Below are 287,854 nucleotides of genomic sequence, written 5' to 3'. Positions count from 1 at the left end.
CGATCCTACTACCGTCTCAACAACACCTGTCGCATATGTGGTAGTGTCCAACATTATACGAAAGAGTGCCAAAGGAACTAGAATCATAGCAGACCTCCTATTCAGGGTAAAGCTTACAACCTCACCCAGCAGGATGCTGAAGTTGACCCGGACATGGTACAGGGTATGTACACTATCTGTAACCATCTTGCTTATATTTTGATTGAAACTGGTGCATCGCATTCATTTATTTCACCTGTTTTTGTATCAAAATTTAATGTATTACCTAATAAACTTGATTCAATGTTATTTATGTCTACTGTTAGGAGTATAACACTATTGGGAGAAGTTGTCTACAGGGCTTGTGCCGTAGAGATAGCAAATAGAAAACTGAGTGTAGACCTAATAGAGTTAGACACATGGGGTTTTGATGTACTTCTAGGGATAAATTGGCTAGCGACGTATCATGCCACCATATATTGTTTTAGCAAGAAGGTTGTATTCAATCCTCCTAATGAGGAGCCATTTACAAATTAATAAAATCATTTAGTACTTATTCCTTGATGGCAAGTTTTCTTATTCGTCGAGTATATTAACCTTGTTGTTTTCTCTAACTAGGCAAACCCAAGAAATAAAATTGTATTCAAGAGATTTCGGAAGTCCGAGACTTTTCAAATGTGTTTCTGGATGAATAAACCGGACTGCCAGTGGACAGGGAAGTCGAGTTCACCATAGATCTACATCCAGACACCCAGCCTATTTCAGTTGCTCCTTATGGCATGAGCCGCATTGAGATGGAGGAGCTGAGAAAATAGATCACTGAATTGCAAGACAGTGGTTTTATCAGACATAATGTGTCCCATTGGGGTGCCGGAGTTACTTTTGCCAGAAAAGGAGATAGAATATTGAGACTATGTATTGATCACAGAGGATTGAACAGGGTCACAATCAAGAATAACTATCCCCTTCCCAGGATTGATGACCTCTTCGATCAGTTGCAGGGTGCGCAGGTCTTTTCCAAAATAGACCTGCGATCAGGTTACCATCAGGTGAAAATAAGGACAGAAGACATCTCCAAGACGGCTTTTCGAACCAGATACAGACATTATGAGTTTCTGGTTATGCCATTTAGGCTAACCAACGCTCCAGCCATCTTCATGAATCTGATGAACAGGGTCTTCAGACAATTCTTAGATCAATTTATTATCGTGTTCATCGATGACATCCTGGTCTATTCAAAAAGTAGAGAGGAACACACTCACCATCTAGCTCTGGTTTTACAGGTTTTTAGAAGAAAGAACTTGTATGCAAAGTTGAGTAAGTGTGGATTTTGGCTTGAGCATACCACCTTCCTAGGACACATCATATCAAAGGATAGAGTATGAGTGAATCCTAAAAAGGTTGAAGCGGTGCTCGGCTGGGAGAAATTAACATTAGTTAAAAAAATTCGTAGTTTTTTGGGAATGCGGGCTATTACCGCAAGTTCGTTGAAGAATTTTTTAGTCTAACTACTCCCCTAACCCAACTTACAAAGAAGAATGTCAAGTTTGAGTGGAATGAGAACTGTGAAAGAAGTTTTTCAAAACTAAAGAAGCGGCTGACTACTGCATTTGTACTGGCCTTTCCAAGTTAATCGGGGGGATATACAGTTTACAGTGATACCTCATATCTAGGCTTGAGTTGTGTTCTAATGCAGCATGGGAAGATCATAGCTTTTGGGTCCAGACAGTTAAAGAGTCATGAGAAAAATTATCCCACCCATGACTTAGAGCTTTCCGCAATCATACATACCTTGAAGACTTAGCGTCATTATTTATATGGAAAGACCTTTCAGATCTATACCGATCACAAGAGTTTGAAACACATATTCACTTGAAAGGATCTCAACATGTGTCAAAGAAGGTGGATAGAACTTCTTAAGGACTATGATTGTGACATCTTGTACCATCCGGATAAGGACAACGTGGTAGCCGATGCACTCAGTAGAAAGAGTGTAGGTATCTTAGCTCATTTGATGGTTTCAAAATGCAGGCAAATTCGGGCCACACAATAGGTTCGACTTCAAGACTTGAGGAGAGTCACATGTTTGGTCATCTGACAGTCCAGACTGAGTTAATCTAGAGAATAAGGGAAACTCAGTCAGCTGATCTCACCCTAGTAGCCCTCAAGAACGATGCAGAATAGGAAGTTAGCTCAGAATTTCGAGTCTCCGCTGATGAGTTACTCCGATTCTAGGACAGGGTATGTGTTCTAGGTGACAGTGAGTTAAAGAGAGACACCATGACAGAGGCCCATATCTCAAAGTTTTTCATGCATCCCGAAAGCATTAAAATGTACCAAAGCATACGGCCCCGGTTTTGGTGGAACAGGATGAAAAGAGACATAACTGACTTTGTGTCTAAATGCTTGGTATGTCAGCAGGTCAAAGCAGAGAATCAGTACCAAGGCGGGTTACTTCAACCATTACCGATCCCAAAGTGGAAGTGAGAATATATCACCATAGACTTCGTGACAGGGTTACCTAAGGCACGCTCAAGACATGATGCTATCTGGGTAATTGTTGACCAGTTTATCAAGTCTTACCACTTCTTGGCCATCAGGATGACCGATCCCTTAGACAAGTTAACAATAATGTATATTCGGGAAATAGTCAGATTGTAAGGAGTCCCAGTGACAGTGGTGTCCGACAGGGACCCCAGATTCAGTTCTCGATTTTGGAGTAGCTTTCAGTGAGCCATGGAAACGAAGCTGTCCCTTAGTACTTCCTTCCACCCTCAGACTGATGGACAGTCAGAAAGGATAATTAGTACACTTGAGAATATATTTCGAGCTTGTGTCCTTAACTCCGAGGGTCATTGGGACGACCATCTACCCCTGATAGAGTTCGCCTACAACAACAGCTACCAAGCGAGTATTGGCATGGCTCCGTATGAGGCATTATATGGGCGCCCATGCAGATCGCCAATTTGTTAGAAAAAAGTGAGCGATAGAAAATTGTTAGGCCTGGAGCTGGTAGAGGAGACTACATCCAAAATAGTTAAGATCAAGAGGAACATTTAGACGACTCAGAGCAGGCAGAAGAGTTATGCAGACACCTGGATGAGAGATTTAGTGTTTGAGGAAGGCAACCGAGTGTTCCTTAAGGTCATTCATTTTAAGGGAATCAATAGGTTCGGCAAGAAGGGGGGCCACCATCTCCCAGGATATCTAGTCAGACTGACCACATTATACAATTACCCATTTACATAATCTATCATTCTCTTTTCCCTCAGTCAGCATCATCAATCCACATACAAACAAGCAAAACAATAATTTATGCCAAACAGACAACATACAGCATCAATATCCCAATCATTCAATCCATAATCAATAAAACAGTACAATATGCACACAAAACTATAAAATGAAAACATCAAACCTCATACTGCATTTAAAACTGTAAAACAGACCAAATAACAGTTAACCGACAACCACACTAGACTCGGGCTCCATTAGCGACCTTAAGCAATTCCACACATTCGTTGATTCATGAAATACCGTTTTATCATTTATTGAACTTTAAAACCGTGATAGGAAATAGGGTGAGGGGTCCTTACATGTTTCGGGGTCCGAACACGGCTTCACAGTGCGCCTACAGACTGTCCCTAATTTTTCCTAAATTTTTCCCGGGGAACTGAAACGCACTACTGGTACCTGCACGTGTTCCAAAAAAATCCCAAATTAGGCCCAGGGCCCCTTTCGGCCAATATCGCATTTCCGGCACGGCGGCTCCGCCGTACTCCGGCGACGGCGATTCGCCTCAGTTTGGCCGTTTCCGGCCGAATTCGGCCACACTTGCATCGATCCTTGCGATTAAACAACTCTAGGGCCCTCGGGGGACCAAAAAATTACGAAAAATCGAAGCTTACCGGCGGCGGCGCTCTCGGGTGCGGCGGCTCTCTGGTGAAGTTCGTGTTTTGGTGATTCGGCTCCGATCAACCTGTAGAGAAAAGAATGGTGATCACGGTGATATAAAAATTGCATTAAACAGAGGCCGGGAAGGGCCTCATCGGAGGCAAAAACCGAGGCGGGGCGCGGCGGCGCCGCTGGGCTTCGGCCGTGTTTTTCGGCTGTTTGGCTGGGATTTTGGCTTCGATTTGGCCACAGGAGAAATCAGCGTGGAAAAACGAGTCGGGGTATGAAATTTACCTCGATCGGCGGTCGAAAATCCCTCCGGTGCGGTGGCGGGTGGCGGCGGCCGGCTTCTGCTTCGTCTTCTCTGGCTAGGGTTTGTGGTCTGGTGTGGGGGTCTTATTTATACCCTTTTACCTTTTGATCTCAGCCGTCCATTTTGATTTAATCTTGGCCGTCCGTTTTTGACTAAATCTGGGCCGTCCGTGCGATTGCATCTGGGCCGTCCGATCGCACGTTCGATCTGGGCCGTCCGATCGCGCATACGCGGATCGCCAACATGGCCCGTCCCAGATCAACGTGGTCTTGCCACGTGGCAGGTCCCGGTTGGCCGGGACTGCTGAGTGGGTCTGCTGACGTGGCTGCTGACGTGGCCTCCCCCCCCCCCCCCTTTTTTTTTTCTTTTCAATTTCCCGGGCACTACAAATAATAAGGGTAAAAAATTGGTTAGAGATTTAATTGAATTTTTTTTTGGAAAAAATGGGTAAAAATTTGGGTTATATGGATATTTTTGAAAGAAAAATCGGAAACCGGAGGTCAAAACGCAATTTAAAAAAGTTACGCCACGTAACTTACCCTGTCAGCAGCCCCAACCAACCAGGATATACCAGGTGGCAGAGGCGCTGACACGGGAGGCCACGCATGGGAGCCGCGTGGGCGATTCGCGTGCGCGCGATCGAACAGCTGAGATCCGTTCCCGCGCGCACGAACAGCCCAGATCGAAAATACGCACGGATGGCCTAGATTGCATCACGCACGGATGACTCAAATTGAATCACGCACGGACGGCCCAGATTAAATCTCAATGAATGGTCCAGATTCACTCCTTATTTAATCGCGATCAGATGGTCCAGATTGAAAGCGATGGACGGCCTAGATCAAAAGTAGATGTGTATAAATTAGCCCATCTGCACCAAAATCCTAACCCTAGCCGCCAGAGCCCTTCGTCGGAGAAGACAGCCGAGCCGCCGGGGAGCCGACCACCCCCGCCCGCCGCCGTACCAAAGCAATTTCTGACCGCCAAATGAGGTAAAAAAAAATTTCTTGCACAAAATTCAATTTTAAACCCACCATGGCCAAATCAAAGTGAAAAAACTGGCCGATTGGCCGAAAAAGCCTCCGATGAGGCCCTTCCTTATTCCTGTTCGATGTGATTTTTCTACCGTTGTGACCACCGTTTCCTTCTCTACAGGTTGACTAAAGCAAAACACCCAACCGCAACGTGAGCCGGAGAAGCTGCCGCACCGGAGAGCCCCACCACCGACAAGTTTCGGTTTTCTGCATTTTTTTGGCCCACCGAGAGTCTTAAGTGTGTTTTCTCGCAGGACCCAGTGCAAGTTCGGCTGAATTCGGCCGAAAACGACTGAAAACAACCTATCCAAGGCGGATCGCCACCGCCGGCGGCGCCACCGTCGCCGGAGCACGACGGAGCCGCCGTGCCAAATTTTAAAATTGGCCAAGTAGGCCTTGGGTCTGATTTTTGGGTTTGTTTGGGACACTTTTAGGTACCATAAACGCGTTTCATTTTGCGAAGAAAAATTCAAAGAACCAAGGGACTGCCTATAGGCGCAGTAACCATCTAGTTTTCGGCGTCGAATCAAGTAAGGACCCATCACCCTATTTCTTATTATGAAATTAAAGTTTGAATAAATGATAATACTGTATTTTGTATAAATTAAATAGATATGCATAATTAATTATGGTTGCTAATAGAGCCCGAACTGAACATTATTCTCTGTCGATTCATGTTTGATTTATTTTACAGTTTAAACGTATTATGGTATCTGGTTTATCTATTCTATAGTTTTAAATGCATGTATCACTGCTTACTTCACTACTGTTTGATTTTGAGAATCTAATAAATGATTGCATTGTTGGATGCACGTTACTTGCTTATGTATTTAAGTTTGAGTTGGTAACAGAGACTTATGACAAATAGGAATGAGATGTGATCTGATAAATGGATAAGATGACAGTCCCACTAGATATCTTGGGAGATGGTGGATGGACCGAATTCATAGGGAACCCTACCGTGAATGTTGTCTCATACCGGACGGGGTATGAAAACTTGGTCATTTGGCGTGCATACGGACGGGGTATTGAGGTTTAATGTCTTGGCGCTCATACCGGACGGGGTATGGGGACGGCTCTGGAATTAAGATTGTTAAGAAAAATAGTTCACGTGTAGTGGGGGCACCCCTGTGGATCCCCATGAATACTTGTAAGCTGGTGAAACGAAAAACGGTGATGATTAGTTATTATTAATGAATACGAATTTATGATGTATTATATGTTACTGATTTTGCATGAAATTGTGACCTGTATGATATTATTGCTTCTATAAATTGTTTCCATAAATTTTTCAATGGTAAAAAAAATGGTAAATGGTTTTATTTTAAATAAATATATTAGTTTAAATCTACTGCTTCATTAGTTGTTTTGATTTTCTACCAACCTTTACTTATGTGACGGCGATATAGTGTGATGTTCTTGCTGGGTTAGTGTAGCTCACCTCTTATTTAACAATTTCAGATCAGGAGGACCCGATTCCCGAGCCCGATCCGCAAGAAGGCTACGAGTAGATGGTAGATACTTTATAGTTTCTTTTATTTTTTCTATTTTCGTATTTTTTTCAGACAATTTGTTCTGTGATGTTTGTTAGTACTTTTGAGTTATCGTGTAAGGGATGTTAACCTTAATCTTTATTTCGCTTCCGTACTCAAATTATTATATGCATTTTTTTTTAATTTCCAGGACCGTTACATATTTTTTGTTCTTCATTAAGGAAGAAATCAATTCGTTATATTGTTTTTGGTGACGATGTTTAGATATTTCTAAAAAAAAAAAACATGATAATGTTTTAATTGAGAACGAGATGTTTGTATACAACTTAATACGATAAATCAATGTTAATAATAGTTGACGATGTATCACTGGTTAATAAAATATGATTCTTACTTTTCTAACATATTAAAATTTAAAATATTATTTTTGTTACAATAGATCTTTTTAATATTTTTATATATTCATTATTTTATCTAATAATAAAAATAAAATCTAGTTAAGGTTGATCCAATTCAAATTCTTTTTTATTCTACTTTTGGTTATGAGTTCTTAATTACTTTATCCTATACATAATTTTTCAATAGAAAAGTTTGAGAACTTTGTCTTTTAAAAGTTAAAAACCTTAGTCTTTCCTTAATCACATTATTAAATTAAGTTAAATTTTATCATTAACTTTGCAAATATATTTTCATATTATTGGTTATTGAATACTTTCTCATTATAAAACAACTGAGTTTTATGTTTGTCACTTCACGTATGGTTGGATGATTTTATTTTTGCCTTTTGGTCACATAATTTCAATAAACCAATTGTTTAATTTAATTTTTCTATTGAGATATCAAAAATATTAATTTCTTACAAATTTGAAAGAAATATTTTTGAGTTTTTACTATTTTGATAACTCGCTACTTTAAAAATTGAATTCTAATTTTCACAAAATGAATGGGGTATAATACAAAATTTGAAGAATTTTTAATTACTTTAGTATTAATTTAATATGTTTTAATACCACGGATTCAAAAATCACCTGTCTAATAATTTTTTAGACTCAAATTACTAGCACTCAATATATTTAATAATTATATATTTTTTTAATGTAAAATTATAATATTACATAATTTATCAAATAAATATTTGATGTTATCGCAAAAGTCACATATTATAATTACAAATTACAATTCAAATATTCATAAAATTTAAGATTATCAACTCGTAATCACTAAACTAATACATGCTTTAATATTATGCAAATGCAATGAGTCCAAATATTACTATAATTTTTTTTTTTACCAGAATTACTTATTTTCAAAGTCTCTGGTTTAATTTATTAATAGTGTCCAAAACATTATTAAGTTGATAATTCTTAAACCAATTTGTCACCTTATGTGTCCATTACTAACCATATGGACCACATATAATTATGCAAGCAAATGATAATTATTTCTTTTCATAAGGTAATGGCTTATTTAAATGTAATATAAAGTACAATGTTCAATTAAGTATGAATTATGTAGGTGGCTTAATTTGAACACTTTTCAAAATAGTGATGTCTAGATATTTATTTATTTATTTATTTTTGTTCATAAGTGTGAGTTAGTTAATTAATAAATATTTATTAATGTATTCATCTATAGATTTTTATTATGTGGAAATAGGTCATAATATAATAATTCAAACATACATTTTTTTATGTAAATTTTTATTATGTTGAAATTTGTTTTTAAAAAACTAGTTATAAAGTATCACCGTCGATAATTTAGATAATTTTGTAAGTTTATAACAAGTATTAAACTAGAAGAGAGTGTACTGATAAAATAGACCAAATAAATGTATTTTTCTAAGCATCATAATTTTATTAAAAATATGATTTTTCAAAAAATTATATTTCAAACTATCACATAGTTAAAATAAGATATTTTTAAAAAATAATTATGCCTTTATGTTGTAATTTAAATTTCTATTTTCTCTCGAAGTAATAGTTGTTGAGGAAAGATAGAGAGAGAGAGAGAGCTCATTTTTCAATTATGAAATTATTTATTTAAATAATCTCATTTTTTTTTATTATCGATCAAATAAGATAATCTTAACCCACTTCTTATTTTAATTTTTTTTAGTAATAATACAACATATAAAAAGTTTTATTTAGTAGTACCAAGAAAAAAAATTTGTTTGTAAAGCTTTGGGATGATTATGAATTTCCTAAACAGTCTTTAATGACTAAATAAAATATATTTTTTATGATTATTATTATTCTAAAATTTTCTTATTTGTATTTTTTCATCTTTATAATCTTTCATTTCATGTATAAAGTTTTATTTTTTCCTTTCATTTTAATGTCTTGTTAGATTTTCTTTCCACTATGGACTTACCCATTTGAAATTAATTTTTAAGTAGTTTGAATCACTTTTTTTCTTTAAAGTATTTTTTATTACTCATTATAAATATAAACGAGCTCATGGTAAAAATATGTTGCTTCTTTCATTATAAACGAGTTGTATTATACAAATGAACATTTGTCAATGAAATTTGCAATAGTAAATAAATTTGAGTAGGTTATTTTTTTATTAATGAAATAATAATTACGTATATATGAAATGAAATTGTTACAATATTGTCTACATATATCTTATATAATTAATTTGTGGAATACAAAATTAGATAAGAGATATTTGTCGGTGTATCTGATAGGATTATACAAATTCAACTACTAATAGCAATGATTTTTTAAATCTCATAGAAATATTATTTTTGAGCCTAAATTTCATAACTATTGCTATGGAGAATATAAAAGAAATTATACACAAAAAGCGCAGTGGTAACTCAGGCCTTTATGTACTCTCTTGTTCGTTGATTTTCTCTTGTTGCTTTTACTTGATTAATTAGGCCTTTATGTTCGCTCGTACTGAGAACAAGTACAAACTATCGGGAAATGGAAGTAGGCCAAGATCTTCGCAGAAGCCAAGAATCCCTAGAGTCAGCGGTCGACGTAGATTCACCACACACGCTTCGCGAGCCCCCCCAAGATGGTGATAATGATGGTCTCGGCGGTAGTGAATCGAAACCCTCGCCGCAGAAGCGGGGGGCGATCTTGAATGTTCTGGGGGTGGTAGAGAGGGACACTCTGGCCATCGCCGAGAGCTTCTCTTCTCTATTCGATTCACTCCGATTAGCTCTCTCTGAGGTTAGATTTTTATTTATTTTTTCTTTGGAATTCTCTCTTCCGCGTTCGGTATGTTTCCGGAGAAAATGGAAAGAGGAATTTGATGTCCAGTTCAACATTTTTCTATATTGGATCTGAGGTTTTACTTGTGTAAATTTAGCATGAGTTTATGTTTTTTTCTTTCTTTTTTTTTTTTGGTTGCCGAGGAGCTTCCTTTAGTCGGGAATGGAATTTTTTTATTTTTTTTAAATGGTAGAGATTGTAATTAATTTTTAAGGCCCCAATGTTACCCAGTAGAACACATGTATAGGAAACAAATAAGAGACACGAAAGGAATAATCATAATCTCTCATCTCGCTCTGTGTACGTTGTGTGTTTCTCTAATTGTAATTCTGGTTATTTCCCATATATTTTGCCTGTTGATGGTGTACTTTTACACCGGAAATAATTATTTTCTATCAATGAACTCCATCGGAGAATACGGATAGAACAACAAGCCAGGGGTTATGCAAGAATACAGTTAGAACCAGAGTCCAGTGTTTTCGTGATATGGTGACTCCGACATACAACTCAGTAAACAGGAGTGCAGGTCGAGATGGGAGATGGGAAAGGAGTGATCTCGGTCCTTAGCTGGAGGCTGAATGAGGTGTCTCTAGAGGGAACTTAATGAGGTAAGTTGGTGCCTTACATCAGGTGTTGGTGTTCAACTTTCATGTGATTATGCTATGAGCGTCAAGGATGGATCGGTAGCTTCTATGATAAGTAGGCTGAAGCTGAGTAGCCTAGCTTGTCATGCATTCGTCTATCATAGGGTAGTTTGCAGGGGCTATGTGTTGTCTAGGGACTTGAAGGGATGCAGATTCACCAAATGTGATTGTGAGAATGACGCATTCACTGGAAGCCAAAAGTCCCCTGGAGTGGATTTGTTTCAAAGGTGGAAGATGCCCTATGGGTTAAATTCATCTTAGGGAGTCACTGTGCTTTGAAGGCCGGATGTTCTTTTGGGGTTGATCATGTTTTGAGGCTGATGAAATCTTTGACTCTTTATGGAATGTTGAGAGCTTGGGCATACACTTGGTACTAAAGGAGAAGTATATATGGGCACTCACCACCTCCGAACTTTGCTTTCACATCTCCAGCTTCTTACATTTCTTTTCCTATGCTAGTTAGATGTTGTTCCATGAAGGTCTCCAAGTTTTAGTGTTTGCTTCTTAAATGCACGCTTCCTCTTTTTACTCTTTCTTCTCCTTCTTCCTTTTTATCTGTTCTTCCTCTTTTCTTCAAGCTTTCCATTTTGCGTCCATGGTAGCTTTGTAATTTTTCTTCTAAGAAAAGACCACAATGTTCCATTCTTGACTTGCTCATTGGTACATCCTTCTTTGCCTGAGCACGAGGCCTTTTTTCCTTTAGAGATTATTTTCTATTTTTTTTTTCTTGTAGGAAGAAGAAGAGTGGTAAAAAAAAGGAGACTTCGACTCTGATTGATCCCATTCCTAGTTGTGTGGGATCAAAGGCTCTTGGTAAGATAATCTTCATTTTTTTTAAAATAAAAATATGAAAATGTATTGATGTAAAGGTGCTAAGGGGGCACTCCTATTAATAAAAAATTCGCATATCGATTAAACAATCGACAATAGATCCAAGATCATCAAAACATTCAATGTTATGTTCTAAAATAGTGGATCTGAAGTTGTTGAACCAATTGTCAGTGATGATTCCAAAGTTGATTTCTTTTTCTTCAAAAGTACGATTAATTCTTTCTTTCCAGAGAACGCAAAAGATAGTGAGAGGGACAAGTCTAAAAATTTTCTTATTGTCGCTCAATCATTCCCAAGCAAGCAGCTCATCCAAGATTGAGACATTTCTGACCCATGATAATCCCATAAGATCGAGAATAGCAATACTAGAGGTTGTGAGAGACCGGACATCCAAGGAGTAAGAGGTTACAAGTTTCAATGTTGTTTTTGCAAAGAAAACATTTGTTAGCCATTGTGAAACTTATTTTCATTAAATTATAATGTGTAAGAATGCGGTCCTTTGCTATTTCCCATGCAAAAAAAGAAAATTCTTGGAGAGGCACCTGATTTCCAAATGATATTAGATGGAAATTTTGATTGATTTTGGGAATTATTGCTGACCAAGGTCTTGTACAGGGACTTAACTGAGAAAGTTTTAGATTTGGTTTGTTGCCAAAGGAGCTTGTCGTTGTTGTTAGTTAGGTGGATATATGCCAAAATTTGGAGCAAGTTTTCATGTTCAACAATTTCCCAATCCTGCAAGTTTCTAGATACTATTACCAAGTTCTTCCTTCCATTGCTCTTATTTCTTTAGCTTCCTATGAGCTTCTGAATGAGGTAAGGGTAAACGGGGTTTGCTTTTGCGAAGCCTTCTCTTAAATGGGCTTTTAGTACATTTTTGTAATATGTATAAGAAGGTCCTTGAGAGGCTGCAATTAAACACTATCAAGCATTTTTTATGCTTCATGCTTATGTAATTGCTTGGCTGCTCTCATTACCTTAAGTTTGTTTTGACAATGTCTATAGTTTGGTTAGAAGAAGAAATAATAGTTGGTTTCATCACATAAACCCATGAGTAGCTTCAAGTTTTCTAGGCACCCACAGTAAGGATTGGAAAACTAGGTTTTTTGTTATGAGAATTCGAGGATATCTAGGGTTGAAAGCTAGCTATGGGGACTCTGTATTTAATATGGAGGGAAATTAGTTAATGTCCCTAAGCCATGTAAGGGAGAAGGCTCTCAAGATGTAGGATTCCTAGGAAGGATGAGTGTAATATGGAGGGAAATGACTCTGTACTTAATATGAAAGCTAGCCATGGGGACTCTGCACTTAATAGGGAGGGAAATGGGTTAATGTCCCTAAGCCATGTAGAGGAGAAGGCTCGCAAGATATAGGATGCCTAGAAAGGATGCTTTGACTTTTGAGACAAAAGCCACCGAGGCAGATAGTTCAAGGTCTTAGAAACTCAACAAATGTGATTCCATTCATATTATATTCAAGAGCCTTGAGTCGCCTAATTTTTTAGTTCCTTAACTCCCTTCTACTTAGACAAGACAACTGGTTCTTCCTGCTTCTAGACCACCTTTTGTCTCAACATAACATGGTATGAACGTTCTCGTGGAACCAGATATAGAAAGAAAAAGCTTCCCATTTTCTGGCTTTCTTTGCTTGGGAGGCCGTTTGGGGTAAAATTCTTACAATGGATAGTTTAAGGAAGCAAGGAACGCTCATTGTCAATGGGTGCTGGATATGTTTGCAAGAATCATCTCCTTTGGTATGTGGAGGATTGAAGGCTATGAAATTCATCTCTCTCCTTTCTAGAGCTTTCTTGGATGCTCATTGGTTCGACCGGGAATGAGTTATGGGCTTTGCATGGCATTAGGTATGTAAGACCTATGAAAAACTTGTTTCCTTTATTGTGTCGATTGTTCTTTGGGTTATCTTGAAATAAAGGAATAAGAGGGTTTTCAATGACATTATTTCTTCTTTTGTTAGCACAAGAGATTATTGGTTCTAGAAAATAATTCTTTTTAATGGTAAGCCTTTTATCTTTAAAGAGGACTTATAGAACCTTAAAGATATTTTAGTTTCTTGTTACAATTTGTAAAACTTCTTTTGTACCCAGGTTACATCCTTTTGGTGCCTTTTTAATATATTTCTCCTTTTTTCCTCAAAAAATATGGTTCTTCATCATCTGAAATTTGATTTTCCAAGATGAGGGTCCAAAAAGGGAGGTTTCAATAGGAACAATCCTTAAGAGGATCAACTTTGCTCCTCTCATTTTGGCTTTGCCTTCTCTTACTGGTCACAGAGACTTTTTCCTTTTAGAAGATCCTGTATCTATGATGCGGTCCTCTTTGCACCTCAACTAATTCAAACCTTAAGTTCTAGACGTACTCCTTATCTGAGGAGTATATTTCCAAGAATTAAAGATGTTCCTTAACCTTGGTTTGACTTTTGGGCCAAAATGAGGAGCCTTCACTAGAAGACTAGGATTCAGGACTGTTCTCAGTGTAAGGGCTGATGCTGAACAAGAAGATCTTTATTTAAAATAAATTTTCTAATAAATAAATTTTTTGTAATTATTTTATTATTTAATATATTTGATTTATTTAACTTATTTAGATTGATTATAAGTTTTTTAGGTAGATTTCAAGTTATAGGATATTTTGATTTACTTTTTAATTGATAAAATCAAAACATAAAATCAATTAAAGAGGAAATTAATCTTGAGAAGCAATTAGAATGATAATGATTCTCATTCTTGCAAGACGTCTTTTTTCACAAATCTCAATGACTGGGAAGCCAATGACATGGCTTCTTTACTCTAGCTACCTGATTTTGTTGTATTTTTAATAACCTTGAATAGAATATTGTCTTCTGAACACTCAAATATTTAAACTTGCAAACTTTACTTTTTGAATCTCATTCCTGCTTCTCATAATGATAACTTTAATAAATAAGAAGCATGATGTCCTTAATAAATGATTTTCAAGTTTCCTGCTCCCTCTAAAGTTAAAGGTTATGTTTGAACTACGGCGTGGGTTAAGTTGAATACTAATAATTTGCCCCAAGGTCATTGACTGAGTCATGCTTTATCCTAATATAATTGAGTGCCTTTTTCCTTTCTTGTGGTCAAGCATGAAGAAAGAGGTTAAAGCTTTACTAAAAGGTTTTTATTTGCTTGGTTGTGAGTGATTGGCTTGAGAGAAATGCTAAATTTTCACTGATCATATCCTACCATTTATGATTCTTTTGGATAAGTTCTCTTTCTTGACCTCTCTTTAGGTTAAGGCATATGGACACTTAAAGGGTTGTTTTATCTAACTTACATTGAGATTGTGTTAGAATATCACAAAATATATCATGCAATATTCTTATATAATTATTAGTTGATTTCCTACTATTAATAGAGTAATTTATGTTTCCGTATATAAATTTTTTTCTATGTATTTATACCCATAACTCTATGTAATGAATATATGTAAATATTCAGAATTTTTTTTCTTAAATCTTACATGATATCTGACTAACGTTAGAGTTAGGGTTTTAGGAGTCAAATTACATTAGATTAAAAGAAGGGTTGAACAACCCATTTCTGGTGCCGGAGGAAGACAACCACCGATCTCCGACCAGTTCAGAGTGTGGCTAGCACAGTGGTGTACGCGGGGGAAGTCGAGGAAGCAGTTCACGTGGCGGTTTGAGGTTGCGTGTGGCGAGACTGCCGGAGGAGAGCATCCCCAAGCGTCTTGGGTTTTTGTTCGAGGAAAGAAGGCATAGAGGAGCTCGGTCAGTTGGTTCTGTGCATGAAACTAGAAGGCCGAAGAAGGGAAAGCTGCGGCGGAGGAGATCGCATGACAGCAATTGATTCTCCGCTTTCTGGGGCGATTTAGGGCGTTTCGGTGAGCGTCATTCCGGATTAGAGGGTGCATTAGGGTTTTGTTGTAATTTTCGGCCGAAAAGAGGAATCTGGATGTTTTTCGGTGGCTGTGCGTGAACTACGGTAGTGGTGCGTTCGACGACGCGTGAGCTCTAGTGGTGGCAGTGTGGTTCTCTTGGGTTTTCGTGTGTGAGGAGGTATTTTGTTTTCTCAAAATTTCTGGTTTATTTGTAGTGTTTTTCAGGTATCTTTAACTGTTGTGTTTTGGGTATTTTGAGTGACATATTTCTTGTAACTCCTGAATTAAAATGGATATTGTCTGCTACTACTGCCATAAACAAGGACATATAAACGGTATTGTAAGAAATTGTAGAATCGCAGAATATAGACCGCTTGTATTGTTGTTGCTACTGCTAACTCATTTTCTGAAAAAATTGTTATAATTTCAGTCGACGAATATATTAAATTCATTTAGTATCGAAAATTTTTGAATAAATTTTTTGTTTTTGCTGAATCAAAGAAAAAATATCTTATATTTTCAAATAGATAGGTGATTGATTCTGGTGTTATTGATCACATGACAGGTAATTCTAATATTTTTTCTAGTTTTCGACCCCCTAAAGCACATTTCCTGTAACTATTGCTGATGAGTCGACTTATAACATTGTGAGGTCCGGGACTACAAAATCAACTTTATCTATTACCCTGTCATTTGTATTAAGTCTACTTAAACTTGTCTTCAATTTGATTTTTATGAGTAAGTTGACTAAAGATTTGAATTGTTGTATTATATTTTTTCCTGATCATTGTGTTCTTCAAGATCTTACGACGAAGCAGATTATTGATAAAGAAAATATATCAAATGGTCTTTACATTCTTGATACTTGCGTGCCTCAGTTGGTTGCCTGCTCTAGTGTCCATTTGAAGTAGATTGTCAATTAGGATATCCCTCTCTACCTGTGTTGAAGAAATTATGTATTCAGTTGCATGATATACCTTTGTTGGATTGCCAGTTATATCGATTTGCATATCATCGTAGTCCGTCAGGTCCAAGAATCAATAGACGAGTTGAATATGCTTTTGAGTTGGTTCATTCTGATATTTGGGGTCCTTGTCCTGTTGCGTTTAAAACAGGTTTAAGTGTTTTGTTGACTTTGTGGATGATTTTTCTTGAATGACTTGGATATATTTTATGAATAATCGTTCTGAAGTATATTTTTTACTTTTGTGCTTTTTGTGCTGAAATCAAGACACAATTTAATGTTTCTGTGCATGTATTGAGAAGTGATAATGTTAAGCAGTATATGTCAGATTCATTTCAGAATTATATGACTCAACACGGGATCCTTTACCAATTCTCGTGTGTTGATATTCCATCTTAAAATGGAGTCGTTGAAGGAAAGAATATACATTTACTTGAGACAGTTCGAGCCTTCTTGTTCCAAATGCGAGTCCCTAAGCAATTTTGAGCTGATGCTATTTCTACAGCATGTTTCTTGATTAATCATATGTCATTTACAGTACTTGATAGAGATGTTTTTTACAGTTTTCTTTTTTCAAAAGTTTTTATTTCCGGTGCAACCTAAGATATTTGATAGCACCTGTTATATGTGAGATGTGCGATCTCGTGTGACAAAATTGAATCCAAATGCCCTAAAATGTATATTTTTTGGATATTCTCGCATTTAGAAAGGATACCGGTGCTACTCTCCATATTTTAATAAATATTTAGTATCAACTTATGTAGTTTTTTTAGAGAATACATTGTTATTCTCCTCATTGTCTAAATCTACAAGTTAGGGGGCATACGATGAGTGACTCATTTATAATTTCACATTAGGTGCCTCTTCTGAGTAAAACAGATAATGGTATTTCTCTAGATAATGTGCCTCCACCTTTACTTAAGCAAGTTGATGATAGTGTTAGTGTGCCCTGGACCCAAGTACCACCATAGATTGTTCATGTTTATTCCAGATGACAACAGACTCATGATACATGTCTTGCACCAGGTCCATTGTCATATGATTCTGCCTCACAGGACCTTGATCTCCCAATTGGTTTTCGTAAAGGTAAACGTTAGTGCATCATTCCTTAGCCAATTTATCCCATTGCTAATTATGTTTCGTATGACTATTTGTCTCTCTCGTCTACTTTTTTCATTGCTTTTATAAACTTAATTTTTATGCCCAAGATAATTAAGGAAGCTGTGAATCATTTTAGTTGGCGGAATGCAATACTTGAGAAGATAAATGCTCTGAATGAAAATCGTACTTGGGATTTGGTGGATTTACCCAAAGAAAAAAGGGTTGTGGGGTGCAAATGGGTCTTTTCAGTCAAAGTAAACTCAGATGGTTTAGTAGCAAGACTTAAAGTCTGACTTGTAGCAAAAGGTTATGCTCAAACTTATGGGGTTAATTATTCTGATACCTTTTCTCCAATAGTAAAACTTACATATGTCCGTTTATTTATCTCCATTGCAGCATCTCACAATTGGCCCTTACACTAGTTAGATATCAAGAATGTATTTCTTCATGGTGACCTTTTAGAAGAAGTGTATATGGAGCAACCACCTGGGTTTGTTGCTCAGGGGGAGCATGGGAAAGTCTTTCATTTGAAGAAATCTTTGCATGGCTTGAAGTAGAGTCCCCGTGCGTGGTTTGACAACTTTAGTGAAGTAGTTATGGAATTTGGGCTGAAGAAGAGAAAGTGTGATCACTTAGTTTTTTGTATACAGTCAACAACTAGTCTTATACTCCTTGTTGTCTATGTTGATGATATTGTTATTACAGGTGATGATTGTGTAGGAATATCCTCTCTCAGATCATTGTTACATATCAAATTTCATACTAAATACTTAGGTCAGTTAAGATATTTCTTGGGAGTAGAAGTAACAAAAAACAAGGAAGAGATTTTCTTATCTCAAAGGAAGTATATACTTGATTTATTTGCAAAAATAAGAAAGTTGGGAGATAAACCGTGTAACATTCTAATGGTACCAAATGTACACCTTACTAAAGATGATGGTGATCCCCTTGATGATCCGAAAAGGTATAGACAATTAGTTGGGAAACTGAATTATCTCATAGTGACTCGTCCAGATATTGTATATTCTGTCAATGTTGTTAGTCAATTTATGTCTGCACCTACAGTTAAACATTGGGAGGTTTTGGAATAGATTTTGTGCTACCTAAAAGGTGCTCCAGGGCTTAGTATACTGTTTAGCAATTATGGACACACTCACATTGAATGCTTTGTAGATGCTGATTGGGCTGAATCTAAAATTGATAGAAGATCCGCTACAGGGTATTGTGTTTTCGTTTGTGGGAATCTAATATCATGGAGGAATAATAAGCAGATCGTTGTGTCCAGATCTAGTGCAAAGCCCGAATACAGAGCTACTGACCAGTCGACATGTGCAGTCTTATGGATACAATACCTCTTAATGGAAGTGGGTTTGAATCTCATATTACTTGCAAAATTCTGGTGTGATAGTCAAGCTGCTCGTTATATTGCCTCAAATCCGGTGTACCATGAAAGAACTAAATACATTGACATTGATTGTCACTTCATTTGTGAGAAAATTCAAGATAACTTAATTTCTATCGATTATGTGAAAACAGGAGAACAATTAGGTGATATATTCACAAACGTTTGGAATGAAATTCGAATTGAATATTTTCGTAACAAGTTAGATATGATCAATATTTATGCTTCAACTTGAGGGGAAGTATTAAAATATCACAAAATATATTACGAAATATTTTTATATAATTATTAGTTGATTTTCTAACATTAACAGGGTGATTTATGTTTTCATATATAAATCCCTCTTTTATGTACATATATCCCTAATTTTATGTAATGAATGTATGTAAATATTAAGAATTCTTTTATCTAAATCTTAAAGATTGGTTAACTATTCTTTCTCAAGATTAGTCGGCTTTTTTAATGTATTTTCTTTTTTCATGTCATTTCTCATTCTTCCTTTTCAATAATATTTCTTTCTCTATAAAAAAAGGGCTCCTGGGTAGGTGTATAACAACCTAGAAAGCATAGGGTAGCAGCAATTATAATGAATATTAGTTAGACTCTTTTGAAAAGAACCAACAGCAATTGTTACTTAGAACATTTATCTGCTGTTGGGGGAACAAAGAACAGTGTAAAAAACTACGGGAGCATTTAAGGAATAGTCTGGATCTCTCATCTCTCTCTCTCTCTGTGTCTCTAATTCTAGTTTTACCCCTCATCACTCAGCCCTGGTTTAGATTTTAAAGTTGGTGGAATTACCTAAGCACTGTTTTAATATGATCTTTTCATGTGGACTGGTTGCCGAAGAAAATGGAAGAAATGGAGTGAACAGTGATTCTGATCTGTGTGTTTGCTTTCAAAATACAAAAAAAGAAAGAAAATAAAATCAGCAGATTTCGTTGTGGGGGCTTCTCAAGTCACTTACAGAAATCAACAACATCAATGCTAATGCTAATGCTAGTGGAATAGGTAGCAATTTTTTTGGATTAGTTTTAGGTTAATGAAGGATTCTGTGTTTCCAATGATTTTTGTCAATCAAGGAGTTGAGCCGTATGTTGGCTTCAAGAGGGAGCTATTCTATTAATATTGAGTAATTTTTGTAATGATAGTGATATTCTTGTAGTGTTAGCTTAGAGAGCAAATCATGTAAGTAGTTTGTGTTTTTTCCATATTCCTTATTTTTGTGCAAATTCCTGATGAAAGGACAGTCAAAGTCAACATTTCTTTTAATTTTTTATTGACATTTTAATAAAGTGGATTAGTGCTGTTTGATTGTAGACCTTAATTTTTTCTCTTGTGATTTTTTTAGGTTACTAGCAGCTCGGTTGATCATATGCATTGCTTTGGTGATGCTGTAGGGTGTCTTCAAGAATCTGGTAAATGAAAAAATTTATTGAATATATATTCTTGAATATGTTTATTTATGGAGTTTCACTTTAAAAAAAATGTTTATTTATGGAATAAATGCAATATTGTTTTGCTAGCATTTTTCTGTTGCAATTGAGTTGTTGAAATGTATAACAGCCATATGTGATACTGTGATGGAAAGTAAACCATTTGAAAATTTGTAATTAAATTTTTTTTTGTTGAATTTTATTCATGATACTTCATTTACAACATTTAACTATATATAGAAGAAGATTAGAGAGAGTCATAATAGAAAACTAAATACAAATTAGTCTCGTAAAAGGAAAAGATTTTTTAGTTATGGAAGTTGATTATGATTCTATTTTATAGGAAGATTTTTCTGAAAATACCAATTTGTATAGAAATTGGATTTCTACAAGAAGTCAGGTTCCTACACTTTGCCTGTGGAAATATGAAGGGCAACTGAGATCATGCAAGGTGATCTCCCTCTCTCCACCAGGATATGTTTATCTGACATATTGTATCATTTTTAGATAGATACGCAGATCATTAAATTTTTTTAGGGATAGCATAATATTTCTAAGTTATATTCCTTATTACTATGTGAGCAATTCTCTTACTGGGCTATTCCATGGATCTTCTTGAACTTATACATCTCTTTTTGACATTGCAGCACTTGATGCAGCAACGAAGGGAAATCGGTTTATAAATTCTTGCCTCAGGTACCATAAACTATTCTGAACACACAATACCAATTACAAAATGACTACAAATTAGAATTTCTAATTAACCAATTATACTAATGAAGAGAACAAACCAAAGAAGAGGACAATGAAAAGAAGACGGTTTGTTTTTCTGATAGGAAAAAGATGATGATAATAATTAAAGGCACTAGGGGTTACCGCCTGCCAAAAATTGGCATGAGAGAGAAATTTTTTTTCTCCAGTTGAAATCCCATTTCACACTCATAATTCATCCTCGATAAAACGAATGACTACCTAGGCACGAGCTAAGGTTTAGGAGATTGAGAGTTGAATCTTGAAAACTTGTAGTTTCAAAGTATCACAAAATTTATTGGGGATTCACTATCACATTGACACAAAAAACATTGCTTTACCAAAATTTTACATCTTTCCCTGGTTGTTGATAGTTAGTATGCTCTCCTGCAGCCACCCTAGTGAAGAAAGCCATTATGTGAGTAGTCTTTGCTTTCTGCACTTGCTTTTAAGTGAAACAGTATCGCATTTCATTTGGCACTGTCGAGTGGGCTTAATAAGATTTAATTGCAAAACTTCCCTCCTTAGAGATCTTCTTTACTGGAATGTCAACATAGACTTGCTGGATAGAAGCACTCTCAACTATGGCAAGAACTAAAATCTAATCACTAATCCTCAAGCATTTGGATGGTGAAGAAGAGCATGTCCTACTAGATTCCACCACTATGTACCTCAAAATAATGTGTAACCTTGTCGTCCGGGAATTGAGTAATGTAGTAGATAGAAGGAAATTCCCCTTTCAGAGACCTTTCACCAAACCAAGTATCATCCTGAAGCAATATGACTGGCATTCCTCATATTGTACTCGATATATCTGCAAAACGCAGCTAATTCCTGCTGATCTGCCTCCACGAACCAGAGCCAAAAGCATCATACCGAGTTCAGAACATGTTAGAACCTTGTGGCTGGAATTCTGTCACAGACAGCTGAATGTGAGGTTGCCTAACAAGCATGAAGTTATTCGTTAGACTTGTGACCTTGCCCTATGATGATAGTTAGGTAATTGGATAGATAGCTTGATCTCTTTGGAGATTAATTTTGAATTTAGGTGATGATAATACAGATGATATATTCCTGTCCAAAAGAATCTATATATAGAGGAGGTTGCAGCTGGCAACGCTCTAGGTTAATAATAACTCTCCTAGATCGTTAACCAAAGGAATTCAAACCCTAAGTTTGCTAATATGGTCCTAATCCTAGTCTTCTTTTATAAATTAGAAGTACATCTGAACCTAAGGATAGTGTTCTAAATAAGGTGTTTATTCGGCAGCCATCATCTTGTGCTTTTTGCTATGAGACCTTTATGTGTAGATTCTGTAGTGAACTGATTATGGTTATTGACTAGAACAGTAACTTTATTGTCTTCATCAACAAGGTTCTTGTCCTCAAGCATTAAATATGGATACCAAGCTTTGACAGTAGCCATGTCTTCTGAAGATGTCTCAAAGAGCATGAAGTGCTCCCAATGGATAAATATTTGTGGCAACTGGCGTGCAGTTGAGAGTCTAAAACTGCTTGAGGAACAAGCTGTAGCTTACTGTGTGTGTTAGGAGGCAACATGGCTTGAGCTGGTTCAGTACCATAAAATTGTTTGAAACAGGAAAATACTGGGTTTATTTCGGAATTACTGGTTGCGTCAGCTTGCGTGGAGGGCGATCATAAAGTACTTAGATGGGCATGGAGTGTAAAGAGGAATTATAACTGGTGTTTTAACAATACTCAGCCAAGGAGATCCAGTGCATCCAATGCCAGAGGTGATCGTTGGTGAAGCAACAGAGATACATCTATGGCCATTGAGGTAGCAAAGTATTTACAGTGGAGGATTCTATGGACATTGAGTTTGCTGCTTTTCTGGCCAATAATACATGCAGCTTGTTTCTTGCCCACCTGGTCCAAACATTGTCCATTCTTGATGGACATAAAAGGTTAAGTGAAAGCCAGATAGTTTGTATGAATGATCTGATTGGTGGCACAACATCATTGTCAACAACCCTAACAGTGATTTTGATGAGAAATTTAGTCCTCTTGTTAAAGTAGCTGTAATTTGAGTGATCTTTCTATCGCAACCTCCATAACTGGCTAATCATCAGCTTGATTTAAAGAATGTGTTTTCTTGCGGATGCTTAAATGAAGATGTGTACATGAAACAACCAAGAGGTCTTGAAGATAAGAGCATCTGGACCATGTTTGTTAGCCTCAAAAAGCTATCTATTGGTTGAAACAAGCTCTCTTTGCTTGGTTCCAACTGTTCACTTCTTTTCTTGCAAGAAAGAATTTATATCCAGTAGGACTAGTTCCTCCATGTTTATATTCAAGCAACAACTGGACATGACAATAATAGTTTTATGTTGACCATATCATTCTTACTGACTCTTCTTCTTCTCTACCCCAATTTGTTTTTTGGCAAAGTTGAACACATAATTTCTTGCGACAAATCGTGATATTCTTAATTATTTCATGGTGTACAGATAACAATTTAGCAATGAAGGCCTACTCTGGTGTCAATATGAATATGCAGAGTCTCCTTTGGTTAAGTGTAATAGAAAGTTGCAAGCCCATTCCTATCCCTCCCATAGCGTATTTTATGCTGTCAGTTAGGGAAGGTAGCTGTCCTTCGTTGTTTGATCCCACCTTTTATAAGAGCACTGTTGGAGTCTTGCAATACTTGACTTTACTCGCTGCTATCAGTCAGGCTTCTAGGAGGTGCATTTAACTGTACAATTATCATTATCAAGCTGTTAAGAGGATCCTCCACCATCTTAAAGGAACTCCTAATTATGGTCTTCAATTGCATTGCGATTTTTTGTTGAATCTAATTGCCTGTTGGGATGTGGCCTGGGCTGGTCGTCCTAACACAAGAAGGTCAGTGTGGCCTGGTGCATTTTTCTTGGCTCCAATTTAATTTTTGGAGTACCAAGAAGTAAACTGTTTTTCAGTTCTAATCTTGAACTGCAATATGGACAAACTTATGGCTGTTTCTAATTGTTTGGGACACGCAAGATCTAAACACATTTAGCTTGGTATCCATTTTGTTCCGGAGAAGGTACGATTGGGGCAATCATAGTACACAATGTTCCTAGTCAAGATTAATTTGCAAACGTTCAGGACTCACATTAACTAGGAGATTTAAGAAGACTAGCTTGCAAACACACATGCACCAATGCTTTTCTTTTGCATGTTAAATGTCAACTCTTCTAACCTATAATTGAAATTCATCTGCAGATTAAATGAGGAAATGAAGGGCATTGAAAATCTGGCCTCACAACTGTATCCATTTTAATTTCCTTAATTAAGCTTATTTGTTTTATTTAGTAATCTGCTAATAAAGGATCACTGAGAATTCATGCTCTACTCTTTTTTGGTACAAGAACTCATCCTGCTTGTGTCATCGTGGAAGCAGGTGGATGTGCACTTGGTGCCTTTTCATAATGACTGCACTGAAATCCTCAAATGATAATGAATTCCTTTTAGGTTTATAGTAGCGTTTTATGTGCTCTGTTAGCTGCATGTTCATGTTGCAGTCCAGTTGTGGTTTCCTTAATGGGTGTAAAGAAAATTCCTAAGGAGTAATGTTGATGCTCTTGACACAGCTATAACCAGACTTCTTCGTCCTCCATGATATGCTGCTCACCTTTGAAAGCCTCATTTTTATCAAGGACAATATATAAACCCATGGTTGCTCCAGTTGTGGGTAAGATATGCATAACACTTTGGGAATCTTTTTAGTTTGCTGGTTTGTCTTAGCTATCGATGGGCATGTACATACTTTTTCTCTTCAATTGTTGAATTGGTTCTCTAGGATCAGCTATTGCCAAAAAAATTACATAATCTCCTTCTAGGTCCCCATCATGTGAAACGAACTACTGATTTGACCAATATGCATAAAGCCTAATATGCTTATTTGGAACAGAAGTTAAGAAGAATCAGTTTCATAGTTGCCTTCGATGGTAACGCTAGTAGGTTTGGGTGGTTATATACAGCAGTCACGTTCAGTATAATTTAATGCTCTCTATACGTGTTCTGAGGAAAAGCCAACTAATCTAAACCTTGCTTCTAAATTGTAATGGACAGAAATTTTGAGGCAAAGCCAACCATAGAAGGGGTAAATGGAGAAATTACTTTCAGTTGGGTATCAAGTGATGTGGTTAGCTGATTACTCTTTGGTTTTTAGGTTTTGAATACATGTTTATGTAAGAATTTATTGATGAAAATTTAGTATGCATCTTTTCTGTATTTTGATAAAGAATCCGTTAGAGGTGTGAGAAGCGTTGTGTCAGCACGTAAACAGCATGGGTCTAAACGTAGTTTGGCTGCATGAGATGCTTGTTAAATGAACAAACATGCTTTATGTATGCATGCAATCCGAATCATTCTTATGTGAAGTATCCTGAAAGCATTCTTATATGAAGTACGCCAGGGTACGAAAATTGCTGGTAGATTTGCTCGCATAAGCTGGCCGTGGTTATGGAAGGCAATGTCTTTGCTCAGATTTCAGTAGGAAGAAAAGTGCAGATTGATGAACAATTGAATCTTCTATTTACCAAAAAAATTAAATCTTACATTATATAATGTAACAAGAGTGGATAAAAATAATAATTATTATATATAAATAAGTAGTAAAATGATGGAAGCATAGGATACAAAATTTGAAATATTCCCAAATCATCTTAATTCCAGTCTCCCCATTAAACAATCTATTTAATATAGAGTATTTTAATATCAATATCATTAGATATATACATTATAGAACATAATAACTTGTGTATTAATCTTAATATGTCTAACTGAAAACACAAGAAATCATTGAGTACACGTTACAGCCAAGTCTTCAAGGAGACTCGTGGAGAACAAAGCAACTAAACACATTACCAAATGAAAATAGTACTTCTCTAGGTTGTAAATTGTGCGATTGTTGATATGTTTTGATTTTGTAAATGAATTATTTATCTTCAATTCAAATTCAAAGTTGATCTTCAAGCAGTTTTTGTACAACCATACCTTCCTATTCAAATTCAAGATTTTGGTTTTCTTATTTATATTCAATTTAATAATCATGTTTAAACTTGAATTAGTAAACAATTAATTTGATCATCTCAGGCTCACCGCATAGATTCAGTTCTTGATTAAGAGACAACAATCTAAAAAAGCCTGGAAGCATATACATAATATCACAGTTTACTTTTTGCAGTTCTTACCATGTATCGTTTTTGACATTATAAAAATCCAAGTTATTTTTTTGAACGTTACCAAAGATTTGTAGGGTCTTCTACTATTTTCGGAATTTTTTTTTTTTTCGAGAAGCTTACCGTGTTGTTGTTACTTGTACCGATAAATTGCCGAAGTCTCATTTAAGTAGATATGAGCATTCTACCAAATGTCCATATTAGGCACTCATTTGGCTGTGTTCTGACTACGGATAAGCAGTGCATTATAAAATATCAAAGTCAGGGATAAGTTGGGCCAGCATTCTGTAGACATTCGCTATGGCTATGTTCTTTTAGTTGCTTCATTGTTAGACCGATGTAAACAGGGTAATCCTCTTACTGCACAGATCATGCATAAGCTAAAATCCAGGCTCAAGTTTCTTCCAACTTGCACCGTCAAATAGACTACATATCAAGCTAATTATATTCTCACAATGTTAAATCTCCTGTAAATAACTTTTAAGGGTTTAATATCTAGACAAATTTTTATGTTTACTGTGTAATATATGACTTATGTAATAAATTTACAGTTCTTAAAAAAAAAAAGAAAAACAAGTATCGTTCTTCCGACTCTTTGTGAGGCATTCACCATTAAGCTCTTGTTAGTTGACAATCATCTGCTTGATTAGAGGCAACACGATATGGATTTGGTGCGAGGGATCCTTGTCTCACCGCTCGTTAGAAGTCGGGCTCGACCAACTTTAAAAGGAAACCCAGATGAAAAAACACACGGATCTTCTGCGTTCCTATGTGTATGTATCTACAGAATTGCTAGAGTTTGGAAGAAAATAACTCTCTGTGGTAACAGGTATACGTATGCCTGATCCATTTATACATATACAAATGTCGCATTCTCATTGTGACGACTAAGAAAAGAATTCCAAAAAAAAAAAATGCAAAGATTTTTTCGTTTCATTCATCTCGTATTGCTTAGATTTCTCTGTATTTCTGAACAGGTTTTCCTTCAATCTACTTTCAGAAAGATCTCTTAAATTCAAGATGTACAAAAATCTGCTAACGCAGACCTTTTACATTCTACACATTGGTAAGAGATATCTAGTTGATTTGAGTTTAGAATTCTTATACTAGTCAGTCATATTTCATAATATTTTATTTTAATTAATAAATTATTGATACGATACTTTTAAATAAATTAAATATAAAATAACTGAAAGTATCAAAATATTAAATTACAAAATAAATATAAATATATACACACGCACACACGCTTGAGTCAGAATTCCTTCTTTTTTTTAAATATATATATATATGTATATATATCTCCATCATCTCTCCTATAATTGTCAGTGTATTTGTCGTGCGCGTTGGATTGAATTTCAATAGAAGTCAAAGGCACAACCAATTAACTTTGAAAGAAAGTTTTATTCGAAATCTAAATATTCAAGAAATTAATTAATTTTGAAAAGGAAAATTGGTTGGTAAACAGGAGAATTGAACTGAAGACGAAAGTGACTTAAAATCAAAGTCAGTTCATATTATTAATACTTAATAATTTAACACAAACAAGTAATTAATATAGGGCTGCTTTTGGAGAATGGTGACCTCCCAAAAAACAAATACTACCAATCACATTTTACATTATGTAATCAATCACCAATTTAATAATTTAAACCATGTGCAAATTTAAAATTTTAATTTTAATTTATCGGTCAATAATTTATATATTATGTTTTGACTTTAAGAGCTGTTGAAAATAATAAATAAATAAATAAATAAATAAAAAATAATGACGACGGATAATAAATAATAAATAAAAATTACGATTACGTATATGAAATAGTAATAAATGACAGATGACGAAAAATGTGGCAACCAATAGTCGATGAGAGGTAACCAGCAAAGGGTAAAGAATAGTTGACGAGGGTAGATGGTGCGCACGGCTGGGACGGAGGGCAGGTAGAGGACGACCTACGAGTAATAAAAGATGGTTGGCGGGCAACAAGAAACACACGGCGGCTAATGAATGGTGAGCGTAGGAGAGCCGATAATAGTTACTTGACAAAGGATAGCTAGTGGCGATCAACTAACATACAAAGTCGATCAATTGACAATAGTTACGGGACGACGAGCGGACAATGACCAAGTAATATTGGGCTTGGGCGATGATCGAAAAACGATCTTAGTAGAAGTTGAACAAAATAATAGAAGAAATAATTAATTAATGTGCGTAAGTTCATTTTAAAAAAGAACTTGGATTTAATCAATGTAGTCAAAAACCTGTGATTATCAAAAGTCATGAGTTGGAAAGTTTTTTAAATTATTATTTATGAGAATATTATTTGGGATAATGTAAATTATATTTGTGTTTGAAAATAATAAGTTTCAAGATTTTGTATCTCAGAGATAATGATTAATACAATTATGTCGTTTTTAAGATTTCTTTTTCTTTTTTTAGAAGTTCAAATATACTCACTAACAAATATGTGTATTTAGCAATTAATTTCAAACTCATTAATTATTTCGTTGCTACTTATTAAAGAACCCCTTTTTTTCCCACTGAAGTTCTTTTGGTTAAATGATTTCGTGATATATAAATTCTGAGAGCAGGAAAATATTGATACTCAATACTTTCAATAAATAAAATCATTGTCAGCGAATAATATATAATATATAGAAATATATTTATTAAAAATTATAATTTAATTTAATTCTTTTTAAATTTGAAATTTAAAAAAAAATGTATTAAATAATTAAAAATTAATAAAAAGTATATTATTGACGAAAAACACATCAAAATATGAAACAAAATACGTGTTTTAACAAAATAAATTTGGTAATTATAATTTTTATATCGACCTTTTTATTAATTTTTGAATTAGTAAATTCAATGAAAATTTTATTTTATATTTTATAAATAAAAATGAAATGTAGATACAAAAGTCTAAGAGGGGGGGCCCTCCAAAAAGTATAATAATACGTGAACTTGCAACCCAAAAAAAAAATAAAAAAATAAAAAATTAATGTCATGTATACTCACGTGAAATTCATTTAAAACACTCTGTCAATTTAAACAGGACGAGTCAGTTTGTGTACTTGCAAAATCTTGAATTAAAAAAATTCTTCAAATTTTGAAGAACTCAACAAGAAAATTGTATATTTTTTATAAACTAGTATACAGTTTATTGATATGAATGATGGAGGTACCCTTTGGAATAATTTAAGTTCTTAAAATATATACATAATAAGTTATATATGTAGTATGCGGGATAATAAATTTTAGCAAAATTTTCTACATATTTTAATTTCTCTGCAAATTATCAACAGGTTGAATGTTTGTAAATATTTTTAACTAAATCAAATGGGTTTTTTTTGTTTCTGTAAATTTTTACGTTGGAGAGTCAGTTTTATCTTTTGCTTTATATAAAATTTTTATGCGTATTATATAAACATATAATATTCAAACTGATAAAATATGGGGAAAGGACAAATTAGTGATTTTAGTTTGGTATGGAGAATAAACAATTAGTGATTAAGAAAAGATTATAAAACTTAGATTATGTTTAACATAATAAAGGATCTTGGTTTTTGTTATTTTTATTTTTTACAAAATCTCATCATCATCAACAACAACATATATCATCCAAACCCAAAAGAAAAAGAAGAAGAAAAATACGATTCCCCCATCAACAAACCTTGCTGGCTACTACTGTTTTAATGTACTATCTTTAGCCCCTGCATTTTGATTCTCTCTCTCTCTCTCTCTCTCTCTCTCAGATATACACAAGAATAGAACTATATTCATCTTTTTCTCTTCTGGGTTTCAACCTGTCTATTTCTTACTCTTGCCGCCTGGTTTTTCCACTAACAGGAGCTAGTTTTTCTATTTTTATTTTCATTCTATGGGTGGTAAAAATTATTACACCCACTTAGCATACATTATTCTTTTTCTGCTCGGTGTATGTTGTAGGACCGGGTGTTTCTGATTCGGGGTTCAGTGGAAACCCAGATCTTTGTTAAGCTCTTGAATCGCCTTCTTTCTTGGTTTTATGAGTATAAAATTAACTGAAAAAGCTCCTCATTAAAGTCTGTCTTCCTTCAGCTCATTTGATAAGCTCTTGAAACCAGGCGCTTTTCAGTGGTTTATCAAATAATTCTTCTTTTCTTTTTTGGGAAACCCATATAAGTATATATAAATATTTTCCCCCTCAAAGTTAGCGTCTGCTACTATACACCACAGGAAAACTTGATTACCACTAAATGAATCTAGCTACTGATGCTTGTTGAGTCTAAAGTAGAGTAACTCCTCTTCAGCAGCTTCTCTCTTTCTCTTTCTTCTGCTCTACATGCTTCCCAGCCTGTACAAAATAATAAGGTTGTGGTCTAGCTAGCAAGACTGTTTGTTTTGTGATGTAGTTTGTTTTATTGGAGGAAGAACCATTAGCAAGAAGGGTTTGATACAGTGGCCATCTGGGTTAATCGTTTTGGGGTTAGCTAAACAAAAGCTCTTTTTTGACATTTTGGGAATATTCTACAAGAAAATATAAGAGGATTTGTTTCCGGTTTTGAGGAATGACTAATCAAGGACTGGAGCAAGAATCCTTTTGTCTGATCTGATTTGGTGGTTTCTTTACTGGTTTTTGAGCTTGAGAGGCAATAGGTGAAAATGGCTACAGGGGTTTTAAACCAAGAGAAAATGCCAGAGAACCTGAGGAAACAGCTTGCTCTTGCTGTGAGGAGCATCCAGTGGAGCTATGCAATTTTCTGGTCTATTTCTGCTAGGCAACCAGGGTACAAATACTTCCACTTTTTGCTCTATTTTAGTATTTTTTTTTAAATGTAATATTATTTGTTTTCTTCTCTTTCATTTTTGAAGAATAAAAGCATTTTGAATCTTTTTCAAGATCTTTCTCAAATTCCATCGGTCTAACAACTGCTTTGTTTGTCTATAATCTACATACAGGCTGGTTTTAGCAGCAAAATATTATTTTTGCATTTTTGAAAATTTTCATTGTCTATTGGTGGTTTTCTTCCTCTTACTTTATTGGGGTTATAGAAGCAATTGGACTTCTGTATTATCTTGTATAATATGGAACACAGACTGTTGAAACTGAACTGAAGAAGTAATCTACTAAACTAGCTTTTGGGGCTTTCAAACTGCATTTTGGAAATTTAGAGTATCTCTAAATGGGGGCTCTTGCATATTTAGCACAAGATGGAGAATGGTTCCAGTGGCAAGTACTAATTACATAACTTGGAGGGATTTTTTATGCTTCATTTTCTCTGCTTTGCAAAAGGACAGTTTATAACTACGACCAATAAGGGAATTCATAAATGACTAGGCAGGGATTCTATAATATGATCTGTGTCCAAAACTAAGCCGGCTTTTTGGGGTCCAGTACTTCCTTATATTATATGAGAGTTGGCTTTTATGGGAGAATATGAATTTCACAGGGTCTTAGAGTGGGGCGATGGATACTACAATGGAGATATCAAAACAAGGAAAACAATTCAAGCTGTAGAACAAAATGCTGATCAATTGGGTTTGCGGAGGAGTGAGCAACTAAGAGAGCTCTATGACTTCCTCTCAGCTGGTGAGAATGGCCAACAAGCTAGAAGACCTTCGGCAGCATTGTCCCCCGAAGATCTCAGTGACACCGAGTGGTATTACTTGGTCTGTATGTCATTTGTATTCAACATTGGCCAAGGGTAATTTCCATCATTCCTTGCTGCTTCAGATTTTTCATAGTAGTGATCGTTGTGGTTAATTGTTTCCCTAAATGGTTCTCAGGTTGCCAGGACGAACGTTAACAAGTGGTCAACCTACATGGCTTTGTAATGCTCATTTTGCAGATAGTAAAATGTTTAGTCGCTCTTTGCTAGCAAAGGTAAGTTAAAGTGGTGGCTTTTGCTTGGAAATGAGGGTTCCATTGTGTATTGTAAGTATACTTGTCAGTTTAATATATTCTTAATACCACCCAAATGAACTAACATTTCTTTCTATTTACTTGTTCTTCCATGACTGATGTTGTGACAACTGGTTCCATCAGAGCGCTTCTATTCAGGTAGAGATGCTATCTCTCTTTATCCGAACTATATCTTTACTCTACTGAAGCTTATTATACGTACTTAGTCCCCAATAGCAAAAACAAAAATAAAAGTTTCTGCATTCTCAAGGAAGGGCATGCATAAAGTCATCGTCCATGGAATTGATGGATAAATAATCGTAGGAGTTTTTGTCTTGATCCATCCAACACATCACTTGAACTCATTGTTAATTCATCTGATTGCCACTTGGCCAATTTAGGTGTTCATTTTCGCATCAGAACACAGTGGATTTAAGTCAGCAGATTCCACCCATTTGTTTCCAATCAAACGCCAAACAAGAAACCTATGGAATTACTAACATTGTTAAATTATTAGCATAAAAATCTCAAATTATTTAATATCTCCTGTTTTCATTTCAGACTGTGGTATGCTTTCCATTTTTGGGAGGTGTTGTTGAGTTGGGTGTAACTGATCTGGTAACTTCTATGCAGACCTTAAAAGTTTCAGTATAATCTTTAAAAGATATTTTATTATTTCAAAGCCAAGTGACACTATTCTGCCATTCTGGAATGTTTACTATTGAAGGTTATGGATGACCCTGATCTCATTCAGCATGTTAAGAGTTCAATCTTGGAGATTCCTTGTTCCATAGTCTCCAATAAATCCAACTCTGGAACAAGAAATGCCAGAAATGACAATGATATTGCTCATGCTGTGGTTAAGCCTCAGATTCTTGATGATAAACTGATTCCGGTTATAGAAGGCGGTGAACTACAAATGGCTTCTCCTGACAACAGTTCAGATGGTTTTGAGGCTGGTCAACCCGGAGAAGATTCACTAATGATTGAAAGGATAAATGGAGGAGCTTCTCAGGTACAAAGCTGGCATCTCATTGAGGAAGAGTTCAGTAACTGTGTTCATCATTCCCTGAATTCAAGTGACTGTATATCTCAAACATTTGTCGAGCCTGCAAAGGTTGTCTGTGTTTCCGGAAGTGAAAAAGAAATTAGCCACTGTCTGCAAGACATTCAAGAATACAACCACACTAAACTAACCTCATTGGCTCTTCGAGGTGATGATTTACACTACCAAGGTGTTCTTGCAGCTCTTTTAAAGACTTCCCACCATTTGATTTTAGGACCACTTTTTCGGAATTCTGACCAGGAATCTAGCTTTATTAGCTGGAAACGAGGGCTGGTAAAGTCTCAGAGACCAAAGGAAGGAACCCCTCAAAGACTATTGAAGAAGGTGCTGTTTGAAGTTCCTAGGATGCATGAAAATGGACTATTAGAACTTCCTGAAGACACAGGCATTAAAGATGGAGTTGGGAAATCAGAGGCTGATGAAATTACAAACCATGTATTATCAGAGAGGAGGCGAAGGGAAAAGCTAAATGAAAAATTTATGACTCTAAGATCCATAATTCCTTCAATCAACAAGGTCCTCTTTTTCAACTCGGTTTCGTGAGATGTGGTCATGGGCACTCCTTAAACTCTAAATCTTTTGCTTCTTCTTGCAGGTTGACAAAATTTCTATTCTAGACGACACTATAGAGTATCTGCAAGAGTTGGAGAGAAGGGTTGAAGAGTTGGAATCTTGCAGACAGGCAACTGAATTAGTTCCCATAGTAAAGAGAAAAACACAGGACACTGTAGAGAGGATATCCGATAACTACATGAACAACAAATGTGGTAATGGAAGGAAGGTATTTATAAATAAGAGGAAGGCTTGTGACATTGATATAGGAGAGGAAGAGACTGACAATGTTGTACAAAAGGATGGCTCAATTTCTAATATAACAGTCGGCATACACGGAAAAGAGGTTCGAATTGAACTGAAGTGTCCTTCGAGGGAGGGACTTTTGCTTGAGATCATGGATAAAGCTAGCAGCCTCCACTTAGATTCTCACTCTGTTAAATCATCCACCGTTAATGGAATTCTTTCCGTTACCATCAAATCGAAGGTATAATCTCAAAGTTTTGGGAAAAAATCTGCTTTGGCTTCTCATATTTTGTTCTTCGCTAATAATGACAATTAGTTAAACCTGGATCTTATGTTGTAAAAATCACTAACAACACGAATGTGCTTGTTTCAGTACAAGGGATCAAAGTTTACATCAGCAGGAATGATCAAACAAGAACTCGAAAAAATTGCCTGGAAGTATTGACTGCTCGGGTTTGATTATGACCATTGAGCATGGAATTATGTGTTTTGAATTTTAAAAATCAATGCTTCAATCAGTTGTAATTCTTAGATTATGAAAGGAGTTGTGCAAATTCATGTTGTTAGAATCACAAGGTAATTTTTTTTTTTTTTTTTTTGAAGGATTTTCGACCAGATACACCGAGAATATGTTTGTCTTCAGTTTCTGATATCTACTAGCAAATCTAACAGAAAAATTCTAATGCCTGTTGCCTGATAGGATTAATGTACTTTCTAAATATTTTTTTAAAAAAAAAAATTAAAAATTCATACATTTTAATAATTAAATTGTATTTATATATTAATTAATAATATAATGATATTTTATCGAAATGTATTGTCGGAATGCATGTTTGGTAATATTTTATAATTTTAAATTATTAACAATTTCATAAACTAAAGATTTAATTTTATTTTTGAATTTTTAAGAAATTGATAAATTTCAACTGAATATTTAAAATAACTTTTGGGGTGTACCTAATAATTGATGACTCTGAAACACTACGAATTCTATGGATCGAGACCTCTTTGTTGTTTTCTTCATCAGATTTCTTTTAATTATTTTTCCCAATTTCTTTTTTTTTTTTTGAAAATTTTAAACTTGAAGTTAATCACAATTTTCAATTTGATTTTATTTCATCAGATATTATATAGTAGATTTTGTTTTTTTTTTTGTTATACTTAATTTTAATTTTAGTTTTTGCGTATCATGTATTTATATGTCCGAACAAATATTACGATCATTTATTTTTATTTAAAAATTAAAAATATAAATAATAGAAATTAGATAAAAACACATTTTTTTTTTAATTTTTTTGTTTAATAATAAGTCCTTATTGGGTGGTTTGAATTTTGGACTTTTATATATGTATTCTTACATTTTTATTAAATATTTGAAAATTAATTTAGAATTAAAGCTTATTTTAATTTATTTACACATTTGAAAATTTTATCAAAAAGTTTTGGTGGCCTCGTGCGTTAATAAAAAAAAAAAAAACTCTAATATTTTTTATTAGAAATATTTGAAAACAAAATAATTTTATAAAATTATTAAATACTAAATAAATAATACAACTTGCTTTTTATGAAGATAAAAAAAGAAAAAACAAATTCTGGTTTCTCTTCAGCCAAGAAAGCTTTGTCACTTTCTTTATTGACAAGACATTGTTAATTAATTGTACAGTCAAAAATAAAAAAAAGTAAATTTTGAAATTCTTTTTATTTTTTATTCATTTTTAGAATTTTATTATTTATTTGTAGGACACAATGATTTGCATGGCTCAGACTCGGAAGAAGATAGTGATTCTTTCGTAATTGTTAAGTTTCGAAACTTAAAAGAAAATAAAATCATAAATTAAATGCGGAAGCGAAATAATAAAATTTAGGATTTACATTATTTACAGAATAATTTAAAATGCCTAATAAGGTTACAAGAATTATCATTCTAAAAGAACAAATGAAAATCAAAAAAATAAATAAAGGGCAACATGTTGAGTATTTTAGGACGACCTTCACTAACTTTTGAAGGTAGTCCGGATGGTGAACTATTCACAACCCTCTTCTTGATCGGGATTTGGGTCTTGGTTCTTTTGATCTGAAATAATTAATGAAAGGGTGAGTTACACTAACTCAGTAAGAATTTCATACTACTCACAGACACAATTGAAGGTTGGTAAAAATTATAAAAACAAATAATAGAGTTCTTGATTTAAGTAAATTCATTTATTATAAAGAAAATCATTTATTGCATATATTTACCGTTATAAAATTTTCAATTTAAATTTTCAAAATTGACTTATAAAGACAATAACTTAAATAATATTATAATCTCATATTCAAGTGAGCAAAAACAACTTTCCTTTTTTATTTGCATACTAGTATCTATGGAGATCTATAGGGATGTTTAACTACGTATGAAACAATATCCAACATTGCAACTAACTAGCCGTCCCCATACCTCGCTCGGTATGAGCGCCAAAAATATCATCCCTCAATACCCCGTCCGGTATGAGAGTGAATCGGATCGTCCCCATAACCCGTCCGGTATAAGTGTTAAAAATACCATTCATCGATACCTCATATGGTATGAGACAACATTTATGGTAGGGTTCCTTATGTACTTGATCCGTCCACCATCTTTCATGATATCCAGTAAGACTACCATTTATTAATTTATATAACCAAATAATTTTTCGTTTGGATATTAATTTTCAATGTCACAAATCAACCGTAAATCATGCAAGATTAATAATATATATATCAAACAAGCACAACTAAATTGTTTAGTCATTCTAATATATCATCATGTATTTAAAACTGTAAATTCAATAATCAATTATACAAGACAATAAATAAATGACTAACTCGTTTTGGCTCTATTAATAACATATAATTATTCTCAAAATTTTCTAAATTACACAAAATATCATATTATCGATTATTAAGCTTTAATTCCATAACAGAAAATAAGGTGATGGATTCTTACTCGAATCGATATTCGAAATATCAAATTTTTTACTGCGTCTACTGGCGGTTCTCAGATTTTCTAAATTTTCCTACAAAGATTACAACACGCTTACGTATCTAAAAATACTCCAAAAATCTAAAATCGATGTTAAAAATTTTTTTTCGGACAATTTCGAGATTCTGGCACGGCGAGACCGCTATGTTCCGATGAGGCACCGCCGTCCGCGATAGTGGTTTACCTTGGTCTGACCATTTTCAACTAGTTTTGACCGATTTTATACTCATCCCTGTAAGAAAACACGTTAAGGGATTTCGATCGGTCTAAAAAAGTTAAAAAACGGAAACCTACCGGTAGTGAAATTTTTTGATATGACGGCTCTGCCAACCCACCTTCACAGCTGTGCATTTTTCTTCAGTTAATATGTAGAAAACAGAACGGTGAACACAATTATTGAAAAATTGCACGAAACAAGAAACGGAAAAGGGCTCATCAGAGGAGGTTACGTGTTTTACCTGCGGTTTTCGGCTCACCCGCTGTTCTTTTGCTCCGATTTTGCCATGGGGGTACTCAAAATTAAATTCTAAATGGATAGGAGAATTTTTACCTTTTTTGGCGGTCGGAGGTGGCTTCGGCGCAGCGGCGGGTGACAGTCGACTCTCTTCTCCAACTACTGGTTTTTCTTCTCTACTAGGAGGCTGACTGCTAGGGTTTGGGTTCAGTGTGATGCAAAATATTTATACTTGTCTCGCGTTAATCTGGGTCATTCATCGCATTTGATCTCAACCGTCCGATCGTGTTTAAAGAAGAAATGAATCTTAATCGTTCATCGCGATTTGATCTCGACCGTCCGATTATGTTTAAAGAGGAAATGAATTTTATCGTTCATCGCGTTTAATCGCGACTGTCTGATCGCGCCTGAGGAGGAAACGGATCCGAATCATCTGATCGCGTTTAAATTGAGAACAAATTTAGATCGTTCATCACGTTTAATCGCGCCTGAGGAGGGAACGGATCCGGACCGTCCACGCGCGCGGGAATGCTTTTAGATGGTCCGATCGGGGGACGCATGGATCACCAGCGTAGCCTCTCGCGTGGCACCGAGTCAGCGTGTCTTGTCATGCGGCGCGCTCCGATTAGTCGAGATTGCTGATTGGGCGGTCCTACGTGGCAAAATTTTCTTTGGTTGCGTTTTGACCCACAGTTTTCGATTTTTCTTTCAAAAACTCTATCCGAACTCAAAATTTCACTCGTTTTTTTTAAAATTGTTTTCAATTTTATTCTCAATCTATTTTTTTTTTATAATTTCGCATTAAATTAATTTTAAAAATAGATTTTTATATATTTTTTTATATTAAAATTAATTTTAAGTCCGAATATTACAGTAACTTCAAGAAAAGCAAAAGAAAAAAAGAAAATTCTAATTCTCTAATAAGAAAATTAGTCCGCCAGTTAAATAAATCGCATGAATTAGCCAACTCTAAATATAAGGGACACTGTTGAAGAAGCTTCAGAATTTTGTCAATATTATTAAACAACTTTTAATTTTAAAAATTTAAATTTAACGGTCAACAAATGTGACATATTTTATACGAGTGTGAAATATTAAAAATGAAATTTCCAACGTGAGAAATTGTGCCCATTAATCTGCTAATAATAAAAAAAAAATGTAAGAAAATTTATTTATTTTGATTCAACAAGTATTTATAAACATAAGATTTCTTTAAAAATGTTGAACATCTATATGGGTGTTCCAAATTTCAGTCATAATAATAAAATTAGTAATTTAATAAATAATTATAATTTATAGATTTGTTGTTTTTATTTTTTTAATTATTAAATATCATAATTTAAAAACAAAATTTATCTTAGATCACACCAAATTAAATCAAATCATATTAAATGGAGCATAATTTTGAATCGAAATATCTCTCTTAATCCGAACATCTGTTCGATTCAATTTAATCAAATTCCAAATCAATCAAAACTACAAGTAGTTTCGTGGGCAACAAGTGTAGTTAGGTACCTGGCAATTAATAACTTTTAGAGAATCAACAGAGGGGGACCGCAGTGTCACTCCAGGCAAATAATTCCTTTATATATATATATATATATTTTTATAAAAAAAAAAAAAAAGTATTTATAGATTTCAAAGGGGGACTTTTTTTTTTTTAATCTTTCCATTCCATCTATTTGCTTTATATCTTTTGTCTTGTAGCTACTTCAATCAGGTTCATTGCAATTATAAATCTTCATGATTGGAATTCTACAGGAAAACACAGCCTTGCTTCCAAGTACATATAAAGATTCCCTTTCTGAATTCACCAAAGTTTTTCTCATGGACCCTCTAAATTTCTTATCACTAATTTAATGATTGTAGTTTGACCGAGTCTTTAGATGATTTCCATGGAGGATCCACCAATTATATGGTGTGTTTTTTTCCTTCTTTTGATGGAATGTTTTTACAAAGATACCATTTGAGGAATCATAAAAAGATTATCAACTCTGTAGATGGATTTATAATAAGTTATTTCAATTTTATTTGAAAGTTTTAATTTTCAACACTCTTGAATTGAATTTTTGTAGAAGAAACTATAAAATTTTAATTTGAAATTTCACAGTACTGTATTTGTTTCAACATTCCCGTATGATAAAATCAATGGCTTCTTTGCTGCTTTGGGGTATATATTTATGTAAATACCATCTAAATAGAGACAAATGAGATTCCATTATAATGACTTCTTCATAGAAAGCAAGTGGGTAGTATGGATATTGAGTGCAGGTAACCGATTAACACAAAGCTCAGTCCTCTTATAATAATTTAGAAAGAAATGTAAGGTTCTATGGCTGAATCCTGAAACCCTAAAGAGAAGAGAAGACAGAATTGAGATTACCAGAAACAACATATAAACTCTCTCTCTATGTCTCTACTAGATTCTACTATCACCCTTCAAAAACATGCTCAATCACATTATTAGCTGGAAAGAAAAATAATAATTAAAAACCCAAGTTATCTCACTCACTTGACTTGAATCATACTATTATTATAGAATCATAATATCAATAGTCATAATAGAACAAAACAACACAAATAAACATCATTTCCCTTTTGTTTTCCCTTCTTCTCTCACCCTTCATAACAAGGTTTCAGCTATGACTTCCTTCACTGACTCTACTTGCAATCACAATACATCCTAAACATGATGTGAACAATGAAATATAAACAACATTTCTGATTATACAAATACTTGATTGCTGAAAAGAGTTCTGGAAGGGAACACCCGTCTGCACTCCAGCAATGATAACATCCAAACTCCTCAGTCGTCAACTTGATGGCTCAAGTTGAACCAAGATAAGAAAACACTCTTTTACTAGCTAAACAAAGAAACTTAATCTAACAAAACCAGCAAATCAACATAAACATATCATCTACTACCAGAAGGCAACATTCCTGACTTCATCATTATTTCATTGCATTGGGGTTTCAGACCCGCAAAGTCATTCACAGTGTAGCCTATTTTCTCAAAGTTCCCTATTTCGTTGCTCATCCTAAATTTAAGATAATCCAAGCAAACAAATGGGTCGTAATTCCTTGAGTTCCCTTCTCCCACAACTTCGGCTGGTGCCAGGATCATCTTCTCATCCTCAAAGCACCAGAAAAATGCCAGTGACATGCGATTTACAAATCTCTTCAAAATAACACGGTGCTCAGATGATCTTAATCGTCCATTGCTCCAAGCCTGCAATAAATCCCCAATGTTAACCACGAGAGAGTTTTCGCATGGGCATATATCCATCCATTTACCTTCTTTGGATCTCATTTGGAGTCCACCAATTTCATCCTGGTACACTATAGTAATACAACTCATATCAGTGTGCATTCCAAGCCCTTCAACCACCTTTTCTTCCACATTCTCTGGTGGACAGTAATTTACAATTCTCAGGTACCCATGACAACTACCAAATTCAGATTCATAAAACTCTCTTTCAAAACCATCTCCCAGAGCCATTAACAAAATCTCTATGATTTTCTTAGATAACTCCATCATCTTGCTTCCATATTCTTGCAATAATTCACTAGGAGAAAAAAGAGAAAAAGACAACAGTGAAAATAAATGCAAAAAATAGGAACCTAAAGCAAAAAATCAGTGGAAGATATTATGGTAATAAATAAAGTGATTACCATATCTCTGATTTCTTTTCACCAAACAGAACATCAGAAGAAGCCTTGGCTGAGGTAAAGAAATCTGGCCCAGATACTAATAGGCTCTCAAAGAAAGGAGAAGCTATAAAATGAGGTGTGTAGGTCTTTATGCAAGATAATGGACCAAGTTTGAGCTTGGAATCTGGAGAAAGGCTAAACAAATGTTGGGAAATAGAATAAACTTTTCCGTACAAGTTTCTTGAAATACCATGGTTCGTAACATAAAAGAAACCCCATTCTTGACAGGCTTGAGAGAGCGACGACAGAAAGGAGGGAAGAACTGGTTGGGTTAAGTCTAATACAGGGAGCTGCATTGAACTTGGCAACTCCGTCATTAGAATAAATAAAAAGGCAGTGGATTCTTCTGCTATGTTTAAGATTAGAGGAAGCATAAAAAGGAAGTCTCATGTAGGAGTAGAGAAGGATAATTTTGCTTAATAATCTATCCTTCAACTTTCAAGAAGGATTTAACCAAACTCTGCCATAATTAGCAATATTGGTGGTATTGTCAAAAGTGTCTTTATTTATCACCACTCATTTATTAAAGTTTAATACCATTCCAGAAAGGTCAGATATCCAAACATCACCAAGATCACGATGATGTAACATATATAAAGTTGTCAAGAGCAAACTTTGTGGGAACATAAACAAAAACTCTCTGAAGATTAATTACAATTAAATTATCACCAGGTGGTGGACACCACAGACCATGAGCACCATACCGTAATTTCTACTACTATTACTGCTAGTGATAGTATGGATGGAAAATCAATAAACATTGAGCAGTAGCTGTGCAGCAATTATGATATTGATCACTAATCCCAAAAAGCCAAAGAAATAAAGCAAACCACCATAGAACAGAAGGTGACAAGTACCTTTAACAAGTTTTTGCTAACACATTTGCAGTGTTTAGAGACACGTGCTTCTAATGTTGCGCCAGAAAAGTCAAGAAAGACATTTCTCACTCACTAAATTAAGCACAGGAGAATAACTCAGCCTCATAAATTTAGTAAATAATTCATTATAAAAAAATTTTCATTGAATCCCCAAACTGTTGTCCATACAAAATCTGGTAAGAACTGAATAATATTATTACTATCATACATATAAATAGCCAACCAAATTGTATTGCAAACCCTAATGATCTGCAGCTCCTTCTCAACAACCTCATCTTGTTAACAATGGGATAAAAGGATGAATATGTAACCTGGACTCCAAACTTTGGAGGTAGGCAATTAGCATAGTTATTCCCACTCTATAGTTGAAGGAGGCTTTGATGTGATGTCTTGAACAACTCGGTTTACACCTCGAACATTGTTGCAGATTTTTCTAGCCACATCATCTAGGAACTTATGTTCAAAATAGAACCTGTATTTTCATATTTTCAGCAAAGCAACGAGAAGAAGACAGTTGGATGACTTAAATTATACCAGGAAGATTAATACAAAAAGAATGCTTACCAATCTGCTGTCATCCCATCTTGACTTGTAACAGCTCTAAGAGCTACAACATGAGAATGTGTTCTTTGATCACCTTGAACTCCAACTGATCTTACAGGCAAAAAAACTGCAAACGCTTGCCAAATTGTATCATAAAGCCCAGCATCTTTTATTGACTGAATAAAAATCTCGTCAACCTGAAGAAATTTTTTTAAAAAATAATCAATATAGACCAAGCAAGACAGATACGGATTTTGACTCCATCCATGAACACCATTTACCTGGCGGAGAATATCCAAAGCAGTGCCTTCAGTTACATCACCCAAGATTCGAACTGCAAGCCCAGGCCCAGGGAATGGGTGACGCTTTAAAAATCCCTCGGGAACATTCAAGATACCTCCAAGTTGACGGACCTTTTTTAATATGAAAAAAGTTACCAAATAATATTAGGATGTAATTTAAAAAGCATATAGATACATTTGAGCAAGAGACAAGTATGTGGAACCAGTATGGAAGTGAATCCAATACCTCATCTTTGAATAGAAGTTTAAGCGGTTCGATGAGTTTCAATTTCATATCTTTGGGAAGGCCTCCAACATTATGGTGGCTCTTAATTGTGTGGGAATGGGTTCTCCCACTTCCAGGTGGGGGGCAAGATTCAATCACATCTGGATATAAGGTTCCTTGGACCAGATAAGCAGGTTTTCTTCCCAATTTCTGCTCCAATTCATGAGCAAAATCATCAAAGATAGAAATGAACTCCTTCCCAATTATTTTCCTTTTCATTTCAGGATCTACCACACCTTTCAGCTTACTAAGAAATCGATCTGTTGCATCAACACAGGTCACAGGTAAATGCAGATCTGCTTCAAAGGTTTCCATCACCCTTTCTCTCTCCTTATACCTATAAGAAGCACCATAGTACAAAATTTACAAGTTAGAAACCAAGAGATTGAAAATACCACAAACTTTTGTACTCTAAATTGAGTTTTGGAAATAATACTTCTCCCAAGGCATGGATCTACTACATGTAACTTTTAATGATTCAGGAGAAGACATGGATCTACTACATATAACTTTTAATGATTCAGGAGAAGACAGCTAGCTTCTCACCTCAATAAACCATTGTCGACAAAAACACAATGAAGTCTATCTCCAATTGCCTTGTGAACAAGTGTTGCAGCAACTGTCGAATCCACACCACCAGACAATGCACATATTACATGATCTTCAGGCTGCACAGTGCTCCTGATCACTTTAATTTCTTCATCCAATACATTCTCCATCTTCCAGCCTGCACTTATTCCACAAACATCAAAGAGGAAATATCGCAATGTCTCCATCCCTCCGGGTGAATGTGTTACCTATATACAAAATTCAAAGTGGCAATGATATATGATGGTAAAATTTAAAAATACTTCATAAACACCTCCACATGAACAAGAAGCATACAAGAAAAGGAACTACTCCTTTTGATATTAATTCTGGAGCAAATGATTCGAACTTCAAACATAAATAACGTTTTTAGAAACAAAAACCCTACAGCAGTCTTCTGAAATGATTTGAACTTAATTCTGCAAATAATTTCATGCCACAATCTAATCATGGAATATAAACTACAATGAAGAAAAGCTTTAACTCCCAAAACTAGAATGTAGCAAGCTTTCCATGAAGAGTATCAGACACAGGGCAAGACTACAATTTATCTTCTTAAAAGATTCCTCCTCTCCACTCCCAATTACTGAAATCCTCATCTCATACTACTAGCCAAAAAAAAAAACGGATCTCACATTCTGTCCCCTACTCAAGAGAACCGTATGGCACGCCATTGAAGCCGCCATAAAGAAGCCATTTTGTTATACCAGTTGCAAAATAACGAAATAAACCATAAACGATTGTAATTGGTCAACAGTCACTACGTTGTTCCAGCTCACGCCAAAAGCAAGTTAATCACCAACATATCATCAAAAATAAAAAATACATAAACCCGAATCCCAATCAATTTTCCCATTATGTGAAAATGAAGCATATCCAAATCAAACCCACTTACTTCTGGATGATATTGGAGCCCAAAGAACCTCCTCTCCCTATTCTCCACGGCAGCCACCGCCCCCTGTTGGCTCCTGGCCACCACCTCGAACCCCTCCGGCAACCGCGCCGCCTCATCTCCGTGACTCATCCAAACCATCTGCTTGTCCCCAACCTTCTTTGACCCAAAAATCCCAAGATTCTTCTCTACTTCAATCTCCATCCTTCCATACTCCTGCTTCTCCCCAATCCTGACCTCACCCCCCAATCTTTGCACGATCAACTGCAAGCCATAGCAGACACCTAGAACAAACACCCCGTTGGATTGGGCCCACTCGACGAAGCCGGAAGGAAAAGTCGGAGAGTTGGAAGAATGGACCGAGTGGGGACCTCCGGAGAGAATGACAACACGGGGATTGAGGTCAGCGATGGTGTTCAGAGAAGAGGTGCCGGAGATGCAGAGAGAGAAAACGGAGAGGGACCTGATACGGCGGGTGATAAGGTGGGTGTATTGCGAGCCATAGTCTAGGATGAGGACTAGGTCTGACTTCACTGTTTTCGGGTCCATCTCCCTGCTGGTGGCTGTTCAGGGTTCTGTTGACCTTTTGGCGGCTAGGGTTTTAGGGTTTAAGAGATGAGGAACTATATAATGTTTCATGCGTACGGTACGGGCATGGCGGGAAGTGGATTATGGAAAACGGGTTTCGTTCTTTTTCCATGCTTATTTCTATTTGTATTTTGAACAGCGTATTAATTTTTTTTTAAAATTGAACAAAAATATTATATTTATAAATTATTATACATGTTTTTAAGAAAAATATATAGATATACATGAAATATGGGAATTACATTACCACAATACATAATAAAATAATTCTAATTCTCAACTAATTCTAATAAACTTATTTATATAACAAACACTGTTGTTATATTATCCATACCAGTACCTAATAATATCAAATCTCTCCTAAAGTAATATATAGTGTGTTAGTGTTTCTGAATTTAATGATTATCCATACCAGTACCTAATAATATCAAATATCTCCTAAAGTAATATATAGTGTGTTAGTGTTTCTGAATTTAATGATTATGTAGCGCCCGGGAAAAAGAAAAAAAAAAAAAAAAAAAAAAAAACGTGTGCGCCACGTCAGCAGATCCAGTCAGCAGTCCTGGCCAACTAGGACCTGCCACGTGGCAAAACTACGTCGACCGGGGACGGGCCACATTGGCGATCCGCGTGCGCGCGATCGGACAGTCCAGATCAATCGCGCGCACGGACGGCCCAGATTTAATCGCACGAACGGCCCAGATTTAATCAAAAACGGATGGCCCAGATTAAATTAAAATGGACGGCTGAGATCAAAAGTCAAAAGGGTATAAATAAGACCCCCACACCAGACCCCAAACCCTAGTCGCCTGCCCTCGCCGGAGAAGACGAACCAGAAGCCGGCCGCCGCCACCCGCCGCCGCACCGGAGGGATTTCCGACCGCCGATCGAGGTAAATTTCATACCCCCGACTCGTTTTTCCACGCTGATTTTTCCAGTGGCCAAATTGGAGCTAAAATTCCGACCAAACGGCCGAAAAACACGGCCGAAAGCTAGCGGCGCCGCCGCGCCCCTTTTCGGTTTTTGCCTCCGATGAGGCCCTTCCCGGCCTCCGTTTAATGCAATTTTTATATCACCGTGATCACCATTCTTTTCTCTGCAGGTTGATCGGAGTCGAATCACCAAAACACGAACTTCATCGGAGAGCCACCGCACCCGAGAGCACCGTCGCCGGTAAGCTTCGGTTTTCCGTAAATTTTCGGCCCCCCGAGGGCCGTAGGGTTGTTTTATCGCAGGAACCAATGAGAGTGTGGCCGAATTCGGCTGGAAACGGCCGAAAACAGCCAACCCGAGGTGAATCGCCGCCGCTGTGCCGGAGTTGCGATATTGGCTGAAAGGGGCCCTGGGCCTAATTTGGGATTTTTTTGGAACACGTGCAGGTACCAGTAGTGCGTTTCAGTTCCCCGGGAAAAAATTCAGGGAAAATTAGGGACAACCTGCAAGCGCACTGTGAAGCCGTGTTTGGACCCTGAAACGAGTAAGGACCCCTCACCTTATTTCCTATCACAGTATTAAAGTTCAATAATGATAAAACAGTATTTCTTGAATCAACGAATGTGTGAAATTGCTTAAGGTCGCTAATGGAGCCCGAGTCTAGTGTGTTTATCAGTTTACTGTTATTTGGCATGTTTTACAGTTTTAAATGCAGCATGAGGTTCGATGTTTTCATTTTGTAGTTTCGTGTGCATATTTTACTGTTTTATTGATTATGGATTGAATAACTGGGATATTGATGCTGTATGTTGTCTGTTTGACATAAATTATCGTTTTGCTTGTTTGTATGTGATTGATAATGCTGACTGAGGGAAAAAGGAGAATGAAAGATTATGTAAATGGAAAATTGTATAATGTGGTCAGCCTGACTAGATATCCTGGGAGATGGTGGACGGACCGGGTCCGTAGAGAACCCTACCGGGATTGTGGTCTCCCATACCGGACGGAGTATGGAGATCTTATGTGTTTTGGCGCCCATACCGGACGGGGTATGGGGACGGCCCTGGAATATGATTTCAAGTGTTAAGGGTTAACGGGTAGCGGGACCCCTATGGATCCCCATGGATACTAGTGGGCTGGTAAATGAGGAAAATATATTGTGTAACGATTGAATTACGAAAGGCTTGATAAGTATTACGTTATACAGTTTATATATGATTTCATGATGATGATGATGTTATTGTTTTCGTATATTGACTTATGAATTTCACCGAGGTAAGTGAATGGTAAAGGTTTTATTATTGATAAAAGGTTTTGTTATAAATTATGCTCCATTGGTCTTTTTGTGTTTTCTACCCACCTTTACCTCCGTGACGGTGAGATATCGTGATGTCCTTACTGGGCTAGTGTAGCTCATTCCTTATTTAATCATTTCATATCAGGAAGACATTGTTCCCGAGCCAGTTCCGCATGAGGACGACGAAGGGGACGCCTAAAGACTCCATAGTCATATTTGTAGCTTTTACTTTCAAGTTTCTCCTTTAGGTAGTTTGATCTTTTATATTGTGAGCACGTTTTTTGGTTTTAGTGTAAGGGATGTTAATCGAATTTTTGACTTCGCTTCCGCATTTGATATTTTTAATATACATTTCATTCTAAATTTCCGGGGCTGTTACAGATTACTTATCATATTACTAGAGATTCTGTAAATTATGTATAAAGATAAGTTTTATTGTCATAATTATCATAAATATGTGTAATTTTTTTACATTTATTATTTAAATTATAGTAAATTATCAAATTGTTTTCTAAATTTTAGTAAATTAAGTGAATCATTATATTTAAAAAATAATAAGGCAATATAATTATATTTAGATTTAATAAAACATTTCGTCTTCTCTTTTAAGGAGAGAGCGCTATCATACACATAAAACTTAATTATTTATGCAGTACTATGCTAAAATTTATAAGTCAACGTCATATATCTTATATGGAGTTACCTTTCATAAGTTTCACAAAAATTTTAAAGTCACATCATTATAATATATCTAAATCTACTTTATAACAAAACTTCTAAAATTACTAAAAGTTCATTTAGAATCTTTTTTTTATCCTAAACTTGTTCCTGATTTGAATTAATTTGTGCTGCAAAAGGTTATGAATTGGGGTGAGTTTCTTGAATTCAATAAGAATAAGGTAGTATCCAGACATAGATATACAAACAAACAGACATTCATAGTTTCATAAAACAAATGCATATTTTATATTTATTAAAATTCAATTTAAAAAATAATCATACTCATTATCATTATCATAGAGTACACAAAAATAAAAATAAAAAACTTCATCCTTTTCATTAGCAAATTCAATATATTTATATCTACATAACGTACATATCATTCTCATTCATAAATATAATCATATCGTATTAGATTTATATTCAAATAATATCGTTTCGTTAACAAATATGATCAACCACACCAGATATATACTCAGATAATTTCTATTTCTATTATATATTTTCATTTATATTATCGTTATCAATGGAGGTCGTCCATATAAATCCCTATTATATACAGATATACAAAATATTTCTTTTACCATTCATCGATTGTCTTCATATTCCGTCCGGTAATGGGCGTCATAATTATAAACAGTTTCAATAATCCATCTGGTATAAGTGTAATTAAACCAACTTTCAACCTCGTCCGGTATGAGACTTTCCAGTTCTGTACGACCGATGACACATTCACAGTAGGGTTTACTATATGTATTAAGCCCGTACACTCTCTCCCAGGATACTCAGAAAGTTTTTTTTCTCTTCAAAAGTTATCTCTATTTCATACATCAACTTTAAAAACATAGTAATTCTTAAAATTTTATTTTTTTAAAGAAAACTTCACATCCAACTTCGCATATACACACACATTGTATTAAGCAGATAATCTCATTTATACATATATGTCCAACATACACAGTTTATATCATATTAAACATTCGTCTAACATATGATGTAAACAATAAGCAACTACAACCCATACCTACATATTAAGTACATATGCTTATATTTGTAAAATTATATCCAACAACAAACTTATACTAATTATGCATATGCACACTTTCTTGCAATATATATTTATTACTTATACATAAATTAATGCAGTAGTAATTATCATAATTCTATAGTACCTATACAAACATAAAGCACATAGTCACAGGTATAACTACATAAGTACGATTTCTTGGAATAAATATGTAATATCCATACAAATTACATAGATATATATTCTTATTTTAAATCTGCATAAATGCAGTTTCTACACTTACATTAATATATATCTTAATTTACATGTGTATACACACAGAGCATAGACATTATTTACCCTCATATAATTTGACACATATATTTATTTACATTTTTGCATGACTTCATACACATTTAAATATATATACAATCGCATAAAATTTATTTAATATATACTAGTAGCTTACTTATATGTATATATATATATATATTTTTTTTAAATTTTACCTAATAAAATAATATAACATACAAACCTTCATATAGCTATATATACATAGCACAAGAACACACAATCATTCCTACATCTATATACCTATATTGAGAGAGAGATATATATATATATATATATATATATATAACGACTTCGGAAATCTAAAAAAAATATATATAATAATTGAAGTGTAGAAGCGAAATAAAATGTTAATATTTACATCTTTTACACAATAACTTAAAAGTACTAAATAAATATTACGAGAAAAATTTCCTAAAAGAAACACGAGAAATACGAAAAATAATGGAAAATAGAAAGTATGTAGCATCTACTCACAATCTTCCTGCAGATCGGGCTCTGGAACCAAATTCTCTTGATTTGAAATCCTTATATAAGAGATGAGCTACACTAGCCCAGTAAGAATATCACACTATATTGCCAGCACAGAACCAATAGTTGGTAGAAAATTAAAACAATTAATGGAGCACTAAATTTAGCAAATTCGTTTATCAATCGTAAAATTATTTACCGTTCACTTACAATTGTGAAATTTATGAAAACAACCTATACAGACAATAATATCATACAGATCATAACTTCATGCACAATCAGCAATATAGAACATATCATAAATTTATATTCATTAACAATAAATTAAATTATAATTGTTTCTCGTTTCATCAACCTAATAGTATATGTGATGATCCATAGGGGTGTTCCCACTACACGTGAACTATTTTCTTTAACAATCTCAATTACAGGAGTGTCTCCATACCCTGTATGATATGAGCGCCAAGACATTAAACCTCAACACCCTGTTTGGTATGAGGGTGAAGCGGGCCGTCCCCATACCCCGTCCGATATGAGCACCAAATTACCAAGTCTTCATACCCCGTCCGGTATGAGACAACCTTCACGGTAGGGTTCCCTATGAACCCGGTCCGTTCACTATCTCTCAAGATATCTAGTGAGACTGTCATCTTATCTGTTTACTTGATCACACCCATTTTCTGTTTTTCCTTAGTCTCCATTACTAAATCAAACATAATCACATAAATAAATGAACATGTATCCGGTAATGCAATAATATCTTAAATCTCAAAATCAAACAGTGGTCAAGTAAGACAGTAACACATGCATTTAAACTATAAAATAGATAAATCAGATACCATCATGCTTTTAGACTGTAAAATAAGTCAACAGAAAATAATATCCGGTTCGAGCTCCATTAGCAATTTGTAATTAATTATGCATATCTATTTAATTTGTACAAAATACTGTATTATTATTTATTCAAACTTCAAATCTATGATAGGAAATAGGGTGAGAGATCCTTATTTGATTTGACGCTGAAAAGCTAAATGGTTTACTGCGCCTACAGGCGGTCCCTGCGTTCCATGATTTTTTCTTTGGAAACTGAAACGTGCTTACGGTACCTATAAATGTTCCAAATAGACCCAAAAATTAGTCTCAGGGCCTACTCGGCCAAGTTTAAAAATCCAGCACGGTGGCTTTGCCGTGCTCCGGCGACGGCACCGCCGCCAACGACGACGGTCCACCTCAGGTTGACCATTTTCGGCCAAATTCGGTCGATTTTACATTGATTCCTGTGAGCACACACGCTAAAGGGCCTCGGTGGGTCGAAAAAAATACGAAAAACTGAAACTCACTGGCGCCGGCTCTTCGGTGCGGCGGCTCCTCCGTCTCAAGTTACGGTTGGATGTTTCGCTTCGGTCAACCTGTAGAAAGGAAAACGGTGATCACAACAGTAAAAAAATTACACGAAACGGGAATCGGGAAGAGCCTCATCAGAGGCGGTTTGTGAAATTCCCCACAACGCTGCCGCTAGGCTTCGGCGGTTTTTTCCGGCCAATTGGCCAGTTCTTTCACTCAAATTTGAAATTTGCCGGTTCTTTCACTCCAATTTGGCCATGGTTGAGTTTAAAATTGAATTTCGTGCAAAAAGAAATTTTTTTACTATTTTTGGCAGTCGAAAAGGGTTACGATGCGGCGGCGGGTGGCGGCGATCGGCTCCCCGGCGGCTGGGTTGTCTTCTCCGGCGAGGGGTTTTGGCGGATGTGGTTAGGGTTTGGGTGCGGATAGGGTTATTTATACCCATCCACTTTTGATATGGACCGTCCATCGCTTTTGATCTGAACCGTCCGATTGCGATTAAGTAGAGAGTGAATCTGGACCGTTCATCGCGATTTAATCTGAACTGTCCATACGCAATTCAATCTAGGTCTTCCATGCGCGCGGGAACGAACCTCAACTGTTCGATCGCGCGCACGCGTATCGCCCACGTGGCTCCTCCCCGCGTGGCCTCCCTCGTTAGCACTTTTGCCACTTGGTGTGTTCTGATTGGTCGGAGCTGCTAACCGGACGTCTGACGTAGCGTAATTTTTTTAAATTGTATTTTGACCACTGATTTCTGATTTTTTTTTTTAAAATAATCTCAAAATTCAAATTTTCATCATTTTTTTTTGAATTGTTTTCAATTTAATCGTTAATAAATTTTTATCTTTTTTATTAAAATAAAATAAATAAAATAAAAACTAAAATAATTATATTTAATAAATAAGGGGTGTTACAATATATATATATATATATATAGACACACATGTACACAGAGGTCATTAATATATATTTAACATATTCACAACTCACAAAACTGGTTACATATACACAACAACAGATTATATACATATAATTTTTCACACTTTGGATTTGCCTGCACATATTTATAGAATCATTTCAATATACATATAATGGTTTATGAAACTGTTTATTAAAATAACATCCGAAAATCAATTTTTAAATTTCAATAATTATTTTAATTCAACCAACTATTTTAAGAAGAATTATGAGATCTCCAAATAAAAACTAACCCGACTCACTCTTGAAATTTGATTTGAAAATATACCGAAATCCTCATGCGCCGCCGCACGCAGCACCTTCTGGTTTCCTTCTCCATCATCGCATCGCGTGCCAATAGTGAATTTGCATTCCCGGGTGAAGGTATGTCCTCCCATCATCGCGCCGCACACCAAGAGCAGATCCCCCACTGCCGTTGCAGTGCGATTCCTTCTTCCCAGCTATTGCGCGATGATCGAGCGCGAGTCTCCTTCGGTCGCCGATTCTCCGCGTCGCGCGGATCAGCTGCTTGTCATGCCTTCTTCTCTTTCTTCTTCTTCTTCTTCTTCTTCTTCTTCTTCTTGTTCTTCTTCTTCCTCTTCTTTTCTTTCCTGCCCCTCCCTTCTACCACTTAGGGTTTCTTTATTTTTTATTTTATTTTATTATTATTATTATTTTCTGATTGTTACATCTAAAGAACTTACCATAATTTTCTCTTTAAGTTCAAATATCTACAGTTTATAATTCATCATACAATTTTTTTTGTAAGTGTCCTGCTCATTTATAAGTATCCCCTTAATGAAATTGAATTGTTTCATCATTTTCTCCTATGGGAATTTTGCAGTATCATCATAGGAGAGCAAAATAGAGAATTAGAATCTTGAGTTACAAAATTAGGTGTATAAACTATAAAGGCAAGTCAATACACAATTTACTCTACAAGAATTATTCTGGAAATGCTCAAAAATGGTAAAATATTCATTCCTCTTACCAGACTGTAATTTGGGTCTTCAAGGTTCAGCTCTGTAACTATACAGTAGCCATGTATTAGATTCAACAATGGCGCCAAATGAATTCCTATCGATGGATCAAAAGCTTTCCCAGTCCTGTTCTGTCCTGTCCGATCATAAACTAGTTTCTTTTAAGTTTATAATTACCTCCGAGAGTGAATGGCATCATATTTCAATGAAGCTGGCTGTGGACAGGATTTCAAGATCTTTCGAGTTACCCCATTAAAGCAGCCTTGCTCACGTGGTGCAATTCGGATCAAAATATCATGGAAAATTATATTGCTTAAACTTTATAGCTCGATTGCACTTTCCATTATCAATTCTTCTAAAACACCATCTACTAGGTCAGCAAGAACATCGTCAACGTTGATGTGGACATCCATCCATGTTGCAGATTTTGTCAAGTCATTTCCAACAAGTTGCTCTAATGTTTGTGGTGGCAGCTTTGAGAGGAGAAACCAATTGACACATTTCATTGCATCATGAACCACATCATTCATCAGTATAACTGGGAGGAGTTTTCGCTTGACCAATGATATACAGAGAGGGTATGTAAGATTACGCTGATACACCTCGAGAAGGACTTCATTGATATAATCGAAGAGGAGCTTATGATCGAAACAAGATTGACCAGGACACACCTCCAGATCATTAAATAAGGATGGGTCAAGTAGTTGGCCTGAAGAATGGTATTTTATTATAAATTCATCCCAATTCAAGCTAGAAACTTGCAACACCGATTTGATGTACTCAGAAGCAGATCCAGTTCTAACTTTTAGGTGCATTGGCAAGGTTACAAAAGCAGTAGAATTATGTTTGTCAACATTAATCTGATCTGGATGGATTGGCTGCTTAGCTGCAGAAGTTTAATTGGGTTAAATTAATAAAGATTCAGACTCAAAAAACAAATAATCAGTAAAATAAATCTTGATTTTAGCCTACCAGTTTGAGCTAAGATGTTTTTAGGGTTAGCAATATCTTCCATGTAAATACGCTCAAGAACAGAGAACGGACTCGGTAGTTCTGATCCATCTTTCACGCCCGGAGAGTTGTCTACTCTTGGAGTTCTTACAGGGCTAGATGAAAAAGTATCAATAGTAGATGGAGATGTACAACTCTCTAAGGGTGAGTCCTGAAAGAACATCAAAAGGCAATGCTTTAACCAAATTAGTGCAAATAAAAAATGAAAAGAAAATAATCAGATTACAAAACGATGCCTCCTAAGCAACTTTATATATAGCACTACTAACCATGTTTGGGGATTCAAAACCTCCATTTTCCTTGCTATATATGGTGGCTCCTTGCATATTTTGATCGTTATTGGTGTCAGGTGAGCAGTGTGGCTCACAAGGAACTTCCAAAGGATTGACTTCTCCATTCACAGTATTATTTGTCTCCATAATCTTTACAGGACCTGCAGAAATTTATGAAATTCCCAAGAGTAAATAGATGCTCCTATTGAAGATCCATAGTTGAATAAAATCTTTTATTTTACCTCTGGGAGTCGAATCATCACCAAGAAAACATATTTTCTCCTGCATTTCTGTATCAGGGAAATGATTCTCTGATATACCAGGCTCTTCATCAAGTGTTTTTGATAAGTAATCAAGTTTTGTGTTATCAGTTTGAGCATCAAAATTTTCCTTCAGAAGATTTATACATCCATTTAGCTTCTCTTTCCTAAGCCTATAATTCTTCCAGTTAACTTTTGGATAATAATTGTAAGGGGAAAATCTCATTTCTGCATTAAGAAAGGTATGCACCCTGTCCATTCCAGGAGTAAGTGGTGGCAAGAAATCATATTCAGGAAATACTGTTGTCCTTTGCATGGTTTCTGTTAGCTGTCTTGAAAAAATATCACTCCTGTGACTCGCAATATCTGCTTTCTTGGAGAGGTGTCTTTGAGACTCAAGGTAGAACTTCGATTCAATTTCCTTGGGATGCCTAAAAATTGATGAGTTCGAGAAATTCTGAGCACTTAACCTGGCTGAAGCTGGCGCCTGTCTAATGCCTGATTCAAGATTTTTTGCACCACTCATCTTCCCTCTCTTCTTGATATCGTCTGAAGATTTAGCCATAACTCTAGCGTCAAGATACGTTCTGTTCGATGAATTTGTTGAAACAGTCTCCCTTCCTATTCCTGTACGATCTTTGCAGCTCTGAGAATGAAAGTCATAGAAAGATTTATGCCTTGTAGCATTAGTTGACGTGTTGTAGAACTCCTCATGGTTTATCCCTATTGCATGTTTCAACTTATTCTTCATGTTTTTTAAAGAAAAAGTTGCAGGTTTACCACTCTTCCCTTTGGACTGCTGAGAGGAGGAATAACTGATTCTATCTACATCATCTTGCATCGCTGACCGAGGCTTCATTAAAACAATTGTGTCTGGATGCTGAAAGCCATCGCTTCCTCTGGACAGGTATTCATCATAGGAGTTGTATGTTTGAGACAAGACAGCCTCTTCAGACAATTCTCTAGCTCTATTACTCATCTGGTTCTCTAAGTTTGCTCCAAAGGAAGACTCATTCTGGAGACTTGTCGCCTGGGAATACCGTAAATCCTGGATATGTTTTACTAATAAAGAATTAGGGTCTTGTAGAAGTTTAATGAATAATTCCTTATTGGAATTCAAAATCTCTAATGCATCCAAGAAGTGCTTGGACTGATCGCTTGCCCCATCCCTGAGGCCGTGTTTACCATCAACGAACTTTTGATTGATAAATGCTTCAGTTGCTTCATCCATATGAACTTGGAGATTCATTTCAATATGTGGATCATTCATTGTGCAGCATACACTCTTGCAACTGTCATCTCTTCCACTTTTAAGATGCCGCTGATTACAGAATGCTTCAGCTGTTGTTGTGTTGAGCTTATTCGAAGATCTGGTAGCCAAATTCTTTCTTGGTTTCTTAAATTTCCGGCTTTTCCTTCTATGTTTCTTTGATAATTCATCGACAAATTCAGAGTCAGATTGTACATGCTGCAATTTAGCAGCAGGAACTTTCTTCTTTTTCTGCAGCTTACAGGACATCTCTTCTTTCATGATTGAATTGCCTTTTGCTACAGCTGAATTAGCCCTCGCATTCGTGCTGTCAACTATATCCTGAAAACGCTAAAATTGCTTCTCATCAGCCATAGACTTACCAAAAAGATCTTCAAAACATTAAAGTAGAAGGAATAATGAAATTAATAAACAAATAAAGCAAGACCAATAAGTATAATGAGAAAACACAAGCATGCTAAGTACGCATAAGTTAAACCTTGAGTAACTGTAGGTTAAACTCACATCACTTTGTTGACACTTCTCATCAAATTCACCAAGTGAATTAACCTTATTTTTTGTATAATCATTACCTGCATACAAGAAACAGAATGTTAATTTAGTTAATGAACATTATAACTGTTAAAGTTACAACACCAGCCAACATGTGGTCTTTATTTGACCAAATTTATTGTTTATTTTAATTTAATTTGTTTATTTCTACCATTACTGAAAAAGTTAGTGAGTTCTATTTTCTTATTCTTTAGAGACTTGCTGAAAACCCTTTAGTGGAGAAATTAGTGACAGAGAATAAAGAAACATGACTTGCTTAGTGTAGAAAATAGTGGCAGAAAATAATTGAACATGATTTGGTTAGTGGAGAATTTAATGGCAGGGAACGTGCCTTGTATGCTTATAAAAGGCAGCCTATTTGTATTAAATAAATTCATTTTCTCCTAGTTTCCCTTCTTGTTTTGCAATGTATCTTTCATTCACTGCATTTCCTTTTTCTTTTCTGCAATATATGTATTTTGTTGTAACTCTTTTGTTGTGTTACTCAACAATAAACATGGAAATTCATAAAATAAAGAAAAATAAAAAGTTTTATAGCTAAAGCAACTTTTTTGGAAAACAGTTCATGATACAGATTATTGATAAATACCATTACCAGTTACCGGAAACAGGATTCACTAGTTACAATATTGAAGTAGTTCTTGTTAGACTGATAGGACTAATCTGAAGAAAAGTCTTAAGAAATGCTTACCTACAGGATGTCTGTTCACACATCTTTTATCAGAAACCAGCTTCTTGCTGGAATGACCTTGGCGAAAATCAAAGAAGCCAAGTAGGCTCCATGCACATCCTGTTTTGTATTTTTCATATATCAAGGGACTTTTAGGCAAGATTGCAGGACTTCTGGGTGATCTCTTTTCCATGATCTCCTACAATTTGGTGTTGGACTACAGGGCGAAGTGGATAATTAACTGCGGATCTCAACGATCTGACAACACAAGACCTGAAAAGGAAAAGCCAAATTGGCAGCTTATTCCTCAAACAAGATCATTGAACTTAACTGGTTAGCAGGGAGTTATGTCCTTAACAAGGAATTTATGCCATACATGGAAAATCAAGAAGAGCAAACATTACTTTATCCAAGATTTTTATTAAGTGGATTTGCTAATAAAGATTCATCCCAAACAAATTCTTCAACAAATTTTAGTCAATAACATATCCCAAAATCAAATATTTTTCCTTTTAAAGAGATAATGAATATTCACAATCTAGAGTTAAAACCAGTCATCACAGACTTCTCCTAAAAGGAAAATTCTCTCTGTTGGAATCAGTATATCAGGCCTGAATAGCTTAGTTCAGATATTACCCAATTGCAAAATCATTACTTGAATTCTCACCTCAAGCATCTTACCCGAATCTCTTTTGCTTAAAAACATTAATGGCAAGCCCCTTCTTTGGAAGTGCCAAGCTAAATTCAGCATATAGTAAACAAACACGGAGAAGAATATGTGTGTGTGTGTGTATATATTATAGGTATAAAGTTAACAGCTGAGAAGGAAACAGGGAGAATAGGAGTTAGTACCTGAAACAGTTCTTGAATTTGGTCTGGAGCAGGAGTAAGGAAAAAGCATCAACCTCTCAAAAAGTCAAAAACAAAGAAAAAAGACCTAAAACCCACCAAAGTTGATGATGCCTAAAAGTCAACAAGATAAATCAAAACAGTGGCCTTGTCCTTTCCTCTACCTCTATGTCCATTTCCACTCCCTTCCACGAACCAGAAGAAGAAGAAGAAGAAGAAGAATGGGAAAGGAGAGGAAGTGAAAGACTGACTGTCATGAACGAGAAGGAAATGAAGAGAAAAAAGGAAAAAGGGAAAGGAGAAGCAGAGAGAGAAAGAGACGGAGATGGTGAATTTATGATGACATTGACTGGATATTTGCAGATCATATCACGGCATATAGCAAATCTTTCAAATGAAGCAAAAAAATTTGTCATTTTGCCCTGTTTCCCTCCCTCTCTTTTCACCCCACTGTCTCTCTCTTTGAATAACTTACAATGTTAAATTAACCGTGACGGCAGTAAAACGGCGTCGTTTGAGGGGAGTGTTTGTTTCTCGGGATTATTTTGGAAAAGTCGCTGTTAGTGTGTGTCAGAGGTGAGGTAAAATTATGGTTATGGCTGTCACTTGTCAGTCTTATGTGAAACCAACGTAAGAATTCAAGTAGTGTCTTTTGTGGTTAAATTTTTTGAAATTTGGTGTCTTTTTCTAATTTAAACTTTTTTGCAGTGTTTCTCAATTTTTATAATAATTCCTGGCAATTTTGGATAAAATATATCTCTTTCTTTTTTCTTTTTTTCTTTTTTTAATTTTAAAAGAAGGTTTTTCAGTTCACAATTCAATATTATATTTGATTGGATAATATATTAAAATTTTAAAAATTAAATTTATTTAATAAATTTAGACAGATTTTTATATTTAATAAAATTATAATCTAACATGAGAATTACAAATATAATGCAATACCCGTGTCATTGACATTTCCTATTTTATTTTCATGGTCAACAAAATTTTTATTTTCTATTTTTTATTGATAAAAGATACTGATAATAAAATAATAAATAATTTTCTTCTTTTAAAATATTATAAGTAACAAATTATCACTTGGAACATGTGCAAGTTAAAATATAGCAAAATTTTATTCCAAAAAAATGAAGAAACAATGAGAGTGACATATGTTGTTTAAGAGAATATATATATATATTTGAAAATAAGATGAATATTTTTAAATAATTAAGAGAGTTTAACTTTTATTAACAGTTAAATTTAACACAAATATTTTTTTTTAATTTCAATACTAATTAATATTTTTATAAAATATATAAATGTTTTTATAATTTGTACTCGTTAATGTTTACATCACTTTTATTTTTTAAATTTTTATATTTAATAAAGTTTATATTGTTTTTAATATATAATTACAATATAATTTTTATATTTAATAAAGTTTATATTGGTCAATGGCATAAGAGTTACAAGAGGTAGCAAATTATATTACGACTGACCTTTCATATTTTTACTTAAAATTTTAAATTTATTATTTCACTCAAAAAATAAATATATAATTTGTTTAGTGTTTAATTATTCTGAACTGTCAGCTTATTTATTTTTTACTCCCATTATTAAATATGAATTTAGAAAAAATAACAAAAAAAAAATCACATTATTAAATGCATATTGGTCATAGAACTCTCCATGACTTCGGGAGGAACAAAATACCCTTTCACCTTAGCTTCAAAAGGAACTACGGTCATTACAGGTAATGTCTATTAATAATTTCTTAGTTTTATGGTTTATACATAAGTTATAGATTTTAGTGGGATTATACAATTTTTATATTTTTTATTATAAATTTATATTATAATTGGTGTGTACGTTATTTGATAGATAAAAAATATACATAGTTTTGTCCAAAGCAATATATATCTCACAAAAAGCTAAAATATATAATTGATAAAAATATAAAGAGAGAGAGAGAGAGAGAGAGAGAGAGAGAGAGAGAAACAAATAGAGAGCGGAAAAAAAAAGAGAGATTGTGAAAAAAGAAAAGATAGGTGAAATTATAAAAAAAAGATAGAGAGTTTCCAAACAAAAAAAAAAAAGAAAAATGAGATTGTAAATACCCATAACTTAAATAGAAATAAGCTCATAAATTAAATGCGGAAGCGTATAGTAACGTTAGGGTTTACATTCCTTATATATAAATTAGCATTCTCAATAGGGGTACAGAAATATTCATCTCACAACGATTCATAAAATAAAAAACGTAATAATATATTAAAGTAGTAAATAAATGTTGTAGGGATGTTAACCTCCACTAACTCTTGATAGGATTCAGTGAGACACATATTCACAACCCTCCTACTGATCAGGATCTGAATATTGATTTTTTTGACCTACAATGGTTAATAGGAGAGGGGGTGAACTACGCTAGTCCAATAAGAATATCACTATACTCATTGATACAGGAACCGAAGGTTGATAAAAATCATAAAAACAACCAATAAATCTCTTAATTTAAGTAAATTTATTTATCATAAGAAATTTTTTTATTGCATACTTATATTTGCGAGATTTTCGAAACCGATCTATAGAAATAATAACTCAAATAACATTATGATCTCATATTCAAGTGAGTAAAAACAACAATTTTCGTTTTTATTTTATTTACTGGTATCCATGGGAGTCTATAGGGGTGTCCCACTACGCGTGAACCTAATATATAAACTTATCAACTAACCGGCCATCTCCATATTCTGTCCGGTATGGGCGCCAAAAATACCATCTTTCGATACCACATCTAGTATGCGTGTGAATCGGGCCGTCACCATATCCCGTCTGATATGAGCACTAAAAATACCATTTCTCGATACCCCGTCTGGTATGAGGTAACGTTCACGGTAGGATTCCTTATGTACCCGGTCTGTCTACCATATCTCAAAATATCCAGTAAAATAATCATTCATTAATTCACATAACCAAGAAATTTTCTATTTGTATATTAATTTCAAATTTTACAAATCAACTGTAAATCACGCAAGATAAGCAATATATGCATCAAGAAAGCATAATTGAATCATTTAACCATTCTAATATATTATCATGCATTTAAAGCTGTAAATTCAAATAATCAGTTAAACAGAACAAATAAATAACTAACTAGTTCCGCCTCCATTAGTGACTTATAATTATTCTTAAAATTTTTCTAAATTTCACAAAACACCATATTATTGATTATTGATCTTCAATTCCATAACAGAGAATAGGGTGAAGGATTCTTAACCGAATCAGTGTTTGAAACATTGAACTTTCTACTACGCCGACTGATGGTCCCCGCGTCCCCTGAATTTTTCTGCGGAGATTAAAACACGCTTCATATAGATTCTTACCCGAAGCGGTGTTTGAAACATCAAACTTTCTACTACGCCGACTGATGGTCCCCAGGTCTTCTGAATTTTCCTGCAGAAATTAAAACACGCTTCATATATTCAAAAATACCCCAAAATCGGTGTTAAAAATCTTTTTCGACTAATTTTGGATTCTGGCACGATAGTGTTGCCATGCTCGGGCGACGACACCACTGTCCACGACGGTTGTTTGCCTCAGCCTAGCCCTTTTTGGTCGATTTTAGCTAGTTTCAACCGCCTTTATATATATCCTTGTGAAAAAATACGTTAAGGGGCATCGGTTGACGGAAAAAATAAAAAAAATAGAAACCTACCGATGGTGGGGATTTTTGAGTGCAGCGGCTCCACCGGTTCACCTTCACGGTTAGGATTCTTTCTTCAGTTAGCTTGTAGAAAATAGAATAGTGAACACAACGGTAGAAAAGTTGCACGAAATAAGAAACAGAAAGAGGCTCATCGGAGAAGGTTGTGAGTTTTGCCCGCGACGGCTCCACCGGGCTTTGCCTATGGTTTCTGGCTCACCCGTCATTCGTGTTGCTCCGATATGGTCACATGGGTTCTCAGAATCAAATTCCAAGCGGGTAGAAGAATTTTTACCTTTTTCGGCAGTCGAAAGTGGTTTTGTTGCAATGGCGATCAACGGTCGACAATCGGCTCCCCTCTCCGGTGACTAGTTCTTCTTCTCCAGGGGGAGGCTGGCGGCTAGGGTTCGGGTTCAGTGTGATACGAAATATTTATACCAATCTCGCATTAATCTGGGTTATTCATTGCGTTTGATATCGACTGTTCAATCGCGCCTAAGGAGAAAACAAATCTAAACTGTTCATGGTATTTGATCTCGATCGTCCGATCGCGCTAAGGAAGAAACTGATCTAGACCGTCTACGCATGCGGGATCGCTTCTGGTTCGTCCGATCACAAGACACTTGGATCGCCAGTGTGGCCTCCTGCGTGGCACCGAGTCAGCGCGCCTTACCACGCGGCCCGTTCTGATTCGTTGAGGCTGCTGACTGGGTATCATCCGAGCCCAAATTTTTACCCATTTTTTCAAAAATTATTTTCAATCTCATCCTTAATTTATTTTTTCCCAAAAATAACAAAATTTTAATAAATTAATTTATAAAATATATTTCTTATACATATATGAATTAATAAAATTTATTACGGTCTAATTTTTTGGGTCTGGGTATTACAACTCTTTCTCCCTTAAAAAAATTCAGTCCCTCAAATTTGTCACTCTCACTTAATCAAACAATTGGGAATACTGAGCTTTGAAGTCTGATTCTAAATCCCATGTGGCATTTCTCTGTGTGTGATTCTGCCATTGGACTTTAACAAAGAGAATTTTTTAATTGCGAAGTACTCTACTCTTTCGGTCTACAATACCCACCGATATCTCCTCATAGGACATATCCTCCTAGAGTGAAAGAGGCTCGTGGGCGGAGATGTGAGAGGAGTCTGAGTTGTACTTGTGTAGCATGGACACATGAAACACAAAATGAATTCTAGATAATTCTGGAGGTAGTGTCAGTCTATAGGTGGCGGTACCAATTCTGTCTAAAATCTCAAATAGCCCAATAAACTGGAGATTTATTTTCTCCCTCTTGTCAAACCTGCTGATTTTCTTGAAATTGGTGACCTTAAAAGATACTCGATCACTTTTTTCAAATTCCAAATCCCTCCTCAAAGTGTCCACATAGTTCTTTTGCCAGGTCTGAGCCGTCTGGATGTTCTTCCTGATTTTAACTATTTTGGCTGTAGTCTCCTCCATAAGATATGGACCTAATAATTTTCTATCATCCAACTCTTTCCAACAGATCAGCGATCTGCATGGACAACCATATAACGCCTCGTACTGGGTCATGTCGATACTTGCTTGGTAATTGTTATTGTAAGCAAACTTTATTTAGTGTAAATGATCATCTTAATGGCTCCCAAAGTCGAGAATATAAACTCGAAACATATCCACTCGTGTGTAGATCATCTTCTTTGATTGTCCATCGGTCTGAAGGTGAAATACGATATTAAGAAATAGTTTCATTCTCATGGCTTACGAAAAACTAGAATATAACCACGATATGAACTTGGGGTCTCTGTCGGATACTACGGTCAGAGGCACTCCATATAACCTAACTATCTCTTGGATGTATATTCTTACTAACTTGTGCAAGGGGTCGATCATCTTGATAGCCAAGAAGTGAGAAGACTTGATGAAGTCAATAATTATCTAAATGACATCATGTCCTGAGTGTGCCATAGGTAATCTTGCCACAAAATCCATTATGATGTGTTCCTACTTCTAATTCAGAATCGGTAATGGCTGAAGCAAGCCGCCTGGCGGTGATACTCTGTATTGACCTGCTGACACACTAGACATTTGGAAACAAATTCGGTTTCCTCTCTTTAATCTCGTTTCACCAAAATCGGGGTTGTATATTTTGATGCACTTTAGTACTCCGGGATACGTGGCAAACTTTGAGTTATGAGCCTCTGTCATAATGTCTCTTTTGAACTCAATGTCACGTGGAACACACACTCTGTCCTGAAATCTTAGCAGCCCATCGGCAGAGACTCTAAATTCTGAATTTATTCAATGTTCTGTATCTTTCTTGAGAGCTGCTAGGGTGGAATCGACGAATTGGGCTTCCTTCATTCTTTGGATCAACTCAAATTGAACAATCAAGTGGGCCAAGCATGTAACTGTGTTCAGATCCTAATTTGTATCTATTGTGCAGTCCCTATTACCCTACATTCTGAAATCATTAGGTGAGCTAACATACCTGTACTTTTTATATTGAGTGAGTCGGTTACCACGTTGTTCTTGCCTAGATGATACAAAATGATGCGATTGTAGTCTTTAAAGAGTTCTATCCATCATCTTTTATGTATGTTGAGATCCTTTTGAGTGAACATGTGTTTCAAATTTTTATTATCGATATAGATATAAAAAGTTCCCCATAGAAGTAATGGCGTCAAGTCTTTAACGCGTGGATAATTGTGGCAAGTTCTAAGTTGTGGGTAGGGTTGTTTTTCTTATGACTTTTCAACTGCCTGAACCCATAGGTTATGACATTCCATGCTGCATCAGAACACAACCCAACTCCAGGTAAGAGGCATCACTATAAACAGTGTATCTATCTGTCCCACTCGGCAAGGCTAAGACAAGTGCAATAGTCAACCACTTTTTTAGTTCTGAAAAACTCATTACGTAGTTCTCGTTTCACTAAAACTTGACGCTCTTCTTTCTAAGCTGGGTCAAATGGGTAACTAGGATAGAAAATACATTTACAAACCTGCGGTAATAATCTGTCATTCTCAGAAAGTTACGAATCTCCTTGATCTAGGTCAATTTCTCCCAATTAAGCACTACCTAAACTTTTTCGGGGTTCACTGACACTCTATCCCTTGATATAATACGCTATAGGAAGGTAATCTACTCGAGACAGAACCGACACTTACTCAACTTTGCATGTAACTTTTTTTCTCTGAGAACCTACAAAAGCTAAGTCAGATGGTGAGCATATTCCTTTCTACTTTTTGAATATATCAGGATATCATCGATAAATACTATAACAAACTAATCAAGGAATTATCCAAAAATTCTGTTCATAAAATCCATAAAGATAGCTGGTGTGGATTGGTTAGTCCAAATGGCATGACTAGAAACTCATAGTATCCATACCTACTTCGGAAAGCTGTTTTGGGAATGTTCTCTGCCTTGATTTTTACCTGATGGTAACCTAAATGCAGGTTTATTTTGAAGAAGACTTGGGCACCCTGCAATTAATCAAAAAAGTCATCGATCATGGGGGGAAGGTACTTGTTCTTGATCGTGACCCTATTCAGTCTCATGTAGTCAATACATAACTTTAGTGTCCCATTTTTCTTTTTTTAAAATGTGACTTTAGCACCCCAAGGAACACATTATGTCATATGAACTCACTATCCTGCAATTCTTTGATTTGTTTCCTCAGCTCTTTCATCTCAGTACGGCTCATGCGGTAAGTGGCAACCGAGATAGGCTATGTGTCTGGCTAAAGATCTATAGTAAATTTAACTTCTCTATTCACTAGCAGTCCAGGTATTTTATCAGGAAACACATCCGGAAAGCGTGGGACTACCAGAATCTCTCAAATGCAATTTTCTTTGTAAGGTTTGTCTAGTTAGAGAAAACAACCGAGTTAAATCACTTTATAGTCATGCCATAAGGGAATAATATTTAAAAATTTTATTAATTTGTAAATGACTCTTCATTAGGAGGGTGGAATACAAGTTTCTTGTGAAAGTAATCTACAATGGCATGAAATGCTACTAGCTAGTTCATTCCTAAGATTAAAACAAAGTCCCCCGTATCAATCTTTATTAGGTCCACACTCAATTGTTTATCTCTTATATCTACGATATAAGCTCTATATATAACCTCCCCTCGTAGTGTTATACTCGCAGGAGTAGACACGAACAATACATAATCAAATCTTTCAAGTAATACATTTAAGTTTGGTGTAAAAGGATGTGAGATAAATGAATGTAAGGCACCAGTATCAATCAAAATATGTGTAAGATGATTACAGATAGTGTACATACTCCGTATCATGTTTGGGTTGGCTTTTGCATCTTATTGAGTGAAGTTGTAAGTTTTGCCCTAGATAGGAGGTCTAGTCTGGTTCTGATTACTCAGACACTCTCTCGCGTAGTGCTGGGCACTCACATATATATGAAAAGTATTATTAAGGCAATAGTAGGGTCGGTCCCCATGATCTTTACCACAGTTTTAGTAAGTCCTACCGCGTCCTATTACCAGAATCTAAGGAGTGGGTGCTAGTCTGCGGTATGAAATCGGGGGCCTGAGGTTCCCCACTGCTTGAGAAAAAATGCAAAGATTCCTCTCCACTAACTGTGCCTTGGCCAGAATGGCTGAGTAAGTACTAAGCTCGAACACATATAACTGCTGTTTAATCTCAAGATGAAGGTCTCACTCGAACTTTTTTTGCCCTTCTGCCTTCATCCATCATGCTTTAAGGGGAATACTAGTCCAACTTTAGGAACTTTTGGGTATATTCTGACACAGTCATATCACCCTTTACTAGGTGTGCAAACTTCATTTCTTTTAAATATCGGAGATACTATGGGAAGCACTCTAGATTGAAGGCCATTAGGAACTGTTTTCAAATGACTAGAACGGGCATGTCGCTTGTTTGAGCTGCCACCAGCAACCTGCCTCTCCCACTAGCATATAGGTGGCAAATATAACTCTCTGTTCGGAAACTACTCGAAGAGTCATGAAATCTTTCTCTATCTCAGCTAACTAATACTCAGCCCCTTCAAAGGAGGATGTCCTTACAAAAATATATGAGTTTAGTCTTTTGTACCTCTCAATGTAGCCTGAATCCATCATGGGTGGAACTGAGTCCTGTGGAAGGGGGACTGAATTGTGCTGCGGAGGGACTAGATGACCTTACGATAGTACTGGATGATATGGTGGAGGGACCAGATTGTACTGTGGTGGTGTCGGGTGATGCGGTGAGCGCATCGGACTATACTGTCGTGGTGCCAGATTGTACTGTGGAGGAGCAAGGTTATACTGAGGTGGCTAAAGATCCTCCTGCTTCAGGGGTTACTCAAACTGTGGCAGCAGAGGAGGGTCAGATAGCTCCCTCATTTCCTCCTGAGCTTGCTGGGTAGTGATGAGTCTCTCCAGCATTTCAAATAGTCGGTCAACATCCTCTTGAAGCGAATACTCCCGGGTTGCTCAGTTTATGGGGGTTCTTCTTCTTGTCATCTATTTATACTTACATTTCATAAGGAATGGTTGAACGATAATTCCTTTTTTTTACTATTTCCTTATATCTTTGTACCAATTGTAAAGATCCAGACCTTAAATAGAAACAATGTCATAAATTAAATTCGGAAACGTCTAATAACGTTAGGGTTTACATTCTTTACACATAAATTATCATGTTTAATAGGGCTACAGAAATGTCCCTCTCACAGGGGTTCATAAAACAAAAAATGTAATAACATATAAAAATAGTAAATAAATGTTGTTGGGAGGTTAATCTCCACTAACTCTTGATAAGATTCTGGGGGACACCGACTCACAACCCTCCTGCTAATCAGGATCTGGATCTTGAACTTCTCATTTTGAATTGTTAATAGGGGAGGGGGTGAGCTACACTAACCCAATAAGAATATCACACTACTCACTGATACAGGAATCAAATGTTGGTAAAAATCATAAAAATAACCAATGAAACTCTTAATTTAAGTAAATTCTTTTGTTATAAGGAGAACCATTTATTGCATACTTACCTTTGTGGGATTTTCAAAACCAATGTATAGAGACAATAACTCAAATAACATTATGATCTCATATTCAAGTGAGTAAGAACAATAACTTTCCCTTTTTATTTTGCTTACTAGCATTTATGGGGGTCCATATGGGTGTCCTATTACGCATGAATCTATCTCCTAAACTTGTCGACTAACCGGTCATCTCCATACCACGTCCGGTATGAATACCAAAAATATCATTCATCGATACCCCATATAGTATGAGGGTGAATCAGTCCGTCTCTATACACCGTCCGGTATGAGTACAAAAAATATCATCCCTTGATACCCCGTCCGATATGAGGTAACGTTCACAGTAGGGTTTCCTATGTAGCCGGTTCGTCCACCATCTCTCAAAAATCTAGTAAGATAATTGTTCATTAATTCACATAACCAAATAATTTATCATTTGCATATTAATTTCAAATTTCACAAATCAACCGTAAATCATGCAAGACAAGCGATATATGCATCAAGGAATCATAATTGAATCATTTAACTATTCAAAAATATTATAATGTATTTAAAGCTGCAAATTAAAATAATCAATTAAACATGATAAATAAATAATTAATCAGTTCTGGTTTTATTAGTGACATGTAATTATTCTCAAAGTTTTTCTAAATTTTACAAAATATCATATTTTTTATTATTAAACTTCAATTCCGTAACAAAGAATAGGGTGAGGGATTCTTATCCGGATCGATATTACGAAACACCATATTAGCTCCTACACCTCTTGACGGTACCTGGATTTCCTAAATTTTTTATGCAGAAATTAAAATATTCGTAACATACTAATAAACACCTAAGGGCAAAATTAGTGTTAAAAAACTTCTTTGGTAAATTTTAGGGTTCTGACACGGTAGTGCTTCCATACTCCAACGCTGGCTCTGCTGTCGACTGCGATGGTTCGTCTCGGCCTGGCCGGTTTTGACCTATTTTATATATATTCATGCGAAAAAACACGTTCAGGAGCCTCGATTGGCCAGAAAAATAAAAAATTCGAAACCTATGGGCGGATGTCTTTGGGTGCGATGGCTCCACCAGTTCTCATCCGCGTTTTGGGTTCCTCTTTGGCTAAACTGCATCGAAAAAATATAGAAAATACAATGGTCAAAGATTTGCGTGAAACATAAAACGGTACGGGGGTCATCGGAGAGGTTTCTAAGTTTTGACTGCAGCGGCTCAGCCGAGCTTTTCCCATGGTTTTTAGCTCAACCGTCGATCCTTTGGCTATGATATGGCCAAAGGGAGGCTCATGGTTGAATTCTGAGCAAGAAAGGGAAAAATACATGTTTTGGAGTGAGCGTTGGTTTCAGTGCGACAGCAACCGTAGTCGGCCTCCTTTTCCGGTGTTTGGTTTTTTTCCTTGTCGTCGTTCTTCTTCTTCTCTGGTCACCCCTCTATTAGTTAGGGCTTTGGTTCTCTATGAAAATGAGTTTAAATACTCGTCTCCTTTTCGATCCAAGCCACTTATTTCAGTCGACGTGGAGTGATGATGGTCGTTTGATAATTTTTTGTTTAGGCTGATTGCGTGGACGAATCTGGGTTGTCCATCGCGATCAATTTTGTCCGTTTGATCGCGTTTAAAGAGGGAATGCATCTAGGCTGTTCATGCACGAAAAATGAGGTCTGGTCCGTCGGATTGTCAGGCACGCAGATAGCTCATGTGGTGCCGATGTCAGCATGCCTGCCACGCAAGATGCTTTAGTTCGCCCTGGCTGCTGATTGGTCCATTCCATGTGACTAAATTTTATTTTTTTATGATTTTACTTCATGTTTTCAAGTTTTCTTTCCAAAACACCATCCTTATCCAAAATTTCACCCATTTTCGTCAAAATTATTTTCAATTTCGTATGTAATTCATTTTTCTCAAAAATCTAATAAAATCTAGATTAAAATAAATTTTTTCATTATTTATATATTTTATAAATGTAATAAAAATTATCTTAGGCTAACTTTCGGGATTGTCTATTACAGTTCTCTTTTCTAAGTTATTTTTCTTTAAAATTGGAATTGTAAGCATCATTATCTCCTAATCTAATTCACCCTCCAATAATGGCTATATAAAATAAAGAGGAAAGTAGAAGAAGGGAATGGGAAAAAATGGACAAGAAATAGATCCAATATAATTAGATTTAAATAACATGCAGCTTAAATTTTATTTATCCAAAATTAAGTTATTGATCTTCTAAGTGAATCACATTATGAATTTGTAACCCATCTAACATACCCACAGTAAATAGAAATCATTCTCTTAATTTTGTGATGATTCTTCATTTTCCTTTGATTCTAGCAAAAGTCTTTATCCATAATTAAACATAATTCATAATCTATATATGTTTATTATTTTTGTGAAAGTGTCTTATTACAAAAACATATCCATACAATTCAACTTATCTAATATAAATTGGAATTAAATTATTAATATATTGCAAACTCACCTATCAACCATATTCTAGCAGTTAGAAACAGAATTGATCTTAAAAGCCTACAATAAGAGTAACTAGGTTTATTATCGCTAACCAATAACTTTAAATTTTTTGTAAGAGTTTCTGTGTACTATTAATATTACAAGTTACTCTTACATGATCTAAGATTAAAGATGATTTTAAATTTTTTCTAGTATGTTCTCAACTATTGGTGGAAGATTTTACTTATAGAAATGACATAGTAATTAGGGCTATTAAAAAAATTTAAAGTGAATTTAGTATTCGTATAAGCATTTAAATCTTATTGATCGTATTATACATATCATATTTAATTGAATTTGTTAATTTAAAATAAATTTAATCTTACTTAAATTAAATTTTAAATATTGGTTAAACTCAATTAAATAATATTTTATCTTATTATTTTTTCTATTTAGCTAATCGAATTTTCATTGCTTAATTAAATATTCATTGTGGCAGATTGTAAAATCTTAATCTCTATTTTAAATTTTTGTTAACAAATTTATGAAAAACATTAAATAGACAAATTATACTTATAAAATGATAACTCGTTATTTTAAGATAAACGAATACAATTTATACAAACTAATACAATTACACTTATATATCAAACTCCTATATAAACTATTACATTTATAAGATAGTGATTCTTCAACAAATTAATTTATAAAATTTACAACTAATCCATACCTCATTTGGTACCTCTAACATACTTCCTCTCCTCAAATACTCATAATAATTTATTCTTCAAAAATCACCCATAAATATTTTTTAAAAAATATTTTTTATTAATATAGGAAAGAAGCCCTTGTGATTTAATGTATTTAGACATTATTTTTATTTGAGTTGCTGCAAGTGCAGATCTTCTTTCTCTGTCTTTTGCTTGATCATCAACTATGTTCTTCATTGATACCATAGAAGTAGACACAGTTTGATCCTTCTCCTTCTACGTCAGCTTTATATCAACATTCTGTTGGGTTTTGGGTTCCTCCTATGTGGCAAAATTCAAATCCTTTTTGAGCCCATTTATTTTTGGCCCATTAGCGGTATTAGTGTTTTCTTTATAGTATATAACTTTAATCCTAAGGAATAGTATAAAAATAAATTTTCAGCCACCAAAAGGCAGAGAAAAAAAAAAGGATTTTTTGTTGGAAAAATTACATCCAATGTGTTTCGTTTCTTTCCATGATCAGATTACCATCTTTATTCAAATTTAGCTAAAATTTGGTGGATATTTAGAAGACTCATTGTTCTTCATTTTGAATGGTGGTGATCGATTTTGGACTGTTGGATTTTCAATATTTTCAGTTCGAATATACTATTTATGTTTTTCTTCTCTACGCCGACTAGTTTGATTTTCTTAGATGATCAAACGTTTATTGGTAGTCTGAGGGGGTTGAAATTTGGTGAACATATTGCGGCTAAGTTGTTCTTTGATCTAAATGGTGGATATCGAATTTGAACAATCAGAACACATTCATTTCGCATGAATAGTAGCTGCTTTGAAGATATTTCTCGCTTCATTGTTTATCTCTTGTTGTTTGGTTAATTTATTATTGAGTATTTATTTGAGAATTATAGTGGTTGCTTATTGTTGTTGTAACTATTAATTTTTATAGTAGAGCTCTTTTTACTTAGACTAAGAGAGGTCCCATAGGTTTTATTCTTCACATTGAAGGGATTTTTCACGTTAAAAATTTTGGTATCTTTGTGTGATTGTTTTTGAGTATTTTGGAGCATATTTTATTATATTTATTTTTGCTGAATTTTACTTAGTTTTCACTCCACGTAGATTTATTCAAGTACTTCTCTACAAGTGGTATCAAAGCTTAGTTCACTAATTCATTAGTTGATTGTGGATTTTATTTTACGTATTTGAATGATGGAGGTGAATATGAGTAAAATGGTTTGTTTGGATGACACAAATCACTACAAGTAGAAAGGAAAAAATGAGGGATCTTCTTGTTGTGAAAAGGTTGCATTTACATGTGTTTGTGGTCCAAAAACCTGAGTCTAAATGCGATGAAGATTGGAAATTTAAGAATTTACAAGTATGTGGTTTTATTCGACAATGGGTAGAAGATAATGTGTTGAATTATATTGCTAATAAATAAATGAGAAATTTTGTGGGAAAAGCTATAAACCTTATATGCTTTAAAGATTGGAAACAGTAAGTTATTCTTGCTTAAACAAGGTATACACTTACAATATAAAGAATATAGTTCTCTACTTGATCATGTGAATGAATTTAAGGTATCTTTGATCAACTGTCTAGCATGGGTGTCAAATTTAATGAAAATGTTATTGAACTTTTGTTGTTGACTACACTTCCGGACTAATGGAAAAATTTTTGTGTATATTTGACTAATTCTTCTCCTGATGGTGTTATAACCATGCAGTATGCAAAGACTAACATTTTGAATGAAGATATGAAAAGAAGAACTCAAGGGACATTTAGTTTACAATCAGAAATCTTGTTTACTAAAAACATGGAGAGAAGTAAAAATAAGGGTCAAGATCAGAATAGAGGCAAGAGTAAGAGTAAATCAAAATCAAGGTACAAGAACTTGAATGTCATCATTGTGGTAAAACAGGACATATCAAGAAATATTATTACAAGTGAAAGAAAAAGAACAAAGCAGATAAAGGGAAGCAAGAAAAAAAGGAAAATGACAATAATACTAATCATGTTGCCACTACCACTTCAAAAGATAATTTTGCTATACTTTATTAAGAGAATATGATCAATGTAGCCTATGATAATACTGTTTGGGTTTTTGATAGTGGTGTATGCTTTCATGTTACATCAATGAAAGAATTCTTTACATCTTATACTCCGGGTAATTTTTGGGTTTTGAAAATGGGTAATGATGGAGTGTCAAAGGTGATATGCATTGGAACTATTTGTTTAGAGACTCAAAATGGAACAAAGTTAGAGCTCAAGAATGCTAGACATGCTTTAGACATTAGGTTGTATTTGATCTTCACTAGTAAGCTTGATGACGATGACTATTGCAACACTTTTGATGATGGGCAATGTAAACTTAACAAAGGTCCCTTAATTGTGGGTAAAGTAAAGAAGGCTTTAGGCTTATATTGGTTGCAAGCTTCAATCTCTACAGATCTTATCAATGTAATTGAAGGTGATAGCTCCTCATAATTATGGCATAAGAAAACTAAGTCAATTACTAAGAAGGGACTTGATCGTCTAGCTAAAAAAAATTTACTTTTAGGATTAAAAAGTACTAGGTTGCACAGATGTACTCATTGCTTAGCTGGGAAATAAAAGAATGTTTCTTTCAAACATCATTATTTGTCCTTGAAAGATGATTTGCTTGAGTTGGTGCATTCAAATGTTTGTGGTCCTTTAAAGGATAAGTCATTTGGTGGTGCACTTTACTTTATGACCTTTATTGATGATCATTCAAGGAGATTTTGGGTTTGTACCTTAAAGTCAAAGGATAAGTTGGTTGGTGGATTAAAAGAATTTCAAGCTTCTGCTGAGAGAAACTGCAAAAAGTTAAAATGTATCGCACTGATAATGGTGATGAGTATTGTAGGCCATTTGATGCATATTGTAGAGAAAATGGTATCAGACATCAGAACACACATCATAAAACTCAGTCGAATGGTTTACCAGAAAAGATGAACAAAATGTTGATGGAGAGACTCAGATGCGTGCTTTCAGAAGCTAAATTATCTAACTCTTTTTGGGGTGAAACTTTGTATATTGTTGCTCATGTGATCAACTTAACTCCCACTGTTGCATTAGAAAATGATGTTCCTAATAAGTTTTTGTATGGTAGAGATGTTTCCTATGAACACCTACGAGTAGTTGGTTGTAAATGTTTTGTGAATGTTCCCAAAGATAGATGTCCAAGTTAGATGCAAAGACTAAGCAATATATCTTCATTAGCTATGAGGAAGATGAGTTTGGTTACAACTGCTATGACCTATTTCAAAAGAAAGTTGTCAGAAGTCGTGATGTAATCATTGTAGAAGATTAGACTATTGAAGATATTGACAAGGTGGAGAAATCTAAGTCTCAGATTGGTAGTTTGATTGATTTAGACACATCTCCTATAACTCATATGCTTGATACAACTGAGGTTTAGAATTATGATGTGCAAACTGAAAATCATAATATATATGAGATTTGTGCTCCTGAATATGAAGCAGTTGATGTTCAACAATAGACATATGTTGAAGAACTTGAAGTTCTACTTAGGAGGTCTACTAGAGATCGAACGCATTCTACTAGGTATTCACCTAATGAGTATATACTCTTGACTGATGAAAAAGAATCTGAATGTTATGAAGAGGCAATTGACAATGAGCAAAAGGTAGAATGGATTGCAGCTGTGAAAGATGAAATGAAGTCTCTAACAGATAGTCACACCTTTTAGTTGGTGAAGCTTCCTAAAGATAAAAAAGTCTTGAAAAATAAGTGGGTCTATAGAGTGAAGCAATAAGAGAATTCTAAATCTCAACGATACAAAGCCAGATTCGTTGTTAATGGATTCAATCAGAGAATGAGAGTTGATTTTGAGGAGATTTTTTCATCACTTATCAAGATGTCATTAATTCATGTTATTTTGGGGTTAGTTACTAGTCTTGATTTAGAGGTTGAGTAAACAGATGTTGAAACAACATTCCTTCATGGCCACTTAGAGGAGAAAATCTACACGGAATAACCTGAAGGTTTTGTGCTGGAAGGAAAAGAAAATTATGTCTGCAAATTGAGAAAGAGATTATATGGGTTAAAATAAGTACGTAGGCAATGATATAAGAAGTTTGAGTTAGTTATACTTCAACAAGACTATAAGAAGATTACTTTTGATCATTGTATTTTTATACAGAGATTTTCTTATAGTGATTTTGTCATCATATTGTTATATATTGATGATATATTCATTATGGGTTCTGGTTCTTCGAGAATTGATAACTTGAATAAAGAGTTGAGCAAATCTTTTACAATAAAAGATTTAGGGCCAACAAAACACATTCTTGGCATGAGAATCACTCGCGATAGAAAATGCAAGAAGTTGTGGCTATCTCAAGAAAAGTACATTGAGAAGGTACTGCAACGATATAATATGGCCAGAACTAAACCTATGAATACATCTCTTGCTATGTCTTTTAAATTGAGTGTTAAACAGTCTCTTTCTAGTGACTAAGAGAAAGAAAAAATGCAGAAAATTCCTTATGCATCTATAGTAGGTAGCTTGATGTATGCTATGATTTGTATTATACCAGATATACATCATGCAGTTGGTACCATTAGTAAATTTCTATCTAATCCAATAAAAGAGCATTGGAATGCCGGGAAGTTATTTTGAGATATCTTTTGGTACAACTAGTTTGAAGTTGTATTTTGGGATTGAAAAGTCTATTCAAATGTGGTTTTACAAATTTTGATTTGGCAGGGGATACATATTCAAGAAAGTCTACTTATGGGTATCTAATTACTCGGAAGTTGTGGCATGACAATCTAAATTGCAGAAATACATTGCATCGTCCATTAAAGAAGCTGAGTTCATTACAACTGAAGCATGTAAAGAATTGCTCTGGATGAAGAAGTCTATGAATGAGTTGAGCTTTACACAAAAGAGATATGACTATCAATTATAAAATTTAAACCTATATTCTCATTAATACTTTTTCATGAATTGCATAATCAATGTATAATTCACAGAATTTTTCAAAGTTTATTTGAAAATTTATCAAAAAAGAAATCACTTTAAAAAACAAAGTAACGCTTTTTGAACCAATAAAAACACACATGGTACTGTCCCTTTGTGTATATATGTAAATATGTATTCTTACTAATAAAATTTTAGCCTATTTGTTAGTAGGTTTTTTTTGCTTAAATTATTAAATTAATTTTTAAAATTTGATACTTATTATAAATTAATTATTAATTTTTTAAATTATTATTTAATCTCTAATATTTTTTGTGTATTTTTATATTTTTTAATAAAAAAAGTTAAAACATTATATTATATTTAAATATTTTAAAAAATAATTCAACAAATAAATTTAACTAATTAATTAAACTAACAACAGTGTGTAGTAACATCTTAATTTGGGATTGAGATTGAATTTGTTAAGAAGGTTAATTTGGGTTTAGGAAATGAATATTTGAATTTGGCAAAAAGAAGAGTAGATGATGGAAGGGTACTAATAATAATTATAATAATAGAATAATAATTTTATATTTTTTCATGTGAAAAGATGAAAATTAACTGAAACAAAAATTAGAGTATTACAATTAGGATCTGTAAGTTATAACTAAACATGTATCATAAATCAATCACATAGTTATAAAATACTAAAAATAATAAAGTAATAAATTAACCTGTGTAATTTAACAAAAAATAAAAAATACAAGAACTCCTCCATTTCCTTGAATGCCTAAACGCAGCGTTTGAGAGGGACAACCGTTGTTTCCCCCCTTATCATTTCCTCGAATGCCTAAACGCACCGTTTTGAGAGGGACAACCGTTGTTGCCCCCCTTATCCCTCTGGTTCTTAATTCTTGCGGTAAAACCCTCTCGTCTCTCTCCATAGTCTGAACCCTGCAACTACAGTATCTGCTTTCCATGGCATTTTATCTCCTCTCTCTCCCTGATTGTCTCTTTCCTTTTCCAACTTCCCCTACTCTCTCTCTTAAGAAATCCCATTGTCTCCCCTCGAAGCCTCTTCTCTTCCTCCCTTCTCCCTCTTCCAAACGTTATCGTCTACCGGCCATCGGGCCCGATGGGAAGTACTACCCGAATCCGTCCGAAGACGACCCGCCCGAAGCCCCTGAGGACTCAATGCACGGCGTCTCGAAGTTCGAGCAAATCCACCGCCGAGCAGCCCGGGCACGCAAGCTACAAGAAGATGACTTCCGGAAGCATCAGTCTACGTACCTCTCCGCCATTGCTGACGTAGAGGAGCCGCCAGCAGAAGGCGCCGTGGATCCTGGAGACGATTTGTTTGGTGAAATTGACAGAGCCATTTCCATGAAGCGAAGCGAGCTTATCAAACAAGGTTTGTTACGGCCGAACCCTAAAAAGTCGATACAAAAAGATGAGGACGAAACGGATGTTGAGGATACTGATGAGCTAGAGGAAGAAGAGGTTGTTGACTTGGAGGAGATTGAGGAACTGCAAGGCCTCACCGTTATCTCTGAGGATGAAGAAGAAACGGAGGGCCGTAAATATGTTGACAAGAAGAAGGAAAGCGGTGGTGGGTCGATGTTGGATTCAGCTTTCGATTTGGATTTCGATAGTTTTGAGAAAACCAAGGCGAGAATTGTGGAGCCGAAGTTCAAGATGAGCCTGGCGGAGTTGCTGGACGAGAGTAAAGTGGTGCCAGTTTCTGTTTACGGGGATTTGGAGGTTGAGATTTCGGGCATACAGCATGATTCGAGGGTGGTGAGTTCTGGGGATCTATTTGTGTGCTGTGTTGGAAGAAAAACTGATGGTCATTTGTACTTGAGTGAAGCTGATAAGAGAGGAGCTGTTGCTGTGGTAGCCAGTAAGGAGATTGACATAGAGGAGACTTTGGGGTGTAAGGCACTCGTCATGGTGGAGGATACTAACGCTGTTTTACCTGCATTGGCTGGTTCATTTTACAGGCACCCGTCAAAAAATATGGCAGTGATTGGGATTACAGGGACCAATGGGAAGACGACCACTGCATTTTTAATAAAAGGCATGTACGAGGCAATGGGGTTGAGAACTGGGATGTTGAGTTCTGTTGCTTATTACGTGCATGGAGATAACAAGTTGGAGTCACCAAATACGACCCCTGATTCTGTTTTGGTGCAGAATTTAATGGCCAAGATGCTCCATAATGGGACTGACGCTGTTGTCATGGAAGCATCTTCTCATGGACTGGCTTTAGGGAGGTGCAATGAGGTTGATTTTGATATCGCTGTCTTCACCAATTTGACAAGGGATCATTTAGATTTTCATGGAACTGAAGAGGAGTACAGGGATGCCAAAGCTAAGTTGTTCTCGAGGATGGTTGATCCCGAAAGGCATAGGAAGGTTGTTAACATTGATGATCCCAATGCATCATTCTTTATTGGGCAGGGGAGCCTTGATGTGCCTGTTGTGACCTTTGCAATGGAGAATAAAAGTGCAGATGTTCATCCTTTGAAGTTTGAGCTCTCCTTGTTTGAGACACAGGTTTTGGTTAATACCCCACATGGTATACTGGAGATATCATCGGGTTTGCTTGGAAGACATAATATCTACAACATTCTTGCAGCCGTGGCAGTCGGGATTGCAGTTGGGGCACCATTGGAGGATATTGTTAGAGGGATTGAAGAGGTAGATGCTGTTCCAGGTCGATGCGAGTTAATAGATGAAGAACAGGCATTTGGCGTCATAGTGGATTATGCCCATACTCCTGATGCCCTCTCTAGACTGCTTGATTCTGTGAGGGAGCTTGGACCAAGAAGGATAATCACTGGTATGCTTTTCTATGCCTTTATTGTTAGCTAGGACTATTGGTGCTCAAAATTTCTTTTAAATGCTAAAATGAGTGTAGGCTAGGAATAAGTTGGAACTTCTTATGTATAGTGTTGAAAAAATATACTGCTAATTTAATCAAGATCCTAATTCCGAAACTTCAAAAATATGCTTGAAACAATGAAAGCTCCAATTAGATTTACATGTACGTTAATCCTGGCTATTGGTGATTACATGCTTATTATTATGTTCACAAATAAGTGTGGCCTTAATGTTCCCATCAGTGTTGCTTGGGAGAAGTGCTCTTTTTCTCAATAATTTGTTTGTATTTCTACTATATTTGAATTTACTTCAGGATCAATCTAGAAGTGATTTTTTTTGTCTGATCAATTCGTTGTTCTTCATGTGAAGTTTTTGGTTGTCCTGGTGAAAGTGACAGAGGGAAAAGACCAATGATGACAAAAATTGCTACAGATAAAAGTGATGTGACAATCTTGACGTCTGACAATCCGAAGCATGAAGATCCTTGTAAGTATGATGAAATCTTTTTCCTGAGAAAATGTAGTTTTTAATTACAAGAAGGAAAAGTTGATTAAAATGATATTGTTGGACCACCAAGTATTTGTAAGTTTGGTACTTACATGTGTTTGTTTCATGTTCATTAGTGGACATTTTGGATGATATGCTGGCTGGCATAGGATGGACAATGCAGGATTATTTGAAATATGGGGAGAACGATTACTATCCACCTCTTCCAAATGGTCATCGACTTTTTCTGCATGACATTAGGCGTGTAGCTGTACGTTGTGCTGTTGCTATGGGTGAAGAAGGAGATATGGTTGTAAGTTTTTGAACCCTGTTTGGCTTTTCTTTATAGAATGAAAGAAAATCTGTTGTATGTAAGAAGAACAGGAATATAAATGTTTGATAAGGATATAAATATAAACTTTATAGAAGGAGATATGGTTGTAACTACATTTTCTTTATAGAAAATCTGTAGACAAACATTAACATGTTGCTGATAGAATGTAAGAATAAAAAGTACTTTTGCTGTTCGAAGTAATTGTGTACAGGCAATACCTGATATTATTTTGACATTCAAAAATATCAAAATAGAAATAGTTTTTAAAAGTTCACAAAGATTTCATGAATGGCAATTCGTCCTCAGTTTAAGCTGGCTCTTTTAGCAACGAATTAGTTCTGTGAAAATGCGGTACATGCTCACACTTAAAGCTTGGATGAGAGGAATTTGGTTCCATTTTTCACTTGTATGATGGATTATGTCATCAGCGTGTTTTGCAGGCTGTATCTGTTGTTTTTCATAACTACCTGTAGTTCATATCTCCTATTTGATATCGTTCTCTGTTTCAGGTGGTTGCTGGCAAAGGCCATGAAACATATATGATTGAAGGTGATAAAAAAGAGTTTTATGATGATCGGGAGGAATGCCGGGAAGCATTGCAATATGTTGATGAGCTTCACCAGGCAGGAATAGACACAAGTGAATTTCCCTGGCGGTAAGTTATTTTGATGCTCCTCCTGAAAGTTTTGAAGGATGCTCAACTATTGAATAACAGAAGTGGTCCGAAAATTTATGGTTAATATGCTTATTTAAGGATTTGAAGATAAAAATTCAGACATCATATTTATATACGAGGTTTCTTAGATATCAAAACAATGAAGTATTAAGGGATTTGATTGCATAGCTCAATTAGAGAATGAGATAATCGTCAAAGTACTTTGTCGGATAACTAAACCGTCGCAAAAGTGGTATTATAGAGATATTTGTAGTGCTTCTGAAGTAACATTTCCATACGTTGTACTAATAAAAAAATCAATCCTAATAACATGGGTAGGTACTAATTTTATTTTTTAAAAAAAACATTACCAGGTACTAATAAAAATAGGAAAGCCAATCATAATTAACCCAAGAAAACATTAATTAATCCTTAATTGTTAAATGCTAAAATGATAAAAGTAACTTCCTAACTAACTTAGTGTTAGGACCCAACTAATAGTGGTTAGGTTGTTTTCATCAGTCAGAAATTAGTTTCAATTAATTACTTCTCAGCTATAGAGTGTATAGTTGGTAATTGATTTGTATCAAGAAAATATAAATGAAACTTAAAACATCTTTCCACAGCAATTCCTCTTTTCTCTGTCTTAATCTTTCTTTCTTTCTTCTAAACTCTAATTATGCTCTCATCTTCTTCTAGATTCTTTTTTTTTTTTTTTTTGCAATAATTCTTCTTCTTCCTTTTATTTCTTCACGAATCAAGACAGGGTCGTGACACGTAGTTGTTGCTCTGCCATCAATTCTCCCTAGGTGGGAAAAACTTGATCCTTTTGAGTTGAAAGCATAATACTTCTTGTTAAAATTGAGAGCTCCTGCATACGCTGCACTAGGAACTTTATACGAACAAACACATGCCACGTTTTCCTTCTTGGAGTGAGTGTATTGTCGTATTGCTATAGTTTGGAGTTGCTTTTTCTTCACTTTGACAACCTCTATTGGTTTATGGGCCTTTTTTTTTCATATTTCTCTGCATTTTTGCAAGCCTCTTTATATCAATTGCACCTGTGGGTTGTAAAACAACCTGTTGTTGGACTGAAAGAGATTGAAAACAAATTTAATGAACTTTTATTAAGAACAAAACTTAGAAATTTTTTTTTTTCTGAAATAAAAAGTAATGTGTATATTAACAAGGTACCAAAAGGGGGTACCGCCCTGTAAGTAATTTACAAAGTAGTTAGTATGTCAATAATATCCCCAAAATTTTCATCCCTTACAATATCATGACCAAGCAAACTAGACTCAAAATAGTTAATTTACCTATCTCTTACTTTATACAACCCTAACTCTTTTCCCTCAAAGACCCTAAGATTTCTTTCTTTCCAAATAACCCAAAAAACAGTCAAAAGAATCAAGTTGGCAACATTACATTTATTGATCAGCCATCCCAAGCCCATATTTCCCCCCACACAGTCCCAGAAATATTTGCAAATAAAACTTAAAAATATTGGATCTCAATAATCAAAATAATATCTAAATAGTTGAGTAATTATTATAAATGGTTTACCTAATAACTAAACTAGTTACTTTATTTATAGGCACCAAATACATCAGAAGTAGAAAATCTAGAAAACCTAATAAATAGGAAAACAAGTTAAATAGAAAGAACTAGGGAAATAGGAAATATTGAGAATAGGAAAATAAATCTTCTTATTTTTCTTTATTAAACTTTTCAAAACTTGAAAACAGAAATTAAATCTTTCTATTCCTTTTAGTTAACTTCCCAAAACATTTATATTCCTTTGTTGGTTTTGCCTAATGTCTCCTATTAAATATGCGACTTTAGGAGCTTCCTATTCTTGATAACAATCTCCATTTTTCCAAAAGAAAAAGAGTAAGAATCTTCTCTTCATTGATGACGTAAATTGCATTCATAAAGCCAAGGCCAACCAAGGAGGATACATGGTAGCCTCTATTGGGATGGAATCACATTTGATAGGAATCGTTACAGGAACCATATTGAAAAGAAACAACCCTTTTGAAGTTACCAAGATAATTGCAGTACCAATCTCTGTTACTTTGCTAGGGCTGTGGATGTGGTCATGTTCGCGAATTGAGGTGCTCAACTGTTGAAGCTGAAGCCACATTCATACAATTTCCACTGTCAATAACAAGTTCTTAGCTTTTGTTCTACAATTAACAAGAGTTTGAAATATAGTAATGCGACGCTAATCATCTTTCTTGACTTTAGCAGCTGCTAAGTCATCTTATTAAAGACAAAAGAGAGGTCTCTCCTCGTTCATCATCAAGTAAATTATCATTCTAATAGGAGCATAACCACCCTCTCCTCCTCGAATCCCCTTTTGTTTTACTCCCAACATATAAGCTGTTTGTCTCTGGGCATTGGTAGCTTATATGTCTAATCTTTCTACACCTAAACTAAACAATCTCCTTACCTTGGAGGGAGGGTTGGAAACCAAAGTTGATCTACTGTTTGCCCCACCTTTTGAGTCAAGGTCTCTTAGGAGTTGATTCCACAACCAGAAATTTAATATTGCTTGTAATTGGATATTTCAAATATTTTTCCATGTTAAGGAAAGCTTGGATGATTTGGGCCATAGTGGCTGCAGGTTGACAAATCAATTCCCATTTTGTTTTAGCCTCTTAATCCTGCCTTAAATTGAGAGGCGGCTTGACTAGCATTTTCTTCCAATTGGTTCTATATCTTTAACTCTTTAATTTCATGTATGCTCAATTATTACTTCCAAACAAAAAAAGAATGCGTGTATATTCAATTATTGACATATGCGTCAAGGTGTAAGCTTGGCACAAATTTTGTCAAAATAGTTGGCAGGAAAGTTTCTCATGTACAGTGTCTTTCATCTTGTCCCGTGTTTCAGCTGTCAATTTTATTTTCTATTAAGTTCTCATTACTGTTGCACCACCATATTTTTGCTAGTTCAACCTATTTATCTTGACAAGTATTGCATTAAGCTAATTGAGAAAGAAATTAAGGTCCATTATTCCATCAAAGCTCCGCATTGTCTTCAACTTGCCTCCTATAAATGGCAGCAACATGAGCAACTGGTGGGTTTGAATAACTTGGACAACTTGTCCAGTTTATGCAATATGAAAGTTCCAAAGCTCTTTTTTTTGGTGTACTAACTTTATTTTCTTTTTCAGAAGAAAAAATTGAATGTATTCAAAGATGTCTAACTTTATCTTGAATTGTACACTAGAATTCTCAAGTGCATTGACTTAGCATCTAAAGCGTCTCCTCAATTGTTCAACTTAGTATTAGTCGCTATTGCTTAGTTTGATTTCTAAACAAAATAGTGAATGGACGAGCAGTTTAAAATACATTTTGAGAAGTTATCTGAAGTACTGAAAATCGGTAGAGAGGTCTAAACTGGTTTAATTGAACCGATCTGAGCACTAAATCGAGGTAGAGCAGGTTAAATAGTGCAGATTTGTAAAAATCTCACTCCATTCCATGTGCACATGATGGTCATGCATTGGCAGATGGCCTCGTGGTTTCTGTGATGTACTCTTCTGATGGTGGGAGTTTCTGATCGGGAGTCAGTGAGAGGCATACCCTTCTTCTCATCCCTTCTCTAGAGTCTCTAATCCCTTCTTGCTCCCCAACTTTTTTCTTTTACACTCTTGTTCTTTTTTCTCTTTTTGAATTTTCTTTCGAGCCTTGTGCTGTCTCAACGGTGGGGATTTGGGATGCATTGGCTCTTCGAGTTTCTTTCTGCAAGTAGCCCATTTTCAGATGGATTTTAAGGGCGCAAATCCAGATGTTGGCAGGTTGTGGGTCGCTGATGCTGGTGGTAGCTATGCCTATGTTTATACCTGCCCTCTGGTTATGGGTGATTTGTAACTGGTGGCTGAATAGACCATTTAGAGTTTGCAGGTTTCTTTTTGTTTGCTTGATTTTGTTTTGTTTTATTCTGTTCAAATGGGTTTGGAGCTGTTTGAATGTAAGGTTTTTGGTGTAGGAACTTTTAGCTTTAATAATAATATATTAGAAGCTACTTAGATTTGACGATAATCACACTTGTGGTTTCTTGGATATTATGACTGAAATCTTAGTATGTATTACACTTTGAATTCTTAGATGGTGAAAATTGATCCCCACTCTGAAGTATAAGAATTGGTTTCCCTTGTTCTAGGAATTCAAGACACGTTCAGTAGTAACTCAAAGGCAAATTATGTTTTAATTATGCATGTTAAGAATAAAATAGCAATTGGAACTAAGAATTAATTAGAAATTAAATGGGAAATGAAAGAAACATGACGTCAAGGTTAGCAAATAGAAAAAGAGAAGAGAACTGAATACAAACTTGCATAAATCATGGTATGATGCTTAACTTTTTTTTTAATCTCATTTCGTGCATTTGCTCCTGCAGGTTACCAGAGAGTCACTAGGATTACGTGAAGGAATTACATTTAGTTACCAGAGAGTCACTAGGATTACGTGAAGGAATTACATTGACAAGTAAATGTTTCTTATCCCCAGGAACAGTTAACCCATAGATGGAGACCCTCTAGTTTGTTTTAGAAGAATTTATTACGCTTTTCCTGAAAATACCAAAGCAGACAACAATGAGGTTCTGCTAAATTGAGACAGCCAGACAAGCTACACTTGGAGGAAACTGATGAAGGGTCCTTAATTGTATAACATGCCAGGAAGCCTCCACTGCCATTCTGTAAGTTCTGGTTTTATGACTTGGTTGCACAAAAGGCTAATATCGTGCATGATTCTTGCTGTTTCTTCTTCACTTGTTGTCCTTTGAGTTATTGTATGAAGATACAGAATGAGCTTACTCCAAGCTATTGAAGCCTCTTTGTGTCCATGCAGGTTCATTACCCCAGCCCCTGATGATCTAAATTGATGTCAGTCAAGGATTGACTGATGTCAAGATTTCTTCCACCTACTGTATATGGTACTTTATGACCATTAGGTCTAAAAATCAAGATGGTTTCTTCATTCATAGTAGAAAGAAGTGGAAAACGTATTCATTCTGGAGCTATGGCGGGTCTTTGGAGTTGCATGAGACAAACCACTGGGGAAATACTGTTTGATTATATGTGAGATGAGAGGATACCTTAAATTATATAGCTACCATCCAATTCGTAATCCTTTGAAGAAAAGATTCTAAGTTTACATGGTTCGTTGTAGCAAATCCGAGCACGTTGTCGTTCCTTAGACCAATTTGTGTACATATGGGTATATATGTATGTTATATGCATGTAACAACGTGCACAATAAATTTACGAGGCTAGTTCAGATGAGCTAGACCAATTTGTGTACATATGGTTATATGCATGTATGTTATAATTAAGCTAATGTATGATGCAACACAAATAGAAGTTTATTATAGCATTATTGGGTCTAGATTGAAAAATCAGACGGAAACAATAAGTTCGAACCAAATTGGATCGGATAATGTTTTGTTCAATCTTCGGTTTAAAAAAAGTTTGGTCCGATATGGATTTGGCCCTATCATGTCCGAACCGATTAATTATTTTTTTAATTTTAAAAATTAAAATAATAAATGTATGTATTATAAAAAAAATTAAAATATTATACATGTCTTGTAATATTTAAGATTAAATGTTTGTATATAAATACTACATTTAAAAATTAATTTTTTTTGAAATTTTATTAATCTAATCCGTGGTGTAGTTCGGTCGGAATCAATAGTTAACAATTTATAATTAAACACTTAAATTAGGTTATAATATAAGTTTAGCTCTTATGTTATCTTTTTTCGATTTATTCTTGTTTAATTTTGTGTTATTTTAGTTTCTATAATTTTAGACAATATTCAGTTTAACTCATCCTCGTATGGATACATTCAAATATTATGTATAAATTTTTTAATAAGTCATTGAGATGCATTAAATATTATATCAGATAATAGGTAGGAAAAAAAAAAAATTACATATAAACAGACTCCTCCTCCACATTAAAAAAAAAAAAAGAGAGAGAGAGAGAGTTTTGCACTCCACCTGTTTTATTCTTTTTCACTTTTCCCTCTATTTACGCCGTCTTCTCTCCCTTCACGTGAATAATCAACATCACTAGCCCCTCTCATCATAGCATCACTTAAATCTCGCTTTTGCCTTTCCTCTCTTCCCTCACCTTTCTGTTCCTTTTTCTTTCCAAAAGTTTATATATATTTACATACATACGTACGTTAAATATATAATAGTTTACTAACAAATATATACATATAGAAGATTCTTCTGTGTGTGTATATACATACAAAATAGCTTCCGAGGGAAGCGTTTACAAAAGTTTCCATGGAAGCTTTCTTACTACATTTACATATATAGCAACCGCACATGATTTTATACATGTGTAACATTTAAGCGGCTTCCACAGGAGGCTTTAAAGAAGCTTTCCATGGAACTCGCAAGCTATATTTTCTTGTCTTTTTCTTTATTCTTGGTTTATTTATGTTGATTTTGGGAGGATAGTTGGAGGAACCAAGAAGAGATGAGAAGAACATAACCATACTTGGGATTTAGTTCCTGTAGAGGAGGAAGAAGAAGAAGAAGAAGAAGAATGACGCTCACGGAGGGATTTGGAAGTTTAGGGAAAGCATGTATTTTGAATTTCCAAGATGTTCGCAATATCAGCTGTCATATTAGGTGATATGTCGTAGATAACATGCAAAAAATATTTAATAAATTTATATTTTGTATTAATTTTAATAATACTTATACAAAATATTACTTAATATTATCTCTGATATATTATGTGATACATAATAAATAATATAAAAAATAATACTTAATAAATTTATGTTTCGTATTAATATTAATAATATTAAATGAAATAAATAAATAAATATTAAATTTAATATTTTTTAAAATAAATAAAAATAAAAAAGTACATTACAAATATCAAAATTGTACTTAAAACATTTCATAAAATTTGAGAAGAAAGAGTATAATGAACAAAATATTAAGTAGGTAATACAATCCAAGAGAGAATTCTTTTTGAATTTTTAAAATATATAATTTTTTTTTTAAAAAATAATGAAGTAAAATACTAATTTTATTATTAAATGCTTTTTACGCTTTTAGAAATTCACTTTAAAAGGTTTCCCGAATACTGCTGAGTAATTTTGCTTTGATCGCCCAATTCACTATTTGCCATCAATCATCAGCCTCGTGTATCTGCAACCTTCCACACGCACCCCACACCCCTCAAAACAAACCCTAATCATCTCTCTCTCTCTCCAATACTAAATCAAATTCCATTTCATTGAGATATCAGCAACTCCAGAACTTCTCATACATGGTCTAGACCTATCCAATTCACGGAGTTAGGGCTCTGAACTGTTCGAAATAATCGCCAAGAATGTCAACCACAGTCCCAGCAAATACCGCAACATCGCCGGCTAGGTCCCCGCCCCGATCTTCTGATGACATCGTAGACACGACGCCGTTGCTCTCCTCCTCCGGTGTGTCTCAAGATGATGGTAGCAATGTCGGTACCCATCCGAGCCGACGACCTGTAAGGAGGCAGAGCCTGCGGGAAGCAGCGCGGTTTCTGCGCCGTGCTAGCAGCCGGCGCATGATGCGCGAGCCGTCGATGCTAGTGCGTGAGGCTGCCGCCGAGCAGCTGGAGGAGAGACAGAGCGACTGGGCATATTCGAAGCCCGTTGTTATCCTTGACATCGTTTGGAACTTCGCGTTCGTGGCGGTAGCGGCGTCCGTGCTGTTATTAAGCCGAGAGGAGAATCCCAGCATGCCCCTGAGGCTCTGGATAGTCGGGTACGCTTTGCAGTGTGCGTTGCATATGGTGTGTGTTTGCGTAGAATATAGGAGGAGGAGGAGGAGGAGGCTGGGGCTGCGATTCCGCTCTTCTTCCTCGTCATCTATTGATGAAGGAAGTTTGAGCTCGAGGAGGGATTCAGACGAGCGTTATGTTACCTTGGCGCATTTGGAGCGAGAGGATGAGGGCACAAGGTATGTATTCTATTCACGATTTATGAAGATCCAACCCAAAACCTATAGGATATCTGATGGATTCCAAAATGTATACTTGTGTTTATGATGATGGAATCAATAAAAAAATGTAGAGGACTTAAAAAAACGTAATTTGGTTGTTTGTCTTCTTATTCGTTGATTGAAAGGGAAGTGGGTTGTGTCATTTTATGATCTTCTTAATGACAGACCAATTGTAGCATTGAACATCGTTGTGGTTGTTTTGATCAAATTGTTGGCACTTTGATTTTGTCTTGCTGATTCATTTTGAGAGGAGAATACCTTTAGCAAATGCTACAATGCCAACAGAAGGGAAAAACATGGGGTTTGAGGAAGGTTCATTAAAACGTCACATTATTCACGTGTATATTAGGTCGATCGTATTTTCATGACTGATCACTTTTGATTCTGTTAGATTCGGTAATAAGTAACCATGCCAACTAGACGACAAGTAAATTTCAGGGAGCAGATAAAAAATATGGTTCTGAAGATATATGAAATTCAGTCTGATTTGAGCGAATGATATTCTAGTTACTATTACGTTTGCCTATATCGCATCCGTAGGTTTTACTGAATTATATTTCATTATTGTCACTATATTGTGAAATATCTGGCCATTTGGCCATTGTTGCCTTTTCTATTTGTTTTCCATCTTCTTTTGATTTTTGTGGAATGTAAGGAGGATTGTTGGTATATTTTTAGAGGCTACTAATGAAAGAAAAGATATGCTCATCTTATTCCTCTTGAAGTCTACTTCTCACATTCTTTCAATAATCAGAAAAAAGAAAATAATTTCGGACATGCTTTTTTCTTCTTATAATGAATGGAACCTTTTCAATTTAAGCCTGATAAATCTGGCATTTTTTTTTTTCTGTTTTCATTAATCAAAGCTTTTGAAAATATGACATTTGACCTCAGTAGGTGGATTTCTAGATCTTTCTACCCTTTTTTAAACAAAATTTGTGCTATATAATTTTGTTGGCAAAACATTCTATTCCTTTTATTAATAGTGTATTGGCCTTTTCTATGCTCATTATTTCACTCTTTAGTTCTCTCAGCAGTGTTGCAAAGCATCTAGAATCTGCAAACACAATGTTTTCGTTCATATGGTGGATCATTGGGTTTTATTGGGTATCTGCTGGAGGCCAAGATTTGGCGAGAGGCTCCCCACAGCTTTACTGGTTTGGCCTCCTTTCTTCTTTGGTTTGCAACTGAAGTGTTTTTACATTTAGTCTTACCCTCTATTGTATGACTTGATGTGCAGGTTATGCATAATTTTTCTCGGTTTTGATGTGTTCTTTGTCGTTTTCTGTGTTGCACTGGCATGTGTCATTGGCATTGCTGTTTGCTGCTGTCTTCCTTGCATTATTGCGATCTTATATGCTGTGGCAGACCAGGTAATTCTTTATACCGTCCGCCTTATATTTGTATTTTTCCTAGAAGTCGAGGGAATGTGGACAACGGAAAGAAATATCAATGCCCTAGCGGATCCTAACATTCCAAACCATACATATTGTTATTTGCATAGTTTATACCGTCATCTAAGTTTATTACCTGTATACTTTCTCAGCCCAGACCTGGAAAAACACATCTCGTTGGGTTTTCATTTCTCTGTTAATGTCTGAATAATCCTCTTTTGAGCATGATTTTGGGGGAGTAATTGGGAGAGTAATCATTCGAAGTAAAAGGAGAGAATGAGATGATGATAGAGCAAAGGATCTGTAAACATATCAGATTCTGGAGTGTCAATTTCCCTTGCAGTTTTCTGTCAGGATACAAAGGGTAAAACGGGAGATTCACAGAAAAAGGGCAAAAAAGTCTGTTTGCATGTACAATTAGGTTAGGGTTTCTTTTATCTTAAAGAGAAACGGCCACTGACTAAAAGTGAAACGGCCGAGCTAATCATGACTCGCTCCACACTATCTTTTAAACACTGTTAGTCTATAAGTAGCTTTATCTTGTACTACGAAAAATCATCGAATAACTGATCAGAAGTTACCTCAAATCTCTCTGCTTCTTCTATTTCTTCTTTCCTCTTCTCTCTTCCCTCGTCTCTTTTCTTTCTTGTTCAGATCAGACAGCCATGGCTTATGCTTCTGACATTTTCATGGGAACAAGTAAATGGGAAGACGGATTTCGTCGGTCTGCTGCTAATTTCCAGCCATCTCCTTTTCTTCCATCATTTTGATGATCTTTGCATAGTAATGGACTACGTGGGATTTTTGTTGAGGTTGCAGAAGAGAGGGTGATGGTTTTTTTTTAGTAGTAGATGAATGAGAATAGTTGGGAGCAGAATGTAAATTGCTTGAATAGGAAAGAGATCCTCTTTAATCATTTCCGGATCTTAAAAAAAAAAGTGTTTTAAGATGGGAGAGAGGGTGTGTTTTTAAGTTTGAAGTGATGGAGGATTTTTGCAAGTCTTCCTGCTTGGAGGCATTTGCTAATTCACAACATCATCATATAAAAAAGAAAAAGAAATATAGGTTTCTTTGTACTAACATTTACGGTTTTCTCTGTACTAAAGTTTTGTTTGGTTTAAGTGTATTGTATTTCCATTCAATTTCTAAATTTTTGCTATTTGAAATCCAGAGAGTATTCATATTTATATATTTAATGCATAACTGAATCAATTCGAGTCATGCTTCTAATTTTATAATTATAGGTCTGTATTCTTACTTATCAATGAGAATCCTAAAAGTCTTAACTTGTATTTCAACAAAAAAATAACTCTTAGCTCGAATCAGACAATTTTATTCAAATATTTTATTCCATTTGTATTATATTTTCATTTCTATTCTACAGAATCTGTATTTTAATTGAACTCAACCTAATTGTTTAACACAGTCCTTACCTAGCTCATCATTTTATAATTCCAACTTCAAAATATTATGTGTAAATTGCTTCTTCCGGAGGAAAAAGAAAAGCAAAAGATATTGATGAATCATTCTGCTTTTATTGATTGAATATTTTGTATAGATTTATCAGTCTCCCTCCTTTGTCAAAATGACTTGAGTTTACATATATGGAGAGTTTGCGTTCTTTTGAAGTTTATGCTTGAATTACTGGTCATATTAGTCAGTGGTGGTACTATTATGAATATTAATATCCAACATCCGTGTCTGTGTCTGTGTACCTCATTATTATCTATCTTTATGCAACCTTTTGGAGCAGGAAGGAGCATCCAAAGAAGACATTGATCAGTTGTCCAAATTTAAATTTCAAAGGGTTGGTGATACTGATAATGATAAGCTTTCCAGTGATGCACAAGTAGGAGGAGTAATGACAGAATGTGGCACTGATTCACCTGTCGAACATGTGCTTTTACAGGATGATGCGGTTTGTGGTTCAACTCTGGTTATCTTTTTCCAAAATAAATATTTCAATTTTATATTTTTGCTTTGTTTAATTGACGTTTCTAAACATTCATGATGTGATTCTTCTCTTGTCATTCAGAACTACAATTTAGAATTAGAGCACGTGTGTTTAGATATGCTTGCGCAAACTTTAGAGTTCACGTTAATCTATCCACCACATGCATCCATGCATTTTTTTTTTTTTTGAAATAAAAAGTACACGAAGTATATTAATATGGTATCAAGGGAGATACCACCCATTTACAAAATATTTACAAATCTATTAATATATCCATTATATCCCCAAAATCTTTCCACGTATAATGTCAATGCCCCAAAATAATGTAACCATCTATCCCTAATTTTAGATATCCCTTCTTCTATCCCTTCAAAAGCTTTACTATTATTCTCTTTTCAGATCACCTAAAAAATAGTCAAATGAATAAGTTTTACAATATCTTTTTTTTACATATCCTCTCTGAACCCCAAATCTCATCCCCCCACTTGGGTACTGGCGGAATCTGTTCATGATGAACTCTTGGCTTGGGAGGGTTTAAACTCGAGCAATCATGTTAATCGCCTTATCTCCCTTACTATATTTTGGACTATTTGGAAAGAAAAAAACAATAAGGCTTTTGATGATAATGAATATACTATTGTAAATGTTAAGAATAAATGGTTACATTGTTTTGGTTCCATCTTTTTGGGTCATAACTTATTATTTTTCGATGATATTGGAGCTGTTATCGATATTCTCTTAGATATGTAATACTTTTGTACATGGGCGGTATCCCTTTGGTACCATTTTCTAATAAATCTATAACTTCAATCTCAAAAAAATACTACAGTCCAAAACTCATACACCATTGGGCACAACAAAGGAATGTGATTACAGGACTCAGCAACTCTTTTACACAGATAACAACCATTCACCATTGTTCTTTTCATTCTCATCAGTTTATCAATTATCAAAATACATTATCTTCCCACTTCCCAAGCAAAAGAAGTAATTCTTAGAGGAGCCTTCACTTTCCATATTTGTTTAGCAGGAAACTTTACCACCCCTTCCAGATGTCTACCGACTAGGTGGTTATGAAAAGACTTAACAGCAAACTCCCCATTCTTCTTCAATTTCCAGACAATCTGGTTCATATCATCATTTAGTTGCACAGTGGACAAGAGTAACAAGGCTTCATACTCTTTAATCTCTCAATGTTGAGATTCTGATTCACATTCACTATCCACTCGCTGCCACCATTCCCATCTCTGTAAGATTCTTCCACGCTGATACTCTTCGATTGTGCAATGGCATATACCCGCAGGAAATGAGTCTTAAGACTTCCCCTACCAACACACTCATCCTCCTGAAAGAGAATTTTATTCCCCCTGCTCACCTTCCAATTGATACATTCTTTGAATTTTTGGCTTTCCATACTTAACTTCTTCCATAATCCCCTCCCATGAGGTCTAGCCACTTCTCTAGCAGTCCCTCCTCCTTCTATGCTCCCCCAACGAGTCTCAACGATTCTCTCCCACAACTTATCTTTCTCACTCATATATCTCAAAATCCATTTCTCCTGAAGGGCAATATTCATTTCAACAAAGGACCTTGACCCCAAATCTCCTTACTCCAAAGACAACTTCACCTCTTCCCACTTCATCAGATAAAATCTCCTTCTCCCCTCGTTATCTCCCCAAAGAAAGCAATAATGAGTAGCTTCCAATCTTCTCACAACCTTCATTGGCATTGTCAAAGTAGATAAATAATAAATAGGAAGATTAGTCAACGTGCTTTTAATGAGAGTTAATTTTCCACCTTTAGACAAAACTTACTTTTCATCCTGTTAGTCTTCTCTCAAACATCTTGATCACTAGCATATATCCATACATGAAAAGAAATATACAGTCGTATCTCTTTTAGCATAGGAACCATTGTGTACATAATTTTGTTTCAACAAATAGGGTTGCTATAGTCACTAGTAAACCTGTACTACAGACTTTGTCATCAACAAGTGATAGTCATGTCTAACAAAAGTATGATGAAATTGATTTCTTCTTTCTCCTTCCTAATGAAAAGGAGAGAACCATTTTGAGTGGTTTGAACCAAGAAAAACTATGCTCACTTCAAGAATGGTTTTGAATATTTGGTCATGTGCAGGAGTGTTGCATCTGTCTGTCTCCTTACGAAGATGGAGTTGAGTTACGTGAACTTCCTTGCGGGCATCATTTTCACTGTGCTTGTGTAGATAAGTGGCTGTATATAAATGCAACGTGTCCTCTCTGCAAGTACAACATTTTGAAGAGTAGTAGCCATGATAGGGAGGAAGTATAAAAGCTTTCCAAGCAAGTATGAATGTTTGGTCTGTGGGATCTGCGTACAAATATAGCTTGAGGGCATTCTCCCGCATGACGTGCTATTAGTTTCAATGCTGGTTCTCTTCTCAATTCTCGATGTTTGTAGTCTTGGTGACAACAGTATTTTGCCTTTTTCTTGAGTCAGTGTATATTGTTCTCTTTCGACAACACAGGATCGCTAACTAAGGCTAGAGCACATGTGTGACTATTCTGGAAGGCTTTCATGTGTTGCGAGCAACGTTAGCGAGGTGTTTCAAGGGTACTTTCTTGAGCAAGATATTGTAAGAGATGTTTGTAGTTTCTTTTTCTTTTTTTCTTTTGGGGGGGGGGGGGTGGTGCAAGATATTAAGGTATATTTCATAATGTGCTTTATGTTGTTTGTGAATTAAGATGATGAAGGGAGAAAAAACCTGAGTTCTATACTTGTTACATATGTTGTGAAGTAGAGAGTAGAAATAAAACTCCTATCCACAGACAGAGCCACCCTGCCACGAGGGCTTTGTATTTTTTCCTCACCCCTATCCTACAACTTGGGAGCCGCTTAATGATTGTGTTTAAGAAATTATCTCCTTCCAAATTGTTTTCTGAATTTTCCTTTTCAATTTCTTCTATTTTTTAGCGTGCTTTCTCAATTTTCTAATATCTTATTTTTATTTATTTTTCTTATTCTCATATTCACATCCGTATACTTCCTTCTCCTTCAAATCCCACCTCCTCCTCCTTATTTATTTCTTCTTTTGGTTCATTTTTTTTTTCCTTATAATGCAGACTTATTATCCCTATTTTAATATTTTCCTTGATTATTATTCCAATCTTTATAATTTTGTAATAATTGAAGATGCTAAATTGGTGGTTTGAGGTGGAGAAGTCTAATCCTGCATAACTTGTTGGATTGTTGCTCCATTTAAAAAGGTTAACATTGTTGTTGCTTTATAATATGATTATAATGTTATAATTAATTATCAATAAAACTAATTAGTATCTGTTCTCATTTTACACTTGTTGTACTCTTCCTAATCAGTCACCTACTGAAATTTTTATCACGTATGTGCATTTGGAAGAAAAAGATAGAAACCTTGAAAATCAATTTATTTCTTACTTATCACCTCATATTGGTAATATAATATCAATCCTTTTGATCATCTTGTAAGTTAATTTAGAAATTGATTCACATGCAATACGAGATGAGAAACATCTTTTTCTCCCCTAACAAAAAGTACAAATCATTTATCTCTTTCTCATTTAGAAAACTAGTACCATTTGATTATACTAGTAGTTTAAAATAAAGCTAAAATTTTATATATTAAAGTGTAACATGTTAAAAAATTTTATGAGTAAAATAAAAACTTGGTCATATTGTTTAAGTACTTATTGTATTCATGACTGTCAACTAATTTAAGCAAAGATAAATTACAAAAATATTATTTAGGTAACATCAATATATAAATAGCAGTGTTATAAATCTACATCTTCATAAATGTGTAAATATCAATTATTTAATTAAAAAATAATTAATAACTCAGGAAACAAATAATTAAGCACGGGGAATATAGTTTTATAGTCAGATTTAAAATTAATCTAATTTTCTAAAAAGGTATTAACTAATATTTTTATATGATTTCGATATAATGGTATTCCTATAAAAGTAGAATTATGACAATTATTTTATAATTTAAATAATTATTTCGTAATTTACCCTTAAAATAATTAGAAGCATGAAGAATCTTGGAAGTGGTAATAAGGTCCCTCCGTTTCTTTTTGGGCCCTGCTTTTTCTCGCTTCGGAAAATATGACTTCTTGTTTCGTCGTGTCGCTCACCTCTACAGTGGAAAGGAGCCACATCCCCGGCTAATTCAGAACCCTTGCCTCTTGCTTGGGAGTCTCGTTTCTTTTATACATATGCACGTGTGCGTGGTTTGGTAAATTCAGTGTGCCCAGATAGCAATGGAGCAGAGTTCTCTGCTACAACGTTACCGTGATGATCGCCGCAAGCTCTTGCAATTCCTCTTGTCCTCTGGTTTGATAAGAGAGCTTCGGACTCCCTCCGGTCCAACCGCTTCTCTCTCCGGCATCAATTTGGACACTCTCAGTACTGATTACATACTCGAATGTGTTAAGTCCGGTGAGTTTTGCCTTCATTTTTTGTCCTGTTTGGTTGTCGAGAAAACCGATGTAAATGGATTGGAGAAAAGGAGGACTAAGTGGATTTGTGCTCTGTTTGGCTGCCAAGGAAATGTTTTTGTTGGAAAGGAAGAATGTGGAGGTTGAAGCTTATAGCATTCAAGGACTATGCCTTTTGGTTGTACAAGTTGTTTTCGTTTAAAAAGTAGCTGCATAGAAGTGAAACGAAAAATATTGCTTTCATTTTTCGCTTGAACTCTTCTCCTTATAAGGCGAGTTATTAAGTTAGGTGATTTGCAATTCTTGTGAACACAAGGAAACCTGCTTGGCTAAGCTAATACATCGACTTGACTTAATTGTGTTGTATTTTTTTTTTCTTTTTTCCTTTTTCTTTCTGTCTCAGGCTTCTTTTGCTTTCTTTGGTTTTCTCTGCATCCAGACTCTCCATGCTAAATCTTAGGGGAATTGGGTTTGATTGGGTGTGTTCTGACTGAAGTGTTGTTGTCAGGTGGCGTAATCGACGTCTTGGAGGCAACTAAGAAGTACTATGCTGAGTCGGCATACCCAGTTGTGGTAATAAATAATTTTATACATGATAGCTAGTTATTTTGCAAGGTTGTGTACTTTATATTGTATGTGACAAATTTTTATATGAAGCTGTACATCGGATAGAGATATGCTGAAATCTTCTTTGCTGTTTGACGTGGCCCGACAAGAACTTTGGAAATGCTTTTGGAATAGTAATTAGATATGGAATTCATTTTTTGTCTTTCCTTAATTTTAAGGAAAAAGAATTCTTTCAGGGATTTTGATGTTTATTTGTTGACCACAAAGCCTATCAATTAGAGACACCAGTTGATAGCATCCTCAAGTTCTCTACAAGAACTCAAGAGAGTTCAAAACCTACCTTAGTCTCAAATAGGGTGTTTCCGAATGGTGAGAAACAATATCTAAATGAGAAAAAGTAATTAATATGAGGTGGAGATGGCACCCACGTTATTCTTGATAATTGAGAAACTTGTCCTGAAATTTGTTTTATGTGCTGAGATAGTGGGGAGACACAGAGTCACCTATTTGTGCAGTGCGATTTGGCATGGAATTTGTGGATGAGGCATTTTCTTTTATCCTGCAGAGAAGTTCAGTCTTCCAAGTTCTTTTATCTCGAATTCTCTGATTATGCATTTCCTTAATGTTTCAGTCTCTTTTCAGTCAATTCCTGTCATAAAAATATTATTAACCTATATAAGAGAGCCATGACTTCTCCTAAATCTAAGTGCTTTGTAAAGAGTGTATGATCGCCGTGACTCTGCTTGTACCTTTGATAATTCTATTTTTAATCTCGAACTCTAGTATTATTTTTTATAATCATTATGTCATCAACATATATTAAAATAGCTGTGACTTCCCCTAAATTTGAGTGCCCTATCAAGCATAAATGATCTTTCAAACTATTTTTGTACCTGTGGTAAACATTACTTTGACAAATTTTTCAAACCAAGTCGTTGGTAATTGCTTTAGACGATATAATGTTTTCTTCAAGCAACTGCTCGCTTTATTGTTTCTTGATTTTTCCTTGGTGCCCCAAAAGGAGATTTATATCTCTTCCTCGAAATTGCAGTGGGGGGAAAACATTTTTTACAATAAATTACTCCACAGACAACTTAAAAGTGAGTTGTTGAAGACAATAAAACCCTTGCCACATTCATTATTGCCAAAGGAGCAAATTTTTTCTCGTAGTCCACACTGTAAGTTTGTGTATGTCTTTTTGTCAGAAGTCTGACCTTGTACCTCTCTGGGGAGCCATCGACCTCTACTACACTATAGACACACACTCGCGCTCCACAAACTTCTTTCCTAATAGTAGCTCAACAATGTCCTAGGTTCTTCTTCAATACCTGCATTTGTTCTCTCATAGTGTGGTCTCTTGTACCTTTCCGGAAATAAGAGAATCATGATTGTATTCAAGTTGAGGAGAAAGTTTTCGAGACTTGATTTTACTTTTATCCTTAGGATTTAGTGTTGAGTTTTGAACTTGTATTGGATTAAAATTAGGTTGCTTTGTCTTGAATATATGCTCATAAACATGATTGATTCACAAAGTTAGTTATTATCTATCACAAGTCTGGTGTGAAGGGTGAGGATGTTGACACATACTGAGGTGAGTCTGCATGTGGTAGAGAAGTCAAGTAAAAACAAATTTCTGTCATTATCTTAAGTGGATGTCAAAGACTCCCCTTAAAGATAGGGTAAAGTGAAATGGAATTTTTTTCTCATCAAAAGTGACATCAATAAAGACATTTTTTTATTAGGTGAATGATAACAACTTGTCACCCTTCTAAAAATTGGTGAATAATTGACTAATATACACTTAATAGCCTTTGAATCTAACTTCTCTTTAGCAATGCATCCCAAAGGCTCTTGAGATGAGGTTATTTGCTAGTTTTAGATTGGGATAAACTAAAATAGTTAAGAATCGCTTTCCCGTAGTAGATTTTGGGAACATTTTGGTGAAAAGAGAGGCGCAAATTGTGCTTAACAAATGAGCATTCTTCTTCTCTACTACTCGGTTTTTCAAAGTATTACTATGAGGATTTACAAATAATTTATATCTTTTTTTTGAAAAATAGATATAGAGTTTGGTTAAAGTAGTTCTATGCGTTATTGGATCAGAGTCTTTTAATTTTGGCACTAAACTAATTGTGAATCATACATGGGAATACGGGAGCACATTGCTTTTACATCTAATTTGGTTTTAAGAATGAGCATTCAAGAGACTCTAACGCAATCATCAATAAAAGAATCAGAAAGCTATCATGGCCTAGATACATTTGGAATTGTAGAAACGTGGTATATGATTATTGGGAAGCAAAAGAGCTAAGTAGGCGATGGATGAAAATCCGATCGCTCTTGTTGTTGGAAGAAAACGTTTTAGAGTGAGGTGGGAGAGCATAAGTCGGGGCAGATTGAGTATATCATAACAGCTGAAATATCAAAATTTCAACATTGATATGGAGTGTGAAGTTGCTCGAAATCTCCGAAATTTGTTGTGTGCTGTGCTGGAAAGCCGTGAAAGATGTTTTCCAATCACCTAGGTGCCATCCAAGTATATAATGATAGAGCAATGCGAGAATAACTCAGGGCAATTTCTGTCCCTTACGCACTATGCAGGCAATAAGAAGAAGAGTTGTATATTTTTAGAATCTGAAATTTGTGGATCTTGGGTTTGCCAAAATCATTCTTCTTTATTGGGTCTGCCAGAATCATTCTTCTTTTCTTTTTTTTTTCTCTTGACTAATTAATAGGTCATTTACAACTAAGTAATAGTCAGAACATTTGATATCAATATCAGTAGACTATTTTTCTTTATTTGCTGACCCTCCACTGTATACATAACTCCTCTTATAAACATTTGAGTGTGTGTGATAAAATAACATCAGAAAATTATTCCTCTCAAATTCTTTCATGGTATCAAAGCGGTAAAGCTCTGCAACCTTAATTCCTTTGCTTGTTAACTTGTTCCAGCAAGCATTAGTTCAGAGGAGGCAAAGACTTTGTCCTCATAATCATCAACTGCCACCAATCCATCGGTCCCATCTGTGATTGCCAACCCTTTGGAGAGGGTTCGTCATTGCAAATCACTAATCGCAAACTGGATGGGAAAAACTTCCTCCAATGGTTGCAGTTGGTTCTGCTCGTAATCAGATGAAGGGGAAAACTTAGCTACATCACGGGCGAAATCAAGTGTCCAGATGTCTCGAACATATCCTCTATCTATTGGGAACTCAACAATGCCCTCGTCATGACATGACTCATGAATTTGATGGAGCCGCACATCAGCTGCACTCATCTATCCTTCCGCACTACCAAAGTTATTTGGGATGCAGTGAAAGAAAACTATTTAGATCTTGAAAATGTTTCACAAGTTTTTGAGATAAAAAATAAGTGCAAAGCGTTTAAACAAGGAGGTATGAATATTACAGAATATTATAACTCTCTGCAAACTTTATGGCAAGAGTTGGACATGTATTATGAAGAAGATTGGGGAGACCTTGAAGAGAACGCAAAGTTCCGGAGGCACCTTAAGAAAGAGCAGTTATATGATTTCCTTGCAGGTTTGCACAACGAGTTAGGTGAAGTTCGAGGCAGAATTCTTGGTTGAAAGCCATTGCCTACAATCGAAGAGCCTTTGCAGAAGTTCGACGTGAAGCTAGTAGGCGACAGGTTATGCTTAGAGAGAAGGATTAGCCAGTCGTATCCTTCAGTGAAAGACTTGTAGAGACAACTGCTCTTACTGTTCGGAACGTTGCCAACAAATCTACTGATCAAAAATCGAGTCAACGGTCTTGCTACTCACACTGCAACAAGCTTGGTCATATTCGGGAATGCTGTTGGTACCTCAATGACAAACCTGCAGATGTGAAATCTCGAATACAGGGTCAAGGTAAAGCTATTCAGACCACCACTGAGGAACAAAATGAAGGAACCAGTAGCACTAAATCAACTGGTGTCTTCTTAAATAAAGGACAACTGGAAAAGCTGTTAAATCTCCTAAATCAACAATCTGTATTGACCCCCAACACTGCCACAAACAACTTTGCTCATCAAAGTACGACTTTCCATATACAAAGGGAAAATCCTTGGGTGTTAGATTCCGGTGCATTCGATTACTTAATGGGTAACTCGTCTGTATTTTATTCTTATATGCCATGTTATGGAAATGTGAGAGTAAAAATGGCAGATGAAACTTTTACTTCAAAGTTTTGTATGTTTGTCAGGAAATTTGGTCCTACATTCTGTACTGCATGTTCCAAATCTAGCATGCAACCTTGTTTCAATTAGTAAACTTACTCAAGACCTTAATTGTATTGCTAAATTCTCTAATACTATGTGTCAAATATAGGAACAGAGATCAGAGAAGATGATTGTCGTTAGTAGAGAGGAAGGTGGACTTTACCACTTTAAGGACGATTATGTGTGAATAAACAAGCAGCAATAGCAGAAATTGATGTATCGTCTGATAAAGATGCAATGTTGTGGCACTATATGTTAGGCCACCCAAATTTTCATTATCTTAAACATTTGTTTCCTGATTTATTTATCAATAAAGATCTCAAAACTTTTCAGTGTGAATATCTTTTCCAGCTATACCTTACAGTGAATCTAGTTCCTTTTTTCTAGTACATAGTGATGTCTGGGGACCATATCGTATTCACTATATCACTGGCACAAAATGGTTCATTACATTCATTGATGATCATACAAGAATATGTTGGGTCTATCTCTTTAAAGAGAAATTTGAGGTTGTAAGGATCTTTCAAAACTTTCATGATATGGTAAAAAACCAATTCCAAATTACAATCGAAGTCTTGAGAACTGATAATTGAACTAAATACTTAAAAGCATGCTTGGAAGACTTCCTAGTAACTAATGGTATTCTCCATCAAGGTTTCTGTACTAATACTCTACAATAAAATGGGGTAGTAGAGAGAAAAAATCGACACTCACTTGACATTGCCAGAGCCCTAATGTTCACTATATCAGTTTCTAAGTATCTTTTGGGAGAAGCTGTCCTCACTGCATGTCACCTTATAAATCGTATGCCATCAAAAGTTCTCAATTTGCAAACACTTTTGTCGATTATCCTCCAAAGTTACCCAATATTTCATTGCCCCTTATTTATCCATCTAAAGACCTTTGGATGTACTGTATTTGTGCATGACCATCGGAACCATCGTTTAAAACTTGATCCAAAATCTATTAAATGTGTTTTTATTGGGCACTCATCCAAAAAATGTTATAAGTGTTACTCTTCCACTTCTCATCAAATGTTTGTTTCCATGGATGTCATCTTTTTCGAGAATCAATCCTTCTTTTCCAGGTCCTCACTTTAGTGGGAGATTTGAGATCAAACTGAGTATTGGGAAAAGTTTGAATAAGAAGTGTCTAATCCCACATCATCCTTTTTACCACGTCCTACTCCTATAGTATTTGAACCCACTGAGCCGATTGAGTCACAACATGTTGGAACAAGAGAAGGGTGGTAGAAGAACATAGTTTATTCAGGAGGCATCTCATGGTAGTGACAAAATTGAGACTTTGCAAAGTCTAGACTCTGAGCCTACTCCTGTTCTTGCTCTAAGTCTTGAGACTATTAATGATATGGTTGATGAAGAATTGAACCTACAAAGTTTCTGTAGAGAATTATTAGTTTTTTTCATTTTTTATTTTATTATGATTTTTATTGTTATTCGGGTAAAGGGAATCTCCGGCATGCTGGGAGGTGTGTTATTCCATTTTTCTGTTATCATACCTAGTTATACAGTTGTAAAATATGGTTGTAATTCCTCTATAAATGAGCACCATTCGGTGCCTGTAAATGTATGAAGAAAGAAGGAAAATTTCAGGAAATTATCTTCAGTTCCAGTTCACCCTGAATAGAGGACCTACATGTTTCTATTGCAATTAAGAAAGACGTGAGATCATGTACTCAACACCCAATCTCTATATTTGTCTCATATGAAAAATTATCTACAGGGTTTTCTACCTTTACCACTACTTTAACAAGTGTTGAGATGTTGAGGAGCATTGAGGAAGCCCTTACAGATCTGATATGGAAAAAGACCGTTCAAGAAGAAATGAACACCTTGAAAACAATTCATATATGGGAGATTGTAGAGCTACCGAGAGGAAAAACCATAATTAGATGCAAATGGATTTTCACAGTAAAGTTTAATGCAGATGGCAGTTTTAGCAGGTATAAAGTAAGATTTGTCGATAAAGGTCTCACTCAAACATATGGGATAGACTATAAGGAGATATTTGCTCTAGTTGACAAGTTAAATGCTATTAGAGTCCTTTTGTCACTAGTGGCCAATCTTGATTGACATATTCAATAGCTAGATGTAAAGAATGCGTTCCTAAATGGAGACTTACATGAAGAAGTGTATATGGACCCACCATTAGGGTTCAAACCAAAGGAAAACTTGGTTTGCAAGTTGAAAAAATCTCGTTGTGGCTTAAAACAATCTCCAAGAGAGTGGTTTGAAAGATTTACTCAAGCTGTCAAGAAACGGGGACTACTACGGGTGCAGTCAGACCACACTCTCTTCTACAAGGATTCTAAAAGTGGGAAAAGCTATCTTGATTGGGTATGTAGATGATATAATCATCATAGATGATAACCACAGGGAGTTGGAGCAATTAAAAAATTACTTGGCAGAGGAATTTGAATTGAAAGATCTATATACCCTAAAATATTTCTTGGGAATGGAAGTTGTCAGAAGTAGGGCTGGTATAGTGGTATCGCAGAGAAAGCATATTTTGAATCTTCTCTAAAACACAGGAATGCTGAGGTGTAAGCCAGGTGAAATTCCCATGGAACCTAACTTAAAACTTGGACTTGAAAGAGGAAAGGAGGTTAACAAAGAGCAATCCTAGAGACTAGTAGGCAAACTAATTTACTTGGCTCACACACGTCTAGATATTGCCTTTGCTATAAGTGTAGTTATTAATTCATGTACTCACTAAAGGAGAAACATCTAGAGGCAGTCTATTGAATATTGAGATTTTAAAAAGTATTCCAGGAAGATGACTATTTTTCAAAAAGGGAGATAATAGAATAGAGAAAGTATATACAGATATAGACTGAGTAGGTTCCTTTGTAGATAGACAGTCAATTTCTGAGAAGTAAGAAGCAACCAGTAGTAGCAAGAAGTAGTGTCGAGCCTGAATTCCAAGCACTATCCTATGGTATTTGTGAAGGGGTGTGGCTTGAAAGATTGCTAAGAGAATTAAAAGTTTTAAGCAATGCTCTAGTAAGACTTTATTACGATAACAAAGCTGCAGTTAGTAATGCTCACAACTCTGTTCTTCATGATAGGACAAAACATGTAGAAGTGGACTGACATTTTATTAAAGAAAAAATTGATAATGGAAGCATATACATGATATATATTCCAACCAACGAACAAACATCTGACATATTGATAAAGAGTCTTCACAAGTCAAGTCTTGAGGATATAGTAAAAAAGTTGGGAATGACAAACATTTACATTCCAACTTGAGGAGAAGTGATAGAACCCGAAATTTGTGGATCTCGGGTCTGCCAGAATCATTCTTCTTTATTGGATCTGTCAGAATCATTTTTTTTTTCTCTTAACTAATTGATAGGTCATTTACAGCTAAATAATGGTCAAAATATTTGATATCAATACCAATAGACTATTTTGTATTAATACAAGAGATTCTTTTTTCCTTTCTTTGTTGATCCTTCACTGTATAAAATAATATCAAAAAACTATGCATCTCAAATTCTTTCATTTATGCATTCCAAGACGACAAAAAATGAAAGGGTGGAGAACTCTACTCGAAGTATTGGACAGATTTGATAATATGGTGCCTTCAGGGGATAATAGCAAGATGAAGTCGACTACTCAAGGGGATGTTGGCAAGTAAAACATTACATGTTCAGAGGTGGTTTCAGCCATGCACGGCGGCTACAGCAGGGAGGGTGTAGCCATGGTAGGGAAGGAGTTTTAAATTTTAAAAAACACGGAAATTAACCATAGAAATATGGTGTGGGATAATGGGAGGGAAATAAAAGTGGAAGAGGTAGTTACTGAGGATCAATATCTTTTGGAAAGATACATTCTATTCATTACAGTTGGCTTCCAAATTGTAGGAGTGATTGGTAGAAAAATAAGAAAAAAAGAGATCAGCGGATATCCTTTAAGATATCATCATTAATGGACCAGTTAGAAACATAACTTCAATGGATTAAAGTGTCTTCCAAAGAATGTTGCTAGGGCCGGAAGCAACAAGAGGTAAGCCCAGTGTATTCCAACGGCTTGAGAAAGCAGGCTTGAGTTCAGGCCCGTTGAATGGAGAATTTAGAGGCCCAAAAGTCGGTTCATCTAGGGCTAGAAAGACTGCCTACCGGTGGCCCAAAGCTTTGACACACTAGAACTTGGTTTGGTGGCCCAATGTTAGTGGCATACTTGTTCTGGCAAAGTAAATTTATTGGTCCTTCATATTGATCTTTATATCTTTCAAAATTATCTTGATCCATAATTACTCACGTATTCTTTGTGCCATTGCTTTGAATTTTGACTTTCTATTTAGTATAATGACTACATTTTGCTTCTTACTCCTTTAAGTCACAACATTGCCTTCACAAAAGCACAATAATTCGTAGTAGACCACTTATTACGTTTATATCTTCAGGACTTATCCAATATTCCTTTTGAATGGAACTCTTTTTCCAGCCTTTAGATAATTTAGTACGCTATAGACTGCATGAAGGTGAACTTCTCTCGAGTACGCATAATTTGGCTAATCACGCTTATGATTATATAACATCTAGCCTTATATGAGCAAGATATATAAGTTTTCCTACCAAGCTTTAGTACATTTTTTTTGTGTATGATTGGATCTTCATTTTGCTTCTCTCAGTTTATGATTTGCTCAATTAATGTGGAGACATGTTTGCTCCCTTATGAGATAAATCACATACTTCTGCTATGGAATAAACATCCAAACTACTTTAATTCCTAGAAATTATTTTAATCTTCCAAGTTCTTTTACCTCAAGTTCTCTGATTAGGCATCATCTTGATGCTTCGTTCTTTTTCTCATGATATTTCATTTAAATTTCTTGAGGAGGTTTTATCCCAAAAAAAAAAAAAACATTTCATGAGGAGGATGTCTTATTCTCCACAGTTGTAAACTTTTCTCTCTATTCCTAATCATATTTCTTTTTCTATATAAAAAAAATTCCTAATAGAAGATTGAAGGATTATTTGACAGAGGGCATTTTATTCTCTTCTCTAATTTTCTGGTTTTCTTTTTTGTTCTTCTTAGATGAGAATTTCTTATTTGCTTTCATTTTGTAATCCCGTCATCCTTTTATAATACTTCTTTTATGCAATAAAAAGAAAAAGAAAAAACTATATACAAAATTGACTTTATGTGAAATACCCTATATATTTTCATAACAATCTCCAAGACATTTATGCGTGGGAACTTCGAAGATTCTTATTGTTTTATTCTTTAATTAAGTAGTTGAATTAATTTTACTTTTTAATTTGGCTTTTGCAGATTCATTCGCAAGATAGAGATTCTTTTTTTCTAATTTCGGATCCAAATTTGACTAGATCGCCCCCTCGTCATGTGCCACCTCCACCTATTGCAAAGCAAACCGCCAATCATGCATTACATTCATCACACTGTCCAGACTCTTTGAACAGCAAGGATACTTTGAAATCTAGATATGGCTATAATTATAAAGACAATCCAGCAGTAACTACACAAACCAAACCTGTTGAGGATTATGAAATTCCTCCTCTTGGGTTACCTGGTCTAAACACAGGTACTTATTTATTCCTCTACGGACATTGAGCCATTCCTTTCCTCAATTTTCTTGAGTCCAACAATGAAGAGGGAGGCCAAATCTCTTTGGTGTGTGGCAATCTTTGCTGGAATTGGGTGATTTGGCTTGAGAGGAATGCACAAATTTTTGGAAATTACAATTCACCTTTTATGATTTTTGTGGATAAGACTGCTTTTTTTTTGGTTTCTCTTTGGGGTAAGGCCAAATGGACACTTTAAAGGCATCCATTTGTCAGTTTATACAGGGTTTGGCTGACTATATTTTCTATTAGTTAGCTAGTTGTTTCTCTTTTTTTCTTTCTCTGAAATTTTGTTGGATACCTAATGTTCGTATTTGCATCTCCTTCCTCTAAATAAAGTTTCTTCTTTTTCTATCAGAAAAAGAACTGGTATTTGTTGGTTATGTTACATGTTCTCCTTGTTGGTAAAGTTAATGAATTAGTTTGTTGAAAGATCTTAACTTTAATTATTTATTTCTCAACTAAAATATGCATTTGTATTTTTATGCTGGTGTCCTTGACTCTATCCTATGAGTAAACTGATACATTACATCAGGATTTTTGAAGGATTGTCCGACGATGATTTGCAAGAGTCAGCTTATGAATTAATTCTAGCATCCGTGCTACTCTCTAGGTAGTCTCCTTTCTCTTATCAGTTTCTTTTTGTAAACAAACAGAAAACTGATAGTGCTTTAAAATGTGCAAGTTTGCTAGTGTGCTTGCAAGAATGGGTGCTATAGTTAGCACAATTATAGAATAAGTGCATTTCCAATTTGTAACATATCTAGATCTTGATTTGATACATAGTTTCACTATTGTATTTGATACATAGTTTCTCTATTGTAACGCCTTTCCATTCTTCTCTTCTCTTTCCATGATTAGGGTTGAAGTACATTATGTTGAGGAAAGAAAGAAAGAGAAAGGTTCTAAACTTTTGTCAAGCTTGAGGAGTAAAAAGGAAAAACATCGATTACAACCTCAGTTATCTGACAAACATTTAGAGCTTATCAACATTTTCCGTGTTCAAATGCAGGCAAGCTACATGTGTATTTTGCTTTTGTAAATCGAAATATAGCTGTATAATCTAGCTTTGGTGTATATATATATACATAACATATATATATTGTTTTTGACAATTGGAAAAGAGCAACAGGGGTTTTCTTATGAGAAAAATTCAGTGTGTATTTTGGCCTTGTTTAGTGATTTGTTTATCCAGTGACTGTAGACATTACTGTTTCTTAAGTTCAAATTCATGGGAGGTTCGAAACATATATAGTTGAAGCTAAAGCCTTTGAACTGGGTTCAAAAGAGGGTGGTAGTGTTTTAGTCTGAACATATAAAAAAAGGCAGGGGCAGTGTTGGGGTCTCACTCCTTTTCGGTATGAGAATATGTTGCTCCAACACCTTAATTTTGTTAGTTTAGGCGAAAGATTGGTGGAGATCTTTCTGAAGAAGTATTCCTGACATTTTTCCTGTGACCTTTTGGAAGGTGCTGAAGAATTTGATGTCTTATTGATTGACGAATACACAAAAGTCACATAAATATATACACACACACAAACACAACCTAATTCTAGGGATACAATCATAACTGGAATTTGATGTCTTATTTTGAGATCTCATGATTTATAGAATCTTCTATCTTAATTGGAATCTAATTAAATCAGCCTAATTCTAGGGATATAATCTGTTACAAAAAGAAACAATATATACGTGCAATTAATCATTTTTTCTGTATTTTCTCAAGCTGGTGAATAGGTGTTTTATATTCCCAACTTGGAGACAGTTCTCTGAAACACTAGATTTTTTAACCCTTACATCTGCAAGTTGCGCATGTGCGGACAGGTAAAGTGCACAAATTAACCCACTCTCAAACTTTTCTTTGATGAAGTGTCTGTCAACTTCAATTTACTTCGTTCAATCATGATGTACCGGATCATTAGCTATGCTGATGATGGACTTATTATCACAATAAAGTCTCATCGGACAATCCCATTTAATCTTCAAATCTTTTGAGATGATTTTTATCCAAGAGAGTTCACATATATCTTGAGCCACTGCTTGGAATTTTCCTTCCACAATTAACCTTGCTGCCACATCATGTTTTTTACTCCATGTCACCAGATTATTGCTAAGAAAGATGCAATATGCTAAGGTTGATCTTTTGTTTGAAGAGAATACCCTTTCCTATTGTATCCTTAAGATACTGCAACACTCGATGTGCTGCCTATAAATAGATTTCTTTAGGACTTCATTAAGGTAAAGGATAAATTTGTAATATACCTAGGATGTTTGTGATCTTTGTAATTAATACCGTTTCCTTCTATTGTTGCTATTCACTTGTATATATAGAGTCTTAATATTCAATAAAAGATATAATAATTCATTCTTCTACATTGTATTAGAGCCCCTAGGTTAGGAAAATTCTAAACGCTTGTATAAAACTATTTCGGCCCTTATTGCCGAAATAAACCTTAGGACATCTTCATTGCTCCCTCCCCCATCACCAGAATAGCCGGCCACCACGACTGATAACTAGCCACAGAAGCCGACCTTTATTGCCGGTTCTAGCAGCCTAGCCACCACTTAATCACACATCCAGACTCCTCGAATTGCGCATCTAGGTCATGTCCGGGCAGACCCCAGCCTCTGTTCCTATTGTGTGCCATCTTCCAGCCACCCTGTATGCAGCTACCTATCCGGCCAGAATCAACCCAGAAACAGTCGCTCACCAGCCTGTGTGTGACTGTTCCAGCTGTTAGCCGCATCTGCACCTTACCGTATGTCCGCCTCCAACTAGTTCCAGGTCACACAGCTTGTGCGGCGTGTCTACCTCTAGTTGGTTTTCGGTCACACAGCACCCCCTAGTTGGTTTTCGGTCGCACAGCACCACCGAACCATGCCATAGCCACGGACCGATAATCTCTATTTTTTGCTACCTTTAATTGGCCTTAATTGCCCCTAGTTTTTGTAAGATGTCGAAATTTACGTCTTAATCCACCGGCACAAACTCCCCATGAGAAACTCAACACAAAAGAATGGTGAGTTTTAGCAAGTCCAGGCTATCTACGGCTCCAATGGTAAAATTACTTGAGTTGGTTACAACTAATTTGGATCACCTTCAAGAGCAAGGAAAAGTTACGTCATCGCCTTGAAACTGGACAAAACCAGGATATTCCAATTTTGATACTTGCGATGAAGAAGACTCAATAATTATGACATGGATCTGGAACTTTATGCTACCAGAGATGCTTTACTGATATCTGAATGAAATCATAACTTCTTTGAACCTTTCAAACCATGCTCTTGGTGGCTGCTGTAATCCATACAATGCCTTCTTTAATTTGCAAACCTTTCCCTGTGTTCCTTCATTTTCAAATCTAGGTGGAATGTCTATGTACACATTTTCCTCTAAGTTCTTATGGAGGAAGACATTTTTCACATCAAGCTGGTGCAAGTCCCAATCAAGATTAGCAGCACAGGATAATAATATTATGATTGTATTCATTTTTGCTGTAGGTGCAAAGGTTTCCTGATAGTCAACTCCATACGTTTGAGTAAACTCCTTAGTTACTAATTTAGTTTTGTATCTTTTAATTAATCCATCTGCTTTGTGTTTTTGTAGAGAACACCCATTTGCAACTAACTATTTTCTTTCTTTGTGGGAATGAAACAAACTCCCATATTTTATTTTTTACCAATGCTATCATTTCTTCAATCATTATTTCCTTCTACTTGGGATCTCGTAATACTTCTCTCCAATCCTGTGAAACAGACACAGAGTAAACAGATAAGACAAAGATTCTATAGGAGGGAGATAGAGAGTTATAAGAAACAAAGTTAGACATAGGATGTTTAGTGTAAGTTCTAATTCCTTTTCTAAGAGCAACAGGTTTATCAGATAATTCATAAGGAAAAGATGATTCACCAGTATCTTCAGAAACTGAGAAAGATTCTTGATCTGGAATAGGCTGCAAGATAATTTTTCCTGTCTTATCTCTCGTTGAATACCTATTCAAGTTTGGTTTATCTAGTTGCCTAACATTTTCTTTTTAAATAAGGTCTTCTGACGTATAATTCTCTCCCTGAATTTGCTGTCAAGGGTCACTAAACTAGCCATCAGCTCTTCTATTTCACTCTCCCCCTGAAGAGGTGTCAAGGAAGTGCTGGAGTATGGTTCTGATTCTCGAAACGTAACATCCATAGTCACAAAGTATTTTTTAAATGGTGGATGATAACACTTATAACCCTTTTGAGTAGGGAAATATCCAGCAAATATACATTGGAGAGCTATAGGTTCCGACTTAGTCACATTTCTAGCATGGATGAAACAAACACATTCAAATACGTTTGGGGGAACAGTATAGGAATTTGTACATTGTAAAACTTCCAGAGGATTTCTGAAATCAAGTAGCCGTAAAAATATTTTATTAATAAAGTAGGCTGCTGAGAGAACTGCATCTTCTCAATAACTTTTAAGTAAATTCATGGTGAACATCAGTGACATACGTACTTCCAGTATGTGTCTGTTTTTTCTTTCAACAACCTCAGGTGTAGGCACAATTTGTCTGGTGAGTTATCCTATTAGACTCCAAATAAGTATGGAACCCACTATCCATATATTTTGTACCATTGTCAGTTTTCAGAACCTTAACTTTGACATTAAACTGTGTACATATCATTTTATGAAATAGTTGAAAATATGAAAATGCATTATTTTTTATTTTCAACAGGTAAATCCATGTTAATCGAGTACAACAGTAAATAAAAGTAACAAACCATCGATGATCAGATAGAGAGATATTCTGAGTTGGTCCCTACACATTATAGTGAATAATCATAAAAGGAACAAAATTTCTATTATTACTCAAATGATAAAAACTTCTTTTATGTTTAACATATTCACATGCATCACAACAAAAAAAACCAAATTTTTTTTGTTAAATTAAGTAGGATAAAGTGTTTCTAAAGTAAAAAAGGAAATGTGCCCCAACCACCGGTGCCATTGTAGTATTTCCAGATTGTTTTCCTTATTCTCAATAGTGGCTTGATTCCCAATCAGATTCTGACTTCTTTTCAAGATATATAAGCTATCCTGCAGTTTACCAGTGTTAATCATCTTTCCTATTCGAAGATCTTGAAAGATACAATAATCAGGAAAAAAATTCAATTTTACAGTTTAGATATTGAGTAATGATATTAATAGATAAAAGACTATTAGAAAAACTAGACACATGTAAAACTGAAAACAGTGTAATAGTTGGGGTATAATTAATGAAACCTGTTCCAGACACAAGAATGTATGACTCATCTGCTTATACGAACATTCTCTCATTTAGTACAAAAAAATGGATTAGAAATTCAGTGGAAGAGCCTGTTATGTGTTTGTTAGCTTCAGAATCTATTACCCAAATATCAGGAGTGGAAATAAGGGGGAGAGAAAGACTACCTGATTTTACCATATCTGATGTATCAATAGTCATTAAATAATTAAGTTGAGACAGAATACGCTTTAAACTTTGAAGCTCTTCGGTTGAAAAAGTTCCAATTATTGGTGTGTCAGGTGCTTCACTTGCCTCAACCAAGTTTGCTTGAGCTCTCATAGATCCACTTTTCCTTCTCCCACGACCTCTAGTGAGTCGTCCATGCAATTTCCAACAAGTCTCCTTAGTGTGTCTCTGTTTGCCATAGTAATCACAATTCCGTTGGTCTTAGAGTAATCAGATTAAACAATTAATCCGGCTTTTTCAATTGGTGCTATGTGGAGCATGACAATTCTGCTACTTTTTTCTTGTTGAATATAAAAATAAGTCTGTTCTAATGAAGGAAGGGGATCCTTACCAAGTACCTGGCTCGTATCTGATCATATTCAACATTCAGACTAACCAAAAAATTATAAATCTGCTCATTTTCTAGCATTTTCTGAAATTTGATAACATCCTTGGGGCAGTCTGTGTGAAAATCTTGATAGTAATCGAGTTTCTGTCATAATCCATTAAGTTCAAAAAAATACTGAGAGATTGTCAACTCTCATTGTTTTGTGCAGTGGATCTTATTCCGAATTTCATAAATTTGAGCATCATTACTTACTTGTAAATATGTAAGGGACATTGCATTCCATATTTTTGCTGCAGTATCGAGCAACAGGTACGCTCAAGTAATGTGAGGTTACATGGAATTAATGAGCCAAGATATTATCAAGGAGTTTTCAAAGTTCCATCTGTGATATTCCAAACCACTGAAATCTGGTTTCTTTTCATCCGCGGTAATATAACCCTGCAATCTCCTGACTTTGATAAACAGTAAACAAGATATTGACAAAGTAAGATAATTAGTTCCATTAATATTTACAGGACTTATTTGCAATGATGGGTTATCAGGATTAGGAATAATTAATTTCTTTACTTCTGTCATGTTTAATTACTAGAAACACGAAAATAATATTGAATATCGAACATCACAGAGAGAGAACAAACCTCCTAAGCACCGCCAAAGCCAAAAAATTACTGTAAGACCAGAGAAAATTACTTGAAACAAGTACTGAAGTAGGTGTTGGAACGGAGTAGCAGATGGCAACAAAAACCCAGAGAGAAATAGAGACTGAATCAGAAGCTTGAAGCCGGAAAAACAGACATGCCATTGTTGGAACCCGGGATGAAGCAGCAGTCGTGCATGAACCAAAAATTGCTCCAGGTGTGCGTGACGGAACAAGACACCGTGTGCGAAGGAGCCGGAGGAGCAACGTGAACCAGAGGCGTGTGCGTGACTGAGCCACGAAAACACTTGGGGTGTGCATGACGGAACCCGAGGTGCTGGGTGTGTGCGACGGAACCAAAAAACGCGTCGTATATCGCGATGGAACCAAACATCATGCTCGAAGAGACCAAAGGGGCAACACGAACCAAAGGAGCCGGGTGTGTGCGATGGGACCAGAGGGTCGGGTTGGGTTGTGTGAACCAGAGCGGGGAGTATCAGAAACCAGAGGTCGTGCGCGAGAACACAATGCGAATAGCCTGGTGCGACCAGAGTAGATTGATCGGGTAGGTCGGAGATGATCACCGGAATAGGGCGACAGACTGCCAGTGAGGCTGGGACTCCGTTTGGGTGGGTGTTGAGAATATTCTAGGGTTTGAAAGAAGCCCTAAAATTGAAAAACTCTAAAATACCCTTATTTTGCTTTAATACTATGTAGAAATTTTGGAAAAAATACTTTCTATATTTCCTTTATATATTTGTTATAACAAACAACTCATATATATACAAAATTTTCCAGTACTAATAGGGAAATTCCCCTTATAGTAGTGATACTGAATAATTACAATATTATAGGAGAAATTAACAATAAGAACTATATTGGGAAAATATCACAAATATTTAGAAAACAAAATATTCATGTCAACAATTCGTAATATCTTTAGAGATTGATGGTTTGTCTCTTTTATTGATGCTTTGTACTCGGATAACTTGATTCTTTTTATTGAAGTCAAAAGATGAAGTTAGTCATATTCTTCCCTAGCTTTACACTATGATCTTTACTCAGGTAACCTTTGAATAGGATTGATGAAGTGAGTCCCAAATGTCCTTTGTAATAGTCAAGAACATGCACATGTCACAAATCTTGAATAGCATAGAGTTTTATGACCAGGTCATAGTCATGGAGTCTTCCTCTTCCCATGTTTCAGACTGAGGATCTCTTGATTTTAGTCCTGTGCCTGTGAGGTTTTAATTTCCAATTTTCCTTTCAGTATAATCCGAACAAGTTAGGACCAGTTCAGGTAGTTCTTTTCATCCAATCTATATGCTTGCTTGAATGGTCTGCAATTCCCTAGATTGTTGGGATTTACTACTCTCCTTTGTTTGAGCAGGGTGATTGGTTTTTGTAATTTCAAACGTATTGTATTCTAGGTTACTTTGTGTTGGAAGAAAAATAACTAGATGAAGGCTGATCAAGAAAGGGAGTCACAAACCAAATGGGGTTGGAACAGGGGTTGTGCAGAAAAAGCCACGGAACAGGGATCAAAAAGGAGCTGTGCGGAACAGGGCAGCCTCTGTTCTAGGACAAGGAGCTGAACAAAAACAGAGGCGGCTATTTGTAGCCGAAAGAGAGCAGCTGTGGCTGAAAACAGAGGCTGTTTGCAAGCAAAACCCATTGCTGAAAACAGAGGTATTTTACCGCCGAAGACAGAGGCTGTTTGGGAGGAGTTCCGGCTATGAAGATTTACAGTTTATCCCATGATTTATGGGATATTCCAACATAATAGGGTCCTAGATAAATAGGCCGGGTTATATATATTACAAAAAGGTAAAAATATAAACACATTCCTTTTCCAACAGTTATATCAATCTTGTTGGTAGTATGCTTTTCAATTCTTGAGTTACTGTTGCCTAGGAAAACTAGTAAGCATTCCTTTGGCAATTGGAACAAGAAATTAGTAAATGCTGGAAGTGGGCCAACATGTATAAGAAAGTTGGAGTGGGTTTTCTTGTCTGGCAGAGAATGTGATAAACCTTATTAAAATGCTTCAGTTTATACATCTTGTTCAATTTACAGAGGTTATTCTCAGAGGATAAGGTTTGTGCCGTTTTTTGATGGAATTTATTGAATGCCGATTTCCAGCATGTAGAAGAAAATTGGAAGAGCTTTCTCTCTCTCTGGTAGAGAATGTGATAAACGTTATTTAAAGTGCTTCAGTTTATAAACTATCTTGTCGAATTTTGATTAATGAGTAAAAGGGACAGTCCTTTGATGAATTCCCTCTCTAGTTCTTACTCTTTCTTCTTCCCATTTTTCTTCTCTTTTCTGCTATGTTCACTGATTTTCCTTCTTCCCTCCAAGTTCTATTGCTCTCTCGTATTCTTCAATGATCACAAAGGGCGAAAAATGAATAAGCCATGTACTTCACCCTTCCCCCTGGCTAAGTTTGTAATATTACTGCTCTCTTTTCTATCCAAAAGAAAGATGATTTTCTTTTTGGTAACATATATAGATATTTAGGGATAGCATCATGTTGAGGTCAAATAATGATTGGATACAAATTGCATGTGGTCCTTCACTTCTTGCATTCTTTTTGTGTTTCTTATACCTTTGAAGTTTTTCTGCCTTCCATTCTCATACTTCGACATTAAAATCTTGTTCTACTGGAAATAGAAAAGAAACCGACTAATAGTATTTCAAACCCGAGTAGAAGTTTCCATGAGGTAGTTAATTTGGTTTGTCTGTCTTTAGATAAACTTGCAGTGATATATAAGATATAAGTATATATTTTTAATCTTGCTTGCTTTAATTGTCTAACTTTTGTGTCAATTAATCAAAGTAAACATTGTCCCTTTTTGTAGGTATCAGAAGTAATGAATGCATGCATTATGAGAAATTTGGTAGCCTTGGCTTCCAAGGGGACATGTGGACAAATTGATATTCCACAGTTGGTTTTGGGACTTTTAATTGGAATTTTCAAATCTGATTTCCCTACTGAGAAGTATTACATGCAATGGAAGAGCAGGCAGGTAACAGTAACTTCAGTTAGTGTTCTACTGTGGCTTATTTCCCAATACTACATATTAAACTATTCAGGAATTCTCTTTGTTCGGCATAAAGAAAATTGGTTTCCTTGTTTCAGTGTGTAAATTTTATATCATCTTCTTAAAATTTGCATTTTATTTGTCCGTTGTTGTAAAAGGTTATAAGCAAAGAAGCCAATTTTTTGACGCACGTCTCTGAAACTTGTTTGCTAAAAAAAATAAGAAAACATAATTTGATGCATACATATAATTCAGTGGTGTAAAAAATCTTATTCAATTTTGCATTTTATATTATATTGGTTCTTAACAACTAATAGATGCAATTGGTCCCCGTACATTTAGCTTCCATGAAATTGATACTGCAAAAAATAAAATCTGCTATTTTTTTTTGGTTAAAGTATAAAATGGTCCCTTCCTCCATGTGGTCCATATTTGAGACTACTTCTTCTACCTTCTCTTTCCATGTTCATGCCTTCTCAAAATCAAGTTGCAATCTACTCTTTTTAACCTCCAGGCCACTTCCATACCATGCGCTGCCTGAGAATGGTGCTCTTCTTCTAACTCCCTGCAGCACTCCAACATCCTGGATATCAGCAGGTTCTCACCAGGTGGGACCAACTCATAAGGTGATGCCATATTTCACAGAACAAAAGGGGTATTTTCTGGCCCCTTTTATGGATGAAGCCATGGGATTGGAGGAGTTGCCACCTTTGAGGGAGAGAGGCTTAGATTTAGACATGGCGATGACGGCCTCATAATGGGCGTGCCGTTGGAGGTAGAGAGCAATGGGAAAGCATAGTTGGTTCAGGCTCAATATGAAGAAAGTTCCCATCTGAAGAAGCCATGACTAATGTTGAAACATGCCTCTTTTTCACTAGTCTCTTTTTAAAATTCTCTAAAATTCTGTCTTTCCCTCTTCAATTGAATCCATTTTCTTGTTGTTCTCATTTTGTTCTCTTTTCTGCTTTCCTCAAAGACTTCTCATTACTTGCCCAATCTCTTAGTAGTATGGTCTAGAACTTCAGCAGCAATCTTCTTCCACTTGTTTTTTTTTTTTTTGAAAGGTAAAACCATAATTATAAAATATCCAAGAAAGATCTTTGAAGTTGTCTATTTGGTATTCTGGGTGTTTTTGTTTTTCCTCTCCAAACTTGAGATCTTTACTATTTTTCCTATCCTTGGCGTTTGGGAAGCCCCTTTGGTATGCATAGGAATGTTTTCAAATGTGGGAGAATGTGATGTATTTTATTGAATAATATTTCACTATTTATATACAACTCTAACTGCAGAAAAAGAAACAAAAACAATTAATTACACCCCTTTTAGGAGACTAATTAAATAAGTCTTTTTAGGAATATACCCTTTTTGCAAATAAGGAAAAAAGTATATTACAAATAATAACACTTTCCAACACTTTCTTTCAAGCTGGTGAATAGACATTGTCCATTTCCAGCTTGTTAACAATAGAGTCTGGAACACTGAATTGCTCAAACCCTTGGTAAGCACGTCAACAAGTTCATAGTTGGTGGACATATAGGGTGTGCAGATCAAGTCACTATCTAGTTTTTCTTTCACAGAGTATCTGTCCACTTTAGTGTGCTGGTTCTTTCATATTGTGCCAGATTGTAAACGATGCTGATTGTAAATCTATTGTCACAGTAAAGTCTCATAGGATTATCCAACTTAATCTTCAAATTTTCCCAGATAATTTTTAACAAGAATAACTCACAAAATCAATATGCTATTGCTCGAATTTCTGATTCTGCACTTGACCTGGCTGCCATATTATGTTCTTGCTTCTCCATGTAACAAGATCTCTTCGGAGGAAAGTATAGTAACTTGAGGTAGATCTTATATCTACAATTGGTTCAGTATAGTCAGCATCAATTAGGCATCAAGTATCAATCCAGTATTGTTTTTTTTTCTTTTTTTTTTATAGGAAAAGAAGTATTTCCATGCTTGGCTTGAACAGTTAAGAGATTTTCCCTTGAACAGAAAAACCTGCTAAGTTATTTGATTATAATTTGGAGTATCAACGCAGAGGTTACTTCAGTTAAATTCTCAAGGACCAATTTGATACAAATAATAAAATATAAGGGTTCTTTTCATAATACTTCATTGTTTTTCTATGGCGCGACAAAAGAAGCTAGATCCCTGTGGAAATGGGTTATTATTGCTGGATCTTAAGGTGTTTGGTTATTACGCAACTCTTGGAATTTTAATAACAAGCACACCACTTATAGTGAACTTTGGAGCAGGGTGACTTTTTGAGCTTTCTTTTGTGCCAATACACTGCAACTGTGACGCTTTATTTTCGGCCATTTTCATTTCTGTGCTCTTTCCTTGTGGAGAATGCTGGTTTCCAGTTTGTATTCTTTTGTAATTTTTGAGGAGGATTTTTTATTCTCCACCGCTGTAGTTATTTTTCTCGCCTTTCTCAATGATATTTATGGTTTTATCTGAAAAAAATATTTCATTGTTTTTCTCAAATAAATGAAAATTGTTTTCAAGAAATAAAAATGAAAAATGTCCTTAGAGACAATTCATTTTGTAAATGGGACGTTCCAATTGAAATGCTGATTGTGCTTGCCAACAAATAATTGAATGTGTGAGTATGTGTGTGTATGTGGTGCCTAAACATTAAATTTATTGTTTTACATTATTTTTCTAGGTAAATCTGTTAGAAGAACTCCTCTATTTCTCCACAAGTCTTGTAATGAATGAGCATAAAACTGTTGGAAGTTGCCTTGCAAAGATTAAAGATACAAAGGTATCAGAGCTTTTCATGGTGTTGATATCTTAGAGGTATTGTATCTAACTAGTATGTGGATGAGTTGTTTTCTTTCTTATTTGTTGTTGTAGGAGTGGGATCTTATGATGTCTCCTTCTCAACGTGTTGAGGTTCTATCATCTATTAGACAGGTGGCTTCAAAACTGTCATCTCTGCCTGGTCGTTTTGGTATCATGGAGGAAATGTATTACTGGACTGCTGCCTATCATTTGAATATTAGAATCTATGAGAAATTACTTTATTGTGTGTTTGACATTCTCGATGAGGGTCAGCTCATAGAGGTAGTTCTTGTCTTTCTCTCTCTCCCTTGTCTATGTATCTATGAATGTGCTAAAAAAATCTCAGTTTAAATACAGAGGAATATACTTGTTTTACACACAGGTTAGGTTTCAATATAATTTAATATTTTCACATAGCTTAACTTTCCTTAAAGCTGCCCTGTCTATTGACTTGTTTTTATCAGGAAGCTGATGCAATTCTGTATCAAATAAAGCCAACCTGGTCTACTTTAGGCATCACTCAGAAAATACATAATGCACTGTACGGATGGGTCCTTTTTAAACAGGTATAGTTTATAATCTTGTAATTCTCATACATGTCTTGTTTGTTGAATCATGTCGAAACTGGCTGTAAAACCAGATGAAAAATATATATATTTTTTTGGATAGAAAAAGAAACTTTATTAATAGAGGAGAAAAGAATTACAATTGTGGAGAATAAATTTCCTCAAGAGATCGAAATGAAACAAAAAAAAGTTCTAAGCAAAAAGCCATTCCCCGGGATAAAAATGATTGCATCTGAATTCCTATGAAGCTCTGAGATGGCTATGTCTGTTTGTTCTCCATGTGCCTTGGCCCATAAGGTGGCCAGAAAATTTACTGTATCTCCACAGTTCTTGAAAGGATGCATCATCCCCATTTCTTTACCCTGATGGTGGACACTCTCAGTAGGATGTTGCAATATTGTGTGGATAGCGGGGTAATTAAGGTTTTGGTAGCAAGACAAGACAGAGTAGAGGTGTAACACTTGCAGTTTGCTAATGACACAATTTTGTTTTTGGCCTATAATAATAGTTCAATTTCTAGTGCTCTCACTCTAGTGCAAATTTTTGAACTTGATTCTGTTTGGCATGTAAGCCTTTCAAAGAGTGGGATGACGGAATCAAGGAGGAGGAGATGACAAAAGAACTGTCTGAGGTCGGGTCACTCTTATTCAAACATGTTTGTCTAGCATTCTCTTATCCTTCTTATACCTATTTAGAGCGGCTACTGGAGTGATAGAGAGAGTTGAGATTTTGATGGACAGGTACAGGAGGGGACTTCAAGAATTATTTGGTAGAGTAGGAGGTTTGTTGTCAGCTTAAAGGTCAGAAGGTTTGGGAATTGGGAATCTACCTATAAGAACGTGCCGGTATTGGCTATTTCTTCGGAACCTATTCCTTAATGGCATCGGGTGATTAAGAGTATCTATTAGGGTTGTCGGAGCATTTGGGATATTCTTTCAGGAAGATCTGTATCTCCCGTTAGGACATGGAAAGCCATACCACACTTGCACATTGTTTTCCTATCTGTAACTCGATTAAAGGTCAGCCATGGCAACCAAGTCCTATTCTGAGATTAAAGGTTGGCAACAGCTAGGAGCAGTATAGAGAGGGCTGGACAACACACAAACAAATGATGGATGCGCAGCTGGATAGCAATGTTCGCAACTCGAGGATTCTGGCACTGATGATAAAGGCCACTTTGGCTGCTACTTGTGGTCGGTGGCTGTCGTTGGTGGTTGGTCTAGGGTGGGTAGCTATGAAGGCTGGCTTCACCTCTTTAGGTTTTTTTCTTTCTATTTCAGCAATGAACATCAAATAGGGGTTCTAAAAGAGTTTAGGGTCTTTTTTAATCGAGTGCTTTGTACCATACACTTTACCCTATGTTCCATACAAATACATTTCCTAACAGATCTGACTCTTTCCGATCTTCATCTTAATTGGGGGACAAACATCAACAGTCTCCACTGGGATGCATTTAAATTTATTTCATGCACAATTTATATCTCGTCCTTTCTGTTTGAAAGGTTGAGGAGGATGCTTTACTCTCTTCCTTTGTATTTTTTGTTTCTGTAAAATGAAGCTTCTTGTCTTATTTAAAAAAAAGATGGGAAAGCCATGAATTTTAAATATCAATTTTCAACTTTTTTGCGTCCATGGACATTTTAAAGACTATTATTTTTTCTTTTAAAAATGATATATTCAAAGTTGTTAAGATATAGATTTGCTGGATATATCACATTTTTCTCTTAAAAGATATGATACAATAAAAGTTGTTAAGAAATAGATTAGCTGGATAGATAACTGTATCTTCTGTTTGAACCATGCTCAACTTCTGAGTCTTGAAGGATAAAAAATTATTTTAATTTGTTTTGTGCGCCACAGTTGTCTTTTTCTTAGTTTTCTCTTTACCACATATTTATATCTTGCACTGCTCTAAAAGAATTCCAAAACGAGTTCTAAATATCAATCTAAGCCAACTCCTGCTTCTGAAGTTTGTTGTGACAGATGAAGGCTTGCTTTTGGAGCATGCAGTCATGGAGTTGCAGAAAGTTATTTCTGCTGAAGAAGATGATGCGAAGGAATGCCTTTATATAAATAGCCTAGTATGTACACAGCATTATAATGGCAGGGAAATAAATGTAAGTCTCGTGGAGGCCATTTTGCTATCAATCAGGAATTGGTGTGATAGCAACCTTCAAGACTACCACCTGCATTTTTGTCGGGTCAGTTACTGTTCTTCCACATTATATTATTAAGCTCTATTTTTCAAAATTTTGTGATAATCTTGTGGTTTAGATAGTTGATTGAAGTCTCTAGTTCTTCCTCTACATCTTAATTTATATATTATAATTTTATCTCTTTCTTCCTAGATGGTTTACTTGGAATTTCTTATTGCCTATGTAAAATTGGTTCCTTGAAATTTTTCAAAATAACATGGTCAAACTTTCGATTTCGTAGTTTCTTATATTCTCTTAGAAGTTTTGTCATATTGTTTTTGACAAAAAATTCTAAATAGATTCTTATATATATGCTATGTGTGTGCATGTATTGTTGATAGAAATTTAGACATATTTTTGTGCAGAAGGTATTCCCTCTTGAGAGATTTCCACATGTATCTGATTTACTGTCATTTCCTTTCTGTTTCAGGAGCCTCGTAACTTTAGTAGGGTGATGAGCTTGGTATCTACCATTGGAATCCACATTGTTGATGACTCTGAGATTAAGGTTTGACATTTTGTAGTTTAAGATTTTTTTTCTATTTCTAGAAGGGATTCGCTTGGTACCAATTTGAACATGATTGTCTGGGTTGTTGGAGTGCATTATGAGCTCTTGTATTCATGGGGCAGGGGTTTAAAAGGTGGCAAAACCCCTTTGGAAAAGGGCAACCTTTGGGAAATTGTGGATACTGTGGCTCTAATAAGAATTGCTTTGCTCCTAGTTTGTGGGAACAGATGACGCTGTTGGCTACACTATGAATGCAAGTTCATGGGTGGTTTTCTGATATTGCTTTATTGGTGCTCTATACGAATTGAGATATCGTAGTTTTGTAAATCCTCATGATTATTGTTCTATATTTGTTTTTTTTTTGTTCATATTTTTCTGTTTTACTTCTCTCTCGTTATTTCAAATCTTCTAATTGAAGATTTGAAGAGAATCTTCTACTTGAGATTTAAAGAGGATGTCGTTTTCACTAGAGATGTACTTATTTTCATTCTCTACTTAATAATGCTTATTTTCTATCAAATATATATATATATGTATATAATATTTTAAGTCCCAAAAGAAAATGTTACTTGATGGGCTTTTGCTCTCCACTAGGTACATCTTTCATTTTATCCATAAATAATCTCAATTTTGAGAGAAAGTTTGTTAGATTATAAATTTTCTACTCTTTCTTTCGGTTAAAAATAAAATAAACAGCATAACGATATATGGTTAAAATTGTTTATATGTATTTTATTGAATATTATATCTCTATATGTAGAGGTCTTTTAGAATGAAAAAAAAGAAAATAGATAACTAATTACAATTAATTACAAATGTTGTAATTTACCTTGTATACTTCAGCCTAATTTATCATCTCTTTAACACTCTTCCTCAAGCTGGAAAATGGATGTTGTTGATTCTAACTTGTCAATAAAAGTTTAGAATGCTGGACTGCTTAATTCTTTAGTTAACACATATGCTAATTGAGTATTAGTAGACATGTATGATGTATATACTAGACTAGTTTTAGGTTTTTCTTTGATAAAATGTCTAGTGATCTTAATGTGTTTGGTCAGACCGTTTTGCATTGTATTATGAGCAATGCATATGGCCTACTTATTACCACAATATGGGTGCATTAAGTTTCCTAACTTGATTTTAAGGTCTTCTAAAATGTTTTTTTATTTATAGTATTTTACATACTTCTTGTGACATTGTTTGAAATTCTAATTTTGCATTTGATCTCGCAATTATAGTTTGCTTCTTAGTTTGGTTTCCCCTAAGGAAAGTATAGTAGTCTGTAGTATATCTTCTGTCTAAAATTGACCATACATAATCTACATCAGTATAGGTTTTTAGGAGCAATTTGTCATTTGTTGTGAACATAATTACTTTCTCTGGTGACTGTTTTAAATATTGCGATACTCTGTAGGCTGCTTATAGGTGCACGTCTTTCGGATTATATATGAATTAGTTTATGACACTTACTGCATAAACGATCCTTATTTAATGTCATATCTTCTTTACTATTCCTAATTTGTAATTAGAATAAATAGTAGTACCTAGTTTGTATAGCAGCTTACTAGTGTTTTTTAACAAGTTATGAATACAATTGAAATCAATATTGATTAATAGGATTTTTTGATTCATTCTTCTCTTCATTTTATCGTTTTATCGAGTATTATCCACTACTCTGACTTGTTATTGGACCACTAACTAATTCTTTAAACTAAAAAAGAGAGGAGGGGATCGCATTACAACATAAACCAAAAACCTCTTCTACAATGACAAAGAAAATGAAATTTCTAGATTTTTTATCCAATTGATTGCGAAAATATTATATTTTCTTCATGAATTATTAGAAACCAACTTCTTGGATTCATATTTAATATAATTTTAAATTTGTAGTTTGAAACTAATAATAGCAAGAACCCCAGTCTACAGGAATTTAAGGAAATCTATTGAATGACACAATGGTTATACTACGATTTCTATTAAAGAATAAAAATATTAGATTTAGAGTGGACAATTTCAATTCCTAGAAATACTTCAGCTTGCCTACTTCCTTGATTTCGAATTATTTTGTGAGGAACTGTTTTAGTGTACATTGTTCATTTTATCATTTCTTGTTATGGTAATATCATATCCTCTTGTCTCTAAGTGTTTAATAAATAAAGTGTGATCTCTTTGAGGCTACTTAAATTCTAGATCTATGATCACCCTTGTGAACTTTGACAAATCATATTTTTGGCGATTGTTTGAGTCCATACAATACCTTCTTACTTTACATACCTTATTTAGTCCTGCTTTTGTGTCAAACCTTGTTAGAATATTCATGTAATTTTCCTCTTCTTGATCTTTTTTTTTTGTCTGAGCTTCCATTAAGAAAACAAAACTAAACAAAGAATGTTTCCTTCTAATGAGCATTGCATTTGTTTGGGTTGCATCTTTCTATTCTATATGCACATGCAAGAAAATATTTTTTTATACTATATTATTGTTTTTGTCAATCAAAGTTGGTAACTAATAACAACAATGATTCACACAGTATTCTGTTGGTTATTTGTGCGAATATCTCCTGATAGTCTATCCTGTAGGTTTGTGTATGACCCTTTATTGCCAGTATCGCTTTATATATGTCAATCATCCTATCTGATTTATATTTGATTGTAAAGACTCATTTGCATTCCACTGATTTTTTACTTTTAAGTAAATCTATCATTTCCAAAGTTTTGTTTTTTCCAAGTACCTACCTTTTTATACTCGTAGAATTTTTCTATTTTTTTGCAGGATAATACTTTAGATATCGTGTTAAAGATAGACTCATATTTAAGCTTATGAAAAAATTTTTATGCATTAATGATCACTTATCAAATGATACAAATTGTGAGATAGGATATAGAGGGTATTTATTGCATTTTCTTTTACCTTTACAAAGTGTGATAGATATATCATTATCAGACTGTATAAGTTTTCTCGGATTTACAGGATCAAGGTTGGAATCTTAGACTGACTTTGGCTTAGTATTTGACATCTTTTTCGTTGTATACACCTGAAAATACCTAGAGTCTGGTATAATCTTTTGAGACGGTAGAGTTAAAAGGTTTTCTTGTAGTATGAGTTTTTTAATGGGTTCTGCATGTTCTCTTATGGTGATATTTTTGATATTTTTGTAAAGATGGTAGACTAAAGTTTGGTAAGAGTTCTGTATCCTTATATTCCAATATAGGTTGTCCTTGAAGATAAGATTGAGTGAAGAAAGATTCTTGTTCAACATATATGATATCCGCATACAAATAAAATTTTTCAGTAAATACACATTTAAGTATTTAGAGATTAAATTTTCTTCTTTGGCGGGAATAAACATGAATAAAGGTACATAACTAAATATTTGAGAGATTAGATGGTTTGTGACATGTACTGTTGGGTAAAACTGTTGAAGTATTTTGAAAGGATTTTTGTAGTCGAGAACACTTGTGGACATACGGCTAATAATGTAGGTTACAGTGACAATAATTTTGTCCCAATATTGTTTTGAGACGTTGTCCTATAAAAGAAAAGATCTAGTGGCAGTTAAAGGTTGACTATTCTTTCATTCTACTACTCCATTCTGTTGTGCAGTGTGGACGTAAAATGATTTATGAAGAATTCATTTATGATGTAAGAATGATGAAATTGTGATTGAAATATCGTTGGCATTGTCAGTATGAGATTTTTGTATGAATGTTCCAAATTAGGCTTCTATCATATTGTAGAACTGAGTTAGAATATGACCAACATCATATTTGGATTTGAGTAAAAACAGTTATGTGATTAATACAATCGTTAATAAATGACACAAATCAACAACGCCTTTAAATATTAGGTGTGCAAGTTGATATCCAAATATCAAGGTAAATTAATGGAAATAGAACTGGACTTCTTTTATTATTAATGAGAATTGTTACAAGTTTATATTTCGCAAACTGATAGATATCGTAGAGTAAATTTTCATATTATGAATTTTTAAACAATAAGGAAAATATAATTTTCAAAATGGAGACGCATGAGTGTGCAAGTCTCTTGTGGTGGAGACAAATCTTATGCATAGGATTGGTGATAACAGGAGAGAAGACTCTCTTAGAGCCGCATTGTCTATTGAACGAGGTTCTAGCATGACCCCTCTCATGCTTTCTTCTGCCGTTACAATAAAAATTACCTCATTGAATGATGATATTTTTTCTTTTACCTAAATCTAAATCATACTTGATCATATTGAAGGTTTAGTCCTGTCAAAAATTGATACGCACGATTTTGTTTTACAAATATTTTGAGACATGCTGCATATTGTTGCAATCCGTTGTCATACTGTGATTTTCGTTTAGTTCCTACTGTCATAACCCCCTCTTATTAAGGCATGACCGGAGTGCATTCTTAAATAAATATTACCCAATCATTATTTCACATATGGACGACTGATCACCCAATCATTATTTCACAGTGTCAGAGTTAGAGGTTGTAGATTTAAATCATTGAAAATTTGTTTATTCTCTAGTAACTTTTACCCCTACTTTGCCCTCTATTACTGGGCTTTGGAGTTGTACAAGTTGCCAATCTTTCTTTGGCTTAGGAAATCATATTTCCTTCTACTTGGAGTTTTTTGCCTTTTTCTTGGAGATGAGTTGGCTTGCTTAGCTGAAAATTTTGCTTGTACATGAGAATATATTGAAAGTATTGGGTTAGAATTCTTAAACTATATGAGCTTTGGGCTCAAGAGGGAACTAAGGCAAATAAAGATTAAAAGAACACAGTCTCTTGCATTCCCCATAGAATTTTTAGGTAATTTAGATAGGAAAAAAAAGAGTTTTAATGAGGCCTTCCAGAGAATTAGAGATTATTAGCTCCAAACCCTAAGACCTATGATTTTCTTCTCAGCTGATATCTGATTATGGAGATTTATGTAACCTAATTAGTTTCAGCTTGGAGTTAGTGTGAATACCATTTTCCTTGCTAAATTTTCTTTGAAGTATAATGTTTTTGTTTGGATCGCTACTCTAAATTGGTTTGACATAAGCAATTTGTTGCAAATTCGTGAACCTGATCTGGCCCTTTCCTTGGATATATGTGTTATGTGCTTTAAGGCGGCTGAGTTTGGTAGTCACCTATCTTTTGACTGTGAGGTGGCTTGGAGGCTTTGGTCCTAGTTCCTCGGTACCTTTTGGCTTCATCTGGGTGGTATTCTCTTAGCTGTTTCCTCTTTGGTTCTTAAGGGAGGTGGGTAGAAGAAGGATACTAGTGCTTATGAAAGCTTTTTTGGTTTCTGACTGTTGTGGTTGGTGCATAATGGTAGACTCTTCAGGGATCATCATTTTCATCTGTCTTCCCTACAAGACAAGGTGGTCTTCTTTGATGCTTTGTTGGCTATAAGGCTCATGATTTTTTAATGTATCTTTGGCTATTCTGCGAAGAGATTATGATGCATTATTGTTTTGATGTTATTCTCTCCTTATGCCTTTTTGTTTTTATGAGGATTTCTTGTCGTCTAACAGTGCTTTTTTTTTCTTCTTTCCCATAATATGTAATTGCTCATAAAAGAAGCTTTTTGATCCAATGTGCGTTTCTATGATATAATCCTACTGCTTAGTCTCAGTTTATTCTGATGACATAGGAATAATCTAAATTTAATTATGTTTAAATCTAGCAGAAACTTTTCATTAACTTTTTCATGCGAGATATGTTTTCATGCATGCAGCTTGTGAGACTGGATGCTTTGAATGGTGATGCTAGTGAGAGAATTAAAACATACGTTGAGAGGTCAATTGAAGCTGCATGCATGCGGGTGAGTCATATTTAGTAATTTACTTTGTTTTTCTCTTTTTTGACTCCTTATTCAATAGTCTTAGAAGTAGATAAGATAGCCAATGATGTCTGGTGAAGATGGACTTGAATTTGGATTTCATCATCTATTTTTATGCCTTCCTGATGGTCAAGTTGAAGTTGATAAGATTCCATTTGCATTGTGTTCTTGAGCACTAGATATGAATAACAAGTTGTCTTTGTGTTGTAGCTCTTGAATAAGTCTGTTTACAATCCTTAGGGATTGTTGGAATTCTCCTCCCACTCTCTAGGTGTTCTTCTATGCTTAATAAGGTATGAAGAGTGAGGAGAGTAAGGTGCGATGGAGGGGCACCCTTTTTGTTGGGTTCAAGGTGTGGAAAAGAGTCACACAGTTTGTCCTATGCGAGGAAAATCATTTGTGATGATTTTTAATTAGTATTTGGATAAATACACAATTTACTATTCGAATTTGACCAATATGTTCTTTTGAACACCGAATTTGACCCATATTTTTTTTTTGAATAACGAATTTGACCAATATTATATTTTAGTCATAAAAGTTTTTTTTCTTATAATTTAATCTCTAAATTTTTGAACTCGTTCAAAAACACTAGCATCGCCCAATTTTTTTTGAGAAGAAACCAAAAGACCATATTCTCTTTTTGAAACTCAAAATAAATAAATTATCTTCATCTTCTTCATTTCAAATAAATTGAAATCAAAATTTTCTTCTCAAGGTTTTTTTTTTTTCTCTCTCTCTCTCTCTCCCTCTCTGTTTCTCTACATATATATAAAGATTTCGGAGAAAAAATATTTACTTTATTTTTTGATACCACTTATGTTGTTACAACTGGATATATGTACATAATTTCTACCTACAGATATGGAAATTAACATTGTAGTAACGATTATAATTAATTCTTAGTAACTACATAATTATGAGAAAGATTAAGGAAAGGTTTATACAGGAAAAAATATCTCAATTAATTAAGTAACATAATATTTTTAGTCAACACTTTCCCTTAAGTGGATACAAAAATATTATACATGTTCAACTTTCAGACCAAGTTATAAAGAGATTTGTTGTAAAGTCCTTTAATGAAGACATCTGCCACCTGGTCACTTGAACGCATATGATATAGACATAAGGAGCTATCAACCATTTTCTCTTTTATTAGATGTTGATTAATTGTAATGTGCTTACATGTATATCTTATTCTTTCTTTTTTGTTTCAAAAAAAAAAATTCTCAATATGCTTTGTTCACTCATGTTGAAATAGATTATAACCAATGCTAATAACTGATTTATTGTCATAAAATAAGAATATACTCTTTTCTTTAAATAATTTTAATTCTTTCATTAATTTTGCAATCATAATAATTCCTTAGGCCATTACTCTATCTTTTGTTTTAGCACTGGAGCGCACAACTACACTTTGTTTCTTGTTTTTCCATGTAATCAAGATTTCTCTTACGAGTGTGCAGTAACTGATAGTTGACCTTCTATCATTTGGAGATCCAGTCCAATTGACATCTGTAAATGACTTTATCTTAAGATAATCATTCTTGGAGAAGAACAAATCTTTTTTTAGTGCAGTTTTAGGTATCGTAATATGTGAAAAACGACATGTAAATGAGATTCGCGAGAATCATACATTTATTGATTCACCAGACTAATTGCATATGCTATATCAAGTCTAGTATGTAAGAGATATCTTTCAACCAATCTCTGATACTTTTCTAAGTCAATTAATGTACCATTACCCATTTGTAGTTTGTGATTGTTTTCAATGGGAGATTCTACTGGCTTGTAACTCATCATACTAGTTTCTTCTAATAAGTTTAAGATATACTTTTTTTGAGAAATGAAGATCTCTTTATTAGGTCTGACAAGTTCAACTTGTAAGAAATACTGTATTTTTTCTAAATATTTTATTTCAAACTCTTGAGTAAGAAGTTCGTTCGGTGGAGTCATCTCCTCTATATCATCTCCAGTCACCAGTATATTATCTACATAAATAATAAGAAAAGTGACTCTGCTCTCATAATGTTTGATAAACATGATATTATCAACATTGTTTTGTTGATATTTAAAAAAGATTATACATTCTTAAACCTTTCAAAACATGTTATTAGAGACTGCTTCAACTCGTATACGACATTCTTTAATTTGTAAACATTCCCTTACTTTCTTTCATCTTCAAATCAAGGGAGAATTTTTATGTATACCTCTTTCTCTAAATCTCCATGAAGATATTTTTGATATCAAACTGTTGTAAGTTCCAATCAGGTTTAGCTGCACAAGACAGTAATATTCTGATTGTGTTTATCATCGCGATAGGTGTAAATATCTTCTAATAGTCAGCTTCATAGGTTTGAGTAAACTTTTTGCCATCAGTCTGACTTTGTACCTTTCAATCGACCTGTCAATTTTGCATTTCACTGTAAGTACCCATTTGCAACCAATGATCTTCTTTCCCTATAGAAGTGAAATAAGTTCTCATGTTTAATTTTTTTCAAAATTTTCATTTGTTCAATCATTGCTTTTCTTCCATTTAGGATCTCCGAAAGCTTTTCTCCAATTATGCAGAATAGACATAGAGGAAACAAATAAAACAAAAACTCTATAGGAAGGAGATAGAGCAATGGGTTATAAAATCACTCATAAAGATAACCCACCGGTATTACTCACCATGCTTAGTGCATGTCCTAATTTCTTTTCTAAAAGTAATGAGTTTATTAAATAAATCATAACGTAAAAATAACTCACTAGTATCTTTAGAAATTGAACAAGATTCTTGATATAAAACAGACTGCATGATAGATTTTTCTATCTTATTTCTCATTAAATACTTTTTCAAGTTCGATTTTCTCCTTAAATAACATCTTCCTAAATAACACTCTCCCCCTAAATATGACTATCAAAAGTTACTAAGATGAGTATAACCTTTCCTTCTCACTCTCCCCTTAAAGAAGTGTTGAGTTTGAACTGAAATAAAATTCAAATTCTCTAAAGTTAACATTCATAGTCACAAAATATTTTTTAGATGGTGGATGATAATATTTGTTGCTTTTTTGAGTAAGAATATCCAATAAATACACACTTGAGAGCCCTAGGTCCCAGTTTACTCACATTTTTAGTACGGAAAAATAAATAAATTCAAACACTTTTGAGGGAACAATATCAAAATTTTTTCCTTATAAAACATTCAAAGGACTTCTAAAATCGAGCATTCGTAAAGACATTCTGATGATAAGATAAGCAGCTGAGAGAATTGTATCTCACGAATAATTTTTCAGTAGATTCATGGTGAACATTAGTGACCGAGCTACCTCCAATATGTGCCTATTCTTCTTTTCAGTAATACTATTTTGTTTACTAGTGTAAGTACAACTCTTTTTATAAATTATCCCATTAGACTTCAAGTAGGCACGGAACTTGCCATCTATATATTTTGTACCATTATCAGTTATTAGAACCTTAATTTTAAAATTGAACTGTGTACGTATCATTTAATGAAATGTTTAAAAGTATGAAAACACATTACTTTTTGCTTTCAACATATAAATCCATGTTAATTTAGTACAACAGTCAATAAAAGTAACAAACCATCTATAGGTAGATAAAAAGGTATTCTGAATAGCTCCCCACACATAAGAGTGAATAGTTGTAAAAGGAGTAGAACTTCTATTATTATTCAAATGATAAGAACTCTTTTTATATTTAGTAAGTTCATATGCATTACAAAATAAATAATCCATAGAAGTTCTTTTAAATAAAGTAAAATATAATTTTTTTAAAACAAAAAAAGAAGGATGTCCCAACTGCCGATTCCGTTGTAGTATTTCTAAATTGATTTCCACATTCTCAATGGTGGCTTGACTCCTAATTATGCTATGATTTTTATTCAAGACATATAAGCCATCATGTGATATATCAATGCTAATCGTTTTCTCTGTTTGAAGATTTCGAAAGATGTAATAATCAGAAAAAAATTCAATTTTGCAATTAAGATATATAGTGATGACGTTAATAGATAAAAAATTGTCTGGAAAACTAAGCACTTGCAAAACTGAAAACAATATAATAGTCATGGTACAATTAATGGAACTTATTCTAGATACAAGAGTGTATGACCCATCTGCTATACATACATTTTTCCTTTTAGTACAAAAAAAATAAGTTAGGAAGTTTTTAAAAGAGTTTGTCTTGTGTTTGTTAACTTTAAAGTTTATAATCCATATATCAGAAGTGGAAATAGCAGGAAAATGAGCAATACCTGATTTTTCCAAATTTGATTGACCAATAGTTGATGAGAAGTTAAGTTGGGATAGAATATGCTTAAAGTTTTGAATCTTCTTATTTAAAAAGATCCAACTGTTGGTGTGTTAGGTGTTTCACTTGTCTCAACTAAATTTGCTTGAATTCTTATAGGTCTGCATTTTCTTTCCCCACAACCTCTAGTTGGTCGTCCATGCAATTTTAAGCAAGTTTTCTTAGTGTGTTTCAATTTGTCACAATAGTAACAATTTTGTTGGTCTTTGGATTGGTCAGACTAAGCAATTGAGCAGCTAACTCAGCCTTCTTAATTGATTTTATGTGAAGTATAAAATTTCGTCTACTTTCTTTTTATTAGATATGAGCATATGTTTGTTGTAATGAGGGGAGAAGATCCTTATCAAACACTTGAACCCATATGTGATCATATTTGTGTTAAGACCAATCAAGAAATCATAAGTCCACTCATTCTCTATTAGTTTTTGAAATTTGATTGCATTTTTAATGCAATTTGTTTGGAAATCTTGATAGTAATTTAACTCCTGATATAATTCACTTAGCTCAGAAAAATATTGAGAAATAACCATATTTCCTTACTTTGTGTCATGAACTTATTTTGGAGTCTGTAGATTTCGGCATCAATACCAATTTGTGAGTATGTAATAGATGCTGTATTTTATATTTTTGATGTAGTATTGAGTAACGTATATGTTCCGACAATGTAAGGTTGCATAGAACTGATGAGTCAAGACATTACTAAAAAGTTTTCAGAGTTCCATATGTATATTCCAAACTAGCGACATTTGGTTTCTTCATATCACTAGTAATGCAACCCTGCAATCATCCAGTTTTAATGAACAACGAATAAAATCTTGATTAAGTAAGATAATTAGTTTCATAAAATTTTGTGAAACTGATTTGTAATAAGGGGTTATGTGAAGTAGGAACAATCTATTTTTTTTTTTTTTTGCTTTTGTAATTTTAAAGTAATTAAAAATAAGAAAAGAACAATACCAAGTAACTACTCTCATAGGAAAAGAACAAACCTTCTAGACAACATGAAAAACACCAGGATTAGTGTAAAAAAAAAGGAAATATGTTAGAAACCCAGAGATAGTGACCAGAAACAGTTCAGGCAAGCAAGGACACGATGGCAGACACAGCATCAGAAGGAGATTACTTGGCTCAATGCAAGGACGAACTAGATTGAAACAATTTAGCGCGCGTATGGGAAGACAGGTTATCTCTTCGTGTGGCAAGGGCTTAATCGGTGGAATGCGCGGTAGCTGCGTGAAGGAAGGCCGAAGATGCGCAATTTGAGCCGGATCGAGTGCGACAAGCCCAGATCTGTCCTAATCGGGGTTTTCTGGCGACGATGCGATAATTTTCAAGCTGAATAGGGGTTTCCTGATAGCGCCTTGTGACTCGCGCTTTTGCTACTAGTGGTGCATGCGGCCTGCACACTTCTACTGCTGGCAGCATTTGTGGTTGACATGCTTTAGAAACGGTCATCAGAGTCGCGGATAGGCTGGCGGTGAGGCCACAACTCCGTCTAGGGTGGTGGTGTGAGTAGATTTTGATAAGTGGATGCCAATTCAGTCTATTGTGCTATTTTAGGGTTTAGAAAAAATATTAAAATTAAAGCCTTAAAATAATCTTATTTTGAGTCTCATATCATAAATATTTTGGATAAAAATTGTTAACTTTATTTTCTTATACCCCTCATGTTATTACAAGTAGGCTGTATATAAAATTCTTATATACAAATAAGGAAATTAACATTATAGTAGGGTTTGTAATTGTTTTTAGTTAATTACATCATTATTGGAAAGATTACGGGAAGGATTATACAGAGAAAAGTATCTCAACTAATTGAACAACATAATATTCTAGTCAACAATATTTTTGTCTCCTCCTACTCCTATTTCCTATCTTCATTTTTATCATTTCATATAAAATAAAATCAAAATATTCTTTCAAATGTTTCTCTTTCTCTCTATGTGTCTGTCTGTCTCTCTTCTCCTTCACTCTTTTCTCCCAACCGTTTATAATAATTTTGTAATTAATATTTTGACAAATATACAAAATATTTAACTAGAAAACAAGGCAATTTCTCAATGGTGGAGTATGCCAACCTTCTTAAAAATTTGTGGCAAAAAATTGATCAGTATGAATATAACTATCCTAATGAATTTCTTATAAAAGGACTAGATTTATGATATACTAACTGGTTTGAATGAGGAATTAGTCAACTAAGAGTTCCAATATTGTGAAAGACAAATTATTTTTTCTAAATTATTAGAGCTTTAGGATTTTGATCCTTGATATGTCTTTTAGAAACATTAATTATAGGAAGGACTGAATTTAGTCATCTTTCCTTTGGTCTTCTTAAATTAATGTTTCCTATACTTTGTCAAGACATTGATGTTGAACAAGTTCATTGTGTAATTTGGCAAAACCTCGTTGCACCTAATTCCTTTATGTTCTAATAAGCTATAATAGAACTTAAATTCTTTTTTGTTTGGTACATTTTGATTTTTGTTGTCGACTCATAATGCCTAGTCTTACAGGAACTAGTTGATTTGTCTCTTTCATTGATGATTGCACCTAAGGAACACGAATCTTCCTCCTCTGAGAAAAAAAATCAAAATTTTAGTGTCGTATTTCCAAGTGTTCCTCAAATGATTAAAAAAATCAAACTTCATTGCACTTGAGTAAAAGAATCTTATATGATAACGTGAAAGGTTATTTTAATCATCTTTATCATCCTTCCTTTGCTAAAACAAATTAATTAGTCCTCATACATATACACAACCCCAACAAAATGAGATTGTTGAAATGAAGAGTGTAACCTACCAGCCACCACTAGATTGTTTTTCTCTCAAAAACATATGCCTAAATGATATAGGAAAAAGCTTTCCTCACTGTTGCCCATACTATAAACTAATTGCTCTTATCCTAGGGTTTTGAATTCCAAAAGATGCTATGATGACAATTTTCTCACTTTAAGAGCTCCATTAGACTTGTCCCAAAAGTGTTTCCATGTGTATCTATAGATTTTTGGTGAAAAAAAATATTTACTTTATTTTCTTATACCACTTATGTTGTTATAATTGGAGTATATATACTGAATTTCTACCTACAGATGAAGAAATTAACATTATATTAGGGATTCTAATTAACTGCATAACTATGAGAAAGATTACGGGAAGATTTATACTGGAAAAATTATTTCAATTAATTGAGCCACATAATATTCTTAGTCAACGCCTCCCCTCAAGTTGATGTAAAGATATCACACATGCCCAACTTGTAAACTAAGTTATGAAGAGATTTGTTGTAAAGTACTTTAGTGAATACATATGTCACCTGATCACTAGAAGACACACGATATAGATATAAGGAGTCATCAACCACTTTCTCTCTTATGAAATGTTGATCAATCTCAATATACTTTGTCGGATTATTTGGAACTGGATTATGGAAAATGTTAATGGCTGCTTTATTATTACAAAATAAGAATAAATTCTCTTCTTTAAATAGTTTAATTCTTTTATTAGCTTTTACAATCATACTAATTTTTTGGGTCATTGCTCTATATTCTACTTTAGCATTAGAGTGGATAACTACACTCTGCTTATTACTTTTCTATGTAACCAAATTGTCTCTTACGAGTGTGCAATAACCGATAGTTGACCTTATATCATTCGGAGATCCAACCATGTGGAATAGACGGAAAGAAAATAGACAAGATAAATGATCTATAGGTGGGAGATAGAAAGTTATAGGAAACAAAGTTACACATTGGGTGTTTAGTGTAAGTTCTAATTCCTTTTTTAAGAGCATTGAGTTTATTAGATAAATAATAAGATAAAGATAACCCACCAGTATCTTCAGGTACTGGGTGAGATTCTTGACGTAGGACAGACTGCATGATGACTTTTTTTGTTTTTTCTCTCTTTGAATACCTTTTCAAGTCTGATTTATTTAGCCGTATGATATTTTCTCATTGAATAAGATCTTTTGGAAAAAAACTCTCACTTTGAACATGACTGTCAATAGTTAACAAGTTGGGCATAACCTCTTCCTTCTCACTCTCTCCCTAAGGAGGTGTTGGTGTTAAATTCAAATAAAGCTCTGATTACCTAAAAGTGACATCTATGGTTACAAAATATTTTGTAAACGGAGGATGATAACATTTATAACATTTTTGAGTAGGGAGATATCCAACAAATACATACTAAAGAGTCCTGGATTCTAACTTGCCCACGTTTGTAGCATAGACAAAATAAACACATTCAAGCATTTTTGGAGAAACGGTATAAGAATTTTTTCCTTACAAAACCTACAAAAGACTTCTAAAATCAAGATTTCTCAGAGATATTATGTTGATAAGATAAGCAGTTAAAAGAACTATATCTCTCCAGTAACTTTTTGATAGATTTAGAACATAAGAGATCGAGTTACTTCCAATATATGATTGTTTTTCTTTTTAGCAATACCATTTTGAACATTGGTATAAGCACAACTCATTTGATGGATTTTTCAACTAAACTCTAAGTAGGCACGAAATCCACCATGCATATATTCTGTACCATTATATGTTCTTATAATCTGAACTTTAAAATCGAACTGTATGCATATCTTTTTTGGAAATGACTAAAAGTATGAGAACACATTAATTTTTGTTTTCAACGGATAAATCCATGTTAATTTCGTATAACAATCAATAAAATTGACAAACTATCTATGATAAGATAAAAATGTATTTTGAATAGGTCCCCAAACATTAGAGTGAATAGTCATAAAAAAGGTCGGACTTCTATGGTTACTCATATGATAAAAACTTTTATGTTTAGCTAGTTCACATGCATCACAAAATTAAAAATTTACAGAGTTCTTTTAAACAAACTGAGATATAATTTTTCTGAAGTAAAGAATGATGTCCCACCCGTTGATGCAATTGTAGAATTTTTTGATTGACTTCCGTATTCGCGAAGGTGGCTTGATTCCCAATTACACTTTGACTTCTATTCAAAACATATAAGTCATTCTACAGTCTACCAATGTCAATCATCTGCCCTGTTTAAAGATCCTGAAAGATATAATAATTAAGAAAAAATTCAATCTTATAGTCAAAATCTCTAATAATGAAACTAATATATTAAAAATTGTTAGCAAAACTAGGCATATGAAGGATTAACGACAGAGTAATAGTTGGAGTACAATTAACGGAACCTATTCTAGATACAGGAGTATACAATTCATCTGCTATTCGGATATTTTCCCATTTAGTACAAAAAAAATAGGTTAGGAAGTCTTTATAAGAGTTTATCATGTGTTTGTTAACTGCAGAGTTTATAATTTAAGTATCAGAATTGTAAATAGTAGGGAAAAGACCAATACCTGATTTTACATTTTTTGAAAAGGCTCTAATAGTTGATGAAGGGTAATCCGAAATAGGAACAACCAATATCTTTACTTATGTCATTGTTTAAAGTAATTAGAGACATAGAAATAACAATACCAAGTCCGGTCCCTCTGACCGGCACCAACTGAGGCTAAAAAAAGTGCTATGAACCCTGGAAAGATCATCAGAATTAGATCTGTTTGGAAAAGCGGTAGTGCTCAAAAAACTAAACCAAGGAAGGCCAGTAAGCTCAGTGCAAAGACTGACCTGATCAGAGTGGCTCGATGCACGAAAGAGTCAAATAGGGATGCTTCCGTGTGCGAAAGAGCCTAAACAGTGTGGTGGAATGCTCATAATGGGCGATCGGCTCAAACCAAGGCGTGGATGAGCCAGATCGAGACTACTCGATGTGCAAAAAGGCTAGATCGGGACGTCTCCATGCATGGAAGGGTCTGGAAGACGCCACGGAGTGCTCAAACTAGCGGATCGGCCGAATGCGCAACAATTGCGTGAAGGCAGGAGCCGTAAGGCATGGTTTCGAGCTGGATCACGTACAATAAGGCCGGATCTGTCTCGATCGGGGCTTTCTAGCAGCGGTGCGACTTGATTTAGACAAGATAGAAGTTTTTCGGCGACTGTCTCTGGTGGCACATGTGGTTCATGAGTGCGCTGAAAATTGCCACTGATTTTGGGGGGCAGGTCAGCAGTGAGGTTACGTCTCCATCTGGGATGGTGGTAAGAGTAGGTCTTGATAGGTGATAGCAAGTCAGACTATTGTATTATTTTATGATTTGGAAAAAAATCTAATATTAGAACCCTAAAACAATCATATTTTGTCTCTGATACCATGTGGATTTTTGGTGAAAAAAATATTTACTTTATTTTCTGATACTACTTATATTGTTACAATTGAGGTATATATACAAAATTCTTACCTACAAATAAGGAAATTAACATCATAGTTGAGATTCTAATTGATTCTAACTAATTATATAATTATAAGAAAGATTATGGAAGGTTTATATAGGAAAACATATCTTAACTAATTGAGCAAAATAATATTCTAGTCAACAGTATCATTTGTTCATCTTTATTCCTCTAAATGGGTAAACCAAATACTAAAGCCTTGAGATGTGTTTTTGTATACTTTTCAGCTCAAAAAAGGTAAAAGGGTATTGTACACCTAATAAGAATTCCATGTATCTTTAGATGTCACTTTGTTTAAGATGCATCCTAATTTGCTAATCCTTATTTTTTAGGGAAGAAATCATCTCCATATCTTTTTCTTTTATAGGCTTGTCTACTCTTGCTGACCTGATTGTTGCCTTAAGGGAACTAGTTCCTTTTCCTATCACTCATATTTACTCGAGAAAGAAAAATCTTATTCAGCTTTCCAAGCATGTCCAAGAATTGGATCTAGTCTTTGCAACTGAAATGCTGAAATGGACTAGCTGTTAAGTTTGCTCCGGCAATCAATCAACTTTAGATCAATGACCTACACTTTCCCCTGGGGTATAAAAAGGCACCAAAATTTTATAAAATACCCTTTTTATTCCATGTCTCATTTTCGTGTCTTATAAAGACTTGTCACCATCACACCAAAGTTCTCTCATTCTCCAAAATACCATAGCATAACAACATTTGAAGAAATAAAAAGTAAGGAGTGGAAACAAGCTATAAGAGTCATGATGGAGATAGGAGAAGAAAATAAAGATTGAGATCTAGCTGAATCTTCGAAAGGAGAGAAACCAATGGGGTCTAAATGGGCTTTTACAATGAAATATAAAGTGAATAAGTCTTTGGAGATATACGAAGCCAGGTTGGTTACAACCAAACATATTGGTTGGTTTTTATGATACATTTGCACTGATAGAAAAGATGAATGTTGAGAGAGTGTTACTTTCCTTGGGTATTTAGTTTGATTGTTATCTACAAATATTTAATGTTAAAAATGAATTCCTGTAGAGAGAATTAGAAGAAGAAGTCTATATTAATCTATAACCTAATTTTGATACAAACATGACTAGAAAGATGGTATTTAAATTGAATTGACCTTGTATGGGTTAAAAACAATTTCTACATGGATGGTTTAGGAGGCTTGTTAAGGTTATGAGAACTGGTGGTGATGTGATCCCAGATAACTCAAATTTAATTCTAATGATGCAATCCCGCATCAAGGAGAAATCTTGTGAAAATCAGGTTTCCTATAGGGTAATTACCCTCGAGTACACAATTGCATGGGAAGGAGGCTGGAAAAAAGAAATTCCCGCGTGGACTACCGCAGGTCTTGTCCTAAACAAGCAAGCAACTCCAGGTCCGTTTTGTTTCCTAATTTGACGCGCCTCAAAAAGAAAAGTAATTCCAAGTGTTCCTTGTTTACTAAACTGACTCATCTCAAAGAGGAAAGTAGGCCTACCCGTAGGCACTTTACTAAATGGGATTATTACTAAGACAAAGCCAAGACAAGACAAGAGAGGGGGCTTAAGGCCCATAAGGGAATCAATGGGCTTGGAGAATCGCAAGTGAGATGGAGGGCAATTTTTGGCCCAAGGCGAGAAAGGATCAAGGCCTTTCGGGCAAAGGAGGGCGTGGCCTAGGATTACCACGCAAATGGGCAGCCGTCCAAGGCTTGCCGTGCCATTGGGCAGCCTTTCCTACATGTGCAAGCATGGGCTTGTGTGGGAGGAAAAGCTTGCACCCACAAGTGGCCCACACATATAAAGGGAGCTTGGTCGGGGGGGTGGCGCTCCCGCTCATTTGGGAGAGCTGTAGCCGAGATGGAACTCTTCCCTCTTCCTTTTTTATGCATGATTAAATCTGAAGGAGAATTCTACACCAAATTGAAGTCCAAGAAAGATAAAAGGCACATGGGAAATTCGGCCAGGAGAGAGGGGAGTCCTACTAAGTATTTAATTAATTATTTTATTCAAATTCTAGATTAAGATAAAATATTTTAACTATTATTTTATTGTTTAGATATTATCTATAGTATGATTTTAATCCTAAAATTAGGATAAGCTTAGGATTTAGGTACAGTTTAAATTAAATTCAAGTGTTTGTAACTATTTAGAATTATTGCGGTGGAAGCCTATATAAAAGCCTCACCTTAACATTCAATTCAGAATTCAGAAATAAAATTTCAGTTTCGTTCTTTACAATTAGCTTTGCTAATTTATGAGAGTGAAAGTTTTTCAAGTGAGATTGATTCAACCGTCTTGTTGAGTTGAGAATTTGAATCGATTTATCGGGTAAGTTGTGTCGTTTTTTCTATTCCTTTTATTTTAATTCCCAGTTAACTTGATTTGCATTCAAAATGTTGAATGTGGTTTGAGTAGGGAGAGTTTGATTAGGAAATTTAAGTTTCTGTTTGCTATTGTATATGTGAGTTCATGATCAAGGTGTTTTGATCTTGAAAGCCCCTCCGTCCGGTGGATGTTGAAAAAATGTAATTCATATGTAATTAAGCTTGAAGAATTAGTTTAAAGGACAATCTGATAAAATACACCATATATATAATTAATTGCCGGTTTCCTTTCTTGCTCTAGAAAACTTGGATATGCAAGGTCATATTATTCAATAATAAAGACAACACATTATTCTTAACATAGTATTAAAGCTTTATAAAAAAGAAAATACCTTAGTTTTTTTCACAAACCTTAATTGGCTTTAATCGCCAAAATAAGAAAACACAAAACCCTAATAGAGCCAGCCTTAATAGCCGGCCACCACTACCGTAGCTGCCAACCTTCTAGCTGGAAAACCAGCCTTAATACCATGTCAAGAATGTTAATGTATATTTTATGAGTATTATAACTCTATATATACAAGTTTTCTAGGGTGAAAAAGGAAATAAATAATGAATTACAACTAATTACAAAAGGTGGAATTTACTCTTAATCTTTTTGATCTAATTTACCATTTTTTTTAACTATTGACATATTATGCAGTTCCTATATAGGAAAATATATAAGAATTTCATTATTATCCGCAATGGGTTTGTGGCTGGATGTAACATCAGAATCTTTACTTAGTGTGTTGACCCCAAGCATTTTATTTGGATAGAATTATTTGCATGGTCTTTTTGTGGGTTATGGCACATGCTATTTTTGCAGTTGACTGCGCCAATTATGTGAAGCAATTGGGAGGCTATTTTATGTTGATGTCTCCCCCTTTTTTGGTGTTTTGTTTTCTTTTGCCGGTAGGAGAATATTTTACCCTCTATCTATGTAAGCTTTTGCTCTTAACAATTTCCATTTCCGTTTTACCAAAAAATGCTAGGCAGGAGATATCAGGAATCTGGAATTGAAAGCACAAAGAATTCATCCTCTGGCTCTGCTTGCAAATGAGCTAAGATTGGTTGCTAAGAGAGAGTTAAATGTTTTTGGCCCTGTGCTGCGAGATTTCTTTCCAGACTGTATGACAATCTCAGCAATGTTAGTGCACAAGTTTTATGGGGAAAGACTGGTTCGTGTTTGTGCTTTTGTCTCTTTCTTTTAAGTGAAATTGTTTCTTTCTTGCAATTGGTATATTTTATGCCATATCTTTATTAGAATATTATTTACTTTCGATATGCAGAGACCCTTCCTTAGGGGAGTGTCATCTTTATCTGAAGATGTTAGATCTGTGCTTCCTGCTGCTGATATGTTGGATCAAGACCTGACTCAGCTATATAATTCCGTTGAGCAAAATAAGTTGCACAGTCCCTTGTACCAAAATCTGGACCATTATAAGGTTAGTTTTAATTAGAAATAGTAAGAGAGAAATTAACATGGCAAAAACAACTATGCAGGAATAAATTTTCTGTTTGCACTGTGTTGGAAGTTTATTATGGGTACAGATATGTGATATTTTTCTTTTCTTCAATTAAGACCTCTTTTTAGCTCCTCTTTTAAAATGTAATTTCTGTGTTTGTTTTTTTCTTTGTAACTTTTCTTGGATATCTTGCTTCTGTTCATCAGAAGAGGATAGGAAATCCTCCAAACTAAAATAGAAGAAATTTTTTTTTTTGAAATTTTTATAGAAGTGCGACAATTTAATGATCAAGAATTGGTTTTGGACATTTAGATTGATAAAGTTTCTTTGGTGACTTTATTTCCCCCACTTTTGCAATTTGTCACATAGTCACAATAATCCCATTTCCTTTTATTTTGACTATTGTGGTAGTTAAGGCTTGTTGAAAACATTTTTTTAGTACCTTAATGACCGTGAGGATATTGACGCACTCTCTTTAATTCAGCTCCTTGGTTCTGTTGTCTTTTCTTTAGGCCATGATTGTAGAGTTTGATTTTGGACCCCCGAAGCATTTTTGCTTGAAAGTGTTTTTCTGCCTTCTTAACCTCTAATCATTTTATTCATACTTCACTAAAGATTTTGGAAGGTTCCTGCTTCTTCAACGCTAAGCTTTTTGTTCCAACTGTAAGTTGAGTAGGTTATGTGGAAGAATGAATGTGAATTTTATTGAGTATTAGGACCCTATATATACAAGTTCGTAAAAATCATAGAAGGAATCCTAATCAATTACAAAGATTACAACAAAGGGGTATGTCATTGGTATATCCTTTACCCTACTCATGCACGTACACTTCTCAACACTCTCCCTCAGTCTGGTTAAATAGATATTATCTATTCTCAACTTGTCAATAATAGTTTGAAATTCAAGATTACTTAATACTTTGGTCAATACATTTGCGAATTTCAAAATAGTGCATGTATGATGTACATATCAATCTGCTATCCAGCTTTTTCTTTTCAAAGTATCAACTAATTTCAATATCTTTCATCTTGTCATGTTGCTCAGGGTTGTGGACGATGCTAATTGTTGTCTTATTATTGCAAAAGAGTTTCGTAAACCTATCTTACTGAATCTTCAAATCTTCCAAAATCATCTGTAATGATAGGAATTTACACACTGCTTGGGTCATAGATAGAGTCTGGCTTGGAACTGGATCGAGATACAACATTTTGCTTCTTACTCCTCAAATTCACTAGATTTCTACAAGAAGTGCATTATTCAGATGTAGATCTTCTGCCAACTAATGGTCCCATACAGCCAGCATCATTATACACTTCAAAAAGCAATTCATTATTTTTCTTGGATATAAATCCCTTTCTTAGAATACTCTTCAAATTATCTCATAGGCAGCTTGCAAATGCAGTTCTCTATGTTGTGTGCATGAATTGACTTATTACACTCATTACATATCAAATCTCTGATGTTTCATGTGACAAGTATACCAACTTTTCCTCTAGCCTTTAATACCTTTCTTTCTCCTCCTCGGGTTCTTCCTTTCGTGTTTCAGTTTGTGATTGAGATCAACTGGTATATTAAGCAAATTCTGCTGTGGTGCCCTATTGTTTCTAACCTATGGTGCACAATTTATGGGTGGATAGGTATCAATTGGGTTATTTCGGGTTCGGTCAGGGGGGAGATTTGGGCTTGAGATGGTTTATATGTAAAAAAAAAATATTGTTAACATCATCTCTTTGATTGTTTTTTGTGTGAATTGGAAAGAGCGCAATAGAAGAGTTTTTGATAGCATAGAGAGTAGTTTTAATAGATTAATTGATAGGTGGATACACTTATTTGGGTCAATTGTGCTTGGTCATGATATCATAAATAATGGGGATTTTGAGAATGTCATTGACACTCTAATTTCATTGTAGAGGTTTTTTGTAAATAGGTGGTACCCCCTTTTTTGGTGTCTTGTGAATAATACTTTACATTTTTTATTTCAAAAAAAAATTGTACCCTTAATGAGTGGAGGAATATGCCACAAAAACACACTTAGTGATCCTAGGATCGAGTTTCCTGCTTTGAGATTGATGTATATGAATGTAGACAACACACTCAAAACACAAGGGATAAGGTTATTGGTGACCGGGATCTTTTGAAAGAATATGCTAGAACTTCCATTAGACTTCGGATGTGTAGTATTCGAGAGAGTGGTTGATAAGATATGTAACAATTAACACGGCTTCCTCCCAGTAGTATTTAGGAACATAATTTTGAAACAAGAAGGCATGTATAGTAGTAAGCAAGTGACTGTTTTTACTTATGGGACTCCATTTTCTTTTGGAGTATAGACACAGGAAAACTCATAAGCAGTTTATTCCAAAACCATAACTACTGGGAGGAAGCTGTGTTGATTGTCGCGTACTTTAAAAACTAAACAAAGAACTGTAACTGTACAAAGCAAAAGTCAATACAAGTGTTCATCAACAACCCCTGCGAGCTAAGTGTATTCTCCTCACTGGCTGGTTGAGGACTTTCTAGTTCAAGGTCGTATGGAATAAGCAAACTGGTACCTGAAAGACATTTCTCTCAGGATGATATTTGGTATTTAGAATTTATAAGTTTCTCATTGTGTGATTAATAGGGGTTCTATTTGCTGGGTTATGGAATCTTTGGTAGGAGAGGGATGCGAAAATTTTAAGGATAGGTCTTGGTCATCTAATGACTTTTGGGAGATGGTGGTCTTTATGGTCTATAGCCTTTTCTGCGGAATTTCTTTATCCACTTTATGCTTGCTATGATGTATCAATGGTAAATTTACTTTGTTTCTTTTCAAGGGTAGCTTATCCTCCTTTAGTTTATATTTTATTCTCCCTTCTAATGGCTTTTTTTTTTTCTTTTATCAAGAAAACAAAAATCTAAAATTTGTCTTCCTGTTAAATGATTGAAATATGATGCTTCATGTCCTTTTGTATAGGTTTGATATCAAATCAGAGGATTAATATTTGCTCCCATATATGCAGATTGGAGAGATTTCTAATCCAATCATTCTTGATTGGACAATAGCCCAGCATGCTCATATCTTGGAATGGACAGGACGAGCATTGGATCTTGAGGTTGGTTCCCATTTTGTAGCACTATTAGTTGTTCTTGTTATTTGCTTGCTAGTTTGATGGTTTTAATAGCTTGTGATACTTCAGAACTCATTAACCACAAATGATAATTCTGCGTTAGAAAAGATTGATATAAATGAGCTAAAAATATATATTCTTGTGCAATTTAGGGAGACTAAATTTCTTCTATATTGAGAGGAGGATGTACATGGGCATATATAGTTGTTACAAACAGAAAAATAGGAAAAAAATTATAGTAAATAAAATTAAAAGGCGATAAATTCACCCATGTTATGTTATTTGATTCCCAATAGAAACAATATTGGGTAGACTATTCAAACACAAATTAGATTATTTATTTGATTGTAGAGATGTAGGCACTAATTTGATATTTAGTAAATTTTCTCAAAATGTTATGTTCAAGTTATCTTTTTCCTACATCAATTGTTGTCGAAACCTAACTTAGATTTGTGATGTAACCATAATTTTTCATCAAATTTCACAGCGTAGTCCTAAATGGCAGAGACACCCTAAACCCTAGGAATTATAGAATAACGCGCACGAAAGTCAGACCATTCTTCTGCAAGCGTTCACTCACCACCATTAAGGGATGGGTGACACCACCAAGACCATCAACAGTAGAAGGAGCCAGTGAGCCTACCTACCAATTCTCAGTCTGTAACTCCAGTAGAAATTACCATATCTCGAGTCAAATTGAGGTTGTTGTTGCCTTGCTAGTTATCAATTTGCCTAACCATGTTTGAACTTGCGACATCAGAGGACCCCATAGCCAGAAGCCCAACAAGCAACAATGATTAGAAGGGTGCATCCATCTCTCATGTGTCGGAAGCTACAAGTGCAACCCTGTGTGAGCTGTTCCTTGAGCTAACCCGTGTCTTGAGCTAAGCCATTTCTAGAGACAACTCACTTTTAGCCAAGCTGATTCCTAACGTTAAGTTACGTCGAAGCCAAGCCAAGCTTTCAAGTGAGCTATTTGCTTGCCATTTTTAACTCGAAATTTTTGCAATTTTATTTGAGAAATTGTGCTACACATTGACCTTGATTCGTTAGGCAATCTTTCTCTTCCTCACTTTAGCCTTATCTTAAGCCACTAGCAATACTCTTTCCTTGACCCTTACTTTTTTTGCCTCTTGAAAAAGAAAAAACCCTCAATTTTACCTGTTATGTTTTCACATTCTTATATTTATTGTTGATTTGAAGAAAAAGAGGACTTTGAATGGGTCCAAAGCATGGTGAATCTTGTCATATTCTCTTAGTTACATACTATCAGACATATGATTCAGTTGCAAATGGTAAAATACGAGATAATTTATATGAAGTTTTTTTAATTAGTATAGACATTGTTTAGGCACTACATTCTCTAGAAGCATATTTCTTACATAATAGTTGCTATCTTATGGAAATCTAATATTATTTTCCAAGGCTTAAAGTAGTGGTGACAAGTATTCCAGATGGAAGGAAAAAGAAATCATAGGAAGAATATCGCAATTCATATCATTCTAAAGCTTATTTTCAGTATTTAAACATGGATACTCCAAGAATTAAAGTAATAAGATTGACATGTTTGAGGGGATAAGGAGCCCGAGGAGATCGAGGGGATGCCAAATTTAATTTTCAAATATGCAAAAATCTTGCCACATACTTTGTTGTGGCACCAAAATGAAAACATCTTGCTTTGAGGAGGAATTTGTGGAGATCAATCAGCAATTATAAACTTAGTCATTACTTATAACGCACAGATGGGAGTGGAAATTGAATTGTGAGCTAGGTCCCAAAGCCAACTCAGATAAATACCAGAAATTTGACTTACAAGGAGGTTGTCTCTGATGGGCTAGGCTTCTCTCCAGTAAAACAGGCCCCAGATCCATGGCTTTAGCCCTCTCCCAATCAAAAAGGCCAGCTGTGGGTTCCCCAACTCCGAACTAGAATCTCATTTTTTTGACCTAAGCGGGCACACTAGAGGTTTGGCTTAGTAAAAATCAACTGCACAAGGGATAGAAAATGTTGAAATCAATTATAGTTTGTGGGGTCGATCACACTCAGCCTGACAAATATCCATTGTAAATGGAAACACAGGACATGCAGAGTGATTGAGCCGCCCGATCTTAAACATTCTCTGGGATAACTGAGAACTGAAACTGTTGATCAAACAGTGGACAGAAAAGCAGGTCCTGGAATTGAAACTGTTGATCGACCAGGCCTGTCCCTGTGCTATGGGAAGGTGTTCTCTTCATAGGGCTATGGTGTATATGGTTTTCTTGTAATTCTACAATCTTTAACAACATATATACTTCTTACACTGAACATTGGGAGAGGATTACCTTCTTGGCTTCCTTATGGGCCAAAGCACATGGTTACTTTCATAACATTAGCATCTCTAATCTCCACCGTCGAATGGAACTTATTTAGTTACTGCATGTAGCCTTTTTATTGTGTTTGGTGATTTCTTTCTTTTCCTGGCCTTTTTTTGGATTGTTTTCTTCTTTTATTTCTTGAGAAGGATGTTGTTAGATGTCTTTGACGTGCCTATCTGATCTAAGAAAGAAAGAAGGAGAGAAGAGAGAAGAAAAGAGGAGGAGAAAAGAAACAGAGAGAGAAAACTGAGAAGTATTTCTTATTCTTTTCCCTTGATGCATATAAGCATAGAAATTTTATAGGCTTAAACAAGAATATTTGCAGTGAGGATCATGCGACCGTTTTGGCCCTAGTGGCGGCCATGGGATGGTGATGGCAGACTCTACTGGTGAAAGAAACCTTAGAAGAAACCCTAACCCTAAATGTTCCACAAAAATACTTTTTTGCCCCTTTTTTGTAATTTTTTTCTTTCTTTACCCTTGATATCCTAAAAATGCCATTCCCTTGAATATCAACCTTGTCCTTAAAATTCAGTTCTGAAAACTTTTCTTTCAAGGGTCCCCTCTGTAACAATCTCCTACAAGACCATTACTGCTTTACTTGTGCAACGGTGTCCTGGGAAGAGCCTGTCTTCATACTTGTAGCTAGCAGTCATTGCTCTTCTAGGTTCCATATCCCTTCTTGTGGCTCGAGGCGGTTGATCATAAATTTTTGTTTCAGATTCGTTTGAAATTTTGTCAATTTTGCCAACAAAATATGAACTTCGAGACATTTCTATCATATATTGTTTTTGGAGTAAGGGTTGTTCAAGGGCTTGATTAAGTGTGCGAGACTTGAGTAGTCTTATCATTGGTTATAGTTCCGGTTTGAGACCATTGATGAAACTGGATGTAAAGAATTTTTTCGAAAGAGCGGAGTTATCTGCATCCATGAGAGAGTAGTGTTCAAATTATTCTTGATAGGCGAGAACAATACGTGTTTGAGATAATTTGTTGAACTTTTCTATCAAACGTTTCGCAATGGTCCCACGAATTTACAAATAAAATACTCACTATAGATGGTATCAAATTTGGCTAGCCACTCATAATGCCATTCATTATCTTCTCTCAAATATAAAGATGCAATCTATACCTTTTGCTCGTCAGGAGTGTTGTGGATTACAAAGTATTTTTTATATCTTCTAACCCACCCACGAGAGTTTACCCCTTCAAAAGAGGAAGTTTCACCTTAAGAGGTGAGATAGGTCGAGTTGAACTGATTTAGGGAAGCGTGACGGGTGGGCCGGTCGGGTCTAGGGGCTCCATTGCGCCCGTTCGGTTCATCACTGGATTAGGTGGGGTCAAATCGGGTCGAGTCAGGTCAGGCCAATTCAGTCCACCTCTTCCACAAATTTGGCTCAGTTTTTCTCAAGCATACCAGTCTTCATAAGGTGTGAAAACCCTAAGCCAATTGTGCCGCTTAGGACGGGAAGCAGACCTCCCTACGAGCACGCATTTGTCGCTGGCTTCGGACGGTCTTCCGAGGATGTTCGGAACCTTAAGCAATTTGCATTGCTCGGGAGGGAAGCAATCTCCCTCCTCCCACGCATCCACTGGCAGCTTCGACCAGTCTTCTGTGGGCATCCTGCGGAGCCAATCCATGATAATGTTCAACTGTTGAAATTTTCTATAAAGGAAGAAAGTTTATGATTGACGTCCTTCACAGTGAGTTCGAGCGTTTTAGGATTCTCCAGCTCGGCCACCATCATTGCCTTCCCTTTTGACCGAATACAAGTTACGACTCCGACGAAGGACTCGGCCAGTTCCTTCTGTAATACCACTTTGTCAGATGTCTTTGTCATGTCTATCTGATTTGAGAAAGAAAGAAGGAGAGAAAAAGAGAGGAGAGAAGAAGAGAGGAGGAGAAGAGAAACAAAGAGGGAAAATTGAGAAGTATTTCTTATTCTTTTTCCTCGATGCATACAAAGATAAAATATAGTCTTTTCTAGGCTTAAACAACAGTGTTTGCGGTGAGGATCACAAGGCCGTTTTTGGCCCCAGCGGCGGTCGCAAGATGGTGACGACAGACTCTATTGGTAAAAGAAACTATGACCCTAAATGTTCTGCAAAAAGACTTTTTGCTCATTGTTTGTAATTTTTCCTTTTTAGCCTTAATATCTTGACATATGTCTCATTCTCAGTAAAGTCTTCTTTTATCAAAAAAAAAAAGAGATTAACATGTTTGAAAAAGATGATTGAAAGGCACTCAGTTCAAGAAAATCTAAGATTTTTTGTCACAGAAGAGCCTCACATATTTGGAAGTCCAGTAAAACATGATGATCAAGTAAAGGATGACAAGTTGAATAAACTGGAGAGTGAATAAAATTCTATGAAAGTGCTACAACTTAGTGATCAAGAATTAAACAATGATCTTGAAAGTTTAAACGTCAAATGTTGTAATTGAGGAAAGAGATTGTAGAAGATGTTATAATTCCTATCACTCATGTTAAGTTACCTAGCGATGGATTTTCTAATTTAGTAGCAAGCTATGATATTGCCCAAAACATACATTTTCTACTTGATTTTTGCTCTATGATTGTGAAAGAAGCCTTGAATGAAGAGAGTAAAATAATTTTTTTTTTTGCAACCAATATCAACAAGAAGAGTTTGGTGGTTCTTCCATTTCTAGATTTTCTCATGCCTAATTGTTTTATTGCTCTTCCGGATCCATGATTTTGGAAGTAATTTTTTCTTTTACTCATGACAATCTTAAGTTTCACAAGTTTCAATTGTTTGGAAGACAAATTTTAGTTTTCAACCAATATCAATAATAAGAGTTTGGTGACTCTTCCATTTCTTGATTTTCTCATGCCTAATTGTTTCATTGCTCTTTCAGAATTCATGATTTTGGTAGCATTTTTTCTTTTGCTCATGAAAATCTTATGTTTAACAAGTTTCAAATGTTAGGAAGGCAAGTTTCAGTTTCAATTGTCATTCTACTTCGACATTTTAAAACTCAAGGTTGAGTTCTCACCAAGTGGGTAAAATGTGCAGATTAAGAAGATTATAAACTGGACATATTTCAATACTAAAAGATACTCATGTAATTATAATATTTATGTATTTCTAAGGCTAGCTTATTTAGGAACTATTACCTTTAGGCTTATTACTAGTGTGAGGTTATCATTTCCTTTTTGGTTAAGATTATATTTACTTATTCTATGTGGTAGGTTATTATTCAATCAACTAACTTGTTTTTCTACTCAATAGTTTTTCAGGTAGATTTAAAATTTTTTATGTTGATCGTATTTTAATATCTATAGATAGAGTATCCTAAAATATGTGTTGCATGTTCTATTCATAGGATTGTACAAACATTGTGTTAATAAGTTTATTTAAGATATGAGATCTCCAATTTAGTTCTTAATAAACTTCCTGTAAATTTTGTGGTCAAACTTTTTTTGTCCTACATCAGGAGGAAAGCACTGAGTTAGGAGTTCCTAGGTTTTGAAAGAAGGGGTTGTGAGACATTTCACACTCCTAAAATATTGCCCCAAAACAATGTTGTGGAGAAAATGAACATTAGAACCTTTGTATATAGGTTTTGCACCCCCTTGGTGCATGTAATTAATGATACACATCACAGTTTATATTATTTTCCCCAGACACTTTTGTGATCAGTTGTTATTAAAATCCCACAACTTTTCCACGATAGTTGCTTTGAATATCTCTTGTTGACCAAATTGACACCATTTCTCCATTGTTTTAAAATGGAAGAAGTTAGAAAGATCTTTTAAACATAATTGGGTTTAATTGAACAAATTAAGACTCTAACGTCTGATTATAAAGGATGAATGCCTTTGTCCTATCACTGTGCAGCTAAATTTTTGGGATTTTTTGTAATATGCAGGATTGGGATCCTTTGTCATTTCAGCAAAAACAGGCAGCATCAATAGTTGAAGTTTTTAGGATTATAGAAGAGGTATGGCATTTCTCCTGGTAAACTATTAGAGATCCTTCAAAGAATGGTTCAAGCTGAATTACAATCCACGTAGCCTTGCCAATAGTTAAGATCGAGACCGCTTTGCAAAGTTGTTTGAAACCTTCTTTCTTGCCCTTGTACAAGGATGAAGTCGATCAGCCTTGTTCTTGCCATTTTCTAGGAAAATTACTTTGTTTCATTCGTTTTTATTATTGAGTTTCCTATGATGATGTTTTTTCACATTTCTACATTTCCGTTAATTTGCAGACAGTGGATCAGTTCTTTGGCTTGAACCTCCCTGTGAATATCACACATTTACAAGCTCTTCTATCTATAGTTTACCATAGCTTAGATGCCTATCTGCTGAGAGTTCGAAAACAGTTAGGTAAACTCCATATGTTTTCTCCGCTGTATCTGTGGTTGCATTTAAATTATGCTTTTTGCTGCTTTGGAATTTTAAAGTTGTAGCTACCTTAGTAAACAATTGAATGAAACTCTTGGAAGCTTTTAGTTGTTGGGCCGTTACATTTATTTTTCTTTCTTGTGGGGTTTGGCACTCGTGTGAAGACTTCCTCTTGAGGACCTTAAAATGATTCTATCTTTTCTCCCCTTGTTTTGATTCTTAAAAGGATGGTGACCGAGGGGGATGGTTGCAGAATCTCAAAATTTATATAAGTTGTCGAAGATGTAGCCTCATCATTGGCACAGTGAGAGCAATTTCCTGGTGCATCTCTACCATGGCCACCTCAGGCATCTTGTCTGCGTCAGCTTCTCTTCCTTGAACTTTACCTCTTACTTTGACGATCAAGGATGAGTTATTAATGCTAGGATCTCAAGAAACTCATACAGATATCCTTAGAGGTAGATCACACAAACAGTGCATAGATTTTAGTAAGAAGAACAAGTTCTTCTTTTGTAAAATTAGTGAGCTTAGGCTCAAAATATCGTTTTAATCTTTCCAAGAAACACATAGGTTAGTAATTGCTCCTGTTGCTTTTGCATAGCCGTCATATCCGCTCTTATATGTTGGTTCGATCCAAAAAGGTATTGTGTAACTAATTGCTTATCATGTAGGACCTAAACAATGCAACAGAGAAACTACATGAGCATAGTTCTGGGATTCTTGATATATTTACATATTTCCTTAGATAACTAAGATGGATGCACATATCAAGAACATTACATCCCATTTGGTTCCGTCGTAAACTCACACAATAATGCTCTTGTTGGCAAGGATCAAATTTTATGTTAATGCAGAATCAATCAAATGTCAATATTTACTTGTTCAGTAAGGTATATTTTGACTGATCTAACCTACAGTAAGCAATGATGCCCATTCAAATGATTATAAGTTACAGATAATAGGAATTCTATTTCTATATGATTTACAGTTTATTCACAGTTATGGACAAGATCAGGATTTTAGTAGCTTTAGGATTTTATTTAGAGTATAGTTTCTCTGAGTATTAAGTTTTCTTTAGGATTCTTTAATGGATTGAAATTTTATGTTTAAGCACTATAAATACTATTGAAATATTACTTTTGAAATCAAGCTTGTATTGACTAGATTATCATGAGAATTTCCTCAAATATGTCAGTTATTTTGATGTAATTGAATCTTATTTGTGATGCTTAAGAGTCTCTTTCTTAGTTCTCATGTCTAAGAGATTTTCACAAGTTCTTAAGTAGCCAAATTGATTCAAGTAAAAGATGCTTAAGAATTTCTTTCTTTGTCTTGTTGCTTTCATCATCTCTGTAATCTCTCCTTGTATCACAATATTTTGATTAATAGGTTCTTTGTTTTGAGAGAAATCATTCTCTGTATATGCACTTCTTTTGCAACCTCAATGACTGAGAATCTACCAACATATCATCTTTGATTCTTTTGCTTGGACCTTGCATTCATTATTCTCAGACTAGTGATAGAGTTTGGACTCTTAATCCTTTGGGTATTTACAGTTGCAAATCTTTCTTCATTCATCTCATCTATAGTTGTAGCTACTAGCTATTTCTAGAAGGTGAAACTTCCCTCTAAGGTTAAGGTTTTTGCTTAGGTAGCTTTCTGAAGAAACTTTGAACTAATGATGAATAGCTAGTTCGAGGTTTATTCGTGTTCTCTCTTCAGATCTTTGTGTGATGTCATGATCCCAAATTAGGGCTAAGACTAGTGTTAAGGAATATGTCGGTTTAAAGCCACCAAGACCGTAGCAGGTCTTAGGCCTTTAGGCGTTACTCTTGTTTGATTGTATGCAGTGATATCTATTTGATTAGAAGAGAAATTAAATGTTGATAGTGACTAAGAATCATTTTGTAAAGCTTCTGTAGCATTTTAAAATTCATTCCTTTGTTCGCATTTAGGGGTTGCCAAGAAGTACCATATGAGAATTTGCCCAAGTTCATGATATATTCATCTCTGGGACAAGTCGTTAGGCATCCTCGTCAATCTGCAATGTAACAATTATTTTCATATGGAGAATTGTGTTCACGTTTCTTCTATTTTCTGCATGGTTTATGGAGGAGGATGTCTTATTCTCCAGTACTGTAGTTCTTTTTTACCAATCTCAATAAAATTTACTTTTATATTAAAGAAAAAGGAAAAATAAGAGGTTGATAAAGATACTCCTGTTTATCCTTGGTTCGTCCACCTATGTGGCCTTATTGTGAATGCAGCAGAACTCTCCCTAAAATTAAGAGTATTGCACCACTACTGTACGAAAAGGAAAAAACAAGGACAGACTGTCAAGAACTGTTACCAAGTGTAATTAGGGTAAATGATATATTAATAAAATATTTACAAATATAATAAATTGCATGTTTTCTTTTATTGTTCACAAAAGTATGTATAGATAAGGCTCTATACTCAATAATAAAAATATTCATTCTTCCATATGATATCAAAATTTTAGGAAAAATACTCTTAACTCCATTTTATAAACTTTAATTGGTCTTCATTATAAAAATAAGAAAAACAAAAAACCCTAAAAGAAGTCAGTCTTTATAACCCGCCACCATCACCACCATTGCTGACCTTCATAGCCGGCCACCAACAAAGCTCGGCTGCTCTAGCCACTGCTTCCTATAGTTGTGTGCCAGCGTAACCGCGCATCTTGCCTAGTCCTACATACACCCCTAGCAACGGCCATACAACCAACCATGTGCAAGCCCCCCAGCCGTGCACTGGCCACCTAGCTGCCCACCCAGCTGTGCATCAGCCACCCAGCCATGCGCCTACAAATCCAGCTGCATGCTTGCCAGCCACACACCTAACCTCTTATTGCGCCTGCTCCACCACTCCTTAACCAGTAGCACGTTAAAGAAAAGGTAAATTACACATTTTATAATTAATTGTAATTTGTTTATTTCCTTTTTCATAATAGAAAACGTATATATAGATTTGAAATATTCTCTACTCATTAAACCATTCTTGACATGATCATAGTTTTAAGTTGAGAAATCCTAAACTCTTTTACAAATCTTATTCGGCCTCCATTACCAAAATAAGAGAACCCTAAAGGTAAAAGAGGTCAGCCTTTATAACCCGCCACCATCACCACCATTGCCCTTCATAGCCGGCCACCAACAAAAGCTCAGCTGCTCTAGCCACTGCTTTTTATAGTTGTGCGCTAGAGTAGCCGCGAATCTCACCTAGTTGCACATCCACACCTAGTAACCGGCCGTGCAACCAACCTTGGGCAAGGCCCCCAGCCATGCACTGCCACCTAGCAACCCACCCTGCTGTGCGTAAGCCACCCAGCCATGTGCCTGCCATCCAGCTGCATGCTTGCCAGCCACACACCTGACCTCCTATTGCACCTGCTTCGGCTGCTCCTCAACCAGTAGCATGTTAAAGAAAAGGTAAATTACACCTTTTATAATAAATTATAATTTATTGTGTATTTTTTTTTCATCCCAGAAAACCTATATATAGACGTGTACTATTCACTAGAATACTCATTAAACCATTCTTGACATGATGAGAGTTTTAGGTTAAAAAATTCTAAACTCTTTTACAAATCCTATTCGGCCTCTTTTACCGAAATAAGAGAACTTTAAAGGGATCAGTTTTCATTGTCGGCCACCACAACCCTTGTCTCTGGCCATCTCCACCAAGACTGGCATTCATTGCCAAGTCTAGTTTGCCTAATCTAGCCATGCATAGCATTGGACTCGGTCACACGTGCAGTCCATCCAGACATGCAACCCTTACTGCCATCTACATTATTAACCTCCTGCCCATTAGTGTTTTTGACTTCAAAAGTCTTCTAAAGCACTTCAAAAGTCTTTTAAATCACTTCAAAAATTTTACGAAGCATTGTGTCACAACTCATCTAGTCCCTCGCATATTTGAATGTGTTATCTTTGTTCATATTCATTTCCATCAAAGAGAGAAACTTGATCCTTAAGCCATTAAATGTGTATTTGTGGGATACTACTTTCAAAACGAGTACAAATATTACTATCTGTCTGCCCAAAAATTTTATGTGTTTGCAAATATTACATTTATGAAATAAAAATTTTACTTTACCCAACCTTATTTTCAAGGGAACCTGTATTAGAAGATAAGGATATGAAATTCTTAATAGGTTTTTCCTACTATATTTACCACACAACCTTTTACCAAACACCTCAACACCATCAATATAAAAAATTCATATACTTAAAAGATTATACTAGACCCTTAGTTTCATAAGGTGTAGAAGATGCCAAATACTGAGTCTAAGTCGATCCAAGAATCCATCCTTAATCCTGAAATTGAGTTAAGTCTCAAAAAACCTATATAATCTGATAATGATATACTTATTATAGTTCATAAAAGTACAAATAATGCATAAAAACATCTTTTATCCTATCTTGCCGTTTGTGTCATTTAATAAGTGCTCTTTGTTCCATAAAAAATTTTCAAAAGTTTAAATAATTAATCTATTATTGACACAATCTAAAGCATTATGAATAGGTGGATCTACCCAAATGTAAAAAATCAGTGGAATTCAAATGGATTTTTACTATCACATATAAAGCAGATATAATAATTGAGAAATATAAAACAAGATTGGTGGCAAATGGTTGTACACAAACATATGAGATTGATTACCAAGACATTTTTGCACCAGTAGTCAAGATGAACACTGTGCGAATCTTGTTGTCATTAGTTGCTCACTTTGATTGGCAACTACAATGATATAATGTGAAAAGAAAATCTTCTTGCATGAAAATTTAGAAGAAGAAACCTACATAGATATTTCATTAAGATTTGATGGAGAAGCAAACTCATAGATATATAAGCTAAATAAGACTTTGTGCAGATTGAAGTAGTCGCTAAGAGCATCGTTTTGTAGGTTCACAAGGGTAATGGTGGATCTGGGATTTAAGCAGGATCAAGGAGATTATACTCTGTTCATAAAAAACGTTCAGAGATAGAGGAAGTTACAGTTTTTCTAGTATACATTAATGACATTATTGTAATAGAAGATAATGAGAAAGGAATTTGATAATAAAATAGTGTCTGATAAAAGAATTTGAAATCAAAACACTTGTTAAATTGAAGTATTTTTTGTCAATTGAAATCACCACTCAAAATGCTAGATTTTTATTTTTCAGTAGAAGTATATTTATGACCTGTTGAATGGTATTAGCAAGTTAACATGCAAACCAAGTAGCACTTCTATTGATCTTAACTCGCATATTAGAAATGACAAGATAAAATACACTAATAAATAAGGAAATATATTAGAGATTAGTTGGGAGATTGATATAGATATATACTATATATAGCTATCCCCACATGCAACGAGTGTTATAAGTCAATTCATATGCAGTTCAAAGAAATACACTTGCAAGTCGCCTATAGATTATTTGTATTATCTTAAAGAGTCACCTAAAAAATGCATTATATCTAGGAAGAGTGATAAATTATTCATAGAAGTTTATACTGGTGCAGATTATACAAAGTCAGTCATAGATAGAAGATCTATCATAGGATACTGTATCTTCCTTGGGGGCAACTTAGTCACCTTGAGAAGTAAAAATCAAATGTAGTTGTGAGATCAAGTGCAGAATTAGAATTTTGAGTAATAACACAAGAATATGTAAATTATTATAGATAAAAAGAATCTTAGAAGATCTTATAATTAAGTGGGAAAACCATGTGCGCCTATACTATGACAATAAATTGGTCATAAGCATTACTCATAATTCGATATAAGACAATTGGATCAAACATATTGAGATCAATAGGCATTTTATACAAGTAAAACTTAACAACGGACTAATACATACCCCATATATGCCCACCAATTCCCAACTGACAAATGTATTAATTAAAGACTTAAGCAATTTAACATTTGAAACTCTTATTGGCAAGATAGAGATGGACATTTATTTCCCAACTTGAGGAGTGTTAAACAAATGGCAAATTCGGTAAATGGTATAAGGCTAAATCACACCATTTGTAAATAACTATAATTTATTTTTTATTTCTTTTACGTCCTATAGAAATTTAGGAAAAATATTTACTCTTTTTTTATAACTACTTTTAAGTGTTACAAATGATTCATATATATATAAGTACAAATAAGAAAATTTTTCTTAAACTAGAGATTTTAAATAATTATATCATTATGGAAAAAATTAATGGTAGGATTAATGATAGGACTATATAGGAAAAAATATCACAATCCTTTAGGTAATAAAATATTTGTGTCAACAATCTCCCTCAAGTTAGTGCAAAGATATCACACATGCCCAACTTGCATATCAAGTTTTGAGGATTTTTGTTGCAGAGTTCTTTACCGAAAATATCTGTCACTTGATTGCTAGAAGACACATGATGTAAACATAAGTAGCCATCAATTACTTTTTCTTTTATGAAGTGACGATCAATCTTAATGTATTTCGTCTAATCATGTTGAATTGGATTTTGAGTTATACTAATAGCTGTTTTATTGTTATAAAACAATGATAGACTTTTTTTTTTAAACAATTTTAATTCCTTCATTAGTTTTTACACTCATAATAATTTACATACCCCTTGAGGCATTGCTTTATATTTTGTTTCAGCATTAGAACCGGCAATTACACTCTGCTTCTTGTTCTTTCATGTAACCAAGTTGCCTTCAACGAATATATAGTAACTGGTAGTTGACTTTCTAGCATTAGGAGATATAATCCAATCGCTATCTGTAAATGTTTTTATCTTAAGGTGGTCATTTATGGAAAAAAGTAAATTTTTTGTTGGTGCAGATTTCAGATATCATAGTATTTGAAAAATGACATATAAATGAGTCTTGTGAGGATCATGCATGTACTGACTCATCAGGCTAACTGCATATGCTATATTTGGTAAGGTATATGAGAGATAAATGAGTCTTCTAACTAATCTTTGATATCTCCTAATGTCAATTGATGTACTATTATCTGCTTGTAATTTGTGATTACTTTCAATAGAGGATTCAAGTGGCTTGTAACTCATCATACCAAACTCTTCTAGTAAATTTAGGATATACTTTTTTTGAGATATGAAAATTGCTTTATTAGATTTGGCAACTTCAATTCACAAGAAGTACTGTAATTTTTAAAAATTCTTGATTTCAAATTCTCGAAAAAGAAGTCCCTTTAATCAAATCATTTCCTTTGTATCATCTTTAGTCACCACAATATCATCTACATAAACAATGAGAAAAGTGATCATACCCTCACAATACTTTATAAATAGGGTATGATCAGCATTGTTTTGCTGATATCCAAAAGAAATCATAACTCTTCTGAATCTTTCAAACTATGTTTTTGGAGACTACTTCAATTCATACAAGTCCTTTAATTTGTAAACATTCTCTTGTGTTTTTTTATCTTCAAATTGAGGTGAAATTTTCATGTATACCTTATCTTTTAACTCCTCACGAAGGAAGATATTTTTTACATCAAATTAGTGTAAATCCCAATCAAGATTAGTAGCGCAGGATAGTAATATTCTGATTGTGTTTATTTTTGCGACAGGTGCGAATGTTTCCTGGTAGTTAACTCCACTAGTTTAGTTTTTTATTTTTCAATCGACCCATCTACTTTGTGTTTTACAGTGAATACCCACTTGTAACCAACCATCTTCTTTCCTTGTGGGGTTGAAACAAGCTCTCATGTTTTATTTTTAATCAATGCTTTCATTTTTTCAATCATTGTTTCCTTCCATTTGGAATCTCTTAGACCTTCTCTTCATTCCTGTGGAATAGACACAGAGGAAACATATAAGATAAAGACTCTACAGGAGGGAGAAAGAGAGTCATAAAAAACAAAGTTAACCATATGATGCTTAGTGCAAGTTCTTATTCATTTTTTAAGAGTAATGGATTTATTAAATAATTCACAAGATAAAGATGACTCATTAATATCTTCAATAAGTAAAAAAGATTTTTGACATGAGATAAACTGCATAATTTTGTCTTATCTCTCATTGAATATCTCTTTAGGTCCAATTTATTCAGTCGTTCAACATTTTCTTTTTAAATAAGATTTTCTGACATAAAATTCTCCCTCTGAATATGATTGTCAAGAGTTACGCAATTGGACATCACCTATTCCATTTCACTCTCCCCCTGAAGAGGTGTTGGAGTAGAGCTGAAGTATAGTTCAGATTCTCTAAACGTAATATTTATAGTCATAAAGTATTTTTTAGACGGTGGATGATAACACTTGTAATTTTTTTGAGTTTTAGAATATCCAACAAATACACACTTGAAAACTCTAGGTTCTAGCTTGTTTACATTTCTAGTATGGATAAAGTAGACACATCAAAACACTTTTGGGGAAACAGTATAGAAATTTGTATCTTTTAAAACCTCCAGAGAACTTGTAAAATCAAGAACTCATAAAGATATTCTATTAATAAGGTAGGCAGCTGAGAGAATTACATCTCTCCAATGACTTTTAGTTAGTTGCATGGTGAAGATTAGTGATCAAGCTATCTTCAGAATGTATCTATTTTTTCTTTCAGCAACCCTATTTTATTCACTGGTGTAAGCATAATTTGTCTGATGAATTATCTCATTTGACTCCAATTAAGTACGAAACTTGCTATTAATATATTTTGTAACATTGTTAGTTCTCAGAACCTTAAGTTTAGTATCAAATTGTGTACATATCATTTTATGAAATAATTGAAAGATGAAAATACATCATTTTTTTACTTTCAACAAGTAAATCCATGTCAATTGAATACAACAATCAATAAAAGTAACAAACTATCGGTGACCAGATAAATAAGTATTCTGAATAAGTACTCACACATCATAATGAATAGTTATAAAAGGAGTAAAATTTCTATTATTACTCAAATGATAAGTGCTTATTTTATGTTTAGTAAATTCACATGCATCACAAAATAAAAAATTAATAAAACTTCTCTTTAAACAAATTAGGATATAATTTTTGTAAAATAAAAAAAGAATGACCAACCACCAGTGCCATTGTAATATTTCCAGATTGACTTCCTTGTTATCAATGGTAGCTTGGTTTCCATTTAGGTTCTGACTTCTTGTTAAGACATATAAGTCATGCTGCAGTTTACCAGTGTTACTCTTCTTCCCTGTTCGAAGATTCTGAAAGATTCAATAATCAGAAAAAATTCAATTTTACAATTTAAGTATCTAGCAATAGCACTAATAGATTAAAGACTATTAAGAAAACTAGACACATGTAAAATTAAATACAGTGTAATAGTCGAGATATAATTAATGGAATTTGTTTCAAACATAGGAGTGTATGACTCATATGCTATACGGACATTTCCTCCTTTAATATAAGAAAACTAGGTTAGAAATTCAGTAGAAGAATCTGTCATATATCTGTTAGCTTCAGAGTTTATAATCCAAATATCATGAGTGGAAATAAGAGTAAGATAATGAATACCTGATTTTATTATATGTGATGCACTATAGTCGTTGAAGAGTTAAGTTGAGACAGAATGCGCTTCAGATTTTGAATCTCTTCAATGGAAAATTTTTTAACTTTTGGTGTGTCAGGTACTTCACTTTTCTCAAACAAGTTTGCTTGAGCTCTCATAAGTCCACATTTTCTTCCCCCACGACCTCTAGTAGGTCGGCTATGCAATTTTCAGCAAGTTTCCTTAGTGTGTCTCGGATTGTCACAGTAGTCATATCATTCCGTTGGTCTTTGAAGTGATTAGATTGAACAATTAATTTAGCTTTCTCAACTAGTTCTATGTGGAACATGACAATTCTTCTACTTTTTTCTTACTAAACATAAGAATAAGTTTTTTTCTAATGAAGGAAGGGGATTCTTGCCAAGTATCTGGACCCGTATCTGATCATATTCGGTATTAAAACCAGATAGGAAATCATAAATCCGCTCTTTTTCTATTATTTTCTAAAATTTGACAACATCCCTTGGGCAACCTGTCTGAACATCCTGATAGTAATCGAGTTTCTGTCATAATCCATTAAGTTCAAAAAAATATTGAGAAATAGTCAACTCTTCTTATTTTGTGCTGTGAAGCATATTTTGGAGTTTATAAATTTGAGTATCATTATCCACTTGTGAGTATATAAGAGACACTGCATTCTATATTTTTGTTGCATTGTTAAGCAACAGATATGTTCAGACAATGTGAGCTTGCATGAAGTTAATAAGTCAAGACATGACCAATGAGTTTTCAGAGTCTCATTTGTTATATTTCAAACTACTGATTTTTTATTTTTTCACATTACTAGTAATATAATCTTGTAAACTTCTAATTTTGATAAACAATAAATAGGATTTAGACCAGATAAGACAATTAATTTCATCAAACTTGACGGAATTAATTTGTAGTGATGGGTTATCAGAATTGGGAACAATCACCTTTTTTGTTTATATTATTTTTGAGTATCATAACAAAAAATAATACTTAGTAATATATCTCACAGGGATATAACGCACCTCCTAATCAGCACCACGCAGAAAAGGTCGAAAAAAAATGTTACAAGATAGGAGAATATTACCGGAATCACAACCAAATCTGAGAAGAGAGCCAGACCTGGTCGCAATCCAAAAAAAAAAAAAAACAGCTGGTGATCCAGGTGCAACAATACACGAACGGAAGAAAACTCTTTCGGGAGAAGGTGCGACAACGGACAACTGAGAAGGCAGAGAGCAGGCGGCCACGTGGAACCTAGAAACCAGATCGAGTTGGGCGGCGAAGCCAAATCTGCAAAGCTGTCCGTGTGCAAACTGAAGTATCTTGCACGCAGCCGCGTGAAAGCTAAACACCAGGTCGTGCGGCGGAGGAAACCGAACAGACTCAAGAAACCATAAACCAAAAAACCCGATCTGTGAAGCTTTTAACGTGCCCCAAAAGCTGATGTGCAAAACCAGAAGGCTGCAAGGGGATGACGCAAACCAGTGGGCTGCGTGAACGACAGTGCAAAGCACGAACCAGAGAGCTGAAAAGAAAAACGACGTGAACTAGAAGGCTGCGCATGATGGGCAATGTGAACAGCCGCACTTGAGCAGAGTAGGCAGGTCTGGTATGGCGGAGAAAGTCACCGAAGTAGGGCGGCAGGCTGCCGGTGAGATTATTACTCCGTTTCAGTGGGTGTTGAGAAGATTCTAGGGTTTGAAATAACTTTAAAATAAAAACTCTAAAATAACCTTATTCTTCTTTGATACCATGTAAATATTTGGAAAAAATATTTATTCTTTATTTATCACTACTTGTAAGTGTTACAAATTTCTCATATATATACATAAGAATTTTTAAGTACCAATAAGAAAATTTTTCTTATAATAAAGATTCTAAATAATTATATCATTATGGAAAAAATTAATAGTAGCGTTATATAGGAAAAAAAATCACGGAAATTTAGGTAACAAAATATTTATATCAACACATCTTATAAAACTTATATATAGAATTGTAATGTTCATAAAACACACATAAAACCATTTTTGACATAACCACCTAGCCACTTGAGACTTTATTCAACTTGGTTGTTTCTGGTTTTACCTCTATCAAGCCAGTCTGTCTTACCAGAAATTTTTTATCGTGTCGGAGGTTATGGCCTAAGCAACTAGGGCAAACCCCAACATGGCAAACTTGGAACAATCAACTAGAATTCCAGCCAATTCAAGCTGTCTATAGATAAAATTACTTGAAGTAGTCGCAACTAATTCCTACAATCCAAAAAGAGGAACAGAAAATCGGTTTCTTTTTGGGCACCAGAGCAAAATCTGGGAACCCACAATTTAATACTTGTGGAGAAGACTCAATTATAATTGTATGGCTCTAGAATTCAATGCTCCCCGTGATTCCTGCATGTTCTTACTCCATGCAAGAGAGATTTAGGAAGCCGACAAGGAAACATACTCGAAGGTTAAAAACGCAACTCAAATATATGATTTAACAATCAGAACTTGGTCTACAAAGCAAGGAAGCAAATAAATGACGGAATATTTCAGTTTCCTGAAAGGCTGGTGGTGAGAAGTAGACCAGTATCCCTGTCTCACTATGGATTGCAGCAAACATGCGACCGTACTGAAGAAATTTGTTGAGAATGATAGAGAATACCAATATTATGGCAGTTTTTAATTACAGAATATAATTAGCTAAGAGTTCAGCTCGTGGGAGATCATGAAATGCCTTTACTAAATGAAGTAATATCCCTTATAGTTGCAAAAGGGTGTGGGAGATGGGTTATGTTAGAGCCTCGCCAATTAGAAGTTTGAAGGCTCAAACCTCGCATCAAATTGCAATAATACGCCGGTAAATGGTGGAAAGGATAGAGATAATCTTTGGTGTACCTTCTGCAAGAAATTAATACACTAAAGAAAAATGTTAAAAATTCCATGGAAAGCCTACCACCTCCAGTAAATACTAGGGGTACAAGAATAATTTTCCAAAGCATGAAGGACAGACACATATGGCCAACCAACAAGGAGAGAAGCAGACTGCTGGCAGTGACTTCAAGGTAGAGATTAAGCACTTCAGGACTCGTCTTGACTCTCAGGAAAACCTAAAGGTTTAAATTTATGGGCACATTCAGATACGTTTTCTGTCAGATGGACTAAATGCCTCAGGTAAACTTTTTGCACTATCTTGGATGGATACACTCAAGAATCACAGACTACATGACCATCTCATCTAAATATTTCAACACCTATGTCTACTGTCCAAGTAATAAAAAAATAATTACTGCTAATGGTTTGTTAACCATAGTAGCAAGAGTTGGGAGCATAAAGATCAATACTCACTTTTACTCTTACTGATGTATTCTATGTTCCAAAATTATGCACGAATTTAGTATCACTGACCAAGCTATTGGATGACGTAAATTGAAAGTACTTTTTTTCTTCTCATTATGAATTTCTAGACCATAACTCAAGGAAGATGATTGAACATACTGAGGCACTCAAGGGATTGTATTTCTTGGATGCACCTGAGATGCCCTACGCTGCTCCTTCCCCTATACTTTAGACATGATATGGTTACGCCACAGAAGATAAGGACGTTCTTCCCTCTTTATCATTAGGTTTACATTTCCCTCTTTATTTGAAGATTCCAACAACGGAAATTTACACTGTGAAGCATGCAGACTGGCAAAATACAAGGGGGTAATTTTCTCCCTAGCAATAAAAGAAGCAATTTTTATTTTACTTTGATTCATAATAATATCTAGGATCCTCAAATATCCTAAATTTTCTTCACCTAGATGGTTTGTTTCATTAATTGATGATTGCATTCGAGTAACTTGGCTCTTTTTGATAAAATCTAAAGCAAAATTCAGTTATGTTATTTCAATTCCACAATATGATCAAAACTCAATATGGGGCAAAAAATGCTTTTGTTCCAACAATGTCCATAATTACTTTCACTATAGGAATCCGATTTCTTGTAAAAATCTAATTTCTGTAAAGATTAGTATCTTTAGGGAATCTCCCAATAAAACATAATCATAATCAACTTTCATAACTAAAACATCATTTCTTTTTATGGGACTAATTTTGTATTTAGTTTTTTTCTAAAAATCTCTTAAATTTTCTCGTATATATATCCAGTTTTTGTAAATTAATATCATGAATAAAAAATTTAATAAAAAGAAAATTTAGTTACAAACTTTCATGGTATCAAAGCAAGATATATGAAACCTAAAAAACTTTTTTTCTTTTGCCAGTGATCAAATGTGGAATGACCACAGCAAGAACCAATAGCATCTCTTATGTAACATCTCAGTCTGATGGAATTATTTTCATTAAACCACCCAAATCAGAAGTCACTCAAATTCCGGAAGTGGGAGAGCACAATACCTCACCTAGGAAGTCACTCAACATTACTGGGGGAAACTGTATTGACTGTCACCAATCTTATAAATAGGTTACAATCTAGGGTATCGGAACTTTATAGTCCTACGGAAATCTTAGCTACCTTCTTTCCTAATGTAAGAGTTACAAACAACCATATCCCTGGAGTCTTTAAGTGTTTTGTCTATATCAATCTCAAATGAGGAAACTTGATCTAAGGTTCATTAAGTGTATGTTTGTGGTGCACTTATCCACACAAAAGGGATACAAATGTCATCATGCTTCTGCCGAAAAATTTTATGCACCCATTGGTGTCACCTTTGGTGAGATCAAGTCCTTTTTTAATCAACTTTATCTTCATGGAGAGACTATATTGGATGATTATGAGGACTTATTCTTATTTGACGTACCACTACCCTTAAAAACTATATTTTCAAATATCCAGAACACCAGAAAAACAAGAGGAACCTGAACCGATAAGTTAGAACACAAACCACCAAATTGTGGATGCAACAAAATTTATTTAGCTAATTTTAACTTAGTCTGCATTGTCATTCTAATGAAATCTGACAGCACCTCCTCTAAGAATTGGACATATACCTCCTGCAAAATAAATCAACAAACATGTATGTATATACCACTAGGGTCTTTATCAATTCAACATAACAATATAATTTAAAATGCCCCAATCATGTCCATGCACATCTATTCTTCAATTTTCCAACATATTCACATTAGTGATCATCAGGTTATAACTATTTCAATTTTAGTAAGAATGTGTGTCATAAGTCATCATCAGCTTATAACTATTTGAAATGGCCGAAGTTGTTCCAATCTATTTGAAGGAAAGAAGAAAATGAATCATCTTCTAGGGATTAGACTGAAGAAAAGAGATCCAAGATTTGATGTATGGAATGAAGCCCATTCAACAATCATGTTATGGTTATGGAACTCAATCAATTTTGAGACCATGACATTTACATGTTCTTTTTCCGCAGTTAAAGAGATTTGAGATACTATACAATAGACGTATTTGAAGGCATGTTATGTGGCACGTGTATACGAGAGCAGTCATGCACTACGATAGACTCGTGTTAGAGTGACTTCAAGGGACAAACCACATGAAAAGAGGAATGCATCTACAATAGGACACGACTTAGGTAAGGGAAAAAAGGCTGCAAATTCTGTTGTTTCTTTTCATAATAGAAAAAGAACAGCATAGACGGTCATGAAAGTAGAGAATCCATAAGAGAGCTTATGGTTTATAGACTTAGAGAGAAACTGAATTTCTTATATATTGAGAAGAATAATATACATGGGTATGTTACAAAGAAAAAATAGGAAATTAACGACAGAAAATAAAATCAAGTTAAAACTCCACAAGGATTTCCTGATCAATCTCCTCAATTTTAGGAATTCACTGATACTGAGACAATTAAGGGATTTCCCAACAGATCACACTTATGTGATTGGAAACAAATGCATGAACCATACCATACTTTTTATCTAAAAAAGATGTAACTGGAGCAAAATATTTTTTATCGCCTCTATATGATAGAAGTCACATGAAATTTTTGGGGACCAACTCTCTGTTTTGCAAAAGAATTGGGAGATTGTCTTATGTCAAGACCAATATCTTTTCCTATTTGATTCAGATAAATTACTAACGGTAACTAAGGTTCGTAGTCATAGTGAAAATATAAATATTTTCTAAAAATAGAAAAACTTTGTATGTCATTTGTATTTCAACTTAATCACAGGAGCAATACTATAGTGGGAATTTTAGTCTATTCTTCTACTAATATATATATGTGTGCGAAAGGTAAAAGGTTTAACAGAAGGTATTAATCATAGTATCTGTAATATTGCAGTTGAGAAGAACTATCTTTATCCTGCGGCTCCTCCATTAACTCGGTTTACAGAAACAGTCATGCCAGTAATGAAGAAGAAATTGCTCGAGTCTACAGTTTTGGATGACAACATAGTTAATAAATTGAATGAATTGACAATATCAAAACTCTGCGTCAGATTGAATACTCTTCAGGTGATTTCATTATTTGATGAGTAAATTATATACTGCTTTGCTTGACTTTGCAGGTCCAAGTTAAAAATCTGAATTCATTAAATTGATGCAGAACAAAAAGATTCTAAAGTGAGCAGATTTCAATGATAAGAATATAATGCAAAACCAATAAAGAAAAATTGAATATTTTCAGAAGTTTTACACTAAAAAGAATAGAAAATTTTAATTTTCTTTTCCAGTTCCAAGAAGTTTTACTGTAAAAGGAAAAGGAAGATTTAATTTCCTTTTCCTAAATATTCTTCTAGTTCTTTCTATTTGACTTGTTTTCCTTTTTCTATATTTCTTATTTTAATTCTATATTGGTGCCTTGTGTATCCCCAATTTTCAAGATTTTTCTGATTTTTAGGGGTCTTATTCAATCCCTGATTTTCAAGGGATCTTACCAATCCCTAACTTTCAGGATCTTGCTGATTTTTAGGCATCTTATCCAATCCTAGATTTTGATGGAATTTGCTGCACTAATTAGGAAGTCTAGCTTTTTTTCTTTGAAATAAATATAGGAAGTCGAGCTTATTAAGGAATAAAAGGAGATTTGGGGATCAAGCCAACTATCCCTATTAATCTGCCATCTTATCTTTATTTCCCGATTTAATATAATTTGTATAATAGTGGGATTACAACTCCTTTCATTATAAATAGGATTGTACAACAACTTTATGAAACTCGAGAAAAATTATTAAATACATCTCTAAATCTACAATAAGGTACCCTAATTTAGTTATTAAGTAAACTTTTCATGATTATTATTCAAATATTGAGATATTGTTTTATTCTTAATAGAATTTTCTTAAGTATCTTGGAGATTTGGAGACAAAATTTAGGAAAATCTTATTAAGAACAAAGTTTAGAGATCTCAAATCTCAATAATCAACACAATATCTAAACATTTGAATAATAGTCATGAATAGTTTACTTAACAACTAAATTAGGGTATCTTATCTATAGACACCAAAATAAATTTAAATAAAATGTAGATAACAGGAAAATAAGCTAAATAAAAAGAAATACAAGAATTTTTAGGGATGAAAAATTAAATCTTCCTATTTTCCTTTATTGTAAAACATTCCAAAACTAGAAAGGAAATTAAATTTTCTTATTCCTTTTAGTGTAAAGCTTCTCAAAAGTTTAGTTTCCTTTGTTGGTTCTACATTACATCTCTTATTATTAAAATATGCTCCACTTTAGAATCCTCTTGTTACATCATACATGATCCAAAATTTAAACTGTTGCTTTCTCATTTTTCTTGTTATTTTGGCTAGAACATTGACGTATTCTTGCTGATGAGTTGAGTTAGAATAGAATAAAACGAACGAGTTAATATTACATACGAAGTATCTTTCCAGGTTGAGGGATATAATAGCATAATATAAGAGAATTTTCCCGAATTTTTTTGTGGGAACTAGAGTCCAACATAGAAGGTTAAGAAAGGTCTAGCAATGATTTATAAAAGCCTAAAAATAATGGAAGAATCTAGTGTAACTATGTCCAGATTAGAAGGAAGCTTTTGTGTATTATTTTTTTTTTAAAGAAATAAATTATCTTGTATTTGATAATAGAAGAATTTATATTAGAAAGCGAAAACATGCTAGGTGGGAGAACAAGATATCATCAAGACAAGTACAAAGAGAAAAAAAAGCAAAGAGACCAGAAGTCATAGAAAGATCAATTATATGCTTTATCGTGAAACCCTATAATGACTCATTATCATAATTCATAGATAAAGGTGAGGTAGTCGAGTCTCCCTTGAGGCAAATGTGATTCTAGGAGATGCTGAATTGAATATTTTCCTGTAGAATCATTTCTAATCCTTTTTAAGACTTTGATGCTCTAAAAAGGAATTCTTCATCATCTCGTAAGTTGTGAACTTTTTTTCTAGCTGTATCTGTGGCTTTGAGATGATAGTATATACAAAGTTTCTCATCTTAATGACCAATTTGGTATCGGTAATGAAGCTTTTAGATCAATATTAAAAATTTATTCTGCATCATTTTGTGAATCTTGCAGTATATCCAGAAACAGATTGGCGTAGTTGAAGATGGCATCCAAAATTCTTGGGCACTTGTCAGACTATCTACTGATAAAAGATTGGGTAAGCCTCAGTTGTATCATTTGGTAATTAATGGTTCCGGCCAACAATATGACATTTTGTTGTTTTCTTTAACTTGTTGAATTAGAAGATGCAACACAAACTAGGGTTTATGATGAGCTCTGGGACAAAAAGTTTCACCTTTGTGCAAAAATCCACAAAATAAATAGTTTTAAAACACCACTCTAGTAGATTCATCAAAGAGCATGCAAAGACAGACCAATTCCCTTATTAGTGGAGAAAATATCGTGAGATAAAATGTTACCGTTACTTATTATTGGCAATAACTGTAAACAAGTACATAACAAATATCAAATTTAGATACTTATACCCTATCAAAGTAAGGAATCATGCATATACGTTTAGATTGGCTTCCATTTTGAGAATGTTGAAAAAGCACTCTTTCAAAAATCTCTAATTCTTACTCTTTAGGGGTAGCTCTCTTTGTATGTTCTCAACTAGTAAGCCAATGATATTGATCTTTTTTTTCCTCTTCTATCTATATATCATAATTTTTTCTTCTTCTTCATCTCTATTCTTTATGCTGGAAATTTGGTCACTTTTTAACTCAAAACAAAGATCTTTACCTCAAATTATGAACATTGAAAATGTAACAAAAAATAGGTCGATTCAAATCAAAATGAGCTTAGTTTTAGTAGCAGATTGATTGGGCATGTTACAGTTACTTGGACTACAACTTATATATAGAATGTTATTATTTGAAGGAGATTCTAGTCTTCCATGTAACTGAATTTATAAAACTGATTTTTACATTCTTTACTTCTGAGGGGGTAGACTTGAAAAATAACAATAGTACTTAGAGTTACAGAAAACGGTATCAGCGCTAGGTGATGTCCAACATGTTGGGCGTTTTTCTTGTCAATTTCTTTTTTCTTTATCATGTGAGTTAAATATCCTTCTTGGTTCTTTTTGCTTTGTCATTATTTTATGGTAGTGGAAAATATATTGGCAACTCCATGTATGAGAGAACTTTAATCAGTTTTCATACCTTCCAGGAGAGAAGGAACCTACAGGAACTTTAGAGAAAGGTTTCTTAACAGATAGTGAAGCAGTGCATGAACTGTTTGCAACCACCTTCAACAGCATCAAGGATACTACAAAAATTGCCATCAACAAAATCTGTGACTTCATTGGTGAGCTAATGAACTTTTTCTTGTATCTAAGGCTCCTTCCTATTAGGACGTAGAGTTATTTGGGAATAAAATAGACTAGAAAATCTGATTGTAACAAGTTTGGTTATTTATGACAATAAAATATGAAGTTGAGTTATTTAGGATTAAAAGAAAATAGGAAATTGAGCTGTTCTATTGGGAAATGAGTGCAATGTCTTCCTTATATATGTAAGCTATCTCATCAATAGAATGAAAATTTTAATTTTTTAAGGAAAAAAAAAGGAACTTTAGGATGCATAACTTTAGAGATTAAAGAGGTCTTTCTAGTGAGCCATAAAACCTAATTCTATTTATTCCAAACTCACGTAGCCCATGAATAAATCCTAACCTTGAGACTGTAACACTTCCATTTTGCAAGTTTTTTATCACCACTCTGAGAACGTGCTCTTATATAGAAATCTTAATGATAATGAAGCTGTTAATATAATATTTTTAATTCAACTTCACAACTCTATGGTTGTTTCTTCGAGCACTGGTTGTAAAGTTTGATTTTTGGAATCTTCAAGTAGTTGTAAATCCATTTATGGATTATTTGCATAAACATACTGATGCGGAATCCAAAATCAACCAATGAAATCAGGAACTCACACAATTTCATTCAAGACACCAAAGAAATTTGATCCTATGAAAACTCTCCCTACTTAACCATTTATCAAGAATAATAGGAACTAAAATCACTGAAAAACGCAAAATTAAAAGAAGAATGAAAAAACGTTACAAGGAATTATCTTGATACATAGATCCACTCCTTACTAAAAAAAAATGAAGACACCTCTTTTGAATTAGACTCACAATATTATTAATTTTAATCTTGAATGCTTACAATGAAAACCTGATGCCTATTTATAGGGTAAGCCATGTGAATAAAAAAATAATAAAAATCTCCTAATTAAAATTGTAATTATATAGGAAATTAATTAAAAATAAAGTTTAAATTCCTAATTAGGTGCAATTACATAAAAAATTAATTAAAATTAAAGTCTAAATTCTTAATTATGATAGATATGGTCTTCCTCATTTACTTGGCTGATTGCTTCCTTCTCTTACCCATTTTCATCATGTACTTGAAGCAAGTTGATAAGACCATTATATCTTTGGATTAATTGGTTGGTAGCTTATTTTCTTGGACTTTTTTAGTAGATCCAAACCCATCTTTCTCATTAATCCAAGATTAGATGAAGAATTGGAAAGTTTGTTGTAATCTTTGAGTCTAGCTATTTATTATGGGCCTACTTGGCTTGATGATGTTTCTTCCAAGTGGCCCAAGATGATACATGCTCACATCATCTCCCTCCTCTTTAAGAGAATTCGTCTTCGAATATGGACTTACATCGAAAAAGGAAAGGTCGACAACATTAAAGGTGGTGGAAACGCCATACTTACCTGAGGCATCACATTCAAGGTCAAACGTTTTGTCAAAATTTAGTAATGCTATAATAGGCGCAATATACAACTTTTCTTTGAGTAAAAACATTTTTTTGTTTGTCTGTCCATACAAATTATGTCCTTAACAAGTTCATTTAAAGGTGTAGTTATGAAACTGAAATCCCTTACAAACTGTCGGTAGAAACTGACTAGTTCATGGAAACTCCTCACCTCACTTGCAATTTGGGCGTAGGCCAATCTTTAATGGCTTTTACTTTCTCGTCATCTACTTTGATATCCTGTGTGCTAATAATAAAGGCCAAAAAGATTAGTTTTTCACTATAAAATGTGCACTTTTTGAGGTTAGCATACAACTTTTCTTTTTGCAATATCTCTTGGACATTTTTAATTAGCTCAACATGATCTTCTAACGATTTTCCATATATTAAAATGTCATCAAAGTAAACAACTACAAACTTACCAAGATATGGCCATAAAATATGATTCATTAAACACATGAAGGTGTTAAGAGTGTTAGTCAACCCAAAGGGTAGAACCAACTACTTATACAAACCGTATTTCATTTTGAAGACAGTCTTCCACTCATCTCCGAGATTCATATGGATCTGATGGTAGCCAATCTTTAAGTCGATCTTGGTGAAGATGCTTGCGCCACTTAACTTGTCGAGCATATCGTCGAGTCGAGGAATGGGGTGTCTATACTTAATCGTGATTTTATTTACGGCACAACAATCGACACATATCCTCCAAGACCCATCCTTCTTAGGTACCAACAAGATTGGTACTGCACAAGGACTTAGACTTTCATGAATATGTATTTTCTCCAACAACTCCTCTACATGTCTTTGAAGCTCGATCCGGGGGGGAGGGGAGGAAGTTGATCTAGTGCTGGATCTCTCATATCGGTGGTAATCCATCTGATATCTCCTTTGGAAATACTTTTTCGAATTCCTGCAAAACATACAACAAAACACTAGGCAAAGAGGGGTTAAGGTCGGTTAAACTTAAATAAGCCTCCTTATACTGAAGTACAACTAGACTTTGTTTCTCACAATACGCTCTTCTGTCATTGGGTCTTCTCTTTTCTTTTGGGCCTTTTGCTCTCTTAGTGGACCTTTATTTCTGGCCTCTTTATCACTCAGTGGCTCTTCTATTTTCTTTTGGGCCTCTTTTTGTTCACTCATTGGGCTTTCTCTTTTTTTTTTTGGGCGTCTTTTATTTTTTTTTCTTTTTGTGCTGTCATTCTTTCCATCGACTTTTTTATTTTAAACTGGTCTTCACATACCTCCTTTGATGTTAACAGGATGAGAGTGTGATTTCACTTGTTAAAGCTAAAGGCGTAGCGATTCTTAAAACCATCATGAATAACTCGTCGGTCATATTGCCATGGTCGCCCTAATAAGATGTGACTAGCATGCATAGTACGACATCACAAAGAACTTGATCATGATACCTTCTTATGGTGAAAGTTATCATTACCTGCTTGTTTACTCGAATGTCTCCTCACTCATTCAGCCATTGTAGCCAGTATGGGTTGGATTGCTTCATACAAGCTAATTCCAACTTATCAACAAGTGTTGTGCTGGCTACGTTGGTGCAACTAGCTCCATCGATGATCATGTTGCATATTTTTTCACCCACAAGACACTGTGTATGGAATATGTTCTCTCTCTGATTATTCTCATACTTTATTTGGATGTTGAGGGCTCTCCTTATAAGCAAGGACTCTCCTTGAGCTGCATACTCATTCTCCTCATTCTCATCCTCTAGTGATGACATGTTATTGATTTCAGAATCGCTATCGATTTTGCCATTGTCTCTTAACAGTGTCACCCTCTGATTCGGCCATTGGGAAGTAATGTGTCCGGATCCTAAACACCTGAAACATTTGATAGTATTATGTTTCTGAGAAGAGATAGATGTTTTACCTTTATAGTCGAGTGTGGCTGCCTTCTCCTTCTTTGCCTCAACTTCCTTTATTTCCTCTTTCTTTGGCCATCTTGAGTTAAGGTAGGAGTGGTATGGAATGTTCTCTTACCTTTACTCTTTAGTTGTCTCTCAATCTTCATGGTCATGTGGACCATGTCCTCCACCTCTACATAGTGTTGTGATTCCACCATGTTGGCGATGTCTTTGTTGAGACCTCTGAGGAATCTCACCATGGTTGCTTTGGGATTTTTTTTTATATTGGCCCTGATCATAGCCATCTCTATCTCCTTGTAGTAATTCTTAACGGAGATAGACCCCTAAGTTAAATACTGTAACTTTTGATGCATTTCTCTATAGTAGTAAAAGGGTGCGAACTTTTTTCGCATGATTGCTTTAATGTTTCTTCTGGAGGAAATTGATCGCTCTCCATTACGCCGTTAGTGGGTAGTTGATCCAACCACACTAAGGTGTAGTCAGTTAACTCTACCACTGCTAGTTTGATCTTTTTTTCTTCGTGGTAGCTATGGCAATCAAAGACTAGTTATATCTTCCTCTCCCACTCCATGTATGCTTCAGCATCATTCCTACCTTTAAAAAGTGGTATTCTCATCTTGTTGAAGCTAATATTACTATCCCTCCTTTCTTCTCTTCTCTCCACCCTATCTTCCTCCTCATCATTACAAGACCCGGCCTCATCGTCATCGTGTTGAGTCCTAGGTCGTCTGGTGTTTGGGGTCCCATGCCTTGCCTCACTTCGGTTATCACTTAGATTATCCACTTTTTTACTGAATTGTGTCAATTCTGCTTGCATAGCTTCCATAAAGAGTCTTATGTCAGCGGGGCTTTGGTGTTCACTTGACATCTTTAGAAACAAGTTCCCTACAAAGGAGTTAATAATCACATATAAAGATTTCTCACTAGTTCTCTCGTGTTTTACTCACTTGCCTTTTACCCTTTAATATTCTCATACACTCTTGCCTTTTACCTTTCTATCTCTCACCCTCAAGTTGAGTATCGGATAGATTTTCTTAAATCAAAGTATTCTCAAATATTGTTTTAAGACATCGTAAAGAGTTCTATTGAACAGATACTGAACCAATACTAAAAGTAAGAGTGTGATATATAGAGGAAGAAGTAGTGTGTTATCAATTAAGCTAAGCTCTAAGATGTAATTTAAATGCTTAGATGTATCAAAGAACTAAAACTTAGAACAATAAAAGAAACTGAGAGTAAAAAAAGAAATTGATGGTTTATAAAAGATATAGAGATTCTGTATTGTCCCAACAGGAAATTCGAAAGATATTTCTACTAATTTATTCCCGATGTATGTTACGTTCGAAAAAAAAAAAGTAATCTTTAATGAACTGTATAAGTGTGAATGCACGTGGTTGTAAGAAAAAAAAATTGTAGAATAAAAAGGGTTTTTGCCTTATGAAGAGATGGTTCTTGCACCGTTTTAAAGAAGGATGGTTGAGTACCAAAAGGTAAGTACTCTTCGGATGAGATTTCTTTCATTTGGTTCCTTTTTTTTCTCTCTTCTTTTCTTTTTCTTTTCCTTTTTTTTCTTTTCTCTTCTTTTTTTTTTTTTTTGTGTACAAGAAACAAAATTGAAAGAAAATTATATTAAAAAAAAATATTGGTACTCAACAACGATTTTATCAAGACAAGAAAGTGTCAATTGACTTTATGTTTTGCTTGGATCAAAATTAAAAGAAAAGTAGATTTAAAAAAAAAAAATTGGTACTCAACAACAATTTTATCAAGTCAAGAAAGCATTAATTAACGTTATGTTTTGCTTGGATCGACGTATAAGATAATCCATTTTTTTAATAGATGAACTAAAAAATAAATAAATAAATGGTGCAAGAATTTAAAAGTACAAAAGTAAAAGATAGTAGGTTTAGATTGAGCCAAAACTCTGATACCAAATGATGCGGAACGCAAGATCAATCAACATGATCTGAAACTCACATAATTTCATTCAAGACACCAAAGAAATTTGATCATATGAAAACTTTCCCCTACTTAACCTTCTATCAAGAATTATAGTAATTAAGATTACTGGGAAACAAAAAATTAAAAGAAGAATGAAAAAATGCCAAAAGAAATTATCTTGATTAGTAGATTCACTCCTTACTCAACAAAAATGATGAAAACACCTCTCTTGAATAAAACTCACAATATTATTGATTTTAATCTTGAATGCTTACAATGAAAACTCGATGCCCTATTTATAGGATAAGCCATGTGAATAAAAAGGTAATAAAAATCTTCTAATTAAAATTGTGATTACATAAAAAATTAATTAAAAATAAAGTTTAAATTCCTAATTAGGTGTAATTATTTAAGAAATTAATTAAAATTAAAGTCGAAATTTCTAATTATGGTAAATATGGTTTTCCCTCTTTTCTTGGCCGATTGCTTCCTTTTCTTATCTTTTTCCATCATGTGCTTGAAGCAGGTTGATAAGATCATTATACTCTTGGATTAATTAGTTGGGAAGCTTATTTCTTTGGGCTTCTTTAGTAGATCCAAACCTATCTTCCTCATTAATCCAAGCTTGGATGAAGAGTTGGAAAGCTTGTTGTAATCCTTGGGTCTGGCTCCCTGTTATGAGCCCACTTGGCATGATGATGTCTCTTCCAAGTGGCCCAAGATGATCCATACTCACATCACATACTATGCAAAATGATGCCTTTACTGAATGTTTCTTGAAGGAGGCTGCTGCCCCTATGGTTACACTTCTTGGAGTGTGGTTTTAAATAGGTTTGATACTAATTATTTGCTCCAAGCTCATAGGACGAATCGTCTTCTGCCCCAAGGGGTACGCGTAATCTTCTTTGGAGCTGCAGATTCTCATAGTCATCTTTTTTTGGCATTTTGGGAACTTTAAACTTTAACTATTTGGTTGTGATTGTTTCCTATCTAATAGTAATTTTTTAGATACCTATATAATGGCCTTAACCTTAAGAATATCTTAGTCGATATTGGATTTAATTTTTTCCTGATCTGGTATTGTTTCAGAACTTGGTTCTTTCACTGGCCTCTTTCTTCTTTCTTTGTTTCCAAGGCCCTTGGGGTTCTCTCTTTCATTCTCATTCTACTTCTCAAGCCTCTGTATCTTTCCCTGTTCTTTTTTACTTTCTATTATTTCTTTTTATGGTTTTCTTGTCCTGAATTGGCTATTCATTTCTCAAACAATCTCAATCTTGTAGTTTCTTGTCCAACAAAGGTTTCTATGCAACATTTTTTTATGTCTGTGAAAATTCAGAGGTTTGTGCTTCATAGATTAGCTGTACTTTCTATTTCTTTTTTGGGGTCAATATCAGCAATGCAGTTTAATCAAGGATTTATATAATTCGAAGTGTATGTGTTGATTCATAAGTATAAAAGTACACATGTGAATCAACGCTACTAATCCAGATCATGAGCCAATAACTTTTTAGATTTGCTCTCTAGCATTACCAATCAATATTACCAGCAACAAGGATTATGCTTCCCTTTTTTGGTTTTCTAGGATAAGAGTCTTTTTTGGCATCTTTGTGGACTCAGGAACAATATATTTTTAGAGATCTTTCTTTGTTGATGTTGCATGGATGGAGATTTGTTAGCTATTATTTCACAAGATTACATAGTCATTCTCAGTTTCTATTTTTTTTTCTTTTTCTGAAGATATCTAATCCTCCCATAATTTTTATTTCTTCTGCCCTTATCAATAATATTTCTTTTTCTATCCCCCAGAAACTTATCTCAATTTGCATCCTTATTGTAAACTTAATTTCCTTTCATGAAATATGACTTATAGGAGTAAGAGCTGTTTTTTGGGACCTGAGAGACATGTTCCTGCTGCAATTGTATCGTGGTGATGTTGAAGGTGCTCGCTTGGAGAGTTTTCTTCCATACATAGATACCGTAAGATAATTAACCATATAAGCTCTCTCTCTCTCTCTCTCTCCCCGCACATGTTGACACTGCTTGCATATTTATATTAACGAGTTTGTGTATGATCAAGAAATTTTTATAACCTGACAAGTTTAATGCAGGTTCTCAATCATATATGTGGTTTGATAGATGACACTGTTAGAGATCTTGTGGTTTTAAGCATTTTTCGATCTGTACTGGTATTCTCTTGTCCTTGCTATGTCTTTGGTTGAGGCCTGTCATTGCTGGCTAATTTAGTTGTGTGCATTTGTGGCTTCAGCATGCCTATGTGGGGGTATTGCTTGATGGAGGACCTTCCAGAGCATTTTCTGATTCAGATATCATGATGATGGAAGATGATCTAAATATCTTAAAGGTAGGTCTGTTGTGTCTTATCTTAGAAACAATTTAATGAAAAGAATAAATAATTAGGCATTTCATAATATGGTCTTCTTTGTTTGGTTAAAGAATATGTAACTTGATGACATAAAATTTCCTACTTCAACCTTGATTTTGACTTTCACATCATATGCCAACAGAAGTGAGTTTTATCAACGGAATCATAGGAGTTGTACTTGCATGCAATGTCCATGATTTTTGTAATTTACTCAATAAATGGTATGAGATAACGTAGAACTATACAAGAACATGGGATTCTATAAGTGTTGATTGTAGAGAAAAAATAGTAATTTTATTTCTCACCCTCACTTATGGTATTTATAGAATTTTTAATGTATAGATAATGAAATTTTTATTTTATTAGAATTCTAATTATATAATAGCAAATAATAAATTAAAATAATTAAATAATAAAATATGATAGTCAACATCCCTCTCAAGTTGGTACAAGAATATCACACATGTCCAATTTACAGATCAAGTTATAAAGAGTCATCCTTCTAATCAATACCAAATGATGCTCCAAAAGATGTTGCAAACTAGAACTAGATTTGTTAGGCAGCAATTCGACTAAGCTCGACTCAAAACGGTTCAGCCTGACTCAAAACGGTTCAGCCTAACTCAAAACGGTTCGGTTTGGCTCAAAACAGCTTAGGCTCGGCTTTAAGACGGTTCGGTCTCCACCGGAGTACCATACAAGCTCTCACGTGCTGCCACGCGCCGTCAGACACCCTATCGCCGGTCCACGATGCACCGCTACCGGAAACACCACAAGCCACCAAGAATCAACAAAGAAGCTTGTGCCGGCTCAAATTCAACAGAATCTGATGAAATCGTGTCGAAAACGCGCTGATTCTGCCTTCGTGCGAAGCAGCCCACCACGGCTAGGTCTTCTCTAGCGTGCATTCTCTCTCTTTGGCTCTAGTTTCACACACAAATGACTTCGTCTGGCCTCTCTCCAGCCGCCCTCACGCAGATCCAATTAGAAATAGCACACAGCCGACATTGCTGCACCGGCAAATTACGCAATTCGTCTTTTTCCTTCGGACGAGGCTGGCGCATGCACCGATCTGTTTTTGCTAGTACAGCTCGTCTTCCTCTGTCTCGACTCATGAATTTGGTCGCGCCGGAGATGCATCATCTTCTGGGAGGCTGTCGCTGCCGTTGCCTCTATTTTCAGATGGTGATCGAGATGGAAGGAAAAATACCAAATCTGTTTTTCTTTGGCTCTCTCTTTCTCATATTTGGCTTTTTAGGGTGGTGATGTATGTAGATCTGGATAAATGGGTACCAACCATCTCTATTGTGCTATTTTAGGGTTTTAAGAAAACTCTGAAATCAGAACCTTAAAATAGCTTGATTTGGTTCTGATATCATATTGATTTTGGAGAAAAAATAATAATTTTATTTCTCACCTTTTATGTTGTTACATTTTATTTCTCACATTTTAACCTACATATAGAGAAGTTTTTATTCTACTGGAATTCTAAATATGTAAGATAATTATTCTCGTACAGTTCTAATTACATAATACTAAATAATAAGGTAAAATAATTAAATAATAAAATATAGTATTCAACAAATAGATTTCTCCTGTGTTTGGTACTCAAGAGATTAGGTAGGACAATAAATAATTATAATTATATAGAAGATTAGGAATTTAAAGAGAAATTGAATTTCTTATATATTAAGAATGATATACACGAGTATATATGGTTTTTATAAAGAGAAGATTCATAGCAAATGAAATTAAATCAAATCAAGGATTTTACATATAGGTGAAAATTGAACTTCGAGTTTTGACGTGACCGACCATCAAAATGATCCTTATTGTACAAGGATTCTCTTTCTTTTTCTCAACATACTCTCATGTTATTTTTTGACATTATCTATTTTTGTCCTCTACATTTTTCTTGTTAATTACTGTTACACATATTATATTAAAGTTTATTTTCTGTACGAATTATGTTAGTTTGATAATGATAGATCTCGTAAGTAAATTAAAAATATTAATAGTTTAGCATCTAAAAATATTAATAGTTTAGCAGATATTTCAATTGTTCTTCTTTTATAGCATGGAAAATAAAATGGAAAACAAACTTTTAATATACTATCATTACAGTTAGTGGACTTTATAAAACTGATGAACAAGTTGTTCTCGACACTTTCTAGTTTCTTATTTTTCTAAATTGTTTCCCAATTTCAAAAAGTAGATGCATTCTGTTAATTTTCTTTTATGAAAATAGAAACATCAAAAACATTGTTAGTAGGAATTCGATTTCTTGTAGAAGTCCAATTCTTATACATATTAGTATATTTAGGGAAATCTTCTTATAAAGAAAATTCATAATCGACTTCCATAATTAGAAGATCTTTTCCTTTTGTAGGACTTATTTGTATATAATTTCATGCTAAACCTCTCTCTAATTTTCTCCTATATATTCCGATGTTGTAAATTATGTAAAAGACCGAAATCTTAAGAAAATGAATATATATTAAAATAGCAGAAGCAAATAATAATTAGGGTTTATATTTCTTATACAATAATTTGGAATGTCCAATAGCACTACGAAAATGTCTCTAAAAAGAGTTTAAATAACAAAAACAGAAATAAAGCTAAAATCTTATGGGGTTAATCTCCATTAGCAACTTTGATGGAGTCCAGAAGGTAACCTTTACTTGCAACTCTCTTGATATTCAGGATCTGAATTTTGGTTTCCTTGATATGAAATAATTAAATAGGGGGGTGAGTTACATTACCCCATTAAGAATATTACATAAATCACTTATACGGAAAACCGAAAGTTGGCAAAAATTATAAAACAACTAATAGAGTCATTTGATTTTTTAAATAAATTCATTTAATATAAAACTATTTTTTCCATACTTACCGTTACGAATTTTCAAAATCGATTTATAAGTACAATAACTTAAATAACATCATGATTTCACATACAAGTGAGGAGAAACAACAAATTTCCTTTTTACCTGCTTGCTGGTACCTCTGGCGGTCCATAGAAATGTCCTTCATACGCGTGAATCTAATATCCAAATTTGTTAATCAATCGGCCATCTCGATACCCCGTCTGATAATGAGCGCCAAACATACTATCGTCTCGATACCCCGTCCGGTATGAGCATGAATAATATCTCCCAAACTCTTTCGGGTGTGGAACTTTCCAGTCCCGTCCGACTGAAATAACATTTACAATAGGATTTTTTATATGCATCAAGTCCATCCACCCTTCTTCAGGATACTCAGTAAGCTTTCATACATAAATTCACATTATCAACCAATTCCCAATTATATATTAACATCTCATATTTACCAATAAACAATAAGTTATGCGAAGAAACGGTACGTAAATCAAGACAACATAATTGAGATACTTATTGCAAACGAATCAACAATTGGAGCTATGCAGTTAGATAAACTAAATATCTGATTGTACTTTACCATAACAGGTAAAAAGGTGAAGGATTGTTACTTCGGATCGTTGTCCGAAATACTGTATTTTCTACCTCGCCTTATGGCAGTTCTCACATTTCCTGAATTTTTCTTGCGAAAATTAAAATACCCGTCACATATTCTAAAAATACCCCAAAAGGCCAAAATTGGCGTTAAAAGACTTCTTCGACCAATTTTAGGGTTTTGGCACACTGCCACCGCCGTGCTCCAACGTCGGCTCCGCCGCCCATAGCGGCAGTTCACCTTCACCCGGCCGGTTTTGGCCGGTTTTAAACGTAAACCTACGAAAATATAAGTTAGGAGGCTCGGTTAGCCAAAAAAGGCAAAAAACCGAAACCCTACCGGTATAAAGTCTCCGGGTGCGGCGGCTCCGCCGGTCCTCTTTCGCGACTGAAGTTCTCATTCGGCTAACTTGTAGCAGAAAAAACGGTGAACACGGTGGTCAAAAAATCACGCGAAACTGGAAACGGGAAGGGGGTCATCGGAGAGGGTTTTAGGTTTTGACCACGGCAGCTCGGCCGAGCTTTGCCCACTGTTTTCAGTTCACCCATCGACCTTTTTGCTCTGATATGGTCAAATGGAGATTCGAGATTGAATTCCGAGCAGGAAGAGAAAAATTTTACCTTTTTTGGCGGTCGGCGGTGACTCCAGTGTGGCGGCAGCGGCGTCCCTTCGGCAACTGGTCTTTCCTCCGAGCGCCTTCTTCTTCTTTTCCGACTGGGTTTCGGTTAGGGTTTTTGTTCCCTGCAAAGAGGAGTTTAAATACTCCTCTCCATTCGATTTAAGCCGCTCGTTCGAGTCGACGTGGAACGGGGATGACCGTTCGATGATTTTTCGTTTAGTCCGATAGCGTGGACGAATCTAGGTCATCCATTGCGATCAATCTCGTCTGTCTAATCAAGTCTAAAGAGAGAATGCATCTAGGTCGTTCGTTTTTGTGTTTCAAACACTCCACCAAGTTATACTCCAATCTTTTTTCTACCAGTTGACTTCTATCTACTCTACTTATCAAGGTCTTTGGTTGTTCAGTTTTTGTGCACATATACAACTATCTTTTTTTTGAAATATTTGCACATACACAACTATCATAGAAGCAAACTAGATCCTAAATTAATAAAACGCATCTTTGTTAGGTATTCACTAAATCAAAATGAGTATAAGTGTTATTCACCAATCACCCAAAAGTTCTACAACTTCATAGATGCCATATTTCTTGAAAATCAATCATACTACAAAATTGTTATGTAGGGAGAGAAGAATTTTAGGATCTAGGATCTACATTTATGAATTTTAGGATCTGGATTCGAGGAGGATGATTGGCTATGCTAAGGGGTACTCTAAGCTCTTTCTCGTCTAGGATAATGGATATTTTAGGAGACAATTCCATAATGCAGTATGTTTGAGTCTCAAAATAGTCCAACGCAAAAGAATTCTTTGGAAAAGAATTAAGTATGTATTTCTGAAAAAGAGGAGATTGTTCATCAAAGTTCATGTGTTGATACCCCTCAACAAAATGGAATAGCCGAAAAGAAGAATTTTTGAAGTTGTCCGGTCTCTCATGTTCACAACTTAAGTTCCAAAATTTTTGTGGGGAGAAGTTGTTCTAATTGCAACTTACTCTATTAATAGAATGTTTTCTCGGGTTTTTGTGTTTCAAACACTCCACCAAGTTATACTCCAATCTTTTTTCTACCAGTTGACTTCTATCTACTCTACCTATCAAGGTCTTTGGTTGTTCAGTTCTTGTGCACATATACAACTATCTTTTTTTTGAAATATTTGCACATACACAACTATCATAGAAGCAAACTAGATCCTAAATTAATAAAACGCATCTTTGTTAGGTATTCACTAAATCAAAATGAGTATAAGTGTTATTCACCAATCACCCAAAAGTTCTACAACTTCATAGATGCCATATTTCTTGAAAATCAATCATACTACAAAATTGTTATGTAGGGAGAGAAGAATTTTAGGATCTAGGATCTACATTTATGAATTTTAGGATCTGGATTCGAGGAGGATGATTGGCTATGCTAAGGGGTACTCTAAGCTCTTTCTCGTCTAGGATAATGGATATTTTAGGAGACAATTCCATAATGCAGTATGTTTGAGTCTCAAAATAGTCCAACGCAAAAGAATTCTTTGGAAAAGAATTAAGTATGTATTTCTGAAAAAGAGGAGATTGTTCATCAAAGTTCATGTGTTGATACCCCTCAACAAAATGGAATAGCCGAAAAGAAGAATTTTTGAAGTTGTCCGGTCTCTCATGTTCACAACTTAAGTTCCAAAATTTTTGTGGGGAGAAGTTGTTCTAATTGCAACTTACTCTATTAATAGAATGTTTTCTCGGGTTTTTGTGTTTCAAACACTCCACCAAGTTATACTCCAATCTTTTTTCTACCAGTTGACTTCTATCTACTCTACCTATCAAGGTCTTTGGTTGTTCAGTTTTTGTGCACATATACAACTATCTTTTTTTTGAAATATTTGCACATACACAACTATCATAGAAGCAAACTAGATCCTAAATTAATAAAACGCATCTTTGTTAGGTAAGCAAACTAGATCCTAAATTAATAAAACGCATCTTTGTTAGGTATTCACTAAATCAAAATGAGTATAAGTGTTATTCACCAATCACCCAAAAGTTCTACAACTTCATAGATGTCATATTTCTTGAAAATCAATCATACTACAAAATTGTTATTTAGGGAGAGAAGAATTTTAGGATCTAGGATCTACATTTATGAATTTTAGGATCTGGATTCGAGGAGGATGATTGGCTATGCTAAGGGGTACTCTAAGCTCTTTCTCGTCTAGGATAATGGATATTTTAGGAGACAATTCCATAATGCAGTATGTTTGAGTCTCAAAATAGTCCAACGCAAAAGAATTCTTTGGAAAAGAATTAAGTATGTATTTCTGAAAAAGAGGAGATTGTTCATCAAAGTTCATGTGTTGATACCCCTCAACAAAATGGAATAGCCGAAAAGAAGAATTTTTGAAGTTGTCCGGTCTCTCATGTTCACAACTTAAGTTCCAAAATTTTTGTGGGGAGAAGTTGTTCTAATTGCAACTTACTCTATTAATAGAATGTTTTCTCGGGTTTTTGTATTTCAAACATTCCACCAAGTTATACTCCAATCTTTTTTCTACCAGTTGACTTCTATCTACTCTACCTATCAAGGTCTTTGGTTGTTCAGTTTTTGTGCACATATACAACTATCTTTTTTTTGAAATATTTGCACATACACAACTATCATAGAAGCAAACTAGATCCTAAATTAATAAAACGCATCTTTGTTAGGTAAGCAAACTAGATCCTAAATTAATAAAACGCATCTTTGTTAGGTATTCACTAAATCAAAATGAGTATAAGTGTTATTCACCAATCACCCAAAAGTTCTACAACTTCATAGATGTCATATTTCTTGAAAATCAATCATACTACAAAATTGTTATTTAGGGAGAGAAGAATTTTAGGATCTAGGATCTACATTTATGAATTTTAGGATCTGGATTCGAGGAGGATGATTGGCTATGCTAAGGGGTACTCTAAGCTCTTTCTCGTCTAGGATAATGGATATTTTAGGAGACAATTCCATAATGCAGTATGTTTGAGTCTCAAAATAGTCCAACGCAAAAGAATTCTTTGGAAAAGAATTAAGTATGTATTTCTGAAAAAGAGGAGATTGTTCATCAAAGTTCATGTGTTGATACCCCTCAACAAAATGGAATAGCCGAAAAGAAGAATTTTTGAAGTTGTCCGGTCTCTCATGTTCACAACTTAAGTTCCAAAATTTTTGTGGGGAGAAGTTGTTCTAATTGCAACTTACTCTATTAATAGAATGTTTTCTCGGGTTTTTGTATTTCAAACATTCCACCAAGTTATACTCCAATCTTTTTTCTACCAGTTGACTTCTATCTACTCTACCTATCAAGGTCTTTGGTTGTTCAGTTTTTGTGCACATATACAACTATCTTTTTTTTGAAATATTTGCACATACACAACTATCATAGAAGCAAACTAGATCCTAAATTAATAAAACGCATCTTTGTTAGGTAAGCAAACTAGATCCTAAATTAATAAAACGCATCTTTGTTAGGTATTCACTAAATCAAAATGAGTATAAGTGTTATTCACCAATCACCCAAAAGTTCTACAACTTCATAGATGTCATATTTCTTGAAAATCAATCATACTACAAAATTGTTATTTAGGGAGAGAAGAATTTTAGGATCTAGGATCTACATTTATGAATTTTAGGATCTGGATTCGAGGAGGATGATTGGCTATGCTAAGGGGTACTCTAAGCTCTTTCTCGTCTAGGATAATGGATATTTTAGGAGACAATTCCATAATGCAGTATGTTTGAGTCTCAAAATAGTCCAACGCAAAAGAATTCTTTGGAAAAGAATTAAGTATGTATTTCTGAAAAAGAGGAGATTGTTCATCAAAGTTCATGTGTTGATACCCCTCAACAAAATGGAATAGCCGAAAAGAAGAATTTTTGAAGTTGTCCGGTCTCTCATGTTCACAACTTAAGTTCCAAAATTTTTGTGGGGAGAAGTTGTTCTAATTGCAACTTACTCTATTAATAGAATGTTTTCTCGGGTTTTTGTATTTCAAACATTCCACCAAGTTATACTCCAATCTTTTTTCTACCAGTTGACTTCTATCTACTCTACCTATCAAGGTCTTTGGTTGTTCAGTTTTTGTGCACATATACAACTATCTTTTTTTTGAAATATTTGCACATACACAACTATCATAGAAGCAAACTAGATCCTAAATTAATAAAACGCATCTTTGTTAGGTATTCATTAAATCAAAATGAGTATAAGTGTTATTCACCAATCACCCAAAAGTTCTACAACTTCATAGATGCCATATTTCTTGAAAATCAATCATACTACAAAATTGTTATTTAGGGAGAGAAGAATGCACAAGAATCTCAATTTTTAGGACTCTACCACTAAATATCTTCATCCTCCTCCAACTAAACCTATTCAATCTCCAAAACATATAAATCGAGATGAGACATCTATATATGAACCTATTCACCATAATGAAAAATCTTAACTTCAGGTTTATACCAAGGGGAATAAGAACCAAGAAGAGAAAGAACCACAACCACCTTATCAGAGCCATGAATCCAATCCGGATCAAGATCCAACATCACTGAGTACTTAAGATAATCCAAGTTCAGATCTCTCCCTTGATAATATGTATGATGATAAATCTATTGTTCAAGAAAACAAAGAAGAGCATACATTGATCATCCAATTCACAATTTTGTTTCATACAAAGGTCTTTCATCAACTCATTAGGTATTTATTAGCAATATTGATGAAATATAGATACCAAGGACGAAACATGAAGCATTAAAAGTAATCAAATGGAAAACTGCAATCATGAAACTAATCCAAGCATTAGAAAAGAATGAGATTTGGGAAATAGCATAATTATCACCTGAAAAACACCTAGTTGGCTATAAATGGGTGTTTAGAATCAAGCACAATGCTAATAGTGGTATCAACAGGTTCAAAACTCAATTAGTAGACAAAGATTTTATAATCTTATGAAATTAATTATCAGAAGACATTTGCACTAGTCGCAAAGCTTAATACAGTTTGAATACTAATGTCTCTAACTACCAATCTGGGATTGGCCACTATTTTAACTAGATAGTGAAAAATGTTTTTTTTAATGGAGAAGTGGATGAAGAAGTCCATATAGATATATCATTAGGCTTTAAAAGTCAAGTCACTAACAGAAATGTCTGAAACTCAAAAAGTCTCTATATGGACTCAAATAATATCCAAGAGTATGGTTCCAAAAATTCACTAAGACAATAAAAAGATTTGGATATAACTAATGTTAAATAGATCATATTATGTTTGTCAAGTATGATCCTTCAGGAAAAATGGCTATCTTCATTGTATATCTAGATGGTATAATAATTACGAAGTATGACACAAAGAAGATACTCATATTAAAAGAGATTTTACCTAAAGAATTCGAGTTTAAAAACCTAAAAGATCTCAAATATTTTTTGGGAATAGAAATTGCTAGATGAAAGAAAGAAGTATCAGTTTCATAGCAAAAATATATGTTGGATCTTTTAAAAGAGAGTATAATACTTGGGTGCAAGCCTGCATACACACCCATAGATCCCAACATTAAACTAAGAAGTAAAATTGATAGTGCTCAAGCCAACATTTAGTGGGTAAATTGAGTTATCTCTCACATACCAAAGCAATTATTAGTTTTGTGGTCAACGTAGTAAGTCAATTCATGAATAATCCAACTGAAGAACTCATGGAGGCAGTATTTCAGATTCTCGGATATCTAAAAATGACAGATAGATAAGGCCTATTTTTCAGGAAAAAAAAACAGAAACTAAGAAACTAAAATATATACTGATGCAAACTAGGTTGGTTGTAAATTGATAGAAGATCCACTTCTTAATATTATATATATGTATGAGAAAATCTAGTTATTTAAAGAAGTAAAGAGCAGTTAGTGGTATCAAGAAGGTAGTGTTCAAGCTAAGTTTGGAGCTTTAAAACATGGTATCTGCAAAGAAATATAACCACAAAGAGTATTGGGAGAACTGAGAATTTCCTCTTCAGAGCCTATAAAAGTGTTTTGTGACAATTAATTCACAATAAGTATAAAAAAGAATTCAGCTTATCATGATCGAACTAAGCATGTGGAGATTGATAGATACTTTCTTAAAAAAAAATTAGAGTCAGGAGCACTATTCTTGTGTCACATTCATTCTTGTCATCATACCGTAGATGTTGTCACCAAGGCGTTACCTAACAAGACTTTCAAAAAATTGAGTTCAAAGTTTTGTTTGCTCAACATCTTCAAACCAGCTTAAAGGGGAGCGTAAGAATCTGACTTCTTATAAAAGTCTAATTCATATACAAATTAGAATGTTTAAGGAAATCTCCCTATAAAAAATAATTAAAGTTAACTTTCATAATTAGAAGGTCTTTTCTTTTTATGATACTAATTTTTATTTAATTTGTTCTTAAAATTCTTTCTAATTTTTTCCTATATATGTCTAAATATTATAAGTTAAGTATCATGAATAAAAATTTAACAAACAAAAAATTTGATTACAAATTTTTCATTATCAAAAAACAAGAATAGAAAAAGGAAAATGTTTGTCTCAAACTGAACACAACCTTGAATTTCTTTCTTTTGTACTCTCGTTTCATTAATTACATTTGTATGTGCATATCTTATAACATTTTATTTCTAAATCATCTATCAACACTATTTTTCTTAGCTGCAATAGTTTTATCTTACAAAAATCTGCTCTAATCTTAAGCAGATATTATTACTCACCAGACATTACACAGTTATAACTTTCAGCGCATTACGTAGTCTGTATGGACCCTCGGATGTCATGTTATAATGACATTGGTTCCGTTTCCTAGCAACTTCCATAATCAAAAGTTATTTGAAAGTTAATGATTCCTTTGCATATTGGGTTCTTTGATTGAAGGTTTGTATGGCAGTATGTAATTTTCTTTCAGTATGATCCATGCTGCTCCGTGAAGTTTTGTTATTACCTCATAATGAAGTGTTAATAGTGATTCTTTATGTATAAGCAAATGGTTGAGTATGGTCTTTCCCTCTGTGGCCAACCTAATACAAGATGGCAATTATCAGATGGCATCATGCCATGGATATGATTTTTTTGATATGTTTCTCTCTTCTAAAATTCCTCCTGCTTGTAAATAATTCGCTGGATATACATTCTGTTTATACAGTAAGAAATTTGTTGAAAGTGTTATATGACTTATAGATGTCTGCCACACTACTTTCTAGGAGTTTTTCATTGCTGATGGAGAAGGTCTTCCACGGTCATTAGTTGAGGAAGAAGCAAAATTTCCTGAACAGATACTCACATTATTTTCTCTTGAGGTTTAATATTTCTAGTCAAGCATTTTTAGAAAACAATTGTTTATAGCTGGCAGTTTGATATTAATTCCTTTATCTTATTTTCTTGGCAGGCTCAAACAATTATTCAGATGCTGATGACTGCAAGTGAACTCCTCTCAATGGGATTAGATTTGCATAAAGAGGGTAAGACGCCCTTGGAAGATGCTCACACTTTGGTACGAGTTCTTTGCCATAAGAAAGACAGAGAGGCCTCCAAGTTCTTAAAAAAACAATATGAGCTTCCCTTGTCTTCAGGTAATATTTTCATTTAAATGTGATTACTTATTGTACATTGCTTACTAATTCTATTGGTCTATCTGTTGTTAATTTTTAAGAAGTTTCATGTTCAATTTGGTTATCTAGAATAACTACACGCAAATATGTAATAAAGACTACGCTAACATGCTTATGTGATTGGTCCATCTGTTTTGATTCAAAATGGGGGAAATAATTTGACAAAATGAACTTCCATGCTACCAGAAAAAGAAAAAGGTGTGGAATTTCAAGAAGAATTGAATTTGTTGTGTATTGGGAATGAGCGTATACACATGTATATAAAGCTTTTATAAAGAGAAAAAATAGAAAACTAAGTAAAGCAAATCAAATAAAATAATTCTCTAACCAGTATCCCAGAATTTTAGGAAGATTAATTTTCTAATAGAAGGATAAGGGATTTTCCAATAAGAGAAATAGGAAAAAGTGCAAACAAGCATTAGTTGAAAAATCTGCAGACTGTAGATCACAAGCGCATGTGGAACATTAACACAGAGAATGTAGAATGGCAAGCGCATGTGGCCATTCACGAATACCTTTGCTCCTATTGTAAGGTGTCATATTGTTAGGTACATCATTTCTTGGGAGCTCAAAAATGTTGAAAAATCTTCCATCTAGATGTTAAACAACATTCTTGAATGGCCATGTGAAAGAGGAGGTCTTTGTTGAGCAACTTCCTGGTTTTGAAGCTACAGGATATCAAAGTAGTGTATATCTGCTAAAGACGTCTTTGTATGTGTAAATTTTAGAGAAAAATACTGAATATTTCTTATGTTTTATTGAAATGAAGGTAGAGATATATATACATGTAAATGAAATCATATATGGTAACCAATATAAATTACCGTATTAATTTATTTTCTAATTAGTTTAATACATTTGGAAACAAATCAATCTATTATGTATATAGATCTTCTATAATATTCTAATACTTCTTCTCAAGCTGGAGCATAAATATTAATCATGTTTAACTTGTTCCGAAGATTCTTAATCCGTGCTCCATTAAGAAGTTTTGTGAATATATCATCAAGTTATTCTCTTGTTTTCACATAACCAGTAAATATGCAGTTTTCCTAAATTTTTTATCAGATGAAGTGACAATCAATCTCAATATGTTTGGTTCTCTTATGATGCACGGGATTTAAGGCAATATGAAGGGCAGCTTTATTATCGCACTAAAGTTTTATAGGAGATGTGGGCGTCAAACCCACTTCATCTAAAAGATGATGTGTGCATAAGATTTCGCATGTGGATTGGGTCACAACTCTATATTCAGACTCTGCGTTTGAGCGAGATACATGCTTCTTACTTTTCTATGATATGAGATTCCTACCAACAAAAATACAATATCCGATAGTAGATCTCCTATCAATTTTAGATCCAACCCAATCAACATCTATAAAACATTCAATATGAGTGTGTCCATGATTTCTAAAGACTATGCCAAATTCTAGGGCACCTTTTAAATAACACAAAATATGTTCCACAACTTCTCTATGTTTAACTGTAGGTGCATACATAAATTGATTTACAATACTGACAAGATATGCAATATCTGAACGAGTCGTAGTAAGGTAATTCAATTTCCCAATTAGTTGTCTGTATTTCTCTAGATCATCAAGGGGATCACCATCATCTTTTGTAAAATGTACATTTGGTACCATTGGTGTATTCCATGGTTTAGCTCCCAGCTTTCCTGTTTCTGCAAGTAGATCAAGTACATATTTCCTTTAAGATAATAAAATTCTTTACTTACTTCTTGTTACTTCCACCCCCAAAAAGTATTTTACTTGTCTCAAATCTTTCGTATTAAACTTCATACGTAAGAATGACTTGAGAAATGATATTCCTACATTATAATCTCCTGTAATTACAATATCATCAACATAAATAATAAGAATTATAACTCCAGCTGTTGATTGTGTGTAAAAAATTGAATGATCTCATTTGCTCATTTGCTCTTCTTCAATCCGAACTCATAGACTACCTCACTAAACTTGCCAAATCACACGCAGGGACTATTTCAAACCATATAGGGATTTTTTCAAATGACAAATTTTTCCGTACTCCCCCTGAGTAACAAATCCAAGTGGTTGTTTCATATACACTTTCTAAGAGATCACCATGAAAAAATACATTTTTAATGTATAGCTGGTGTAAGGACCAATTACCGGATGCTGCAATAGATATGAATAAACGAACAGAAGTAAGTTTGGCTACTGGAGAGAATGTATCAGAATAGTCCACTTCATAAGTTTAAGCATATTTGTTTGCTACCATCCGTGCTTTAAGTCTCGCTACAAAGCCATCTGGATTCATTTTAACTGCAAACACTTATTTGCACCTTATAGCCTTCTTTCCTTTTGATAAATCCACCAGATCCCAGGTATGATTATCATCAAGAGTATTTATCTCTTCTAACATGACATTATGCCAACAAGAGTGATTTAGAGCCTCATTAACTGTCTTTAGTATAAAAATTGAATCTATAAAAGTAATTAAAGAGATAGACAAAGGAGATAAATGATCATATAAAATGAAATTAGCAATTGGATAAGTAGAATGAGCAAGGGTGCATTGACGTGTACCTTTACGAAGACTGATGGGAAGATCATGATCATGGGTGGTAGGATTAAATGACGAAAAAATTGGTGCAAGACATGTATCATTAGTTTGTTGTCTTCTAAAATAAACACGAATAATTAGCGGTGGTTCTTGAGTTGGAGTTACACCATCATTAGTTTGCTCAGAAAGCACACAAGAAAAAATACCATTACCTGGTTGCTCCATAGTGGTATTGTTTTGGAATCTAAAAATGAGTCATTAATCATCCTTTACCTGATTTGCAGAGTTGGACTGTGAGGAGAAAAATGACATATTCTCTCAAAAGATTACATCGGCTGATACAAAATATTTATTGAGGTCTAAAGAGTAACACTAATATCCCTTTTGCAAGTGAGAGTATACCAAAAAGACACTGTTGAATAGGATATTTTTCTATTTTATTATTTAAATTAATTTATTATTTAATTAGGTAATTTAATGTAATTAGAAGTTTACTAGAGTATAAATTTTTCCTATTAGTAGAATGGGTATTTTATAAATACCCTATGTATAACAAGCTAAAAATATGAGAAATAAAATTATTATTTTTTCTTCTAAAATCAACATGATATCAAAGTTAAAGTAAAATTATTTTAGGGTTTTTTTTTTCAAAACCCTAAATAGCAAAATATGCTTAGTAAAAAGATCCAGATCACAAGAGAGGGAGATTAGAAGAAGAGAGGCCAAATCAAAGGAAGAAAGAGAGCAGTCGGCCTCCACTGCACGCAGAACCGCGCGAAGAGAGAACCTCGGAATCCATCTTCTTCAGCCACGTGCAGAGCCATGTTTGTCTCAAGTAAGTTTTTCTTCAGTCGCGTGAAGGGACACCTTGACCCTGAATCTATTCTTTTTCAGCTGCGCACAGAGATGCGTGAAAAAAACCAATCAACCCAACTTCTTCTTCGGCCGTGCAAAGCCGCACAAAGAGCTGTGCAATCTGGTTCTCCTTTCTCCACGCGCAAAGCCGCGCAACGTGCCGAGCAACCAACTTCTTTTTCTCTGCATGTAGAGTCGCTCGACAGGAAGCTTTTTTGGCTGCAATCTCTACTTTGCTCAAATTTGCCTTAGTCAAGATGAGACTTGAGCCGAGCCAAGTTCAAGCCATTTTTAAGAATTTTGAGCCGAATTCGAGCTGTTTTTAAGTTGAGTTCAAGCCATTTTTTAACCGAGTTTGAGCCATTTTAAGCTGATTTTTGAGCTAGTTTTGAGCCAATTTCGAGCTGTTTTTAAGCCGAACCCTAGCCGTTTTTGGGCTAAACCCGAGCGGTTTTTGGGCCGAGCCGAGCCACTGTTGCCTAACATATCTGATTCTAGTTTGCAACTTGGTCTATAAGTTGGGCATGAAAGATATCCCTGCACCAACTTGAGGGGGGTATCGAATATGATATTTTTTTATTTTATTATTTAAATTATTTTATTATTTATTTAAATAATTTAATATAATTAGAAATTTACTAAAATAAGAATTTCTCTATTAGTAGAATAGGTATTTTATAAATACCATATGTGTAATAACCTAAAAATGTGATAAATAAAATTATTATTTTTTCTTCCAAAATCAACAGAATTGGTTTTGGGATCCAACTTAGTAATACTGGGTCACACATCGCGAATATAACAAATAGTACCAAATACCCGTGGCTGTACTGGAAATAATAATTTATTTGAAAAAGAATATTGTAAGGAATATCACCTTCAAGTCCTGTAGATGGTAGACAATTAATCAAGAAACATGCAGTGGATACAGCATCTGCCCAAAATTGGTTAGGAACTTGTGTCTGGAATAAAAGAGTTCGAGCAGTCTCAAGTAAATGTTTGTTCTTTCTTTCAGCAATCCCATTTTGAATCATATACTTCTGAAATAAATTTAACATATATTTTTTGGTATTATCACTTCTTAAGACATACACAGACACATTAAATTGAGTTTTGATTTTCGAATGAAAATTACAAAAATGAGTAAACATTTCAGAACGACTTTTCATAAAATATATCCAAGTTATTTAAGAAAAATCATCCAAAAAATAAACAAATATTTAAATCATGTTTTCAACATAACAAGACATGAACCCCATATCATAATGAACTATTTTAAAAGCAGACTCAGCTCGAGAGTTACGATGATGTTTTGTAAATTGACATAACTCACAATCTAATAAAGATATAGTATGAAACTGAGAACACAACTTATTTAACGCAATGAGATATGGATGTCCCAACTAACAATGTGCTTTAAATAAAGAGATCTCACTAGAGTAGGCAAGTGGTCGAGACACCCAACTATCAAGAATGTAAAGACCTTCTGATACATGTCATTTACCAATAATTTGCTTTGTAGTAAAATCCTGAAAAAGATAATGATCAGGGAAGAATGATATACAACAATTAAATTCTTTGGTAAGTTTACTTACAAAAATCAAATTGAAAGTAAGTTTAGGTAGACTTAAAACAAATGTCAGGATAATGAAGGGAGTTGGTTTTATAATCCCAGAATCCTCAATATCATAGGTTGACCCATCATCAATAGTTACAAGAGATAGTGTAGCTACAAGAGAGGATGCTCTGTGTGATCGAAAACTAGATAAAATATTAGGGTTACCTTTCATGTGATCTGTAGCACAAGAATCAATCACTCATTTGTTTGATGAGAAGATAAGACATCTTTTACTTGATTCAGCATAAGTAGTGGTTGTTGGGTATTCTTTTAAAGATTCTTGAAATTGAAAGAACCTTGCATACTTATCGGCTAAAACCATAATAGTTTTCTCATAAGATAAGCTAGCTGTAGTAGCAGTTGCAATATTAACAGTCTGTGTTCTCTAATTCTGATTCTGTAATTTCTTACATTGTCGCTTTATATGTCCCTACTCATAACAATAATAACAAATAATATTTCTTGAATCATTGTTCCGACTATCCATTGTTCTGTTTCCTCCCCTATTATTTTTTCGTCACCCTCTGACAACAAGAACATTAGGGTGCTGATTAGGTGTAGTATTTTCTGTGGGTAACATCTATCGAAAACTTCCTGAAGAGATGTGATCTCGAAACCGGATAAAATTTGAGATTTAACAATCTCAAATTCAGGTGGAAGACCAACCAAGAAACTCATTATGGCCATCTGCTCTCTCTATATTTGTTGTACCTTGATATTAGTACTAAACAGCAAAAGTACATCAAACTCCTTATAAGTCTTTTTGAATTCCATAAAGTAAGCTGTGAGAGATTTGGCATCATTCTCACCACGATAGAAGGCTTTACAAACATCATACATGCGGGACACATTGCCTTTTCCTGAGTACAGAAATTCTAAGTAATCCATCAGTTCTTTGACAAACTTATAGTGATTAATTAAGCCAATTACCTCACTGTCAATTGAGTTTCTAATCCGCAAAAACAATCGTGCATCATTTCTTAGTCATACTTGTCTAGTTTCGTCGGTGGGAGGATCTTGAATCAAGTGATTATCTTTATCAATACAGTATAGATAAACCCTAATAATTTTGCTCCACTTCAGATAATTTGTGTTATTTAATTTATGTTCAGTGATTTTTGACATGACTGGGACTATACTACTTACAGAGAATTTGTTATCATCCATTTTAATTCAGAATATCAAAAAAATATCACCCAAAATACTTGAACACAGCAGTTAGGAATACACAAAAAATACTACAATTATAGCAAAAATCCTAAGAGAAACAAAGTACCTCTTCACATACGAAAACTAACAAAAGCACACTGCCACCACTGGAGATTGACTGCCGTCGCACGCACTGCCGCTGGAGTTCACACACCACCGCCAGAAATCATCGAAATGCTTTTGTTCGGCTAGAAATCACAACAGACCCCACTGGACAACCAAAATGTAGAAGAGGCTCGCAAAAAATACCTCAAATCACACCAAAAAACTGAAGAAAACTTGTTGTCGCGCGATCTGCTCCGCCACGACTTCCTCCGCTCCAGCCTTTTGGTTTCTTGCTCAGAACAGGCCGACAAACATTTCTTCATGTTCTGACCTCGTGCCGAACTTGTCCTGCACGCGAATTGATCTCCTCCAGTTCACCTGATGCTTGATGACTTGGAACTGCTGGGAAACAGCTTCCTCCACCTCTTTTGCGTGCACCAGCATACCGGCCGCGATCTGAACTAGTTCGGGGACGGTGGTTCACTTCCTCCAGTGTCGAGAATGGATTGTTCAACCTTTTATGTGATCTGATCTAATCTGACCCTTAAAAACTCTAACCCTGCCTCTGATACTATGTAAATTTTAAGAAAAAATATTAAATATTTCTTCTATTTTAGTAAAATGAAAGTAGGGATATATATACATGTAAATAGAATCATATATGGTAATTAATATAAATTACTCTGTTAATTTCTTTTTTAATTAGTTTAATACATTTGGAAACATAATCAGCCTATTATGTATATAAATTTCTATAATATTCTAACAAGATGCATTGAAGCAGGCGCCAGGAGCCTGGTACAAAAGGATTAATTAAGAAACATAATTAGGATTCAAGAAGGGCACATGAAGCGACCTTTTACATGCTAAAATCAGACAAGGATATATTAATCATCTCATTTTATATGGATGATTTGCTGGTAACTAGAAGCAATAAGAAGATGGTGGATATCACCTTTCCTTTGGATCTAGTGTAAGAAGCCATTGGAACTTAGCTCTACTACCACTTTGTTTAGAACTCTTGCTCATGCTTCTTACTTGATCGAATAAGTAGAGAGATATAAGTTTAGAGAGAGAGAAAAGAGAGAGAAAAGAGAGAAATAGAGAGCGAACAGAGAGAGATTGACAAAGAGGAGAATTAATTGGTTTGATTTCAATATTTCAATGATTTCTTCATTCAATCACAGCCTATTTATAGGCGTAATCAGGATCGGACACATCAGTTTGTTAGATGCTCTAACCTACAGATGATGATTGCGCAACTGATGCAAACAATTTCTGGTTACAATGGCCGACACCGGTAGCAATAACCGGCGAACAGAAACCCATCCGATGAACAGAAACCCCTCGTGGATCTTCTATTCAAGGGTGAAAAGTCTTTTTCCACCCTTGAATGTCTTTTCCATTTTGCTGCTGTATGTCTATTCCTTTTTTACCCTTCTCCTGTAGTACACTTGTAATGGTTCTGCGACAATATTGTGGTGGCCGGCTATGAATGCTGGCCCCCCTTTGGCTTTTTTTTATTTCAACGGTAAAAACTAATTAGGATTTATAAAAGAATTAGGTTATTTAAATTTAAAGTTTTGATACCATGTTAAGAATGATATTTGTGCATTTTATTGAATAGCATGGCTGTAGAGACTGAAGGGAAAATTTGTGTTGAAAAGCGTGCATCACATGTGACTAAGTTTAAATTAGGTTAAATGGTATAGTAGTAAAATATATCCTTATGTAATTAACTCAATCTTGTGTCGCTCTATCATGTTTTTTGTTGCTCGGGGCACTTGGGTTATATAATAGATAAAGATATGAAACTCACTTATATGAGTTGTTTAAAATGATGTTTTAAGGGGGAGACACGTTAAGAAGTATGAATCTTCAATAAAACAGAGAACTTGTGTTTTTCCATTTCCTTTTTCCTTTGTTGAAGCGTGTTAAATTTTGTTTAGAAAGTTTCTAGGGGAAATCTTTAAAACAAAATGCTTGGTTGTCAACGTTCAATGAAATAGGAAAGTCATGACTTTGATTTCCTTTTTCCTTAACATGTACTTAGTTACCTTGTGATAGCTGTCAGAAACTGTCTCCGGACAACTTTATTCATCGAGCTTTTTTGAAGTGATTTGCTCTTCTGGTCAGGAGTTTGATCTTTGTTTTCATATTCTTGCAGAGTATGATGACACTCCATCCACGGGTTCTACTTTGAAGTCAACTCTCATGTCAGATCTCCTCAAAAGAAGCACTTCATTTCGTTGGAGTAAGAAGAGCCAGAGTAGTTTCAAATCATTTAAAAAGAAACTTCAAGAAGCAACATTTGAAATGAGGAACTCTGTGTGGTAATAGTGCTTTCAGACATTAATATAATAGAGAAAAGAGAGAGTGATTTATCATCATAGGATGCAAATTTTGTAGCCTTTCTGATCACAAATTGCAAATGATCAGCTTCAGAGAGTTCGAGTAATCATTTGTGCTTTTCAGTGATAAATTTATTTATCCCCAAAAACATCCATACTGCTATTTACTTTTCTGCTCAGTCCGTGACAGATTTCGAGAAGCTCAAATATGGTGGCAGCCAACCCTAGAGTTTGATTATTGCATAGTTCGTGGAAATTGGATGCAGCAACCAAAGGGGAAAGTACATGGTTTCTTGAAGGCACCATTCTACTAATTTAATAACATTTTGCAGCAAAGACAATATGATGTAACAATCTTTTCGTTTATATATATATATATATATGAGATAGCAAATTAGCAATCTGAAAAAATCTATAATAAATTATTACTGCATTTTACTATCTTAAATTATTATATTATGTCAAGAAGATGGAGGCATCATGCGCTGAGATTGGTTTTGCAGTTTATCAATAAATTATTATTTTAATTTCTTAATTATGACTTTTACCATGATTTTCTATTTCTTAAGTTTGTACCTTTTAAAGAATTATTTTCTGAACCACTAGATATTAAAGGAAATTGCAGGGCAACTTCTGAATTGTTCGAGGACAAACTATCTCGTATCTTTTTGTTCAAGAACTCCACCGAGGAAAGCTTTTTTTTTTTTTTTTTTTTTGTTCTCTATCCCCATCTGGCTTGACAGATTTCTTCCCGGTTAAAATCTTTGCATATTATATATGTATGTATGTATATATATATATATATATATATAGACACACACATTGCTTCTATATTCATGTTGATTCTCACTGAATATTCCATAATTTGATTTTGAGTTACAATTTTTATTTTTTTATTCCAACAATAATATTTTAATTAATCAACACCAAATTTTAAAAGATACAAAATTCTATATCTACATTTCATTTTCTGTTTTTCTATATTTGAATTATATTTACATACAAAACAAAATTCTTCTATTTGCATTAATTTCATGAAAAGAAAGACTCCGTTCTTAAGGATTATGGGATTTTTTTTAGTTTCAATGCGAAATAATATTTATACTTAAATACATGATAATTCTTACTGTAATCTCGTGTTGTTATGCATGCACGTGGTTTCATGTTGTTTGCTAATGAATATCAAGGAGGAATATGTAACTAAAGATACAGTTTTTTTCTTGGGTCTGAATATTTTTTACGATCGCTTGCTACAGCAAATCTTCTGCATCTTATTCAGCGAAGAAGAAGAAGAAGAAGAAGATTAATTACAATTAATTTATTAATTTAATTAGAGAAGTAAAATTAATTTATTAATATTGTTATTTAAAATAGTGATAACGAGGTGTCAACTTGATGCTCACGTCAGTAAATTTAAAACTAACCTACATGTGATTTAATATGGAGAATTTTATCTTTTTTTATGAAGGTATAATGAGTAAAATGGTCCCAAGAAATTATAATACTTTGTATCCAAATATCACTAATCCAACGTTTATTTAAACTAATAACTTTTACTCAGTATAGATTATGGGGCAGCTTATGATCATATTTATGTTTCTCATAACTTCCAACTTAAAGATATTGAAATTGGTATTTAATTTTTTGTTTTACCGTTTTTCAGTTTCTCTTATAGTCATCCTTTGGGTTTAGGCTTAGATTTTGTTACGACGTAAAACTTGCAGTATGCATGAAAATGGTGTGTGTGTGTAATAATATCTTACGATATCCTCAGTACTAAACCATGGTAAGAGATAGAACATTATTATTAACCTTAATGGATGATGATGTGTTACCAGAACAGGAGAGGTTGTGGAATATGTGATCTCACATCGACTAAGCATGAGAAATATACCAGTTGATGTATGTATTAGGTGATATTTTTTCACTCTCACATATTTTAAATAAGAATCTTACACTGTAATGCCTTAAACCCCCAATTAAATATATTACAACGGCTACTTATTAAGAAAAATTATGTAGACATACAAGATCTAGTTGGGTATTCAATTTCCGGTCCAGACCAAAAATCAGTCTCATCCAACCCTTGATCTAAAGGAGTCAAGACCGAAACAATTGGTTCGTTTCACTCCCAGTCTAGCTCCATTAACAAAGCAGAATATGATTAACTAAAATAACTGATCCACTCCGACCCAGTTCCGATTTGGTCCAAGTCTGGACCGATTAACAAAGCATAATATATATATATATATACACACACACGTATATGTATACATACTGTACGAACTCAATAATACTACATTTATACACATTATAAACACTAATTCCAGACGAAAGAGAGAAAGAGAGAGCCGCAGCATCAAAAAGCTTTTCCAGCTTTCCTTTTCCTCCACGCAGCGCCGAGAAAATCTGCAACGCTCCTCCTCCTCCCAATCATCCAAATGACGCTGGAGCCTGGAGAAAAGAGAGAGAGAAGAAACCTTCCCTCTCCTCTTTTATCTTTTGTTTTTCTTTCTAATTTCAAGTTTTTAACACAGACCAGAAATTTTGTGGTCCAAACCAGATTAGAGCGAATGAAAAAGGTTCAGTCTTCAGTTTAAACTTTTGTCCAAATTTGATTTCGGTCCGATTTCAGACAAATTTTCCTAAGATTTGATCATAAAACTATAAGAATATATCTATATATATATTTATATGTTTCTAATTATTTCAAAATATATATTTGTTTCTAAATAATAATTAAATCCTCCAACATATAAACCATAAATTAAAACTCAAATCTTTTCTCTTTGTATCTAATTTCAAATTTAAAATAAAGTTAACAAGCCGTACGGTTTTTAAAATGGAATTTTTCAATCACTCAAATATCCTAAACTTTTCTTAGTGCAAATATTTTTTTCAAAATTTGTAATGAAAAAAATATATATATAAATTAGTGGATTTGACTAGTAATGCAAAAATAGACTTAGCATATTGTGAAAGAAATAAAATAGTAAAATGATTGCAAAAACAATTCTAATTCAACATTTAAGATAAATTCATTAATTATTTATAAAATTTAAGTGAAATTCTCAAAGTCTTAATAATTATGGTCGCATTGTACCTACCTGGTAACACATTAACTGTGACATTTTATATTAATTTTTACCCCCCACCCCCATTGGCATGCACGATCAAATTATAGTCCGACTAAGAGTTTAAAAATAAAATTATGAAATATTTCTTGTTCTCATCAAATAATATCTATTTTATTATAAAAATAAATCAGATTAGATAACTTCATCGAAACAAATAAAACTGATGAATAGTTTCAAAAAAATAAATAAATGATAAGATAATTTAATTAAATTTAAAATAAATGCCAAATTACTATACATTTTCAAAATAATTTAATGATTTACCCAACTATAATGTTAAATTTTAAAATTCTTGATGAAATACTAAAGCTCTTTTAAGATCCTATTCGATCCAAAATGTCAAATATTTTTCCAAAAAAATTGCAAATTTTGATTACATTTTAATGTATGTCTAATGTGTTCTCTGTGAAATCTAAGAGGATATTTATTTTAATATCTAAAATTATTCATCAAGAAATTAAAATATATATATATATATATAGTTACATAATGTGCATTCTATTTAAGGGATTCAATTCTCCTAACAGCGACCAAATTAATAAACAGATCTTTTCTATTAGTAAATTAGAAATATAATCTTACAATCTAAAAGAGAGCAGTTAAGGAGGAGGGAAAATAAAAAAGTTATGAGAAAAGGGAGATTCGAAACTCTAAAACTACTATAAGCATTTGAAAAACTTTATAAAATATCAATAAATTTAAATAGAATTGATGGGTTCTCCTGTTTTATAAAACTTTGATATAAAAAATCTATACATTTAAAATTACTAGTAAAAAAGAATTATCTCTTCCGTTACTAATCAACACGCACCAAACACACAAAAAAAAAAAAAAGGAAAAGATGTATAAAATTATATAAAATTCACACACTAAAATTAGAGACATTAACACAATTTTTCTATTTTGGCATTTAAAAAAAAAAGAAAAATTGATCCAAATTCTTTATTTTTATTATAATAAATTTAATAAATGGTAATCCAATGATTAAATTATTACTAAAAGTAAGTTGGAAAAAAAAAAAAAAAAAAAAAAAAAAAGCTTGTAAACGTGTAATTTTGCCCTCGAAGAAGTTTTAGTAACCTCGTAATGCCCTAAGTAGTCCGAAAAAACGAATGACAAACATAATTGGATTAGAGGTTAGTGGAAACCTCCCTTTATTTTCCTACATCACTTGGGAAAGAATAATGCTCAAATCTACAAGTAACCAAAGAAACCAATACCATGATTAGCTAATAAAGATTACACAGAGAACCTGAAGCATCACTAATCTCTAGAGTACACTAATCATCAACTACACGTTGAATCAGAACTAATTAACAAATAAGTTTTCTCTGTCCCTTTCTTCTTAGCAGAGCAACCCATTACCCTTTTTTCGCAACTTTTACAACGTTTCCTTCCGCTCCATTTGAAGCAAATTTAAAGATTCCATCCATCCCCTCCCCTCCTCGGATCAATTAAAAAATTCCAGACCCCACAATTCAACGGCTTTCTATTTCAAGTACAGGAAGCTACTAGACCATTCAAGCCCACAGACACGTGTCGCGCTTACACCCGCCCACGTGACATCCCTTCCCTTCCGGATTCCCCTTGCCCTCGGGTCAATTCCCACCTATACCCAACAATAATGTTTTTTCACTTACCAAGTTCCAGCCATGAAGTCTCGTGATTATCAGAGCTACCATCTAATGGCTCACATTTCACTTCTGACCCCGGCTCTATTTCCTCCTCCTGCACCCCTTGACTCTCTTCCTCATCCTCTCTCCTCACTCGCTTAACCCCAATTGAAACCCCGAATAGCCTAGGGGTCACCTCCTCATCTAGCTTCGCTGCGATATCCTCCATCTCCATCGGCTCCGCCGACTGCCTTCCTGGCATCAGCTCCAACGCCTGCCCCTCCTGCGGACTGCTGCCCTCCATCTGGCTGGAAGCGTAGTTCGTCATCAACGCAAGTATGTTGTTACACAACCCCTTCAGCCGCGTCAACTCATCACTCAGCTGCATGTTTTCTTTCCTCAGCCTCTCGTTTTCCTCAATCAGCTCCGGCGCCGTGGAGCAGCTCGTAGTTCGCTGCAGAGTCGCACCGGCAACAACTGCTCCGGCCACGGGAGAAGAACTTGCTGATATCACTTGTTCTTCGCCGGAGTTCGACGGCGACGCGGCATATGCAACAGTAGGTGTCGCCGCCGCCGCCGTCACCGACGTTGCCGGCGCCACGGCAGGCTGCGAGATTTTCCGCCGCTGTATGTCGCGCAGCAGAGCTTTCTCTCCTCTTCGAAAGCAATCATTCGCAAATTCCCACCGATCGGGCACCACCTTTCTAAATCCCTAGAGAAAATAAATTGATTAATACGTGATAAAACAGCGAACTAAAGAAATTAAGATTAACGAAGGCGGTAAAATAGGGAAAACAAAAGATTAGTTAAACCGTGGAGGATTAACATATAGCTTACGTAAGTATTGAGCTGACGAACAAAGCTAGAGAAATTGTTGTGCTTGAAATACTTGGGAAGCAAATCCCGCGCGAACTCAGCGGGGCGCCACACGATGAACGTAGATCCGTCTTCGTTCCAGGAAATCAGCTCATCGACAGACGGATCATCCACCAGCTGGTAGGTCTTCGTGAGAAAGGGAGTCGGCAGCGATCTCTGCGACTCGCCGGCCGGTGATTCGGCAGTTTGTTCTCCCGGCATGGGTTCGGTCAGCAAGTTCCGAACCCTAAGTTACTGGAAGTTTCGAGACGGATTTCTTCTTCCTTATGGTTTTCCTTTTTCTTATTCCACAACTGATTCATGGAAAGTTGAAGATCAGATTCTTATTATTTAACGATAAAGGTACCTCTAGTAATATGAATGCCGATGAATTTCCTGTTTGAAAACTAAGAAAACAAAAGGCGTCTTTTACATTAAGGTCTACAAGAAACTTGAAGAGGACAAAGACGTAAAAGGCTCCAGGTTTGAACCGACAGATTAATTCGATACGTGTGAATCATTAATGAAAAACAGAAACAGCATGAAATAGGAGCAAATTAAACGGTTATCAATCTTTCAATTAACTTTTCGATATCAGTTCTTGTTAGGAGAACCTAGACAAGGGGAAGGGAAAGACGATTGAAGGAATGATTGTACCTGATGGAGATTCAGTTTTTCGTCCCTTGTCAAAGGGAAAAAAAAAGGAGGAACTCTGTCTTCGTTTATCCCCAGGACCAAACAGGAAGTTCATGGAAAGAAGAAAGTGATGTTGATGATGATGAGACGACGAGCAGAAATGATCGGAAGATGCGGGTTGAGATCTCAGGAGAAAGGCGGGGAGAGTTAGGTTTTATTGTTTCTAGAAGGTTCTGGGTGGAGTATACGATAAGCAGGAGGTGGAGAAAAGGGCAATCGTGGGTTCGAGAAGAACAGGGAAAATTATAGAAAATAAAATATTATAAAATTGGTAGGACCCACACGAATTGCTCATTTAGATAGAGAGAGAGGATGTGAAGGCCCGGGAAGAGCGTAAGGGTGTAATGGCTACACTTGTATTGAGGTCTTCTCTAGAAGCTTCACCTTTCTTCTGTCCTTTTTCTTTAATAATAATAATAAAAAAAAATTAAATAGATAAATAGAACATAATATAAAATATATATATATATATACATATTTAGTATGTAAGCAATAGTTTAGATATATTAAAAAAAATAATATTTTAAGTTCAATAAATTAGTAAATGGTATATTACTCATTACTTAACTTAAATAGTGAGTATATTTATTTATATAAAAAAAAATTAATTAAAATCGGTTATACTCTTGTTTATATCCTTATTTAGAGGTCATTAGCATAATACATTGCCAATTAGTATAAATTATTATGTTCATTTGGATTGAAGACGTGCTAAATAATAAATAATACTTTTAATTAAATATATATATATTTAGTTTTTTAAAATTATCATATTCAAATAATAATTTTTAATATTTTTAAAAAGTTTACAATAAATATAAGACTAAAAATTATATAATATAATCTCAGTATATTTTTTGTTACGAAGGTAATAGATTCATTTATAAAGAAGATATCATTAGTAATTAAAACAAAATAATTATGATCTAATATTTAAGTAAATAAACTTAAATAGTTATAAGTTACTTAGGCACCAAAGAACTAACAAATATTCTTGATAATTTTCTAAATTTAAAGACACATAATCACATTTAGAAAATTATGATTTTGAACTATTTCAAAACATAGTATAAGAGTGTTGTTGACTACGTTTGTCAAGACAAGCTGGAAAAGATTACTTAAATACAGAAGTTTTCTTAGGAAAGATAAGACGACAAAAGTATATATAGATTTTTCTCACTCAAGTCATGCATCAAAGGAGTGGGTTATTAGTAGAAAGTTTTTTATGGTTACAAGATTTTTTCAAATGCAAGGGAATTGCAAAACATTTTTTAATATTCATGGACTTACGAAAGAGCAATGAGGAAAAGCTAGTGTGAAGAATTTGAACATCTTTATCATTTTCAACTTGAAGTTGATATTGCATCCTTGTAATCATCTAAATATTCAAATCAGTAAGAATTGAAATAATATAATGAGTTATTGTAATATTAGCAGTAATATGGATATAACTAACTTACAAAAACAAAGTTAGTTATAGAATAGTAATAACCACAAGGTACTGATAGAGTCTAGAGCACACCATATTTGCTTGATACTGCTAAGGAAGTTGGCTACGATTACAACAACAATGATTGATAGTATGATTACTATACTCAAAGAACTGACATGCACTTATGCAAATATCACTAAATGCTATTACTATTTCTATGCTATCAAAATTATGGAGAAGAATCAAACATAGAAATGAGTAACAAACTAGGCTGAGTATGTAACATCCCGAATCCGATATTTAGACTCCGAATAATGTAATTAAATCTCTAAAACAATAATAATAATGGTAGAGTTTAATTTTAATTATTTTTTTTAGATATATAGATTTTGAACGAATTTGAAAATATTTTAGAAAGCATGGTGTAACTATAAATAAAGGGGGTGTGTATTTGAAAGAAAAGTTTGAAAACATGGACTAAATCGTAAAAAGGAGGAATGCAAGCCGTGTAGGACAGTCACGTCAACAGCACGACGAGTCAAAATGTGCCGCTTGATAGACATGCTGGTAGGGGCTCCACGCGGGAGCCACGCGAGGGATTCGCATGCCAGGGCAATCAAATGGCCCGTGTTCACTCTGGCATGCACGAACAGTCTGGATTGATTTCCTGGATAAGTGCGATCGGACGGCTCATGCATCTTCGATCGAAAAGCCTAGATTTGTTTCCCTAATAAAGGCGATCGGACGGCTGAGGAGAATCCATGCGGGCTCGGATGAACTGTCCAGAGCGAGGGAGGGGGTATTTAAGCATCTCTTCCACCAAAACCCTAACTTTAGCCGAACTTATCTCGACGGAGAAGAAGAAAAAGGGCGGCTGGAGGAAAAGCCCAGTCGCCTACACCACCGCACTGGAGATCCAAAATGGACCAGTGAGTTCGATATTTCTTCCCATTTCTCTGCCCTTTAGTCGCCTAACACTTTTTTGATGTAGAATAATCGAAAACAACCGCGACCTGCAAGGAAGAACGACGGAGCTTAGCTGAGGCGTCGCATTGAAAGGCCGACATTACAAATAAGCTTTAGTTTTTTTCCTCTTTTTTCACCGATAAACACTTCCTAATCATGATTTAAATAGGCTTTCACAGAGAATTGGCTAAAAATGGCCTAATTGAGAGGAGGAACCACCGGAGAAGGAGGACCAGGCAGCGGAGCACGACAGCACCACCCCGTCGGAAACCCAACCTGTGAGAGTTTTGTCTTTTTTTGGCCGTTTATCATGTATTTTCACGTTATTTTGATGTACATTTCAATCTTAACAGGAAAACTCAAGAAATCCAAGAACCAAAAACTATGGGAAGCGTAGTGAAAAAGCGGTATTCTGGATACCAACTCAGGGTAAGAATCCCTCACTTTTTTTTCCTGTTATAGTTAAATTGAAGCTAAACTAATAATAAATAGAAATTTTAGTTAATTGGTGGTCCTTTAATTAATTAACTACAAGTTTTCAATAGAGCCAGTAACCGGTTAGTTTATGCATGTTTTGAGTTTTAATTGTTGTAGTTATTTATTCAGATGTTTATTATACTTATTTATCCACTATTCTATTTATTTAAATTTATTCGTTTTAAGTCTATGGCTAACGTGATAAGTTTTTCTAATCTATGTTGTCATGTCGTTCTATTGTGTGCATGATATGTTTCTGTCAGTATAATACATTTCACTCATGTACACTGAAATATGAATTCTATACTCATGTATTGCTTGGAATGCAGATAGATGTGTCTTTTAAGGCTAAATAGTAAATAAATAAAAAGATATGTGTGAATTAATGATGTTGAACGACAAGGGCTATCGGGTGTCATGGAAAAAAGTGTATAGACTTGGTACATAGGATGAACCCTACTGTGAACGTTATCTCAGTCGTACAGGATTAAAAAGTCCCATATCGCACGAGATTGGGAAGTGTTTAAATTACGTTCATACCGAACATGATATTGAGGTGATTGTGTGTTGTGGTGCCCATTATCGGATGGGGTATGTGAACGATCGTTTAATTATAGAGAAAAGGTTCGTGTCCACGTATAGTGGGGATCTCTATGGACCCCCAGCGACACTGATAGAAAAGATAGAATGATAAAGATGAATAATGATAAGGGATCCGATTTAGAAAAATAGTGTAGGGTTAATTGTTATATGTCTTTTAGAATGCGTATTGTAGATTGTTATTCTGGTTCTTACCTTAATAAATGACATTTAAGAATTTACAGGTGGGTTGAAAAAATATGTAACGAATAATGAATGCACTAACATCCGAGTTTTATTAAAAATGAACTCCTTTGGTTGTTTTATGTTTTTCATAATCCTTTGATTTTTTGTATCAGAGATAAGGTGTTGATATTTTTACTGAGTTAGTGTAGCTCACCCCTTATTATTAACCATTTCAGATCAGGAAGACCAAGACCCGGATTCTGAACATCAAGAAACCAGTTAAGAGATTGCCTCTTCTGCTTCGTTAGTTTTAACAAGAGGTTAATCATATATGTTTTCTCTTATGTTTTTCCTATTTAAGTTTCAAGAGCATTCCCATAATCCTATTGGGCATTTAAGTAAACTGTGTAAGGAATGTAACCTTAAACTTTATTTGCTTCCATTAAATCATAAAATTCAGTATTTTTTATTTGACTATTACTAAGTCATACGCTCGAAATCCTTGATGGAGGTTTGGGTTTTTACAGTTGGTATCAGATCTGCATTTCTCAGTTACTCATAGGTTTAGAGTAAATTTAATACAACCTAAATCTTAAACCATTGTAATGAAATGTAGGTAAAGAAACATAAACAGAGGAAGGCCCCTGCTAAATAGAGCAACATGGGAGGAATCACTTCGGGAGGATGTTGATTGGCTCTTTGAAATGCTTGAGAGACTCATTTCTGCCCAGCAGACCAGGGATGAGAGAAGGGAGTTATTTGATCCGCTTTCACACCTGCCACAGTATGAGCCACCTCAACACTGAGAGGATTCAGTACCCCTGCGGTAAAACCCAGGTCCTCCACAGTACTATATGGCACCACCGCAATATAATTTAGTGCCTCCATCCTACAACCTGGTGCCACCACAGGGCCATTCGGTTCCTCTCCAGCATTATCCAGTTCCCCTTTAGCATGACTCAGCTCTGTCTATGATCGACTCGGGCTATATCGAGAAGTATAAGAGACTTAATTCATCTACTTTTGCAAGAGCATCCACTTTTGAAGAAACTGAGTACTAGTTAGCAGAAATAGAGAAGGCATTCGTGACCTTTGGGGTGGTTTCTAAACAAAAGGTTGTTATTGTCACTTACATGCTCGTAAGTGAGATAGGGCATTGGTGGCAACTTAAGCGGGCTACTCAACGCACTCTAGTCATCTGGGAATAGTTTTTGGTAGCCTTCAATGCTGAGTATCTTTCAGAACATCTCCGATATATGAAAGAAATAGAGTTTGCACACTTAGTCATATGAGATTTGTCAATATCAGAATATGTTCAGAAATTCCTAGAGTTAGGCCGGTACTCCCCTGAGAGCATGACAGATGAAGATAGGAATGCAAGAAGATTTGAATAGGGTCTTCGTCTTGAGATCAGACAACAGCTATATGTATTCGAACTTGGCACATATTCGGCAGTCTTGGCCAATGTATAGTTAATAGAGAGGAACCTCTGTATTTTTTCCTCAGTAGTGGACAACTCCAGGCCTTCGGTTCCGTATTGTAAGCCAGCACCTACTGCACTAAACGAGCAAAACAAGAGACCAAGGCCCGCAACTCAAGCTTCTCCCCCAGATCCCGATAGTAGGATGCGACAGGATTTACCAACACTGTGACAAGGATCATGGAGACCGACCTTACTATCGCCTCAACAACACATGTCACATATGCAGAAGTGTCCAACACTACGTGCGAGAGTACCTGAGGAATTAGAATCAGACCAGACTTGCAGTCTAGGGCAGAGTCTACACACTCACCCAACAAGATACTGTAGCTAATCCAGATGTAATATAGGGTATGTATACTATCTGCAACCACCTTACACATGTTTTGATTGATGTTGATGCTTCACATTTTTTTGTTTCACATGCTTTTACCAAAAATTTAAATGTGTTACCTAAAAGTCTTGATTTTGTATTGTTTGTGCTTACACTTGAGAACGGAACATTACTAAAGAATGTTATATACAAAGTTTATATCATAAAGATAGCAGGTAGGGAATTGAGTATAGATCTAATAGCACTTGAATTTTAATGTAATATTAGTAATGAACTGATCAGCGGTATATCACGTTACTGTGAACTGTTATCACAAGAAGCTTATATTCAACATTCTTAATGAATAGTCTTTCTCTAATTAGTAAAATCTTAGATATTGTTGACATATAGTAACTATATTGTTTATCAAATACATTTAACTTAACTATTCTTTTCCACGATAGACAAACCTAAGGAAGAGATTTGCATTCAAGATATTCCTATTGTCTGAAATTTCCTAGATGTATTTCCTGATGAACTATCAGGACTGCCAGTAGATCGAGAAGTTGAATTCGTCATTGATTTTTAACCTGACACTCAACCCATCTTGGTTACCCCATACCGAATGAGTCATGTCAAAATGAAATAATTGATAAAACATATCAAAAAGTTACAGGATAATGAGTTCATCTGACATAGCATATCCCCTTAAGGTGTTGGAGGTACATTTACAAAAAATAGTGATGGGTCCTTGAGATTGTGTATAGACTACAAAGAGCTAAACATGATCACAATTAAGAACAAGTACCCCCTTTCTAAGATTAATGACCTTTTTGATCAGTTACAGGGTACCCAAATTTTCTCCAAGATCGACATGTGTTCAGGGTAGCATCAGGTGAAGATCAAGAGAGAAGACATTCTTAAGAGGACCTTCAGGACCCAATATGGGCATTATGAGTTCCTTGTTATGTCATTCAAATGGAATAACGCGCCTACAATTTTTATAGAGTTGATGAACAGGATCTTCAAGCCATTCTTGGATCAGTTCATCGTAGTTTTTATTGATGATCTCCTGGTTTACTCTAAGAGTAGAGAGGAACACGCTCAATATCTAACTTAAGTCTTACAGGTTCTCAGAAAAAATAAACTATATGCAAAGTTGAGTAAGTATGAATTCTGACTTGAGCAGACTTTCTTCCTAGGACATATAGTATTAATAGATGGAGTATTAGTAAACCAGACAAGATTGATGCAGTGATGGGTTCTAAGTAGTTGATCTTGATCAAGAAAATTAGAAGCTTCTTAGGTATGGCAGGGTATTACTACAGATTTGTGGAAGGGTTCCCAAGTATAATAGCCCCCCTGACATGACTTACGAAAAAAATGTCAAGTTCAAGTGGAATGAGAAATGTGAAAAGAGTTTTACAAAACTGAAGCAACGACTGACTACCACCCCAACATTGGCTTTACTGAATGGGATAGGTGGGTATATAGTATATAGTGATGCGTTTTATCAAGGACTGATTTTTTTTTTAATGTAGCACGGGAAGGTCGTAGCTTATGGGTCCAGGAAGTTGAAAGTTCATGAAAAGAATTACCCCACTTATGACTTGGAGCTTGTCGCCATTATTCATGCCTTAAAGAGTTGACGCCATTACTTGTCTAGGGAAACATTTGAAATCTATATGAACCATAAGAGCTAAAATGATATATTCACCCAAAAAGACCTCAACATGTGTCAAAGGCATTGGATAGAATTACTTAAGGACCATAATTATAAGTTCTTGTACCACCCAAATAAGGGTAATGTGGTAGCCGATGTCCTCAGCAGGAAGAATGCAAATATGTTGGCTCATATAATAGTCTATGAGTGTAGGATGATAAAAGTCACACAGCAGATACAACTCCAAGACTTAAAAATGGCCACATGTCTAGGTCACTTAGTAGTCTAACTCGAGTTAATTTAAAAAATGAGATAGGTTCAACTAATCAATTCCACTTTAGTAGCTCTCAGAAAGGATATAGAATAGGGTTTAAATTCAGAATTTTGAGTCTCTGCAGATGGGTTGCTCAAATTTCAAGATAGGTTGTGTGTTCCTAGTGATAGCAAGTTAAAGAGAAATATCATGACAAAAGCTCACAGTTCGAAGTTCACTATGCACTAGAGAAGCACCAAGATGTACCAAAGCATGAGGCCCTGATTTTTGTGGAGCAGGATGAAAAGGAAAATTGTTGATTTCGTCTCCAAATGTCTTACTTACCAATAGGTCAAAATAAAGCATCAACGTCCAGACGGGCTACTTCAGTCGCTAGCAATTTTGAAATAGAAATAAGAACATGTCACTATGGACTTTGTAACAGGATTGCGTAAGGTACGTTCGGAACACGACGCGATCTGAATAATTGTTGATCGACTCACTAAGTCCTCCCACATCCTAACTATCAGAATAACAGATTCCTTGGACAAGGCAGTTAAAATTTATATTCAGGGGATAATCAGCCTGTATGGAGTTCTAGTGATAGTGGTATTAGACAGAGATCCAAAGTTTACCTCTAGGTTCTGAACAAGCCTTCAACAAGTAATGGAAACGAAATTATCTTTTAGTACAATATCTGACCCTCAGACAGATGGACAGTCAGAACGAACTATCTGCACACTAGAGGATATGCTCAGGGCTTATGTTCTAGATTTTGAAGGGCATTGGAATGACTACCTACCCCTAGTAGAGTTCGTCTACAATAACAGTTATCAGACAAATATTAGTATGGCCGACCTTATAGGTCACCAATCTGTTGGGAGAAAGTGGGCGACAAAAAATTAATTGGTCTAGATCTTGTAGATGAGACCACATTGAAGATTACCAAAATCAGGAAAAATATTTAAACAGCCTAGAGTAGACAAAAAAGTTATGCAGACACTCGAATGAGAGATTTAGAATTTGAGAAAGACGATCGAGCGTTCCTTAAAGTCATCCCCCTTAAGGGCATCACCAGGTTTAGAAGGAGGGAGAAATTGAATCCTCGGTTCATCGGACTTTTTGAGATTTTGGATAGAATTAGAATATCTACCTATAAACTAACACTGCCTTCAGCACTATCTAGAGTCCACAATATCTTTCATGTGTCGATGCTACGTAAGTATAACCCTGATCCCTCGCATGTTTGATCTTATAAGCTCCTTCCACTTCAGAAAGATTCATTTTATGATGAGGTACCAATAAGTATCTTAGACCAAAGGAATAAGGTGTTTCACAGTAGAGAAATTTCATTCACCAAAGTTCTATAGCAAAATCACTCGCAGGACGAGGCCACCTGGGAGTTGGAGTCAGACTTCAAGGCTAGGTATCCTCAATTATTCGCTGGGGGGCAACGATCTAAGGGACTAAATTTTCTTAAGGGATAAGAGTTGTAACATCCTGAATCCGAGACTTAGACTCTAAATAATGTAATTAAATCTCTAAAATAATAATAAAAATAGTAGAGTTTAATTTTAATTATTGTTTTTAGATATATGGATTTTGGACGAATTTGAGAACAATTTTAGAAAGTATGGTGTAACTATAAATAAAAGGAGCTCAACTAAGCCACCGCACCGAAAGGCCGAAACTATCAGTAAGCTTCAGGTTTTTTCCCTTTTTTCACCGATAAACACCTATTAACCATGATTTAAATAGAATTTTACCGAGAACTTGCCGAAAATGGCCTAACTAAGAGGAGGAGGACCAAACGGCAGCGGCGACGCGCCAAAATCTCAACCTGATCCCTGGTGATATTTTTGTCCTTTTTTTTTGCCATTTCTTGCATATTTTCATGCTATTTTGACGTACATTTCTATCTTAGCAGAAAAATTCAAGAATGGAGGACCGTAGTGAAAAAGGTAGTGTTCTGGACACCGACCCAGGGTAAGAATCCCTCACTACTTTTTCCTGTTACAGTTAAATTAAAGCCAAACTAATAATAAAGAGAAATTTTAGTTAATTAATGATTCTTTAATTAATTAAGTACAGGCTACCAATGAAGTTAGTAATTGGTCAATATGTGCATGTTTTCAGTTTTAATTATTGTAGTTATTTCTTCAGTTGTTTATTATACTTATCTATCCACTATTCTATTTATTTAAGTTTATTCATTTTAAGTCTATGGCTAATGTGATAAGGTTTCCTAATCTATGTTTTTCTATCATTCTATTGTGTACATGATATGTTTATGTTAGTATAGTACATGTTTATTTCACTCACGTACACTGAAATATGAATTTTGTACTCATCTGTTGTTTGGGATGCATGTAGACGTGCCTTTTTAAAGCTAAATAGTAAATAAATAAAAAAGATATGTGTGAATTAATGGTATTGAATGAAAGGGGTTACGGGGTGTCCTGAGAAAGAGTGTACAGATTTAGTACGTAGGGTGAACCTTACCTTGAACGTTACCTTAGTAATATAGGGCTAAGAAGTCCCATATTGGACGAGGTTGGGAAGTGTTTAAATTATGCTCATACCAGTTGGGGTATTAAGGCGGTTGTGTGTTATGTGGTGTCCATTACCAGACAGAGTATGGGGACGGCTGTTTAATTATAGAGAAAAGGTTCGTGTCCATGTATAGTGGGGATCTCTGTAGACCCCTAGCGACACCAGTAGAAAAGATAAAAAGATAAAGATGAATAATGGTAAGGGATCCAATTTTAGGAAATAGTGTAGGGTTAATTATTATATATTTTTTAGAATGCGTATTGTAGATTTCTATTCTGATTCTTACCTTAATAAATGACATTTAAGAATTTACAGGTGGGTTGAAAAATATTAACATTTTCAGTGAAACAAATAATGAATGCACTAGCATTCGAGTTTTATTAAAAATGGGTTCCTTTGGTTGTTTTGTGTTTTCTACAATCCTTTGTTTTTTCGTATCAGAGGTAAGGTGTTCATATTCTTACTAAACTAGTGTAGCTTACCCTTTTTTATTAACCATTTCATATCAATACGACCAAAACTCGGATCTTGAACAATACAAAACCAATCAAGAGATTGTCTCTTCCGCTTCGTCAGTTTCGAGTAGAGGTTAATAATATATGTTTTCTCTTATGTTTTTTCCATTAAATTTTATGGGCATTTTCGTAGTACTATTGAGAATTTTAAATAAACTATACAAAGAATATAATCCTAAACTTTATTTACTTTAGCCAAATCATAAAATTTAGTATTATTTATTTGACTATTACTGAGTTATATGCTCGAAATTCCTGATAGGAATTTGGATTTTTACAGAGTAGAAACTAAAGTGGGATAGATTTAAACATGAAATTGGCATAAGAAAAATCATGCAGATACCAAATAAAAACCTCGTAAAAAGTAAGTTGGTTGTCAAGCTTATAAAAGAGAATAAGATTTGGTCAAATATTTAATACACTGACATATACTATGATATAAAATCCTAATATTATTGAATTTTATTGTTGAAAGAGTGTAGTCTATTAAACTTAATTCATATACAAAATTTTTTCTTTCTATAAATCTCTCTCTCTCTCTCTCTCACTCTCAACACATACACACACACACTTACTAAAGCTCAATAGTAAGTTGTAATTTCTAATGTTGTGAGATAGACACAACTATTTGATCGAGAGGGTTCTAAATTTCTATATCGTTTGTGGATGTTAGTATATACTCTCGTGATCATATTAACATAATTTGAAATTTTAAAAACAATTAAAATACAAGATTACTTTTAATTAATTCAGCCAGTTATTGGTGTAAAGACCCAAAACCCCTAACAGGGATTTCAAGGATTTTGATACAATCATGATAATGATAATGGTAATAACAAATATAATAATACCAAATTCCTTTATTTAATGGAAGAATTAACTGTATATTACATTCCTTGCACGTTTACTTAGAACGCCCAAATAGGAGCTATAGGAATACTTCTGAACTTGAAATAGGAAAAACATTAACAGTAAATATTATTAATCTCTACTTGAAAATGACGAAGTGGAAGATGTAATTGTTTAGCTGGTCTCTTGCTGTTCAGGATCCGAGCCTTGGTCGTCCTAATCTAAAACAGTTAACAAGAAAAGAGTGAGCTACACTATCTCAGTAAGAACATCAATATCTTACCACTGACACAGAAAGTCAAAGGATTGTAGAAAATATAAAACTATCAATGGAGCATACTTTTAATAAAACTCAAATACTAGTGCATTCATTACTTATTTCGCTAAACATGTTAGTATATTCTCCCTAACTTGTAACTTCTTGAGCATCATGCATCAGAATAACAATTTAACTACAAATAGTATACATTTCAATAGGTATATAACGTTTGACTCTTAACTATTACCCAAAGTTAGATTCCTTACCATACCATCACCACCCTATCATTTTACTTTTCTCTATCAGTATTATTGGGGGTCCACAGGCATCCTCGCTACACGTGGATACATACACTTTCATTATAACTAAATATGTCGTTCTCATACCCCTTCCGGTAATGGGAGCCACAACTAAAAACCATCTCAATACCCTATCCGGTATGAGTGAAATTTATAAGCTCCCAACCCCATCCGGTATGACACTTTCTAGTCTAGTACGACTGTGGATAACATCCACGGTAGGGTCCACCCTATGTACCAAGTCCGTACACTCTTTCTCATGATACTCGGTAAGCCCTCTTATTCAATGTTATTAGTTTATGCATGCATATTTTCTATACAGACCCATACTTTAAAAATACAAGAAAGTAAAATTCATGCTTCAAAATTGTTAAGGAATAAAAACATTCAATAAAAGCGAATTAAAATGTCATAATAGGATTAAAGGACTGCACGTCGTAATGACATGAACAACAAAAGGAAATAATAACTCAAGGTGGGATTTCAACAAGTAAAAAGTGAAAATGACATATAGACAATGCAATAAACCAGACACGAACATGAACAAATCGATTACTGGCTCCATCAGCAACCTATATTTAATTAAGCAAGGAATCGCCAAACTGTTTATGATTTTTTGTTTATTATTAATTTAGCTTTAATTTATCTGTAACAAGAAAAAAGTGTGAGAGATTCTTCCAGGACACCACCTTTTTCACTATGATTCTCGTCAGTTCTTGGTTCTCAAATTTCTTGAATTTTCTTGATAAATTTTGAAAATGTACATCAAAATGATGTGAAAATACACAAGGAATGGTAAACAAGGCAAAAAATCTCACCAAGGGTCGGATTGGGGTTCCGGCGCAGCGGCGCTACCATGCTCCGTCGCCTAGTCCTCTTTCTCCAACACTTCTCCCTCTCAGCCGAACTGATTTTGGCTAGTTCCTGGTAAAAATTTGTTTAAATCGTGGTTAGGAGGTGTTTTTCAGAGAAGAGATAGGAAAATTTTGGTCTTACCAGCGGATTTGGTTCTCTGGCACAATGGTTCAATTGAGCTCCATCGTCCTTCCCTCACGGTTTGTGGCTTCATTTTGTCACCCTGCATCAGAAACGTGTTAGGCGGTTAAAGATGGAGAAACGGGTAGAACGGGAAGAAAATCTGGGTTTACCGGCACATTTTAGACTTCTGGCACGGTGGCGCCGGTGTCTCTTTGGTGGTTGAGCTCTCCTCTAACCACCCTTCTTCTTCTTCTCTAGTGACCCTATGTCAGCTAGGGTTTTGGGGTCGGCTAAAGAGAGGTTTAAATACCTCTTTTCCTCAAATCCTGGTCATTCGTTTACGTCGACGTGGAGCGAGATGACCATTATATCAGACTTATTTGGAGAATCGACCTGGGCCATCCGTTTGAGTTCATGTGGGGCAACATGAGTTGTTCAATCGAGCTTATTCGGAGAATTGATTTGGGTCGTTCACATGCATGGGAGTGGCTTTGAATCGTTTGATCAGCCTGACACGTGGATTGCCAACGTGGGCTTCCCGCGTTGAGCTCGTGTCAGTGTGGCTACCACGTGGCGTGCAACGATTCGTCGTGCTACAAACTGGGCATCCACGTGGCCCGTTTTTTCTTTTTTCGCGAATTAACCCCTCTTTTCTAAATTTCTTTCAAATATGTTCTCCTTTATTTTCAGTTTGTTCCTAATTTCTAAAATTATTTTTACCCAAAATACATATATCTAAAAAAATAATTAAAATTAAAACTTAGACATTATTATTATTTAAAAAAACTAAATTCCATCATTTTGAGATTAATTCTCATACTCGGGATGTTACAACTCTCATCCCTTAAAGAAAATTTGGTCTTTCAAATTGCTCCCCTAGTCAAATAAATGAGGGTACCTAGTCCTGAAGTCTAATTCCAACTCTTAGGTGGTCTCGTCCTGTGAGAGATTTTGGCGTAGAACCTTAATAAAATGAATTTCTCAGTTGCGAAGCACCCTACTCTTTTGGTCCAAAATGCTGACAGGTGCCTCCTCATAGGATAAGTTCTCCTGAAGTGGAAGTGGCTTGTAAGATAAAACATGTGAAGGGAAACATTGACACATGGAATGTGTTATGGACTCTGGATAGTTATAGAGGTTATGCTAGTTTGTAGGTGGATATTCTAATTCTATCTAAAATTTTAAATGGTTCAATAAATCGAGGATTCAATTTTCCCCTCTTTTCAAACATAATGATGCTCTTAAGGGGAGTGACTTTAAGAAAAACTCTATCATCGATCTCAAATTCCAAATCTCTCATTCGAGTGTCTGCATAACTCTTATATCTACCCTAGGCCGTTCGAATATTTTTCTTAATTTTGGCCATCTTTACTGTGGTCTCATCTACAAGATCTGGATCAATCAATTTTTTGTCACCTAATTCCTCCTAACGAATTGGTGAACTACAAGGCCGACAATTTAATGTTTTATATGGAGCCATACTAATACTTGTTTGATTATTGTTATTATAGGTAAACTCTACTAGGGGTAGATGATCCTCCTAGTATCTTCCGAAATCTAAAGCACAAACCCTGAGCATATCATCTAATGTGCGGATAGTTCATTCTGATTGTCCATCTGTCTGATGGTGGAATGTTATACTAAGAGATAATTTCATCCTCATCACTTGTTAAAAACTAGTCCATAACCTAGAGGTAAACTTGGGGTCCCTGTATGATACCACTGTTACTGGAACTCCATGCGTCTGACTATCTCTCGAATATAAATCCTAGCTAACATAACTAAGAGGTCTGTTATTCTGATAGCTAGGAAGTGGGAGAGCTTAGTGAATCGATCGACAATTATCCAGATCGCATCATGACCCAAACGTACATTAGGCAATCCTGTTACAAAATTTATGGTGATATATTCTTATTTTTTTTACTCCGGAATCGATAGCGGCTTAAGTAGCCCATTTGGGCATTAATACTCTGCCTTAACCTGTTGGCACATGAGTCACGTGAAGAAAAAATCAGCAATATCTCTTTTCATCCCGCCCTTCTAGATTCGGGATTGCATGTTTTAGTACATCTTGGTACTTCTCGAATACATGGTGAACTTCGAACTGTGAGCCTCTATCATGATGTATCTCTTCAAATCGCTATCACTAGAAACACACAACCTTTCTTAAAACCTAAGCAACCCATCTGTAGAAATCCAGAACTTTGAGTTTCAACCATGTTCTGTATTCTTTTTGAGGGTTGTTTAAGTAAAATCGGTCAATTGAGCCTCCTTTATCCTGTGAATTAATTTGGATTGAATTGTTAAATGAGTTAGGCATGTGGCTCATTCCAAGTCTTAGAGTTGTATTGGCTGTATGGTCTGTATTAACCTGCACTCATAGACCATTATATGTGCTAACATACCTGAATTCTTCATGCTGAGGACATCGGCTACCATATTGCCTTTGTTTGGGTGGTACAAGATCTTACAATCGTAATCTTTAAGGAGTTCTATCTAATATTTCTAATACATGTCGGGGTCCTTCTGGGTGAATATATGTTTTTGAATCTTATGATCTGTATAGATTTCAAACATCACCTTATACAAGTAATGACACCAAATCTTTAAGGGGTTGATAATTGCAGCAAGCTTCAAATTGTTAGTGGGGTAATTCTTTTTATGAGTTTTTAACTGTCTGGACCCATAAGATATGATCCTCCCATGTTGCATCAAAATACAACCCAAATCTTAGTAGGATACATCCTTGTATACCGTATATCTGCATGTTCCATTTGGCAGAGCTAACACTAGTGTGGTTATCAGTCGCTCATTGAGTTCCGTAAAGTTTCTTTCACATTTCTCATTCTACTCAAACTTGATATTTTTCTTCATGAGTCGTGTCAGGGGGACTACTGTGCTTGAGAACCCTTCTATAAACTTGTAGTAATACCATGTCATACCTAAGAAACTCCTAACTTTCTTGACTATGGTCAATTGCTTCCAACCTGTCACTTCCTCAATCTTATCGGGATTTACTGATACTCAATCTTTCAATACTATGTGTCCTAGAAAAGAAGTTTGCTCAAGTCAAAATCCATATTTACTCAACTTTGCATATAACTTTTTATTTCTGAGAACTTATAAGACTTGAGTCAGATGTTGGGCATGTTCTTTCCTGTTTTTAGAGTAATATCATCAATAAAAAATATGACAAACTGATCTAAGCATGGCCTGAAGATCTTATAATGTCCGTACCAGGTCCTGAAGGTCGTCTTAGGGATGTCTGCTGCTTTGATCTTCACCTGATGGTATCTTGAATGTAGGTCAATCTTGGAGAAAATTTGAGCACCCTGTAACTAATCAAAAAGGTCATCAATCTAGGAGAGGGGGTACCTGTTCTTAATTTAACTATATTTAGTTCTCTATAATCTATACACAATCTCAAAGTCCCATCAGTTTTTCTGATAAACGTAACTCCAGCACCCCAAAGAGATCTGTTGTATCGGATTAAACAATTATCCTGTAAATCCTTAATCTATTTTTTCAATTCTTCCGTTTCAACATAACTCATTCGGTATGGGGCAACTGAGATGAGTTGGGTGTCAGACTAAAGATCAATGGCAAATTCCACTTCTTGATTTACTAGCATTCTTGGTAGTTCATTAAGGAATACATTCGAAAAGTTTCGGACAATAGAGATATCTTGAATATAAATTTCTTCCTTAAGTTTTCCTATCGCGAAAAGAGAATGGTTAAATTAATGACATTCAATTAAATTCAATATACTACCACCATATGCCGAAAATATTTAAGATTTTATTAATTAGTGAAAGACTTTTCTTCAGAGATATTGAATACAAGTCTCTTGTGATAACAGTCAATAGTATCATGATATGCCACTAACCAGTTCATCTCCAGGATTACATCAAAATTCCTTGTATTTAATGTTATTAGATCTACGTTTAGTTTTTTACCTGCTATTTCTATAATACAAGATTTGTATATAATATTCCCTAATAATGTTATGTTCCCAGGTATAGACATCGACAATACAGAATTAAGGCGTTCAGGTAGCACATTTAAATATTGAGTAAAAACATGTAAAACAAAAAAATGCGAAACACCAGTGTCAATTAAAACATATGTAAAATGTTTGCAGATAATATACGTACCTTAAATCACATCTGGGTTGGCTTCGGCATTCTACTGGGTGAGTGTGTAGAATCTGCCCTAGATTGCAGGCCTAGCCTAATTCTGATTTCTCTGGCATTCCCTCGCGTAGTATTAGGCTCTCACGTATATATGACAAGTATTGTTGAGATGATAATAGGGTCGGTCTTCGTGATCCTTGTCACAGTGCTAACAAATAGAGAGGAGCCTGAGATGTGGGTCTTGGTATTTTGTTTTGTTGGTTCAGTGCTGTAGGTGCTGGACTGTGATGCTGAATCGAGGGCCTGGAGTTCCCCATTGCTCAGGAAAAAATACGGATGTTCCTCTCGATCAACTGTATCTTAGCCAAGACTGCTAAATAAGTGCTAAACTCGAACACATATAGTTATTGTCTGATCTCAGAACGAAGACCCAATTTAAACCTTATTGCCTTCCTACCTTCATTTATGATTGTCTTAGGGGAGTACCGACCTAACTCAAGGAATTTTCAAGCATACTCTGATACTAAAAAATCTCATTGGACCAATTGCACAAACTCCATTTATTTTAGATGTCGGAGATGTTTCAAAAGGTTCTCAGCAATGAAGGTTGTCAAAAACTATTCCCAAGTGACTTAAGTGGGTCGAGTAGCTTGCTTGAGTTGCCACGAATCCTTTGTCTCACCCACGAGCATATATGTGGTAAGGACGACCTTCTGTTCAGGAATCACCCCAAGTGTCGGGAAGGCCTTCTCTGTCTTTGCTAACTAGCACTCAGCTTCCTTAAAAGTGGATACTCTTGCAAAAATAGATGGCTTAAGTCTCTTGTATCTCTCAATGTAACCTGAGTCCATCATAGGCAGAGTTGGGTCCTACTGGAGGGAAACTCGTATATACTGGGGAGGAACTGGGTGGCCCTGTGGCAGCACTGGGTTGTAGAATGAAGACATCGAATTATACTGCGGTGGTGTCGGATGGTACTGTGGAGGAACTAGATTATACCGTGGGGGTACTGGATCCTTTCTATATAGAGGTGGCTCATGTTGTGGCAGGGGTTGAAGGGGATCAGACAACTCTTTTCTCTCTGGCAGAAATCAGTCTTTCAAGCATCTCGAAGAACCAATTAACATCCTCCCGAAGTGATCCCTCCCGAGCTGCTCTATTTAGCATAGCCTTACTCTCTTCATGCTTCCTTACCAATATTTCATAACAATGGTTTGAGATTCGGGTTGCAATAAATGAATTCTAACCTTATGTGTAATGAATGGTTCTGAGGAACACGACTCTGATACCAATTGTAAAGATCCAAAACCCTTAACAGTTATTTTAAGGATTTTAAAACAATAATGATAATGATAATGGTAATAACAAACATAATAATACCGAATTCTTTTATTTAGCAAAAGAATTAACTGTTAGAAAGTTACATTCCTTGCATGTTTACTTAGAACACCCAAATAGGGGATATGAGAATGCTTCTGAACTTGAAACGGAAAAAACATTAACAGTAAATATTATTAACCTCTACTCGAAATTGACGAAGAAGAAAATGTAATTGTTTAACTGGTCTCTTGTTGTTCAGGTTCTGGGTCTTAGTTGTCATGATCTATAATGGTTAATAAGAAAGGGGTAAGCTACATTATCTCAGTAAGAATATTAACACCTTACTGCTAACACAAAAAGTCAAAAGATTGTAGAAAATATAAAACTACTAATAGAGCATACTTTTAATAAAATCCAAATGTCAATGCATTTATTACTTGTTTCACTGAAAACGTTATTATTTTTTCCCCTAACATGTAACTTCTCGAGTATCATACATTAATAATAATTTAATTATAAATAGTATAAATTTCAATAGGTATATAATGTTTGATTCTTAATTATTGCCCAAAGTTGGATTTCGTACCATACCCATCACTACCCTATTATTTTACTTTTCTCTACCGGTATCACTAGGGGTCCATAGGGATCCTCATTATACATGGATACATACACTTTCTTTGAAATTAAATCGGTCATCCCCATACCCCTTCTAGTAATGAGCGCCACAACTAAAAACCATCTCAATACCATGTCCGGTCTGAGTGAAATTTATAAACTCCCAACCCCATTCGGTATGGGACTTCTCAACCCCATACAGCTGAGGATAACATTCACGGTAGAGTTCACCCTATGTATCAACGTTATTAGTTTATGCATGCATATTTTCTATGTAAACCCATACTTCAAAAATATAAGAAAGCAAAATTCATGCTTCAAAATTGTTAAGAAATAAAAACGTTAAATAAAAATGAATTCATAATAGAATAAAAGGATCGCATGTCCTAATAACATGAATAATAAAATGAAACAATAACTCAATGTGGGATTTCAACAAGTAGAAAGTGAAAATGAAGCGCAAATAAAGACAACTAAAATGAAGTATAAATAAGCAATTAAAATGAAATAAAAATAGAAGCAAAAATGACATATAGGCAATGCAATAAACCAGAGACGAACATGGACATATCAATTACTGGCTCCATCGGCAACCTGTATTTAATTAAGCAAGGAATCGCTAAACTATTTATAATTTTTTGTTTATTATTGATTTAACTCTAATTTAGTCATAACATGAGAAAATAGTGAGGGATTCTTACATTAGGTCGGTGTCCAGGACACCGCCTTTTTCATTACAATTCTTGACGATTTTTTGTTCTCTGATTTCTTGGATTTTTTTGGTAAAATTTAAAAATGTATATCAAAACAGTATGAAAATACGCAAGGAATGGCGAAAAAAGGCAAAAAATCTCACCGAAAGTCGGATTGCAGTTCCGGCACGGTGGCGCTGTTGTGCTCCGCCGTCTGTTCCTCTTTTTTTGGCCCTTTTCCCTCTCGGTCGAACTAATTTTGGTCAGTTCCTGGAGGAAATATGTTTAAATCATGGGTAGGGTGTGTTTTTAGAGAAGGGATGAGAAAAATTTGGTCTTACCAGCAGTTTTAGTTCTTTGGTGTGGTGGCTCAACCGAGCTCTGCCGTCCTCCCTCGCGGTTTACAGCTTCTCTCAGTCATCCTGCATCGAAAACATGTTAGGTAGCTAAGGACAGAGAAGCAAAAATAACGAGAAGAAAATCTGGGCTTACCGACGCATTTTGGGTTTCCAACACGATGGCACCGGCGTCTCTACAGTGGCTGAGCTCTTTTTCGGCTGCCCTTTTTCTTCTTCTCTGGTGACCCTGTGTCGGCTAGGGTTTTGGGATCGGCTGAAGAGAGTTTTAAATACCTCTCTTCCTCTAATCCTGAGCGTTTGTTTGCATCAACATGGAGCGTGGATGACCATTCGATCAGACTTATTCGGAGAATTGATTTGGGTCGTCCGTTCGGATTCGCGTGGGGTGACATGAATCGTTCAATCAGGCTTATTCGGGGAATTGATATGGATCGTTCCCGCGCCCAAGAGTGGTCCTGAACCGTTTGATCGGTCTGGCACGCAGATTGCCAGCGTGGCTTTCCTGTGTGGAGTATGTGTCGGTGTGGCCGCCACGCAGCGTGCAGCGATTCGTCGTGCTGCTGACTGGGCATCCATGTGGCTTGTTTCTTCTCTTTTCGCGAATTGACCCATTCTTTTTGAATTTCTTTTTAAATAGGTTCTCCCTTACTTTTAGTTTGGTTTTGATTTGTTCAAAATACATATATCTAAAAAAAAAAATTAAAATTAAAACTTATACATTATTATTGTTTAGAAAAACTAAATTCCATCATTGCGAGACTAATTTTCGGACTCGAAATGTTACAATTGGTGCATACATGTCGAAGGCATGCATACGTCTGCTACAAGAAATGTACACTTGCTACGTACAGAAAAGTATTTTACTATACTTCATCACTGAGTTGAGTTTTCTCTTACCCCATGCCTTGAGATACTCTTATTGTTATGGCATAATATATTATTGGAAACTATTTCTAAGCTCCCAATATCTATTTCTATCTATTATAGGCACAACTTTTAGTGTTCACTTTAATGTTAACCATTACGTTGGATAAATTATCATTAATCATGTTCTTTATCACTTCACGCATGTAAAGACGTGCTTATATTTATTATGATGGAAGAGAATTTATCTAATTTGAACTCTAACGAGAATTAGAAGATTCTACTTAAATATCAATTACTATTTATCCCATTGCCTTTTTCTAGCAATATGACTACTTATTAATTATGATTCTCCATAATTGGGTTTTTATTTATATCTTGAATATAATAGGGCACACTTTTAACACACGTGTAAAATGTGTAAGTACATACAAGCAAAATCTCTAGCCAAAAGTCATGGTAAATTGTATAAACTCAAGATGTTGATATGTAGGGTATTTATTATTTTGACTTAAATAAGTGTATAGTATTTATTCACTTATTTCAAATTAATAATAAAAATATTTAAATGTATTATTAGAAGCTAAAAAACTACAATAATATAATTTTTTGTGTTGTTAGCAATCAAGATATTTTTGAATTAGTCTTTACATATTAAAATTATTTTCATATCTCAATTAAAAATTATTATCTATTTTAAAACCAAAATATTTATAAAGAAAATTTTTTAGGCAAACCTAAGAAAATATCTATATTTAATGTATAAGATACTTACCAAAAGACCCTTATAATTGAATATCATATATATCTATCCCAAGAAAAGTAGTATTTTTTAAGCCTTAATACCAACTATATATGCATGGGGTAAATATATTGGCTTTTATATGCAATAATGAAAAGTGTGTCCTAAGTACCTTTACTTTTTAAAAACCGGTAAATTATATTTTATCTCCTGAAATGAAATTTATTGTATACATAAAATTATATGATTTTTTAGAACTAAACAAATATATATATATATTCTAAATTATTATACATTTTTTCTTCGATTATCCATTTTGTAAAAAAAAAAATGTGTATTACGTAAAAACTATCAAACGATGTCGTTCTGAGAGTTCTTTTATCAAATCATACATGTGCTTGTATATATTTCACTCGCTGCCTTGGAAGAAGATTTTGAGAAAACCAGTCCTCTCGATGTACAGTTCGCTTCTGCTTGTCTACTTTAAATCGCAGGCGACAGAGCCACAATGGTGGTTCGGTTAGTGTGTATGTATACATCTCTTTCTCCCTCTTATGAAAATTTTCTATCTTCTAATTTCAAGGATGAAAATTCTACTTAATTTTCTCGCTGCATAAATTAGAATTAGAAGATTTAATTCGAGTTGATATTGTTGAGATTAATTGATTTTTATGATCTTAAAAAGTTGAGTTTCAGGTTTTTTTGTTAATTTTTGCCAAAAGGAAACCGGTTGGGTCCATCCATTTCATATTTCATGCTCTCCACCTGTTTGACAAAAGTTTTCAATATTAGGGGTGTGGCATTTCTGTTTGCTTTGTTATTTTTAAGGACAAAAACCAAAGGAAAGAGGTGTTTGTTTTGGTGTATTTTGTAGAGTATGCATGCATGCAGAATATGTTCGACTTGTGTATTAGTTGTTTCTTCGGTTCTCAAACCCAGAAATCTTCTTTATAAAATGTTTATATGTTATAACAATTGCTTAGATGTTGAAACTTTCGAAATTCGGAATTGCAGCTTGAGGGAAATCGTCACCTTTAAGCTTTAAATGCGTTCAGTTTTCGTTGATTCTCAAGCACTGCTCAGATCAGTTGTTTAAACAAGTTTCTTCGTAAGTGAATAATAAAAGGAAAAAGATGGCCTCATTAATGTCAACTCGATTGCTTCTTCTTGCTGGGGAGTCGTTACCTTTCCGAAAGTCAGTACCTCTTTCCAGAATAACTTGGTGCTGCCATAGTGTACGTTTTGTGTCTCGAGTTGTTCATGATCATGGGCCTCTCACTCTTGCAAGCCTTGCGTTCAAGAGTTTTGAACAAACAAATGAGAGAGCAACGACTAAACTTGAGAAACTGGTTTCTTCTACCCAAGTCCCCAAAAGCAAAGTGAAAGCTGTTGGGAGCAGCGGAAGCAAGGCTGTCAGAGCTAAAATACCTGTTGAAATAGACCCTTCTTTATTTTCAGCAAAATCATTTTCTGAGCTTGGCCTCCCTCGTCTTCTGTTAGAGAGGTTAGAATCCGAAGGCTTCACAATTCCCACTGATGTTCAATCTGCAGCTGTTCCTACAATTCTCAAGGGTCATGATGTTGTAATTCAGTCTTACACGGGGTCTGGAAAAACCCTGGCCTATCTCCTCCCTATATTGTCTCAAGTTGGCCCACTGATGAATAAATCTTCCAGTTTTGATGATGAAGCTGGGAAGAAAACAGATCATATAAAGGCTGTTATTGTGGCTCCATCAAGGGAGTTGGCAATGCAAATTGTAAGGGAGGTTGAGAAACTGCTAGGACCTGAAAACAGGAAAGTAGTTCAGCAACTTGTAGGAGGTGCAAACCGATCTAGGCAGGAAGAAGCCCTCAAGAAAAACAAGCCAGCAATTGTTGTTGGAACGCCTGGTCGGATAGCAGAGATCAGCACAGCTGGGAAGCTTCACACTCATGGTTGTAATATTTTGGTCTTAGATGAAGTTGATGAGCTTCTCTCCTTTAATTTCCGTGATGACATGCATAGAATATTAGAGCATGTAGGGAGGAGGTCGGGTGCCCCACTTCAACCTAAGAGCCAGCATTCTCAGAGGGTTGAACGACAGACAGTTTTGGTGTCTGCAACAGTGCCATTTTCAGTAATTAGGGCAGCTAGCAGCTGGGGCCGTGGCCCACTTCTTGTTCAAGCCAAAAAAGTGATCCCACTTGAATCCTTTGCAATATCTCGGCCTGTTAATTTGTCAGGGCCATTGACCACAGAGACAAATTCAAAGTTGGAGGCACAAACGGCAATCCAGAGCCTACCTCCAGCTTTGAAGCATTACTATTGCGTGACAAAATTGCAACACAAGGTTGATGCATTAAGAAGATGTGTTCACGCACTTGATGCACAGTCTGTAATAGCTTTCATGAACAACACTAGACAGCTAAAAGATGCAGTCTTCAAGCTAGAGGCTCGAGGAATGAAAGCGGCAGAGCTACATGGGGATCTTGGAAAGCTTGCTCGGTCTACAACATTGAAAAGATTCAAGAGTGGGGAGGTGAGAGTTCTAGTAACAAATGAGCTATCAGCAAGGGGTTTGGATGTGGCAGATTGTGATCTTGTGGTTAATTTAGACTTGCCCACTGACTCAATTCACTACGCACATCGGGCAGGCCGAACAGGTAGGCTTGGCAGGAAGGGTACTGTGGTCACAATATGTGAGGAACCAGAAGTTTTTGTTGTGAAGAAGTTGCAAAAGCAGCTTGGAGTCCCCATTCCAGCTTGTGAATTTACCGAGGGAAAGCTTGTTGTCACCAAAGAAGAGAAAACTTCAGATGCTGCAAGGTGATACCTATTCGGTTCTTTGGATTTATCATCTCTGAATCTAAAGAATTAATCAGATATTCAAGGTCGCTTCGTGATTTATTTTTTTTCTCAAGCTAGGTAAAAGATTACAGGCCATGTCAGTATCTGTATCTATTAGGAATCAAATTTGCATACATTTCTGTGAAGCTTGATATATGATATTGCCTTGTGATAAACCTAAAAGCTTAATTCAGAAGCAGATAAAGAGTATGTTGGAAATTTCCAGGAGACCCAGGTGAAAACGGAAATAAAAGGAGCGAATGACTCAGGTAACCTATCCACATGATAGGCATGTAATCCTGAGGAAATTACCTTGATTAAAAAAAAAAGATGCACATGAGCGTTTCTGTACTTTGACTAACGTCTGGTACATTATATGTTTTTATCCATTTCAAAAAGATGCTACACGAGCTAATGCGATTGAAAACTTTGCATGAACACTATTTGCACTGGAAATCTGAAGAGTCACCATGTGATTCTCTTGCAAAGCTTGTATCCTGACAAAAGACCGCAGATCACTATCACTAGAAAAGCAGTGGAGGACATGGCAGCCGCAAAGATGGCTGCTTTCATAAGTGTGGCATCTTGGTGGTCACGTTGGATGACTGGTATTGCTATGGAGGAAGATGAAATCAGGAGGTAACCCACTAACTGTTACATGCATGTAAAAAGTTAGGCTTGAGAAGTAAAAGGTAAATTGAAAATAAATGTTAAATGCAATGAGAGCTGGATTACCTGATCAAGTATGAAACTGGTATAATCAAAGACCTTATCTGATACTAGCAGTCCTCTGTGGGAAATGTCACATACACCCTTAAAGAGCTGGAAAACTGAGTAAAGAAAAACCAAAATAGCCACAACGAAACAGTACCTATATCCAGAGAGCCAATAATTACTACAACCTTATACTGACGATCTTGAATTATCAGGTGTAGATATTATTTACTCAAACATAAAATGTTAACTTATGGAATTAAAGATATGTGTAAATTGAATTAATTATTTATTAAATACAAAAATTATGATTAATTCTTACCCATCAAATCACCATTTCCATCTTTTCCTTATCTTTTTTAAGTTTTCGATATTTTCTCTCTTGTAAAGACTGATTGACCATTGATTAATCTTACGAAACAAGCCACTTAAGAGTCAACTACAGCAAAACCTATTCTTCACCAAGACAAATTACCTTCGAATTAGAACCCAACTGTTAATTTGTTCATAATGATGCAAAATTCAGTCATAATTATTCTTTCAAGAGTAAACAGTAGGAGAAAAGGAAATGATCCCTTAAAATTTATATCTATAATTTTCTGCTAACTTTTGGTTGTTGGGTTTGTATCTTTCATCTTTTTCAGTCAAATCCTTTAACAAAAGCTAGACTTACACCAGTTCTGGGTAGGTGGTGAAGCTGGAAGATTGTTGTTGAGCAGTGTTGGTTGCTGATGGAACCGCCATTGAAAGTGCAGAGACAAAGGAGAGCACAAGTGCCAAGGAACGAAGAACCAGGTTCCAGCCATGAAAAGAAAGTATGAAGGTGTAGTTTGTAGCAGAGGTGGAAGAAATGGAAAATGGTGATGGAGTTTGTAATGATTGGTGATGAGGACGAAAAGTAGGTGATGATGTTACAGCCGCCATGGTTTCACAAGTAACCAGCGTATCATTTCTTTCTCCTCTCATTGATTCTCTTTTCAACTCAAGATTATTCCTTCTGATATGCTTGCGAATCTTCTCTTCCCTCTTCAAATTTTGGTTTTAATTGTTGTTAGTTTGTTTGTTGAAATAACAGCTTCAAGATTAGTTTCATGCAAATTCAAAGAAGCCTTCTTGTTTCTTCTCAAGATCTTCACAAAAGTCAAATGCACACACTGGTCAAATATTTTCAGTCAATTTTTAAAACATTTTTTAACTCAAAAATAGTAACATAACTAAAATGGGTGCTTTTTTTTAAAAAAAAAAATGTCTATGACCTCATACCATTTAATCTGTTTGGTGGAGTATAGCAATTGACTTGTTATATAATTTAGTTTATAATAATTTTTTAGATACAATAAAAAAAAAATTATTAGGAAGAAAAAGAAACAATACAATGTATAATTAGATGATAAGAGATTCTTCTTAAAATATTATGAAAATAAAAAAATAAAAAAAAAACTATTACAAAGTGATATCTCCTTATAGGCTACGTATAATAACATCCCAACTTCAATAAAGTACCGAGTGTTATGATAGCGTTTATGTGCTTTAGCCAAATGTTAATCCAAAAATATTACTCTTTCTCATAATTCATAACAAGATCTATGATCATCCTTAAAGATGTGAGTTTTGAGATAACCATAAGCACGATAGTCCAACATATATAGCTCATTGCTAAAGGAGGAAGGGATATGAGGGAGGGAGAAAGGGAGCATCCCAATTCAAGTGAAATATACTAACTGAATTCATCCAAAACTTCTATGTGATGACACAACATAAAAACAAGTGAGAGTTGATCTCCTCTCTCTCTAAAGCACATGAAGCATATATTCATAGATAAGGCTCGGTGCAAACAACAAACTTGAAACATATTATATTAAGCTTCTAATGGATGATAATAATTTATGAGAATACATTTACATTTAATAGAACTCGAATTTTTCAAAATATCTTAACAGTAAAAAAATCAACTTAGGAAGAGGTTATTTGTGGTATAATAAAAAAAAAGGTTTACATGTATATAACCCTCATGGCTCGAAGACCTATAATTTGTTGTAAGTTGATGTGAGAGAAGAATTGGCTCCAAAATATATTAGCAATACATAGATCCCATCTTTCATCTAAAAATGAGTTGGTGGAGTAAATAAAGCATGTGGATTTTTTGGGAATATGGTGAATTGTGAAATTTACAGCAAACACGGGACCTTTTCCTTTCATTCTCATGGATGTTTTTAGTCACTATGTATTATAAAGAGTTCGATTCTCGTGGAAAATGTCAAAACTATTTAATCAGTTGATATATGCTCTTTGATATCATATTCCCAATACCCAATCTTCCTAAATTCTTGGATTGACAATACCCCTCCCACTTCACTGGATGTCCCTACTCTCCTTTCCCACATCAAACCATAATACTTCCACATATAATTCTATAATCTCTCATCCCACAAGAGTTTTCATACAAAGAGAAACAGTAAATAAAAATTCTAGCTAGATAAGTTTAAATCAAAGTAACCCTCCTTCCTAGCAAGAAGAATCTATTTTTTCTAATTTTCTAAGCACCTAGCCATTTGCTCTCAACACCTTTTCAAAAAGCACCCCTCTCCCTGGGTTTCTCTCCAAGTAGACACCTAAGTAGACTATGGAGCAAGGAACAACCTATGCAACTCACAAGGTGGTCAATTTATTTGTCCTCTACATCAGTATCAATTAAATCACTCTTCTACAAATTTATTCTCGAGTTAGAGATGCTCTCAAATACTTGAATGAGTGTGAATGCATTTTTAAGGGATTTGTTATCATATTGTAAGAACAAGATCATATCATTGAAAATTGTAAATGGGAAATTTCTATCCTATCTTTCCCTGCCTTTATGCCTTTCACCATGTCTTTCTCTACTGCCTTGGATAACATCCTACTCATTACATCAACAACTATGGCGAACAAAAAGGATGAGAGGCAATCTCCTTGTGTTAAACTTTGAAGCCTTGAACCAATATTGGGGTTTGTCATTAATTATGGTAAACAAAGTGAATTTTAGATATGACTGAATTCAACCCCCTCCATTTGACTCCAAACCCTTTCACTTCATGACTATTAAAAAAAAATCTCTAATTTTTCTAGTCGTATACTTTCTCGAAATCTAATTTTAAGATCAATCATTTTTCTTTTATTTTTTTAGTCAATTCCACCAACTCATCTATAACCAATAGTAGGTCTATAATTGATCTACCTCCCATGAAAACACTATAGTTAACAAAATGATGTCAGTTTAAAGTTTCAATAAAGATAAAAGTTCAATTATTATCTTGTGGATATTCACCATTAAATTGATTTAGCAATAATCAGATACCTCCATATCCAGATGATTTTATTTCTTCTTCGTCAAAAAGTATCTCTAACTCGTCTACCTTATCGCATAGGACCGTTCAAAAATAAATTTTTTTTTTTTTTTATTTTTGTTGAATTGATCTTATGATATTACATTTTATTTTAAATGAGTAAGAGATAACATACTATTCAAAAGTCTTAAAAAAGATGAGATATAATTTTTCTTTTATTAATTCTACTAACACATTTACTAAGAAAAAATATTACTTAAGATAGAATTGTATTTTTAAATTTGTCAAGAAACAAAGCTCGGTAATAAAATGTCTTTTTGAAAAGCACAATAACTTTGCATACTTAATTTAAAGATGTGGCAAACGTTTATTGGTTGGCCTACTCCATCTACAATTACAACTAAAAAGGTAGATAATAATCAAAACAAAGATGATCAGTATCAGTATCATTAAATAATAGGGCAAGCAACAATGAACCTTCATTTAACCATATGTGCTTGCTGACAAAAGAATTTATCCCTTCAACTGAATAATACGAAAATTCTAGTTTCTCCAATGCGAAATTTCTTTGAAAGACAGTTAAGGAAAATGAATGTAGAAATAATTCATCTCTTCCTTCTTTTATTGATCATTGATCGATACAAATCAATACAAATTTTGCAGTAAGTACAATCGCATTCAAGGCTTTGACCGATATCCCCATGGATTGTTGCTTGCCCATTTCCACTGGTCTCTGCACATCTCCTCCACACCATACTTTGCCCTGACAAAAGCATGAAAAATACTTACAACTAAAAACTTTAAACAAAATTTATTGATTATTAAACTTCTGATTAACTAATAACACAAGCAATCTCGTAGTTAAGATCTATGTTTTATTTAAAAGTCACAATTTCAGATTTTACTGAATACATAAATTTCGTCATTTTGTAGGTGTATTATAAGCTGAAGTTGACCAACCTATAATGTTTGATTTACTGGAATTAAGGACTTAACTGTTTAGTGTGTGTATCAATTGTTTATAAAGAATAATCAGAAACAGGTTTATCAGCTGTTCCAGTAAGATAGGGAATGGTCGATTTCTCCTTAAAAAGTTTGCATTTTTTCCCCGACACATGAAAATCAAGCCACCTCTTATCATGGTGTTAAATCAGTAATACTAGTAACTGATTTGTGACATCTGATGGGAAAGAACTTAGAAGAATTTTAGTTTGATGTATCAAATTACATACTTCCAACCGAGTTCTTTCTCAGCCTTCTTTGTGGAAGCATATACAGCTGTAGCATCTCCAGGCCTTCTTAGGCAAAGTTTAACTGGGATTTTCTGCAATTTTTCACCAAAAGGAAAAATGATGTTTGAACATATATGAGAGAGACAAAAGAGAGACAGAAAGAGGGAGAAGACAAGTCACCTTGCCACTAGCCTTCTCAAATGCCGTAACCATTTCCAACACAGATGTGCCGCATCCAGTCCCCAAGTTGTAGGCAGTGCAACCTTAGTATATATAATAATGTCATAAATTTATCAAAAAGCTCTTTATATTGGAAATTTCATCAGCTTCAAAATTTCCCAGATAAACTGTTTTGAGACCGAAGGCTTGCATATATTAATAACAGTTAACAAGGTAAAGCCAATGACATTGAAATGAAAAAGTTTGCAAGCACCTATATTTGGATCCTCAAAAATCTTTCTAAGGGCAGCAATATGACCATCAGCCAAGTCCATAACATGGATGTAATCTCGGATCTGTTTATAGGAGCAATGAGCAGTTCAGAAGCATTAACTTGTAGGATATAAATAGCTTCTCTCTAACGCACAAAAACAAGATAATTCAGGTCCATGAAAAAAAAAATTGATTTCTACTCAACCGTACATTAAAAGAGCAACATTCTTTTATATACGTACCGCACTACCATCCGTTGTGGGATAATCATGGCCGTAAACATTAAGTTCAGGCAGCCTGCCAACTGCTACTTGTTGTATATATGGCATGAGATTATTAGGGATACCCTTGGGATCTTCACCAAGTTTACCACTCTCATGAGCCCCAACAGGATTGAAATACCTCAGTAAAATAATTCTCCAATCTGGTTCTGCTTTTTGAATATCTCGAAAAATTTCTTCAAGGAAAAGCTGTCAAATGATTAACATGTGAGCTTATATACAGCCATTTGAAATGAAAGAAAATGAAATTTAATAAGAAATATTTTTTAGGGAAATCGATGTATACCTTGGTCCGTCCATAGGGATTCATAGCCTTCAACTCAAAATCCTCAACACAAGGAATCTTATCAGGTTGACCATATACAGTTGCTGATGATGAAAACACCATCTATTTACCAGATAAAAGAGAAGAGAAAAAGAAACTAATTACCAGTGACCAAGAAAAAATTTTAAGGTAATAGATTCTCCTTCAAGACAAAAATCAGTACGATTAAAGCTAGCCAGAGCCTAAGTTGGGATCAATGCAAGGTAAAGAAGTTAAAAACAGAGCCACAAAAAATCTCTTTGCTTAGATGTATGCTTGAAAAGAAAGATAGCAGAAACGTAGGTTCCTCAAGCCAAAACAAAAACCGGAGAGCTACTGTTTGTTAACATGAAGAATCCTATGGCTAAATGGGAGACAAGACAAGCGAAAATACAAAACTTGTTCCACTAGCTAGATTCCTCCATATGTTTAAGGTCTAATATTTCCATAAATGGAGATAAAGAATTCATAAAGAGATTAAACAAATAATAAGCAGTTCTTTATATTTTAATGCTCTTGGTCCAAGACAGTATCAACAGGAATGTAGAAGTCCTACTTCTTCCTAATATGATTTGCAACAATATAATTAGATGCTAAAAGATTGAAAAAAAAAAAAAACTTTGGCACAAAATAATTAGATGCTAAAAGATTGAACAAAAAACTTCGGCACACCTGTTTGCAGTTGTATTTTACCATGACCTCGCAGAGATTGATTGTGCCAATCAAATTATTGTCAAAATAACGGCGAGGATTTGCAACACTCTCCCCGACAGCCTTAAGGCCAGCAAAGTGGATCACAGCATCAAATCTGTCTCATTTAGAACAGAAAGTGACCATTTCCAAAATATAACAGAGTGTAATTCCATAATTCAGGAAGAATTTTTATAAGATACAAGATATTCTTTCATAGTTGAAGAGTACACTTCTTTCTCTGGAGCAAAATATCACACTGATGATTGGATCTGAAGTTAAATTTGGTACTTCTGATACAGTAACTTCAATACATGAAAGACCAAATTTGATTTTTTCTCTGAAACATTTTAGCAGAATTATAAAAGAATTTTATATATATTCGAGTAGTATAGGATCATTTCCGTTACTGTGGGGGATGGCAATTCATAATAAAACATTAAAAGAAACCCAGAAATTTCATGTTGAATTCACATACTTGGTGCCAGAAAATAGTTTCTCCAAGTCTGCCTTGCTTCTCAGATCACCCTGCAACCAAAATCAAAGGAACGACTTGAAAAGAAAATCAAAGAAAGAACCAGATCGTCAAGACAAAAGGAAGAGTGAAAAATTCTTCTAAATTAGATTCAGACCCAAAGAAAACAAAATCTACTGTCCAACTGAACCAACTAATTACGTATAACTAAATTCCTCTTCCAACGTCTCCCAGAAAACAAAACAAGCATCCCAAGAGAATTGAGTTCTTCCCAAGTTTTCTTGGGAAGCAAACATAAAAAAAAAAAAAAAAAGAAAGGGAAAATGGGTTCCCATACCACGTGAAACTGCATCTTCTTGGAAAGCTCAGGACCCGCCAACTCTTTAACCCTATCGACGGCTTCAACGACAGAGTTGTCAAGATTATCAATGATTGAAACCTTGAAACCCTCCTTGAGGAGCTGAAGCACAGTGTGGGTACCAATGAACCCAGCACCGCCAGTGACGAGGATATTCTTTTCGGACGAACCCATTTGCTTCCAATACCTACCAGAGAGTTTTCAGTCTGAATTACGAAGAAAGAAAGAAAAATCACTACTTGTTGGGAGAGACGATGTTGAAGAAGGGAAAGAGGGGAAATGTTGAGGAAATCAAGGAAGAGCTATCCGCTGCGAGGATAAGGAGGAGTTTAAAAAGGAGGAAACTTTGCTGGATTTGTTAATCAAAGAGGGAAAGAGAGGAATGGGTTTAGTGGTATTTTGGATTTTTATCAGCTATTTTGTTTGTTTGGGATTGAAATTGGCGGGCGATACAGCTTGCTTTTCTGAGTTTCTATTTTCCTTTTCGGGATTTCTTGATTTCATAGAATCTGTTTGTTTTGATATTTGATCATTTCTACCGCAGTTCATTCGGCTACCATATCCAATCTTTACCTATTTATATGCAAATCCAAATCACAGTTGCAGACAAAAACTCCCAAAACAGAAAAAAAAAAGTCCCTAGTCAAAAGCTTGCTGCTATTGCTTTCTTGACCCATCTGTCATTCAATGAACTTTTACCGCTCTATTACTATTACACATTGTTATACTCATAAGAATATAAATTTTTATAATTATATAAAAAGTGACATAAATATAGTTTTATGGTAACAAAAATTATATAAAAGCAAAAGACTTAATAATTTTAAGTGAAAGATATATGGGATAAATGAGTATGTAACAAGAAAAATAGATAACTAAAAATCCATATAGGGATTTCAGAATTTATGACCAATTATAAAAATTAATTACATAGTGGTATTGCTACATTAATTTTATTTCTAGAATTATGAATTATTTGGTGCATAATTAATAATTTAATTTTAAATTAAAATTTATTTTTGTATTTAAAAATTTTATATTATCACATTAAGTATATGAATAACTGTTATCCCTTAGTTTTATCTTAATATATTTAATTTTTATTTTTATTTTTTCTTAATAAAAATTATCATATCTTTTAAAGATTTTAAAATTTATTAAATTTTTTTTTACTTAAAATTAAATTCAAAATAAAGAGATATTTATCCAATTCAAATTAAAGGAAGAGATTGGCAAGTAATATGAAGATTGACCTTATAACAAAAATATTTAATCGAGATATAGTTTAAATAAAAAGTTATGGAAGAAAATTATGTGAGAATCTAAAATTCATATATAAACAAAATAGTTATAACTAATAAGATAATGTGTCATCGGTATTTTTACATATATAACAACTTAATACATTATGAATTTTAAGGATGAACCTTTTCTTCACTTTTTTTTTCCATATAGAATTTTAATATAATTATAAAAATAATCTTGTATCGAATGGTTAATTATATTTTAAAAAATTTATCTAGATTTTTTTTTTAAAAAAATTCTCTATTTTATCTCATTATTTATCACTATATAATACGAATTCTTATATATACTTATCCATGTGGGTAGAAACAGAAACTTTTAATATTTTGGAAACATAATAAATGGTGAAGTTCATTGCATGTATGAGTTCTTGCACCATACAGTAATATATAATGTGATTGAATTTTAAACTGAGACCAACGAGATATACAAAAAATATTTGATAAAATATCATTATTTATTATTTTATAGATCACATGTGAACAAAATTTTAAAAATAAATAAATTATGAAAATGATAAAAAAATATAATTAATGATTTATCAAATAAACAATTTGAAGATTTATTAATTCTAAAAATTAATTGAATAGTTTATCATTCGGATTTTTTAATTTATAAAATGGGATATGAAACATATCAATTTGGATAATCTCAAAATTTGCAAAAAAAAAAAAAAGGAGTTAGACAAAAAAAGTATATTGACAAAAAGAAAGCAACTTGAACAAAAGAGAATAAAGTGATTTGGACAAATATTTTTCATCAATGATCTTAGACCATGCCATCAAAATTTGATTAATGTGTAATCAATCAAACATTATTTGGAAACAAAATGGTACAACATAAATGATTACATGGTGATATACACAAAGGAATAAATATTATTATTTAATTAATTGATCATGTCACGCCGTGATTGACAACGAAAAATATTTTAAATTCTAATATTATAATTTTGAATTATTTTATAAATTAAAAAAACAAAGTATTAGAGAAATATTTTAGAATAATTACGTAATTGATAATTTAGAGAATAAATTAAAATGATGAGCCAATAATCAACATAATTTCAAAAGTAAAAGGGCTAATTCAACGATTTCTTGCAGAAAAATAGTCAGACTGTAATTTCATTAATTTACAAGCCCTTCTTGGCAAAAAAAATAAAAATGGCCGGCACGAAAAATGAACCGCCAGGAGGTCGAAACGCAAACCTTGGGTTCGATGCAAAATTTCCCTCCAAGTCAAGCGAGGAAGGTTGTTCTACAAAGAGACTGTGCACAGTGAAGCTTCCCTTCAAACCACAGCAATGGCCTCGTCCTCTTCGTCCTCAACGAGTATCGGCTACGAAATGCCATGGGTGGAAAAGTACAGGCCCAGTAAAGTCGCTGATATTGTAGGGAACGAAGATGCAGTCTCCAGGCTTCAAGTCATCGCTCGTGATGGCAACATGCCTAACCTAATACTTTCTGTACGATAATTTTTTTCTAATTTCACTTTCTTTTAACTCCTATTCACAATCTGCTTAGTTAATTCGAAAGTGTTAACAATGTCATTGTTGTTCGTTTTAGACACTGAACGCTGTTGTGAGTATTAGATTGGGTGAGTGGGTTGAGATTCATTTTGGGAATTCTACTCGTCTTACATGCTTTTAACAAAGAATATTGTTTTGGATAAGGTTTTAGTAATTATCAGATAGACAGTGAGGATGAAGAAAGAAATTGTATCACTCACATGGCAAAAGCAGTTATTTTAGCATTTTTATTTGTACCTTTTTCTTCTCATTTTCGTATTAATCACTCTTGAGGTATTTTGCGAAGTGTATAATTAAAAAAGAAAAAACTTGTTGAGGGCGTGTAATGTCTGTCAGTTTCCTTTTCATGCCAATTTAGTGAAGCTATATCTTTAGTCTTGATGGGAATTCCTTCCGTCTCAGGCCCGCCCAGATTTGTTCATTATTTTCAAGATAAATATCTGATTTGCTCTTGTGGAAGTTTAGAAGTGAATTTTCCCATGGTTGTGTTGGGTTTAGAATGTTCATGAGACCTAAATCACTGTAAATATATGATTGCTTTGTTTTTGCTCAAAAGTTTCACTTGTTTAATGAGCTAGCAAAGGGGGACTAAGTGCGTGGTAACTACAAATGAACGAGTTGTAGATTTACTCTTATGCACTTCGGTTATCATTCATTTCTCACTCGATTTTTTCAGACCTTGTATGAAAATTCATGTATAATCTAATTATTAAGTGGTAAAAGAATTAGCATTGAATTGAACCAAATGCGTTAAGTTATGTGCAAAGGGGCATGTGGTTTTCCTGCGTATCTGATGTCAGCAGAAAATTTCTCAGCTGCCACTAAGTGGTTATCGTTTATTCAGGGTCCTCCAGGAACAGGAAAGACTACTAGCATTTTAGCTCTTGCACATGAGCTTCTGGGTTCAACTTATAGAGAGGCTGTGTTGGAACTGAATGCATCCGATGACAGGTGAAAGAAGTGCTGCCATCAAGATTTTAAGCTTTCTGATTTTGTAAATCTTCTAACATCTCTTTGTTATGTTCCTCTTTCCCTCAGGGGAATTGATGTTGTAAGAAACAAAATTAAGATGTTTGCACAAAAGAAAGTAACACTTCCTCCCGGGAGGCATAAGATAGTAATCCTTGATGAAGCCGATAGGTGAGCATTGACATAATGCCTTGAGATGATGATTGTATAACTTATTGGCAGTTTTATATTGTTACGTTGCTCTTTTTTCTTGCTAGTTTCTTTGTTATTTGGGTGATAATTTGGCATTTGGTTATTTTAGTCCCAAAATTTTCAAGATACTTACCCATTTTTGTGCACAAATTAGCATGACATCTGGAGCACAACAAGCATTGAGGCGCACAATGGAAATATATTCAAACTCTACCCGTTTTGCTTTAGCATGCAACACATCTTCTAAGATTATTGAGCCCATTCAGAGTAGATGTGCTCTTGTTCGATTCTCAAGATTATCTGATCAAGAGATTCTTGGACGTCTCATGGTGGTGGTTGGAGCAGAAAAGGTACTAAAATATTTGATTTTTAATACTGAGCCATATTACATACACAAGGACAATTAGGCAGTTAGCTCAAAGTGGAATGCTCATGCTGAGTATGAAGTTAATCTTGTTAAATTATTTTAGTCGTTGAAGACACTAAGTTCAATGTGAACATGAACTTCATTAACTGTATAATTCCATTAATTCCCTCCACCTTCCGAATCCTAAATTCTGTGGGTATCAAAAGTGAGTTGTTATTCTTAACCATGTATAGGGGAGCAAGTGAGGTGAATCTCACTGATTCATATATTCTCATTTCACTTTGAAACACTGACGTTATGGTTCCTCAAAAAAAAAAAAAAGCATACTCGTGTTTTTGCTGGCCCGAGTATATTCGGTCTTTAACTTAGTCTTGGAGTATGAACTTAAAATTGTTAAATAATTCTAGTTCATTGAAACTCCTTACTGTTTGCTGATGTGGTGCCTTTTCTCGTACTGCCTTTTGTGCATTACTTTTCACTTTCTCAACCTGAGCTAGGTTATGGCTTTGGACTAGCTATGGGCTTGGTAGAGTGTTCAGGGTGATAAGAGGAAAGGGAAGCTAATCTCTTTTATTCTCTTATTCCCTGGGCAACCTTGATGGTTATTTGCAACAAGAAGAACCATAAGACTTTTAAGGATGTGATTATGTGGTTTTTTCTTTTGGCAAAAGTGAGAAATCTTGCCACCGGACATTTTGTTTAAGGGTCATTCTCTCTTTTCTTTGAGGATTTGGGTGACCTTATACATACATTGATTGAGCTATAAATATTTTCCCTACATGAGACGCAAACTGCTGGTGCCTTGATTACATTATCCCTTATTTTACTGTAAAATAAAGTATTAAGACAATAGATTCAATGTGGGCATGAACTAAGCTAGTTGTAGATTTTATTTAACATTTTGTCCTCTCATCATTTGTTCCCAAATCCTATAGTGTTTTACTTGCTACTATTTTGCCTCTTAATGTTGTAAGTTTACTTAGCTGCTTATAAATACATGTCTAAGGTGGCCACGATTTGGACTGTGAAGCTGTGTGCTTTTGGGGATGTTTATGCTGTCATACTTCCTTCCTCAAGAGCTCTAGAAATCCCTCTTCATTGTCTTAGATTTAAGACATTTGATTATTAATCATTGATATATCTGGATGGTTGCTTAACAACATCTTTTGGTTATTCCTCAAGGCTGCATTGGGAGAAAAATTTACGTCGCAAGACTTGGGATGGTTGTTTAACACCATCTTTGGTGCTTGCGTAAAGAAGCATTTGGAAGAGGGAAGTAATTTATGTCCTAAGAATCGGCAAAGGAAAAGAAGAAAGCGGAAGAAAGAAAAGAAGTCTTGTGGTCCCTACTAATAGATCTAATTATGGCCTAGAAATTCTTAGGGTCTTCTTGATGTTTTTGAGTTTTGCTTCATTATGTTTTAGAGTTTTGCTTCATTTTCCTTTAGTTTAAGAGAGAGAACCCTATGATCTTTTGACTAAAGAAGTACCCAATACTTAACAGTAAATTTTTCTGTATGAAAACTTAACAGAGACAGCATAGGTTTTTTTAAATCATGAATAAGCAGCAATTATTCTTTGAGTTAATTCAACAGCCAACTTCTCATCTGTTCGTAATACTTAATAAAAATACAACACATAAACCCACTAAACTGCACACCTACTGCAGCACCTACATCTATCTAGTAAATCCATAATCAACGCACGACACACATAATACAACACAGAAACAGCACATAAAATTCAGCACATACACCTATCTACTAATTATATAATTTCTTATTTCCTTCTTTGAAACACCTAATCAAAATGTATTATTTTTCCGCTTGTGTTCCTAACAAGACGAGGCTAAAGAGAATCATAGGCCAGGGTCCCTACAGGAGGGATGAAATCTAGGCTGATCTTCATAGGCTTCTCCAATTTAGGTTTAATTCGGAGGAGGAGGATATTGAAGATAGGAGTTTGGAATAAAATAAGAATTTGTTCTTTAATAGTAGAAGTTTCCTTAACAATTTTATCCAATTAGGACTTTGGAATAAAATAGGAAATTCTTGTGACTAGGAAATTTTTGTGCTCTGGAAGTTATTAAATTAGGGAAGCTTAGTCTAGAGCTTCCCTATAAATATATAAGGAGTCTGCGTAAATAAAATAAAGAGAGAATAATTAATTAAAAATTGGTTGTGGAGTACCTTAATTCTAAAGATTGATTGGTTCCCTCTAACGACCCCTAAGCCCTTAATTCCACGTATCTCAACCTATGATCTGATCCTAAACATGGGACTGTAGCACTTTATCTTCCTTATTACTTGTGTATGCTCCATCAGTTTGGAAATGTACTTTGTGAATAAATGTTTAATGCAACTTATGGACGTAATGCTCTTACATGTGGACGATACTGCCAGATTGTTTATGCCTTTCATATGGTCACCATGGTTGTGTAATGTATATGCTCCATCAAGTAAGAGATCTTCTAATTAGAGTATAGTTGGTTAATGCGAAGAGTGGACAAAATGGTCATACATGTGGGACGATACTGGATGTACTGAAACAGTGTTAATTTGCAAAATAGGTAAATCAGTATTTGCATTGCGATAGTATGTTTTGAGAATTGAAGATGCCGCTTTTAGTAAATATAGTTCTACAATGTAGAAGTCTTATTCATTGTCATCAGAATTCCAGTTGAAACAGGGTGTTTAATTGCTCCTACGACATCATATTGAATGAATTCTGCATTTGATAAGCAAATGGTTTAACCACAAAGCAAATTGCGTTACAATTTACTCCCAAGTTTCACCTAGTAATTGGAGCTTAAATAAATTGAGTTCTCTGGCTATGCTTGATAGTATCTATGGCTGTATCTTCTAAACTCGACAAGAATATGCTGTTTGACATTTTCTTTTTCCTAGTTTTGCTGGACTACTTTTATAAGCTTGGTTTTCCCCATAGATTGAAAGACAGAATATCATCTTCTATTATGGTTGGTAAGTCAGCGGAAATGTTTAATATTTAAATGACTAGTGTTTTTAATCCATAAAGGTTCCTTATGCTCCAGAAGGTCTTGAGGCCATTATTTTCACTGCTGATGGTGACATGAGGCAAGCACTGAATAATTTGCAAGCAACATTTAGTGGTTTTCGGTTTGTTAGCCAAGAAAATGTCTTCAAGGTAAACTTAGAAATATTATCAATATGAATATGTTATCCCTGAATATTTGGTGATTCATTATTTCCTTTCTGTTTCAGGTCTGTGACCAGCCTCATCCTCTGCATGTGAAAAACATGGTTCGAAACGTAATTGAAGGGAAATTTGATGATGCTTGTTATGGTCTTAAGCAACTCTATGATATGGGCTACTCGCCCACTGACATCATCACAACCCTTTTTCGCATCATAAAAAATTATGATATGGCAGAATACCTAAAATTGGAATTTTTGAAGGTAGACAAATCTTGTCGGGTCAACTATTTCGTCATTCTGTCCCTTGAATCTTGGTTTTTTTTTTGGCCCTTGAATCTCTGTCATCGTCATTATTTAATTTTGTTTTTATGTGTGAGTTTGCAGGAAACTGGGTTTGCACATATGAGAATTTGTGATGGAGTTGGTTCGTATCTTCAACTATGTGGCCTTTTGGCTAAGCTTGCTCTGGTTCGTGAAACAGCCAAGGCAGCATAGGTAGTCGGCACTGCCCACTGAGACTAAAAGTCTGTATTGCAGCGTTTTCCATGGTAAGAAACTGAGAATTATAGACTATGGCATGTTCATATTTGAATAGCAAATGTTCTGTAAGGAAATGAAGAATTGAATTTCTACTACCAAGGGATACAAGCTGTGGAGATTTTGACTGAAGCACAACAAATTATTATCTAATTATATATTAGTGGACCAACATGGAATTTCAACTTAGAAGTTGACTAGGAATTTATATTAGTTTATCAAATATTTATAAATAAATAATTTTATGACTAAAATTAGGTTTTGTTTAAAATAAATATATTACACGTACCCGCTCACTGCGACAAAATGACACCAGGCCTAATCTTTTTGGTATGTCCGCAATTATGTATAAGTGGATAATAAATTATATTATATGTAGACAGAAGTAATTAAATACAATCTTGGAAAATCTAGACATCCCAAAAACGACATACACAAACTTCAAATTTTGAATTATCATTTTCTTTTCCATTAATATCCACAAGTTTTACCTCCATACAATTACCTATATTTAGTTATTTACAAACGTAAAAAAGTAATCATGAAAACTAAAAATTACATTATACACATTTAAGGTAATGTTAACTCACAGTATTTAGCTATCATATGTTGGTGTTTTTGTCTATTTATTACCATATATAGTTTACCCGTATCAATAATCGCATTGTCACTTGCTATTATCAAGTACCTAGTAACATTAAGATTAATAATAGATAATAATATCAATGATAAATGAAAAACCAAAAATAAATAATAATTACACAATGCAAAATTATAAAAAAATAAAAATAAAAATAATTGGTAAACAAAAAGGTATATGTAACAAATATTTACCATAAGTGATAACTAAAACCATAAACAATTAGCAATTATTATTTAAACACCAATCTTCAAAATACTTTTAATAATTGTTTAAATATTTTAGAATAATTCACTCTAAATGGTGTTTTAAAGAAGTTGAAAAGTTTAAAAATTAGGAGGAAAGTAAACAATGAATTGAAATTTAGAGACTAAGCTAATAATTTATATTATATATTGTTAATATTTAAAACATATTAGCTTATCACTAAATACTTAAAAAATAGAAAATTATTAATTTATTTTATTTTTGCAGTGTCTATTTTGTTATCTTATGCAGTATTTGTCACGGACCACATCCCATCTTATACGATAATGACCGGATCATACTTCTATAAATCATATAATAACTTAACTTTATTAATCATAAAATAGTTGTAGAAATGTTACATTTCTTAAATATAAAACATAAACATACTATAAATTTTCCTACTTACATTACTAAATAAAAATATAAAACAGTAACCTTAATATCAAAATCTAGGTTTCATAAAATTTTTCCGTATCACCGCTCACTCTACATCGGTATTTTCAATATTTGGAGATGATATAGGGATGAGATAAAATATCCCAATAACCAATATTATGAAATCACAGTATAATACATGCAATATATAGTTTTTTCGCATACAATAAAATATATATTATATAATTTTTTCAAAACAGATATGAATCAGGAGACAAAAACACAAATTAGAAAATAAATTCATGTTGTGTTATTTATTATTATTATAGAGGATCAATCAGTTACCATACATTATTCGTAGGTACAGATACTTATTATTGGTTCTCCATGTACCTGAATACGGAACGACATGACATACATAAGTACCTTGAAATACTGCTACTCCCCGAATACAGAATAGTTAGGGCACGCAGATCAGACTGTTTCCCCATACACCAAAATATGGAATAGTTATATATGGGTGTAAAATTATCACTTCGCCAATATACCCGAACACGGAATGGTTATGTACAGCTAGATTGAAGCTTAACATAATGAAAGTAATTTCGGAATAACTTCTTTTCATAATGAGTGATGCACACATATAAAAATTACATTTCGAAAATACAAAGCGAAATAATATTTACATCGAAGTAAAACTTTAACAAATACTTATTTAGCAACTATGGAAGACAAATAAAACATGTGCATATTTTTATACTGAAAATACATAAAATACTTCAAAACCATGTAGACTATGAATCCATAATATCCACTTATCTTAGATCCTTAATAGTTGTAGTCTTAATTTCGGTAGAGTTTCAGTCTTATTTATGACTTTTTTCTCTAAAAAACTATGCAGAGTTTTCAGATGATTTTTTTGTAATACCCTTAATTAATTTTAATATGTTAAAGTTAACGTATAAATATAATTTTTAAAATTTTTAAATTTTTATTTAATGTATAAAATTTAATTTTTAATTTTATAAATTATTATTTAGTGTAAAATTAGGAAAAAATCATTGGAAGATGAAATTAAAAATAATTTTGGGAGAAAAGGGTAAAAATTTGGGTTCTATAGGTGTTTTTGAAAGAAAAATCAAAAACTGGGGATCAAAATCCAATTTAAAAAAATTGTGCCACGTAGGATGCCCAGTTAGCAGCCCCGACGAACTAGAGCGTGCCGCGTGGCAAGGCGCATTGACACGGTGCCATGCGGGAGGCCACACTGGCAATCCGTGAGCCCACAATCGAATGATCTGGATTTGTTCCCGCACGCATGGACGGTCCGGATCCGTTCCCTCCTCAGATGCGATCGGACGGTCACAATTAGACACAATGGACGGTTCAGATCCACTTTCTATTTAAACGCGATCGGACGGTCTAGATCAAATTATAACGAACGGTTCAGATTCACTTCCTATTTAAATAGATTGGACGGTCTAGATTGAACGTGATGGACAGTTTAGATTAAAAGAAGATGGATATAAATACCTCTCTTCACACCAAACCCTAACTCTAGCCGTCAGATCCCCCTGTCAGAGAAGAAGAAGCAGCCACCGGGAAGGGAGTTGTCTGCTGCCTGACGCTACGCCGGAGCAACTTTCGACTGCCAAAAGAGGTAAAAAAATTTTTCATTTGCTCGAAATTCAATTTTAAACACTCCAATGACCAAATCGAAGCAAAAGGACCAGTGTATGCGCCGAAAATTGTAGGTAAAGCCCAGTAGCACCGCCGCAAAAAAAAGTAAAAAATCACCTTCGATGAGGCCCTTCCCGATTCTCATTTTGTGTAATTTTTCCACAATTGTAATCACTATTCCTTTCTTTACAGGTTGACTGAAGCAAAACACCCAATTGTAAAAGTGAACCGGCGGGGCCACCACACCGGAGAACCCCGCTGCTGGTAAGCTTCAGTTTTTCGACAAACCGAGTCCCCTTAACATGTTTTCTCATAGGGATTGGTACAAAACAGGCTGAATTCAATCGAAAACGGCCAAAAATAGTCGACTTGAGGCAAACCACTGTTGCGGGCAGCGATGCCGTCACTGGATCACAGCGGAGTTGCTGTACTGGAATTTTGAAATTGGCCAAAAAGGGTTTCTAACACTAATTTGGATTTTTTGAGATATTTTTAGGTACTTGAAACGCGTTTTAATCATCAAAGAAAAATTCAGGGAACCCGAGGACCGCTAGTAGACGCAGTCAAAAGTTAGCATTTATGACATCAATTTGAGTAAGAATCTCTCACCTTATTCCCTGTTATGGAATTGAAGTTTAATTTAAAATAATATGGTATTTTGTGAAACTTAAAAAATATTTATAATTAATTACATGTTACTAATGGAGGCAGAACCGGTTATTTATTGTTGTTTGCTATGTTTAACTGATTGCCTGATTTTACAATTTTTCGAATGCATAATAATATGTTGGAATTGGTATGATGATGCGATTATATTTTTCTTAATGATATGTATTGTTTGTTTCATGTGATTACGGTTAAATTAGAAAACTGGAAATTAAAAGTAAATGAAAAATTATTTGATTAAATGGATGGATGAATGATAGCCTTACTGGATATCTTAATAGCCCTACCGTGAATGTTGCCTCATACCGGACGGGGTATCGAGAATTAGTAATTTGATGCTCATACCGGACGGGATATTGAGGGATGGTATCTTTTGGTGCTCGTACCGGACGGAGTATGGGGACAGCCTATTAATTGAAAATGTTAAAAAAAAGGGGTCACGCGTAGTGGAGACATCCCTACGGACCCCAATAGATACTAGTAGGTTGATAAAAGGGAAAATTGTTGTTCCAATTGATTGTATATAAAATTATGATATGTGTTATGTTATTGACTTTGTAGGTTATTTTTGAAAATCTCGCTACGGTAAGTATGTAGTAAATAATTTTATTTATGACGAACGAATTTACTTAAATTAAGAGCTCTGTTAGTTGTTTTTATACTTTCTACCAACATTCATTTTTGTGTCGGTGAGTAGCGTGATATTCTTACTGGGCTAGTGTAGTTCACTCCTTTATTAACTATTTCAGATCAAGAGGATCAAGATCGAGAGTCTGATCCACAAGAGGGTTGCAAGTAGGACATTCAGTTTGTTTATTTTTCACTAATTTCTTTGATTATTAGTTGTTCTTTTAGAAGAGTCATTCCTGTAGCCCTATTGGGTATCTTGAAGTATTGTATAAGGAATATAAACCCTAATTTATTGTTTCGCTTCTACATTCAATTTATAATTTATTTTTTTTCTAATTCACGGACCGTTACAGTTGATATCAGAGTCGCGTTCCTCAGAACCATTCCTTACACAAAATCTTTAAGAAACACCAAAAACCATGAATTATCACTCAATTATTCCTTATGAAATGCAGGTACAGATAGATGAGGAGAGAAAGACCCCTACTAAATCGAGCAGCTCGGGAGGATTCACTTCGAGAAGATGTTGACCAGCTATTTGAAATGTTGGAGAGACTCATCGTTGCCTAGCAGACCTAAGAGGAAAGAAGGGAGCTACCTGACCCTCCCCCGCTGCCACAGGTTGAGCCACCCCTGCAGCGAGAGGATCCTGAGCCACCCCGGTATGACCTTGCTCCTCCACAATACCATCCAGCACCACCACAGTATGATTCGGTGCTCCAGTCACAGTACCACTCGGCACCACCACAGTTTAATCCGGTGCCCTAACCGCATCACCTAGCACCACCACAGTACAATCCGGTGCCTCTATCGTATCATTCAGTGCCACCACAGGGCCATCCAGTTTATCCTCAGCATAATCCAATCCCTCTCCCACGGGACCCGGTTCCTCCTATGATGGACCCAAGCTACATTTAGAGGTATAAAAGATTAAACCAACTACTTTTGCAGGGACATCCTCCTTTGAAGAGGCCGAGAGAGAAGGCCTTCACGACTCTTGGGGTGATTCCCGAACAGGGAGTCATACTTGTCACCTACATGCTGGTAGGAGAGGCAGGCTGCTGGTGGCAACTCAAGCAGGCCACCCTACCCGTTCTAGTCACTTGGGAACAAATCTTGATGGTCTTTAATGTAGAGTACATTCCAGAGCATTTCTGATATATGAAGAAAATGAGTTTGCACACCTCGTCCAAGATGACATGACTGTATTAGAATATGCTCGAAAGTTCCTACAGTTGGGCCGGTATTCCCTCGAGAGCATGATGGATGAAGGTAGGAAAGTAAAAAAGTTCAAGTAGGGTCTCCATCCTGAGATCAGACAACAGCTGTATGTATTCGAGCTTAGTACTTACTCGGCTGTTCTGGCTAAAGCACAGCTAGTAGAGAAGAACTTTCGCATTTTTCCTCAAGTAGTAGGGAACCTCATGCCCTCAGCTTCATATCGCAGACCAGCACCTACTGTACATGTTCAACAAAATAAGAGATCTAGGCCAATGACTCAGACTCTCCCTCAGATTCCAACAACAGAACGCAGTAGGATTTGCTAGCACTGTGGCAGGGATCATGAGGATCAACCATTCTATCGCCTCAACAATACTTGCCGCATATGTGGGAGTGCCCAACATTATGTGAGGGAGTGCCCGGAGAACTAGAATCAAGCCAGACCTCCTATCTAAGGCAGAGCTTACAACCTCACTCAGCAAGATGCAGAAGCCGACCCAGATGTGGTACAAGGTATGTACACTATCTGTAATCATCCTACACATGTTTTGATTGATACTGGTACCTCACATTCATTTGTCTCATATGTTTTTGTATCAAACTTGAATGTATTACCTGAAAGATTTGATTCTATGTTGTTTGTGTTTACTCTTGGGAGTAGGACACTACTGGGGGAGGTTATATACAGAATCTGTATCGTAGATATAGCAGATAAAAAATTGAGTGTACATCTAATAGAGATTAACACGAGAGACTTTGATATTATCCTAGAAATGAATTGGCTAGCGGTGTATCACACCACCGTAGATTATTTTCATAAGAAACTTGTATTTAACCCTCCTAATGAGGAGTCATTTATAAATTAATAAAATTATTTAACATTTGTTCCCTCATGACAAATTTTTCTATTATTGAGTGCTTTAACTCAGTTATTTTCTCTAACTAGACAAACCCAAGAAAAAATTTGTATTCAAGAGATTTCGGTAGTCCGAGACTTCCTGGATGTGTTTCTGGATGAGTTCCCAGATGAACTACTTGGACTGCCAGTGGACAGAGATGTCGAATTCATCAGACCTTCAGCTAGGTACCCAACTCATTTTGGTTGCCCTTTACTACATAAGTTGTGTTGAGATGGAAGAGCGGAGGAAATAGATCAATGAATTTCATGATAGTGGATTCATCCGACATAATATGTCCCTTGGGGTGTTGGAGTCACATTTGCAAGAAAGGGAGATGGGATGTTGGGTTATGTATCGACTACAGAGGTTTGAACAGGGTCACGATCAAGAACAAGTACCCCCTCTTGAGGATCGATGACCTTTTTGATCAGTTACAAGGTGCCTAGGTCTTCTCTAAGATAGACTTGCGTTCAGGTTACCATCAGGTAAAGATCAGGGCATAAGACATTTCTAAAATAGCCTTTCGGACCAGATATGAATACTATGAATTCCTGGTCATGTCATTTGGACTAACCAACGCACAAGCCATCTTCATGGATTTGATGAATAGAGTTTTCAGACAATTCCCGGATAAGTTCATCATTGTATTCATCGATGATATCCTGACCTATTCAAAAAGCAGAAAGGAAAACACTCACCATCTGACTTAAGCTTTGCAGGTTCTTAGAGAAAAGAAGTTGTATGCAAAGTTGAGTAAGTGTGGATTCTGGCTCGAACAGACTACCTTTCTAGGGCACATCATATCAAAGGATGGAGTGTCAGTGAACCCTGAAATGGTTGAGATAATACTCGGCTGGAAAAAATTGACCTCGGTCAAGGAGATCTGTAGCTTTCTAGGGATGATAGGTTATTACCGCAGGTTTGTGGAAGGGTTTTCTAGCCTAGCTGCTCCTCTGACTCGATTCACAAAGAAGAATATCAAGTTTGAGTGGAACGAGAACTGTGAAAGAAATTTTTTAGAACTAAAAAAATGGTTGACTACTGCACCTGTGTTGGCCTTGCCGAACGGGTCAGGTGGATATATAGTTTATAGTGATACCTCTTACCTAGGGTTGAGTTGTGTTTTGATGCAGCATGAAAAGGTCATAGCCTATGGGTCCAGGCAGTTGAAGAGTCATGAGAAAAACTACCCCACCCATGACTTAGAAATTGTCATAATTATTTACGCCTTGAAGACTTGGCACAATTACTTGTATGGGGAGACCTTCCAGATCTATACCGACCATAGGAGTTTGAAACACATATTCACTCAAAAGGATATTAATATGCATAAGAGAAGATAGATAGAACTCCTCAAGGACTATGATTACAATATCTTGTGTCACCCGGGTAAAGGCAACGTGATAGCCGATGCACTAAGCAAAAAAAGTGCAGACATATTAGCTCACTTGATGGTTTCAGAATGTAGAGTAATAGGGGTCACACAACAAGTATGACTTCAGGACTTGAAGAGAGTCACATGCTTGACCCACCCAACCGTTCAACCTGAGTTAATCCAGAGAATAAAGGAAGCTCAGTCTACCAATTCTACCCTAGCAGCCCTCAAGAAAGATGCAGAACAGGGAGTTAATTCTGAATTTCGAGTCTCTACCGATGGGTTGCTTAGATTTCAGGATAGAGTGTGTGTTCCAGGTGACAGTAAGTTGAAAAGGGACATCATTGCAGAAGCCCATATATCAAAGTTTGCCATTCATCCTAGAAGCACTAAGATGTATCAAAGTATGCGACTCCGATTTTGGTGGAACAAGATGAAAAGAGATGTGGCCGACTTTGTTTCCAAGTATTTGGTATGTCAATAGGTCAAGACAGAGCATCAACATCCAGGCGGGCTACTTCAGCCATTACTAATTCCGGAGTGGAAGTGGGAACATATCACACTGAATTTCGTGACAAGATTGCCTAGAGCACGCTCAAGACATGATCTCATCTGGGTAATTATTGACCGGTTCACCAAGTCTTCCTACTTCTTAGCCATCAGGATGACCGACTCCTTGGATAAGCTAACAAGAATGTATATATGGAATATTGTCAGATTATATGAAGTGCTAATGACAGTAGTGTCCGATAGTGATCCCACATTCACTTCTCGGTTCTAGTCTAGTTTTCAGTAAGCCATGGGAACGAAACTATCCCGTAGTACTGCATTCCATCCTCAAACTGATGAACAGTCAGAAAAGATGATCCGCACACTTGAGGATATGCTTCGAGCTTGTATTTTTGACTTTGGGGGCCATTAGGATGATCATTTACCCCTAAAGAGTTCGCCTACAACAATAGCTACCAAGCAAGTATTATCATGGCTCCGTATAAGATGTTATATGGCCGCCCATGCATATTATCGATATGTTGGGAAGAAGTGGGTGATAGAAAACTATTTGACCTAAATCTCGTAGAGGAGACGACAGCCAAAATAGTTAAGATCAGAAAGAACATTCAGACGGCTCAGAGCAAGCAGAAGAGTTATGTAGATACCCGGAGGAGGGATTTGAAATTTGAGAAGGGTGATGGGTTGTTTATAAAGGTTACTCATTTCAAAGGAATTAGTAGGTTTGACAAGAGGGGAAAACTAAATCTCCCGGTTCTTTGGGTCATTTAAAATTTTAGATAAAATTGGCACCGTCGCCTAGAGACTAACACTGCCTCCAGAGCTATTTAGGATCCATAATGTGTTTCATGTGTCCATGTTACACAAGTACAACTTGAACCCCTCTCATGTCTTGGTCCACGAGTCTCTTTCACTCCAAGAGGACATGTCCTACGAGAAAGTACCGGTCAGTATTGTGAACTGAAAGAGCAGAGTATTCCGTAATCGAAAAATTCTCTTTGTTAAGGTCCTATGGAAGAATCACACATCGAGAGAGGCCACATAGGAGCTAGAATCAGATTTCAAAACCCAATATTCTCAATTATTTGATTGAGTGGTAGAGAGACAAATTTGAGGGACCAAATTTCTTTTAAAGGGGGGAGAGTTGTAATACCCTTAATTAATTTTAATATGTTAAAATTAATGTATAAATATAATTTTTTGAATTTTTATTTTATGTATAAATTTAATTTTTAATTTCATAAATTATTATTTAATGTAAAATTAGAAAAAAATAGGTGAAGGATGAAATTGAAAATAATTTTAGGAGAAAATGGTGAAAAATTGAGTTTTAAGGGTATTTTTGAAAGAAAAATCAGAAATTAGAGGTCAAAATATAATTTTAAAAAATTGTGCTACGTAGGATGCCCAGTTAAAAGCCCCGACGAATCGGAGCATGCCGCATGGCAAGACGCGCTGACATGGTGCCACGCGGGAGGCCACGTTGGCGATCTGCGTGGCCGTAATCGGACGGTCCAAATTTGTTCCCATGCGCACGGACGGTCCAGATCCGTTCTCTCCTCAGACGCGATCGGACGGTCATGATTAAACGTGATGCGTGGTCCAGATCTACTTTTTATTTAAATGCGATCGGACGATCCAAATTAAATTACGATGAATGGTCTATATTCACTTTCTATTTAAATGTGATCGGACGATCCAGATCGAACGTAATGGACAGTTCATATTAAAAAGGGACGGACATAAATACCCATATTCACACCAAACCCTAACCCTAGCCGCTAGACCCCCCCCCCCCCACCGGAGAAGAAGAGCCAGTCGCCGGGAAGGGAACTGTCCGCCGCCCGCCGCCGCACTAGAGCCGTTTCCGACCATCAAAAGAGGTAAACATTTTCACATTAACTTGAAATTCAATTTTAAACACCTCCATGGCCAAATTGGAGCAAAAAGACCGACGGATCAGCCGAAAATCGCGGGTAAAGCTTGGCAGTGCCGTCGCGGAAAAAAATAAAAACTGCCTCTGATAAGGCCCTTCTCGATTCCCATTTCATGTAATTTTTCCATTATTGTAATCACCATTCCTTTCTCTACAGGTTGACCGAAGCAAAACACCCAATCGCGAACGTGAGCTGCCGAAGCCGCTGTACCGGAGAACCCCGCTGCTGGTAAGCTTCGGTTTTTTAACTTTTTTGGGCCAACCAAGGCCCCTTAACGTGTTTTCTTGCAGGGATTGGTACAAAACTGTCCGAATTCGGCCGAAAACAACCGAAAATAGCTGACTCGAGGCAAATTACTACCGCGAGCGACAGTGCCGTTATCAGAGCACGGCGGGTCAAATTTTGGAATTGGTTAAAAACGGTTTCTAACATAGATTTGGGATTTTTAGGATATTTCTAGGTACTTGACGCACGTTTTAATCCTCGAAGGAAAATTCAAGGAACTCGGGGACTACCAGTAACTGCAGTTAAAAGTTAGCATTTTGGACATCAATTTAAGTAAGAATCCCTCACCTTATTCCCTGTTATGGAATTGAAGTTTAATTTTAAATAATATGGTATTTTATGAAACTTAAAAAATATTCATAATTAATTATGGGTTACTAATGGAGCTGGAACCGGTTATTTATTGTTGTTTGCTATGTTTAACTGATTGTCTGATTTTACAGTTTTTTGAATGCATAATAATATGCTGGAATTGGTATGATGATGTGATTGTATTTTCCTTGATGCATGCATTGCTTGTTTCATGTGATTACGGTTAAATTGGAAAACTGAAAATTAAAGGTAAATGGAAAATTATTTGATTAAGTGGATGGATGAACGATAACCTTACTGGATGTCTTGGGAGATGGTGAATGGATCATGCACATAGGGAATCCTACCGTCAATGTTGCCATATACCGGATGGGGTATCGAGGATTAGTAATTTAGCGCTCATACCAGACGAGGTATAAAGATGGTCCATTTCACCCTCATACCGGATGGGGTATTGAGGGATGATATCTTTTGGCACTCATACCGGACAGGGCATGAGGATGGCCCGTTAATTGAAAATATTAAAAAAAAGAGGTCACGCGTAGTGGGGGCATCCCTATAAACCCCAATGGATACCAGTAGGTTGATAAATGGAAAGGTTGTTGTTCCAATTGATTATATATGAAATTATGATATATATTATGTTATTGACTCTGTAGGTTGTTTTTTGAAAATCTCACTACGGTAAATATAAGGTAAATGATTTTATTTATGACAAACGAATTTACTTAAATTAATAGCTTTATTAGTTGATTTTATGATTTCTACCAACATTTATTTTTGTGTAAGTGAGTAGCGTGACATTCTTACTAGGCTAGAGTAGCTCACTCCTTTATTAACTATTTCATATCAAGAGGACCAAGATACAGAACTCGATCCACAAGAGGGTTGCGAGTAGAACGTTCAGTTTTTTTACTTTTCATTTATTTTTTTAATTATTAGTTGTTCTTTAAGAAGGGTCATTCTCGTAGTCCTATTGGATATCATGAATTATTGTGTAAGGAATATAAACCCTAATTTATTATTTTGCTTTCGCATTCAATTCATAATTTATTTTCTTTCTAGTTCACGGGTCATTATATTTTTGGTCACTTTCTTGACCCAAAAATATCTAACACAATACTGAAAAACTAATTCCAAAAATAAAAAATAAACTGAACTTCAAAACTTAAGAAAAAAACTTACCCCCTTGACCGTGAGCCTTATTCCTTTTATCTTCTCCTTTATCCGCGCTCATAAATTTAGTAGTGTTTCCTAACATTTTTATCTAAAACGTCAAAATACTCTAAAAAATCACATACTTCGTACTTCCTCTTCTTCATTCACCTCTATGCTTTTCACTATTTTTCTTTCATCTGGAATGTCTCTTCCTCCCTTCTCTTATCCCCTATTTATAGGAGTGTAAAGCTATGATGGAAAGATTGCTACCATTCTATCATACTATTTCATCTAAAAGTTATCACATTTTATCATATCATTTCACTTAAAAGGTTACCACTCTTCACATGCCGTTTGCCTAAAAGATCTTTTCTCATGTCACTTCATCTAAAAGGTTATCATTTTTTACATATCATTTCATCTAAAAGTTATCACTTTCTATGATATCACTTCATCTAAAAGTTACCACTTTCTGTGATGTTACTTCATCTAAAAGTTAATACTTTTTACATATTACTTCATATAAAAATTGTCATTTTTTATTATTTTATTTTATCAAATAGTTACCACTTTTTATTATATCATTTCATTTAAAAGGCTTCCACCTTTTTCCATACCTCTTCATGCTTATTCTAGCTCTTTTATTCTTATCCATCATTTTTTCATTTGACTCTAAACTATGTACTTAACTTTATTATATATTTTAAAACACATGTAAAGCTAAATTAAATATATCAAATATAAAAAATTAACTCGAAGGTAATTTTTAAGCTATCACATTCTCCCCCCTTAAAAAAAAAATTTGGTCCTCCAAATTGGACTTATCAGTAGTCATAAACAAATGTAGGTATTTGGCCTTCATTTTCTGTTCTAGCTCCCATGTGGCTTCTTCAGTCGAATGGTGCACCTTTACTAAGGAGATTACCTTGGACCATAATATCTTTTTCTTACGATCCACTATCTGCACAAGAAGCTCAATATAGGATAGGTTATCCTGAAGTGCAAGAGGTTCATATCGGAGTACATACGATGGATCTGGATGATATTTCTTCAACATCGACACATGAAATACATTGTGTATGTTGGCTAACTCAGGTGGTAATGTTAAATGGTAGGTGAAAGCTCCCACTCTATCCAATATCTCAAAAGGTCTAATAAATCGAGGACTGACTTTTTCTTTCTTCCTAAATCTCATAATCCCTTTATTTGGTGAGATTTTCAAAAATACATGGTCGCCTACTTCAAATTCTAAATCTCTTCTTCGATTGTTGACATAACTTTTCTATCTATTTTGAGCTATCAAAAATGTTTCCTAATTAATTTTATTTTTTATGTAGTTTCTTCCACTAATTCAGGTCCAACCAGTTTTTGTTCTCCAACTTCTTCCCAACAAATAGGTGATCTGCAGGGTCTTCCGTATAAAGCCTCATAGGGTGTCATTTGAATACTGGACTGATAACTATTGTTATATGCGAACTCAATTAGAGGTAAATGATCGTCCTAATTACCTCACAACTCAATGACACAGGCCTGTAACATATCTTCTAGAGTTTGGATTTTCCATTCTGATTGACCATCTGTTTGAGAATGGAAAACCATATTAAAGGATAACTTGGTCCCCACAGCATTCTGTAGATTGATCCAAAATCTTGAAGTAAAGTGGGGATCTCGATCGGAGACGATTGTGACTGAAATTTTGTGCAATCTCACAATCTCTTTGATATAGAGCCTACCCAACTTGTCTAGTGGGTCATTTACTTTGATAGCCAAAAAATGAGTAGACTTGGTTAATCTATGATCGATAACCTAAATAACGTCATGTTGGGATCTTGTTTTAGGTAAAACCACTAAGAAATCCATAGTAATATGTTTCCATTTTCACTCTACTACTGGCAAGGGTTGAAGTAGTTTGCTAGTTTCTAATGTTCAACCTTCACTTGTTGGCATATAAGATATTTAGAAATGAACTCTGCTACATCCTTCTTCATCCCACTCCATTGATATTTGGTTCTCAAGTTCTTATACTTCTTAATGTTGGCAGGGTGCATAACAACTCTAGAGCAATGTGCTTATTTCAATATCTCTTTTTTTAGACTAATATTATTCGGTACACATGCTCTATTTCCAAACCTCAATACATTATCTTTTGATAGTCTGAATTCTAGCTTAAGTCCTTTACTGACATCTTCCATAATCGACTTCAAGCTAAGATTAGACTGCTGAGCTTCTCTAATTTTTTGCATCAAAATGAGTTGTACTTTTATATTGGCTAGGTATCCTCCTAATCTCTTATGTCAGACAATCAGATTCAATTTCTGGAACTCATCTACGAGTCTCCACTCTAAGGCCATTTTGTTGGCAATAGTCCAAGTACTCTTCCTACTAAGTGCATCTACAATTATATTGCGTCTTCCTGGATGGTATATGATCTTGCAATCATAATCCTTAAGTAAATTCATCCATTTCCTTTGGCGCATATTAAGTTCTTTCTGTGAGAACAAATACTTCAAACTCTTATGGTTTGTGTGAATCTCGAAACTTTCACCATATAAATAATGGCGCCAGATCTTTAAGGCAAAAATTATGGCGGCTAGTTGTAAGTCATGGGTAGGATAGTTTTGCTCATAATTCTTTAATTGTCTGGAACCATATACTATTACTTTTTGTGTTGTATTAACACGCATCCCAAATCTTACTTTGAAGCTTCACTGTAGATAGAGAATCCACTAGTACCATTATGAATAGTCAATATTGGAGTTATTATCAACAGTTTCTTTAGTTCTTGAAAACTTTATTCACACTTATCATTCCACTCAAACTTTGTGTCCTTTCTAGTGAGCTGAGTTAGTGGAGTAACAATCTTTAAAATTTTTTTAATAAACTTCCTGTAGTATCCAGCTAGACCCAGGAAGCTTCGTACTTCAGTTACTATTGTAGACCTTTTCTAATTTACTACTACTTCTACTTTAACTAGATCTACTGATATTTCATCCTTTGAAAATATATGTATGAGGAAGGCAACATCCTTCAACCAAAAGTCACACTTTAAACTTGGCATATAACTTTTTTTTCCTAAGTATTCCAAGCACTATTATCAAATGTTTCGCATATTCAGCTTCTCTCCGTGAATAAATCAATATATTATCAATGAAGACGATAACAAACTTATCTAAGAATGGTTGAAATACTCTGTTTATCAAATCCATAAATGTTGTAGGAGCATTTGTTAGACCAAAAAACATGACTAAGAATTCAAAATGGCCATACCTAGTCCTGAAGACAGTCTTGGGAGCATTTTTTTTCTTAATTTTTAGTTGATGGTATCTAAAACATATATCAATCTTTGAAAATACTTGGTATCCTTGAAGTTGGTCGAATAGATCATCGATACGAGGCAACATATATTTATTCTTTACGGTAACTTGGTTTAGTTGCTTATTGTCGATACAAAGTCGTATGGTACCATCATTATTCTTCACAAATAGTACTGGAGCTTCCCATGGTGATACACTTGGTCTGATGAAACCCTTATACAATAATTCTTGCAATTATTTCTTGAGTTTCTATAATTCAACTTTTTCCATTCGATACGAAGCCTTAGAGATAGGGCTCGTACCAGGAATTAAGTTAATGAAGAACTCGATCTCCCGGTCTGCAGGTAAACCTGAAAGATCTTTTGAGAAAACATAATAAAATTCCTTCACCACCAATATCTGTTGTAGATTGAGTTTTCTATTTTTATTCTCCACTACGTAAGCTAAATACCATGCAGATCCATTCTCAAGTAATCATTGAGCTTGAATGCAAGATATGAGACATGATGCTGGGGCTTTCTAATCCCTTTGAATTTGAAGGCCTTGCCATTGGGAATATTAAAAGTCACTGTCTTTCCATAACAATCTATATTGGCATGGTACACTGCCAACTAATTCATTCCTACTATGACATCAAAATCATGCATGTCTAGGAGTATGAGATCCACTGGTAACTCTCTATTGGCAATCTTTACAATACATGCTCGACAGATTGCACTAGTGGTCAATTCCTTATTGGTTGGGGTAGAGACTACTAATACATATTGTAAAGGTGACTGTTCAATGTTCAGATACTGAGTAAATTCATGTTATGCAAAAGAGTGTGTAGATCCTAGGTCTATTAAAACTTTAGCCAAGGTACTATAGATAGTGAGTATACCTTGGATTACATCTTAAGAGGATTGAATATCTCCCTCTGTAATGACATATACTCTTCCTTGAGTTGTTGGTCTGGTGTGCTCTTTGTTGATAGGGCGCTCTTTGATCTGATGTGAGTACTACCACATCTGAAGCATCCATTTATCAGCTTATAGCAGGGTCTACTACCATGGTTCTATCTACAATGGGGCATATATACTCTAGCCCTTGTGTTGGGATAATGAGATCCGTCTTCTACCTTTTAGCAAGCTGTTGTTAGTAGTCATTCCTCTTATTATTTGGTATGAGTGGTCGAACCCGCTGGATCTGTTGTGGGATTGGGCTTGTAGCCTATTCTGCAATCTGGGCCCGTTCTGTTGCTTCTTAGTAGTCATTAACCTTCAGAACTGAGATTTCATCCTAAATCTCCTTAGGCAGGCCTCTCTGAAACTTTCTAACTCTTAGGCTTCCATTTACTATTATGTTGGGCACGAATCGAGCCAACTCTATGAACTCTAGGAACTCTATTTGCTTTTGTTCTTGAAGAAAGTCAAGGAAATACTTCTCGTAGAATGTCTGTAATACCCAAATATTTTTATTATTTATTTTATTTTACTTTTATTAATTCAATATAAATATAAATATGTATTAATTGAATTTAATTTATTTTAATAATAATAATAATAATAATAATAATAATAATAATAAAAAGAGGTAAAAATTGGTTAGGGATTTAATTGAAAATAATTTTGGAAAAAATGGGTGAAAATTTGGGTTCTGGGGGTATTTTTAAAATAAAAATTAGAAACCGGAGGTCAAAACGCAATTTAAAAAAGTTACACCACGTCAGCTGCCCGGTCAGCAGCCTCGACCAACCAGGACGCGCCAGGTGGCAGAGACACTGACACAGGAGGGAGCCACATGGGCAATCCGCGTGCGCACGATCTAACGGTTGAGATCCGTTCCCGCGCCACGGATAGCCCAAATAAAAAACGCGCACTGGCGGCCTAGATTGCATCGCGCATGGACGACCCAGATTGAACTACGCACGGACGGCCCAGATTGAATTGCGATGAACGGTCCAGATTCACTCCATATTTAATCACGATCAGAAGGTCCAGATTAAAAGCAATGGACGGCCCAGATCAAAAGTGGATGGGTATAAATAACCCCATTCGTACCTAAACCCTAACCCTAGCCGCCAGAGCCCCTCGCCGGAGAGGATAGCCCAACCGCCGGGAGCCGACCGCCGCCACCCGCTGCCGCATCGGAGCAATTTTTGGCCGCCAAACGAGGTAAAAATTCTACCTTTTGCTCATAATTTGATTCCAAACCCACCTATGGCCACATCGGAGTGAAAGAACCGGCAAATTGGCCGAAAAATGCCACCGAAGCTCAGCAGCGCCGCCGCAGGGTGCTTCGATTTTTGCCTCTGATGAGGCCCTTTTCGATTCCCGTTCGATGTAATTTTTCTACCGTTGTGATCATTGTTTCCTCCTCTACAAGTTGATCGGAGCAAAACACGCAACCGCAATGTGAGCCAGAGGAGCCATCGCACCGGAGAGTCCCATTGCTGATGAGTTTTGGTTTTCTACAGTTTTTTGACCTACCGAGGGCTCTAAGTGTATTTTCTCACAGGAACTGATGCAAGTTTGGCTGAATTCATCCTAAAACGACTGAAAACAGCCAACCCGAGGTGGATCACCGCTGCGGGCGGTGGTGCCGTCAATGGAGCACGGCGGAGCCGCCGTGTCAGAATTCCAAAATAGGTCGAGTAGGCCCTGTGTCTGATTTTTGGGTTATTTGGGACATGTGTAGGTACCGTAAGTGCGTTTCAGTTCCCGAAAAAAAATTCAGGAAACCCAGGAACTGCCCATAGGTGCAGTAACAATCTAGTTTTTGGTGTTGAATCAAGTAAGGAACCCTCACCTTATTTTCTATCATGGAATTAAAGTTGGAATAAATGGTAATATTGTATTTTGTGCAAATTAATAGATATGCATAATTAATTAAGGTTGCAAATAGAGCTCGAACCGGATATTATTCTCTGTCGATTCCTGCTTGATTTATTTTATAATTTAAATGCATTATGGTATCTGGTCTATCTATTCTATGGTTTTAAATGCATGTATTACTATCTTATTTAACCATTGTGTGATTTTAGAATTTACGATATGATTGTATTACCGGGTGCATGTTTATTGTTTATATGATTATGTTCAAGTTGGTAATGGAGACTAAAGAAAAATAGATAAGGTGACAACCTCACTAGATATCCTAGGAGATGGTGGACGGACTAGGTTCATAGGGAAACCTATCGTGAACGTCGTCTCATATCGGACGGGGTATGGAGACTTAGTCATTTGGCGCTCATACCAGATGGAGTATGGGGACGGCCCGCTCACCCTCATACCGAACGAGGTATTGAGATTTAATATCTTGGCGCTCATACCGGATGGGGTATGGGGACGGCCCTGGAATTAAGACTGTTAAGGAGAATGGTTCACGTGTAGTGGAGACACCCCTATGGATCCCCATGGATATTAGTAGGCTGCTGAAAACGAGAAACGGTGATAATCAGTTATTGTTAATAAATACGGATTTATGATATATTTTATGTTACTGATTATGCATAAAATTGTGATCTGTATGATGTTATTGTCTTTATAAGTTGTTTTCACAGGTTCTCCAAGGGCAAGAAAAAGGGTAAATAGTTTTATTTTAAATAAATGTATTGCCTTAAAATTTGTGCTTCATTAGTTATTTTTTTTGGTTTTGTACCAACCTCTACTTCTGTAATAAAGCCACAGTACTGCTCAGCACCGCCATAGTATAATTCGGTGCCCCCACCATATCAGCAAGTACCACCACAGGGCCCCCCAGTCTATCCTCAGCCTGGCCCAGTCCCTCTTCTGCGGGACCCAGCTCCTTCCATGATTGACCCAGGTTACGTATAGAGGTACAGGAGACTGAACCCATCCACTTTTGCAGGGAAATCCTCCTTTAAAGATGCCCAGTATTGGTTGGCGGAGACGGAGAAGGCCTTCAAGACCATAGGAGTAACTCCCGAGCAGAGGGTCACCCTTGCTACTTACACGCTAGTGGGAAAAGCAGACTGCTGGTGGGAACTCAAGCAGACCACCCTGCCTGTTCTAGTCACTTGGGAACAGTTCTTAGCAGTCTTCCATGCAGAGTACCTCCCAAAACACATCCGATATCTTAAAGAGATGGAGTTTGTCCAGTTGGTCCAGGGGAACATGGCAGTGTCAGAATATGCTCGTAAGTTTCTGGAGTTGGGCCAATACTCCCCTGAGACGTTGATGGATGAGGGAAGGAAGGCTAGAAGGTTCCAGTGGGGCCTTCGCCCAGAGATCAAGCAGCACCTATTTGTACTGGAGCTCAAGACATACTCAGCCGTTCTGGCCAAGGCACAGTTAGTGGAGAGGAGCCTCCACACCCTCCCTCAGTCAGCAGGGAACCACAGACCCTCAACTCCACTCTGTAGACCAGCATCTACTGCGCTTGTCCAACAGAACAAGAGGCCTAGACCGGTGATTCAGGCTCTCCCTCAGGCTCTAGTGGCAGGACGTGGTAAGATCTGTCAGCATTGCGGCAGGGATCACAGGGACCAACCATGCTACCGCCTCAATAACACTTGTTGCATATGTGGTAGTGCCCAACACTATGCGAGAGAGTGCCCAAGAAACCAGAATCAGGGAAGACCTCCTATCCAGGGTAGGGCTTATAATCTCACCCAGCAGGATCCGGATGCCGATGCCGACCCGGACGTGGTACAGGGTATATACATTATCTGTAACCAACTTGCTCATGTTTTATTTGACACTGGTGCATCGCATTCATTTGTTTCACCTATTTTTGCATCCAAAATTAATGTATTACCTGATAAACTCGATTCAATGTTATTTGTATCTACTGCTGGGAGTGTAACACTATTAGGAGAAGTTGTCTACAGGGCTTGTGCCGTGGAGATAGCAAATAGAAAATTGAGTGTAGACCTGATAGTATTAGATACGGGGGATTTTGATGTAATTTTAAGAATGAATTGACTAACAGCGTATCATGCCACCATAGATTGCTTTAGCAAGAAGATTGTATTCAATCCTCTTAATAAAGAGCCATTTACAAATTAATAAAATTATTTAGTACTTATTCCTTGATGACAAGTTTTCTTAATTGTCAAGTACCTTAACCTTGTTATTTTCTCTAACTAGGAAAACCCAAGAAAGAAAATTGTATTCAAGAAATTCTGATGGTCCGAGATTTTCCATATGTGTTTCCGGACGAACTACCCGGATTGTCAATGGACAGGGAAGTCGAGTTCACCATAGATCTACAGTCAGGCACCCAGCCCATTTCGGTTGCTCCTTACCACATGAGCCGCATTGAGATGGAGGAGCTGAGGAAACAGATCACTAGATTGCAAGATAGTGGCTTTACCAGACACAGTGTGTCCCCTTGGGGTGCCGGAGTCACTTTTGCCAAGAAAGGAGATGGAACGTTGAGGCTATGTATTGACTACAGAGGATTGAATAGGGTCACAATCAAGAACAAATATCCCATTCCCAGGATTGATGACCTCTTTGATCAGTTGCAGGGTGCGCAGGTCTTCTCCAAAATAGACCTGCGATAAGGTTACTATCAGGTGAAAATAAGGATAAAAGACATCCCCAAGACGGCTTTTTGAACCAAGTACGAACACTATGAGTTCCTGGTCATGCCATTTTGGCTAACCAACGCCCCAGCCATCTTTATGGATCTGATGAACAGGGTCTTCAGAGAGTTCTTAGATCAATTTATTATCGTGTTCATCGATGACATCTTGGTCTACTAAAAAAGTAGAGAAGAACATGCTCACCATCTAGCTCAGGTTTTGCAGGTTCTCAGAAGAAAGAAGCTGTATGCAAAGTTGAGTAAGTGTGGATTCTAGCTTGAGCAGACTGCCTTCCTAGGACACATCATATCAAAGAATGGAGTATCAGTGAATCCTGAAAAGGTTGAAGCAGTGCTTGGCTGGGAGAAATTGACGTCAGTTAAAGAAATCAGTAGCTTTCTAGGAATGGTGGGCTATTACCGCAGGTTCGTTGAATGATTTTCTAGTCTAACGGCTCCCCTAACCCGACTCACAAAGAAGAATGCCAAGTTTGAGTGGAATGAGGACTGTGAAATAAGTTTTTCAGAACTAAAAAAACGGCTGACTACTGCACCTGTGCTGGCCTACCGAGTGGATCGGGGGGATATACGATTTACAGTGATGCCTCCTATTTATGCCTGAGTTGTGTTCTAATGCAGCATGGGAAGGTCATAGCATATGGGTCAAGATAGTTAAAGAATCATGAAAAAAATTATCCAACCCATGACTTAGAACTTGCCGCAATCGTACGCACTTTGAAGACCTGACACTATTACTTATATGGAGAAACCTTTCAGATCTATACCGATCACAAGAGTTTGAAACACATATTCACTCAGAAGGATCTCAACATACGTCAGAGAAGGTGGATAGAACTTCTTAAAGGCTATGATTATGATATCTTGTACCATCTAGGTAAGGGCAACGTGGTAACCGATGTACTCAGCAGAAAAAGTGCAGGTATCTTAGCCCATTTGATGGTCTCAGAATGCAGGCAAATTGGGGCCACACAGCAGGTTCGACTTCAGGACTTGAGAAGAGCTACATGTTTGGGCCATTTGACCGTCCAACCTGAGTTAATCCAGAGAATAAGGGAAACTCAGTCAGCTGATCCCGCCATAGTAGCCCTCAAGAACAATGCAGAATAGGGAGTTAGTTCATAATTCTGAGTCTCTGCCAATGGGTTACTCCGATTTCAGGACAGGGTGTGCGTTCCAAATGACAGTGAGTTGAAGAGAGACATCATTACAGAGGCCCATAGCTCAAAGTTTTCCATGTATCCCGGAAGCACCAAAATGTACCAAAGCATGCGACCCTGGTTTTGGTGGAATAGGATGAAAAGGGACATAGCTGACTTTGTGTTTAAATGCTTGATATGTCAGCAGGTCAAGGTAGAGCATCAGCGCCCAGACGGGCTACTTCAGCCTTTACCGATTCCAGAATAGAAGTGGGAACATATCACCATGGACTTCGTGATAAGGTTACTTAAGGCACGCTCAGGACATGATGCCATCTGGGTAATTGTTGACCGGCTCACCAAGTCTTTCCACTTCTTAGCCATAAGGATAACCGATCCCTTGGACAAGTTGACAAGAATGTATATCCGAAAAATAGTCAGATTGCATGTAGTCCTAGTAATAGTGGTTTCCGACAAGGATCCTAAGTTCACTTCTCGATTTTAGAGTAGCTTTCAGCAAGTCATGGGAATGATGCTATCCCTCAGTACTGCCTTCCACCCTCAGACGGATGGACAATCAGAAAGGACAATTTGTACACTTGAGAATATGTTTCGAGCTTGTGTCCTTGACTCTGGGGGCCATTGGGACGACCATCTGCCCCTGATAGAATTTGCCTACAACAACAGCTACCAAGCGAACAATGACATGGCTCTGTACGAGGTGTTATATGGGTGTCCATCCAGATCGCCCATTTATTAAGAAGAAGTGGGCGATAGAAAATTGTTCAGCCCGAAGCTGGTAGAGGAGACTACATCTAAGATAGTTAAAATCAGGAAGAACATTCAAACGGCTCAGAGCAGACAGAAGAGTTATGCGGACACCTAGATGAGAGATTTAGCGTTTGAGAAAGGCGACCGAGTGTTCCTTAAGGTCACTCCTTTCAAGAGAATTATTAGGTTCGGCAGGAGGGAAAAACTGAACATCCGATTTATTGGACCATTTGAAGTCTTAGACAGGATTGGTACTGCTGCCTACAGACTAGCACTACCTTCAGAGCTTTTCAAGGTCCACAATGTGTTTCATGTGTCCATGCTACACAAGTACAACCCGGACCCCTCTCATGTCTTGACCCACGAACCTCTCCCACTCCAGAAGGACTTATCCTTTGAGGAAGTACCAGTCAGCATTACGGATCGAAAGAGCATATTACTCCGCAACTGGAAAATATCCTTTGTAAATATCATATGGCAGAACTACATACCAAGGGAGGCTACATGGGAGCTAGAATCAGACTTTAGAGCCCAATACCCTCAGTTGTTCGATCGAGAATAAGAGGCAAATTTGAGGGACCAAATTTCTTTTTAAGAGAGGGAGAGTTGTAACACCCAATTATTTTTATTATTTTTATTTTATTTTATTAATTATATATAAATATAAATATGTATTAATTGAATTGAATTGAATTTAATTGAAAATAATTTTGGGGAAAAGGAGTGAAAATTTGGGTTCTTGGGGTATTTTTGAAAGAAAAATCGAAAATCGGAGGTTAAAATGCAATTTAGAAAAGTTATACCTCGTCAGCTGCCCGGTAAGCAACCCCGACCAACCAGGACGTACCAGGTGGCAGAGATGCTGATGCGGGAGGCCACGAGGGAGGGAGCCACGTGGGCGATCCGCGTGCGCTCGATCGAGCGGCTGAGATCCTTTCCCACACACACGGACGACCTAGATAAAAAACGCGCACGGACGGCCCTGATTGCAATTTGCACGGACGGTCCATATTGAATCGCGCATGGACGGCCCAGATTGAATTGCGATGAACAGTCCAGATTCACTCCCTATTTAATCGCGATCGGACAGTTCAGATTAAAAGCAATGAATGGCCCAGATCAAAAGTTGATGGGTATAAATAACCCCATCCGCACCCAAACCCCAACCCTAGCCGCCAGAGCCCCTCGCTGGAGAGGACAGCCCAGCCACCAGGGAGCCGATCGCCGCCACCCGCTGCCGCACTAGAGCAATTTTTGGCTGCCAAACGAGCTAAAAATTCTACCATTTGGTCAGAATTTGATTCCAAACCCACCCATGGCCAAATTGGAGTGAAAGAACCGGCCAATTGGCCGAAAAATGCCACCAAAGCTCAGCAACGCCGCCGCGGGGTGTTTCAATTTTTGCCTCCAATGAGGCCCTTCCCGATTCCCGTTCGATGTGATTTTTTCACTGTTGTGATCACCGTTTCCTCCTCTACAGGTTGACTAGAGCAAAACACCCAACCGCAACGTGAGCTGGAAGAGCCGCCGCACCGGAGAGCCCTACCGCCGGTGAGTTTCGTTTTCTATATTTTTTCGGCCCACCGAGGGCCCTAAGTGTGTTTTATCACAGGAACCGATGCAAGTTTGGTTGAATTCGGCCGAAAATGGCCAAAAATAGCTAACCCGAGGCGGATCGCCACCGCGGGCGACTATGCCATCGCCGGAGCACGGCAGAGCCGCCGTGCTAGAATTCCAAAATAGGCCGAGTAGGCCCTGGGTCTTATTTTTGGGTTATTTGGGACATGTGTAGGTATTGTAAGTGAGTTTCAGTTCCAAAAAAAAAATTTAAGGAAACCAGGGACTGCGCATAGGCGCAGTAACAATCTAATTTTTGGTGTCGAATCAAGTAAGGAACCCTCACCCTATTTCATATCATGGAATTAAAGTTGGAATAAATGGTAATATTGTATTTTGTACAAATTAATAGATATGCATAATTAATTAAGGTTGCTAATGGAGCTCGAACAAGACATTATTCTCTGTCGATTTCTGCTTGATTTATTTTACAGTTTAAATGCATTATGGTATCTGGTCTATCTATTCTATAGTTTTAAATACATGTATTATTATCTTACTTGACCACTGTGTGATTTTGAAATTTACAATATGATTGTATTACTGGGTGCATGTTTATTATTTATGTGATTATGTTCAAGTTGGTAACGGAGACTAAGGAAAAAACAAATAAGGTGACAGTTTCACTAGATATCTTAGGAGATGGTGGACGGAGCGGGTTCATAGGGAACCCTACAGTGAACGTTGTTTCATACTGGATGGGGTATGGAGACTTGGTCATTTGACGCTTATACCAGACGGGGTATGGGGACGACTCGCTTCACCCTCATACTAGACGGGGTATTGAGGTTTAATGTCTTGACGCTTATATCAGACGAGATATGAGGACGACCCTGAAATTAAGACTGTTAAGGAAAATGGTTCACGTGTAGTGGGGACACCCCTATGGATCCTCATGGATATTAGTAAGCTGGTGAAAACGAGAAACAATAATAATCAGTTATTGTTAATGAATACGGATTTATGATATGTTTTATGTTACTGATTATGCATAAAATTGTGATCTGTATGATGTTATTGTCTTTATAGGTTGTTTTCGTAAGTTCTCCAAGAGTAAGAAAAATGGTAAATGGTTTTATTTTAAATAAATTTACTACTTTAAAATTTGTGCTCCATTGGTTGTTTTTTTTTATTTTCTACCGACCTTTGCTTCTATGATGGTGACATAGTATGATGTCCTTACTGGACTAGTGTAGCTCATTCTTTTTTTAACCATTTCAGATAAGGAGGATCTGGTTCCCGTGCCCGATCCACAAGAAGACAGCAAGTAGATGCTAGATGCTTTATAGTTTTCTTTATTTTTCTCATTTTTCGTATTTTTTTTAGAGAACTTATTCCGTGATATTGTTTAATACTTTTAAGTTATTGTGTAAGGGATGTTAACCTTAATTTTTTATTTTGCTTTCGCACTCAGATTATTATATGTATTTCCTTTTGAATTTCTGGGGCCATTGCAATGTCACTCCAAATGCTTCCCAAAGGATCGATGTCCTCAGTGATCCCTTCTTCAAATGCCACCAGTGTTCTGCAGCTCCCTTGAACATGAATGTGGCTAATTGTACCTTTTACTCTGAAATGGGGTTGAGAACATCAAATATCTTATCTAACTCTATTATCTACTATTCGACTAAAATCAGGTCGGTTACTCCAACAAATGATGGTGGGTTCATTCTATTAAATCTTTCAATGAGTTTTTCATTATTTCACTCAATCGGCTGGGTGTTACTAGCAATAACATTATTACCGTTTGTAGCACTTTGGCTACGGACTATGTGTTGAGTTACCATCGTGGCCAAACCTTCGACTATACGCATGAGTTTATCTATACTCTGCTTGATCCAGTCTTTTGGAATCCTATATACCTATTCTCTCGATCTCCTTGCCATTTCCTGCATTTATGAAATTCAAATTTAGAGACATTTTCCTATGTTTCACAACTCTAACTCTTATATAACCCTGAGCGTCGTATTCAAGGGATGTCCTAGAACCGTACTCTGATACCACTTGTCACAGAACACACCCCATCTTATAGGGTAATGACCAGATCATACTTCCTTAAATCATATAGATTTATGTTAAGTAAAATAACTTAACTTTATTAATAATAAAAGAGTCGCATAAACGTTACATCCCTTAACATATGTACGAGACTCTAAATTTTCTTACTTATATTACTAAATAAAAGTACGAAACAGTAACCTTAATATCAGAATTTAAGCTTTAGAAATTTCTTCCATATCATCGCTCACTCTGCAACGGTATCCTCAGTATCTAGAGGGTGATAAGGGGATGAGAAAAAAATATCTTTATAAGTAATATTATGAAATCACAACATACTACATGCAATATATAATTTCTTTACACACAACAAAACATATATCATATAATCTTTCTAAAACAGATATGAATTAGAAGATGAAAACACAAATCAGAAAACATATTCATGTTGTATACTTCATCACATTTATGGAGGATCAATCAATTACCATACATTATGCGTAGACACATATACTTATCACTGATTTCCTATATACCCGAACATGGAACGATATGCATGAATACCTTGAAACACTGCTACCCCCAAACACCGAACGATTAAGGCACACAGATCATACTATTTCTCCATACACTCAAACACGAAATGGTTATGTATGGGTATTCACTTATCACTTCGCCAATACACCCGAACATAGAATGGTTATATATGGCCAGATTGAAGCCTAACATAATGCAGGTAGTTTTAGAATAACTTCTTTCCATAATGAGTGATGCACACATATCAAAATCATATTTCAAAAATACAAAGAGAAATAATACTTATATCGAAGTAAAACTTTAACAAATATATACTTAGCAGATACGGAAAACAAATAAAATATGTGCACATTTTTATACTGAAAATACGTAAAGTACTTTAAAACTATGTAGGTTATGAATCCATAATATCCACTTACCTTAGGTTCTTAGCAGTTGTAGTCTTAATTCCGGTAGAGTTCCGGCTTTTATTATGACTCTTTTCTCTAAAAAATTCAGCAGAGTTTCAGGATAATTTTTTATCATTTTCTTCACTAAAAAATATTCAATACAATATTGAAAAACTAATCTAAAAAATAAAAAAATAAAAACCAAATTTCAAAACTTAAGAAAAAACTTATCATTTTTTATCATGAGTCTTATTCTTCTTATCTTCTTTTTTCTCCGCTCTCACAAATTTAGTAGTGTAGCAGCCCCAAAAATTCATAATGAAATTTATATTATAAATATCAAATACGGAAGCGAAGTCAAAATTTGAATAACATCCCTTACACTGAAACCGAAACGTGCTCACAAAATATAAAAGATTAAACTACCTAAAGGAGAAACTTGAAAGTAAAAACTATGAATGTGACTATGGAGTCTTTAGGCGCCCCCTTCGTCGTTCTCCTGCAGAATCAGCTCGGGAACGATGTCCTCTTGATCTGAAATGATTAAATAAGGAATGAGCTACACTAGCCCAGTAAAGACATCACGATATCTCACCGTCACGGAGGTAAAGGTGGGTAGAAAACACAAAAAGACCAATGGAGCATAATTTACAACAAATCCTTTTATCGATAAATAAACCTTTACCATTTACTTACCTCGGTGAAATTCATAAAACAATATACGAAAGCAATAACATCATCATCATCATGGAAACATATATATGAACTGTATAACATAATACCTATCACACTTTTCACAATTCAATCGTTACACAACATATTTTCCTAATTCACCAGCCCACTAGTATCCATGGGGATCCATAGGGGTCCCGCTACCCGTTAATCCTTAACACTTGAAATCAAATTCCAGGGCCGTCCCCATACCCCGTCCGGTATGGGCGCCAAACCATAGACCTCATTACCCCGTCCGGTATGAGGGTGAAACGGGCCGTCCCCATACCCCGTCTGGTATGGGCGCCAAAACACATAAGATCTCCATACCCCGTCCGGTATGGGAGACCACAATCCCGATAGGGTTCCCTACGGACCCGGTCCGTCCACCATCTCCCAGGATATCTAGTCAGGCTGACCACATTATACCATTATCCATTTACATAATTGTTCATTCTCTTTTTCCTCAGTCATCATCATTAATCCACATACAAGCAAGCAAACAGTAATTTATGCTAAACAGACAACATACAGCATCAATATCCCGGTCATTTAATCCATAATCAATAAAACAGTAAAACATGCACACGAAACTATAAAATGAAAACATCGAACCTCATGCTACATTTAAAACTGTAAAACAGGCCAAATAACAGTTAACCGACAAATACACTAGACTTGGGCTCCATTAGCGACCTTAAGCAATTTCACACATTCGTCGATTCATGAAATACCGTTTTATCATTTATTGAACTTTAAAACCGTGATAAAAAATAAGGTGAGGGGTCCTTACTCGTTTCGGGGTTCGAACACGGCTTCACAGTGCGCTTGCAGGCTGTCCCAAATTTTCCCTGAATTTTTTTCGGGGAACTAAAACGCACTACTGGTACCTGCACGTGTTCCAAAAAAATCCCAAATTAGGCCCAGGGCCCCTTTCGGCCCTAATCGCAACTCCGGCACGGCGGCTCTGCCGTGCTCCGGCGACGGCGCCGTCGCTGGCGGCGGCGATTCGCCTCGCGTTGGCTGTTTTCGGCCGTTTCCGGCCGAATTCGGCCACACTCGCATCGGTCCCTGCGAGAAAACAACCCTAGGGCCCTCGGGGGGCCAAAAAATCACGAAAAAACGGAGCTTACCGGCGGCGGCGCTCTCGGGTGCGGTGGCTCTCCGGCGAGGTTCGTGTTTTGGTGATTCGGCTCCGGTCAACCTGTAGAGAAAAGAGTGGTGATCACGGTGATATAAAAATTGCATCAAACGGAGGCCGGGAAGGGCCTCATCGGAGGCAAAAACCGAGAAGGGCGCGGCGGCGCCGCTGGGCTTCGGCCGTGCATTCCGGCCGTTTGGCCGGGATTTTGGCTCCGATTTGGCCACAGGAGGAATCAGCGTGGAAAAACGAGTCGGGGGTACGAAATTTACCTCGATCGGCAGTCGGAAATTCCTCCGGTGCGGCGGCGGGTGGCGGCGGCCGGCTTCTGGTTCGTCTTCTCCGGCGAGCGGCAGGCGGCTAGGGTTTGTGGTCTGGTGTGGGGGTTCTATTTATAACCCCTTGCCTTTTGATCTCAGCCGTCCATTTTTTTTTAATCTGGGCCGTCCGTTTTTTATTGAATCTGGGCCGTCCGTGCGTTTAAATCTGGACCGTCCGATGCACGCTTGATCTGGGCCGTCCGATCGCACGCTTGATCTGGGCCGTCCGATCGCACGCTTGATCTGGGCCGTCCGATCACGCCCACGCGGATCGCCAACGTGGCCCTTTTTGGAACGACGTGGTTTTGCCACGTGGCAGGTCCCGGTTGGCCGGGACTGCTGACGTGGCTGCCGACGTGGCTTTTTTTTTTTCTCGGTCCGGGCGCTACAAGTAGAATTTTCCCAAAATTTTTATCTAAAACTTTAAAATACTCTAAAAAATTATACACTTCGTATTTCCTCTTATTTATTCACCTCTGTGCTTTTCACTATTTTTCTCTCATTCGAAATGTCTCTTCCTCTATTCTCTTATCCCTTATTTATAGGAGTGTCGAGCTACGAGGGAAAGGTTGTCACCATTTCGTCATACTATTTCATCTAAAAGTTGTCATCTTTCATCATATAACTTTACTTAATAGATTACCACTCTTCACATGTTGTTTTATCTAAAAGGTTTTTTCAAATGTTACTTCATCTAAAAGTTACTACTTTTTACATGTCAATTCATCTAAAAATTATCACTTTCTGTAATGTTATTTTATTAAAAAGTTATTACTTTCACATGTCACTTCATATAAAAGTTGTTATTTTGTCTAATAGTTACCACTTTTTACTATAAAGGTTCTCACATTTTCTCATACATCTTCATGTTTATTCTAGTTCATTCATCTTTGTCAATTTTTTTTTTCGTTTGACTTTAAACTATATCCTTAACCTTATTATATATTTTCAAACATATTTAAAACTAAATTAAATATATTAAATATAAAAAATTAACTCGGAGATATTTTCAAACTATCACAGTATTGATTATATTACTATTCGTTCTCTTTTATAAAATTAATAATTATAGAAAAATTTACAATAACATATAAAATATTTTTTTTTTATATAATTTTTTAAAATATGATGAAATAGACAAAATGTAATTTACTTTATTTGTAATGATATTTTGTTAGCATGGTATTTATTAGAGCATATTAAAGCATTCCAACTTGCATATTCCTCATCGTTGGATAATTATAAAACAGAATTAATGGCTTAGATTTTTTATTAGAACACGGAATCGCGGATTCCCATTGATGTTATAGTCAGTCTCGAGATTAAAAAAATCCAAGGTCATTCTAGTCATTTTACATGTAATTTCATACTCCTTAGTATGCACCCTATGGTGATTTTAGCAGTACTGCACCACCACGTAAGCCTGAAACTCCCAAGAAGAACACGAGAGAAATTTAAATGTGAAAAAGTTTCAATAGTTAAATCTGAAACCCCAACTAAACACAATCTTAAATTTTTTCTTATGATTTGTTTGGTTAATTTTTTTTATGGGTAATTAATGTATGGTGAGATTTGACAATTGCACAGGATGATAATTACCAAGTTATACCATGTTTGGGAAGATTGTATATTAATGTATAGTAATGACAACTATTTTGTTTGGATTCATAGAATGACATGGTTGTATATTCAGTTAAATTATCAATTTATCATTGTCTTATTATATGTAATATTAAATAAAAGTGTATAAAAAAAACTCATTTAACTTGTAAAATTATTTAAATTGTAATTTTTAATAAATTTTTTCTTAAAAAATTATAAATTAAATTTGATATGAAGAATAAAAATTTAATTTTTTAATATTTAATATAAAAAATTAATTTAATACTATAATTTTTTATTTATGATTATAAACTGAAAAAATTAATTAATAAATTATTTATTACATAATATTTAGTATTTTCATTTTTATGACATGTAAATAAACTAAATATTATTAAAAATAATTTTCAGTTTTGTTAATTTTTAAATAATTGAATAATTATGTACATTCAATCAACTCATTTAACTCGTAATTAAATCATTTAATTTATAAAATTATTTAAACTATAATTTTTAATGATTTTTTTAAAATAAAAAATAAATTTACTATGAATAATAAAAATTTAATTTTTAACAAAAACTCGTTTAACTTAATTCTTAAAATATCAAAAAATAAATTTGTTATGAAGAATACAAATTTAATTTTTAACAAAAACTCATTTAACTTATATTTAAGTTATTTAACTTGTAAAAAATCTAACAAAAATTCATTTAACTTGTAATTAAATGATTTAACTTGTAAAATTATTTAATTATTTAATATTTGATATAAAAATTAATTTAAAATTATAATTTTTTATTTATGATTATAAACTGAAAAAAAAACAAATGATCTACTGTATAATATTTAATATTATTATTTTTACGACAAAAATAAACTAAATAAATAAATTTTATTAAGAATAATTTTTAGTTTTATTAATTTTTAAATAATTAAATAATTACGTAAATTTAATCGTCTCATTTAACTCGTAATTAAGTCATTTAACTTGTAAAATTATTTAAATTGTAATTTTTAATTAATTTTTTTAAAATATTCAAAAATAAATTTGCTATAATAATAAAATTTTATTTTTTAACAAAAACTCATTTAACTTAATTTTTAAAATATTAAAAAATAAATTTGCTACGAAGAATACAAATTTAAGTTTTAATAAAAATTCATTTAACTTATATTTAAGTTATTTAATTTGTAAAAAATCTAACAAAAACTCATTTAACTTATGCTTAACTCATCTAACTTGTAAAATTATTAAAATTTTTATTATTTAATATAAAAAATTAATTTAAAACTAGATTTTTTTATTTATTATTATAAATTAAAAAAATTAACAAATTATTTATTACATAATAGTTATTATTACTATTTTTATGACATAAATAAACTAAATAAATAAATTTTTTAAAAAATAATTTTCAGATTTGTCGGTTTTTTAATAATTAAATAAGTACATACATTCAATCACTTTACCTATTTTAATGATCATCTTTTGAATACGCATGCAATCAATTTTTTTTTTTTTTAAAAAAGAAAAAAGTACATACTCGCATAAATATAAGAACTTTAAAAATACAATACTCGTTAAATCACTCAAACTACAAATCTAACATGAATTAAACAGTAAATAACAATAATATAGTTTCATACTAAATATCCACTTTCCTAATTATAAATTAAACATCTAACATATTTTTCACAAATTTCTTAAGTTCATACTAAAGTCTTGTACTTTGCAATAGTAGGCCCTGTTTTTAATTATCTGAAAATAAAAAGAAATTAAAATATCAAATACTACAAATTAACAAATTTTAATATTTGAAAATGAGATTTAATATAATTTATTACATGATTATTGAAGTATCCTACTTAACAAGGAACTACACTGTTCAGGATGACATTCCATAAAAGCAGCAGCCAAGGTTGGATCCCTCATAAGATGCAGATAAGCTTCTGTTTCTACATGTGGTTCAAGACTCAAACAAGTAGTCTCTTCATACAGCTAGTTTCCTGGAAAATGAACTTGTGCGTTTGTTACAATTTTCTCGCTTGTTTTTGCAATTACTCCAAGATTTTAAGCTAGATAATCTTCATCTGGGATAGTTGGCAAATGTTTTGATTTCTTCTATTCGTAGGAAGATTGTGATTCTTATTAGAGTTGCAAAGTAGGATTTTTGGGTGTTGGAGCAGTATTCACCGGATCCATGCTCTCAACATTGAAATTGCCAGGTAAGTTGATGGTCAACCTCCTTAGTGCTCATTGCATGTTTATTGCCAGTTGTCTTCCTTTGTTCTTGATTGAAAAATATTGTCTCACAGTTAGTTCCATTGGCTCTGTCCCTTCTAAACATTTCCAACATTTTGTTATAATTTCGCACACGTTTGTTCTTCAGTTTAACTACTTCGGGTTGAGCCTTGGATGAAATAATATGTTAACATTCAAAACGTATAAAATAGTGCAAATAAAATGTGATAAATTAGGTGATTTACCTTTAGTAGTTGTTGCCACACCTCATCTTCTACTTCAAATCTTTTAATTACTAGATTTCAAGAAAAATCACTCAATCCATGTTTGAAGGCATCATATCATTTGGAGAATTGTCTTTTCAAATTTTTGATGCGGTTGTGAATCCGCTCTTTATCAATGGGCATGTTTGGATATGCATTCCTCAATTGATCCACAATGCAATCAATAACTTGTGTGGTGAATTCCCACTAGATCTACGGTCCAACATATGCTGATCGTAAAAGGCATTTACTAACACATCATCCATAACGTCTATCCAATGGACAGTGTTGCTCCCTCTATCTGCAAATCTATTCCTCCTTGTCATTTTCTAAAACACACAACACAATACCAACATATATAATCATAAAATCACAAAGTCATATACCATTCAACATAAACATATATAATGAACAAATATGATTATATATCATACAAATTCTAAATTATATTGTTCAATTAAAACTTTAAAATATCTCAAAAGTCATAAACCATACAAATGTCATAATCAACACATTAGTTCAAAATGTAATCAAGCATTATAAGTAGCCAACGTATCAGCTGCTATATGATCTCTAATAGTTTTCCTCCTCCTTATTTCCTCAGTACTATCCCTAACGTTATATTGAATTCGTTTATCATGATAAACGTGTTGAAGTTCTTCATCAACCTCTACAAGAAGTTCATCATTTGGATCCTCTCCCTATAAGTAGTTGTGCAAAATGCAACAAATAAATATAATGTGATTAAAAGGCTTGATATGATAATGAAGTTCAATAGAGGTTGAAATAATTGGAAAATATTTCTTAAGACCTCCAAAAGCACGTTCAATTGCATTTTGTAAAGAAGCATGACGAAGATTAAATAGCTCATGAGTATTGCATGGTGGATTACTTGAGTATTCACCCAAAAGGTACCATTCTCGTCTATATGGAGTAATTATTTTACCCTGCAATATGAAACTAGCATCCCCAAGATAGAACTTACCTATAAACAATGAATAATTTGAGTTATAACTTTTTCTTTAGACTTATACATTATACATTTAAACTCAATATATTTTAATTACCTTTGGGAATAACTAAAGGATCCTCAAGTCTGTTTAATGCATGCTTTAATATTCTTGAATCTGATGTGGTCCCCTCCTACCCAGCTAAGACGTATGTAAATTTTAAATCGAACGTACAAGCTGCCAATATATTTTGTGTGGGGTAATCTTTTCTCCCACAAAATCTTGAGACATCATTTGTAGACATTTTTACACGCATATGTGTTTCATCAATTGAACGAATACAATCCTAAAATTAATTATTATCTACTTAGCTAAACTTATACCTATTTAAAAAAACTTAATTAAACTTGCAAGTTTTGAAAAATTATAAATTAAATAACATATATATTTACCTTAAAATATGGAAATACTCTAGGATTGTTGGTTATTTCCGAATGCACCTATGATCCACCTGGCTGAATAAAAAATTTATTTGTCATTTGTACTATACATCATAGCACAATATGAAAGTGACAACTTGTCATCTCACCGGATTGTCAAAATGGTAAGATAGGACTCGATTTCTCTTATTGTGTCATAATAGGTAAAAAGTCTTGGCAACTTGTTCCTTAATAGTAGCACGAACGGTGTGCCTAAGTCCACAATTTATAACTAGCAAACAATATAAATTCATAAAGGTTGGAGCTCTCATCCTGATGATATATTGACAAAACTCACTTGAGACCAAGCTTTTCATCAGTTTATCTCGAACTTTCTCTCTCTCTAGTGGTAATTCCTTAGTAAGTTGAAGCTTTCTCCTTTTATAAATAAAAATCGCAAGAAACATGACAAAATACCCCACTAAAATAGTTATATGTTCTGTAAGATCTATTTTTCTTACCTTACGAGGAAAAATAAAACAATAATAAGTTTTAACACAAAACAATAGTAAGACGGTTACCTATTTTTAATAGTTAAAACAAATCATATTCTAAATTTTTTAATTAGTAGTGAATCAAATTTTTCCTAGTAAAATTTATACTTATAGCTAAATTGGGAGATAAAAAATAGAGAGAATAAATTTATGCCTATGACTAAATTTTTCCAAGAAATTTTTTTTCAAAATTTTCACTCCATGCAACAAGCAATGAAAGTTGCAGAGTATGAGAGAGTTTGGTGAATAATTAGGTGGCGTGAAATTAAGAGAAAAATATAGTAATAAAAGGAGAAAATGTAGAGCTAAACACACCTAAATTGGCTAAAGATGTGGTTGATAAAGAAAATGAGGATTGCAGCAGTAGCAAAATAGTTCACAAGAGAACTAAATATAAGAAAAAAATATGTGTGTGTGTACATATATAAAAGAAAATATAGTTATATAAGGATGTTAAGGAGTGAGCCTAGAGAAAGAATTTGTCACAAAATCTGTTAATAGAAGCCATTGAACTTAAATCAATTTCAAGTAATGTAATTTCTAGAATTGATTAACATAGAAAATCACATATATGAACTAACCAAGAACTTCATACTTTTTCTAGAATTCTTTTTTCCAAACATAAAATTAACCTACCAAACTGCCAAATCCTCACAATCAACTTTTGTAAGTTTTATATATTGATGATTTATCAATTTATCTGTCCAAAAACTACAAAGTACATTGATTTTTTTTTTTTTGGCAAAGAAAGAATTTGTTATTTACTGTGATAATACAAAGAACCACGTATCCAGCAGCAAGCTCATACAAATAAATATTTGTTCTTGAGTATTTATGTTCGTTAAACACTTGTTGTATATGTAAGAGTTAGTTTGTTTTATTGAAATATTAACTTTTGCAATTAGCAATAAGTTGCTAATGCTAAAGCTTAAGCATAAATTGTTAAGCAATTCAAGGGGAGAAAACAAATGCTTCTTGATAAATAGATACAAAAACTAAATATACAATTATAAGTACAAGATCATTAAGTTAGAATTAAATATATATCTTGAAACATCAACTCAAAAGATTTACAATTATGGAAAAAAAAATATGGTGGGTATCTAATATTAGCTTGGGTACATGACTAGATAAGATTAAGTTAAACTAAATTATATAATATAGAATTTGAAAACAGACCAAGCATTGGTTTCTTTACATGTACAAATTAACATGGCCAAACTAAAAGACTAGGATTTGCCCTTTCTTTTCCTCCTTTTTTTCTTTTCAGTTCCAGAAACAAGAAATGATGATAATATATCCATCTAAACTAGGAGATAGACTTCTAACCAAAATCACAACAAAGAAATTCGTAAAATCTCCAATTGATTTTGCTCGAAATCAAAGAGAGTGTTGGGGTTTTTGTTTGAAACAAATTTCCTTAGAAACAAGAGAGAGAGGGAAAGAGTGAGGCCCGAAAAAAAGCTGAAACTTACACAGAAAGGGAAACAAGCTCTACCCTTTAGTTCTCACTTGCAATTGGAAGTGCGGGAGAGACAACTTCGATATGGAAATATTATTTCTCCTAGTTCACATCCATTAGTGGAAGAGCTCCTCTGCAGATTGTCGATCCCAAAGGAATGTCCATATCCCAGAGCTCTTGATATTAGAACAGGATTAAGGAGGAGGAAAGATTCTAAAAAGTATCTGTATCATATCCAAATATTAATATCTTCTAACAAGAACAAGTGAGGCCATTTTTTTAGCTACCTAAAGGAAAAATAACCCAAAAAGAAAAAAAATTGTAATACCAAAAGATTAAGGGCATACAAGCTCTTTCTTATCTAGGCTTCTATTATGTTTTTCAAGGTGCTTTGAAACTGATTTACTACAAAGTATCCCTGACTTAAATCCAACCAATTTGTCTAACTAGAAAAAGAAGAGATGCCTTAATTGTCCTATGTTAAGCCGATGTAGGCTTCGAAAACAAGACCTATCAGCACCTAAATTGATAAAAGAACAAATGATGAAGAATGATCAAAACAAGCAAGTCATTATATCTACAATTATTAAAGAGAGCAAAGATTGATAATGATTTGCAGTAATCATCATTTTCATTAGCTAACAAGCATGAGAAAGTCTCATAACTAAAGAGATCACTGTATAGGTCATTTAGAAGAAAACCAATCCTCAAACCAAGTTATCTTAAGCCTAAAAAAAGGCTCATATACACATCCATACACACACACACAAAAACAAACCTCATCCACTTTAACTGAATACTGCCAACCTAACACACATGACCCCGTCAGTTCTCTATTTTGACAAGAAATTGTGCAACAATTACATACAAAAATTAGGTCCATAAATAAAAACTTCAATAATCAGAATGTATCTAACATAACACAAAATTACTAAGATGAATGATAACAGTAACCAATTCATAGTAATCTCCGTCCAAATGAAAATTATGAAGAAAGGGAAAAAAAGTTTCCAGGAACAAAAAGGAAAAGGCATAGGGTTGAAAGCAAGACTGAAAAAAAAAATTCATTAGCTAACAAAGTTTCTAGGAAAAAAAAAAGGAAAAGGCATAGGGTTGGAAGCAAGACTGAAAAACTTCTATCATTGTCTAGTTATTTTTATTTAGGTCAAAAATCTTCCCCTAATCTCTCTCAACTTGGAATTAAAAAAACTCTTATTGAAGCAGCAAAAAAGCAAACTAGGAACTTAAACCAATGCTACTATCAAATTTGCTTGAAGCTTGAAAAAATTAATATTAAAAATGCCAAATAGCTTCATAGCAAAAATAAATAAACTGAGTTATCAATGTTCAATCACAGATAACTGAGACATCCATTTTATTGATCATACATCTTACTATGTGGAAAAGAGGAAAAAAAAAATAAAAATAAAGAGAAAAAGGTTACATTACCGTTCCTAATAGAAGCCAAACCCACTTCTCCCTCAACTCGTCTATAATTTTCCCCTCCTCTTGGTTTCCAGAAACCTCTACAAAAAGCTCTCTCAATTCCCCACAATCAGCAAAATATGGAAGTATAAGTAGAGGAGAAGATGAGAAGCAACCGACGGTAAAGAAAAGAATGGCAGGTTTAAGTTTAAGAAAAACAAAATTTAAGTAAGAATAATACAAGAATTAATAAATAATTGTGAGGTCAAAATAGAAAAAAAAAAATTTAACCGTTAAAAACTACCGAATCAGTAATTTGAAAAGTTTAAAAAAAATAAAAAAATAAGCTATCAATAAAAACAATAACCAACCATATCATCAATTAGTCATCCAAACAAGATAAATAAGTAAATTAACATACAGCACGTTAATAATTTTATTACCCAAGGACACTCTTGGACGCCACTTCTCGATCTACCTCTCTCATTTCTCTTTAACGGAACCAGACGAACAAACTAATCTGAAAATCATTTATAAGTAAGCAACTCTCTCTTACGCCATCGGCATAATGGTTTCATTTCCAGAGAAGCAGAAAAGGAGAATTCTTGCCACGAATAAGGTAGGAATGATGGCAAATGGAGATCTGGAGAGAGGAGGAGGGACTACGAAGAGCAGGGAGAGCAGCAACTTCTATGTCGAAACCTCTGAGAGTCAATGGACTTCATGGCTAGTGCCTATGTTTGTGGTGGCGAATATTGCTGTATTCGTAGCTGTCATGTATGTGAACGACTGTCCCAAGAAGAACAGTGATTGCGTGGCGAGATTTCTTGGCAGGTTTTCTTTTCAGCCGATGAGGGAGAATCCTCTTCTTGGCCCCTCCTCTGCTACGTGAGTTTTCTGATTTATCCTGTTGTTTAATTTCTATTTTTGTTAGCCTGTATTGTTTCTTGCGAGTTTGGTTTCGCATCCTGTTTGAGTTTAGCCTCCTGGGTGTTTCAAAATTTGTGTTTTTCTTAAATTGATTTTAACTATATGTAAATTCTGGTTTGTTTATTCTTCTTGTTAATTACTATGAATTTTCTGTTTCTGGTTATTGATTTTAAGTTTTGTTTACAATCATAAGTGTGAGATGAACTTGATCTCTGGCCTGGGATCAATGAAGTTCTGATGGTTATTTCTTTTCTTTTCTTTTATCAGACTGCTGTTTGAGCTTGTTTTGTGTTTTAACTAAAGAATTTGGGGAAAACAAATTTTATTGTATGGGAAATAAGTATAGGCGTGTGTATTGCGAATCAAGTACAACTTGTATTGGGTTATCCCATTTTTTTAGCAGTATTGGTTTAGCCTATTTCTAAATTCAGTTTACCAGATTTACTTGATATGTTCTTTTTTTCCTTTTTTTCCTGTGTTCGATTGGGACAACCAGGAGGACTTTTGGTGTGTCAGTTTTTGAAGCATTATGATAGTTATGGGGATGGAACAGCTCAAAACAGGATAGGTGTCTTGACTCCATTTGAACTTTAGTTATCTTGTTTGCTTTTGGTGTATTGTAAATCCAATCAGCACTCGAGTTAGTCTTGAGCCAATTTGGCTGAGAAGGTTCTGAACTTTATAAAATATTATTAGATTATTTGCAAATTATAACAGAGTTTTGGACATCGCCTGTAGCTGTACAGCATTAAATAACTAACTAACGTGAAGGTATCAAATATTTTCACCTTGATTAATTGAACCATAAAAAAAGACAAAGTTGTCTTTGGTTATCACATTTAGTAACCATTATATATGCACCCAAGATTTATTTTAGTTTCGTCTATAACCAAGTAAACAAGGTTGTTTTCTGATGGAGTGGCTCCCATCTTAAAAGCATGTAACCTTAAGTTTAAGTTATCTAGAACATGGAGGGAGATACTTTGTTCTCTCTCTCTCTCTGTCTCTGTCTCTGTCTCTCTCTCTCTCTCTCTAAAAAGGAAGTGATAAGAGAAAAAATTTCTCAATGAAAAAGAAAGTTGAAGAAAATCAGACATTTCTATTTGTCAGGTATGAGATTGATGAAACTGCAATCTATTTTAATAATCTTTCTATTTCTCCTATTTTAGATTGGAAAAAATGGGGGCTCTGGAGTGGAGAAAGGTGGTGCATGGCAATCAAGGATGGAGACTCATCACTTGTATGTGGTTGCATGCTGGCGTTATCCATCTGCTTGCAAATATGCTGAGCTTGGTATTTATTGGGATTCGCCTAGAGCAGCAATTTGGTTTTGGTATGTGGTTCACTTTTGTTGGCACTCATTTTTATGCCTGTACTATGTGTTTAATTAAGAGCTATTTATTGGAGACATTGGTAACAAAAGGACATTCTATATATGTGATATATATATATATATATATATATATATATATCAGTATGTATTTGTAGGCACAAAAGGAGATAAGAAAATGGAAGTATCATTTACTTATAGATATGATAAATCTATGGTTTCTTGTCTCATTGGGGATATCATGATGAATGCATTTGTTGTTATTTTCCTCTCCCCATACATTCTGACTTTTCCTTTGCCCCCAACGGAAATATAATATGCAGTTCGAGTAGGCATCATCTACCTATTGTCAGGATTTGGTGGGAGCATACTCTCATCTCTTTTTATTCAAAGAAATATCTCCGTCGGTGCGTCTGGAGCCTTGTTTGGGCTTCTTGGAGCAATGTTATCGGAGCTTCTTACTAATTGGAGTATCTATTCTAACAAGGTATGCTGCTATCTGTAGGTAACAATTTTGCATTGTTTGCATTTAGAGGTGACCGATTGCTGTCTGCTCCTAATCCATTTCTCTACTAATAATGATCGAGAATTTCATTCAGGACTGTAACCTGTGGTTAATAATTGTCAAGTTTTGTTATGACTCTTCCTCTTGCTCTTGTTGTAGGCTGCAGCCCTTATCACACTTGTCTTTGTCATTGCTGTTAACCTAGCAGTAGGGATTCTTCCTCATGTTGACAACTTTGCACACATTGGAGGTTTCGTGACTGGTTTTCTACTTGGCTTTGTTTTGCTACTCCGTCCCCAGTTTGGGTGGGCAGAAAGTCATCATCTTCCTGCTGGTGCCCGTGTCAAGTCTAAGCACAAGGCTTACCAATACGTGTTATGGGTGATTGCCGCAATTGCTCTCATTGCTGGGTAAGTGAAAATACTTGACCGCTTAGAATATTGTTGCTTCCTGTTATATTTAAAAGTTCTGTAGAGTATTGGAGACACTATAATTTATGAGCCTATTTGCATGTAGTAATCAGGTGCAATTACCAAAATCAACTTCACAACACATACGAAACATACCGAGTCTATGACTTGTAACAACTGTTATGCATGTATTAATATTTGATGTTGGCTTCTCCCCTTTCGAACGTTACTTTTAACTCAGTTGATTGACTTAGCGGGTGGAATAACTATCTCATGGAAAATAGCTGCCTTACTCCTCATGGGATTAGGTTGTAAAAAATAGAATATATGCTGCGAGAAGTGTGTATATTTTGTCTAGATAAACATATAGATGAGGATCAATTGAGATTAACTAGTTTTTATTAATGCACAATTACAGGTTTGCTGTGGGATTGGTAATGTTGTTTAGAGGAGAGAATGGACACAAACACTGTAGTTGGTGCCACTATCTGAGCTGTGTGCCTACTAGT

General features: G+C 34.9%; 14 protein-coding genes and 1 pseudogene across 34 annotated transcripts in view; 8 read left to right on the top strand and 7 right to left on the bottom strand.

Moving 5' to 3' along the window:
• Window positions 1-9,415: 9,415 nt before the first annotated feature.
• On the top strand, window positions 9,416-25,597 carry LOC110820737 (uncharacterized). Of its 9 annotated transcripts, none has more exons than XR_002540947.2 (7): window positions 9,416-9,895; window positions 17,281-17,340; window positions 20,109-20,175; window positions 20,541-20,644; window positions 20,841-20,889; window positions 24,166-24,210; window positions 24,496-25,351. XR_002540947.2 is itself a non-coding variant. In XM_022050317.2 (6 exons), exons 1-6 carry the CDS (start codon window positions 9,644-9,646, stop codon window positions 24,560-24,562), a joined length of 540 nt encoding a protein of 179 aa, XP_021906009.1. In that variant the 5' UTR covers window positions 9,439-9,643; the 3' UTR covers window positions 24,563-25,351. The 9 variants fall into 9 exon arrangements, 2 of the variants coding, with proteins under 2 accessions (XP_021906009.1, XP_021906023.1); XR_015818388.1 differs by having other exon boundaries at window positions 9,417-9,895; window positions 20,569-20,644; window positions 24,496-24,540; XR_015818387.1 differs by lacking the exon at window positions 20,541-20,644 and adding an exon at window positions 25,361-25,597 and having other exon boundaries at window positions 9,437-9,895; window positions 24,496-24,634.
• Window positions 25,598-29,695: 4,098 nt separating this feature from the next.
• EGL3 (basic helix-loop-helix (bHLH) DNA-binding superfamily protein) lies at window positions 29,696-34,444 on the top strand. The gene is made up of 8 exons (XM_022050307.2): window positions 29,696-30,896; window positions 31,560-31,814; window positions 31,897-31,993; window positions 32,156-32,170; window positions 32,573-32,629; window positions 32,739-33,593; window positions 33,673-34,116; window positions 34,249-34,444. Exons 1-8 carry the CDS (start codon window positions 30,772-30,774, stop codon window positions 34,318-34,320), a joined length of 1,920 nt encoding a protein of 639 aa, XP_021905999.1. The 5' UTR covers window positions 29,696-30,771; the 3' UTR covers window positions 34,321-34,444.
• A 5,398-nt stretch (window positions 34,445-39,842) lies between these two features.
• LOC148266246 (2-oxoglutarate (2OG) and Fe(II)-dependent oxygenase superfamily protein) lies at window positions 39,843-41,892 on the bottom strand. 2 transcript variants are annotated; one of them, XM_088217745.1, is made up of 3 exons: window positions 41,003-41,892; window positions 40,625-40,896; window positions 40,423-40,559 (listed from the first exon to the last, which is right to left on the bottom strand). In XM_088217745.1, exons 1-3 carry the CDS (start codon window positions 41,413-41,415, stop codon window positions 40,528-40,530), a joined length of 717 nt encoding a protein of 238 aa, XP_088073871.1. In that variant the 5' UTR covers window positions 41,416-41,892; the 3' UTR covers window positions 40,423-40,527. The 2 variants fall into 2 exon arrangements, with proteins under 2 accessions (XP_088073870.1, XP_088073871.1); XM_088217744.1 differs by having other exon boundaries at window positions 39,843-40,896.
• Window positions 41,893-42,040: 148 nt separating this feature from the next.
• Window positions 42,041-45,177, bottom strand: LOC110824757 (GMP synthase (glutamine-hydrolyzing), putative / glutamine amidotransferase). Its single transcript, XM_088217743.1, has 6 exons — window positions 44,513-45,177; window positions 43,576-43,826; window positions 42,991-43,366; window positions 42,744-42,875; window positions 42,484-42,659; window positions 42,041-42,391 (listed from the first exon to the last, which is right to left on the bottom strand). Exons 1-6 carry the CDS (start codon window positions 45,056-45,058, stop codon window positions 42,268-42,270), a joined length of 1,605 nt encoding a protein of 534 aa, XP_088073869.1. The 5' UTR covers window positions 45,059-45,177; the 3' UTR covers window positions 42,041-42,267.
• Window positions 45,178-50,197: 5,020 nt separating this feature from the next.
• Window positions 50,198-58,484, bottom strand: TRM12 (uncharacterized). Of its 6 annotated transcripts, none has more exons than XR_015818385.1 (8): window positions 58,047-58,483; window positions 57,216-57,467; window positions 56,477-56,544; window positions 54,685-56,302; window positions 54,440-54,603; window positions 54,132-54,321; window positions 53,171-54,045; window positions 50,198-50,578 (listed from the first exon to the last, which is right to left on the bottom strand). XR_015818385.1 is itself a non-coding variant. In XM_088217741.1 (7 exons), exons 2-7 carry the CDS (start codon window positions 57,385-57,387, stop codon window positions 53,480-53,482), a joined length of 2,778 nt encoding a protein of 925 aa, XP_088073867.1. In that variant the 5' UTR covers window positions 57,388-57,493; window positions 58,047-58,484; the 3' UTR covers window positions 52,272-53,479. The 6 variants fall into 6 exon arrangements, 4 of the variants coding, with proteins under 4 accessions (XP_088073867.1, XP_088073866.1, XP_021895327.1 ...); XR_015818384.1 differs by lacking the exon at window positions 50,198-50,578 and adding an exon at window positions 52,272-53,006; XM_088217741.1 differs by lacking the exon at window positions 50,198-50,578 and having other exon boundaries at window positions 52,272-54,045; window positions 57,216-57,493; window positions 58,047-58,484.
• An 18,231-nt stretch (window positions 58,485-76,715) lies between these two features.
• On the top strand, window positions 76,716-85,508 carry MURE (ALBINO OR PALE-GREEN 13). Its single transcript, XM_088217739.1, has 6 exons — window positions 76,716-78,680; window positions 79,091-79,207; window positions 79,345-79,520; window positions 80,051-80,196; window positions 84,605-84,904; window positions 85,057-85,508. Exons 1-5 carry the CDS (start codon window positions 76,817-76,819, stop codon window positions 84,621-84,623), a joined length of 2,322 nt encoding a protein of 773 aa, XP_088073865.1. The 5' UTR covers window positions 76,716-76,816; the 3' UTR covers window positions 84,624-84,904; window positions 85,057-85,508.
• A 1,811-nt stretch (window positions 85,509-87,319) lies between these two features.
• On the top strand, window positions 87,320-94,209 carry LOC110812758 (E3 ubiquitin-protein ligase At1g63170-like). 3 transcript variants are annotated; one of them, XM_088217738.1, is made up of 5 exons: window positions 87,320-88,181; window positions 89,261-89,380; window positions 89,464-89,596; window positions 91,371-91,535; window positions 93,711-94,209. In XM_088217738.1, the coding sequence occupies exons 1-5, from the start codon at window positions 87,571-87,573 to the stop codon at window positions 93,882-93,884; spliced, it is 1,203 nt and encodes a 400-aa protein (XP_088073864.1). In that variant the 5' UTR covers window positions 87,320-87,570; the 3' UTR covers window positions 93,885-94,209. The 3 variants fall into 3 exon arrangements, with proteins under 3 accessions (XP_088073864.1, XP_088073863.1, XP_088073862.1); XM_088217737.1 differs by having other exon boundaries at window positions 89,258-89,380; XM_088217736.1 differs by having other exon boundaries at window positions 89,249-89,380.
• Window positions 94,210-95,687: 1,478 nt separating this feature from the next.
• On the top strand, window positions 95,688-199,825 carry LOC110812759 (DNA topoisomerase 4 subunit B (DUF810)). 4 transcript variants are annotated; one of them, XM_088217732.1, is made up of 26 exons: window positions 95,688-96,029; window positions 96,537-96,601; window positions 106,123-106,393; window positions 106,980-107,046; window positions 107,295-107,445; window positions 115,749-115,916; window positions 118,603-118,701; window positions 118,794-119,003; window positions 119,186-119,287; window positions 121,258-121,488; window positions 121,913-121,990; window positions 127,704-127,790; window positions 141,757-141,942; window positions 142,054-142,209; window positions 145,234-145,326; window positions 151,588-151,659; window positions 151,927-152,044; window positions 167,814-167,986; window positions 170,030-170,114; window positions 171,128-171,265; window positions 178,425-178,531; window positions 178,663-178,740; window positions 178,821-178,916; window positions 190,261-190,356; window positions 190,446-190,629; window positions 199,107-199,825. In XM_088217732.1, exons 1-26 carry the CDS (start codon window positions 95,852-95,854, stop codon window positions 199,274-199,276), a joined length of 3,459 nt encoding a protein of 1,152 aa, XP_088073858.1. In that variant the 5' UTR covers window positions 95,688-95,851; the 3' UTR covers window positions 199,277-199,825. The 4 variants fall into 4 exon arrangements, with proteins under 4 accessions (XP_088073858.1, XP_088073859.1, XP_088073861.1 ...); XM_088217733.1 differs by lacking the exon at window positions 190,261-190,356; XM_088217734.1 differs by lacking the exon at window positions 106,123-106,393 and having other exon boundaries at window positions 95,891-96,029; window positions 106,969-107,046.
• Window positions 116,242-117,081, bottom strand: LOC148266245 (transcription factor AS1-like; annotated as a pseudogene).
• Window positions 199,826-203,540: 3,715 nt separating the features above from the next.
• Window positions 203,541-205,827, bottom strand: AT-HSFB2B (winged-helix DNA-binding transcription factor family protein). The gene is made up of 3 exons (XM_022039669.2): window positions 205,553-205,827; window positions 204,878-205,209; window positions 203,541-204,752 (listed from the first exon to the last, which is right to left on the bottom strand). The coding sequence occupies exons 2-3, from the start codon at window positions 205,115-205,117 to the stop codon at window positions 204,060-204,062; spliced, it is 933 nt and encodes a 310-aa protein (XP_021895361.1). The 5' UTR covers window positions 205,118-205,209; window positions 205,553-205,827; the 3' UTR covers window positions 203,541-204,059.
• A 21,664-nt stretch (window positions 205,828-227,491) lies between these two features.
• On the top strand, window positions 227,492-230,124 carry EMB1586 (P-loop containing nucleoside triphosphate hydrolases superfamily protein). The gene is made up of 2 exons (XM_022039615.2): window positions 227,492-227,648; window positions 228,136-230,124. Exon 2 carries the CDS (start codon window positions 228,255-228,257, stop codon window positions 229,929-229,931), a length of 1,677 nt encoding a protein of 558 aa, XP_021895307.2. The 5' UTR covers window positions 227,492-227,648; window positions 228,136-228,254; the 3' UTR covers window positions 229,932-230,124.
• Window positions 230,125-230,209: 85 nt separating this feature from the next.
• Window positions 230,210-231,798, bottom strand: LOC110812773 (CASP-like protein 4A4). Of its 2 annotated transcripts, none has more exons than XM_088217731.1 (3): window positions 231,336-231,798; window positions 230,684-230,738; window positions 230,210-230,599 (listed from the first exon to the last, which is right to left on the bottom strand). In XM_088217731.1, exons 1-3 carry the CDS (start codon window positions 231,626-231,628, stop codon window positions 230,414-230,416), a joined length of 534 nt encoding a protein of 177 aa, XP_088073857.1. In that variant the 5' UTR covers window positions 231,629-231,798; the 3' UTR covers window positions 230,210-230,413. The 2 variants fall into 2 exon arrangements, with proteins under 2 accessions (XP_088073857.1, XP_021895308.1); XM_022039616.2 differs by having other exon boundaries at window positions 230,684-230,819; window positions 231,336-231,796.
• Window positions 231,799-234,439: 2,641 nt separating this feature from the next.
• Window positions 234,440-238,299, bottom strand: LOC110812793 (bifunctional UDP-glucose 4-epimerase and UDP-xylose 4-epimerase 1). Its single transcript, XM_022039638.2, has 9 exons — window positions 237,737-238,299; window positions 237,403-237,452; window positions 236,907-237,042; window positions 236,217-236,318; window positions 235,892-236,119; window positions 235,651-235,732; window positions 235,398-235,480; window positions 235,218-235,309; window positions 234,440-234,748 (listed from the first exon to the last, which is right to left on the bottom strand). Exons 1-9 carry the CDS (start codon window positions 237,929-237,931, stop codon window positions 234,664-234,666), a joined length of 1,053 nt encoding a protein of 350 aa, XP_021895330.1. The 5' UTR covers window positions 237,932-238,299; the 3' UTR covers window positions 234,440-234,663.
• A 1,957-nt stretch (window positions 238,300-240,256) lies between these two features.
• On the top strand, window positions 240,257-246,003 carry RFC2 (replication factor C 2). The gene is made up of 7 exons (XM_022039653.2): window positions 240,257-240,527; window positions 241,435-241,541; window positions 241,629-241,730; window positions 241,906-242,101; window positions 245,155-245,283; window positions 245,361-245,555; window positions 245,679-246,003. Exons 1-7 carry the CDS (start codon window positions 240,366-240,368, stop codon window positions 245,787-245,789), a joined length of 1,002 nt encoding a protein of 333 aa, XP_021895345.1. The 5' UTR covers window positions 240,257-240,365; the 3' UTR covers window positions 245,790-246,003.
• Window positions 246,004-284,611: 38,608 nt separating this feature from the next.
• LOC110812811 (RHOMBOID-like protein 2) overlaps window positions 284,612-287,854 on the top strand; it is a 3,455-nt gene continuing 212 nt past the window's right edge. The window contains exons 1-5 of the mRNA XM_022039667.2: window positions 284,612-285,058; window positions 286,270-286,433; window positions 286,754-286,917; window positions 287,095-287,345; window positions 287,764-287,854. The exon at window positions 287,764-287,854 is cut by the window's right edge and continues 212 nt beyond it. Of these exons, the coding sequence (XP_021895359.1) occupies window positions 284,739-285,058; window positions 286,270-286,433; window positions 286,754-286,917; window positions 287,095-287,345; window positions 287,764-287,854 (990 nt within the window). The 5' untranslated portion in view covers window positions 284,612-284,738. The remainder of the gene's footprint in view (window positions 285,059-286,269; window positions 286,434-286,753; window positions 286,918-287,094; window positions 287,346-287,763) is intronic.

This window comes from Carica papaya, chromosome 4, assembly GCF_054855325.1.
Source record: "Carica papaya isolate Zhongbai chromosome 4, ASM5485532v1, whole genome shotgun sequence".
In the NCBI taxonomy this organism is placed as follows: Eukaryota; Viridiplantae; Streptophyta; class Magnoliopsida; order Brassicales; family Caricaceae; genus Carica; species Carica papaya.
The sequence above is the reverse complement of the archived record's forward strand: the minus strand, read 5'-3'. Positions and strand labels throughout refer to the sequence as shown.

Bases quoted from the DNA above. Each gene is read 5' to 3' on its own strand.
- LOC110820737 (XM_022050317.2), top strand. From the start codon at position 9,644: ATGGAAGTAGGCCAAGATCTTCGCAGAAGCCAAGAATCCCTAGAGTCA. The intron at 9,896-17,280 runs GTTAGATTTTTA...GTCTTGCACCAG, and splicing joins TCCGATTAGCTCTCTCTGAG to GTCCATTGTCATATGATTCT. The intron at 24,211-24,495 runs GTATCCATTTTA...ATGGGTGTAAAG, and splicing joins GAAAATCTGGCCTCACAACT to AAAATTCCTAAGGAGTAATG.
- EGL3 (XM_022050307.2), top strand. From the start codon at position 30,772: ATGGCTACAGGGGTTTTAAACCAAGAGAAAATGCCAGAGAACCTGAGG. The intron at 30,897-31,559 runs GTACAAATACTT...TGAATTTCACAG, and splicing joins ATTTCTGCTAGGCAACCAGG to GGTCTTAGAGTGGGGCGATG. The intron at 31,815-31,896 runs GTAATTTCCATC...AATGGTTCTCAG, and splicing joins GTATTCAACATTGGCCAAGG to GTTGCCAGGACGAACGTTAA.
- LOC148266246 (XM_088217744.1), bottom strand. From the start codon at position 41,415: ATGCTTCCTCTAATCTTAAACATAGCAGAAGAATCCACTGCCTTTTTA. The intron at 40,897-41,002 runs GTAATCACTTTA...TTTTTCTCCTAG, and splicing joins GAAAAGAAATCAGAGATATG to TGAATTATTGCAAGAATATG.
- LOC110824757 (XM_088217743.1), bottom strand. From the start codon at position 45,058: ATGGACCCGAAAACAGTGAAGTCAGACCTAGTCCTCATCCTAGACTAT. The intron at 43,367-43,575 runs GTGAGAAGCTAG...TGCTTCTTATAG, and splicing joins GTCGACAATGGTTTATTGAG to GTATAAGGAGAGAGAAAGGG. The intron at 42,392-42,483 runs GTAAGCATTCTT...ATGAAAATACAG, and splicing joins GATGGGATGACAGCAGATTG to GTTCTATTTTGAACATAAGT.
- TRM12 (XM_088217741.1), bottom strand. From the start codon at position 57,387: ATGGAAAAGAGATCACCCAGAAGTCCTGCAATCTTGCCTAAAAGTCCC. The intron at 56,303-56,476 runs GTGAGTTTAACC...AAGCAATTTTAG, and splicing joins AGAAGTGTCAACAAAGTGAT to CGTTTTCAGGATATAGTTGA. The intron at 54,322-54,439 runs GTTAGTAGTGCT...ATGTTCTTTCAG, and splicing joins GTTTTGAATCCCCAAACATG to GACTCACCCTTAGAGAGTTG.
- MURE (XM_088217739.1), top strand. From the start codon at position 76,817: ATGGCATTTTATCTCCTCTCTCTCCCTGATTGTCTCTTTCCTTTTCCA. The intron at 79,208-79,344 runs GTAAGTATGATG...CATGTTCATTAG, and splicing joins TCCGAAGCATGAAGATCCTT to TGGACATTTTGGATGATATG. The intron at 79,521-80,050 runs GTAAGTTTTTGA...TCTCTGTTTCAG, and splicing joins GTGAAGAAGGAGATATGGTT to GTGGTTGCTGGCAAAGGCCA.
- LOC110812758 (XM_088217736.1), top strand. From the start codon at position 87,571: ATGTCAACCACAGTCCCAGCAAATACCGCAACATCGCCGGCTAGGTCC. The intron at 88,182-89,248 runs GTATGTATTCTA...TTCACTCTTTAG, and splicing joins CGAGAGGATGAGGGCACAAG to TTCTCTCAGCAGTGTTGCAA. The intron at 91,536-93,710 runs GTTTGTGGTTCA...GGTCATGTGCAG, and splicing joins TGCTTTTACAGGATGATGCG to GAGTGTTGCATCTGTCTGTC.
- LOC110812759 (XM_088217732.1), top strand. From the start codon at position 95,852: ATGGAGCAGAGTTCTCTGCTACAACGTTACCGTGATGATCGCCGCAAG. The intron at 121,991-127,703 runs GTTTGACATTTT...TCATGCATGCAG, and splicing joins TTGATGACTCTGAGATTAAG to CTTGTGAGACTGGATGCTTT. The intron at 190,630-199,106 runs GTAATATTTTCA...ATATTCTTGCAG, and splicing joins TGAGCTTCCCTTGTCTTCAG to AGTATGATGACACTCCATCC.
- AT-HSFB2B (XM_022039669.2), bottom strand. From the start codon at position 205,117: ATGCCGGGAGAACAAACTGCCGAATCACCGGCCGGCGAGTCGCAGAGA. The intron at 204,753-204,877 runs GTAAGCTATATG...TATTTTCTCTAG, and splicing joins TTCGTCAGCTCAATACTTAC to GGATTTAGAAAGGTGGTGCC.
- EMB1586 (XM_022039615.2), top strand. From the start codon at position 228,255: ATGGCCTCATTAATGTCAACTCGATTGCTTCTTCTTGCTGGGGAGTCG.
- LOC110812773 (XM_022039616.2), bottom strand. From the start codon at position 231,628: ATGAGAGGAGAAAGAAATGATACGCTGGTTACTTGTGAAACCATGGCG. The intron at 230,820-231,335 runs GTAAGTCTAGCT...CTCTGGATATAG, and splicing joins ACCACCTACCCAGAACTGGT to GTACTGTTTCGTTGTGGCTA. The intron at 230,600-230,683 runs GTAATCCAGCTC...TGCATGTAACAG, and splicing joins CCAGTTTCATACTTGATCAG to TTAGTGGGTTACCTCCTGAT.
- LOC110812793 (XM_022039638.2), bottom strand. From the start codon at position 237,931: ATGGGTTCGTCCGAAAAGAATATCCTCGTCACTGGCGGTGCTGGGTTC. The intron at 235,481-235,650 runs GTGCTTGCAAAC...ATATATACTAAG, and splicing joins TTTTGAGGATCCAAATATAG to GTTGCACTGCCTACAACTTG. The intron at 234,749-235,217 runs GTATGTAATTTG...TGCTTTTGTCAG, and splicing joins GAGAAAGAACTCGGTTGGAA to GGCAAAGTATGGTGTGGAGG.
- RFC2 (XM_022039653.2), top strand. From the start codon at position 240,366: ATGGCCTCGTCCTCTTCGTCCTCAACGAGTATCGGCTACGAAATGCCA. The intron at 241,542-241,628 runs GTGAAAGAAGTG...TCTTTCCCTCAG, and splicing joins CTGAATGCATCCGATGACAG to GGGAATTGATGTTGTAAGAA. The intron at 242,102-245,154 runs GTACTAAAATAT...TAATCCATAAAG, and splicing joins TGGTGGTTGGAGCAGAAAAG to GTTCCTTATGCTCCAGAAGG.